At 43.6% G+C, this 282,172-nt stretch overlaps 20 protein-coding genes and 5 long non-coding RNA genes across 57 annotated transcripts in view; 16 read left to right on the top strand and 9 right to left on the bottom strand.

Moving 5' to 3' along the window:
* Positions 1-52, bottom strand: part of sptan1 (spectrin alpha, non-erythrocytic 1) — a 24,869-nt gene extending 24,817 nt beyond the window's left edge. For 3 of the 5 annotated variants that reach the window (XM_011604484.2, XM_011604483.2, XM_029837168.1), the window contains exon 1: positions 1-51. This exon is cut by the window's left edge and continues 91 nt beyond it. The gene's annotated coding sequence lies outside the window, so the exon portion shown is untranslated. The other 2 variants (XM_029837170.1, XM_029837169.1) reach the window with 1 other exon arrangement.
* A 1,507-nt stretch (positions 53-1,559) lies between these two features.
* scai (suppressor of cancer cell invasion) lies at positions 1,560-15,587 on the bottom strand. 2 transcript variants are annotated; one of them, XM_029837117.1, is made up of 17 exons: positions 15,258-15,587; positions 13,463-13,574; positions 12,390-12,485; positions 12,207-12,293; positions 11,987-12,085; positions 11,248-11,344; positions 10,353-10,451; positions 10,063-10,215; positions 8,603-8,704; positions 7,844-7,945; positions 7,542-7,620; positions 7,029-7,128; positions 6,832-6,913; positions 6,426-6,498; positions 4,671-4,844; positions 4,441-4,541; positions 1,560-3,948 (listed from the first exon to the last, which is right to left on the bottom strand). In XM_029837117.1, exons 2-17 carry the CDS (start codon positions 13,567-13,569, stop codon positions 3,802-3,804), a joined length of 1,698 nt encoding a protein of 565 aa, XP_029692977.1. In that variant the 5' UTR covers positions 13,570-13,574; positions 15,258-15,587; the 3' UTR covers positions 1,560-3,801. The 2 variants fall into 2 exon arrangements, with proteins under 2 accessions (XP_029692977.1, XP_029692978.1); XM_029837118.1 differs by having other exon boundaries at positions 13,463-13,589.
* Positions 4,810-10,290, top strand: LOC115250120 (uncharacterized). The gene is made up of 2 exons (XR_003888681.1): positions 4,810-5,088; positions 10,037-10,290. It is a non-coding gene; the product is annotated as an uncharacterized lncRNA (long non-coding RNA).
* LOC115250121 (uncharacterized) lies at positions 10,834-13,428 on the top strand. Its single transcript, XR_003888682.1, has 3 exons — positions 10,834-10,867; positions 10,943-11,089; positions 13,355-13,428. It is a non-coding gene; the product is annotated as an uncharacterized lncRNA (long non-coding RNA).
* Positions 15,588-15,799: 212 nt separating the features above from the next.
* ppp6c (protein phosphatase 6, catalytic subunit) lies at positions 15,800-19,877 on the bottom strand. The gene is made up of 7 exons (XM_003965114.3): positions 19,718-19,877; positions 19,047-19,142; positions 18,863-18,928; positions 17,480-17,621; positions 17,319-17,398; positions 16,393-16,602; positions 15,800-16,324 (listed from the first exon to the last, which is right to left on the bottom strand). The coding sequence occupies exons 1-7, from the start codon at positions 19,790-19,792 to the stop codon at positions 16,076-16,078; spliced, it is 918 nt and encodes a 305-aa protein (XP_003965163.1). The 5' UTR covers positions 19,793-19,877; the 3' UTR covers positions 15,800-16,075.
* Positions 19,878-20,163: 286 nt separating this feature from the next.
* psmb7 (proteasome 20S subunit beta 7) lies at positions 20,164-26,538 on the top strand. Its single transcript, XM_003965113.3, has 8 exons — positions 20,164-20,293; positions 20,989-21,082; positions 22,901-22,998; positions 23,200-23,340; positions 24,278-24,393; positions 25,899-25,957; positions 26,030-26,181; positions 26,349-26,538. The coding sequence occupies exons 1-8, from the start codon at positions 20,232-20,234 to the stop codon at positions 26,458-26,460; spliced, it is 834 nt and encodes a 277-aa protein (XP_003965162.1). The 5' UTR covers positions 20,164-20,231; the 3' UTR covers positions 26,461-26,538.
* Positions 26,539-27,211: 673 nt separating this feature from the next.
* LOC101078306 (phytanoyl-CoA dioxygenase domain-containing protein 1-like) lies at positions 27,212-39,146 on the top strand. 20 transcript variants are annotated; one of them, XR_003888665.1, is made up of 11 exons: positions 27,214-27,935; positions 30,354-30,454; positions 31,239-31,407; positions 32,322-33,152; positions 33,554-33,705; positions 33,864-33,939; positions 34,013-34,357; positions 34,473-34,494; positions 34,583-34,790; positions 34,978-35,045; positions 38,392-39,136. XR_003888665.1 is itself a non-coding variant. In XM_029837120.1 (5 exons), the coding sequence occupies exons 2-5, from the start codon at positions 31,387-31,389 to the stop codon at positions 34,051-34,053; spliced, it is 288 nt and encodes a 95-aa protein (XP_029692980.1). In that variant the 5' UTR covers positions 29,615-30,454; positions 31,239-31,386; the 3' UTR covers positions 34,054-34,070. The 20 variants fall into 20 exon arrangements, 1 of the variants encoding a protein (XP_029692980.1); XR_003888667.1 differs by having other exon boundaries at positions 27,214-27,453; XR_003888673.1 differs by lacking the exon at positions 27,214-27,935 and having other exon boundaries at positions 29,615-30,454; positions 32,322-32,529; positions 33,003-33,152; positions 38,392-39,134.
* A 10,348-nt stretch (positions 39,147-49,494) lies between these two features.
* On the top strand, positions 49,495-51,250 carry LOC115250228 (puff II/9-1 protein-like). Its single transcript, XM_029838027.1, has 3 exons — positions 49,495-49,639; positions 50,434-51,173; positions 51,217-51,250. The coding sequence occupies exons 1-3, from the start codon at positions 49,553-49,555 to the stop codon at positions 51,248-51,250; spliced, it is 861 nt and encodes a 286-aa protein (XP_029693887.1). The 5' UTR covers positions 49,495-49,552.
* Positions 51,251-52,965: 1,715 nt separating this feature from the next.
* On the top strand, positions 52,966-55,677 carry LOC115250119 (uncharacterized). Of its 2 annotated transcripts, none has more exons than XR_003888680.1 (3): positions 52,966-53,545; positions 55,256-55,377; positions 55,570-55,677. It is a non-coding gene; the product is annotated as an uncharacterized lncRNA (long non-coding RNA). The 2 variants fall into 2 exon arrangements; XR_003888679.1 differs by lacking the exon at positions 52,966-53,545 and adding an exon at positions 54,463-54,731.
* A 12,486-nt stretch (positions 55,678-68,163) lies between these two features.
* dennd1a (DENN/MADD domain containing 1A) lies at positions 68,164-92,941 on the top strand. 2 transcript variants are annotated; one of them, XM_029837521.1, is made up of 23 exons: positions 68,164-68,322; positions 72,009-72,073; positions 72,282-72,328; positions 72,846-72,895; positions 73,015-73,134; positions 73,669-73,738; positions 73,960-74,040; positions 74,499-74,552; positions 75,304-75,414; positions 75,539-75,639; positions 76,209-76,254; positions 76,331-76,432; positions 76,707-76,832; positions 76,913-77,014; positions 77,476-77,563; positions 78,034-78,074; positions 78,457-78,528; positions 80,673-80,729; positions 82,176-82,328; positions 83,860-83,924; positions 87,195-87,332; positions 88,112-88,358; positions 90,167-92,941. In XM_029837521.1, the coding sequence occupies exons 1-23, from the start codon at positions 68,306-68,308 to the stop codon at positions 91,142-91,144; spliced, it is 2,931 nt and encodes a 976-aa protein (XP_029693381.1). In that variant the 5' UTR covers positions 68,164-68,305; the 3' UTR covers positions 91,145-92,941. The 2 variants fall into 2 exon arrangements, with proteins under 2 accessions (XP_029693381.1, XP_011602781.2); XM_011604479.2 differs by lacking the exon at positions 87,195-87,332.
* A 133-nt stretch (positions 92,942-93,074) lies between these two features.
* Positions 93,075-113,619, bottom strand: crb2a (crumbs cell polarity complex component 2a). Its single transcript, XM_029837519.1, has 13 exons — positions 113,460-113,619; positions 108,712-109,404; positions 107,640-107,835; positions 107,304-107,443; positions 102,476-102,643; positions 102,294-102,407; positions 100,930-101,880; positions 96,952-97,523; positions 96,040-96,205; positions 94,997-95,867; positions 94,615-94,731; positions 94,084-94,210; positions 93,075-93,795 (listed from the first exon to the last, which is right to left on the bottom strand). Exons 1-13 carry the CDS (start codon positions 113,524-113,526, stop codon positions 93,574-93,576), a joined length of 4,404 nt encoding a protein of 1,467 aa, XP_029693379.1. The 5' UTR covers positions 113,527-113,619; the 3' UTR covers positions 93,075-93,573.
* A 1,022-nt stretch (positions 113,620-114,641) lies between these two features.
* On the top strand, positions 114,642-119,862 carry fbxw2 (F-box and WD repeat domain containing 2). 2 transcript variants are annotated; one of them, XM_011604477.2, is made up of 9 exons: positions 114,642-114,678; positions 115,011-115,132; positions 115,556-115,850; positions 116,430-116,652; positions 117,220-117,414; positions 117,490-117,623; positions 117,715-117,801; positions 117,890-118,059; positions 118,830-119,118. In XM_011604477.2, exons 3-9 carry the CDS (start codon positions 115,584-115,586, stop codon positions 119,116-119,118), a joined length of 1,365 nt encoding a protein of 454 aa, XP_011602779.1. In that variant the 5' UTR covers positions 114,642-114,678; positions 115,011-115,132; positions 115,556-115,583. The 2 variants fall into 2 exon arrangements, with proteins under 2 accessions (XP_011602779.1, XP_003965160.1); XM_003965111.3 differs by having other exon boundaries at positions 114,644-115,132; positions 118,830-119,862.
* Positions 119,863-120,538: 676 nt separating this feature from the next.
* On the bottom strand, positions 120,539-142,792 carry LOC101077848 (ras-specific guanine nucleotide-releasing factor RalGPS1). 4 transcript variants are annotated; one of them, XM_029837571.1, is made up of 20 exons: positions 142,503-142,792; positions 141,357-141,493; positions 141,160-141,259; positions 140,643-140,693; positions 140,187-140,270; positions 139,868-139,957; positions 139,692-139,784; positions 138,964-139,090; positions 136,066-136,203; positions 133,231-133,324; positions 131,140-131,207; positions 130,355-130,478; positions 126,236-126,387; positions 125,712-125,760; positions 125,462-125,542; positions 124,975-125,080; positions 122,995-123,087; positions 122,814-122,919; positions 122,649-122,740; positions 120,539-121,933 (listed from the first exon to the last, which is right to left on the bottom strand). In XM_029837571.1, exons 2-20 carry the CDS (start codon positions 141,398-141,400, stop codon positions 121,904-121,906), a joined length of 1,722 nt encoding a protein of 573 aa, XP_029693431.1. In that variant the 5' UTR covers positions 141,401-141,493; positions 142,503-142,792; the 3' UTR covers positions 120,539-121,903. The 4 variants fall into 4 exon arrangements, with proteins under 4 accessions (XP_029693431.1, XP_003965189.1, XP_029693432.1 ...); XM_003965140.3 differs by having other exon boundaries at positions 141,160-141,264; positions 142,503-142,791; XM_029837572.1 differs by lacking the exon at positions 142,503-142,792 and adding an exon at positions 141,624-142,295.
* A 1,438-nt stretch (positions 142,793-144,230) lies between these two features.
* On the top strand, positions 144,231-148,268 carry derl2 (derlin 2). The gene is made up of 7 exons (XM_003965110.3): positions 144,231-144,391; positions 144,776-144,841; positions 145,943-146,016; positions 146,129-146,222; positions 146,400-146,595; positions 146,685-146,775; positions 147,709-148,268. The coding sequence occupies exons 1-7, from the start codon at positions 144,299-144,301 to the stop codon at positions 147,812-147,814; spliced, it is 720 nt and encodes a 239-aa protein (XP_003965159.1). The 5' UTR covers positions 144,231-144,298; the 3' UTR covers positions 147,815-148,268.
* Positions 148,269-148,937: 669 nt separating this feature from the next.
* LOC101070741 (SWI/SNF-related matrix-associated actin-dependent regulator of chromatin subfamily B member 1-like) lies at positions 148,938-160,067 on the top strand. The gene is made up of 9 exons (XM_029837574.1): positions 148,938-149,074; positions 149,512-149,623; positions 152,304-152,412; positions 153,406-153,543; positions 156,013-156,140; positions 157,293-157,459; positions 157,572-157,762; positions 158,418-158,549; positions 158,816-160,067. Exons 1-9 carry the CDS (start codon positions 149,063-149,065, stop codon positions 158,853-158,855), a joined length of 1,029 nt encoding a protein of 342 aa, XP_029693434.1. The 5' UTR covers positions 148,938-149,062; the 3' UTR covers positions 158,856-160,067.
* A 2,956-nt stretch (positions 160,068-163,023) lies between these two features.
* c6.2 (complement component 6, duplicate 2) lies at positions 163,024-178,622 on the top strand. Of its 2 annotated transcripts, XM_029837276.1 has the most exons (21): positions 163,024-163,439; positions 163,580-163,752; positions 164,126-164,256; positions 164,998-165,136; positions 170,881-171,012; positions 171,081-171,237; positions 171,370-171,514; positions 171,610-171,751; positions 172,132-172,270; positions 173,430-173,636; positions 173,726-173,969; positions 174,260-174,382; positions 175,047-175,213; positions 175,294-175,519; positions 175,838-176,006; positions 176,084-176,195; positions 177,008-177,140; positions 177,233-177,427; positions 177,502-177,589; positions 177,710-177,954; positions 178,309-178,622. In XM_029837276.1, the coding sequence occupies exons 1-21, from the start codon at positions 163,311-163,313 to the stop codon at positions 178,488-178,490; spliced, it is 3,378 nt and encodes a 1,125-aa protein (XP_029693136.1). In that variant the 5' UTR covers positions 163,024-163,310; the 3' UTR covers positions 178,491-178,622. The 2 variants fall into 2 exon arrangements, with proteins under 2 accessions (XP_029693136.1, XP_011602776.2); XM_011604474.2 differs by lacking the exons at positions 163,024-163,439; positions 163,580-163,752; positions 164,126-164,256; positions 164,998-165,136 and adding an exon at positions 170,309-170,437 and having other exon boundaries at positions 170,849-171,012.
* Positions 178,623-179,571: 949 nt separating this feature from the next.
* Positions 179,572-189,663, bottom strand: c7b (complement component 7b). The gene is made up of 18 exons (XM_003965139.3): positions 189,432-189,663; positions 189,248-189,294; positions 189,034-189,109; positions 188,269-188,410; positions 188,019-188,163; positions 187,793-187,931; positions 185,771-185,899; positions 185,424-185,667; positions 185,188-185,301; positions 184,919-185,085; positions 183,194-183,422; positions 182,494-182,665; positions 181,509-181,596; positions 181,299-181,431; positions 180,978-181,169; positions 180,736-180,832; positions 180,467-180,648; positions 179,572-180,313 (listed from the first exon to the last, which is right to left on the bottom strand). The coding sequence occupies exons 1-18, from the start codon at positions 189,435-189,437 to the stop codon at positions 180,135-180,137; spliced, it is 2,481 nt and encodes an 826-aa protein (XP_003965188.2). The 5' UTR covers positions 189,438-189,663; the 3' UTR covers positions 179,572-180,134.
* Positions 189,664-192,031: 2,368 nt separating this feature from the next.
* Positions 192,032-193,930, bottom strand: LOC115250196 (uncharacterized). Its single transcript, XR_003888784.1, has 3 exons — positions 193,684-193,930; positions 192,417-192,614; positions 192,032-192,159 (listed from the first exon to the last, which is right to left on the bottom strand). It is a non-coding gene; the product is annotated as an uncharacterized lncRNA (long non-coding RNA).
* Positions 193,931-203,940: 10,010 nt separating this feature from the next.
* On the top strand, positions 203,941-210,079 carry ghrb (growth hormone receptor b). Its single transcript, NM_001280100.1, is given in 8 exon segments — positions 203,941-204,057; positions 207,355-207,469; positions 207,591-207,769; positions 207,910-208,088; positions 208,173-208,317; positions 208,439-208,529; positions 208,685-208,754; positions 209,270-210,079. Coding segments are annotated over 8 exon segments (1,695 nt in total). The 5' UTR covers positions 203,941-203,951.
* Positions 210,080-211,173: 1,094 nt separating this feature from the next.
* Positions 211,174-215,343, top strand: ccdc152 (coiled-coil domain containing 152). Of its 2 annotated transcripts, XM_029837576.1 has the most exons (8): positions 211,174-211,409; positions 211,576-211,681; positions 211,815-211,883; positions 211,962-212,021; positions 213,532-213,659; positions 213,927-213,971; positions 214,002-214,076; positions 214,829-215,343. In XM_029837576.1, exons 1-8 carry the CDS (start codon positions 211,347-211,349, stop codon positions 214,943-214,945), a joined length of 663 nt encoding a protein of 220 aa, XP_029693436.1. In that variant the 5' UTR covers positions 211,174-211,346; the 3' UTR covers positions 214,946-215,343. The 2 variants fall into 2 exon arrangements, with proteins under 2 accessions (XP_029693436.1, XP_011602775.2); XM_011604473.2 differs by having other exon boundaries at positions 213,927-214,076.
* Positions 215,344-215,487: 144 nt separating this feature from the next.
* nim1kb (NIM1 serine/threonine protein kinase) lies at positions 215,488-218,740 on the top strand. The gene is made up of 4 exons (XM_003965138.2): positions 215,488-216,030; positions 216,360-216,645; positions 216,915-217,183; positions 217,492-218,740. The coding sequence occupies exons 2-4, from the start codon at positions 216,372-216,374 to the stop codon at positions 218,245-218,247; spliced, it is 1,299 nt and encodes a 432-aa protein (XP_003965187.2). The 5' UTR covers positions 215,488-216,030; positions 216,360-216,371; the 3' UTR covers positions 218,248-218,740.
* Positions 218,741-219,517: 777 nt separating this feature from the next.
* On the bottom strand, positions 219,518-220,942 carry gadd45gb.1 (growth arrest and DNA-damage-inducible, gamma b, tandem duplicate 1). Its single transcript, XM_011604489.2, has 3 exons — positions 220,734-220,942; positions 220,438-220,645; positions 219,518-220,330 (listed from the first exon to the last, which is right to left on the bottom strand). The coding sequence occupies exons 1-3, from the start codon at positions 220,874-220,876 to the stop codon at positions 220,217-220,219; spliced, it is 465 nt and encodes a 154-aa protein (XP_011602791.1). The 5' UTR covers positions 220,877-220,942; the 3' UTR covers positions 219,518-220,216.
* Positions 220,943-224,417: 3,475 nt separating this feature from the next.
* Positions 224,418-225,900, top strand: LOC101076947 (growth arrest and DNA damage-inducible protein GADD45 gamma-like). Its single transcript, XM_003965136.2, has 3 exons — positions 224,418-224,556; positions 224,727-224,934; positions 225,042-225,900. Exons 1-3 carry the CDS (start codon positions 224,456-224,458, stop codon positions 225,153-225,155), a joined length of 423 nt encoding a protein of 140 aa, XP_003965185.1. The 5' UTR covers positions 224,418-224,455; the 3' UTR covers positions 225,156-225,900.
* A 6,073-nt stretch (positions 225,901-231,973) lies between these two features.
* On the top strand, positions 231,974-232,434 carry LOC115250217 (uncharacterized). Its single transcript, XR_003888811.1, has 2 exons — positions 231,974-232,204; positions 232,296-232,434. It is a non-coding gene; the product is annotated as an uncharacterized lncRNA (long non-coding RNA).
* Positions 232,435-234,114: 1,680 nt separating this feature from the next.
* On the bottom strand, positions 234,115-273,304 carry LOC101076719 (ephrin-A5b-like). The gene is made up of 5 exons (XM_011604472.2): positions 272,456-273,304; positions 237,882-238,174; positions 236,442-236,507; positions 236,238-236,318; positions 234,115-235,643 (listed from the first exon to the last, which is right to left on the bottom strand). Exons 1-5 carry the CDS (start codon positions 272,578-272,580, stop codon positions 235,528-235,530), a joined length of 681 nt encoding a protein of 226 aa, XP_011602774.1. The 5' UTR covers positions 272,581-273,304; the 3' UTR covers positions 234,115-235,527.
* Between the last annotated feature and the right edge of the window lie 8,868 nt (positions 273,305-282,172).

Genomic DNA, 282,172 nt, shown 5'->3' on the forward strand with positions numbered 1-282,172 from the left:
CTCCCTTTTAACCGAAGGTGACGTCATATTCTGCAGATATACGGAAAGACACGAGATGACCGGAAATACCCGAATGCTATCAGCGTTCTGTTGTGAAGACTCGGGAGTCCTCGGCAGCAGTCACGTGATCCCGCTGGACTCGTTGGGTTCTCATCTGCCAGGACCTTCTAGACAGGACAGTCGTTGTTATCATCTCATGGCCTCTGAATGATAAAGCTACCTTGTGACCACGTTATGATCGCATGCTCGTGATTAGACATATGGTAATGAATAACTACAGAACCACAGTAATTACAGGTCGTCAGTTGACACACAGTCCTAAATGTCTACGTAGCATGCCTTGATGGTTTAATACGAGCTATAAACCTAGAGATGTATTGTCAGAAGGTTGTCTGGATCAGATGGATTAGGAGGGGCCCTCAGATTTAGTCTTTTAGGTTTGATGAAACTACTTTATGTATTAGTTTAGGTTTTATTTGAATAGGCCAAATACTTTACATGTTGACTTTATTTCTGTCACCCTGCTGGGTAATGGCTGCCTCCCCTCCCTTCCCCTCCTCAGCCCTCTGATGAAGATGGACAAACACCAAGGAAACATTACAGGACATCCAATTTAATTTGTGAGTTCAGAATGTCCATCCATGTACGTGCAGGAAATGGACACTTATTGGACATTTCAGGCGCTAGGTCTCTTCCAGTAAATGTGGGGGACCGGTCTTCTGAACAAGACCTGTGGGTGGGTGGTGGGCTTCTCAGCACCGGAGATGCTTACATGACGGGGAGGGTCGATGCATAAGAATGGGACATCAATGACACCTAAAGGCTTGGAGGAAAAACTGCATTATAGGTGAATTACTGCTCCATCTGACCATCATCCAAGGTTAGAAGGTTGCCTACAAAGGCTCAGGAACTCAACGCTTTCATGAAAAAAGTGGGTTCTGTGAGGGAAGATAGAATATCAATCTTCAGATTAAATCTACAAACAAACATTATCTGTAGTGGTTCAAGATGATTTTGTGGAAGCTAATGAAAACCAGAGAATCTTGCTCAAGAGTGAACAGATGTGACTCTGCAGATGTTACTTTTATACATGCACATGCTGACCTAGCAGCTGCTAAGCTAACGGCACTGCTAAGGTTCACTCAGCTGGATTGGTCGTGTATGAATGTAGGTGTAAAGAAGACAAAATATAAAATGCTTCTTTCTAATCTTGATAATCTCTTTAAAGATGAAAGAGTTGACTTGGTCTTATGTATTTTGAAGAAACACCTATGAATTTCTGCACAGACTTAAAAAACTGTGTGCGTTCTACCTGATTAAACTGGCATCTGGTCCATACAGCTAAAAACTCTCCCTCTTCAAGTAAATAACACTTTAATGAGTCATTAATAATCTAAAGTCGTCATTAATAAACCGAGGTTCTGTTGAAAAGCTGCTTAAGATGATGTCAGTGTGTTCTTCTAAGCCTTTGAGGGAAGATGGCTGAAGTCAAAGGCTGCAGATGTGATCTGTTATTCATGTTGAACCTGTTTGTGGCAGAAAGGCAACAGAATTCAGAGTTGTGTTGATTCCTTTTAATCAAACCAGCCAGTCCGTTATTGATCCAGCGTCCGTCAGCCGGAAGGAAACGGCTGTCGAACCACTGCTGTCGGTCTGGACCGGAAGTGCTCAGTCTTTGGCACTTTATTTTGAAACATGCTTCAGACACAGAAACAGTTTTTAAACATGAAACGTGACACCGGGACACTGACTGAAAGGTACAAGAAACAAAGTCACACTGGCTCTAAAGGAATAGCCGGATATTTACAGTATAAAAATGTAAAAATGACCCTTTTTGTTTGCGTGAATAAACAGAATTGCTTCATTATCTTTGCAAACAGGTAATAACATGCTTATTGTTGGTCCAAGGACTGGCCTTTGTGCTTATGCTAAAAACTGATTGTGCTCCGATGGTTCTAGCAGTGCTCATGAGGTCACAGGCTCCTTCTAAAAAGCTCATTCTGGTGACTCCGTGGATCAGCCACAGTCAACTTCTTCTTCATCTCATTGTTGTCTTAACTCGTCGCTTTTGCTTCGTAAAAGTACCATTTTTTTGTTTGTTATTTACATGTTTACAGCTTGCTCAATTCTGCTTCTCCCAACACGACCTTGTTCATACCATAAAGTAATTACTGTTCAAATATATTAACACAAGCAAACAAACAAGTTCTATTATAAGACAACACACTTTAAAAGTCATCGAAAGCTTCAAAAGAAGAGACAATTGTAGAATGCATAATCACTTTTGCATCATGCTGCCTGTCAGTGGAAATGACTGACAAATTAGGCATAAAGTTAATATTTTTTCAGTGCTACCACACAATGAACTGGGTGTTGCAGTTTTTTTTTTTAAAAACCCATTACATAAAAACCACAGACACCAGAGTGACGGATCTCAACATAAATAGAACATTCTTTTTATGATCAGGAAAACGGTAAAGTGTTCATAGCTCAGACATAATTTTCAAATTCATTCTTATTTGGGCCATGAGAGGGCAGCATTCACCTCAGGAAAGTAGGCGGAATAAATAATAAACTATGATAAAACAGGTTTTTTTCCACACTTGTCAACATGCAAAACTCAACAAAGTTAAGACTTTTCTTCTGTAAAGCATCTTTCATCTTTACTCTGGTCACAAACGTCCATCTGACACATGGCCCCTATAAAAAGGTCACCGAGCAAAGCGCCGCAGCAGCAGAACAATCAGAATATTTAAATCAAGAACAATCTGCTCACAACGATGTTTCTGTTTATCAAGTGAAATTCCTACGATATCTTACTTCTCATTATCAGGTCACAAGAAATCCTAAAGACGACCAAAAGAGAAGAAGTCTTTTGAAGAGTTTGTTCCCGTAAAGAGAACCTTCCTTTCCAAGACTAAGGTAACAGCTATTACATTTGATATTGTCTGTGAGCAGCTAGCTGAGTCTGCCCAAGAGCCTCCTGCTACAGTCTGACCACATCCAGAGGAAATGGGTCCAATCTTCTGGAGGAACACATGAAGTCGTTATGAAGAAACATAATTTAACCCATTTAAAATGAATTAAAATGACATTTAAACAAGAAACACAATTGCTGCATTAGTCTTCCTTAAACATCTGTGTAGTTTCACAAGGTTTCCGTTTCAACTGACTTTGATTCCTCCATTAATGAAGGAGAACTCTCCCTCAGGTCCTTGTGTAAAACCACCTGCGGTGTCAACCAGCTGTTGTGTTCCGGTGCTAAATAGACATTTCCAGTTGGGCTTGATGGTTCTGCCGTCGTCATGGTTACAGAAGTGCTCAGTGAGGTGAACAAACATCTGTGTTTGCCCTGAACATGTCAGGTTAGTGCAGATGAGGATCAGGAGGTCTGGATACACTCGTACACGCTGTGTTTCAGGGTCACACACAGGCGCTGACATGATAAATGAGTCAAAGACAGAACAGCTGGTCAGTGAAGGCTTGTCCACCTGCAAACACTCATCCATATGAGGGATGACACTGTCACAACACCACCACAACAACAATAACATCAACAACAACAACAACAACAACGACAAGGGTCGCCTCCACCCCCACAGCTGGCCACCCTCTTTGTTAGAGCCGCAGTGTGAAATCAGTGAATTTAGTTGGTGTGGTCGACTTCTCTGGACCTTCAGAGTAGAAATGAGGAGCTGCTGCCACAGGGGACAGTTGGACATGGACGTGTTCATCGGGGAACTTCATTACCTGCTGTAAGAACTTTGGCAGTTAGGTCAATGTTTTTACACTGGACTCGTCTCAGTAGGTCTCCTGTGATTCCTCCCAGAACAGGTTCCGCACGTCCAGCATGGCTGCCAGCTCCAGCACATGCTTCTGAAGCAGGCCGCTCTCCACCGTGTCCTTTTTGGGAAGCTCGGGGTATGACTCCGGAAAGCTCTGGGACTCCTGCAAACACAAGCAGTGGTCAACCTGGTTCTAGCCAAGGGTTTCACCACGTTACAACAAATAGAGCCGAAGAATCATGCTGCGTGTTCCTGAGCAGGCCGGGTGAAGCTGTGTAGGGAAACGTCAAAGATCTCCAACATTTTCATTTGTGATGGACTTCTTTCAAAATGACATATCGGTCAGGCTGCTGTTTTGGTTTAGGACCCATTTGATTTCTGCTCTTTTCTGCTCAATCAGACCCAAGGTCCTGAGCAGTGGATCTTGTCCTCACAGCTGATGTGTCAGAAGCAGGACAAATGGACCAGAACCAAAGTGTGACAACTGAGTCAGAACATGTCCAATACTGCAGCTCTGATGGGTGTTCCCGGCCGGTAGGGAGAACCTAGTGGAGCAGCACAGGCTGGACGTGATGAAGGTGTGGGTTCCTGCTTCAGTGGAGGACAGCATGTGTGGACATAAACAATGTGTTGAAGACTGATAGTAGGACCTTACTCTGAAGAGTTTATGTAGCCTGAGGGCTGCTGAGCAGAAGACAAAGCGGATTAGCAGAAGCCGTAGGAACTCGTCACCAAAGAACTGTAGAAAGGCCTGATCTGTGGGGACAAGGACAGAGTGAAAAACAGACAGCTGTCCCCTGAGATCACAACACTGGAATCCTGAGAAGATCTCCCCTACACAGCAGGGACAAGAGCCCTCCCAGCCATTATGACAACGCTACATACCTATTGTTCGGGATCGCGTTATCATCTGGCCGATGTCACGATAGACTTTGCGCAGAAATTCCTGAGCCCTTTCCCACAATCCCGCACGCACACTGTTTAAGCCACACACGGAGGAGAAGGCCAGGAGAGGGCTGTAAAGGAACAGCGTGAAGAGGCTGCCACGCTGCGACTGGTCTGGTCAGCAAAGATAAGAAAAACGCCGCTTTACTCATCACAACCCACCACAAGTCACCCACATTCCTAAATGCCTCCTGAATGTCATCATCACTGACCGCTGGGTGTGATCTACAGGTGCTACATCAACTGGACCAGCACACAGGTGATCGAGCAGAAGGGAGTTTGTTACAAGATGGTCGGGGTCACACAGCTGAGAATGCTAACTGTTAATGACCTGCTCCTGGTGGCTACTGCCAGTGAGGTGAGTGATCATGTTTCCATGTTTGTCCATGAGTGCTCTTAATATGTTGTCATGTGACCTGAGGGTCAAAGCTTAAACGTAGTGAGCAAAGATGGGTGCATGTTGATTGCCAGCTGACAAAACCAGAAAAAACACGGCTTTAGATCCAGACCAACTCCAGGGCTTTAGAACCAGACTAGACCCAGGGCTTTAGAGCCAGACCAACTCCAGGGCTTTAGAACCAGACCAACTCCAGGGCTTTAGAACCAGACCAACTCCAGGGCTTTAGAACCAGACTAGACCCAGGGCTTTAGAGCCAGACTAGACCCAGGGCTTTAGAACCAGACTAGACCCAGGGCTTTAGAACCAGACCAACCCTAGGGCTTTAGAGCCAGACTAGACCCAGGGCTTTAGAGCCAGACTAGACCCAGGGCTTTAGAACCAGACTAGACCCAGGGCTTTAGAACCAGACCAACCCTAGGGCTTTAGAGCCAGACTAGACCCAGGGCTTTAGAACCAGACTAGACCCAGGGCTTTAGAACCAGACTAGACCCAGGGCTTTAGAACCAGACTAGACCCAGGGCTTTAGAGCCAGACTAGGCCCAGGGCTTTAGAACCAGACTAGACCCAGGGCTTTAGAACCAGACTAGACCCAGGGCTTTAGAACCAGACTAGACCCAGGGCTTTAGAGCCAGACTAGGCCCAGGGCTTTAGAACCAGACTAGACCCAGGGCTTTAGAGCCAGGGCTTTAGAGCCAGACCAGACTGAGGGCTTTAGAACCAGACCAACTGCAGGGCTTTAGAGCCAGACTAGACCCAGGGCTTTAGAACCAGACTAGCCCTAGGGCTTTAGAGCTAAACTAGCCCATGATCATGGATGATATCCTCCAAACTCAACTACAATCACAAAGACTTAGAGGGTTGAACCTGGAATCCATTAATGTCTTTTATAAACAATCTAAAAACCCTCCCTGATCACTCATGAATTAATGAGTACTAGATCCAGTCTCTGAGTCCTCCCTGGCTCTAGCTCCCCTTCTGCTCCTCCTTTACCCCTCTGTCCATCAGCCAGGGTCCCCAGCCCCAGGTTAAAGGCAGGTGTTTCTGCCACAGGTGCTTCTGTGTGGTCAGGCTCCGGGTGTCTGTAAAGTACCTACAGAAAGTCTTGAGTCTAACCGATGCTGTGTGAATAATAATTGAATTGAAAATTTCAGATGACTTTTCACATTAAACCTTCAGGTCTTTATTCTCTCATTTCAACCCTCTCTAGAAACAGGGACAAACCGGTAACTGTTAACATAAGACTTTACTGATAGAACAGTTACGCACAAGTGGAAACGGAAGTTCCTGACACTTACCTTGCACGCCCTTGGGATAAGTGGTGGGAGACAGCAGACACACAAGAGGTTGGCCGAAAAGATTGGTGAAATTCTGTCAGACAACAGAGTCACACAGATGTTGACAGTGAGAGCAGTGTTCAGCAGCCCCATAGAACATATCATCTAGTCTGTCACAATCCTGCATCACAGGCGCATCACAGGGGTATCACAGGCGTATGACACACAAGTGATACGTGTACACGTGTATATGTGCACACATCATGGGTTTTATCATGGTTTCATCAGTTTTTCTTCTAATCTGACACGCATCCATCACGTGGGAGAGTTGCAAGGGAACCTGATGATGATGTGTCATGATGAGCATATGGAAATAATCCACCGCCAAAGAGTTGGATTTATTCTCCAGTTCCTGATTACTTCATACCTTGTAGGCAGTGCTGTTTGAAGAATCCACAATGATGAAGAGTGGCTTCCGGGTGAAAGGGAACAAGTCACCAGGATGAAGGCTACAACACAGCAGACATGCATGTCAACAACTCTGCTCCATCAGGTTCCAGGTTGCAAAGATGGTTTTGGTGTGTAGATGTTCAAACATCTGAACCATCACCAGCTGAATCTCACCAGTGCATTTCCTTCTGGGCCTGATTCCTTTTCTGGACAGTCTCTCCATTCACCACATCTCGATTTGTATTTGTTAGAATTCCACCAAAATCATATGGTCCTGGGGAAATGCCCATCATTCAAGAGCTGCTTCAAAGTCCACTAAATGTATGAATGAAGAATGTGCACTGCATGTGCACTGCACCACCTCTCCTGTACTGGGAGGTTCAGCACGTGCACTGGTGTCGCGCTCTTATTAAACAGGACTCATGAATAATGTTTAAAGCAGTGATACTGAAAGCCAAGGTAGTTTTCTCTGTCAACTGGACTGGGTTTCTTCTCTTGAAGACGTTTCGCCTTCTATCCAGAAGGCTTCTTCAGTTCAGTTCAGTTCTTCAGAACTGAAGAAGCCTTCTGGATAGAAGGCGAAACGTCTTCAAGAGAAGAAACCCAGTCCAGTTGACAGAGAAAACTACCTTGGATACAATGACCTGGATGACTGAGAATTTACACAGAGATACTGAGAGCTTTTACCTTCATAATCAGAGTGTCCACAGGGGAAAACACCAGTGGCTGACAGGTAGACCAGCAGAACACTGTTCGCTGGTAATTCCTACAAATTTACAAGAAAAGAAGAAAATCATCTGGGAATAATGACCATTAACAGTTTGGAGCAGGTCTCCATACCATTAATAATCTATGTACCATTAATAACTCTCGTACTATTACTAACTGGTGTAATATTATCATTTCATATAATTCCAGGCAGGACAGGAGTGAGAGCATCTTGGGGCACAAGTGTGTGAAGGTGGTGTTCAATAGCTGCACAGACTGACCTTAAATGAAGCAGAAAGGAACGTGAAAAGCTGGCTGAAGGTTGGCTTGTACAGCAAATACTTGTGAGGGTTCTCTCTCTTGGCAGGTTTTTCACTGGATTCCTGCAAACAAAAGAGAATGTGGCCTATATATTGCAGTAAGGTAAAGTCTTTGAGAAGTATAAACAGGCAGGAGTAGATGAGTTCTGTTCAGTAGTTACCATGACAACACTAAATCTTGGATTTATCCTGGGGCAGCACCTTAAAGCTAAGTGTCTGTCAGTCTGTCAGAGCCTGGTCAGAACCTAGCAATCAGCCACAGCAGGAACTCCCCTCTAGCGTTGTGCGGATGGTTCCACACACGTTGTGCTGATTGCTACACTGGAGGGAAGGTTGGGTCTATCAGACCTGAGGGACCCTCCGTTCTGGACTAGGAACTCTGGAGCTCAGCCAGAGGGATCAGCAGGTTCTTGGTCAAGTCTCTTACTAAGACCTTTTTCCTCCTTTCTGCCCATGTTAGTTAGGTGACGCCTTGGAAGTCCAAAACTTTTTTCATTTGAGAAAGATTAAACTGAGAGTTCCTGGAGCCGGAAGAGTCTGGAAACCGAGGCTGATGCAGTCTTTCCTCTGATTTTTTCCTCCATTCTTTTATAAGAGTTTGGACTGAAGATTTTTTTTTTTTTTAATTTCAACGTAATGCAGTAACGATATACCATGTGACCACAACACAGGCACGACACATCGTTATTGGTCAGGTGAAATCCTCAACGGGACACTCACCAGTACTCCCTGTTTTGAGGTCTGTGTGGCCAAGTTTACAGGCTCTCTCTCCAAAGCTTGCAGCATGCGGAACATGTCGATCGTTAACTCGCTAAACTTTACCTAAAAAGAAGAATAACAGCGTCATGACTCACATATACACATGAGGACTCAACTGATGGCTCCTTTGTGATGAATTAAAAACCCACAGCAGTCACAGAAATAACGAAAGTAATAAATAAATCATAACTGGAAAGGAGCCAATCAAAATCAGACTTTTCTTTAGAATTGTGTTTCAAAACAATCGTTTAAAAAAGAAACTACTGAAAGAGGCCTTGACCTCTGACACACAACCTGTAACTGAGACCAAGCCTTTGACCAAGACACAGTTCCCTCCAGAAAACCTTGATAGTCATGAGATGTGTTTGTCTCTTTCACAGCTTCAATCATCAAAGCACCTCAGAACCTAAACAAGCCTCCTGCAGGCTCACAGCAGGACAGGCTTCTTGTCTTGGTTTGCTTGTTTTGGACTCTGGGAACATAGAGTACATCTGCTCTGCCAAAAAGCTCCAGTTTTGTCTCATCTGTCCTAAAGACATTCTCCCACAAGCTTTGGGATTCTCAATATGCATTCTGGCAAATTCCAATTGTCATCCCAAGGATGTCTCAATGGTGGCTCAAAGGATGGATGTGCGATCTGACACAGATGCACCCTAACCTTGGAGCTGACCACCTGTAATTTCTTTGGAAGTTGTTGTATTATTCATCTCTTCACTGGCTACAGTCCCGTGGACCTTAAACATGTCCAACTGTAGTTACAGAAACATTAAGGTGCTTGGAGATGTTTTTAGAGCCTCAACCTTTAACATTAGCTTTAACAGTCTGTGGTCAGCAGGGTAGCCCCCAACACCAGACAGCACCAGGAACTTCCTCTCACCCTGTAACCAGCCTGACTGGCTGCTTCCACGTCTGAAGACACCTGTGATGCTGATAGAGGACGCAACTTTAAAATGTCCTCAGGGTCAAATTACCTTCACTCTTTTCTGGGGGATCGATACTTGTGTCCAGGCCTCTTTCAGTAGTTTGTTTGATAAAGTAATTCAGTTGAACCCGAATTCAACCCATCCACCCACCCATCCATCTATCAATCCACCCACCCATCCATCTATCAATCCATTGTCTACCCATCCATCTATCAATCCACCCATCTACCCACCCATCCATCTATCAATCCACCCATCCACCTATCAATCCATTGTCCATCCATCCATCCATCCATCCATCCATCCATCCATCCATCCATCCAGATCTGCAGTCAGTTTTTCTTCAGTGTTTATGAGAACTGAATTCCAGTATCAATCCTGGTGTAAAGGCAGATTTTGGGTTGCTCATACCAACCCGTTGCTCCAGCTGAAACAGCCCATCTGACCCTGAGCCTTTAATCAAACTGTGCAGCAGGTAACTGGAGAGGAGAAGCTGACCTGGTTGTTGCAGTTGCCGATGATGAGGGAATCTGCGAGGACCAGCTGGCCCACCACCATGCCCTGCTCCAGCGGAGGGACGCTGCCCTCCTGCAGACGATTGCTGCTGATGACCACAACGTTGTTGTCGTTCAGAACCACTGCCGGATCAGCCTGGGAGATACACAACATCCACATCCACAGTGGCTTCAGCTTAAATTAAAAAACAGGCATGCCCTGCTTTCTTCACCTGTTCGTGTCTGACATGCAATTACTCCATGATGGAGACAAGACCTCTGCATGTGTCTGACCTCCACAAAAGATGCCACTTCCTGCAGAACCAGGTTCCATTCCAACTGGTCTTCTGTGTTGAACCGCTGTGTGTAATCTTCAATTTCCTCTGATAACTCCTACAGGTCATATATAAAATGTTAGCAAAGCTCAAGAGTAAATACAGTTTTTATGATATGCTAACAAATATAAAAGTTCTTCTTGAAGCAGGGAAAAGTCCTTGTGTTCAGTTGAGAGAATGCCCTCGTTTGTAGTGATGAATTCATAAGTCATGAGCTGGTATTAGTGGGTAAAATGAGGGTCCAGAGGGACTTTTACAGTTCCGATAATCAAAGATTCTTACAACCCTTTTGTTTTGCTTTCGGACAGATAGAGCTGGAGATTTTTAGTTCCTGTGTCTGCTAGTCTGGTACCCACCGGGGAATGGTCAGACAGTCCTTTGACAGGAAGTAAATGAGGAGGAACCTTCAGCATATTTACAGCGGATCCAAGCAGACATTGTTCAGCTCTATATGATGGACAGCAGTCTGTCCAGGTCAAACATGGATAGTGCCGCAAGACTAATGAAATCTGTGTTATGTAAAATAAGATATAAATATGCTTTTCTCAGGTGGTCAGAACCAGATCTCTCTTTCGGAAATGATCTCCATATTGGTGCAAACGGTGCTGCTCCAATCAATATTCTAGAGCCTGGATTTGAAATTGAAACTGTCCCAGAGTTCTGCTGGATTTAAAGGGACGGGAAAAGAGAACAGAGGTAGAAGAAGTTCTTCTCCTGTTTCTCTCTGTCCATCTCTGGGCAAGAATGCTTATGGACAGATGAAGATTTCTGTTCTGATGAAGGGCGATGAAATTGGCCTGGACAAATTCAAATAAAATGGTGGGGATCAATCAGCAGCTCAGCTGGTGTAATACCTTCACCAACACCTTAACCAGGTCCATCTTGTTGAGCAGTAAACACACGACTATGTAGCGAGCGTAATATCGCAGCTTCTTCACCACCAGTTCAGGCCTGTTCAAACACAAGAGGCAGCAGATATTTTGGGATGGATGAGTTTAAAATGACTCACAATGCACTTCAATGAACATCGATACTTGGGAACTTCTGGGGTTTGATTTTAGCATTTTATTTATGCAGCCACAAAGAACATCAGAAAGCATGAAAATACACTAAACGCTGCAGAGTGACCTGCTGCTCCCGTCTAACTGCTGTCCTTCATTCATATCAAACAGCCGTATCTGTGCACCCTCAGCCCACCTGTCTCTCTCTCTCTCTCTCTGTGGGACTCTGATCTTATGCCTTTGTTGTTCTTGTCAGGACCACGCTGATAGAGTCACATGTGTCCAGATGGTTATGACCCATTTCAAATTTCTAAATCAAAAGAGAGCTGTGTGTATGTACGTCTGCTGAGTCTGTGCAACGGTTCACACCTGTGAGATAGACCGGTGTGTTAGTCTGCTGTTGGTGGAAGGAGTGAGACAAACCTGTCTGTCTGTCTCTCTCTGTCTGATCTTGCCATGAGGAACAAGCAACAAACTAAGTCATGTTGGTTTGGAACAAAACCCCAAATTGTCAGTTTAAATGTTAAGTGTGTGAATGACAAAACCCCAACAGTGCCATCTCATAATCAGCCCCTGTAGAACAGGAAATTACCTGTTTTCCTTGTTGACCTGGAAGTAATAGGAGCGGTGGCGAATGGCTGAGTAGAAGGAAAAGGCCTCGTTCAAGTAACTGGTTTCTGAGGTACGAAGGCTGTTAAATCATCAGCATTAAAAGTGAGTGTTAGAATCAAACGAGGCTTCAACATGATGATGCAATGATGATGAGGATGAGGACGATGAGGATGACTCCAGGATAACACATGTTAACTCACTAGTAGTGGTAATAAAGTTGTCCAATTTTGGAGGCCACTTCCCCAATCTGCCACCGCTTCAGCCCGTATCGAGTGTCCAGGACCTGCCTGTCAGCAAGCAGGAGGTGCCAAGAGGAGGTGTTTGTATCCAGGCTGATGCTGTCCTTAGTTGCATTCTTGATGTTATTGTGATTCTGAACTGACCTGTGCTGCTGCTGGAACTTCCACAGTTTAGTGTAGACATCAAACGTCCGTCCAAAGTAGGACTGCCACTGCTTGTGTCCATACTGAGGCAGGTCTCTGCACCAACAACCCCCCAAACACAAGAAAAGGAAGAATCCACTTAGAAAAGCAAATGTGCTGATTTCCAAAACATTTGTGAGCCAAATTTCACTGGAAACATCACAAAAGCAACATACAAAGTGTAGAAACTTCAATCAAAATTTACGAGTCAACGCGGGTTGGTCTCACATGGATTCACGCCTTTAAAACAGCCATTTGGTGAAGTCCACGTTGTGAGGAGACATGGGATTTATGCGGCAAGAGGATGGGCTGAGTCCTGATTGATGCCGAGGAAAAAAGGAAATGAAAGCACGGACGAGACGCGCTGGGTCTGCCGAGCCGAGCCAATAAAAAGCAAAATTACAGGGTGCAACCAACCGCTTTTCAGTAGACCAGTTTGAAGGGGGCTTTAGTTGGTGGGAAGGGGGCTTTAGTTGGTGGGACGGGGGCTTTAGTTGGTGGGAAGGGGGCTTCACCAGAATGCCGACTGTGGTTCGGTTACCAAACACACTCAGACTTTGTTAAGTTGAGTGTCCGCACGGGTACCAGGCAGGACGTAAGCCCCCTCTTGGCTGGATATAGAACAGTTAGTCAGGAAAGAAACAGCTTTGAAAAGCCCAACTGATTCAACCTCTCACACTCGAACACTGGAGGCAGAATCACCTTTTTAGGAATCTGTGCACAGTCGCACACCAAAGACACTCCTGTCAAAGATGGTGGTGCCATCTTATTGAAAAAGAGGTGAAGCTCCTTGAACATGGATTTGTAGACTTTTTATGGCCATTTTGACTACTACAAGGCCCTTAGAGGCCCAAGCTAACAGGTTACTTATTGCTGATATGAGATTTGAATGCTTAATAACTTTTATTTTCTATGGTTTGTTGTAGTCAATCACTGGACACCTTGTCTGAACCATCACAGTCACACTCCAGGACACCTGCAGTAGAATAATGACTTTCAGGACTAAATGGTTCTGCTGAGACAGATGAACTGACCTCAGTCCGTTGAAGAGCTGCTTGGACTTGTCCAGAAGATAGCAGAAGTCTGTAACTGTCTTCCTCTCACCTAGTGGAATATCATCCTCAGTCTCTGCCCCAGTCATGACACCTGTGGAAACAGAGGCTGCAGAAGATCAGAATCGCACCCTCCCCCTCCTCTTCAGTCTTTCCCCTACAGCTGCACCTCACCATCCCACCAACACTTTTTTACACTTGCAGATGATACCACAGTGATGGAACTATTCACTGGAGCAACATGTCAGCAAAGGAAAAGAGCAGAAGCTGCTCCTGAAACGCCTGGACTCTTATCTCGTCACCTGCTCTCCAACACACAGCAGGCTGATGGCCTTCTCCCGGGTCCCCATGGAGACCACGCTGGTGTACTGCTTCACAGTGTGGAAACCAGCCACAGGAAGGCCCCACATCAAAAGAGCCCAGCAACAATCACTGACCGCCCTGCACCAGCTTCTGGTGTCTCTGGTAGAGAGCTCCTGTACCTCACCATGGAGATACAGAAGCATTCAAAACAGGACAGTCTTTTAAAAACTGCTTTACTAGGAGTTAGGATCCTGCCCCCACCGGTGCTGCTCCAGTTTCATATCAGCAGCAGACTGATGAGCAAAACTGCGCAGATTTCTACAACCCATGACCGTTTGCCCAGGTGACACACAGCAGAGGATTGTGGGTAATGAAGGACTTGTCTGAGAGTGAACCCTCAGTGGCAGATGTAGGCAAGACCGAGGTGAAGACCATGTCCAGATGTTCCCTCAGTGGTAACCAGGGTGTGGGGCTCCACGCCAGTGGTCCCCTACAGGGGGACTAACCCCCCTGAGCTCCTCCACAACATTCAGGGGGACATTGTGCAGCTCAGCAGCAATAATTATGTGTGTTTCAGCTGCAGCTAACACTATATTCTGTGTGTTTTCTGCGTCATAGCAACATCGGTAAATATGGTCGATCTGCTAAAGCAGCATTTCAGCCCGTGTTTTTAACCTGGAATCAGATTCTTAAACTCTCGTCAACAGACTGCAAATTATCACCTTTTATGCAACAGCGTAGCACATCTCCAATATGTGCACGTTGGATTGTACATGTTGGGATGTTCATTTAAATGGACCCATCTCTGCTTTCACTGAATCCCGTCCCTCCAATAACACCAGAAACTAAGGTTCTAGTTGTCACTCCTTTGTATCAAACATGCTGAAGAGTCCTAATTAAGAATGAACAGAAATAAGAAGCTAGAACGGTCCGTCACATAACCGGTTCTTCAGGATGAGCTGAGCTGTCCCAGATTTCCTTCTCTCAGTAGCTGCAGAATCGGGTCAAGGTGGAACAGGTTCTGCTCACAATGTCAAGCAAAAGCTGGGGCTTATGAGCAGAGTCAGCGTCCAGGGTCAGGCGCAGGTGTGGGATCCATGTTAGGAAGGTAGTGGTGGGTGTCGGAGCAGGAGAAGGAAGGAGCTTACTTTAACAATATTCTACTGATGGAACATTCCTCCTTATAGTGCTCCTTCTTCAGCTTGAGTCTGATCATATACAAAAGTACATTTTTGACAGGCATGTGTTGAGAGACAAACATTTCACGTTAATATGAATAACGTTGGTTTCTTACGAGGACTAGAACATCTGAAGGAAACAGTAATAGCAGAGACAACGAAGGGTCCAGAGAAGAGCAGCCCAGGAGCCGTTTGTGTGAGTGTGTGCACATGTGTGGCTGCTGTTGCTGATGCTGGTGGTGATGGTGGTGATGCTGCAGGAGAAGCAGAGCAGCCTCAGCCCGGCTCGGTCTTACCTGCTCAGCCGCTTCACAAAACCTTCACAAACAGCGAACCACGTTGATGCTTCACAAACCCCGTTAAAGCCCCCTCAGGCCGCCAGGTAAAACATGTCAGCGGCCGTAACGTGATGCTGTAACCGGTCGGATTCCCAGTGAGGGGACTGGCCTGAGAGATGAAGGCGACTTCACAGCAGGAGGACGAACACAGCCACTGGCTGCCTGCCGCTCGGCTATAAGCACCAGCTAACTACTTCCGGGTAAAAACTACCAAAGTAAAGTTCCAGTCCGCAACCAGCTTAATGGCTCTTTTTGTCGAATAACCAACTTCATTACGATCTTAAGGTAATTAGCTGTTTTATTACATTCTTATTTTTAAACTTCCACTTTAATAAAGCTTGCAGTCAAATAATAGCTTCCGGGTGCTGATGACGTCATCCGCGCGCAATTCACCTTTGTTTTCCAGCCTAATGAGAAAGGTACTGCTGCGTGAATAAACTATAAAAGGGCTTTTTGTCCAGCACAATAAATGTTTATTGACTCTAATAACAAGCAGAAACCACTCATCTAAAATGTTTTATTTTCTTCTTAAATGTTTGATTTGCTTCAGTGGCATATGTAAGACCATAATGAAACACATTGAACATTTTATTTAAAAAAAAAACCAAAAAAAAATTCAGTTCTTGCAGATATTTAGAACAAACTGAGTGAGGCGCAAAGAGATGGGGGGCTATGCAAGAAACTACAGCGATGTAAAGGTTTAACCTCCATCACTTTTAAAAAAATATTTTGCATATAAATACAGGTGAGAGTTGACAGAGCACTGGTACTTGTAGTTAGAGGAAGTAGGGGGTGGTTGTGCGGGGGGGTATGACGCGCTCCGAGTCTGGGACCGCACGGAACAACTTGGGCTCTCGCCTGTTGACATCCTTGAAGACCATGATGGAGGCGATGTTTCCACAGCGGTAGCAGTAGTTGGGTGCCGACCACACGGTCACCAGCTTCTCATCAAACATGAACTTGTAGCCTTCGTGAACCAGCTGGTGTGCACGACAGATGAGCTTGAGGTTGTTGATGTGGACAAACTTGAAATAAATACACAATGGTTACTTCTACACCACGGGCCTGCTTATTCAAAAACCATCAGACATACCTCGTTTGTAACTTTGGACCCGAAGAGCCAACCAGCACCACGTGGACTTATAGCCCAGGTATCCACATCCTCGGGATCTGACCACACCAGGTCACAGAACGCTCCCTTGTGTGGGATCTCCTGGTTGCGTTCGATAGTGCGGATCTGGTCCAAAGTCTTGATGTCAGGTGAGAGACCACCATGGACGCAAAGCACCTGTTCATCTATCAACTGGGATGAGAGGTGAAGGACAATCGAGATTAACATCTCTGGTTGTCTAAGTTCAGGATACATCATGAAGAATCCAACCGGAGACAGACGGATAAAGAACAGAGAACCTTTGACAGACATGGCCAATGCTAAGCTGGCAACAATTAGCCAGGGGCCACACATCAAGCACCCTATTGAAATAATTAAAGTCATGAAAAGATGTATTTGCCATTACTAATTGATACACTGCACATTTTTTTTAAAAAGTGACAGAGACAGATGAGATGGAGACAGATAAGAGGCACGGAGAGCACTACAGTTTGAGCTGACACCAGTTGTCCTTAAGGACTTTGTGAATAGTCTTTTATTAATGCCATGACCATATAATCCCCGTTCCCCTATGCCAACAGTGATCTGCTGTCTGTGAGAGGGAGGGGACACCACTAGCCAGGGCAGCAACCTACTCATCTATACATCTTCTCTTGTGAGATGATGACAGCTAAATGTGCTGTGTCTATAGCACTATCAACACATTTGTCCCATTCATTTTTGATGAACGACACGTCTGAGATGCAGAGCGTGAAAATCCATCGTCCCCTCGGCGATCAGAACCAGGGGGCTGGGATGCGGCTGGGCCGCAGGACGCATGACCCCGGGGGTTAGAAGGAAGCTGATCTGAGCTGATGTTTTGTGGGACAGGTGTAGAAAACAAGTCAACAGGAGATGAGTGAACTTACAGCAGCCACCGTCAACATGTCAAACACCTTTGTGCAATACCGCCAGGCGTTGGCATTTCCATATTTAGTCTGACACTCATCTGAAGGCAGACAGAAGGAAAACATTTATTAATTCTATGCCATACATTTGCATACATGACAAAGTGAAAAAAAGCACCTACCATAAAAGCCATAGACTTGCGTTATTTGTCTGCTTTCGTGGTTTCCACGTAGCAGTGTGATACGGTCGGGCCATTTTGCCTTTAGTGCTAGCAGGTGGGTGAAGGTCTCCAGGCTATAATAACCTCTGTCAACAAAGTCTCCCTGAGAAGAGACACCTCTGTCAGACACGTCATGATCCTCAGGTCCCTGCTAACTGAAGCCAACAGCTGACAGACACCATCCTCATGAGAATGATCTAAATATCAGTGCTTTTCTACGCTACACTGGAGCACAGGTCAGTCACATGAACACTCCACTACCCACTGAGGGTCTCATTCATAAAACACTAGTAAATTAGTAAAAAAAACTATTAAAAGCTAGCTAGCTTAGCTAGTAAAAAAACAATTTACCCATAAAGGCCGACTCCACTAAAAACATACTGTGGGTTCGGGAACGGGAACAGGTGAAACTGTAAGAAACTCAGATCTGATCTTAAACTTGTGAGTATCATGTTAATGTGAGCAGTTAATGTGGTCCCTGCATCCCCAGAACCATGCCCGAGGTCAAGCGAAAGTGGTTTGATATAAAAACAGAGGCCAAAAAAATGCATTTGTGCACACAGAAAAAATCTATCTGCCACAGGAGGAGGAGGCTCACTGTCCAAAATGTCCAATAGAGATGAGCATAGCAGGAATAATTGGGGAGAGCGCTTTGTCGGAGACAGAGACCCCAGATGGTGAGCTAATAAATGTTGTGGCACAATGGTCGACATTCTGAAGAATCACGCATACCATAGTGATCAATTTAGTCCAAGTCCAACAGTCAGTGATACAGATAACAGTCCACAGCAGGTTTGTGTGCAGAATTCCCAAACAACCACCTAATCTGGATCTTAAATCTATTACCAATTAAGTAAACTAAATGTCTTATCTTTCTAATGTTTTGTCATGTTTAGGATCTGCCTACAGTATATCACAGTTTTAAAGGCATCTGCTTATTATTTACATAACAGAGCGCAACATTGTAATTTACAATGGTGACAAGCATTATTTCTATGTGTTGGTTCATTTACACAGGTGCTACACACGGTCGAAAGCGTGTGGAGATTTGGTTAGTAGCTACGAACAGACCTGAGCTACTAAAATGTTGAGGAATGGCAGGTTCTTGTGAATTTACGTCTACAGACAGGTGACACACAAATTGGCTCAGCTCACGTTTCATGAATGAGAGCCCAAGACAATGACTGAAGACCTGATAAAGAATCTGGACAAACCCAAATATCCAATAGATGAAATAAACTTTAGTTTCAAGTCAACTGCAATGATTTTCAACAGTCTTAGAATGTGTTCAAATACACCCAAAAAGGGACAAAGTGGTCAAATAAGAAAAGTTCAAAGACTTACCATGAAGATGTAATTTGTGTCTGGAACTTGGCCTCCGGTTCTGAAGAGTTCACAAAGGTCGTAGAACTGGACAGGATGGTTAAAAACAACAGCACAGACACGTTTCTCACTGCGTCACTCAATTAAAACAACTATTTTCTTGTTTTAAAAAGACTCGGAGGTGAGACGGAGGACTGTGACCCACCTGACCGTGGATGTCTCCACAGACAGTCACTGGAGTCGACACTGGCTGAACGTTTGATTCTTCAAGCAGCAAGTCACAGACATAATCACATAGTCTCTGCACAGCCAGAGGAAGAGCAAGAAAAATGCAGTTGGAGCATGGTTGAAGGTTTGATGGGCCAGATGTGCAGCTCACATTCAACTACCATAGCTCAAAATGGGACTATAATCCTGTTTTAGAGAATAGTCATATCACAAAACACTGTCAAGTGGAAGCAACTGTTGCTCTTTAATGTATGCAAGCTGTCGCTACTTCAACCTTTTGAACAGCGGGAAAATAGAAAAAGCTTTGACATTACACGCAAGACAGGTATCGACGTAGATACAGGATAAAAAAGTATTTAACAGCAAAGTCCGATTTGTGTCGCTGCTTCCTCACAGGTCGGCCTCGTTAGCTTTTAGCCGCTAGCGCTCAGCCACGGCTGGATAAAGGCCCGTAATCAGCGTTTATGTGGACCATTTCTCCTCACCACCACTGCATTACGCACTTTACCCCAGCACTCGACTGACATCTTAATGCTAACTGGGACAGAAAAACAAGGCTAGTCAGGCTCGCTGGCCGACTCTTGCTCCACAATGATCCCAGTTCCTGCCGAGTGGAAACGGAGCTCAGCGATGACTCTTAAAACTCACCTTTAGGTCATTTTCTGGCAAATACTTGCAGTGCCTTGATATTTCTACGTATTTATCAAGGTCTAAAGGCGCCATTATCGATAAGCTAATGGGAAGCAGCTCAACAGCTAGACCGCTTCTTCCTCTACACTGTCCTCAATCACGTTCTCGGTGCCTTTCAAAATAAAACGCAGGGAGTTTTTTTTTTTTTTTGAAAGACACTATGCAATACAAGTTAAAGCGCAACGTTTAAAGATTAACAAAAAAAACATATAGGTATAAAGTGTATCTGGCCTCAAAGTGTGCTGTGTTTTATTGCAACGTGACGTTAAAAATGTTTAACTTCTATGTATTTTTCCAGAATGTATAAACAACAAAGACGAAATATCAGCTTCACGAGAAACCATAGATACATATCCGTGATATATATGTGGTGTATAAGTGGTGTAAATGTCGCGTATACAATGACTCAGCTCCTTTGCATCACTACTACCCATCCTTTACTTCCCGGAAGTAGCGAAGCTGATTCTCCAAGATGGCGGCGTTAGCAGTCAAGTGTGCTCCGGTCGGAGGTTTCAGTTTCCAAAACTGCCAAAGGTAAAAGCGTCTGTGCGCATGTGAAATGGGCCAATATATGGATAGCATAATGTGTATGTGTGTTTATATATTTCTCTACATATTTGATGTAAGTCCTTTTTTCCTGGCGATGCTAGCTGGAAGAGTTGCCCGGCACACAATGACTCAGATATTTACTAACGGTAACTCTGGCTAGCTTCTACTTTCACACAAAATGTGGCGGTTATCGCCGCTTTAAACACGTAAATAAAACAGTGAACATTTAGAACTTGTTCCTGTTTGGATGAGGAAGCCGGTACAGTATTTCTCATCGTTATCGTTAATTGTCGCCAGTCGTTCAATTTTAAAATCCATTATTTTCCACGACAAACTGGCATTAAAATTTAACTCTGCTCTTTGTATTTAACATACTACATTATTTTGTATAATTGTAGTATCTTCCACCACGTGCTATTAAATATATATATATATATACATAGTTATGTGATATTTAAAATAAATTGTGAGTATAAAATAAATATCAAGTAGTGTGAATTTAAGTCAAACTCAAAGACTGCCCATTCTCCAACATGAAGACGTTAGGGTAGAGGTCAGGGGTTAGAGGTCAGGGGTTAGTGTCAGAAGAAGCAGCTTTCAGTGACCCATCAGAATGATGACCATACAATGAATTCAGTTTATTCACACATCACATGAGACTTTGTTGTTATTATTTTCAGAAATGCAGTTTTAGAAGCTGAAGCTACCAAAGTAGGATACAGCTTTCCGTCGGCTCGAAAGACCGGAACCACCATCTGTGGACTTGTCTTTAAGGTGAGTGAGCACTAACAACAACAACAATAATAATAATAAAATAACAACCGTAATAATATGTGGACTTGTTTACAATGTTTCCATCAACCTTTTATACCTGGCATCAGATGTGCCAGTTCATAAAAACATATTTGTAAAAGTTCATGTCTGTTATTTCTTTTAAAATAAATTCTGTAGTGTAATTTTTTATTTTGCTAAATTTGCAGCAACTTGGATTGTTTGATGCTGAGTGTGCACGTACTTTAGTCCTTAGATTAACTGAAGGTAGATCCAGCAGATAAAATGTCCCAGAGAATTAAACTTATGGAAAAAATGGATGCAGTTCAGCGTAAGAGGCTGAGGGGAAGAACAGTAGAAGTCTGGCAGAGTTCTGGACATTACCGCTCCCCTAGTGGGTCCTAGCATTAAATATTGGCATGAAATCCCGATGTCAATGTGTAGTCTCTTGGTATTCTAGCGGTCTGTGGCTCGCATGGCACTAGTGTAGGAATGTTTTTAAGGCTACTTCACGGTCTTTTTGGACTTTAGGCTATGCCTTGTCTGGCCTTGCAGCACATATCACTCCGCCACATATAAGCCCCTAGCAGTCTTTGATTCTCTACTTTTTACAGCTTGACTACATCTGGGACAAAGGACATTTTCCGAGTTATCAAATACCGATCCCTTCTAGAAGAAAAGGGATCCAGATTTAATCAATTATACTTTATTATTTTACAGACGTACAATGCAACACAACATAATAATCCCATGTTGATAGGTCAGACATTGGTATCAGAGGGTAGCTGTGTTTTTGAGGCTTACTGTTCACGATGAAAAAGTCCAAAATGTCCATAAAATATCATCAAAACATTCCCAAAGTTGTGCTGTGCCGCTTCAATATGCAGTCTTTTCAATACTGTGAAAGGGTTGTCATGGCATCCTGTACTGAGTCAAATGAGCCTCTATGTGACCTGGGAAATTTGTGATTTGAAAGCTGCCCCGCTAAATTAGCCAATGATGCAGAGGGCAGCCTGTCAACAGGCTCCCAGTCACTGTATGTAGCGATGTGGCAAAGCTGTTGATCCATCATCTTCAAGGCATCAGATTTCAGGCAAGAATGGAGGTGGGACAGGACACCAAAACAGGTGATAAACAAGCTGGAGGGGGGTGGGATTATATATCTATGTCTCCATAAACACACACATACACTCACTCACTCACTCTCTCTCACACTCTCTCTCTAATGGTACAGGATGACACTGTTGCCTAATAATGACATTATAGACTCAGTTTATTTATGGTTTGTCAACCTTTGAGCCGTTGGGAAGAACACAAAGCTGATATCCCAGCTAGAATTGAAGACACACAGACACATTATCAACAAAACATGTTTTCAAAAAAGGTTTTTAGACCAATTCAGTGACATCAAATAATCTCTCAGCGCTCTAACAGTTTTCAGTGCTGAGCTAGTAAACGTTGCAAAAGGGACAAAATAGCAAAGTAAGAAAGAACAATGCTGTGGACAGTGTTGTCCAGTGTTTGTCTCGCGGTGTTGTGGGGCACTTAAATGTTGACGTTGTCAACATGACAAGAGTGGGAGGAAAAACACAGCCCCTCTCAGCAGGAGGTCAGCGCCACGACCGCTGTGAAAATATCCAGATACCGAGCAAAGGCTAGAAAATTGAGGCGCTAATTTTAGTGTGAAAGTAGTATCGGTGTGGTTTCCACCCATGACCATTACCTTGTGTGTTAGGTCTCTATGTGTTAAGGCCATGGGATGTGCTGCTTCATGGGTGAAAGCAGTGAAACAGCAGCTCTTTGTTCTGTTTCCTTGTGAAGGATGGCGTTATCCTTGGAGCTGATACCAGAGCCACTGAGGGAATGGTGGTGGCTGACAAGAACTGTTCCAAGATCCACTACATCTCCCCCAACATTTAGTGAGTAACAGCAACTCAGATACACACCATTTCCTGTCTTGCTTATTGTGCCCTGTCACTCCTCATCTGATGCACCAGGCTATTGTGTTGGTGAGCCCCCTGTAACGTGCACAATAGCAGCATTTCTCTGTACTAGGATACTATGTGTATGACAGAACTAGGAAATTGCAATAACGCACCCTGATTTGTTATCTTGTTCAGCTGCTGTGGAGCAGGAACAGCTGCAGACACAGAGATGACCACACAGCTCATCTCCTCCAACCTGGAGCTGCACTCCCTCTCAACAGGCAGAGCACCACGTGTGGCCACCGCCAACCGCATGCTGAAGCAGATGCTCTTCAGGTGTGATCTTCCCTTCTGATGTGTGGGAGGTGTGGGGCTACCCCCCCCCCCCCCCCCCGAATTGAACAGATGAAGGGGCAGGGGTGGAAAAGGACTGAGATCTCAGTCATTCGGTAGCGAACCTGCCCCCATGTCAGTGCAAAGAAACATCAGCACGGGTCACAGGAGGATTCCTGAATGCAGGGCTTAAATATTCCACTGTTCTGTCACATTTTGCTACTCCTGCTGTTACTGATTGGGCTCTTCGTTTCTGCTGCTTTGTCAGATTTCACAACCTCTCTTTAAACTTACTTTTGTCTACATCTATTTCAACTAATGTTATCCTATAAAAATAATCTTGTATGGGTTTCTTCTATGTTATCATATTTTATTTCGAGCATATTTTGGTTGTCCAACAGCATCCCATCAAATAGCGCTCCCATTACTCAATGCATTCATATTATGAATATACAGTATGAACTCAATATTTTCCTCACGGGCCTGTGAGATTAATGCCAGAGTTCTGTCAAATTCTGCTCCCTATCCACAACTGCTCTTCTCTAAGCTCATAACTTATATGGCTATACATTTTTGGGACGTGCATCTAAAACGCTTACTAAACAGTTGAGCGATTATATGTAGTTTAGGTTACATATTGGCTTTGCTCTTCGATATAAAGATCAGACAATTCGTTGTGTAAGCTAGATCTTTTTATTATTTTATTATCTTTTTATTGGGAAAGATGAAGACACAACAATCGCTAAACGTAGCGGGAGCAAAATGTCTTCTTTGTTTTGATCAGTAGTTCAGAGGGAGCACGTTTTGATGGTCCAATTCTATAAATGTATTGATCAATTGTTCATCAATTTTCCAATCTTTGTATTCAAGAGAGCAACGTTGGTGAGTGAACGTTCGTAGTTAAGCTGAAGTTTGAAGGTGTTCTTTTTGTGTTGCTAAGGTATCAGGGCTACATCGGTGCAGCGCTGGTCCTCGGTGGGATGGATTGCAATGGGCCTCACCTGTACAGTATCTACCCTCATGGCTCCACAGACAAGCTGCCCTACGTCACCATGGGTCAGTATCAGCGTTGGCATACACTCCAGGCTGCTGACACAGAAACAATAAAACACCTGCGCAGCAGCTGCAGAGAACAGAGAAGAGAACAGTGTGTTCCACGTTATATGGTAATCTAACCTGGGCTTTACAGCAACACCTCTTAGTGAACTGATATATGCTGAGAGGAAGGAGCAATATCTATTGATAGAACTACTTTATTTACTGTATACACTTGTATTCTGTTGACTGAGTATCAAAAATATTGTGAAGCCTTTATTGCCAATTCTTGGATTAACCCAGACTGACGCAGATGAAAAACTGACCTCTAAAATATGAAACGAAAGCCTAAAGAAAACAGACTCACAGAAAAACTCATTCTCGTGGTGAAAAGAGAGCTGGAGTCGAAAGGCAACCTTTGGTTATGAACTTTGGGTAGTGGCTGAAAGGACAGGATGGCCCACACAGTGGCTGAAATGAGTTTCCTCTGTAGGGTGGCTGGAAGCTCCCTTAGCTAGGGTGAGAAGCTCAGTCACCCAGGAGCTCAGGACAGGAGGTCTTGCAGGCATGTCCCACTGGGAGGAGGCTAGGGTCAGGAAAGACCCAGGACACTCTAGAACAGGGGTGCTCATTACGTCAATCGCCGCGTGACAATAAAAAATATCAGCCTATCTTTCATCCCATGTGTTGATTTATATACAGGGCAGCCAGTTAGATGACAACTGAATTTGACATTCAGGCGGTGACCAATCAAGCGCAAACAACGGCGCTAAGTGCAGCAGAACTTACGATGTCAGCCTATCATCAATCCCGTTACTTGATTAACATACAGGGCAACCAGTGAGAAGCGCTAAGCTAGTCAGCGAATTACCTCTGATTTTAAGCCATCGCTAAATGAATGAGGGAGCGGGACCAAGTAAGAAGACAAAAACATATCACTTTCATATGGAATGGGTGGTGGACTTTTTTTCACGATGTCATTTTCAAAGTGCATTGAAGATTATTAAGTACATTAAGACTATTAAGTCCAAATACCGTTCCACCATGACTGATGAACATTTGGAAGTGTGCTTGAGGCTGTCAGCAGCTACTGTCCCTATGCATCCCTGGCTGATTCAATTCAGTGCAAGTCATCAAAGTAAACTCAGGCAATTACAAAAAAAATGTTAATAGTTAATTATTATGCATGTTTTGCAATATTGGCTCATTCGGTTATGCAAGGTACATCAACATACATTGTACATACAAAGAATCCTCAATACATTTGTTTTGCATTTTTTGTGGTGGGTAGATCATTTTGACTTTTGTAAGTAGCTCGCGTGCTGAAAAAATGTGAGCACCCCTGGTCTAGAATGTCTCTGGGTTTGCTTGACACCTGAGGTTCTTCTCCAAAATCACAATTGCTGTAGCAAATAACCTCATTGGTCCTGTAGAGAAGAGCTTCCTACTGGAGGATAAAGCTGCCTTGGTGTTGTGCTCTTACTGAAGCCAGAGATGTCACCTCAAACATGTGTTTTTCCTGAAAGGCTCTGGATCTCTGGCTGCCATGGCTGTGTTTGAGGATCGCTACAGGCCTGACATGGAGGTCAGTAGATAATCCGGGACTGTCACCTTAAAGGTCAAGATCATGTTTGACTCTGATGTGCTGTCCTGACAGGAGGCTCAGGCCAAAGAACTGGTGCGAGATGCCATAGCTGCAGGCATCTTCAACGACCTCGGCTCTGGCAGCAACATCGATGTGTGTGTGATCACGAAGGGAAAGCTGGACTACATCCGCCCCCACGATGAGGCCAGCAAAAAGGGTGTGAGGTGAGGTGACGTGACCTCCCCTGACCCGTCTTGTCTGCTCACAATGCTTTCGACCCTTATCTGCTCCCATTGTCTCATGCTTGATCTTCACCAGTCTGCAACAGCTTTACTTCTTTCATGACTTGACTCGTGACTTGTCTCCATCTTTTCTTGTCCTCCTGATGTAGAGCCGGTGACTACAAGTACAAAAGAGGGACCACTGGAGTAATGACCAAGGTTGAGACCCCCATGTCCCTGGAGGTTGTAGAGGAAACCATCCAGACTATGGATACCTCCTAGAATAGGTGGACTGTTGCTTTCTTTATGTACCCATTGATGTTTTCTGAATTACAATAAACAACTTTCCAGATATGTTAATTACTGTAATTCTATTAAAAATGCAAAACACAAAAGTTTTTTAATCCAGACCTTAATTCAGATGACACCAGGCATGATTCTCCACTGAAGGTTTCTGGTCCTTTTTTGATGGGGGGGGGGTTTGTACAGAGACCTCCAGAGGTGAATATTATAGTTGCTATGTGGTTTATCCCCTAGTGAACGTCTCCAGCAGGTGATGGTTCACCTTTACCATCATTGTCTAGTTGGATCAGGTTATATATTGGAAATGTCATTTATCGGCTGCATGGACCTGTTGGAGTCAACGCCATGGCTGGAACTCAGGGGAAGCCTCAGCTGCACTGCTGAAGCTCAGCAGGTAAAAGACTCAGGTGGAACACATTTGGTGCTTTATCAAATAAGCAGACCACTGAGATGACACATTCTGGGAAACAGTTAAGAGACAAAACCAGTCTAACCAGAGCAGCTCCACACCGATCGGCCCTTGCAGCAAGTAAACTGAAGCTTCCGTCTCATTCCTCTGATGAAGAAGAAAACGGGAAGAAAACTGATCACTTTCTCCCTAACAGCCCTGGAATGTTTCCATCAAATACTTAAATCTTTACTCTGCTTTTATTGTAGTGAGTTTGTGGGGAGGGGGGTGACTGGGAGGATGGGTTGCTGTGGGTCTTGTTGGCAGTCAGAGAACTGGTTCAGGATAGCATGAGTTCCAGCCCAAATGATTTGCTGTTTAGTCACAAGGAGCAAGCTCCAATGGCCGTTTTGAAGGACAGTTGGGAAATACCAGAACCTTCCCAAATTTTCCTGGACTATGTCTGTTAGGAGCGGCAGACACTAACTGAACCCCAAAAAGCAGAGACACACACGACAGCCAAAGATGATCAACAAGAAGCTTTTCTAAGGGTTTAGTGGATAGCAATCTGCGGACAATCTAGGGTAGGTGGCACGAACAAGTATCTGGGAGGTTGATCTGTAGAACAAACAGATAAGGAGCACCAAGCTTGAAAAAAGGTAATCCAGAACATTTAGGAGCCAGGCTGTACCACAGAGGGTTGAACAATGAATCAGCAAAGATGGAAATGTGAACCACTTTTTTAAAGCAGGAGGCAGGTGCAAAAACTCAGGCATGGGAGGCTATGGAAGAAGACTTTCGGTCTGCTCCGAGAAGATTCTGGCAAACTGTCCGGCGCCTTAGGGGCGGCAGGCGGCAACTCGCCCACACCATTTTAGGTGTGCGTGGGGAGCTGTGCAGTGGACGGAAGATTTTGTCGCTGCTTTTTGCGGATTACGTAGTTCTTCTGGCGCCATCGAATAGGGACCTCCAACAAATGCTGGGACGGTTCACGACCGAGTGTGAAGCGGCAGGGATGCAGATCAGCACCTCCAAGTCAGAGTCCATGGTCCTCGCTCGGAAAAAGGTAGAGTGCCTTCTCCGGGTTGGGGAGGAGGTCCTGCCCCAGGTGGAGGAGTTCAAGTATCTCGGGATCTTGTTCTGGAGTGAGGGCAGGATGGAACGGGAGATCGACAGGCGGATCGAGCGGCGTCAGCAGTGATGCGGGCGCTTAACCGATCCATCGTGGTGAAGAAGGAGCTGAGCCGGAAGGCAAAGCTCTCGATTCACCGGTCGATCTACGTCCCAATCCTCACCTATGGCCATCAACGCTGGGCGATGACCGAAAGAACGAGATCGCGGATACAAGTGGCTGAAATGAGTTTCCTCCGCAGGGTGGCCGGGCTCAGCCTTAGAGATAGGGTGAGAAGTGTTGGGATTTCTGGTTTGTGTCTGTCTTTGGCCTGCAGGGTGTGGTGTTGGGCACAATTGGGTGCACCTGGCACTGAAGGCGGGCGCACCTGTAGGCAATTTACATCTTGCTGCCTATTTAAGCAGGTGGTGCCTGCCTGTCAGTGCCTGGGTGTCTGTTTGTCCAGTGTGGGTGTTTGTTCGGGTTCCTTGGTGTTGGTAGGGTGTCGGTTCATGGTGAAGCTGTTTGGTCGCTTCCCCTGTCGTATGTTGGTGCTCTGTGTTTTCCTGGGGGTCCGCTCCTGTCCCCGAGCTTCCGGTTTTTATGGAGGGCCATTCCTGGTCTCCTGGAGGACCGCCCATGCTCCCCTGGCAGCCTAGGAGGACTGCCTCTGCCTTCAGTGTCTCGGGGCACGTTCGTGTGGTGAGCGTGTCACACCAGACTCCCGAGTCCTCGCCGGTCCTGGAGGACTGCGGCGGGTTGAGGACTCACCGGTGTTCCTAGTTCCCCGCAGTCCAGGGGGACTACGTATGGTTGGGGACTCGCGATGGACCTGTGACGGGCGGACGCTGCCTCCCGATCCCCTGCGGTTCAGGAGGACTGTTTCCGTCGTTAATGTGTGCTCCCCTTCCCTGTAAATAAAGCCTTTGACCACTCCACCACTGTGTCCTGGCCTGCGTTTGGGTCCTCTACCACAATGTATCGTAACAAGAACCTCGGACATCCGGGAGGAGCTCGGAGTAGAACTGCTGCTTCGAGAGGAGTCAGTTGGGGTGGCTCGGGGCATCTGGCTAGGATGCCTTCCGGACGCCTCCCTTTAGAGGTGTTCCGGTCCAGGACTAGGAGGAGAGATTACATCTCTCGCCTGGCTTGGGAGCGGCTGGGGGTCCCCCAGACGAGCTGAGGGAAGTGGCCGCGGAGAGGGCTGTCTGGGCATCCCTCCTGAAGCTGCTGCCCCACCGACCCAGATCCAGATAAGCGGGAAATAACTAAACAAAATGAGGCAGGTGCAGATGATTGTCTGGTGATGCGAGTCAGGTGTGCAGGTTGATTAGCTGAACTGGAGAGCAGCCCCGCCCAACCTGAAACTAGACAGCCAAGGGAAAAACAGAAAAGTGGGGTGCACATACTACGGCAAACTCCTAACAATGTCAGTGGGTTCAGGCGTAGATTGGTTCTGGCAGTTATATGTGCAAAGTGGAAATTGGTAAAATCTCAGCGCAGATTAAGAATGCATTATGACTGGTGTGGAGAGCCTAAAAAGTCTCAGGTGGGTGACCAAGTTTTGATTTTATAACCCATAGAGACTTCTCCTTTTGAGGCAAAATATTCAGGTCCCTACACCTGAGTTTTAAAAGGTTATTGGCAGGTCCCTCAGTCTAAGAGAAATGTATGCATTTATTACACCCTCTGGTCTATATAAGTACACCATTATGCCATTTGGTCTGCGTAATGCACCTGCGACACTCCAGTGTCTCAAGTCATTGTTTGAAAAATTGGTCTGGGCAGGCTTGACAGTTAATTTTGCAAAATGCCAGTTTTCAAAGACTTTAGTCAACTACTTGGGTAAGATAGTCATTTGTGGCTGTGTGCGTATGTTGCAGGTAAGGTGGCTACTGTAGTAAAGTATCCCCTCTGTCCACCCAGAAAAAGCTTATGCAGTTTTTTGGGTTGGAGATAGTATCAAAGTTTTTGTCATTTTTTTATCTCTTGTAGAACCTCTGACGGGCCTTTTGAAAAATGGAGCACAATTTGTCCAAACTTCACAATTTGTCTGAGCTTCATGGATAAATATAGTTGAGTCTCATCAGCATAGCAATGAAATGATGTTTCCTAAGCATGTACAAGGTAAAAAGGATTGGTCCAAGTACAGAACCTGTTGGGTTCCAAGGTTGTGGGTCGTTTGTTGCTTGTTTTGTCCTGCAGGGAGCATGGAGGAGCCGATCATCATCCACAGCTGTTGTCACAATTCCTACTTTGACTGGGAAATGGGGTCATCCTAGGGTCTAGCTCTGCCTGTCATTGAGTCTGATTGAAGCAAGCCTCAGCTCCTCATTCAAATACCAGTACCATCCAATCTCTTGATCTGTATAGGGTTCCGCCAGAGTACGATGACTTCCAAGGGGTCTCCAAAAGCCACTTCAATTCCTCCTCACCATTGTATCAGCCCACCTTGAGGTCATCTGTATTCCCAGGTGTGTTGGATTGCAATACCTCACGTGTGCCACTGCCGATCCACGTGTTCTCTGAATGAAGACTTCAAGAAGAAAAATGCCAATTTCAAAATGTATTTTGCAAATAGAACCAATTCAAGATACAAATATTACAGAGCTCCGGGCCAGTTCATAACCCTACAATAACAGAGTCCATTGTCAGGGCATTACGTCTGACAACCTAACTATCCCTTGACCCAGTCTTTTATAGAAACACATATGTAAATTATTGATGCTAATCCAGTCCAATCCAGTCCCTCTGCATGGATGTCCTCGTCTTCTTCTTCCAGTCCTATTGGATGCTGGTAAAGTCCTTGTTCTCTGTTGTTTCCCAAATGGCCAGGTCAAAGTTCACCTTCTTCCCACAGATGAACTTATCAACACCACTATGCTGTCCTGTTTTACATGTCTGTTTAACACTTTCAGCCTGACTTGCTCCTGCGATTACAACTGTCTAAAAAACAATCATGTCAAAGAAGGGTCAACTGACTGCTTATCTTTATTACACTTGCTAATGATTCTACTATGCCTAACTTATAAATTAATTCTAACAGAAAACAAAAACATATGGTACAACACATGGTAAAAAGGCAAATACAATTTTCTTCAGAGGCTTGTAACTGTCCGAGAGACATGTTAATTGAAAAATTCAGTCAATGTTTATTTTACATTTTTAAAAGGGTCATAATTTCATTGAATGTCTCAATTCATCATTGTTGAAATGGCTTAAAAATATATTGTTCTTTATGTATGTTTCCTTTGATAGAGTCATAGGTCACGTGTTGGGTTCAGAGGTCGCACCCGTGGCATTTTGGGTGATGCAGTGCAGTAACAGAGAGCGCTAACATGGCTAAAGAGCGGAGCGCCAACAAAGTTTTAAAAAAGTATACACGGCCTTAAAATAATAATTCTGCATGATCCAAGAGGCGCACACGGTAACAATTGTTTTACATTTATTTGTTTTTGTATGTTTTTGTCTTGTGTGCCCTTGAATAGACAGTTTGGTATGTTTTTGTATGTTACTGTGCTAACTTGTCGGGACCTGTCGAAATGCTGGACATTTATTAACCCTCTAATTATGTTAAGGTCAATTTGACCCGTTTCAGATTTTGTGATGTCCGAAGTGCTGGCTATCCTTTTTTTTCTTCATGAAATTTATAATTTGTTAATAGGGGAGTGTGTAATGTAATGAGTACAATACACAAAGATGCATCTCTGAGCACTAGAGAAGACCAATAGCTACAAATGATCCTGGATTATAATGCCACTCAGGGAGGGGTGGATAATCTGGACAAAGTCAGAGCAACATACAGCTGCCAGCGCAAGACTGCCCATTGGCCTTTGTTGATTTTTTATTTTTTTTGCCACATTTTAGACGTGTCTACTTATAATGCCAATGTCCTGTGGACTGAAATCAACCAGCAATGGAATTCCAAAAAATTGTACAAAAAAACTTAAGCCCTGTGCTTTCTTTGAGTCAAGAATTTAGGAAGAAAAGAAGGGAGTAGAGGAGGATGAAGAGAGAATAAAAAGAGGATGAGTAGAAGGAAGAAGTGCATCATTTTGACCTGGGAGGATGACAGAAGGGTTTAGCTAAATAGTCCTTAAATATAGTTTTGAAATTAAAAATTATATTGATTATCAATTTTCCAGCTGTTTCTATAATCTAAAATAAAGTAGTTCTTAGTTTAACCTGTTTTCTTGGCTCTTGTGAAGCATTTACAAAGGAGAAGTCAAAATGACCCGTAACATCAATGTAATATTTTTCCGACATAATATGAGGGTTAAGAGACTTTCAAGAATAAGATATTTACTTTTTCAAATGCTGTTTATGTATTTTATTTTCTAGTGTTCACTGTGTCTGCGGAGGATGGAGAGTTGGCAGTCAAACCTTTAAAAAGACATCCGTATAATGCGTGGCCATTATTTCATTGGACCGGTGCCGCTACAAGACTGGAGGACTTGAAGTATCAAAGCACACAGCAGCAGAACAGGCTAAAGACGACTGTGGAAGAACAGCGCAAAGTCATCAGAACGCTAAAAGCGAGTTTGATCAGGTCCAATAGAGAGAGAAAGTTTAGAAAATCTCCCGATCCTGTTGGATTACCCCTACACAGATTTCTCAGAAAGACTTCTCGAATTGATGCAGCCGCAGCGATTATCGCCAGACCTGCGTCTGATCCGAGCAGTTTCTGTACGGGCGAATATGGAGGAATTCATGACAATAAAACCGCGACGTGCAAAAGGAAAACCAGACCATTGGATTCCATTTTATTTGCTTGTCTGTGGTTTTTGTTTTTTAATGGACTGTTGGACTAAAAAGCTATTGCTACAATTATTGTCTCAGGAATATATTTCTTTGGCTTTGCTTTGACGTTTCAAGAACCAATTTATGTCCAACTAATTGAATCTACAAGAATTTGGTTTTAATCAGCTCTTGAAATGCTGCACTTGTGGCTCATTGTGGCTTTATTCACTCTTTTTCATAAACATTAAAAAGCCAACATGAAGGTATTCTTTCTCTTGGTAGTACGTGGAGGACGCATATGTGGTTTTGGAAGGCCTGCTGACCTCCCAAGAGTTAAGGCAGAGGATGTCAGCCATCGTGGATGAGACAGACGTCCCTGAACACTGCCGCATCGCCTTCTCCACTGATCAGGAAGAGCAGGTTCACAAACAGGTAGCCCAACACTCCAGAAGATAACCGTTACAGCCACTCACTGACTCCGTTTCAACACTGAATATTTCTCTCGGATACTTTCCATGTTGCTTTTAAAGATGCAGGTAAAGATACAGCCTGTTGCTATTGAACGTCTCTGCTTCCCTCTGTTTAACTTGGCCTCCTGCTTTGATTTCAGGCTAATAGTAAACCCTTAGATCAACAGTCTAAGCGATGTTGTTCAGCAGCTTTCTTTACGTGTATGCATAATGTTGTGGAATTTAGCCGTTTTGAGAAGTAAACGATGAGTCTAAGTTACTGCGTAGAGATGGTTTATTCAGTCAGTCGGTCAGGATACATGCATGGAAGCATGCAGAGAGATCTCTGCATACCTATGCGTACACAGTTCTGATCTTATACAGCTGAAGGCCCGCCTCCAAGGCGCGGACACAGGGCGCCTGCACAGCATGTGCTCGCACCTATGTGGCTGGCGCCAGAAGTTGAATGGCTGAAGATATCCCCCCTCCCCAGTCGACGCAGGTCTTCTTTGAACACCAGGGCGCCTTTGTTTCCTGTAAGTGCATGAGGTGCCAGACAGGCTCATGTGCTCACCCAATCTCCACCACACCCTTCCTAATTTCCATTTATTTTCTTTTGCACTCAATTTCCATTACAATAATTTATTTATTTCCTTCTGAATCATGTGACTACAGCGAACCTTTTACCCTGCAGGGAAGTGCTGACTATTTTATCACCAGTGGCGATAAGATTCGGTTTCTCTTCGAAAAAGGAGTTTTTGATGACAAAGGTGAGTTCTGTTCAATGATCTGATGCCATTACCTGGTTCTGGAATTAAATCTATACGTGTTTATGTACTCCAGGGGTTAACCGTCCAACTCCAAGAAAACAAAGCATTTGCTGAAGAATACAGGCACATTATGAAAGAGATCGAAAGGAGACACCGTTTGAAAAACAACAAAAACATTAATCCGCAGATGTGTAAGCTCATTTGCCACAACACACGGTTCTGGTGGAAAAACTGGACCAGCCCTAAATCCTCAACACCCAAAAGGCTCACAGCAAGCAGCTTCAGACACAGTGCCAACAACTGTAGACCTACATCAGGAGGTTCGAGGAGGAGCTGCAGGCCTGCACGTCGGTCATAACGGAACCCAAAGAGCTCAAGCAGAAAGTCGCTACTCTTAAAAGTATTTACGTTGTGCAAAGTATGTACATTTTTAAGATAAAGTCCCCACGTTTGCCTCTAAAAGCACCTCACAATATCACAGCACAGGCAGTAGAATTCAACGTATAACTTTTCTTGTTCCTTTCTTCTTCCAGCAACCAGGGATTGGCGGCGAAGGTAAAAGAAACCTGCTTGTTTTGGAATACAGAAATTAAAATGTGATGTTCTGGCAGCAAACGTTCTTTCTATGGTTTGTGCACCTCAGTGACGCCACATCAAGATGCCTAAACATGGAGCCCCTGGGCAGTGTTATGGGGATGTGGATCGCCCTGGAGGACGCCACCGTTGACAACAGCTGCCTGTGGTTCATCCCGGGATCAGACAGGAGTGTACGCTCCTCGTGTTTTCGCAGCTTTGGCTTTACTGTGTCACCAAAAGTGCTTGAAGAAGCTTCAAAATGTTTTGTTGAAAATGTAAATTCTCTTTGATGAAAGCAAAAGACATAACACTAAACTTTTAGCCTGATGTTTAATGAAATTCTGATATAAAAAGCATATTAAACAGGTAGAATTAAATGCCAATATCAGAAATTGCCTATTGAAATGCTGATTTCCTGATCAATGCTAAAAAAAAAAATCTGTTTCTTTCTCATTTTTCCAGGCAGTATTTCCCGGCATATGGTGTGAAGCCCCCCTGGTACATTTCGAAACTTTGACAGACTTCATTGGGTGAGAACCTGAATATCGTGATGGACAATTTGTGGCTGCCCCAGTTAAAAAAAAGTATTGCGCTCAGCAGTTTTCTAAAGATAATCCAGTTTAAACCTTTGTGAACCATTTGGGGGGGGTCAGATTCAGTCACTTGCTCAAGGAGACTTCCACATTTATTAAGGGGCCTGGAATTGAATCAATGACCTTTGTGCCAATGAACCGATCGCTACAATTTGGAGTTTTGCATTTTCCAGCTCCTCTTGTCTTCTGGTGGACTGATTTTTCATGTGGTAGTCAGTTTCAAGAGCCACGAGCCTCTCCTTTAATTGTGCCACTTGACTATTGGCTTGACTACTCTTTTTATCCTGTTTTAATTTGGAGTTTTGCATTTTCCAGCTCCTTTTTTCTCTTCTGGTTGGCTGACTTTTCCATGTGGTAGTCAGTTTCAAGAGCCGCGAGCCTCTCCTTTAATTGTGCCACTTGAATACTGGTTTGACTACTCTTTTTATCCTGTTTTAATTTGGAGTTTTGCATTTTCCAGCTCCTCTTGTCTTCTGGTGGACTGACTTTTTCATGTGGTAGTTAGTTTCAAAAGCCGCAAGCCTCTTCTTTAATTGTGCCACTTGACTGTTGGTTTGACTACTCTTTTCATCCTCTGTTTTAATTTGGAGTTTTGAATTTTCCAGCTCCTCTATTGTCTTCTGGTGGGCTGACTTTTCCATGTGGTAGTCAGTTTCAAGAGCCACGAGCCTCTCCTTTAATTGTGCCACTTGACTATTGGTTTGACTACTCTTTTTATCCTGTTTTAATTTGGAGTTTTGCATTTTCCAGCTCCTTTTTTCTCTTCTGGTTGGCTGACTTTTCCATGTGGTAGTCAGTTTCAAGAGCCGCGAGCCTCTCCTTTAATTGTGCCACTTGAATACTGGTTTGACTACTCTTTTTATCCTGTTTTAATTTGGAGTTTTGCATTTTCCAGCTCCTCTTTTGTCTTCTGGTTGGCTGACTTTTCCACGTGGTAGTCAGTTTCAAGAGCCACGAGCCTCTCCTTTAATTGTGCTACTTGAATACTGGTTTGACTACTCTTTTTATCTTGTTTTTATTTGGAGTTTCGCATTTTCCAGCTCCTCTTTTGTCTTCTGGTTGGCTGACTTTTCCATGTGGTAGTCAGTTTCAAGAGCCACGAGCCTCTCCTTTAATTGTGCCACTTGACTGTTGGTTTGACTACTCTTTTTATCCTGTTTTTATTTGGAGTTTCGCATTTTCCAGCTCCTCTTTTGTCTTCTGGTTGGCTGACTTTTCCATGTGGTAGTCAGTTCCAAGAGCCGCTAGCCTCTCCTTTAATTGTGCCACTTGAGTTTTGGTTTGACTACTCTACAGAGAAAAGTTGTCTCAAGGACAGTTATAAGAGGTGAAAGGCTGCACACCAAGACACAAAAGAAAAAAAGTGCAATAAGCCAGTGCAAAAGAAGGTGCGCTCTTGGATTAATAAAATCATCCTACGGAAGCCGTCAGACACGCCTCACAATATCGAGGAGCCACCACCACTACTCTTTTTATCTTGTTTTTATTTGGAGTTTCGCATTTTCCAGCTCCTCTTTTGTCTTCTGGTTGGCTGACTTTTCCATGTGGTAGTCAGTTTCAAGAGCCACGAGCCTCTCCTTTAATTGTGCCACTTGACTGTTGGTTTGACTACTCTTTTTATCCTGTTTTTATTTGGAGTTTCGCATTTTCCAGCTCCTCTTTTGTCTTCTGGTTGGCTGACTTTTCCATGTGGTAGTCAGTTCCAAGAGCCGCTAGCCTCTCCTTTAATTGTGCCACTTGAGTTTTGGTTTGACTACTCTACAGAGAAAAGTTGTCTCAAGGACAGTTATAAGAGGTGAAAGGCTGCACACCAAGACACAAAAGAAAAAAAGTGCAATAAGCCAGTGCAAAAGAAGGTGCGCTCTTGGATTAATAAAATCATCCTACGGAAGCCGTCAGACACGCCTCACAATATCGAGGAGCCACCACATTTGTATCCGGATGACTGGCGGTTGCCAGGAATCCCCGATCTATGGTGGAAAAGGAAAGTAGGCTCAAAACATGATCAAAGTTCAGCACAAGAGCAGCCAAATTGATTTACAGTCAAGAGGATTGTTTGTTCCAGCCACTGCTTTTTTTTAAAAAAAAAACAACTGCTAAATGTTTGAATAAAACATTACAACATGTATACACCTGTCAAACGGTAACGCAGGTGTCCTAAGGTGTGCTCAGGGAGGACAGAAACCTCCCGTGGAGCAGAAGGGCAAAAGCTCGCTTGATCTTGATTTTCAGTACGAATACAGACCGTGAAAGCGACCAACTGCTTTTTAAAAAAAACAAAAAAAACAACAACTGCTAAATGTTTAAATAAAACATTACAACATGTATACATCTTCTAGAATATAAGAACCCAGCATTCAGAGCGCCAGACTGATGGCTGTAATAATGCACTGCTTCGTCCATGTAGCCCACTCACATTTGCTCCGTCAGGAGATCTCGTGTCCCCGTGGTGACCAGACTGAATGATCACCAGTAGTGGGCTGGTTCCAGACCAGTAGAATATCACACAAAACCCAACAACATAAACAAATTCTGTGGTAGACATAAGAGCTCTTCATATGAATGATGTTTCTGGGTGACTGTATGTTGGACGTGAACGTGGGGCAGATTTAATGACCTTGAGGCTTCTCCTAACAAGTTCAAATTCGTCCGTCCGTCAGTCAACCTTCATGTGGCTTCCTTTTTTATTATTGTTAATTTAATTGCAGAATTCGGATGATTAAAATTCAGCCTCTTTTTTACATGAATGTTTTAAAGTAGAATTAGATGGCGTTAAGCAGTCCAAAACGGCGTTTTAAAACTGGTGGTTCTGATTGCGAATCTGCGTGTGGGGGGAGGGGAGGAGCAGATCACAGCCAGTGCGTATGGGAGGGGCTGCGAGCAGACACTGTGCAGGCTCAACACAACATGGCGCTGCACAAAATGCACTTAATTACCTTGGTGGGGGGCAACCAGCCAGAGGGTGAAGCACACCCTCACAATTTCTGCGGAATTGTCTAGTGATAGTTTTTATTCTGTCAAGAGTTTCTCCTAGACGCTTTGCCATAGAGACACAGAAAATGCAAAACTCCAAATTAAAACAGAGGAGCACAAGTGGCACAATTAAAGGAGAGGCTCGTGGCTCTTGAAACTGACTAGCACATGGAAAAGTCAGCCCACCAGATGACAAAAGAACAACTGGTAAATGCAAAACTCCAAATAAAATGCACAATGACAAAAATGTTCCAATCACATTCAACTGAGAGAATCAAGGGAAACTTGTTCTGAATTTGTTCTTCAACAGATTTGATCAGGCACCCACCCCTCCCCCAGCCCAGTCTCCTCTGCTACAACCCCCGCCCCTGTCTATACCCCCAATCCACTGTTCCTCCTGTCCCCCCTCCCCCTCTCTCATGACCTTCAGCCCACACATGCCTGACAATTCACACTCTGGCCCATCTCCCCCACCAACACCACCCTGCTCCAGCCTATTCCTTACAACACACCAGGTGAGGAAGGCCCTGAAGAAGAAAAAGGCCATGAAAGCGGGTCCGGATGGCATCAGCCCCAGGCTCCTGAAGTCCTGCACAGACCAGCTGTGTGTGATTTTCAGTCAAGTGTCGTGAAAATGACTTCCACGTTGAAAAATCTGAACACTTCTAACAAGTTCAAGTTCATAGTATCTGTCTGACAACGTTCACGTGGCTTGCTTATTATTGTTAATGTAATTGCAGAATTCAGATGATTAAAATTCAGCCGTTTTTTTTACATGAATGTTTTAAAGAAGCCAAGGACAAACCCATGTACAAGAAATAAAGAACAAAGTTCTAGCGGTCACGACTTGCACATCAGTCGATTTCAGAGACTGCAAAACCCTACAATTAAAGGAGTCGTGTGGGCAGCAACGAGTCGGTCAGGCTTAACTTCATGATGAAAATAACCTCAACTCTGGCCGTATTTACAGATCATTACAATTTCTAAAATTGAAAATATTGAAAGGCCTCACACAGAGAGCTCAATCCTGATTGACATCTGCAGCAACAATATCATCCTACAGACTGAAAGTTGTGATTAAGTCCTGCAGGTGTCGACAGATTCAGCGCACAATAGTTTAAGTACTGAAGTTAACAGAGATTATTATCACGCTATTATGATAAAATAGTGTCCATTTATGAAAAATCAGAAAAAAGTACAAATACCCACATTGAGTTTCCTTCTTTCCAGTTTATGTTTATACTAATTCACGTTCTGACTGAACATTACCTTAAGCTGCTTTCCACCAGGTCATTAGCTATTCAATTATTAATTATTACATATATTGTTATGAGTGTTAAGCAACCATTTAAATATATAGGAGATTTTATCTGGGTTTATGGTGCTCAACCCACAAAAGCATTAATAAGCCAGAATCTGTTGAAATGAAGTGATTTGCATAATAACATAAACTATGCTTTTACATTTTTCTATCCTGCCACAAGCACAGCATTAATGCCAACTAGCCTAAAGTCACGTCCTCTAGGGATTGTTTAACGGTTTTGCTGTCAGTATTCAGTGAGTACGCGTGTCAAAAATCTGTCCCGGTAGAATGGACCATGACAATCAATCTGAAACTCAGAGCCAAGAAGCCTTTTCCCAGTAAATCACCCAGAGCGGTGAGGTAGGGGATGGAAAAGTTGTCTGGGTCCAGACCCCTTCGCCACAACCACAGCACCATCAGGCTGGCCACATAAAGCAAGATCAGCACCTGCAGAGAGCAGCTGTTGAATACAAGAGGGAAGCCAATACCTGTGTGTGTGTGTGTGTGTGTGTGTGTGTGTGTGTGTGTGTATGTGTGTGTGTGTAAACAGCTGAGGATGAAAACATGGTTTTTTGGTTTAGGTTAGGGTTGGGTGTTAGCGTGGCTGGTTAGGGTAAGGAACCTGGGTGATATAATATGTCTATTAAAGACAGAAACACAATAATGATTTGTGTGGTGTTTGTAACCTGGAGGAGAGCGGCGGACAGGTAGGAGATGATGAAGGTGGGGGTCATTGCAGTGCGACCTCCTTGCAGCAGGTGGACGATATAAAGGAAGAAGAGATGACCTGGGACCACAAGGATAACCAGGACTCTGGCTGACTTGGAGTTCACATCTGGAACAAAGAGGATACTTTAATATTCACGTCGACTTTGACCCTGGCAGATGGGTCCGTCTGAAACAGTTTGCATGTCACTTGAGACATTTTGATGAGACTAAAATAATTCCTAGTAATGACCGAAAGAACAGGATCACGGGTACAAGCAGCCGAAAGGAGCTTCCTCTGTAGGGTGGCTGGGCTCTCCCTTAGAGATAGGGTGAGAAGCTCTGCCATCCGGGAAGAGCTCGGAGTAGAGCCGCTTTTCTCCACGTTGAGAGGAGCCAGAAGAGGTTGCCATTTGATATTCCATCCAGTACTCTCCACATCTCCCTGGCAAATGGGCCAGATCGTTGGAAGGACCTCGGACCCTGGGTTAAGCTGTGTTGCCTCGCCACTGATTGGGAGGACATATCCGACCCATATGTCCAGTACTCTCCATCACGCCAAGTTCACTCTATGCCACAAGGTTCTCTTTGCAGGAATCCTGAACAAATCCGGGCACGAGTGAAAGCAGCACTGCCGTCTCCAGCGGACCAACAGCTCCATCAGTTACAACCCGGGGACTACGTGGTGATCAAGGACTTCCGGAGGACCAGGTGGAACCAGAAAAGGTGGCAAGCTCCATTCCAAGTCCTGCTGGTGACGAGAGAGCAACGTGGATCCACGAGTTCCACTGCAAGAAGCCACCGACGAAAGAACAAGATGAGCCTCCAAGGAAAGCCTTTGCATCCCAGGCGACGAACCGACCTGATCAGCGACTACCCAACTACACCAGGGATGGACTCCAAGCAGTGCATGAGCAGCTGCGTGCAACTTCCATGATGGCATTCTAGAATAGGTTGGTGTTGGATATGCTCCTCGCTGAAAGAGGAGGAGTGTGCTCAATGTTTGGAACTGAGTGCTGTACATTCATCCCCAACAACACCGCCCCCATGGGAAAGCTGACGCGGGCGGTGAATGAACTGAGAACTTTGAGCAACAAAATGAAAGAGCACTCAGGTGTTGACACCAGTATGTGGGATAAGTGGCTAAGTGTGTTTGGGAAATATCGGGCGCTCATAACGTCGGTACTAACATCATTAGCAGTGTTTGCAGCAATTCTTGTGTTGTGTGGGTGTTGCTGTATACCATGCATCAGGGCCCTCTTGGTAAAACTGATTAATAGAATGATGGGAGAAAGAGTGATGCATCTGACCTATGAAGCTTTAAGGAATAACAAAGAGGAAGCAGTTCCATCAGAGGGACCTGTCGTCACTACAAACAGCTGGTTCAACATTGACTCCAGCGAAGATTCATCCCAATCTGAACTGGAAGAGGGTTAAAGATGGACTAAGTTGATGTTAATGCTTTGGTTCTCACACTAATCCTTTAATGAAGGGACGTCTTAAACGGATGAAGGATGACGTTCCGGATAGTATAGTATATCAAGTATACCGGAAGTATATCAAGTATACTGTCCAAATCAAGTTGATCCAAGTAGGATCAAAAGGGGGGGAATTGTAATGGAAATTGAGTGCAAAGGAAAAGAAATGGAAATTAGGAAGGGTGTGGTGGAGATTGGGTGAGCACATGAGCCTGTCTGGCACCTCATGCACTTACAGGAAACAAAGGCGCCCTGGTGTTCAAAGAAGACCTGCGTCGAACGACTGGGGAGGGGGATATCTTCAGCCATTCAACTTCTGGCGCCAGCCACATAGGTGCGAGCACATGCTGTGCAGGCGCCCTGTGTCCGCGCCTTGGAGGCGGGCCTTCAGCTATATAAGATCAGAACTGTGTACGCATAGGTACGCAGAGATCTCTCTGCATGCTTCCATGCATGTATCCTGACCGACTGACTGAATAAACCATCTCCTACGCAGTAACTTAGACTCATCGTTTACTTCTCAAAACGGCTAAATTCCGCAACATTATGCATACACGTAAAGAAAGCGGCTTATTTCCTGAGCCTTGTTCACCAACTTTAGCAACACTTGCTTCATCTGCTGAAAGTGTTGCTTCGTGTTAGTTATAATCAGACGGCCCTGTCTGATATCATTTTCCGATAATCTCAAACATTCAAAACCCTTGTTTTTCTAAATGGCTTTTTTGTTTTTGTCCGCTCTATTCTGATTGATTTACTGACAAGGTAGATTTCTTGGAGGCCTGTGATTTTCTGCGCTCATGATGAACTTACGTGTACGTGAATTTAAAACCAGATAAGCACTAAAACCGTCAAACTATAAAATATAGTTTATACTAACTGTAGCTAAACAGACCTTAATTCCACTTGTTTTCTTCCAATATCTGTAAATGTATGGCAGACACTATTTTTTTAGGCTTCTTAAAAAAGGAAAGTAAATAAATGTTCTCAGATCGTTTCAATGAGTGGAAATAATGTCCTCAATGTGAGAACAGAAAAAAAGGGGATGTTTTCATGCTCAGTATTTTTGTAAAAATGCATTTAATTGAACTTATTAAACAGATGTTCAGATCCCATATTGTAAAGCAGCCCTTCCATATAACGGAGCCACACAAAGCGAGGTATCATTGTGAGTAATTAGCTTGTGGCTCCACCATTCACAGCTTTTACTTGATTGACTGGAGATCAGTCTCAGGTGGGTTTCGATCACCCGACGGGGGAGAGTCTGGAAGCCGCTCCGCCCAGCCTGAGAATAGACAGACAAGGGAAACAGACAAGCCACAGATGGCGAGGGGGAGAGAGAAAACACGTGGGACTCCTAACAAGGTGCTGCTGCATGCTCCTGAATGTGCCTTTCAGTTTCAGTTTCACCTAGAGGGAGCACAAAGGTCAAGTTGCCCGGGTAACTCTGAGCGTCGCATCTCACGGCCGACAACACCAAATTAGCATTTTGGAGCTGCACGACCATTTCTCTATGTTCATTCAGTTCTCTTTCCAACGCGTTGGACTTCTTCTCCTCCTTGCTCAGTAACTGAGTGTAGTGGCTCTCTTTCTTGTAAAAGGTGGAAAGAATCTCGGAGAATTTATGCTGCATTCGCCGCATGATTTTTGCATCATTCTGCCTTATTTGTGTCAAAGACTCCAGCTTTTTCTCCAGGAAGCTGATTTTAACTTCATATTCTTGTTCGGGCTTCTCGCTACAAAGCACTCCCTGACTGTCGTCAAGGTAACGACTTTTAAGATCGATGAATTTCTGCCTTAGCTCTTTGGATTTGGTTATTAGTGGGACGCATGATTGCAGATCCTCCTCAAATCTCCTGATGAAGATCTGTTGTTGCTGATATTGCATATTCATTTGCTTAAACTGCGTCTTGTAAGACTTGACGAGTATTTTGGAATTTTCCAGTTGTTCCTTCTGGAGTAAGTTTTGGGACTTGACCTTGTTCAGCTCGTTGATGTTCTGTTTGAGAATTTCCACCTCCTTGCAATGCTCCATTTTCATTTTTTTCATGAGTTTCTTGTCTTGATTGATACTATTTTGACTTTCTTCAACTTGATAACACAAACTTTTTGTCTCGTCCATCAAACTACTGATCTCCTCGTTTTGCTTTTTAATGATTTCCTCATTCTCCTCAACAGTAGCAGTCAAGGCCTCCAGCTGCTGCGAGCTCTTCGTCTCCAAGTCCCTCAGACTTGTTTGGAGAGCAGCGTTCTCTCCTTTCAGTTTCTCAACTTCCTCCCTCAAAGTGGCGCATTTTGCTTCATTAATCACGCTCATTGTAGAAAAGGAATTCTCCATGGCTTCAATCTCCAATCTGAGGTCCCGGATTTCTCGGTATAACCTCGCGTTCTCCACCCCCACGTCAGCAGCCTCACTCTCGTCCGAGCTCATCTCCACGAGGCTCGTCCCGTTTGACAGCACCGTCCTCATCTGCTGACAATACTGCTTGGCGGTACATCTAAGTTGTTGCCCTGTTTTGAGCATGTTATCACTCAAATCAGGAATGTTCGACTGAGAATGAAATTCAGCTTTGTTACATTCCTCTTCCTCTACATTCCACTTTGTTTTTCTTGACATTGTTTTGTAGAAATGTGCTACTAATACTTTAATACCAACTGTGGCAGCTGTCCACTTAAACACCTGACATTTTCCTTTACTTGACCATTAAATATGTCCTTATAAGGGCATCAAAGCTTATCAAAGCAATGAAAGCTCATAGTCAAATCATCAAAGCATGATAGGATTGTAGTTTGATAATGGGACAATAACGCTACATCCATTTCCCTGTGCATTTTACAATTTTACACACATTTTGTGCACCACTGTTAGTTGTTTGTACAGAACAAATGCAATCGCATTAAGTGTAAAAAAAACAAAAACCTTATGAATGCAAGGGAGCTTATAATAAAAACTATGAGAAAAAAAGACAACAGTTTTGAATTTTACTTGCAAGGAGAACAAAGAGATGTGCTCAGTTATAGATCTCCAACACGTCCTGAGACACAACTTCCGCCTTCCTTCTTTTATTGAGATTAAGAGGTCCCTAGTTACACAGAATTCAAATGTGTCTAAGGGAGGGGGAAACACAAGATAACAGGTCCCAAACAAAGCAACTCGGCCATACGTTTTTCCATGGGAGCGATAGCTGTGGTGATAAGGCGGTTAATAAGAGAATGCAAGCAGGGAATACAACAACATCCACACAAAGTAAGGATTGCAGCAAAAACAGCTACAGAAATCAGGATATATGTAACCAATGTCTTATACTTCCCAAACACATTCATCCATTCGTCCCACATCGCGGTATTTACTCCTGAGTACTCTTTCATTTTGCTATTCAGGGTGCGAAGGCCTTCTATGGCCAGTGTGAGACTCCCACCCGACGCAGTGTTGTTAGGAATGAAGGTGCAACATTGATCTCCGAACACAGCGCACACACCACTTTTCACAGCCAACAACATATCAACTGAGATCCTGTTCTGGAATGCCATAAGGGAAGTAGCCGACAGTTGGCTATGAACAGCCTCAAAACCGCTCTGAGTCCAATTTCCTAAACGTTGAACATTGTAATGGATGTAGTTGATTCTGTCTACGTTCCTATTTATTGTACACCACCAACAAATATAAGATTCAAAACCAGCAGCTACTTGATCCACTAATTTATACTCATCCGGAACACTGCTTGGGCACACCGATGGCATCAATATATGTAGGATCCCTTTCAGATTGCCATGCAAATCTTTTATTACAACACTGTTCAGGCATAAATCTATGTGTGTGAGTGACTAATTGATCAGCCGACGTAGGGAACACAGAAATTGGCATTAGAAGTGTTACCAAAGCACACAGCACTGTAGCTCTCCCAGGCAATGTATCAAACAGTCTCTCATCCCCACACCACCACCAGATGTCACTACAGGACACTACCTCAATCCTAAATCGGTTCAGTTTATTAACACTCATACAAACGTGTGAGGAAAGATTGCCAAGATTCTCACATCCCCCAGTAAAATTTACGCATGTAAAATTTCCAGGAGCCATTCTGTTAGAGAATATGGGTTTCTCCTTCTCAGTTTTAGTAAGAGGAAACACACTATCCCATTGCTGACACAAAGAATTAGGATTGGTTTTAGTCATTAACTCAAGTACACAGTCTGCAGATACTGGGCTTGGTACCACTCTAAGGATAGGTCTCGGGCCTAAACACACAACACAATCTTCTCTCATCACATTTGCTGCTTGTTCTGCCAACAGGAGCCAGTTGTTGATGTCTTTTGAAATTCCTGTATAAGCCAAAAACCAGTCATCCACATCTAGCTTGCTTGTGATTGCTTTAATGCCTCTTCCTTTGGCTACAGAGGAGAGTTTGGGCTCAGTCTTTCACTGCCATTTGTTAATTGCGGTGGCAGTTGACGTTGACGTTGAAGTGTCACAGGAAAGTCTACATCTGTCCCTCCAATCCACGCCCAAAATAACAAAACCCAACAGGTATTGCTTTTGCTTCTTCCGGGTGGATTAAGAGTATTGTTTCCGGTGAGATTAACTGTTATCACGAATTTACTGTCATCATAATCGACCTTAAGCAGTTTTCTCTGGTGTTGAGCTATGGGGCTAATCGTCCTTTTGGATCTGCAACTAGATTTGCCCACTTTCCTGCATGTGATGTGCTGCCTGTAGTTACATACCAAGGATAATCTTTCCATGACCTCATGCTCGCATTTGATGGCAGACACACCTGTGGTGCTATCGAAGGAACGCTGCTGCTGTCACATTGGTCCTTTAGGTTGTTATTTACACTTCACTTGTCATGACGTATTTTGGTAACATTCAATCTTAGACCTGGGGGTTTCCAGAGGTACCATACAAATAAAAACAAGCATATGAAGAAAATACACACTTCCCAACATTTAATTGCACTCTGTAGCCACTTGGAAGTCATTTGAACTTATTTGGTTTCAACTGAGTTGGAGACCTTGTATAACTATTATGTTTATCAGGAACACTATGATCACAATTAGCACTGAGGCTAGTATACTACAGCCTCAGCCAACCCTCTGTATTTTTCTGTATTATCTTTTGTTTATTCTACCCGCTGCTGCCCAGATGAAGTTTCTGAAATTGGTACACTGTTTATGGACAACAATAGATTATAACCTGTTGAAGTAGCCTCCCTAAGTGAGTCGGCGGCTCTGAAACCTTCACTGACTTTCGAGTCTACCCAGACTCTATGTATGTATCTAAGTCCACCCTATTATCAGACTTTGCATCACCTTCCCGGTCGGAGTTTTCAACAGAAATGACCTTCTTGCAATGAGTGAGGAGTACCCAGGTTGATCTTTCAGCTATTTTAGCAGCATGCTTTCCATGTTGCTTTTAAAGATGCAGGTAAAGATACAGCCTGTAGCTATTTAACTTCTCTGGTTCCCTCTGTTTAACTTGGCCTCCTGCTTGGATTTCAGGCTAATAGTAAACCCTTAGATCAACAGTCTGAGCGATGTTGTTCAGCAGCTTTCTTTACGTGTATTCATAATATTGCGGAATTTAGCCGTTTTGAGAAGTAAACGAGTCAAAGTTACTGCGTAGAGATGGTTTATTCAGTCAGTCGGTCAGGATACATGCATGGAAGCATGCAGAGAGATCTCTGCGTACCTATGCGTACACAGTTCTGATCTTATATAGCTGAAGGCCCGCCTCCAAGGCGCGGACACAGGGCGCCTGCACAGCATGTGCTCGCACCTATGTGGCTGGCGCCAGAAGTTGAATGGCTGAAGATATCCCCCTCCCCAGTCGTTCGACGCAGGTCTTCTTTGAACACCAGGGCGCCTTTGTTTCCTGTAAGTGCATGAGGTGCCAGACAGGCTCATGTGCTCACCCAATCTTCACCACACCCTTCCTAATTTCCATTTCTTTTCCTTTGCACTCAATTTCCATTACATTTCCCCCCTTTTGATCCTACTTGATCAACTTGATTTGGACAGTATACTTGATATACTTCAGAGGCACTCCTCCTTACATCCAGAACGTCATCCTTCATCCGTTTAAGACGTCCCTTCATTAAAGGATTAGTGTGAGAACCAAAGCATTAACATCAACTTAGTCCATCTTTAACCCTCTTCCAGTTCAGTTTGGGATGAATCTTCGCTGGAGTCAATGTTGAACCAGCTGTTTGTAGTGACAGGTCCCTCTGGTGGAACTGCTTCCTCTTCGTTATTCCTTAAAGCTTCATAGGTCAGATGCATCACTCTTTCTCCCATCATTCTATTAATCAGTTTTACCAAGAGGGCCCTGATGCATGGTATACAGCAACACCCACACAACTCAAGAATTGCTGCAAACACTGCTAATGATGTTAGTACTGACGTTATGAGCGCCCGATATTTCCCAAACACACTTAGCCACTTATCCCACATACTGTTGTCAACACCTGAGTGCTCTTTCATTTTGTTGCTCAAAGTTCTCAGTTCATTCACCGCCCGCGTCAGCTTTCCCATGGGGGCGGTGTTATTGGGGATGAATGTACAGCACTCAGTTCCAAACATTGAGCACACTCCTCCTCTTTCAGCGAGGAGCATATCCAATGCCAACCTATTCTAGAATGCCATCATGGAAGTTGCACGCAGCTGCTCATGCACTGCTTGGAGTCCATCCCTGGTGTAGTTGGCTAGTCGCTGATCAGGTCGGTTCGTCGCCTGGGATGCAAAGGCTTTCCTTGGAGGCTCATCTTGTTCTTTCGTCGGTGGCTTCTTGCAGTGGGACGCGTGGATCCACGTTGCTCTCTCGTCACCAGCAGGACTTGGAATGGAGCTTGCCACCTTTTCTGGTTCCACCTGGTCCTCCGGAAGTCCTTGATCACCACGTAGTCCCCTGGTTGTAACTGATGGAGCTGTTGGTCCGCTGGAGACGGCAGTGCTGCTTTCACTCGTGCCCGGATTTGTTCAGGATTCCTGCAAAGAGAACCTTGTGGCATAGAGTGAACTTGGCGTGATGGAGAGTACTGGACATATGGGTCGGATATGTCCTCCCAATCAGTGGCGAGGCGACACAGCTTAACCCAGGGTCCGAGGTCCTCCCAATGCGGAGGAGCAGCGGCTCTACTCCGAGCTCTTCCCGGATGGCAGAGCTTCTCACCCTATCTCTAAGGGAGAGCCCAGCCACCCTACGGAAGAAGCTCATTTCGGCCGCTTGTACCCGTGATCCTGTTCTTTCGGTCATTACTATGAATTATTTTAGTCTCATTAAAATTTCTCAAGTGACATGCAAACTGTTTCAGACAGACCCACCTGCCAGGGTCAAAGTCGACGTGAATATTAAAGTATCCTCTTTGTTCCAGATGTGAACTCCAAGTCAGCCAGAGTCCTGGTTATCCTTGTGGTCCCAGGTCATCTCTTCTTCCTTTATATCGTCCACCTGCTGCAAGGTCACACTGCAATGACCCCCACCTTCATCATCTCCTACCTGTCCGCTGCTCTCCTCCAGGTTACAAACACCACACAAATCATTATTGTGTTTCTGTCTTTAATAGACATATTATATCACACAGGTTCCTAACCTTAACCAACCACAATAACACCCAACCCTAACCTAAACCACAGAACCATATCTTCATCCATAGCTGTTTATAAGCACGCACACACAAACACACACGCAGACTTCCCTCTTGTATTCAACAGCTGCTCTCTGCAGGTGCTGAATTTGCTTTATGTGACCAGCCTGATGGTGCTGTGGTTGTGGCGAAGGGGCCTTGACCCAGACAACTCATCCATCCATCCATCCATTTGGTTTTAATCAGCTCTGGAAATGCTGCACTTGTGGCTCATTGTGGCTTTATTCACTCTTTTTTATAAACATTAAAAAGCCAACATGAAGGTATTCTTTCTCTTGGTAGTAGGTGGAAGACGCATAAGTGGTTTTGGAAGGCCTGCTGACCTCCCAAGAGTTAAGGCAGAGTATGTCAGCCATCGTGGATGAGACAGACGTCCCTGAACACTGCCGCATGGCCTTCTCCACCGATCAGGAAGAGCAGGTTCACAAACAGGTAGCCCAACACTCCAGAAGATAACCGTTACAGGCGCTCACTGACTCCATTTCAACACTGAATATTTCTCTTGCAACTTCATCCAAGAGAATTATTTTAAATTGAGGCCATCTTTTTTTCTCATACAGTTTTTATTATAAGCTCCCTTGCATTCATAAGGTTTTTTGTTTTTTTTACACTTAATGCGATTGCATTTGTTCTGTACAAACAACTAACAGTGGTGCACAAAATGTGTGTAGAATGTGTAAAAATGTGACATTTACAGGGAAATGGATGTAGCGTTATTGTCCCATTATCAAACTACAATCCTATCATGCTTTGATGATTTGACTATGAGCTTTCATTGCTTTGATGCCCTTATAAGGACATATGTAATGGTTAAATAAAGGAAAATATCAGGTGTTTAAGTGGACAGCTGCCACAGTTGGTATTAAAGTATTAGTAGCACATTTCTACAAAACAATGTCAATGCCCAGCTAGAGAAAGAAGAGGAATGTAACAAAGCTGAATTTCATTCTCAGTCGAACGTTCCTGATTTGAGTGATAAAATGCTCAAAACAGGGCAACAACTTAGATGTACCGCCAAGCAGAATTGTCAGCAGAAGAGGACGGTGCTGTCAAAAGTGACGAGCCTCGTGGAGATGAGCTCGGACGAGAGTGAGGCTGCTGACGTGGGGGTGGAGAACGCGAGGTTATACCGAGAAATCCGGGACCTCAGATTTGAGATTGAAGCCATGGAGAATTCCTTTTCTACAATGAGTGTGATTAATGAAGCAAAATGTGCCACTTTGCAGGAGGAAGTTGAAAAACTCAAAGGAGAGAATGCTGCTCTCCAAACAAGTCTGAGGGACTTGGAGACGAAGAGCTCGCAGCAACTGGAGGCCTTGACTGCTACTGTTGAGGAGAATGGGGAAATCATCAAAAAGCAAAACGAGGAGATCAGCAGTTTGATGGACGAGAGAGAAAGTTTGCGTTATCAAGTTGAAGAAAGTCAAAACAGTATCAATCAAGACAAGAAACTCATGAAAAAATTGAAAATGGAGCATTGCAAGCAGGTGGAAATTCTCAAACAGAACATCAACGAGCTGAACAAGGTCAAGTCCCAAAACTTACTCCAGAAGGAACAACTGGAAAATTCCAAAATACTCGTCAAGTCTTACAAGACGCAGTTTAAGCAAATGAATATGCAATATCAGCAACAACAGATCTTCATCAGGAGATTTGAGGAGGATCTGCAATCATGCGTCCCACTAATAACCAAATCCAAAGAGCTAAGGCAGAAATTCATCGATCTTAAAAGTCGTTACCTTGACGACGGTAAGGGAGTACTTTGTAGTGAGAAGCCCGAACAAGAATATGAAGTTAAAATCAGCTTCCTGGAGAAAAAGCTGGAGTCTTTGACACGAATAAGGCAGAATGATGCAAAAATCAGGCGGCAAATGCAGCATAAATTCTTCGAGATTCTTTCCACCTTTTACAAGAAAGAGAGCCACTACACTCAGTTACTGAGCGAGGAGGAGAAGAAGTCCAACGCGTTGGAAAGAGAACTGAATGAACATAGAGAAATGGTCGTGCAGCTCCAAAATGCTAATTTGGTGTTGTCGGCCGTGAGATGCGACGCTCAGTTACCCGGGCAACTTGACCTTTGTGCTCCCTCTAGGTGAAACTGAAACTGAAAGGCACATTCAGGAGCATGCAGCAGCAACTTGTTAGGAGTCCCAAGTGTTTTCCCTCTCCCCCTCCCCATCTGTGGCTTGTCTGTTTCCCTTGTCTGTCTATTCTCAGGCTGGGCGGAGCGGCTTCCAGACTCTCCCCCGTTGGACGATCGAAACACACCTGAAACTGATCTCCAGTCAATCAAGTAAAAGCTGCAAATGGTGGAGCCACAAGCTAATTACTCACAATGATACCTCGCTTTGTGTGGCTCCGTTATATGGAAGGGCTGCTTTACAATATGGGATCTGAACATCTGTTTAATAAGTTCAATTAAATGCATTTTTACAAAAATACTGAGCATGAAAACATCCCCTTTTTTTCTGTTCTCACATTGACCTCATTATTTCCACTCATTGAAATTATCTGAGATATTTTATTTACTTTCCTTTTTTTAAGAAGCCTAAAAAATAGTGTCTGCCTTACATTTAAAGATATTTGAATAAAACAAGTGGAATTAAGGTCTGTTTAGCCAGGAGATGAAATGAAAGCAATATTATTGTATTAACGTACATTGGCCAACACTGTCTGACTTTTATCTTTTGAGTGTTTGCTTTCATTCGCTTTGATCCTTTATTTGCAGGCATATACGTAAAACTATAACAGCAGGGCTTCAAACTACAGTTAATAATATATACAATGTTTTATAATTTGACGGTTTTAGTGTTTATCTGGTTTTAAATTCACGTACAAAGTTCAACATGAGTGCAGAAAATCACAGGCCTCCAAGTAATCTGCCTTGTCAGAAAATCAATCAGAATAGAGCGGACAAAAACAAAAAAGGCATGGAGAAAAATTAGGGTTTTGAATGTCTGAGATTATCGGAAAATGACATCAGACGGGCCTGTCTGATTATAAGTAGCGCGAAGCAACACTTTCAGCAGCTGAAGCAAGTGTTGGATAAGTTGGTGAACAAGGCTCAGGAAATAAGCCCATCCCAGGAAAAGCTAGAATGCCAGAGGAGCCTAGCGTTGGCCGTTGAAACGTTACAGCAAGAGAGAGATCAGCTGCAGTTTCTGCAGGGAGACTTGAAGAATACAGGAAAATTATGAAAGAGATCGAAAGGAGGCACAGTTTGAAAAAAAGCAAAAACATTAATCCGCAGATGCGCAAGCTCATTTGCCACAACACGGTTCTGATGGAAAAACTGGACCAGTCCAAAATCCTCACCGACACTGAAAAGGCTAACAGCAAGCAACTTCAGATGCAGTGCCAACAACTGCAGACCTACATCAGGAGGTTTGAGGAAGACCTGCAGGCCTGCACGTCAGTCATAACAGAACCCAAAGAGCTCAAGCAGAAAGTCGCTACTCTTAAAAGTATTTACCTTGACAACCGTAAGATAGATCCTAGTCTGGACAACTTGGAAACAGAATATCAATCTAAAATCGGAGCTCTGGAGAAAAAGATTGCGCGTTTAATGAGGATAAAGAAGAATGCCGAGAACATCAGGAAGCGAATGGAGCAGAAGCTCTGTGCTACTGTCTCCACTTTCATTAAGAGGGAAAAGGAGTAAATGAAGTTACTGCAGGTGGAGATTTATAAGAGCAAGCAGATGGAAAGAGCTGAAAAAAGCAAACCTGACAGTTGAAAATGCTCACATGACCACGCTGGAAAACTCAACCAGAAGTGCTTGTTCCTCCATCACCACTTAGGTAGACGAGGAGATGGTGCTGTTCAACAAGTGGGACTGTAAGCTATCAGAGCCCCCAGACCCAGGGGAAACTGATGAGGGGAACACAGAATCCTTAACATCACATCAAATGTGTGGGACATCGGCGTCTGAGAACTCCATCGAAGATTAGGCCTAAAAATTGGCTACTGAAGGAATCCTCTTTGTAGCGGCCGATACCTTCAGCCCTCCAGACAGATGCACTCCTCTATGATCCCTTCTGAACACTGAGGAAACTATGAAAGGACAGTCCATGGACACAGCCATCATTGTGAGGGTGACCCGGCGAGGTCCTCCCGCAGCAAAGCATCCCCACACCATGAATAAACTGTATAATTCCAATAATTCAGTTTTAGACATCTGTCCCAGGACATGAGGAAAGTTTACTGTGATAGTAAACACAACACACTTACCACATACAAAAAGGTTTTGTTTTTTGTATGAGTTGAAATTTTTCCCCCACCAATTAGCAACAAATCCACAGCAGGACCTTTCACACCACGGAGGGGCCCACCAAACCGGTATGTGTGCTTTAATTTGATAAATCAAGTGGCGGCTGGGTTTGAAAATTTTCCAATCATTGCAACGCTCTTCCCAATGACACCGGATAAATTATGTGCACCATAATGTTCAAAGATTAGCAAACCTGACCAGAGATGCGGTGGAAGGACTTGCTGAGCAATTGTCAGCAACCTCTATGGTAACAATGCAAAATAGAATGGCCTTAGATATGCTGCTGGCTGAGAAAGGGGGTGTGTGTTATATGTTTGGAGAAATGTGCTGCACCTTTATCCCCAATAATACGGCTCCGGACGGCTCTGTAACTAAAGCTCTAGAAGGACTGAGGTCCCTCTCTTGTGCATTGGCAGAGAACTCAGGTGTGGAGTATGGACTTGGCTCTTGGATGACTCAGATGTTTGGCAAATGGAAAGGGTTGATTTTTTCTATACTTCTTTAGCCGTTTTTACCGCTATTATTATTACGTGCGGCTGCTGTTCTATCCCATGTATCCGAGCTTTGTGTGTACGCTTTATTACTGTTGCTGTGGAAAAGGGATCTACCAATCCCAAGATGATAATGTCTCTCCTGACCTCTAAGAAAGGAGAAGAAGAGGACGGACAACGAGATGAATGGATGTGATCTCTACTTAGAGATCAACAGGGGGAATATCGCGAATTCCATTTTATGTATTGCTATTTTAATAAAAGTAGGGTAGTTTCGTAGGTAATGCAAGAAGGATTCAATGTGGCTATGTGTGAGCATTTTTTGTAAGAAGGACAAAAGCAGAATGTGTAATATCTGCTTAGGTTAGGCTAGTCACGCCTGGGCACCTCTGAGTATGCTGAGAACCGCTTCAAGGTAGTCAAAGAAGCCTTGGCACCCACATGGCCGTGAACATGTGTGATAGGGTACCGTGGTAAAAATGTGTAGTCAACACATGAGCAATGTGACTCAGCAAGCATAAACTCGCCCCCGCCTGTGTGAGAAAATGTAACTAATGCAGACTATGTAACTAAGATACGCTTCCTGCTATGTAACCTTGCCTGTATTGTAATAAAAGGAGACAATGCTGAGGTGGAGGGAGAGTCCCCGGGACAGCGCGAAGGCAGACATGTCTGTAACGGAGCGGGACTCCCCTTGACCAAGGTAGAAAAGGAACTTTGACGTCTGGTCTCAAGTTGTGGTGAACTTCGGTCGTGCGCCTGTGTGAGTACACTTCTGAGGATGATTTCGACGACAATTTGGTGACCCCGACGCGATATGCTCCAGAGGAGAGTAGGACAGGCGCGCACGTCTTGGGTCTGGATCGACCGGTCCTCGGCATCATTCTGAAAGGGCCCGATTAAAAGAGTACACTTCTGAGGATGATTTCGACGACACTACCGTGCGCCTTATAACACGGTGCACCCTATGTATGAAAACAGTTCTAAAATAGGCCGTTAATTGAAGGTACGCCCTATAATACGGTGCGCCTTATGGTCATGAAAATACGGTAGCTAAAGTGGTGGTTTAATGAAAGAAAAAAAGAGATAGATGTGGAAAATGTTATCTGAATGTCATGTCTGCATTGAGTATTTGTTATACATTCACCCAGAGTTCAGGTGAGCTGAAGAATTAGGAGAATTAGGAGTGAGAATTAGGGGTTTATTTTGTCCTCACTGCATAATCCTGCACAGAATTTTTTTTGTTCCGAACTAATGACATTCATTTGACGCTCACATTATTCTCAGGTGGGGTCATTCTGATCCATGGGGAAGTGGTGCATCGCAGTGCACAAAACACCTCACACGACTAGTGCCACGTCTACACCTTCCACATCATGTAGTCGCACTCGCTGGAGCCCCGACAACTGGTGAGACCCATTTGCAACGCTACCAATAAATATTAGTGTAAACACTTTTCCAACACTGAAAAACATCTAATGTGAGACTGGTTACAACAGTTTGGAGCTTTAATCTAAAGTCTTTTCAATCCAAAACCAGAAAGTTTGTTTCTCAGACAAAACATTTAGCCCAGCTCTTATTATCTCTTTGCACTTCCTTAGGCTGCAACCCACCGAAGAGCTCCCTTTTCCACTTCTCTACACCATATAAATGGTTCTTTTTTGTCAGTTGAAGAATACAGCGACCTTTTGTAAACTTTCAGGTTTATTTTCCCATTCATGTTTTTACAATTATACTGATAAAAATCATGTGAATAAACCATCTTTTACAAATACTGCCAGGCAGATGAGCAGTATATTTTGTCATTTACAGCACTACCATTGACAGAATTTGCTATAATTATAAAAATTGATTTGAGACAAGCAGAGCTGAACAGTGATATTTACTGATACTTGTAGCATATGTTAACATTCCCACCCCTTTCCTTAACTTTATCCAAGAGAATTATTTTAAATTGAGGCCATCTTTTTTTCTCATACAGTTTTTATTATAAGCTCCCTTGCATTCATAAGGTTTTTGTTTTTTTACACTTAATGCGATTGCATTTGTTCTGTACAAACAACTAACAGTGGTGCACAAAATGTGTGTAGAATGTGTAAAAATGTGACATTTACAGGGAAATGGATGTAGCGTTATTGTCCCATTATCAAACTACAATCCTGTCATGCTTTGATGATTTGACTATGAGCTTTCATTACTTTGATAAGCTTTGATGCCCTTATAAGGACATATTTAATGGTTAAATAAAGGAAAATATCAGGTGTTTAAGTGGACAGCTGCCACAGTTGGTATTAAAGTATTAGTAGCACATTTCTACAAAACAATGTCAAGAAAAACAAAGTCTTTCAAGAATTTGCTTTGTCCAAACATCAAGGCACAAATCGGAGAACCTGCGATAAAAAAAGTCCAGCTAGAGAAAGAAGAGGAATGTAACAAAGCTGAATTTCATTCTCAGTCGAACGTTCCTGATTTGAGTGATAAAATGCTCAAAACAGGGCAACAACTTAGATGTACCGCCAAGCAGAATTGTCAGCAGAAGAGGACGGTGCTGTCAAAAGTGACGAGCCTCGTGGAGATGAGCTCGGACAAGAGTGAGGCTGCTGACGTGGGGGTGGGGAATGCGAGGTTATACCAAGAAATCCGGGACCTCAGATTTGAGATTGAAGCCATGGAGAATTCCTTTTCTACAATGAGCATGATTAATGAAGCAAAATGCGCCACTTTGCAGGAGGAAGTTGAAAAACTCAAAGGAGAGAATGCTGCTCTCCAAACAAGTCTGAGGGACTTGGAGACGAAGAGCTCGCAGCAACTGGAGGCCTTGACTGCTACTGTTGAGGAGAATGGGGAAATCATCAAAAAGCAAAACGAGGAGATCAGCAGTTTGATGGACGAGAGAGAAAGTTTGCGTTATCAAGTTGAAGAAAGTCAAAACAGTATCAATCAAGACAAGAAACTCATGAAAAAATTGAAAATGGAGCATTGCAGGGAGGTGGAAATTCTCAAACAGAACATTAACGAGCTGAACAAGGTCAAGTCCCAAAACTTACTCCAGAAGGAACAACTGGAAAATTCCAAAATACTCGACAAGTCTTACGAGACGCAGTTTAAGCAAATGAATATGCAATATCAGCAACAACAGATCTTCATCAGGAGATTTGAGGAGGATCTGCAATCATGCGTCCCACTAATAACCAAATTCAAAGAGCTAAGGCAGAAATTCATTGACCTTAAAAGTCGTTACCTTGATAAGGGAGTACTTTGTAGCGAGAGGCCGGAACAAGAATATGAAGCTAAAATCAGCTTCCTGGAGAAAAAGCTGGAGTCTTTGACACGAACAAGGCAGAATGATGCAAAAATCAGGCGGCGAATGCAGCATAAATTGTCTGAAATTCTTTCCACATTTCACAAGAAAGAGAGCCACTACACTCTGCTACTGAGCAAGGAGGAGAAGAAGTCCAACGCATTGGAAAAAGAATTGAATGAACATAGAGAAATGGTCGTGCAGCTCCAAAATGCTAATTTGATGTTGTCGGCCGTGAGATGCGGCGCTCAGAGTGCCCCGGGCAACTTGACCTTCGCGCTCCCTCTAGGTGAAACTGAAACTGAAAGGCGCGTTCAGGAGCGTGCAGCAGCATCTTGTTAGGAGTCCCAAGTGTTTTCCCTCTCCCCCTCCCCATCTGTGGCTTGTCTGTTTCCCTTGTCTGTCTATTCTCAGGCTGGGCGGAGCGGCTTCCAGACTCTCCCCCGTCGGACGATCGAAACTCTTTGTGTGGCTCCGTTATATGGAAGGGCGGCTTTACAATATGGGATCCGAACATCTGTTTAATAAGCTCAATTAAATGCATTTTTACAAAAATACTGAGCATGAAAACATCCCCTTTTTTTCTGTTCTCACATTGACCTCATTATTTCCACTCATTGAAATTATCTGAGATATTTTATTTACTTTCCTTTTTTTTAAAAGCCTAAAAAATAGTGCCTGCCATATATTTAAAGATATTTGAATAAAACAAGTGGAATTAAGGTCTGTTTAGCTACAGTTAATATAAACTATATTTTATAGTTTGCCGGTTTTAGTGCTTATCTGGTTTTAAATTCACATACAAAGTTCAACATGAGTGCAGAAAATCACAGGCCTCCAAGTAATCTGCCTTGTCAGAAAATCAATCAGAGTAGAACGGACAAAAACAAAAAAGCCATGGAGAAAAATGAGGGTTTTGAATGTCTGAGATTATCGGAAAATGAAATCAGACGGGGCCGTCTGATTATAACTAACGAGAAGCAACACTTTCAGCAGCTAAAGCAAGTGTTGGATAAGTTGGTGAACAAGGCTCAGGAAGTAAGCCCATCCCAGGAAAAGCTAGAATGCCAGAGGAGCCTAGCGTTGGCCGTTGAAACGTTACAGCAAGAGAGAGATCAGCTGCAGTTTCAAGTCAAAGCTACGAATTGTGCTTTCGGGAAATAAGCATAGAAAAGGAAATGCAACTCAACTGTGCAAAATAACTTTGGGAGACTTGAAGAAGAGATGGAAAATTTGCAAGTGAAGCTGGAGGACTTAGAGCTCCAGCTCTGAAACAATGCCACAACACCGACACCAGGTGGGATCTCAGGCTCAGGTTCTCCCCAATAAATGTCCACCCACACCCCCTGTTCTAGAGAGGGTGTCGGACTCATCAGCATTTGTCCTGTCAAACCTCGGTGTGGAATTCCATTAGGAAATTGCACCACAAGACCTTTCTCTCTGCACAGAATAGCTGCTCCTGTCCTCAAAAAGAGATCTTGCCCCAACAGGTTGATAGGGCAATGTGGTGAAATCAAAAAAGGAGTGCAACACAGTCTGTCCGGCAAAACGAGTCACTAATGGCACAGAAAACGGCACTCTCTCCGGTCTCACTGAGAACCCCACAAGCTCAATGGTGTCGGATGAGATCAGCTCCAGTGAAAAAATCCCATGAGATAGTGGAATAGCGGGTTCCTGAGTCAACCAAGAAAGAATTTCCTCTTCCCTGCACTGTCATGTGGACGAGGGGATCTGCCAGTGCCTCATCCGCAGGGGCCCCTGGGCCCCATCACTGCAACTCATCGTAAGGCCAGTTTCCCATTGGGAATTGGCAATTCTCATTGCTTCCCAGCTCAGTGCCTGTATATTGCCGTTTACCCCGGTGGATGAGAGGGTAGCCTCCCTTCGCCTTCGGGTGGGGGGACGGATCCTGACTGTTGTTTGTGCCTATGACCCAAACAGCAGTTCAGCGTATCCACCCTTTTAGGAGTCCTTAGAGGGAGTGCTGGAGAGTAAGGATGGGCGATACCACACTTTTGGGATTCGATACCGATACTTTTTCTTGTATTTTCATCGATACAGATACCGTTAATTTCTTACTGGCAATCTTTGTCAGTCAAAATATTATTACATTTAAGACAAATCACAAGACAAATACAGTGTTACGATACATGGTGGTAGCGGACCTGAACGCAGGCCAGGACACAGTGGTGGGGAGGTCAAAGGCTTTATTTACAGGGAAGGGGAGCACACATTAACAGAAACAGTCCTCCTGGACCGCAGGGGGATCGGGAGGCAGCGTCCACCCGTCCCAGGTCCATCGGCGAGTCCCCAAACCAGACGCAGTCCCCCTGGACTGCCGGGAACTCGGAACACCGGTGAGTCCTCAACACGCTGCAGTCCTCCTGGACTGGTGAGGACTCGGGAGTCCGGCGCCACACGCTCGCATCACGAACGTGCCCCGAGACACTGGCGACAAAGCAGTCCTCCTGGACTGCCGGCAATTAGGAGGCAGCGTCTGCCCCTCCAAGGTCCATTGGCGAGTCACCAAACCAGACGCACTCCCCCTGGACTGCCGGGAACTCGGAACACTGGTTAGTCCTCAACACGCTGCAGTCCTCCAGGACCGGCGAGGACTCGGGAGTCCGGCGCAACACGCTCGCCTCATGAACGTGCCCCGAGACACTGAGGGCAGAGGCAGTCCTCCTAGACTGCAAGGGGAGCAGGAGCGGTCCTCCAGGAGAGACGGAACAGGAACAGGAGCGGCCCTCCAGGAAAACCGGGAGCACGGGAATAGGAGCGGCCCTCCAGAGGAACAGGAACCAACACCAAGGAATCCAAACAAGCGCCCACACTAGACCAACAAACACACTCCCTACACGAACAGACACCCCGGCACTGACAGGCAGGCACAACCTGCTTAAATAGGCAGCAAGATGTAAATTGCCTACAGGTGCGCCTGCCTGCAGTGCCAGCTGCACCCAATTGTGCTCAACACCACACCCTGCAGGCCAAAGACAGACACAAACCAGAAATCCCAACATACAGACCATTTATATACAATTTATTATGATTTTCTTAACCTTTAAACCTGCATAAGACAGTTGTTCCATGAGAAAATTAACTAGAACAATGTCTGACACCATCACACCGTTAGTGCACTTGAGGTATGTCATCACACTTTACTGAAGTCTCAGATTGCTGTTCAGAAAAAGTGTCATATTCTCATTTTCTGCTTTAAGACGATTACGTCTCTGGCTGATTATTTCCTCTGGCTCTGCCTTTTGCTGACTGTGTCGGCTCGGCGGGCTAAGTTGCACGTTGATGCTCATTCGCTATCTCCTGTCCTGTGTTGTGAAATATCACGGATTGCATTATTATGTTATTTCTATTATAATAAAAGTAGAAGAGAGTAGTTTCATAGGTAATAATAGAAGGATTAAAAGTGGGAAAGTGGAGTGTGGGAATGGGTTTGTGTGTGAGCATGTTTAGTAAGAAGGAAGACAAAACAAGAATGTGTAATATCTGCTTAGGTTAGGGTAGTCAGGCCTGGACGCCTCTGAGTATGCTGAGAACCACTCCAAGGTAGTCAAAGAAGCCTCGGCATCCACATGGCCTTGGACATGTGTGATATGGTACCGTGAAAAATGCGTAGTCAAAACATGAGCAATGTGACTCAGCATGAACTCGCCCCCGCCTGTGTGAGTATTGTAGCTGATGCAATCAATGTAACTAAGATATCCTGCTGTGTAACCACGCCTGTATTGCAATAAAAAGAGACAACGCTGGGTGAGAGTGAGAGTCCCCGGGTCAGCGTGGAAGAGTACGTGGCGGCTTCCCATTGCAAGGGTAAAAGGTACTTCGAAGTCTGGTCTCAACTTGTGGTGAACTTTGTTGGTGCACCTGCCGGAGTACACTTCTGAGGACTCGAGAAAGGACTCGACGAAACCTGGAGCAGTGTGATTGGGAAGAACGCCCCCCCGATCTGAACCCAAGTGTGGTTTTGTTATTGGACTTCTGTGTTTGTCTCAGATTGTCCATAACAAACACCTTGTTCAGGCATAAAGGCGTCCACATGTGCACTTGGCACCAGGACGCCTTAGGCCGCAGATCGATGATCGACTTTGTGGTCGTGTCATCAGATTTGCAGCTGTATTTTCTGGACACCCCGGTGAAGAGAGAGACAGAGCTGCCAACTGATCACCACCTGGTGGTGAGTTGGCTCCAATGGTGGGGAAAGATGCCAGACGGACCCGGCAGACCCAAACATATTGTGAGGGTCTGCTGGGAACGCCTGGCAGAGTCTACTGTCAGAAGGAGCTTCAACTCACACCTCCAGGAGAGCTTTGACCATGTCCCGGGAGAGGTGGGGGACATTGAGTCCGAGTGGACCATGTTCCGTGCCTCCATTGTTGAGGTGGCTGACAGGTGGCCGCAAGGTGGTTGGTGCCTGTCGTGGCGGCAATGCCCGAACCTGCTGGTGGACACCAGCGGTGAGGGATGCTGTCAGGCTGAAGAAGGAGTTGTATTGGGCCTTACTGGTCTGTGGGACTCCTGAGGCAGCAGATAGGTATCGGCAGGCCAAGCGGAGTGCAGCTACGGCGGTTCCGAGGCAAAGACCTGGGCATGGGAAGAGTTTGGTGAGGCCATGGGGAACGACTTCCGGACGGCTTCGAAAAGGTTCTGGACCACAATCCAGTGTCTGAGGAAGGGGAAGCAGTGCAGGGGGGAAGCTGTCAATACTGTGTATAGTGGCGACGGTGTGCTGCTGACCTCAACTCGGGATGTTGTGGATCGGTGGAAGGAATACTTCGAGGACCTCCTTATACCCACCAACACGCCTTCCAGTGAGGAAGTAGGGCCTGGGGACACGGGGACGGGCACTCGTATCTCCAGGGCTGAAGTTGCCGAGGTAGTCAAAAACTCCTCAGTGGCAAGTCCCCGGGGGTGGATGAGATCCGCCCGGAGTTCCTTAAGACTCTGGATGTTGTAGGGCTGTCGTGGTTGACTTGACTCTGCAACATCGCGTGGACATCGGGGGCGGTGCCGCTGGATTGGCAGACTGGGGTGGTAGTCCATTTTTAAGAAGGGGGACCGGAGGGTGTGTTCCAACTATGGGGGGATCACACTCCTCAGCCTCCCTGGTAAGGTGTATTCAGGGGTACTGGAGAGGAAGGTCCACCGGATAGTTGAACCTCGGATTCAGGAGGAGCAATGTGGTTTTCGTCCTGGCCGTGGAACGGTGGACCAGCTCTACACCCTCAGCAGGGTCTTCGAGGGTGCATGGGAGTTTGCCCAACCAGTCCACATGTGTTTTAAGGACTTGGAGAAGGCATTCGACCGTGTCCCTCGGGAGGTCCTGTGGGGGTCCTCCGAGAGTACGGGTGTCGGGACCCCTGATACGGGCCGTCCGCTTCCTGCACAATCACAGTTTGGTCCGCTTTGCTGGCAGTAAGTCAAACTCATTTCCGGTGAGGGTTGGTGTGCCCTTTGTCACCGATTCTGTTCATAACTTTTATGGACAGAATTTCTAGTTGCAGTCATGGTGTTGAGGGGGTCCGGTTTGGTGACCTCAGGATCGGGTCTCTGCTCTTTGCAGATGATGTGGTCCTGTTGGCGTCATCGGCCCGTGACCTCCAACGATCACTGGATTGGTTCGCCGCCGCGTGTGAAGCGGCGGCCCTGCACCGGTCTGTACTGGTCGATCTTCGTTCCTATCCTAAGATCACGGGTACAAGTGGCCCGAAATGAGGTAGCCCTGTAGGGTGGCTGGGCTCTACCTTAGAGATAGGGTGAGAAGCTCTGCCATCCGGGAGGAGCTCGGAGTAGAGTCGCTGCTCCTCCGCATTGAGAGGAGCCAGATAGGGTGGCTTGGGCATCTAGTTAGGATGCCCCCTGGACGCCTCCCTGGTAAGGTGTTCAGGGCGTGTCCCTCCGGTAGGAGGCCCCTGGGAAGACCCAGGACACGTTGGAGAGACTATGCCTCTTGACTGGTCTGGGAACGCCTGGAGATCCCCCCGGACGAGCTGGAAGAAGTAGCTGGGGAGAGGGAAGTCTGGGCCTCTCTGCTTAGGCTGCTGCCCCCGCGACCTGACCCCAGATAAGCGGTAGAGGATGGATGGATGGATGTGTTGATGTGATGAGAGAGATGTCTCTCCCAGACATCAGATGTGCTGCCTGGAAGGTCAGGATTTCCTTCCATGGCTACTTTCACTGATTGTGGAAGTCCCAAAATTATTGCCTGACAGAACAAAGTGGTGTGTAGATTATCTGGGATGGCACCCTGTGGCAAACATCCATTCCTCTTTACACCTCGTAAGGAACCCATGTGCCGACTCACTTTCCTCCTACTTAAATCTTAAGTTCTGCATTGCTCCTGGAAATACTGGAAATATCTGTCTCATAGCTTCACCAACCGTGGTTGTACAAGGCCCAAACCGTGCAGTGTTAGGTCTATATTTAATGCCTGCTGCTACTTCAACTTTATCCAAATTCCAGAGAGACACTTGTCTCCCTAAAATTCCTCAAAAGTCTCCCATCGCCAGCTGCATGCTCTGTGTTAAACTAAAAAGGCTAGACATCCACTAACTGTCTCCTTCTGTGGGTGTGGGCATCTTATCCACCAAACAATTAATGTCTGTAATAGCAAATGAAGTCTGTAATAGCAAATGCAGTCGGACTCTGCAGCTTGCCCGAAGGAGGTTTCGTGGTCCTGATGGTGAAGATCTCCTAAGTGCTTAGTTTGGTAGCCCCTTATATATGGTCAAGGAAACACATTCTTTTCTGATGACCTCATAACACAATATAGCAAACCAAATGGTATAGAGTCCCGTCTTTTACCCGAGAACCCAAGAGCCTGTGGACCCAATCAATCAATCAATCAATCTTTATTTATATAGCGTCTTATACAATCAAAATTGTTTCAAGGCGCTTTCCAGAATCCCAGGGCCTGACCCCAGACAAGCAACAGTGGCAAGGAAAAACTCCCCTTTAACAGGAAGAAACCTTGAGCAGGACCAGGCTCATGTAGGGGGACCCTCCTGCTGATGGCCGGCTGGGTAAAGAGAGAGGAGAAGGGGGAGGACAGGTAGAGGATAGGATAGGTAGGAGAGGAGAGGGGTAGAGGAGAGGAGAAGTAGAGTGGAGGGGAGGGGAGGTAGAGGAGAGGAGAAGGAGGAGGAGGGGAAAGAGGAGAGGAAAGAAGAGGAGAGGGAGAGGAAAAGGAGAAGGAGGGGGAGAGGAGAGGAGAGGAGAGGGAGAGGCAGAGGGAGAGGGAGAGGAGAGGCACAGAGCACAGAAACACACACAAAAAATATGATGCACAATCACTTCAGCGGGGCCGGAGGTCATTATGCAGCTCCGAGGGCGGCGATACCTGTAAATAAATAGAGGGGGGGGGAGAAGCAGAAAAACTACACAAGAATCAGCATAACTAGTCTGCTTGATGAGGAGAGGAAAGGAGAGGAAAGGAGAGGAAACCATGACCCAGTGGAGTGACAGAGGCCTGTCAGGTGATCATGTTTCCGGACCCCGGCAGCCTTGGCCTATAACAGCATAACTAAGATGTGACCTAACGATTAGACGACCCCTAGGTATGATAATTTGTCTGTCTATGATAGAAACTGGAACTACTGAATTAGTAACAATAAGCTTTTTCAAAGAGGAAGGTTTTGAGTCTGATCTTAAAAGTAGCGATGGAGTCAGCCTCCCGTACCTGGACAGGGAGATGGTTCCATAGCAGGGGGGCCTGGTAGCTAAATGCTCGGCCCCCCATTCTACTCCTGGAAACTCTGGGAACCACAAGTAGACCAGCATTCTGAGAGCGGAGCGGTCTATTGGGCTGGTAAGGTATCACTAGCTCCTCCAGGTAGGATGGAGCTAGGCCTCTGAGGACCTTGTAGGTCAAAAGAAGGGTTTTAAAAATTATTCTAAATTTAACGGGCAGCCAATGAAGCGACGCCAGTACAGGAGTAATGTGATCTCTTTTGTCAATACCTGTCAGAACTCTGGCTGCAGCATTTTGGATCAACTGGAGGCTTCTTAAAGAGTTGTTTGGACACCCTGATAATAAGGAGTTACAGTAGTCCAGCCTGGAAGTAACAAATGCATGTACTAACTTTTCAGCATCATGCCGCGTCAGCAGTTTCCTGATCTTTGTGATGTTCCTCAAGTGAAAAAAGGCACTTCTAGAGACTAATTTAATGTGTGAGTTGAAGGAGAGATTTTGATCAAAAGTTACTCCTAGATTCCTCACAGAGAGACTAGATGTTAATGAGATACCATCTAGAGTGATCATGTGATCTAATCTATCCCTGAGAGGTTCAGGACCAAACACCATGACCTCAGTTTTTCCTGGGTTAAGGAGGAGGAAATTTGAAGACATCCAGGACTTTATGTCTTTAAGACAGGTCTGGAGCTTCACTAACTTCTCTGTCTCCTTGGGTTTCATGGATAAATAGAGCTGAGTGTCATCAGCATAACAATGAAAATTTATCCCATGCTGCCGAATAATGTTCCCTAAGGGAAGCATGTACAATGTGAAGAGGATTGGTCCGAGTACAGAACCTTGAGGAACTCCATGGCTAACCCTACTATATGAGGAGGGAACACGATGGACATGGGCAAACTGGTATCTATCAGATAAGTATGATCTAAACCAGTCTAGTGCTGTCCCTTTAATCCCAATCACATGTTCCAGTCTCTGTAACAGGATGCTGTGATCAACTGTATCGAAAGCAGCACTGAGGTCCAGCAGAACCAGCATAGAGACCAGTCCATGATCGGAAGCTATGAGAAGATCATTAGTGACTTTAAGAAGTGCTGTTTCTGTGCTGTGGTGAGCTCTAAAGCCTGACTGAAACATCTCAAACAGGCTGTTCCTCTGCAGGTGCTCCAGTAACTGAGTCACCACCACCTTCTCTAGAACTTTAGAGATAAAAGGAAGGTTGGATATTGGCCTATAATTTGCTAAGACATCGGGATCCAGTGATGTTTTTTTAAGCAACGGCTTAATCACTGCCACCTTGTAGGACCGGGGTACGTAACCTGACACTAAAGAACCATTGATCTGGTCCAGGATAGAACTGCTTATCAATGGTAAAACATCCTTCAACAGGTGTGTTGGGATGGGATCTAAAAGACACGTGGTGGTCTTGGATTTCTGAATTAGCGATGACGCCTCAGAAAAATATATAGGGCTGAAGGAGCTTAAGGGCTCGTTGGAGACCCTGTATGTTCCCACAGTCGGCACATCTGGTGATGGTCCAGTTGTTGGGATGGCCTGGTTAGCTTTCTCTCTGATAGCTAGAACTTTATCAGTGAAGAAGCTCATGAAGTCTTCACCACTAAGGGAAGAAGGGATACGTGGATCTAAAACACTGTGACTCTTGGTTAATTTGGCCACAGTGCTGAAAAGAAACCTGGGGTTGGGGACCCTTGGACTCCTTCACGGCAATTCCCCATTGGGGAAAAACAAGACATTCAATCACGAGCACAGAAAAACACAGGTGACAGGACACATATGGAACATATTTGAGATGGTGCCAAAGTGTCTGAAAAACGAGTTAAGATCTTACAGAGGTAAAAGCCTGCTGAGAATCGATACACAGGGTTCAGATACTACAGAGGCACCTCAGAGACCGGAGGTGGTGCTGTGGCAACTTAAGTTCTAATCGACTAACTTTTGGTTTTGACCCACCACTAGGTTCTGATCTGGGAGATCTTTGCTTTTTACTTTTGCTTTTTACCTCTTCTGAATGATTTGGCTGCTGCTATCCTGTTTGATTTCTTACTTTAATAAACACTGGGCGATTTTGAGGAAAAGAACAATCTTCTGGTACTATGTTGCATCTTTTGGACACAAACACGCAGACAGGTACCTTCTAAGAGGTACCTGAGGAAAAGAAAGAAGAAAAGCACCCCACATCCCTTACACCCCCCCATGGCGAGGCTCTGGAGGGGAGGCTGCAAAAATCCTGTCTTCAGAACGCTCGAGTTGCCACTGGCAAAGACAAAACTATCTGGCGCTGGTGAGCCAGTGTTGGCTGCTCTAAAAGGCTGCCAATGAGCCTGATCAGCCACTGATGTGAAAGTTGCCAGCAAGAACCAGAAAATGGAATTAATGTATGGGAAAATGTCATGAGGAAGCTGAAACATTTATTTAAGGAGATAACTTGGACAGATAAGAGTTAAATGAACATACAGGTTGATGATTTGAATTGATTCAGTGTCTCCTGGAGTTGTTTTAGTTTTCTGTTTTGTTGTTTTTGCTGTCATTGTTCAGTTTCATTTTGTTATTTTTTCTTTTCTTGACTTATGATTAACTGGATTTGAATAATTTGATAAAAATAATTAAAACAGGGCAGAAATCAGATCAAAGTTCATACTCCTCATTCAAACATGAATCCTTTTATGGAAAGCAGAAATCTTGCACTTTTGCTTTGTTACATGGCTGTTTTTGTGGTTTTGTCAATTTAACATGTTCTAAAATGAAGAAATAAAATCAATGATTAAAATATGTCATCAAATACTTCTAGATCCACCACATAGTACCTTTTTTAAGCTCACCTTTTTTGAGTTATGACATCAACGACTTTTTTTTTTTCTTAAATCAAATTACAATATCGCGATTTGTTTATACTGACAATATAAATTGTTTGGTAGGTTATGTGGCCGGAGCCCAAATCAGTGTGAAATACTGGTCCGGAATGTCATTTTTCTAACCTTTTTCTGTGTGTTTTATGATTGTGATATTCACCAGTAGAGGCTCAGTTGTCAGTTTAAGGTTATTGTACAAATTTACTGTCTCGTCACGAGAGCCTGTCGTGGGCATCGTGAAGCCTTCTGGGCTCTGCTGTCTTTAGAAGGCGTCCGGCCCGTCGCTACACCAGCGTGGTCCTGGTAGAGTAATACAAGTCCCAGAGTTCCGTGCGACAGGGAACGTGATCTTCGCGTGTTGACGGACCATGGCGCCGTTCTGTGGATGACAACAACTTAACATCCGAGCGACACTTCCGTCTGAGAGCGTTTCAGCTGTGATCTTCCCCCGAGCAGCCAGGATGGGCTCCCGAATCAAGTAAGAGTCCACCTGTGTTGCTGACGCTGCTGTGTTCCGTGTGTCATGCTGAGGAAGCGCATCACCATCGCAGGCCCTGAACTTGTTGCTACGCAGGCTAAAACCGCTAGATTATAGTGAGAAACATCATGGTCTGATTTCATGCTCCTGTCGCCTCAACCTAAAGCTGCTGCAGCTAGCTGTGGCCTTTACATTTGCTTTACACTCTGATATCTTATGGGGAGCTAAGGAAAATTGAAGACAAATGAAATGTTCCTGACAGCCTGTGATACAGGACATACTGTAGTTTGCAGCTGGGTTTGCATCTATGGCCAGGATAGTGAGCAGGAGAGAACATGACTTGATGCCACTCAGTACTGGATAAATAGCGTTTGATCAGCGTCATTACTGACTTTTGCAGGCGACCTGTCAGGGCTCCAGACCCCAGAGACAGCATGAGGGCCCTCACTGGATCGCTGTGCTATTTACTTCAGGGAACCTAAACACACTTTAGCTGCCTGCCTTTTTGTATAACTTCCAAGTGACAGTTCCTGTTTCAGACTATCTTCCAAGTTATATTTGAATGATTACAAGTCTCTATTCATTGCATTCTTGAAGAGACCTCAGTTGTGTTATTACATGTCTTTCGTGCTCTAAAATGCTTCATGCCAGGTGCTGTTACTGATGCTTTCTACAGTAGAATTAATGGTAACAGTAGCTTGAAGAATCAACAATTGTTCCCCAGATATTGTTTTGCCATTTTGGTCATTCCACACAAGACACAAGATTTTCCCATTAACATGGTTACATGTTAACAGTCACTCAGGGATGGTCTTACTCAAGGTACCTTGATAGTGCTCTGAAAATGTCCAGGCACCTCTCCTGCTACCGGCCCATTACGCCCTGTCACACTGGTGGTACAAGCATGATGGTGACCATACGGTTGTCTGGAGGAGCTTTAAACAGCAATAAAAGGACAGAAAGAGTAGTTTTTGTTCCACAGACTGATTTACGGTTGTTCTACATAAGTGTTAAATCTGCCGGGGAAAGAAATCACTCGTAACTTCTTCAGAAAACCATGCCGAGGAAGTCTGGAATTCAATACAACTACGACGACTAAAATGTTTCGTTTCAAGTCCAGCTTCCTCCTTTTTTTATGGTCTACTGCCACTCCCAGTTTCTCACACTGGTCACTTGCATTCAACAAAGCTTTGTAAGATTTAGTCAAGTTGGACGGTGGACGCTCCACTGGGTTTTGTAAGGATATCCACACCCCAGGAGCAGGAATTACATCTAAGATTTTTGAAAGAACCCCTGAATTGTGGATGGCTTGTATTTTATCCGTCTCATTTAGTTTCTGCACTGACATACTTATTTGCTAGTGACAATGTAGCTAGCTAATTATTCAGGTTTCCAAAAACATTATTGTTTTTCACATAGTGACAGGGGGAGAACATAAATGCCAGAGAGATGTAAGAATAACACATCTAAACTAATGATATGTTTGTGTTTTAAAAAAAAACAAAAACCCCACAAACAAACCAAAATAGACACGTCTGATTGTTTAAAATCTGTTTTTTGTCTTTGTAGTGTTTTTTTTTTGGCTGTGTCAATGTGTGATGGACAATATACTGCACATGTTACAGAAAAGTATTTAAATTATATTAAAGTTATTTTATTACAATAAGTTGTTTGGATTTGTCATGGACTCTTATGGACTTATATCTGGCTGTTTACTAGACATTCAAGACTTTAACCTTTAACCTCAGCTCAGTCAGTTTGGTGACAAAATTTGTCAAACATTGGCAACAAAGTTTAATACTTATTTGGATACACAGTAAGCAATGTTTGTTTACAGTAAATAAACAAATCAACATTTAAATAGACATACTGCTCCTTCACGTGAAAACATCTTGTGTTATTGAACCTCACTAATAGGTGGTTGGCCCCGAAAATAATTTAGGGTCTAGTTCGTTTTACATGCAGATATATGTCAGGGATGTCCCTGATCTGATCACATGATTTTAAAATAGATCAGAATGGGTGGAAAAGATCCAGATGTCTGATGTATCAAATATGTTGCTTTGTGTCATCCAAACGTCGGTATTGTAAATGTAGTCTAATTTGCGGAAAGGTGGGATTGGGTGCATAGAAATACACCGTTGAAGAGTCCTACTCATGTCATTAAGGCTCAGTGGGGCATACTTAATGTCAACGGGGAGGCAACAATGAATCTGGTAGTGGATATTTGTTTGAGTGTGTATCGTTCAGGCAACCGGAGTGGCGGTGAGCTGAGCTATGAGCTGATGGCTGGTAGGCTAGGAAAGCACATATTAAGAGCTGGGAAGAGCCAATCAATTTTATTTACTAAGGAAATATTTTATATCTGCATATAATATTTTATACCTGCAGACATGCAGGTGTCTGCAAGCTTATCATTTCAATACATGTGATTAGTACAACAATCACTAAAACCACCACATCTATTGAAGTAAGAAATTTAACTAATCCAGCTCCCCAGATCCCTAGAAAAATCACCAAAGTTAAATGAGTTTCATGAATGTGGCAAAGTTCTTTAATTCCCTGGGCTGTATCGTGAACCATAGACATTATATTGGATTTAGCATTAGAAATAGAGGAACAGCACTCCTATTACCTTACAAGTCACCCCCCGGGCTGCAAGGAGATCTAAGGCCATATGTTTCTCTAATGTTACAGTCTTTACCGCCTGCAGTTCGTTATTTATAGCCAGCATAGCATGAATTGAAGCATTAAGATGTTTCTCCAGGACCTTAAAAAGGGCTGTTATCTCGGTATGGGACACATAGACACCATAAGATGGAATCATCACACCAGCTTTTCATTGAAACTGAGAGGTTTCCCTCTTTAGTCTTCTTTGGGGCCCATACAGCCATGCTAACTCTGCTGCCTGTGCTTCTCTTATCAAAATATTAACAAAGCAAATGATAATTGATTAGCAGTTACATATGGATACATTTTTCTGGTCCTCTCTCTTCCTGTCACCATCTATAATACCCACTGGAAATCTAAAATGCTGCCATATATAAGACACACCCGTGGCAGAGGCATCTTTGACGTTATTTTTCCCTTCAGACGTTGTGGAGAACCTGTTCTGTTTTTTGGTTTTCCCCATGGTACGATACAACTCAGACCCTGGATGATACATCTGTCCATGTTCGATACCGAGGGGGTCTCCTCCCACCCCAGCTTCATTGGGCAAGACACACCTGCAGAGGATTCTTAGTATGAATAGTAATCTGTAACAAAGAAATGGTACCATTTGAGATACCAACATGTCTGTGTTGGTATCTCAGACATGTATCTCAAATGTAGACTTTTCTAGAAGTGTCATGAAAGAGTTGTTATCAACTACCGGTACAATCCGATTTATATTGATACAGGAGCAGTGTGTAGAATCACTGCCAGCAGTGTAAAACTTCTGAATCTGTAGAGAGGGCTCATTGCCAGGTTTAGCTGCCTCTGGAGTCTGTTTTTGTCACCTTTAAATTCTTCTTACTGTATGACCTTATATTTTAATCCAGCTACCATATGTACATGTACATTTACCATATGTGACTCACTGAGTGTCTGTAATTTTCTGAATGGAGACTGTGATGACGTTGATGGTGCACAGAAGAGGAAGAGGAAACTGGGACAGTTGACCAATGCTTCCATGTGTCTTTCAGGGAGTGCCCACAGTCTACATTTGAGGTGTATATGGAGGTAGCCCATCTAGGCCCACACAATCCTGGTAAGTGTCAGGAGGTCTTGACTGCAGCATTGTCAAGTTGTCAATTAATGATGTCGGGATTTAGGGAGCATAACATTCTCAGTCTTGGCCTATAATCCACCACACATTTCTGTAATACTACATATTTTAATTGTTAAATACTTGAAAACACACAAACATTATTCAGCGTTGTTGAGGTATTAGTGCTAACGCCGCATGTCTTTTTTAGCAGGGCCACAGGTGCGGCGACAGTTTCCTGAAGACTACACAGACCAGGTTTGTGTGAGGATGAGGACTGACTCTTGTTAAAGCATTTCACAGGAAACTTAACAAAGTTCCTTCTCAAATTAGACCACTAAAAATGTAGCACATCAAAAAAAAACCCCAAAAAGAGTAAATATAGATGGACAATTGATTCAGGTCAGCATTTAAAAAAAAAAAGCTGTAATCTCAAACATCGAACATACAAAATGACCCATTATGATGCAACACGTCCAAATATTTCAGAGCAGAAGGACCGCTGTAGGTCCAACTCTCAGTATGACTTTGTCATCTCACACGACTTGGCTTCATTCTTATGGCATATTATTGGGACACTGATACACCTCCATATAATAGCAACAACGGCATCAGTGGCAGCAACAACAGCAGAAACAACAGCAGCAGGAGCAACAACAGAAACAAGAGCAGCAGCAAAAACAGCAGAAACAGAAACAACAGCGGTAGAAACAAAAGTAGCAGCAACAACAGATAGTTGTAAATTCCTCTAACTTTGATCATCTTTGTCCTACAGGAAACTCTTCTGACTGTACCCAGGTTCTGTTTCCCATTCAGCATTGACAGGTCTGTCTGCCTGTCTGCCTGTCTGCCTGTCTGTCTGTCTGCCTGCCGGCCTGCCTGCCTGCCGGCCTGCCTGCCCGCCTGCCTGTCACTGTCTTTCTCACCCACCTGTGTTTTTCCAGTCTAGCAGTACAGCAGGTGGGACAGAATTTCACCTTTGTGCTGACCGACATTGAGAGCAAACAGAGGTTTGGGTTCTGTCGCCTCTCCTCGGCTGCCCGCACCTGTTACTGCTTTCTCAGGTGAGACCAACTGTCCATCACATGGTTGGGGGAGACAGAGGGGGGATCCTTTAGTCTCCTCATATGGGGGAGGTTACAGGGTTAAGCAGCAGACATAATATAGCCAGTTGTTCACATGATTCTCCAAAGAAAAGTAGTCAAGTATGTAAAAAGAGATTTTAAAAAATGGAATAGGCTAGGGGGAATAGACTGGGAGGAATAGACTGGGCGGAATAGACTGGGCGGAATAGACTGGGAGGAATTGACTTGGGTGGAAATGAATACAGGATTTAAAAAATATCTGAACTAAAAAGTGTCTACACAGTTTGAAGAATAGATAAATTGAATGTTTTTTTAAATTGAGTCTGTATGATTGTCTCTTGTCTCTGCTGGGAGAATCTAATGGAGCCGACAGGCCTCCAGATTTTAATTACCAAAGAAGAATTAAATGGAGCGTCCATATATCAAAGCAACTGAGACCTTGGTGGTGGTAGCTCTGGTCTTTGTGCTGCGTCGTGGGGGCTGCTAACCAAACACTCTTATGCTGTCTTGCAGCTACCTGCCGTGGTTTGAGGTGTTTTACAAGCTGCTTAATATCATGGCCGACTATACCATCAGAGGACAGGTGAGTCCTGGACAGCATGGACAGCACACTCATGTCCCTCTGAGGGTGGTGAGCCTGGTGGTACTGTTAAAGGGACATTAAAGTTCCTTTTCAGCCTGTGTAGATTTGTTTGTGACTTCAGCCTGAGGTAAACGCTAATGCTAAAAAGACCCTGACTGTAATTCAGAATGTGACAAGGACTGTGTTTGTGAAATGGGCCTGTGCTCTTCTGCCTGCCGCAGACCAGACAGTGGCAAGAACTCCTGCTGTCATTACATACACTTCCTGTCCCCGAGCCCGGAGTCCCTGTGCACCTCGGAGTGGTGAGTCTTTTACGTCAGATTTGGCTAATTCACAAAGAAACTGCAACCCACACAAAAGTCATGTCCTGAAGGTCACTTAAGGTGGAGGTGATAGCACACACTGTGTGTAAGGCTCTCTGGTGGGCCATCATGTTAGTGCTGATAGGAAATCCAGAGGATCTCCACCTGCGGCTGGATGAGTGGTTGGATGGTTCTCCGAGGCATAACTGTTCTGTTGTTTATGAGTCAACATATTTCACTGTCACATTTAATTAACAATTAAAAGAGGAGTTGTATAAAATGGCATGTGCACTGAGCTCTGTAGAGCTGTTGCCATTAATCAGTTGGGATGAGCTGCAGAGATTCTCACAACATGAACACAATATTTTCTCTTTCCTACTGAAGTTTCAGTGAAGGCCATTTGTCACTCCTGTTCTGAGTCCTTTCCCAGTTAAACCTCCACCTTTTTTTACCTTCAGCATTACTTCTTTACCGCGCCAGACTTGCTGGAATTGCCAAGTATCCCTGAAAATGTAAGTATCATTTATTCTCTTGCATCAAAGCTTAAATGCTCTCCAAGACATCATTGGCTGTTTGTCTGATTCGTTAGTAAATGTTGGCTGTGGCTTCCTGTTAGTATGTTAAAATATGTTCTTCTCCAATGAGTTGGGCCGCTTACAGAAGCTCTATGCATGAACACCAGTGGCAGGCTGGAGGTTCTTTAGCTGCTGCTTGTCAGGGTCAGGCTCTGGTTTTATGTGAAGCTCCCACAGATGATCTTGTCTGACTGATCGATTGATACAGATGATACAATGATTTTAATATCTAACATCCATTTCATAAGCTTATTAAGGACATTGCAGAATACCAGTAGCAACTTTTTGGTCATACCAATAACAGGTGTGAGGACAGTCAATAGAGCTGATCCTAATTACACCTAAACATGTCAGGCTGGTGTTTTGGTTGTTTGATTCCAAATCTGTCTGGAGTGTCAAGGCCACCCCCCACCCCCCTTTAATGCTGCTTCTGGGCACTGTGGAATGCCTCCAGGTCCCGGATGACATGAATCTGATCGTCAGGGTGTATCATTCAGGAACCAAAGAATAGATCTGAGGTCACATCCTGCATTGTTTATCGCTGTATTATTCAATCATTTCATTTGGGAAAGTGTGGTTCAGTCTGATCCCTTTGAGCAGTATTGGGTAATTTTTCACAGTCATGCTTCATTCAGATATTTGAGTACTCTCACAATAACCTTTTCCCTCTCGTGCTTCAACCTTGCAGAGGAATTTAACAGAGTACTTTGTGGCTGTAGATGTCAATAACATGCTGCACCTGTATGCCAGTATGCTATATGAGCGTCGGATCCTCATCTGCTGCAGTAAACTCAGCACTGTAAGTACACTCACCATCACGCTCTATTGTTTCATTGAATGTTGGTGAACACAAATACAATCCTAAATTTAAACAAAATTTTTCTGTCTTTATTTATAATAATGTATATGCACACTCTCTGCAGCTCACAGCTTGTGTCCATGGAGCTGCAGCCTTGCTTTGTCCCATGTTCTGGCAGCATGTATACATTCCTGTCCTGCCTCAGCATCTCTTAGATTACTGCTGGTGAGTATTTCTTCCACTTTATCCCAACCTGCTATGCTATTTATCTATATGAAAGCAGGTGCAGCTGCAGGAGGGGGACTGGGACTGCTCTGGTGCTGCCCCAAACATGGACAGATGCTGAGGGTTGTCTGAAGACTAGTAACTGGGCTGAAGGAGGGGAGGGGGAGAGAGAGGGAGAGGCTGAAGAATGGATGTGGTGGGAGAAGAAAGGAAGCTGGTGTGAAGACAGGATGGGACAGTGGGAGAGACTTCGAATGTCCTCCATGCTGCCAGTTTTAGTGCTAAAGTTGATCTTATTTCCTTCAGAATAATTTAATTTACGTTAAATTGCTCACGGATGCTGTATTGATTCGCAGTGTTGTGCAGCAGAACGCTGATGGTCTGGACTTTGAGGGCCACTAGAGTTATCCTGTCTATTTTTGTGTCCCCGCTTTAAAACTTGAATCTACCGTAATAAGAGGAAAAGAAAACTTTGTAACTGATGATGTTGTAGCAAGAATGTACAGCTGATCCAGGGAGGGTGTTGTGATGGAGAAATGTCAAAATGACGTTCCAAACCTTTCTTCCAGTGCTCCCATGCCATATCTGATCGGAGTTCATTCCAGTCTGATGGAGGTATGAGGGGTGATTAGTTCAAACTTGACTGTGAAGCTCACAAATGGGTAACATTTGCTGCCTTTCTTGATTGTAGAAAGTTCAAAGGTTATCTTTGGACGATGTGGTGGTCCTAAATGTGGACACAAACACCCTGGAAACCCCCTACAATGACCTCCAAAGTCTGCCCAGTGACGTGGTGAGTAATAGTTTATTAATATTACTGTCCACTTATGTTATTTTTCATTATTACTGAACACAACCGTAATACCTCCAGAGCTCTTTGAAACTTAATTTGCTGAAAATTGTTTTTTTTAAATAAAAAAGGCACCACAATGAAGTGTATTTATCTGCAGATATTACAGACAAATAGTAGAGAGTGATTAAATAAAGCTCAACCTTTGGATGAATATCAGTGCTTGTTGATGCTTGTAGCTGTTGTCAGCTGTGACCTGTCAGCAACTGTCCTGCAGCTTATATCCTTGAAAAGTCGTCTAAAGAAGGTGTCAACGACCCCAGGAGACGGGGTCGCTCGAGCCTTTCTGAAGAGTCAGGCGGCTCTGTTCGGCAGCTACAGAAATGCGCTGCAGATTGCAGCGGTCAGTATGTTCTACATCTGCGTATGATGGCAAACATTAGCTTACAACCACAGCTGAGAACGCGTGTGTGTGATCTGCAGGGAGAGCCTATAACATTTAATGAGGACATCTTTGTGAACCATCGCTCCAGTTCCATGAAACTGTTCCTCCATAACGCCATCCAGCTGCAGCTCTTCAAACAGGTTTACTCTCACACGCGCACACACACAAACACACACACACACACGCACACACACAGGGATGCCACAACATGTGTCCCAAAAAGGTCAGTGATGAGTTGAGGGTGATGGGGCCACCTCTTTCTTTCCAGTAAATGAGCTGCAGCCCTGCTGCTGTGGGGCTCTCACACATCCTCACTAATCAATGTCTTTTCTAACCACCTTATTTAGTTTTTGACCAGCAGTCTTGTTGCCATCTTGATATCCTGCTGGAGTGGTTTTTGTTCTTTACAGACAAAGAAAACTAGCAACAGAGCAAAAACATCAACTGATCTGACCAAATTAGTGACCAAACAGTAGCTTCCTGTCTCTCCCTTCTCTTTAAACAACAGCTGTTATATGTTGTCAGTGTCACCGGTCCCTGTTCACTTCTGTCCTGTTGTGGCTCCTGGACTCGTCCATTTGATTACTGTCTGTGTCTTCAGTTTATCGATGGCCGCTTAAAGCTGCTGAACTCAGGAGAAGGCTTCAATGATGCGTTTGAGGAGGAGATCAACATGAGTGAGTATGCAGGTCAGTGTTGCCTTTCATTTCCTATCTGTGAATTGGATTTGCCTTGGATAACGAGCAGAGTATAAATCGAAGGCCCTTATTGTTAAGTGAAGCATTTAAAGATCAAATCTGGTCTTCTTCTTGATGTCCAATGTCTCCACAACGTCCAAAAAAACAAATCTGTGGACACTACATGTACTTGAAGCTGATCTTGAACTTTTGCAGGTTGAAGATAGAAACCTCTAATTTCTCAATATATATTAATATATTGTATTCAAATTATATTTTTAAATCACTATTCAAAAATATAATTTGAATACAATATATTAATATAATTAGAGGCTTAAATTGCTGTCCTGAAACTAAAATGATCTATCACACATCACGCCGTCTACGAGTGATCAGAAGGAGTGCAGATACAAGAGGAGAGGGAGCATGTCTCAGTGGCCTACAGTGTTTTGAGCAGTACTTTCCCTATTCTACCCCCACAGGCAGCGACAAAACCTACCACCAGTGGCTGTTCACCATGAAGGTAAGTTCTCTTCAACTTGATTGAATTATGCTGTCTTATTTCATTACTTTGTTTCCTCTGGGCAGGACAACCAGATACCACCATGACGTTATTGTGTTCTTACCATACACGTGGAAATATTATTATGGTCCAGATAATCAGTGTGATTGAGAGTTTACACAGCACGGTCTCACCACTAGCAGCACAGTTACAGAACAGAATCATTGTAATTACAGGGAAGAAGCTTTGTTAATTAGTTGTGTACATTTTCTTCAGCTGTGACGTATTTCAATAGAAGCTACAGTTGTTTTTCTTTCATTTGTTAAAGAAAGCCCCTGTTTGTTTTAAGTATTGAAGGTGGTGATTGCAGGTGCAGCTAATTTGTGTGTGAACGTTCTGACAGAAAGGTGGTGGTGCCATCTTCAACACTGTAAAGACCAAGGCCAACCCAGCCATGAAGACTGTGTACAAGTTTGTAAGCAACTTTATGCTTTTTGTTAGCTTTATTTGCCATTTAGAAGCTGAAACCAGAGGTTTATACTACACTACTCTGATTTAATCAGAGTCAACCACAATTTCTCTTTAGGTCTGCAAGGTTGACAAAAATAATTTCTATTTGTTGATGCCAGAATATTTTTTTTATGTTCTTCAAAGTCAGAGGTTACATAAACTCAGGTGCCTTTGAGGAGGCCAGATGTTGATGTCAGGGTGTTGGAAGCTTTTAAAGGTGAACTGAGGTACATTAAGTGTATTTTAAGGCACAACTCAAACTCACTCCTCCCCTGCGTGACACTAAAGGGAAATCAAAATAAATCAACCATGATCGTATATCTGCCAATATTGACCTACTGCAGTTACCTTCTGGTGGAGGGAAAGATTTCTAGTGCATGCACTTGTGGGCCAGCGGTTCACCTGAAGGCAGTATCCTGACACAGTGGTGGAGAGCGTGTGAAGGGGCTTGGGGTGGAACAGTTATTTTGCTGGCCTGGTTGTTGATCCTGGAAAGGTTGGTTTTGTTTTCTGCTGAGAAACTTGTGCCAGGATTAAATATTAATGTGAGTATGGATTCAATGATGGACCTGTAAACCAGTGTTAAAATATGGTTGCTGACATTGAGCTTCCTCAGCAGGTGGAGCCGCTGTTTAGACATGCCTGAAGGACAAGCACCACCTCTGTCCCCAGATATTTAAAGGCCTCGAATTACTCAAGCAGCTGACGCTGGACACTGAGGGGCTGGAACAGGGCTGTTGGGGTTTTTCCTCTGGCCCCACAGTACAGCTCCTTAGTTTTGAGATATTAGGGGCAGAAAGTTTCCCTTTAATGGATGAACGGGGCTGTTGACCATCTTCTGGTAGAGAAACAGCATGTATGTCTGTGGGATGGGCCACCAGCGTTGCTGTCTGCATACTTCAGGGGGGCTCATGTACAAAGATATCAGTATAAATGTCAATGTCAGTATAAACGCCCCCCCCCCCCCCCTTGGCCAGCAGACAAACCAGCCATGAGTCCCAAAGACAAGAAGTGGAACTTTGCTGATTGATTTTTTTTTTTAATGACTGAACCTCAAAGAAGTTGAGGCACAATAAATATTCTGTTTGGCACATTGCCCCCCCTCTGGTGGTCATGATAAACAGAAGAGGAGTTGAGAGTTTGACCCCCTCCCACCAACATGGTTTGAGTCCCTTAAACACAGAGACTGTTGGGGGGCTCCTTATGGCCTCTTTAGTGTAGCAGCAAGACAACAAGTCACCAACTTTAGCCAGTAACCAGTAATGATGGTGAATCCAGGCTCATATTGGGGGCACACATGCTCAACACCTGTCAGGGGGATTCGTTTTAGGACAGGTCAATAGATCAGTGATCAAGAAGCCCCCCGTCCTGCCCCTGAGCAGCCTGTTGCCCACAATGTGGGTCAGAATGAGTGAATCCTGGGTTGATCCAGGCCACCTCCCAACTATATTGGTTAGTTGTGTTGGTGGATCACAGCTGATGTGAACATGTGAAAATGTTCCATCCATCTGACTCCGTATCGATGGCTTGGCCAGCTCTAGCTGAAATGAGCTCGTGTCTGGGAAGCCCAGTGTGCTCAGCACCTGTACGGGCAACGGTAGGACCTGGCTCCTGGCCGTGGCCCCAGCTCCACAGTATCATGTGCAGGACAGTCCTTGGGCCCCCAAAGCAGCTGGTGAGCCAGTGCTGCTCTTTCTCTGCTCACTGCTCCATTAGGAACATCTCCTAATAGCACCAGTCCAAAGATGACTTGGATTGTTTGGAAAGCCATGAAATACCTGAATGAAAGTGCCATGAGACTCAGGCCAGAGAAGGATGCACTGTTTGATTGGAAGAGAGCTAATGACTGCACCCAATGAGAGCAAAACGAGAACTAAAGACTGAATAGTTGCTGAGTGAAACCACAGTGGCTTGGACCAAGGAGGAGGTTTCTCCAAAGAAACTCAGTGAGAAACTCAGTCTTTGACTTTAACAAGGGAAGGAAAACTGGATGAGAGACAATATCTCATTTTTCTGGCATTAAACAAATAGAAATAATTTTTGGTGAGGGGGAAAGTGTCTTCCACAGTGAGTGTAAACCTGTGGTTCACCTGTATGTTTGTGTTATAGGCCAAAGACCATGCAAAGATGCGCATCAGAGAAGTCAAAAGCCGACTTAAGCAAAAGGTATGTAGCTGTATGCATCTGAAAATCTGTTTTCTGTCTTTTTTGTAAATGACTAACATGCTGATGTATGAATGTGAATGTGTGGATGATTATAAACGGCTGCATGCTGAACTTTTATTTGCTGGGACATTTCTTCAGATATGTTATCTTACATTCTTTTTTTCTCTTGTTTTTTTGGTGCTGACTCTATTGAAATGGCAATTCTTCCAAATGGCTACATTTAAGTGTGAACACTTAACATTGAATTGAGAACTCTAGTAGGATTTGGACATTCACAAGTATGGAGTTAAATTCATGTCAAGGGTGGTTTCATGTTAGGTGGGCAGATGGAGGGAGTACTTCAATGTGGGCCAACTATTAAAATGCAGTGAAAAAAAATCAAGGCTTAGTTCTCTTTGAGTTGCCACCTGACTGAGACTGAGCACCTGAAGGATCCTAGGCGCTATGTTGTCTGGGTCTTGATGCTCTTGGTAGGGTCTCCCAAGGCAAACAGTTCTTAGGTGACAGGTCAGATTGAGTGTGGTTCCAAAGCCCCAAAAAAAGGTTGCCTGGACTGACGTCACAGATTCCTCCATCCTGGACCCAGGCTTGGGGTTAGGGCTCACAGCTGAGCGCCTAGTGACCGCATCTTTGCCCATGGGACCCAGCCGGGCACAGCCCAAACAGGCGACACGGGCCAACCTTCCACTAGGTTCAGCCTGTAGGAGGCTTCAGAAGGGCCTGGTGCCATGTGATTTAGGTGGGGGCCCTGATGACCCATTCCTCTGGTAGTGATTCTGTCCATGAGGACATAAATGGCCTCAATTGGCTGGGGGGAAGAGCCTGACCGAGTGCAGGAGTTGGACCGGTACGGCCTAGAGGTATTCTGACTCACCGTTCTGCAGTATAGGCTCTTGAATCCTTGACAGGGTTTGGACCGTCCTCTGCTCTGGAGTTTCCTACAGTTAGAGGCAGCAAGCTTGCTTATAGCCTCCATTGTCAATGCCGCAGTTTGGAGCTGTGGAGGCAAGGTCTCTGGTGCGAGTTGTGGTGGAAAAATAAGGGGGAAATGTCCTGGAAGTAGTTTGTGTTCCGAGTTTGCCATCTGCCATAAAATGTTAAGTTTCTTTTATTGCATACAAATCTGTCTGTTCTGTGTTTGGCGTCTACCAAAAAACAGGAAAAGAGAACAAAAATTAGTTAGTGCCTACGCAGAAGCAATAGGGTTCAGATCAGCTTTTGGGTTTAGGTGGGACAGGGACAGGTGAGGGGGACATATCCAGTAGTAGATGGCTGAACGAAAACATTTTGTTCTCTGCCAGAGAAAAGCAGTTACTTTTTTCTACCTTGGTTTATAAACAGGGACTAAAATTAATCATTTTTATTTGGAAAATATATTTTTGTAATTTTCAAAATCAGTTTAATTTTGGATATATGTTCATCTCTGCCTATGTTCCTTCTCGGTAGGAGCCAGAAGAAAATGGCTACTCCACAGGAGGGTCAGCTGTTATCCATAATGATGGCCGAGCCAGCTTGGACTCTTCCACCAGTGAAGAGAGGGCAGAGGGGTCTCTGCAGAGCCTGGACAACCACAGACCAGTCACAGTGCACTTTGGACAGGTTGGCAGATGCGTCCAGTGGACGGGGGGGGTGCCAATCAGAATGCTCCCATTAATAATTCCATCGGATGCTGTGTTAAATATTTAATTTAGTGTTCAAAGGGTTAATTGGTTCAAACATGGTGCCTCAAAAGGTTTAATGCACATGCACACATTAACATAGCCTCACCGGCCGCTGTGTCAGGTCCACCTGTTCAACTGTTACCACAGGTATCTAATCGGCTGATCAGATGGCCACAGCTCAATGTATTCAGGCTTGTAGATGTGGTCAAAACAACCTGCTGAAGGTCAAACCTGCATCAAAAGGGAGAAAGGGGGATTAAAGTCACTTTGAAGGTGGCTGGTTGTTGGTACCAGACGGGCTGGTCTGAGCATTTCAGAACCTGCTGATCTAATGGGATTTTAACCCACAACCATCTCCAGGGATTACAGTGAATGGTCCAAAATGAGAAGATATCAGTGAGCAGCAGTTGTGTGGTTGAAGATGCCTTGTTGATGTGAGAGGCGACTGGTTCAGTTGCTAGAAAGTGCAACAGTAACTCAAGTCACCACTGGTTCCAACCAAGGAATGAAGAGCACCCAACAGGTGGGTCCTTGAAGAAGATGGGCAACAGCAACAGGACACCACAAGCCCCCCCCCCACTTCACACAGACTTTCAGGCTACACTTCACACAGACTTTCCAAAACTGGACAATAGAAGATCAGAACACTCCCAGTGTGGTAAGTCGGGATTTCAGCTACAACATTCAGATGGTCGGTTCAGGCTGCTGCTGGTGGTGTAATGCTATGTGTAATGGGATTCTTGGCACTCTTTGGGCCCCTCAGTACCAGCTGAGCATGGTTTAAATGGTGCAGCCTCCCTGAGTGTTGCTGCCCACCATGTCCTCTAGGACCACAGTGGACCATCTTCTGATGGCTACTTCCAGCAGGATGATGCACCCTGTCACACAGCTCAGATCATCTTTAACTGGATTCTGGACCAGGACAACATCTGACTGTCCTCCACAGTCAGCTGACTAGCCCACAGTTACCGGATTTCAGTCCAACAGATCACCGTTGGGATGTGGTGGAGAACGGGAGATTCTGCTCATAAATGTGCAGCAGCTGTGTGATGCTCTCATGTCAATATGGAGCAGAAGCTTTGAGGAATGCTTCCAACACCTGGTTGAAGGGAGAACACCAAGATTTAAGGCAGTTCTGAATGGAAAAGGGGCTCCGACCTTTGACTAGCATGGTGGACCTGATAGTTCCTGCTGAGTATATGTACATACAACATTTTCAGGCCTAAAGTGAAAACAGATTTTTCAGATTTATTAAAGCTGAAAAAAATCAAAACTTAAAATAGCTGACTGACCTGAGTTTTCAGACCCTTTACCCTCAGCTGTCTGTACCTGAAAATGATTTTAGGGTGTGATATTAACTGACCTATACTTTTACATCATGCAATTGTTTGAGTGTACATATTGGTCTTTATTCCCTTTCTTCTTTCATCTTCTTCCTTTATAGTTAATATTTTCTCTCTTCTGTCCAGGCACGGCCACCGTTAGTGTTGAGGAGACCGGGCAGCAATTTGACTTTAGAAAGCAGCATTGACCAGTAAGCCAGCCTCCTCTGCACACAATATGAATGTATACACACACACACACACCCAAACACTGGCCACTCATCAGGGGTAGAGTTTAACCTTTTCTTACTTTATCAAGCAACTACACTGAGTGATTTAAAAAAAAAAAAAAAATTAACGACAAACCTTCTTCTATGGCACAATGGTGACCATGTTTATGATGTGTGAGCCATTTAGCACAAAGGAAATGCTTTTAAAGACTTCAAAGGGCACCTAAACTGTCCTATATTCATTATTTAGGATCAGTTGCATTCAAGGCCGTAGTTCATTGACCCAATGAGCCAAGATATTAAAAAAATATTAAAATTTGATTGTCAAACTGTAATATATTATTGTGATAGCTTTCCTGTTTAGTCCAACATGTTAAAAGGTTGGTAGCATTAACCCACAGTCCAGTTTGTCAGTCCTCATTTTGTTATGCAGCCTCATGCTGAAATTAAATTGAAAACAACATTAAACAACGTAGTCTCTCATCCGTTTATATGTAAGACGTAAGCGCAGGTTTGGGCGACCTGCAGCCCCTCTGATGGCGCCAGCAGGGCAGTTGCCGGGTCTATACCATTGATGTTTCGCCCCATTACTCCTGGAACTTCTCAGGGCGGTGAAACAACGGTAGGGGTGTCTCCCTTCCCCCGGTTTCATAAGTAGCCCGAATTGAGGAAGCTTACCTTGTACACAAGTCTTCCACAAGCCTGTCCACCTAATGGTCCTTTCGTCCACTGCGGCCCAGGTTGGCCAACTTCCTTGCTGCTGGCTGAGCACTCAGATCTTATGCTACTCGTCCTCCGTCCTGCAACATCCAAGTCTTTCCACTTCTTATGGTGTGGCTTTCAACCAAAGCTTGGTACCTTTCACTTGTGTCCTGGGAAGACTGGGGCCCTGGTGTTTTACTGTTGGATCATTTATGCCTCAGTGCTGGCATAGGTCTCACCTTCCCCCGTCTGTAGCCCAGGTTGCTCAACGCCCAGGGCAGCAGAAGTCTATCACCTATGTTGGGAAAGCTCCAAAGTAGGCCCAGCCAGGATCTGTCCTCAGTGCTGTGGATGTTTTGATCTTGCATATCAGGCGCTAAGAGAGGGGGAATTGATAGCAACAGATCTTGACATTGCTTGAAAGATGACTTTTGTAGATCCTCTCAAGACTGGGGAGCACAACTAAAGTGTGCCCACAGTGTACCTGCGACATGTAAAACCAACTGTTTAAGCAATGCTAACATTAGTATAGTTTATGTTTCTGACAAGCAGCAACTAGCCAACTCATTGGCTGTGTTCAAGAAACAACAATGTAAATTTCTAAATATACTTGTTTGTTAAAAGTGAGCTCACTGTGAATAGAATAAGCAGCATAGAAGGCTAAAATTCACAAATCTGTATCTAGTTTCCAACAACTGTGGCAGAGCCAAGGCGGCTCTCCCTCCCATTGCTGGTCAGTGCCATAAATGGCATCCATTTGATTAAACTGCTTCTAGTCCTTTCTTTCAAAAAATTTGAGTCATTTCTGTTCATCCCACTCTGTTCCTTGATGGTGCGGTAATCATCTTTAGTTTTTTCCTCAAGCTTCTCTCGTCTGCCACACAGCAGACCTCTCGGATAGGGGTTGAACCAGGGTATCGCCTTGCTTGTAGCCTTTATTTTTTATTTTGTAAAATTAAGAAATACACACCATTGGCATTTTAAAGTTGGTGTGTTTGTGTGTTGTGAAACGCATTGCTCTCCTGACTTGTCAGTGATGTGAATCCCCTGGCCGAGCAGAGCATAAATAGACCTTCATTAGTATTAACACAGTAGCAGCCGCTAGCATGCTGGGACCTCTGGTCAAGTAGATACTATTTTACCTGGGACACCTAGTGGAAAAGCCTACAAACCTCCACAAACCACATTAACTCACGTTGACTAGGTACTGGAGAAAAGCATCATAGGAGATAGCTGGTCATTGATCTCATCATCACTGAGGAGATAACCCTTCCCTAGAGCAGTTCCTCAGAATTGTTTGGTTTTATGGGAATCTTTTTTTCTTCTGACTGTCATCAGGTTCCACAAGAGCTTCAACGCCATTGGGCAGATCTTATATCCCCTATAGGTCAAACCATCCAGACCTGGTGCTGAGGCAGATCTTGTCTTGTCCACCTTGTCTTCTTGTCATGGTCCTCCCTGAGCTTCTTCATCTCTGGATCTGCTCAGCCCACTACAAGTTTGCAAGCCTGACTGCATGTTGGCTTCTTCATTACACTTGATCCGTGTTTTCCCCTGGAAAAGGTGTTCTTCCTCCTGGCTACCTGCTCGACCAGGCTCTGTTTCCTGCTTTTCCCACATGGTGACGCATTGTATGGTTGCATCTGGATGGTTCCTCTGTCTTCCCTCGTTTACTCAGGATTTGTTTCTCATTAGTAATTGCATTAGTAATTCCATTTGACACCATCTTGTCCGTACTGTTTGGTCTATTGTCCACCTTGCCTCTTGGGGAACCAGGTGTCAGTCCGCCACATTGCAGATGGCCTGTAGAGTGGGTAACTAGCCCAGCCGCATCCCAGCTCTCTCCTGCCGTCAGCCAGCCTTGACTGCCCTCTAGTCTTTCCTTGATGGCAGCGTCCTCGGCACAGTAGTCAGAATTACACTACAAAATTAGACATTTTTTCATAGCAAAAGAAAACCTTTTTAACAATAGTAGTTGTTAGCTGGGAGCAGCCTTGGCCACACTCAGCAATCGGAGTGACCTTTTTTCCAGACTGTCCAGTTTGTTTAAACTCTGGACCAGTCCTTCAGCTATTCCTGTCTCTGGGCTCTGGAGGAGGTTCTTCTGAGCACAGGGCTTCGTCTTTTCTCTGATATCAGGAGCTGTGAGGTCTCTTCTAGTCAGCTGAATTGACCACAGATGGCCTCTGATCAGGGTGGAGAAACATTTCAGTGGTGATTCTGAAGACTACTAGATCCAAAGAGTCTGATGGTCTGAAATTGTACACCATTTCAATATTTCATTTTTTCTTTTGTTATGAAGCTTCAAAAATTCCAGAAATCTGTTCTTCTTCTGACATTTCACAATATCCAGATTAGTATCAGGCTGCAGAACAAAATCTGAAAACCTTTCTGACTGCACTGTTCATGTAGTGCTCTGCATGCTGCATGTAATGTATGTTTGTGTGACAGGTTTCTAAAGCTGGCTGAACCTGTCCAGACTAATAAGCTGTGTTGAATGATTTCCTCTCCCTGCTAATAACTGACCTGTTTGTCTTGTCTTCACTGTAGCTCTATACGTCCTACACGTCACTACACAATCTTTCTTTCCGAGGATTCTTCTGGAGATGAACTACAGTCTGATGATGACTCTGTCACTGGCTTCACTGACCACTCTTTCTTCTCAGCCTCTTTTGATTGGTCACCTCTGTACGCATCTCTTTCATTAGTTATGTGTAAAAAATATCTGGTATTTTGATATTTTTTTTTATATTATAACCACCTCTGATTTCTAGTTTTGCACTTTTATAATTATTTTTAAACTAAACATATTCTTAATTCGTATCTTGCAAGTTTCTTCATTTGTCCATACCTGAATTATTAAACAATATGTTCCTATAAGATGATTCAACAACTGACTTTTGACCATCTGGGGTTTATCCTCCTCCTACTCCTCCTATGATGGTCACCTGCTCTTTGACTACTAGGACATGCTCCCACCACAGATACAGATATTGGATGGATGGATGAAAAGATGGACGGATGATGGATGGATTTGACGATGGAGGGATGGACGGACGAATGGATGGAAGGATGGATGGATGGATGGAGGGACAGATTCTACATTGGTCAAAGAGCAGTTGTGGTCACAGTTGTAGTGAAAGATGAAAGTAGAGAAACTGTGATTGGATCTATCCAGTTGATTTAAAATGTGAGCATATTCAACTAATGCTAATGTTCTCCGATCAGCTTTTCCTCTGCCTCAAACAGTTCAAAAGCACAAGAGAGTCTTTACTTCATTGGTAACTGATCAGTACATGATCTAGGACTTACTTCATGCCTGGTTCATACCTGCCAGATGCTGACTGAAGTATTTCACACCAGTGTAGTGTAGTGATGAAAGATTAGCAGGAGTGTGGTGACAGCTTGGATACAGGATTTTGACTGTTGATTACAACAACCTGAATCCTATTAAACTGTCCCCACAGACCGCAGCCATACCATTCCCTGAAAGAGGTTGACCTGTTGCATGGAGACGAGCCTGCGTTTGGGGTAGAAATTCACACTGCTCCTCCCAGCCCAGTCAGTGAAAGGTTCTCCAATGTCACCCTCCTGGGTGGTATTTTCAGCTGCCAGGATGAGCCTGACAATCAACCGCTGACCTTGACTAAAAGCCTTGAAGACCTGAGGACCCCCAAAGACTCAGAGGAGCCTCAAGTGAAGCTCATCTGCCAGGTGAGAGGTGTAAATATTGTTTTCCAGTAGTTGAGTAAAGGTTGTCACACACTCTGCAAGAACAGAAGGTTTTCTTCTTATTAGATTGCATTTGGGGCACACTTTATAAGCAAGTGCACGAGGAAAGTGGTAGTGTTGGATAGTGCTGGTTATAATCATGTAGAGGTAACTTTTAGTTATTCTACCGTCAGAGCTGCAATCTTTGGAAGGAGCACAGCTAATGCAGCCTGCACATTATGATTACAGTAAAATTAACAGGATCTTACTGGTACGCATGACCTCTGACAGCTGTGTCTGTCTCAGTAGTCATGGCAACAGAGCTTCCACATAAACACCATCCACTGTGCTCCAGTCTAGCCTCCCAGTTTGTCATCAGGAGGATCCTGTAAGACCCTGCACTGTCATCCTCACTTTGGTTGTGCTCCAACTAAACAGGCTTGAAAGCCATGGTCATATATGTGCACGCTAGTATTGGTGCTTTGAAGCTGTAGCTCATTCAGATGAATGATTGTATTTGGAGCAGTGTTGATTCAACCACACCTGCACAATCAAAGTAGAAATGAGGAAGGAGCCAGACTTGAAATACTCTTAAATCCTTTTATGATAAACTGGTGGTGAAGCGGCACAGTCATGGTGAAGTAGCAGGGAAAGGCAGGGAAGAGGCGTTATTATTATTATTATTATTATTATTATTATTATCAGTATCATTATTATTATTATTATTAATATTAATATTATTATGATTATTATTGTTGTTGTTGTTGTTAAAGCTAATAATAAGCATTATATGAACATTGAAGGTCACCTCACAAGAATAATGAACACAGTGAAACCCCAAACCAATAACGAGATATATTCAAAACACAAAACAGAGCAGTTGTGAAGGAGGTAATAGATAAAGTCAAGTCCTGTGGGTGGGCAGTGTTTTTATGACCTAGTCTATTTAAATGAGCTGGGAGCCCTAGGGTATGGAGGAGAGCCAGGGTATGAAGGAGAAAGAGGGTATGGAGGAGAGCCAGGGTATGAAGGAGAGCTAGGGTATGAGCTGGGAGCCAGGGTATGAAGGAGAAAAGAGGATATGGAGGAGAGCCAGGGTATGAAGGAGAGCAAGGGTATGAGCTGGATGCCAGGGTATGAAGGAGAGCCAGGGTATACAGGAGAGCCAGGGTATAAGCTGGGAGCTGTGGTATGAATGAGAGCATGCTTGTAGTGGGAGAGCAGTTCATCAGGAGAGGAGCAGTAGTTGATGAGAGAGGGTGTTGGAATCCCAGTGTGGTGAGGTGAACCTACTAATATTAAATATATTGTAAGTGTAAGATTGATATGAAATAAAATGAGCATTTGGTCAGAGATGAGAAGGTCCTCTGCAGAAACCTCATCAGAAAATTACCTTTTGTGTTGGTGGGAAAACAAAGAAAGTGCTGCAATCCAAAGCTGTTGGAACATGACACCAATTCTCTTGTAAGGAAACGATTGCTGTCGTCATCGTGCATGTTGGTTCACATACCTCTGTGGTCAGCTTCCCTTGAAGAAGGTGATGCGTCCTATTCCTGTAACCTCAAGAGAAGCATTAGGAGATGCCTACACACCTCAGTGTTGCCCGTCGAAGCTTTTGTTGGTGTAATTCTAAAAGTTACATGATGACAGAAGGCTGCCCCTCTCCCAAGAGAACAGTTCCCAAGAGCAGAGGTTGTAGCTATGGAAATTCAAGATTCAAGAGTACTTTATTGATCCCTTTAGGGGGTGTCCACCAGGGAAATTAGCAATGAAATGATTCAATCAAGAATAAATGATTCTTCTCTTTGCAGCAGATGGATCTGAGCATCAGTGAACATTCTCAAACACTTCCTGGACTCAAGCTTCCCAGCCAGTACAACAGACTGTGGGGTTCAGGGCAGGAACGTGACAAAGCTCCACTTGTAGATCTACCTGTGCTGACAGAAAAGCCATGTCCAAGCCCTGAAAGCTCCAGAGCTGTCTCTGATCCATTGGATCCCACCACCCAGGGAAACATCACCATTCCACGGCCCCATGGGAGAAAGACACCGGAGCTGGGGAGTATCATTGCACTTCCTGTTTCTCAGGCCCACTCGAAACCATCAGGATCCGCTGGAGGATCAACGTCAGGGGGACAAGAGTTCCGGCAAGCCCTGAGCAAACGTACAGATGAAGACCGAGTCAAGTCGGACACGTCCTGTGATGACGGGCTAGACGTGATCAGCCTTCTAGACCCTCTCAACAGCTCAACTCACAGTAGTTCCACTTCAGTGAGTGATGGACCACATCTAGATTTGTTGTCATCTACCCACAAACCCACACCACCATGTGGGCCCTCCCCACAGGGTTTACCCCCTTTTTCACTGCAACCACAAATCATGTTAAACCCTTTTGCTCACGGCTCCTCCAAATTGTATTTCTTGCCATCTCCAAGTGCAAATCCCTTCAGTGGAGGTGTTGGGCCTCGCCAGGGTCCTTACTTACACACCCAACTTCATCCTCCGTCCTTCTCAGTTCTGCCAGGTCTCTACAAACAGCATCCAGCCAGCATTTCAGCTCTGCCCCACAGCGGACAGGTCCAAGCCGCCAGCAGCCTGTCTCCCTCCCCCCACAGCAGTCACTCTCTATCCAGCCTGGCAGAGCCCAGGTCTCTGCACCCAAAGCCAGTCTGTGCTGAAGACAATCAGTCCAATCAGGATCCATTTGGGGATCTGCTAACATTGGGCCAGTCAGCTAATACCCCAAAAAAGGTGGTGAACCTCCAGAGAAGGTGGGAAACCTTTGATTAATCCCTGTCATTCCCCAAATAAACAGAAAGACTCTTCCCACTAAAGTCTCATAAATCTGAGTCTCACACACACATGCAAACACTCACACATTCACATTAACACATGCAAACACACACATTCACATTAACACATGCAAACATTCACACATGCAAACCCTCACACCCACTTCTGGATATATCAAGTTCTGGGAGACACTAAATGGGGTAAAAACATCAGCATTGCCTGTTTATTAAATGGTTCTAGATGTATTTTACCTGTTTATGGAGAAAATCAAATGTGAATTATTTTTCAATCGTTTCCATCAGAACTTTTGGACAAGCGTCCTTCAGGAAATTCCTCATGTTTTTATTCAATTCAATTCATCTTTATTTATATCTATTACATACAAGACTGTCTGCAGAGTCGGACTCTAGAGCCAAATAAGCAACTGTGGCAGGAAGAACTGCCTTTAACAGGGAGAAACCCCGAGCAGGAGCAGCTTGCCCTATGGGGAGCCTGCTCTGATGGACTGAGGGGTAAAGGAGGAGAGAGCAGGAGGGAGGACGGAAGGAGCCCACGTGGTGTTGGTTGACACACAGAATGATGATTCAACGCAGATGAACGGATGAATTTTACTTTACTGCTCGCTTGTTGGAACTAAACATGAATGTATGACTGTTCTGTGTTGCTGTATCAGTATTTGGACAACAGCCACCTGTATTATGGTAGTTGCTGTGTTTGCCTTTTGCTCACTTTCAGAGTTGTCTTGCTTGTGAGCAGAACAGTCCTGAAACTATAGATACACAATATTTATCCAATAAGTCCAATAAATGATGAGACATTGAGACTATCCTCTTCATTTTTATTTATTATTGCTAATGAAAATAAGTGGGAGAAGCTTTCATCTCTTCAACAAGCCTGCACCTTCCACTGCTGTAGGGGGCGTAAGAACCAAAGAGGAAGCGTCCATGACTACATCATGGCCCTCAAAAAGCCCCCCCCCATATTCAGCCATTCTTTGGGGGGTACTGGAGGTTCTAGAAAAAGGTTCAGGATTGCTCAGTAGGAGCAGCTGGACAGTGTTTGGGGAGCAGCCTGATCCACTCTGAAGTGTGACTGCGTGCGCAGCGAGCAGGCGAGGAGCTGATGTCTGTGTTAGCGATGGAGGGCAACAGCCGCAGCGCTGCGGCACCGCTCTCCAACCCTAAACCATCGCTCAAAAACAACACTTTTCACGAGGAGCACCAGGCCTCCGCTAGTGCTGCCGACACTGATCTGAGCTTTGCTGTATGGCTCTTCACACTTGTGTCATCCTGTTCTGGTTCATGGTTTCTCTGGTACGTGGGAGGAGGGGGCCTGGAGGCAGGATGTGGAGCAAGGCTGACCTGCTCCGTCTTAATGATGTATTGAATTATGGATCCAGCTGCCTGTTACCTGTTTTAAATGAAATAAGTCATTCAAAAATGGTCCTGATTCCCTCTCAGACGACATGTGTTCTTCAGTAGTAATTGTATGTTTATTCATGCTTCTGTAACGGTGGGCAGCTACGCAGTAATGAGCCGGGCATCATTGCTAGCCAGGCCGCCGTGTCCACACCGACACTTTCATCCTTTCATTAATGTTCCTCCAGCAAGAGTCACCACTGTCACAACTGCACACATGCCTCAAATGTGTTAGTTCTTTACTCTTTCAAATGACTTTTAGGATTGGAGTCAAATGTCCAGTCTTCTGTATAACTAAATGCATCGTTAATGAAGGTATAACACTGTAAAAAAGTTTTTTAATAAATCGCGTCTGCAGTGATTCACCTGTTTAAAATAGTCTGTTCCTTCTCAACATTCGGACCAATATTCAGATAATGTACGTAGCTAAAGAGAATTATTCTCATCAATCTACACCCAAAACAGAAGTTGGTTTGCTTGTTCCTCTGACATCATTGGCTGTTGGACCACCTACAGACAGACGGGAGTCCTCACACATCACATCTACTCAGCTGAGGTGACCAATGAAGAGAGGTCAAAGGTTGGAAGGTCTAAATATTTGTGGCAATAAAACACTTTGCTTTTACTTCAATTTAAAAAATAAAAACTTCATTTTGGGATACTGAGACTGAGGAGACCTTAACTGATCTTGTTATTATTGAGGCACACTGGACTGTCTGAAGGTAGGATCTGCCTGAGGTGTTCAGCAGGAGCCACAAGTCTGCCCAGATTGTGATTTACACAGGGAAAATGTGTGAAGGTTCTACATGTGAGAAAATGCGGACAGAGAAGAGAAGATCTGATCCTCCGAGTCATCAGACACTCAGTAGGAATCTGAGGAACATCTCCTGACACAGCTACAGGAGAGCTAGCTCAGATCAGGTGACAGACCAACACAGAAGGTTCATGTCAGCCTCTTTTATTCTCCACGGACTTCAAAATCCTGTGCATGTGTCCTCCATCCTCTACTCAGATGAGTCTTTCTTCTGGGGGGACTTTGAGCATGCTGTCCATCTCCAGCCGAGCTCCAGCCAGCTCCTGAGCACTGGGACTGTAGGCCCCCTCAGACTGACGCTTCTTCCTCGCTGTCAGTACCATAAAAGTCAGGCAGATGGCCATAACCAGAGCGCAGAGCAGTAGGAGCGGGACGACCACCATCAGCCAGGAGACCCCCTGCCTGCGTCCCTGTTTCTGCACACACACACACACACACACACACACACACATACTCAATCAGGTGCTGACATCAGGACATATCAACTGCTGGTCCTCATTCAGGATACAATTGTGGTATGTGTGTGTGTGTGTGTGTGTGTGTGTGTGTTGTATGTGCTTTGCCTGATCTTGTCTGTCGGTCTGCCTGCCTGCCTGTCTGTCGGTCTGCCTGCCTGCCTGCCTGCCTGCCTGCCTGTCTGTCTGTCTGTCTGTCTGCAGCGTATCAGCAGTGTTGATGCGATGTCATGGTGGTCGTGAGCATACGTTGACGTCGCAGGTGGAGCCGGTGTAGTCGGGGGGGCATTCACACACAAACATGTTGAATCGATCCAGACACGAGCCTCCATTGTGACAGGGGTTGGACTGGCACTCGTTCACCTCCGTTTCACACCTGTTGAACACACTCAGACGTCAGTGTTTTCTACAGTGGAGCGACGCTGACACATCTGATGATCATCTAGCATAAACTGGACCTCAACAACACTTTCAGTTAAAAGAGTTTTAGGCGGTGTCAAATGAACGGAACATTCCTTCGTGCCAACCCTGTTTACCAATAACTTGTGGATTTGATAGCAGTCTGCAGCTGCAACCGTTATCAGACATCTCAGGATGACTCTGTCAATGCTGCTGACTGAAGTGAAACTTCTGGGTGACGCATTTACATTCATCTACAGGTGGAAGATGAGCTAGAACAGGACGAGTCTGGGAACCATATGAGGTTACCGACTGTTACCATAAGAGCAGCTCAACCCATTGACTGACTGACTGGCTGACTGATTGTACACCCCATCTCACCGGCTGCCTGTAAATCCTGGCACGCAGGTACAGTTGGCTCCCCACAGACCGTCGGCACACACGCCCTCATTTGCACACTGCACGTCTCGTCCACACTGCTCCGGAGGGTAGACCCACCTGGAGACACAGGTATTAAAGAGATTACGGAGGAATGAAGCATTATATGGAGTTTTATGGATTGTGGAGTACCACTGTGTATTTTGGGTACTAGCGTGATCCTTAGTCTGGGTGGTGAAGTGCTTGAGAGGTCTGAACATGAAGTTGAACCATTTGGATCTTTTCAGGTTCAGCTTTCTTTTTTTATCAGGGTTAATCAAAATTAGCTCTAGAACCAAAATGGCTGCAGGGCTGCATGATGTCTTTGTTTCCAATGACTACTCACTGGCACAGAGGACCCCTGTAGTTCTCAGGACATAGGCAGATGTATGCGTTGGGTCCATCCTCACAGGTTCCTCCGTGTTCACATGCATGATTTTCACAATCATCAATGTCCTCAGTGCAGAGAGGACCAGTGAATCCAGGCTGGCAAAGGCACTCAAACCCAGCCAGGAAGTCCCTGCAGCTTCCATGAACACATGGCTGAGAGGCACAGTCATCCACATCCGTCTCACAATGGCCCCCCTCCCAGCCCAGCTCACAGATGCAGCTGAACCTATTAAACTGATCTTCACACACTCCTCCATTTAGACATGGGTCAGGGTCACACACAGGGGCTCCGGAGCAGCCCAAGCGAACATCTGCTGCTCCATCTAAATGAAAGTGAGAATGCTGAGGAGCTCCGGGGTCTTTGCTATATGGAAGGTAGATGCCTCCGATCCTCAGTGCCCCCAGGCAGCCGGTGAAGCTCTCTGCCACAGTCACCATGGCCGACTTCTCTTTGAGGAAATGGACAGCTCCTGTGTGCTGCGGCGCACTGTTAGCATCTGTGATTCCGTCCACAGTGATGAGCCAGGGGGAGGAGCTCCGCTCCCTCTCACTCATGGAGATGTTAACACGGTGCCATTTGCCGTCAGACACACCTCGATGTCCTGTAAAGGTCACTGTCTCAACGCTATTCCCAGACCGGATCTCCACATGGACTGACATATCCAACAGGCCCATCAGGAGCAGGTGAGAGCCCCAGAAGGCCCTCAGGATCACGGCGTTCTCAGAACGGGTTCGCAGCTCCACATATATGTCGGTGACAGGATGAGTAACAGAGCCTCCGGAGCTGTAGAGCAGAGGGTCGTTCTCAAAGGTGGCATTGTTCAGGCCTGCAGAAGACAGGAGAGAGTCCTAACACCAACAGTACCTCAGCTCTGGCTTCCTCAAATATGATGTTCTCTCATTTCAGAGAGCTATAAATAGAACGGGCTTCAGACAGTGACTCAGCGTTCCTGGCTCTGGGTAATTTACACAGAGAATGAGAATCTTTGCTGTTCTTACATTCATAGCCATCAGGAAGATCCACACATCGGCCTCCGTTCACACAGGGGTCGCTGACGCACCACACACGGGTTTCACACGTCTTTCCTGTGAATTCTTCTGGACAGGAACAGGTGAAATCGTTGAATGTGACAGAACATTCTCCTCCATTCAGGCAAGGTTCCATCTGCAGATCAAACATCAAACACCAGCATGTCAGACCTCTGCACACCATAAAAAGGCCGGTCTGGCTGGTTTGACATTTCAAAACATCAGTCTGTTGGTGACCACGGCAACTCCGCTGTTGCTGCTCCAAGCACATGGATCAGCACAGAAGCACCAGGAGACGTAAAGACCAGGACCCGTTTTAATGAGTCTTGAGACTAAAGTCACTCTTAGTGACTTTATGGTAAGAAAGATCTTAGAATCCCTCCAAACTTGAGGTTTTTTTGTAGAATTTTCCATTTTCAGACAACAGTCATTCACAAAGCCCTTAAGATCCTCCTAAAGGTGGAAACTGTTGAAACAGAAGATGGTGGAAGGACAGAGAGGAAGGAGAAATGTTCTCCATGTGTTGCAGAAGGTATTCAAAAAAACTGGTCTGACGGTACAGGATCAGTTCTTTTGTCTCCCTTCTTTGTTGCTACAAGGAGCAGTAGAACTTCAGCTCAGTGGAGCAGCACCTCTGCTCTTCTGTCCACCTCTGAGTCTGCATCCACCAGTAACACCACATAGAGTAACTGGAGAAATGACCAGCATGACCAGTAAACACAACCAGAAACAGATCCATACCATAATCACATGACTGAAGAACCTTCAGACATTTGAAGCTGTCTAACAATTCATCATTTAGCTGTTTCATCACCGTGAAGTTCTTTATTATTTTGTTGCAGAGCATCGTCATCCAGTGAAAACGAACAGGACCTTTCTTACCTTGCATGTATCGTCACTGATGCAGCCCACTCTTATCAACGCTGTATCACTGGCTAAATTCAGTTCCTCTTCTCCTGAAATGTCCCAGGCTTCCATGTCCAGGTGCACTGAGTTTAAACGGAAGTCCTGCAGGCAGCCTTTGTAATGGCCTCCCCACATATCAGAGTCCAGGTTTCCTGGAAGTCCTCCTATGAATGCCTGATCTCCATTGTTAACAGACACCTCAGGGATACGTCCTATTCTGTAGCGAAGGCCTGCATGCTCAAAGATGACCTGGTTCTTCTGGACTTCAATTCGCAAAAGCTTCTGCTCACCAGTGGTCACAAATACTGGGGCTGAGAGTGAGGCACCATTAGGCAGAGAGCTGACAAAGATCCTCCCCATTCCTAGGTACACTGAGAAGTAGACCTGTCCCTCTCTGTCCGTGGGCCGCCTGAGCTGAAACAACAGTCCATCCAGCTTTAGAGATCTTAGGAAGAAGGACACATTAAAGCTGCTCCCAAAGGTCTTCTTAACCTCAAACAAACTGAAACTGAGTGTGTCTTCATGGCTGAAAGTCCATGAAGGGAACTCTGTAGGGAGAGGGGACATGTTTGCATTAGTCATTTGACAGTAGTCTTTTCTTTCTATCTATCTATCTATCTATCTATCTATCTATCTATCTATCTATCTATCTATCTATCTATCTATCTATCTATCTATCTATCTATCTATCTATCTATCTATCTATCTATCCATCCATCCATCCATCCATCCATCCATCCATCCATCCATCATCCATCCATCCATCCATCCATCCATCCATCCATCCATCCATCCATCCATCCATCCATCCATCCATCCATCCATCCAATCAACGAAGAAGTGTGTAAGCGTGAACTCAGCAAGAACTTCATGATGAGGAAACTCAGCTAAATGATGAATTGTTAGACAGCTTCAAATGTTTGAAGGATCCTCAGTCACATGCTTATGATATGGATCTGTTTCTGGTTGTGTTTACTGGTCATGCTGGTCATCTTACCAGTTACATTGTTCATTACAATGTGACTTTTAGTCTGTGTTTTGTGGCAGGGCAGGTTCTCAGGCCCTCCAGGATCTTGCTATTGTTTAACCTCATTGCCTGTTTCAGCTGTTGCTGTCCATCTGACTATGTGGGCAACTACTGCTGCCTGATGCTACAGCCGTATGGTTCAGGGTCACACTCATCCCTGTCCTTGATCTTGTCACAGGCTGAACCTGAACCCAGATGCAACACGTAGACCACAGAGAAGAACTTTGCCAGCGATTGAATTGTATTAATAGTCTCTGTTTATCAAAGAATATAATGTCAAAAAACTCCAGGAAATAATCCCACAGGTCGACAATCCTCAGATAAGAACTCGTTCGAGAACGAGAAGAACTCAGGCTAACGGAAAAGGACAGGGGGCAGCAAAGACTTGGTCAGACAGAAGAATGAGCAGTTTACCAGTACAGGAGATGTGGCTTGGGCATCTAGTTAGGATGCCCCCTGGACGCCTCCCTGGTGAGGTGTTCAGGGCATGTCCCTCCGGTAGGAGACCCCCGGGAAGACCCAGGACACGTTGGAGAGACTATGTCTCTCGACTGGCCTGGGAACGCCTGGGGATCCCTCCGGATGAGCTGGAAGAGGTAGCTGGGGAGAGGGAAGTCTGGGCTTCTCTTCTTAGGCTGCAGTGTGTTTTAAAAGTTGATTGAGTACAACGGGTTTTTGTTATTTAGTTTGTTTAGTAAGGTCTCTTTTTGGGAACTGTCTCTTGCCCAGTGGATGTCTTTCTCTCAATCTGTGCCCTTTAGATTCACAAATTCCTGCGGTTAAATTCCACAGGTGTTGTTGTAGCACCCTCATGCCCAAATGCCTCGGAGTGCCATTCAGCCTTTAGTACTGGGAATTTGTGAGACAGACCTACTCTCAGAGTTAAAAATAAATCTTGCAAATGCACAGGGACACATATACACTGATGCAACTTTGAGTCGCTGGGTGTTTCAACATCAGACACCCTAGATGAGGCAACCTGACTACCACTGATCTGTGTCCGAGCAGAATCTGCACTCTTGATCCATAGCGACCCTGTGGCTTTCTCTAGGGCTTCAGTTGCAGACATGGTCTTCCTCTTTACCTCCACAGTGAAGACCAGCACCATGAATCTAAATCCTAGGCAGCCCATTTTCAGTAGCACATTTTGCAGCTTTTCCTCCTGCTCTTGTCCACCAGCTCCTGATACTTGTCATGGATCATCTCATTGCCCTCATCCATGAGCTCTTTCCAGGACACTGTGAGCTCCAGAAAGATCAACTGCTTGGTGGAATCTGACGCGATGATCATATCTTCTCAGAGCCATTTGGATATTATCCTGGTTGGGAACTTCAGCTGTTTGCCAAGAACCACTTCCATTTGCCAGTCAGTGGTGGAGGTGAGGCCAACCATCAAGGGCTTTTCTGGTTTTGTGGATGGACTCAGAATCTTTGAGGCTGCAGTCAAAGTAATTTATGACTCATGAGATGGCTGCTCCAGACAGTGAAATGCAGAACTTGTCCAATATTTTTCCCCTCTTGAACCCTAAAGACCTTGATTCTACTAGCTTAAAAGTTTATCCTGGCTCAGGTGACCATCCGGTCGTCCATAAAAGATCTTAATTTGAATAAGACTACAACAATTATCAAAGCCAAGAGTCACTCCTACTCTCCATATACTTAAGACCTCCTATGGTGCCTATGTGGTTAGGAGTTGCCAGTAGAGGGTGGCAATGAGGCAAGAGAGCAGAAATTTCTCTTATGCTTTTTGACTGAAAGTTGTACCATTTCTTCCCGCAGTCAGCTGGTGAGAGGCAGCAGAAGGCTTGAGAAGTATTTTGTTGATTTGCGAGATCTTACAGTAGACTTTCTTCTATTTCTGTACTTGGTGAGATATATCTAAGACACAGGATTCCCTTCAGTGATTGGTCATTTCTGTGTACTTGGAAGTGACATCATCTAAAATTCAATTTATGGTCCTGGTACTGTCGTAATTCAGTTCTGAGACTGACACCAAATGAATATCTCATGATTGAAAAAGAATTGGTGGGGATCAGAGCCAGGGTTTTTTAAAGCCAGACCTCAGTGGATCTCGGTGGTACAGGCTTCATTTTTAAGACTGGAAGACTACGTCCATCTTTTATATACGGTCGATGGCTGTCATTTAAGATTCAGTTCAGAATCCCAAGAGCTCTTACTGATGTCATTCTATGAAAAGTCTTAGAAATTGATCTGAGAACTGTGACTCAAATCAAGCTGCTTTTACCAGAATACCATTGTAGTTGACAGCTGAGTCATCACTAACACCACATAGAGTAACTGTTGAAATGACCAGTAAACACAACCAGAAACAGATCCATACCATAATCACGTGACTGAGGAACCTTCAAACATTTGAAGCTGCCTAACAATTCATCATTTAGCTGAGTTTCATCACCATGAAGTTCTTCCTGGGTTCAAAGCTACACATTTCTTCCTTAAATTTCTAAAGTTCTATGATGGCCTATTTCACTGTCCACTCATCTCCAGGAGCAGGTTTGTTTTTGGAACAACCAGCACAGCTTTCAGGAGCTCTGGTCACCTAGCAACAGGGCCAACCTCACCTCCTCACTAAGATTAACGGTTCTGTCTCCTCCTGGCTCACAGTTGCTTTCAGAAACCTCCTGATCACTCTTAAGATAGATTACCAGTCGTCATGTGCACTAACTTTCTAAACCTTTCTGAAAGTTCAGGTGCATTGTTAAGTGCCGATTGATCAGAAAATATTTGAATCTTTTTGATTTCAGCACAAGTGTGAAGAATCTGAATGTGTGATTCTTTACTATTCACATCATGATTCATATTATTATTTTTAAGTGCTAATTTAATCCAACATCGACTAGTCCAACTCTTGTATGTTGGGTTTTATTTTCTCTTTCTTAAATCTTGTATTCTGGTAAATATACTTACCGTGGGAACAGTTCTTGCCATAGAAGGGTCGGAAACAGTCACACTGGTAGCTGCTCCACAGGTCTACACAGTGTCCATGTCCATAGCAGGGGTCTGCCCCACACCAGTCAACCTTACTGCATCCCAGTTCAGGTCTTTGGTCCTCTGGAAGTGTTTGAGGCAGGAAAGGCTTTGAATCAACCATCACGTCTTCCATACATCCAATAAAGCCTGTGCCACTCAAAGAGTGCATTAAAAGTTCTGTTGGTGCTCCACCTATATAAACCTGAGAGAACGACTCAGAAGGATGGAAAGGTCCATCAACACCAACATCAGTGACTTTGCACCCATCTCTATCACAGCCAGAACCTTTCAGGACCAGAACCAGAGCATCTTCATCTAAAAAGACATGAACGCCTCGCCAATCTCCATCACTGACCAACCCAGTAAACCTTACATTCATTTCAGACTCCTCAGAGAAGGCTTTTGCTTGAAGACCACCATTCACAATCTCCAGGAGGAGATGGCTGTCTGCATCTCCTCTGAAGAACACAAGCATGTTGGGAATAGTTGTTCGAAATTGCAGCTGTACTCCAAATCCAGGGTGAACATGGTGCTCAAGCTCCCCGTGGTCACTTTCTGCTGGAACAGCATGTAGAAGCATGAATCCAGGAGTTGAGAAGGAGAATGTTGTTCTGGTGGAGCAGTGGTCGTCATAAAAACCATGAGGACACAAGCATGTGTGACCATGTTGTCCTTCCTCCAGCCAGGGCTGGCAAAAGGCTCCATTCATGCATTGATGGTCCACACAGCCATAGAGCTTGACGTGGCAGTGAAGTCCTCCCCAGGGCACCTGTCCTGCTTCTGCCTCAGGACAGTGGCAGCTGTAGGATGCTCTTCCGTCCTCACACCAGCCTCCATTTTCACATGGCTGACTCTCACACTCGTCAATGTTCTCTTCACACAGCTCACCTGTAGGAACGAAAATCTTCCGATAAGTTCTTGGTTTAACTTTTATACTTTCAAGTTTCACATTTCAAAGTGTTACTCTGCTCAGTCTGGCAGCCAAAAGCTCAGATGATTTTGGTGTTGAATCTAAGCTGTTTGTGCTCCTGAAGGCACATCCTGGTTTTCATTTCTACTCACCAGCTCAGCTGGAGGTCTTCCATTAATACTACCAATCTCACGCCCTCAACCAACATGCAGTGAACTGAATCTATCAAATGATATTTAATTCTTCATTGGTGAAGAACAATGAGCAGAACTGTATGAAATTTAGAGAGGTAGGAGATGCTCCCAAACACAAAGAAAGTGATCCCAGAAAACCATAAAAGACACAAGCACATATTTCCTTATTTGCAGCACACAATAAATGAAAAACTCCCCTTGAAATCCTGCTGAGCACAGACAAGTGTAGGCGTTGATCTGATCCTCACAGGTGGCTCCGTTCTGACAGGGTTCAGACTCACACTCGTCGATGTTGACGGAGCAATTTTCTCCTGCAAAATAAAGGCAAAAATATCAGGCTGGAGACTTTGAGTGGCTGTGTTTGTTGCCGTTCACTGACCTGCAAACCCTGGATGACAGTGGCAGATGTATCCAGCTAAATCTGCAAAGGTCAACTCCCAGTCAGACTCCCAGTAAGATGGATCGGACCTCTCAAAACACTCTCCATTCTCACAAGGCTCTTCAGTGCACTCGTTGATATCAGTCTCACAGTTTGCTCCTTCATAGCCTGGAGAAATAAGCAGCAAATGATATTTCAGCCCTCTCGATTGTTCCTGGCATAGAAATGTACTTAACAGAGATTGACAGATTGACAACAATCTGACATAAAGTCATTTTTGCTATTCAAAATGAGATCAACTGAACCACTGTTGGATCGCAATACTCTCACGCGTGTCACTGCAGATCCGCGTGTTCTCTGAATGAAGACTTCAAGAAGAAAATGCCAATTTCAAAATGTATTTAGCAAATAGAATCAATTCAAGATACAAATACTACAGAGCTCTGGGCCAGTTCAAAACCCTACAACATCAAAGTCAATTGTCAGGGCATGAAGTCTGACAACCTAACTATCCCTTGGCCCAGTCTTTCATAGAAACACATATGCAAATTATTGATGCTAATCCAGTCCAATCCAGTCCTGCTGCTTGGATGACATCGTCTTCTTCTTCCAGTTCCATTGGTTGCAGACATAATTCTTGTTCTCTGTTGTTTCCCAGATAGCCATGTCAAAGTTCACAGTCTTCTTGCAGACGAACTTATCAACACCAGTAAACTATGCTGTCATGTTTTACGATGGGTGTTTAAAACTCCCCGTCTGACTGTCTCTCCTGATTACAATTATCTAAACAACAGTAATGTCAAGAGTCAACTGACTGTTTATTGTTTTTACTCTTGCTAAAGATTATACTATGGTATCCCTAACTTCTAAACTAACTGTAACAGAAACATATAGAAAATAGCAAACACAATTCTCTTCACCACCTGGCCAAACACCTCCACAGTTGACAGGGGAGCAACAATGGATGATGTACAAGAGAGAGAAAGAGGAAGGGTGAGAATGAGGAGAAGAAGAGTGAAAGGAAGGGCTAGAGATGGTAGAGGAGTTCATGGCCAAAAGAGACAACTTTCAAATGAAATCAGAGCAACCTTATTTGTTGATGTCATCCACCACAGGCTGATGGTGCCAGAGTCTGGACAGATGCTGAAGTCCAGTTTTACTGTCACCTCAATAATCCAGATATTTAGACTGCAGAACTGAAGGTATGGAACAAGGCCTGTTTTGTTGTTTGTTTTGCTAACAGAAGCCAAATGTTGACCGGTACATAGGAAGCTGACATTGTCTTTTGGAAAATAATGAGTTTAATCAGTTTACCAGAGATTCAAAGTGGCATCATCCAGAACAACATCATATTCATAATCTCCAGTCAATGACAGAGCCTCCGAACCACCTTTGCTTTAAAACCTCCGCTGAGAAACCGACTCTGGTAATTGGCTACTCTGTTTTGCGCTACGTGAAGCCTACTCCGACCATAGTTAGGTGCATTCCGGGGGCTAGAGCAGGAGACATAGAAGCCAATCTAAAGCTGCTGGCGAGAAGTAAATGTAAATTCATTAAAGTTATTAGTTATTAAAGATGGTCTGATTAAGAGAGACAGTCTCCATCCCACCTGGGATGGTGCCTCTCTCATTTTGAGGAATTTGGCCTCTTATTCTGTCGTACTGAGACCTGGCTTCAGGAAGAGGAGTATGTTAGCTTAAACAAATCTACTCCTCCTACCCATCTTAATTATCATATTCCTCGTGTTACTGGTCGAGGAGGGGAAGTGGCAGCAATCTATCACTCCAAGTTATTACTTAATCCTAGACCCACAGCTCCAGTTCAAATGAAAGCCTGACTCTTGGCATCACCCATCTGAACACTCTAGAATCTGGTATCTCATTAACATCTAGTGTCTCTGTGAGGAATCTTGGAGTAACATTTGATCAAAATCTGTCCTTCAACTCACATATTAAAATAATCTCTAGAAGTGTCTTTTTTCACCTGAGTTCTCTTCATTGGCTGCCCATTAAATTTAGAATAATTTTAAAATTATTCTTCTGACCTACAAGGTCCTCAGAGGCCTAGCTCCATCCTACCTGGAGGAGCTAGTGACACCTTATTATCCCAAAAGACCGCGCCGCTCTCAGAATGCTGGTTTACTTGTGGTCCCCAGAGTCTCTAGAGGTGGAATGGGGGTCTGAGCATTTAGCTACCAGGCCCCCCTGCTATGGAACCAGCTCCCTGTCCAGGTACGGGAGGCTGACTCCATCTCTACTTTTAAAATTAGACTTTAAAGTCTTTGATCTTAAGTTGTCATTGTTGTCTTTGATCTTAAGTTTGCATTTTAGTCTTTGATCTCCTTTATGTCATTGATGTCAAAGTTGTTCTTTCATGTCAGATCACTGAAGAGATCAAATGAGAAATCAGAACTGGGAGATCAAACACAGGCAGCTCTACCTCTTTCAGCACACCCCTGAGGAACTTCTGTCTATGCTCAACACTCTTGTACCACACTGGTGACCAGCAGACGCATCAATGGCACAGAGAGGAACCCAGCAGCTGAAGGCAGAGCTAGAACCGCTGGAATCATCAGTGGAAACCTGGAGGGAAGAGGTCCAGCAGCTCAGAGAAGCCCTGGCCGAGAAGGAGGAGCACCTCAGTAGGGCTGTGAGGAGGAGACAGAGGAGAACTGTGGCCCATGTGGAGACCCTGACCCTGCTGAACAGCACACAAGCTGCTCTGAAGGAGAGCAAACTCAAATGTGCTTCTCTGGAGGAAACCCTCCACAGTCAGCAGCAGGGGAAAGAGGAGAGGAAGGTCTGAATCACAAGCTTCTTGTGATTGAGGAGGAATTTGAGAGGAAGCTGGAGGAAGAGAAGCAAAGGTTTAATAAAGAGAAAGAGGCCATGAGGCAGCAGCTCTTTCTAAAAGAAGAAAAGTTCAAGAAACTGCTTGATGAAGAGCAGATCTTGGAAAAAGAAGAATCAATGAAGCAACAGCTGTTGGCGAAAGAAGAGAACTTTAACAAGATGCTGGCTGATGTTTGTCAGCGATGGGAGAGCACAGCTCAGAAATGGGCACAGAAGAAGGAAGAGCTTAAGCACAAGTTCCAGGAGGGCCAAAGTTTGAGGCAACATGAGGAGGAGAAGAACAAAGAGGAGCTCCAGAGGCTCTCTGAAGCAATCCTCCAACTTGAGGTGAGATGCTTTCACCTTTGTTCCTCTTCCAGAAGATTCCAGATGATGTTCAGTGAAATCTAAAACACAATCTCTCTTTTCTGCAGCTTCAAGTATCAAAGAGGCAGAAGAACAAAAGCTTCTGGATATGGAAGTTCTGGAAAAAGATGAAGCAAACAACAATTCCAGAGCTCCCAAAGCCCTCCTTATCCTCCTCCTCTACATCCGGTCTTCATCAGTTTTATTTTACAGTATAATCATTGTTTATATTGGATATATGATGTAGAAACAATAAAACTCAATGTAAACCACCAGATTGTAGACGTTGTTAATGACAGCTTTAGAAATGGCTTCATTTCATTGCTTGAGTCAGTTGGTTTCCTTCAACAGATAAACCAACCAACTCATAGCTTCAACCACACCCTAGATCTAGTTCTGACTTATGGTGTTGAGGTAGAACATGCGTCAGTGTTCCCTCAGAACCCAGTCCTGTCAGACCATTCTTTGATCACTTTTACATTTATGATTAAGGATTCTTCTATGTTCGCAGCACAGTCTCACTATAGCAGATGTCTTTCAGATAATGCTGTCGCTAAGTTTAAGGAAGTGATCCCTGTGCTAATCCCAGGACCACCGTGTGTTTCTCCAGGGATAAATCATTATAATCTTAGCCTTGCTGAGGTTGACTCTATTGCTGAAGGTGCAGCAACCTCACTGAGAATCACGCTTGATTCTGTTGCCCCCCTGAAAAGGAAAATAGTGAACCAGAGGAGGTGTGACCCCTGGTATAATTCACACATTAGGACCCTCAAGCAGAAAGGGCAAAGACTCGAAAGGAAGTGGTATTCTTGTAAAATAGTTAGCTATCATGTAGCCTGGAAAGACTGTCTGGCAGTCCACAAAAAGGCCCTCCCTCAGGCTAGAACAGCTTGTTTTTCTTCTTTAATTAAAGAAAACCAGAATAACCCCAGAATCATTTTGAGCACTGTGGCCAAATTAACCAAGAATCAGTGTCTTAGATCCACGTATCCCTTCTTCCCTTAGTGGTGAAGACTTCATGAGCTTCTTCACTGATAAGGTTCTAGCTATCAGAGGAAAAGCTAACCAGGCCATCCCAACAACTGGACCATCACCAGATGTGCTGACTGTGGGAACATACAGGGTCTCCAACGAGCCCTCAAACTCCTTCACCCCTATGTATTTTTCTTAGGCGTCTTCGCTAATTCAGAAATCCAAGTTCACCACGTGTCTTTTAGATCCCATCCCAACACACCTGTTGAAGGATGTTTTACCATTGATAGGCAGTTCTATCCTGGACCAGATCAGTGGTTCTTTAGTGACAGGTTATGTACCCTGGTCCTACAAGGTGGCAGTGATTAAGCCGTTGCTTAAAAAACCATCACTGGATCCTGATGTCTTAGCAAATTATAGACTGATATCCAACCTTCCTTTGGTTTCTAAAATTCTTCTAAAATTCCTCTCCTCTCCTCTCCTCTCCTCTCCTCTCCTCTCCTCTCCTCTCCTCTCCTCTCCTCTCCTCTCCTCTCCTCTCCTCTCCTCTCTCCTCTCCTTTACTCTGATGCTGATTGATGTTGTCCATTGTAAAAAAGTACAATGACTTTCCTACAGAATCTCTTGAATCTATAGGTATGTTAGCAGAAAGGTCTCACCTGGCCAGCACAGACAGATGTATCCATTCACCTGATCTATACATCGACCACCATGCTGACAGGGGTTAGAGTCACATTCAGGGATGTCAATATCACAGAGGTCCCCCTCAAATCCTGTTTGACTGCAGTCACAGTTGTAGCTGTAGGACACAAGTTTGAACAGTCAGCAGAGACACATGAGGATTTCTCTCAGGAGATCATTTCTGCTGAGAAGAAGAAAAAATAGCAGAAAAAAATCAACACTGACTCTTTTAATTACTGCAGAACTGTAGCTATAGATGCTGAGCTAGCCTTTTAGATCTTTGATTGTCAAGGTGCTGAGTAAAGTGAACTGACCTGTTGACCATGTCATGGCAAACTGCTCCATTTTGACAGGGTTCACTAGCACACTCATCAACATCTAGGGAACAGGTTGGGCCATCAAAGCCAGGCACACACTCACAGGCATAAATGCCAACTAAGTCATGGCAGGTGGCTCCATTCCAGCAAGGATTTGACTCACACTCGTTTATTTCTATTTCACAGTTGACTCCTGTAAAAGAAAAGGAAAGAAAAGACTGACATTAGTGCTGCTGACTTCATCTTTGACACCTTTGACAAATTAAAAATAAATTCAGAAAAGCAGAATTTAAATAAACAAAAATCAAGTAAACTAGCAATGCTATTTCCTGTGTAGTTTTTCTGCTCCCCCCTTCTGTATCCATTTACAGGTATCGCCGCCTTCAGAGCTGTATACTGACCTCCGACCCCGCTGACCCACTCAACCAGCAGCTTATTCAATTCAATTTAATTCTATATAATGTATTTTGTATGTATTTATATGCTCTATGCCTCTCCTCCTCCCCTTCCCTCCACCTCTCCTCTCCTCTCCTCTCCTCTCCTCTCCTCTCCTCTCCTCTCCTCTCCTCTCCTCTCCTCTCCTCTCCTACCTATTCTATCCTCTACCTGTCCTCCCCCTTCTCCTCTCTCTCTACCCAGCCCCCATCAGCAGGAGGGTCCCCCTACATGAGCCTGGTCCTGATCAAGGTTTCTTCCTGTTAAAGGGGAGTTTTTCCTTGCCACTGTTGCTTGTCTGGGGTTAGGCCCTGGGATTCTGGAAAACGCCTTAATACAATTCTGCTTGTAAAAGATATAAATAAAGATTGATTGATTGATTGATTGATTGATTGATTGATCAAATATAAGTCATCAAAAATTCCACTCCTGACACCTGAGAACTTACTGGGCACCTGCAACACCCAGTTGGTTGGGAACAAACACAGTAATGAGAGGAGCAAAAGAGGAAAGGGTGACTGATGCAGGGAGCGGAGAGCATTTGTCAATGTGGATGCTTTACGATACCAACCAAAAAGAGACTGAAGCTTGTGCTTTGCTAACATTCACACAGTCATACAGGGTTTGTGTTTACCTGCAAAGCCCATCAGGCACTCGCACTCGTAGTGGTCCTTCTCATTGATGCAGGTGGCGTTGTTCTCACAGGGTCGTGATGCACATTCATTTATGTCAAGTTCACAGTTATATCCCTGAAAGCCAGGGACACAAAAGCAGTGAAACTCTGCCACTCCGTTTGTACAAATGGCTCCGTTCTGGCACGGATCTGACAAACACTCATTTATGTCTTCCTCACAGGTCTCCCCCTCAAACCCGGGGGCACAGTCACATTCAAAGCCTTCAGGCTGCAACACACACGTGCCGTTGTTCATGCAAGGACCATCGATGCAATCAGTCACATGAGCCCTGCAGTCCCTCCCCCCAAACCCTTCAGGACACCTGCAGAAGTATCCATTCAGTTGGTCCACACACAGAGAGTGGGGATAGGAGCATGGACTGCTGTGACACTCATCAATCTCCTCCGTGCAGTTATCACCACTTAGTCCGTCTGTACAGATGCACTGGTACTCAGTGCTACCTGGGGTGCTGGTGCAGTTTTCACATGGAGCAAAGAAGCAGGCATCATAAAGTTCATCACAGTTTTTGCCCATGTAGCGGACCCCTCCTGTGGGACAGATGCAGGCGTAGTCATCCACAGTGTCCACACAGGAAGCTCCGTTCTGACAGGGTCCAGACAGACACTTCTCTGACGTAGCGGTGCACAGGATCCCTGAAAATCAAAGCAATCGTGAAGGTCATGAAAGATTCCAGCTGTTTAACCAGAGGTCATCCTGTCTTTTATTATTATGTATTATTGTGAGAGAAGAATGAATGAAAAAAGTTGATGAGAGCAAATGCCAAACTGTGACAAAAGGAAGGCACCTTTTGGGTATAGATTCTATAGAATCTTTTCATTTTAGTCTCATATAATACTATCTCTCTGAACAGTCATGTCATTTCTGGGTTTCTGATAAAAACTATTGAGGAAATGCTGCTTGTTAAAAAATGGTGCCACCACAAACACCTTGAAGTGAATTAATAAGCAATCGTTAGTATCGTTACATCATGAGGCTTTCCTCCCCAGAGCCATACAACACTTCCGAGGATCCAATCACTCCTTTAACTCTGCACAGAGTTGCTGTATTGCACCAATTTCCCAGTTTGCATGTTCATTGTTCCAGAAACTTTTTCTATTTTTGTATTTATTGTGGATCGAGTATATAGTGTATACTTTCCCCATTCTATAATGACAAGATGGTCTGACACGTTCCTTCCCCCTAGCTGGAACAAACAACCTGCCTGCCTGCCTGCTTGTCTGCCTGCTTGTCTGCCTGCCTGCGGTATCATTCACCACAGTTAAAGGGTTTGGGTGTGTGATGCTTGTGAGACTTTGATGTGAACAAGGATAACCCAACTTTGCTCGCAGCAGAAGGTTGTTGTCATCCGGAATTATGGATAAATGAGTTTGAACAGTCGGTGTCGAGTGTGACAGAGTCGATTGGCATCAGTGTTAGTGGTTCTAGCTGGCTGTTGAAGGTTTGAGATTAGGCTCAAATCTTTTTAAAGTAAGAGAGATGAGGACAAACATGGTAGTCTTAAGGTTGAATAGAGCCAGACACTTCAGGTGAACTCAGTACCCTTGAAACGAATGTCAGCTTCAATGATCAGTCAAACACATAATGCAGCAAATAGATTTGAGAAAACATCACAAGACTGAGTTTATCAGTGCATGTCCTTAGGTTTAATTTCATTCACTATGGTCCTACAAAGAAAGGTATGGTAATGTTGTAAACGACATTGAATCTTTTCCAAACTAAGAGTGAAATTAGGAGAGCTGATCAAGGTGTATCTTATATTGCTTGGATGTATAATTTTATCATTTGTTCTCACTCTCACTTTATTTCAATAATCATTTGCTTCTCCTTGAAAGCTCCTCATCCCCACACCTCTGCTTTTATTCCGACTCTATTTCAGCCGAGCAGGGTTGATGGCGTCTGTAGTCTTTCCCTGTAATCTTGGGCCGATCTGCTCACTCCTTTAATCTTCTGCACAGATTCACACTTTAATCTCCATCACATGTTCACGTTGTCACCTTTCCTTCTAATGTGATCTACATTACAACACCTGCATTACAAACACTTTGAATCAGAATTCTGATAAATCGGCAGCACCTCATGAAAACCCTCATGTCTTTACAAAACATGCTGTTCTGGTCATGCATGGCACACCAGTTTTTACTGAATATCATGAACACAGTTTCATTCGGGACTTTTCTTTCATTGCACTTTGAATTAATGGCTAAACAAGCTACTGCTGCCATCATCTCCGTCCCTAGAAATCCACAGTGACATGTCTTCTTCTCTTGTGTATCAGAGGAGCAGCTGTAGTGGTGGTCCCGGGATTCAGGTATCATCAGGGAACATTAGACCGAGGACCTCATAACACTTCCTGTTTGATCAGGGATGACATCAGCTTTTAGATGGCATCGTCCTGAGGTACTTCTAGAGATGTGGGCATTATGCTAATAGATGCTGGACGAGGGCCATCTGCATCATGAAGGGCATATTCACCAGCTCCAGTCAGGTACGTGGATGCAGAGCCTCTGGAGCTTGACCACGTTCTTTATAAGGGGTGTGTCAACCCAGAGCTCGTCATGCTTGGGCTGCCTTCAGAATCCACCACAGAACCAGCACTTTGAACAGCCTCTGACTGCCACTAACCTAGGCCTAGCACACCACTTTTTAAATTTGATGGCCGGCTCACACACAAGTATGATGACACAAAAATCCAACTCGTGCTTGCAAAAAAGATCCCAGACAAACGGTAAACACAGCAGATGGTTCTTCTTCAAGAAATAACCTGAGGAAAAAAGAAGATGGCTGCAAAGATGAAAATTTGTTTGGGTGAAGTAACATATATGCCCGGATAAAGGCCATGATACGGCCACAAGCAGCTCCAGTACCTCGAATGCTGCTCAAATACAGCAGAAATGCTCTGTAGCAACCTCCGCATACTGAATAGACCAGTACCACTACAGATTGTATAACATCTGTGCTGATTTTTAACAGAAACAACTTGAAATCCCCAAACACACTTGTCTAGTTGCTCTAAATCCACTATTTCAGAAAGGTTCTGCTTTCTATTGTTTTTTCCCCCTTTGGGTCTGTTAGAGAACGATAGTTGTTCTGTTTTGGTAATGTTGTTATTTTGCACTAAAAATACAGTATAAAATATTGAATGATTTTTTGTCATGTCTGTTAATATTACTGAAAAAGTCAAGTGATTAGAAAACAAAAGGAAGTTGACCCTGCTGGGAGAGGTGAGGAGGCTTGGCCCAGGCCAGTCCTGCGAACCAGGTGTCTCTTATTGAGTTGGAAACCCTAGTTGGGGCTCATGCTCTGGGTTTGTATAAAGCACCTGGAGGCAGTTCTGACTCACAAGTCTTCAGTGTTCGCACATTAGCTGGACCTTCCTTGTCTGAATGAGCATCCAGTGTGTGGGGTGCTTCCCTCCTAAAATTCCCTGTGGACTTTCCTGAGCCTGGATTATCTTATGGACTTTCTTGCACTCTCTTGGGCTTCTCTCTGGCCATCTGCCTGATGGTTTTAGACTTGTCAGTGCTGTCAGATGTCAGCCTTAGGGCTTTGGACAAGATTCTGCCCCAGGACCCCAGCTTATGGACATCTCATGTGCTTAGAGGACACGTTCTTAGGCCCATCGGATTGTCAGATTGTGGTGTTTGCTCAATTTTTCAGATGTGATTCCTTATGTTTATTTGTTGTTCTGTCCAGTGTGTACTTTTTTACCTTTAATTTGATTTCCCCTTTATTTATAATGCTACATCTATTAAGCCCAATTCTTATTTGCAATAATGAATAATGTGAAAGCTGGGAATGGAACTGGCTATGCCACCTTGCCCTTATCTATCAAACAGGGGTCTGCCTTTGGGCCTAATCTGTGTTTCCAGAGTGGCTCAGTAGGCTGGTTTAATCCCAGAACTTTTCTGTCCACATACTGAAGTGTCTTTAAGCAAGATTCAAACCATACTGAGTGGATGGAGACCTAAAATATGAAGTGTTTTGAGAGACTGGATTACAAGACTAAATTTCCTTTAATTGACTAAACACAATGAGATTCTATGACCTCTAAAGCAAGTCTATCTTCATTTAGAAAACACAATCTAAACATTGTGAAATGAGGTGACCTCTTTCGGCACCTTCATTCATGCACAAATAATATGAATGGGCTCTCGACTGACCCCCCCCCTTGCTTGAATATGCATGACTGAGAAGCACATATATGGCTGAACGAGGCAAACAAAACCATCTCCTAAACTGGCAGTGACCAACCCCAAATCAGCTTTACGTTGTCAGCAGGTGGAGCAAGAGCTCTCAGAGTTCTGTGCAGCCTCTAGTGTGAGGAAAAGCCTGCACTTCTGCTGTGATTCCACTCACTGAATATAGAAGGATTTGGAGTGTGCCGGGTTAACAGGCCTAAACCTGCCAGTCTTGAGAGCTGTGCTGATATTCTTCAGCCTAACTATCTCATGAATAACAGTTTAGAGTAGTATGTTGTATGATTTTGGTAGATGAGGAAAATAAGATATTTCGGCAATTTTTATCTATGTTCTTTCTTTGTAAAGTGTAGCTGTAGAAAAAAAGAAATATTAAGACATCCAGGCAGGCAAATGTAATGAAACTTTTACAGCCTTTTTACTGATTTTCCCTGCATCCAACCACATGAACACTTTACTCTCTAATGCAACACAAGTAAAGGAATTCTTACCCCATTTGAACATCATCATGGTCAGCAACAGAGTCTTTAGATTCAGGGTAATTTCTGGCATCTCCATTGTCTTGGTGCTTGATCCTCACCCAGGTCTGAACTCTGGCTGGAAAGTTTTGTTTTTATCCTGTATACAGAGGCTGGTGGACTACATGCTGCCCATGCATGGCTTCTGCTGAAGGCTCCACTGGATTCAGCCAGCCCCCCTTCACAGTGTAATCATCCATGAGAGCAAAGAGAGGGCAGGAAAACATGAGCTGGATTAAAACTTGCTCCTGTTGAATCTATTACTGGAATCTATTACTCTATTACGGAAGAATCGGCAACTCCCACACAAAATCACAACCAACATTCAATCCACACATGATTTAAACCAATTAAATTGGATTTTTCATGGCTGTGCATAACGATGATAGATAACTCATTTCATTAGTTTCTGACAGGATAACAGGATTTGTTTAGCTATTCTGGCTTTTATTCAACTACCCTAAGAGCACTTAAGTGAATTCTTTAAAGAACTAGAGGCCTCTGTGGAGATCCTGGTGTGAGCCTCTGTGCTTCCCCGTGGAGGTCTTTAAATCCAGGCCAGGTTTTGTTAACTGATGTCTTCAGCCACTTTTATTGGCTCGCTTGTAATGAGCTTAGTCAGACAGTCATCTGCTAGCCTGCTATGCACTTGTTGTGTCCCCATCAACTCCAATCCCACAGTGCTACTCCTCTGTGTGTGTGTGTGTGTGTGTGTGGGGGGGGGGGGGGGGTATGCGCGTGCATGCTTGTGTTAACTGGAATGTCACACAAATACAGTTACAACAGCTTGGCTATTGTGTATTAACTGACACATATCTGAGTTATCATGTTATCATGTGATACTACGCCCGTTAAACACCTGATGAAGATCGAACCTGTACGTTTTGGCTTTGATCTCGGCAATGGCCTTTGATCTTTGTAACTCAGGGAACTTTTTTCTGACATTCTTGCAGTCACAATGCTTTTTGGAATAATGATTACGTCTTTACAAAACTTGGTAAGTTGACATTTGTATTTAAACAGGTGGTTGCAAGATAAATACATATTTTAATCGTTTACTGTATTCATATTTATTCAGAAAAATAAGAAGGTCCTGAGCGGAAAGAGAATACCGGAAAAGGCGGGACTTCGCGGTCCTATTGTCTGTGACACCGGAAGTGATTCTATTTCGTGTATAGCTTTGGTCTTGCAGGTAAATAAACCGAATACAATTCTCACCTTGTTTGCTTGTAAAACTCTAAGGACATTACATACATTCCGTTTGATGTTTGGAGGTCTTTACTGCGTAATATTAACACAAATAGAGTGTACGCAGACCTTTTAGACAAAATTCAGGGTTTCGGTTTTACCAGCAGCGTTGCCATTATCCTGTGATTTGATGCAGTTTGAGCATGGAAGCCACCTATCTAGGACTCTAGAACTTCCTGCTCGGGAAATATATACTGGAACTAGATTGGGAGCATTATAAAATCCTCACTTAATGGAATCTTATATTCCTAATATCGGTTTATCATGTTATTTTAGATACGAACCTCGGTTACGTGGATAAACGCTGCAACTTGAATGTTGACAGTTTAGCTTGACAGCTAACGTTGCTATGTGAAGCCCTGAAAGTGTCGATAAGGAAAACCCTGCAACTCAAGCTGGTAATTATTTCATCTTTATTTTTGATTTATTTGTTTATATTCTTGTTGCAATCTGATACGTCGGCATCGTCGTATGATATTGTTGGTGTGTGTAAACATGTTGACTAAATTTAGCTTAAACACAGGAGTAGCTAATGTGTGAGGTGTGGACGATTAGTTAAAATGTTGGAATTTCTTCTACAAATGTGCTTTTTAGTAATTTAATAAGGTAAGCACAAACAGGAATTGGTCACCTCACAAGCTATTGTAATGCATTATTTGATAAGTCGTCCTGTAGCTTAACCTGTTTCTTTTTCAAATGATTGAACTTCAAAAGGTTTAAATGCAAACTGTAAGTTAGCTTTCCTCCTAATAATGTCGACTCAGTGAGTCCTGGTAATGCTAACCAATGCTAACGTGGCTTGTATGAAAACATTGCTGAAGGTGTTGCAGGTGTTGCTCTCATGTGCCCATGGAGAAGGCGGCTTTTGAGGGGTGGCTGGAGTCGGTCTCCACCACTTTCCTTTCTTTGAACGACCAGCAGCGTAACCAGTCACTGGACCACCTCATTTCCTTAAGTGGTGCTGAACAACTCCGTCATCTGTCTAATGGACTGGAAACACTGCTCAAGCGTGACTTCCTGCGCCTCCTTCCCCTTGAGCTGGCCTTCTACCTGATGCGTTGGCTGGATCCTGAGACCCTACTCACCTGCTGCTTGGTCTGCAAACAGTGGAATAAGGTAAAATAGGCCCTGATGTCTTCTAATGTCTGAGGGAATGTCATAGACAGACATGTAAAAGGTGCCTGTAGAGGAGGAGAGACGGCTCAGAGTCATGAACACCGTGAGGCAGCAGCACAGCGTCCACACCCGATGGTGACGTTGGTACTTCATTTGCCAAAGATCTTCTTGTGCTTGTTTTTGAAGGCTAATTAAAACTACACATAATTCTAATAAGAAAGAAGATTATAGTACATTAAAGACTATAATCATCAGTATACTATCATTTGTTTATTGATGTATGTATGTATGTATATATACATATTTATATATAGTCCTGAAACTAACATCAATTTGTAAAATGTGTATAACTACACTATACACTAATTCAAATATGGGATATGGAATTGTAATAGAATAAGGTGGTGCATGAGCAGAGGGGTTAATACTGTGAAATCTTAATTAAAACAGGTGCAAAACAAATATCACATATCTACTGTAGAATCTGCCCTCATGATCTTAGTCTGGACATCAAAAGGAGACAAACTAATGGGATATATTGCACATTTTCACCGAGCGACTTTATTTTCCACCTTACAGGTGATAAGCTCTTGCACGGAGGTGTGGCAGGGGGTGTGTCGGAAGCTGGGATGGAGGATCGACGAGTCCATTCAGGACGCGTCACACTGGAAAGGAGTTTACCTGAAGGCTAAACTCCGAATGATGCAGCTGAAAGATGAGGAGGCTTTCGAGACCTCGTCTCTAATTGGCCACAGTGCCAGAGTCTACGCCCTCTACTACAAGGACGGCCTTCTGTGCACAGGTACAGCCGCACTGCTCACGTTTCCACTGCTTGGGTTGGACTGCTTGAGTTGTTGTCACAGTCAGGCTCCTCCATTATGTCCAGGTGCTAATGAAAATAAGGCATCTGATCCATCTCCATCGTTCACACGCATACAGGAAACCCTACAGTGGTTCATTATGAGGGGAGAAAGACCTCAGCGACATTAAGTTTGTATGACTTTTGAATTCAGCCAAAACGAGCAACACAGTATTACAAAGTAGTGTTGGCATGTGTGGAGCACCATCCCAGACATCACAGATGAGGCTGACTGGGTTCACAGGCTGGAGCGCTGCTGTGCTGCACCATGACAGCACCCTGATGATTGGAGGGAATGCTTCACCTGTGCTCTTCATTGGCCCAGTCAGCTTCAGAAATAGAAGTGTCTGGAACACATTCTTCCACTTTCATGTTTTGCAGATATTCTGTGTATTAAGTGACAATTCTGTGAAACGAATGAGGTGAAATCCATGAGAGCACCGAGGGGGTTCTGATCTTCTGCCACAGTTCCGGGCTGGCCGCGGTTAAACCTGTCCTCCTGCTGTTTAGGTTCTGATGACCTCTCTGTCAAACTGTGGGACGTGCGTACAGGACAGTGCATTTATGGCATCCAGACACACACGTGTGCCACTGTGAAGTTCGATGAACAGAAGCTGGTGACCGGGTCCTTTGACAACACCATAGCATGCTGGGAGTGGAGCACAGGAGCCAAGATCCAGCACTTCCGGAGCCACACAGGAGCAGGTGGGCTGAATTGCTGCTTCTGGACCACCTGAATAGACTGCAAATGACTTAAAATGTGAACATGTGTGTGTCCAGTGTTCAGTGTGGACTACAACGATGAGCTGGACCTGCTGGTCAGCGGCTCTGCAGACTTCACTGTGAAGGTGTGGGCTTTGTCTGCTGGTGCGTGTCTGAACACGCTGACTGGACACACAGAGTGGGTCACCAAGGTGAGAGCTTTGGACTTAGTCAAAGCAGTTTCTGATGCCTTCTGTATTTATTCAGCAAATGTTTAATGTGATGATGATCATCTTCCTCAAGGTGATACTACAGAAAAGTGAAGTGGAGTCTGTGGTGCACAGTCCTGGGGATTACATCCTCCTGAGTGCTGATAAGTATGAGATTAAGGTAGGAGTTGTCAGTGTTGCTGACCCGTGTGAGCTCCTCCCGCTCAACGGTGCAGAAGATGAAGCAAACGCTGTTCTGTCCTCTGCAGGTCTGGCCTTTAGGCAGGGAGATTAACTGCAAGTGTTTGAAGACGCTGTCGGTGTCTGAGGACCGCAGCATCAGCCTTCAGCCCCGCCTGCAGTTTGATGGACGCTACATTGTGTGCAGCTCTGACCTGGGTGTTTATCAGTGGGACTTTGCTAGTTTTGAGATCGTCAGGCAAGTGTTGACGCTTGTGTGTGTGTGTGTGTGTGTGTGTGTGTGTGTGTGTGTGTGTGTGTGTGTGTGTGTGTGTGTGTGTGTGTGTGTGTGACCCATGCCGAGGTGCTGCTGATGCTTGCCAACGCTCATGTTGGTCTTCTGGCCTTGAACGTTCCTCTGGACTCGGCTGCCACCTGCTGGCCTTGAGGCCCAAGTCCTCCTCCTCTGACGACCCCACAGACCAGTTTAGCACGGTTCTGCAGCAGTGATGTCATTGCAGCTCTGGCTGCTGCCCTCACCATATAGTTTGTGCTCCTTTTGGACCAGTTTAGGAGAGATTGATGAAAATGAAAGTCTAAATTGTGACATCTGTTTTGGACAGCAGAGAGTGAAGGAGATGCATGACTTGACCTTTATTATGTGAAGGAAACACTTCTGCCAGTGTTGATGGTCATGACTTAACACACAGCCACGCAAATCTGAGATCATTTAGTCTGTGATGGTGCTGAGAAAAATACTCTCATGTTAAATAATGATGAATAAAAAAAATCATGTTTGCATTTGCACAAGACAAGACCTTTGTAATTGCTTATTGAGATAAACAGAATCAAGGGTTAACTGAGCTAAATTGAACCTTTATTTAATTAGCTGTAGGAGCTGCATGAAGTATTTACATTCAGTATAAATGTGAGAGAGACAAGTTTTATTTTCTGTGATTTTGGATCAGATTTGAGGAGACGGCGGATGCAGGACGCGCTGCCACCTAAAGGCTGTGTTTGTGTTTGCAGGGTGATTAAAACGCGGGAGCCGGCCAACCTGTCCCTGCTGCGCTTTGGGGAGGTGTTCGCACTCTTCTTTGATAACCACTTCCTTTATGTGATGGACCTGAGGACAGAGGACATATGGGGCCGCTGGCCACTACCACCTTACAGGAAGTCCAAACGAGGATCCAGCTTCTTGGCCGGCGTCACCTCCTGGCTAAACGGACTGGACGGGCACAATGACTCTGGGCTAGTATTTGCTACCAGCATGCCCGACCATAGCATTCATTTAGTACTGTGGAAAGAAAATGGATGAGCGGCTGGTGGCAGACACGGACTATGTGAATAACCATCGATCCTGCATGGACCACGCTTTGATTTTATCTGTTGCAGCATATCCAAATGTTCATGGTGGCTGGTATTTCCCATTCTGACCAGAAGTGTAAAGCTTTTATCAGACAGAGGCTGAGACAACACCGATGGCATCAAAGATTCCAAAAATAAAAAGCCCGATTATCTGTCAGCATGACTGCTCAGTGATTGGCTGTCGTACTGTCACATCCTGGTCCCGAGCATCTCCTTCCAGCCTCACAATGCAGCTGTTGGTCTGGCAGGATGACATCTGGGCTGCTGCAGGACTCCAACACCAGGCTGCTCCCCGCCGTTCATGAGCCAAAACGGGAGGTCGCAGCAGCAGCTCCATTCCCAGCATTCCCAGCAGTAGGCGAAGAATAAATCTAATGTTGAAGGAGGAGCAGCTTTATCCACATCAGACCTGTGACCAGGTTAAGAATCCCGGTGCCTTCATCTGTACTTTAAATGTAAACAGGTGACTCGACTGGCTGATGACGGCGTTTCAGTCCTGCTGGGTGTCTGGACAGGCCTGACAGATGGGGGGGGGGGGGGCAGTGGACAGTTGAGTGAGTGGATGGATGAAGCTGCTGAGCAGCTCTGAATTCTAACTCAACTGTACCAGAATATTAAACGGATAATTGTAGACAGGAATGTAAAAAGAATTGTTGTTTTTCAACTGTAATTAAAACACCACCAACACTGTTAACATCTGGACATTTTCTTGACGTTCCATCGCTCCAACTTTGGAGGCCTCAGTGCTGCTCCTGACACAGGTGACCATCACTGATGTCTGTTCTTGTCCTGCTAGACTAAAACTAGACAAACGACCCTGCTGACGACACTCGGGTGACCACCCAAATCATTAGCATGCTAATGGTCCACTAGGGCCATATCTTTTGGCTCTGCCATCAGCGAGTTTAGAACTGAAGAAGCCTTCTGGAGAGAAGGCAAAACATCTTCAAGAAAATCCCCTAACAAGTCCAGTCAAAGCAGAGATCGTACTTGGATAACTAGGACCTGGATGATTGAGAATCTATGCAGACATCTGGGAAAAGAACCAACTACTGGTTGACAGATCAGTCACTCTCATACCTGGATTCTGGAGTTCTTGGAGCTGTACAAACCAACAGGACTCAGAACCTTCTCACTAAACTCCACGGGGGCAGAAGACCAACCTGGAGGCCAATTTCAGGCCTAATGCAGTCAAAAGAGGTGTTTACCAAGGTGATGCGCTGTCCCCACATTTAAAAAAAATATTTTCTGTTATTAAATGTTGGGATGAGGCAGAAAGTGTCGGTGTATGATTCCTGAGATCAGAATCTTCAGTCATGTAATCTGTGGGTTGTTGGTTTGACTGTTAGAAAATAAAGGCTACACTGTCAAACTGAGAACATCTGCAGTTTAATGGTTTTCCTGTCAGCACAGCCGATGCAAAGATCCCAACTTTACATTCTTATTGTGGGAAACCTCCCCCCCGGTTTATTCAGGTGAAGGAATCTTGTCCTGTTCTTGGAGATTTTACTCAGGTTTCATGGGTGAGTATCTGCTGTGAGAGGAGGGAAAGTGCTCTTCATCTTCACTGCCGTCAAAAACAGTAACACTAATATTCACTTTGCAAGCACAAAATGAATGTTTTTAATGACATTTAATCAAGCCTTGAGAGTACAAGGTACTTATGAACACATGACACAACAGAGTAAACAGAAAACACAGTCAACGTCTTTGGGTTGTGTAGATATTAATACTTCTCATAATTTAAGATTTTATAGTTTTTATAATTGCTGCAACAGCACAAAGTATCAAAGCAGCCAAGCAGACACATGCTGAGATTTCAGTATTCACATGATGGATGGATGGATGGATGGATGGATGGATGGATGGTAATGAAGCAGCAGTTACATCTCTGATCACTGACATTTATGTTTCATACTGATTCTGTACAAGTTCTTCCTGAAATATTTTACTTCACTTGTGCTGCACAAACTTCTGACTGACTTCTTGTTCTGGCTGAACTAGGCTGGTCTGAGCCAGTTAGTCACCGTGGTAACCGTAGTGTGGGTCCATCCAGTCCAGTAATCCCAGTAATAAAGTCAAAGCTCGCCGCCCAGATTCTCCTTCAGATGATGTAGATGAGGGAACGTTCATGATGAAATTTACAGTATAGTCACTAATTCCCATAATGCCGTGCGGCTCTCCCCTGGCTGAACTGGCCCTGCATGTGTGGGCAACCCTCCAAAAAGGAAGGTGGATCCTCCAGCCGTGGTTGAACGTGTGTGTTTGAGTCCATTTACCATCCAGGAAGTAACACTGTGGAAAAGTTAACTGGCTTCATGGAAAAGGTGAAGAGCGAAGCCATTTCAGGCCTTTTCCACCTCACGGCCACCACAAACGCTGCGGTACTGGTGAGGGCCATCATGCAACAGGAGCACCTACAACAGTGTTAATCTTGGATGAGTCTAAACTCGACTGTTCAGGCTGCGTTTGAAAATCGGGGACTTAGATCCAAACTGTCACATCAGCTATGACCTGAGGACTCTCCTCAGGCTCACAATGTTCAGAAAACTAGGACTGATGCTGATGTTCCTATGGCGAAGGCTGCAGAGAGAACAACTGCAGCAGGACCCAACGTGGGTCAAAACACGGGTGAAGCAGGGACACAGCCAGAACCACCAGAAGCTTTAGCTGATATATTCCACTGGGTCTGGCAGGTGGACGATACCTTCCAAGCACTGGAACTCCTGGGTCACTCATTCAAAGGTCATGAGGTTCAGTGGTATCTGTCAGGAGAAGAGATTCACAGTCAGTGCTGAGGTAGCTGGAAACATCTGCCGCGCTCTTCAGGCTGCGCTCACTGTTACACAAACACATGAAGAAGAACATCCTGACATTCCCCGGGCTGACGCAGCATCACTGGAGGAATGAAAGACTCTATTATCCACATTAAAGTAGCTGCAGAAGAAAAAAGATGGCTTAAGTCCTGTCACGAAGGGTGCTTGTTAAAAAAACGACTATCTAAATATTTTGACTTTAAGGTGATTTCCTTTGCCGTGTGTGATAGCATTCAATAATACTTCAGCTAGTCTGGTCATATTTGACTTTGAATAGAGTCCCGAAGGTCAAACCATATTGGATCAAACTATTCCTGTGAATGTAGCATTGTTATTGTTACATTTAAATGAGTTCAATTCATTTCATCACAATTTCTCCAAGTCTCTTATGGTCCACAGAATCTCTAGGAGCTTTACAGAAATCCAGGGCCTGAGCCCCAACATGCTATGGTGGCAGGAAACCCCCCAACACGTGGCGACAAACACAACACCATAGACTGCAGGTGAAAACTGGCTCACTTTCACCTTAATTTTATTTATTTTGGTTTTAAAAATGCAAAAATCATGAACAAGTGCCGATGCTGTGTTTAATGGGAGCATTCGGAGCCATTAGAACCCATGAAGGAGCCATCAGAAGCACCAAGAGTGAAGGGCGTGCACGTACCTTTGGTCTGCTGCCTCTACAAGCCTCTTCCAGCTTTTTGTGCCAAATGATGGCTGAAAACCTGGATCCTGTCTGGAACTTGTAAACATCACCTGCAAAAGCAAAAATGTCAGTGTGAACTCAAAGGCAAACAAAGGCAAAGAAGACAAAGACAGTAAGAAAGACCTTTGTCAGGGTTACTGAGCTGGAAAACGTTCAGCCTGGATGGATCATCTGGAAGTAGCACCATCCAGCCAGTGACACACACCTTCTTACAGGGACTGGACTTGTACTGCAGAGAGGTTGGAGGACATTTGAGCTCATAACATCCACAGCTGAGCTGCAGTTGAGCTGATGTTTAACTTACGTGCTTCCTCTCCGAGGCCCTAAGTGCTTTCGCTCCATAGAACGTCAGTGTTGACCCAGAAAGACTGATCCAAAATCTAGTCCAAGAGGACAACTGAAGGACAGCAGATCAAATGGAGCAGGTGTAAATATTCCAGTCAAGTCAAATGTGATTTCATCTTGAGGAGCAGCTCTTCCCATCTTGTGGAAGTGTTTTTTATCAAAACAAAGACAGCTCTTCATCTTTAGGCAGATGACACAGATGTGATTTATTTGAAGGACCCTTAGTCAGCCCCTAATGTCTCAAATACACAGAAACGGAAAACAAAACTCTAAGACAGAGCTTCAAAACGTTTAGCAGCTACAGCAGCAGCTACAGCAGCAGCTACAGCAGCAGCAGAGCAGCAGCTACAGCAGCAGCTACAGCAGCAGCAGAGCAGCAGCTACAGCAGCAGCAGAGCAGCAGCAGCTACAGCAGCAGCAGAGCAGCAGCAGCAGCTACAGCAGCAGCAGAGCAGCAGCTACAGCAGCAGCATCAGCTACCCCAGCAGCAGCTACAGCAGCATCAGCTACCCCAGCAGCAGCTACAGCAGCAGCAGAGCAGCAGCAGCAGCTACAGCAGCAGCAGAGCAGCAGCAGCAGCTACAGCAGCAGCAGCTACAGCAGCAGCTACAGCAGCAGCAGCTACAGCAGCAGCTACAGCAGCAGCAGAGCAGCAGCAGCTACAGCAGCAGCAGAGCAGCAGCAGCTACAGCAGCAGCAGAGCAGCAGCAGCAGCTACAGCAGCAGCAGAGCAGCAGCAGCAGCTACAGCAGCAGCAGAGCAGCAGCAGCAGCTACAGCAGCAGCAGAGCAGCAGCAGCAGCTACAGCAGCATCAGCTACCCCAGCAGCAGCTACAGCAGCATCAGCTACCCCAGCAGCAGCAGAGCAGCAGCTACAGCAGCAGCAGAGCAGTAGCAGCAGCTACAGCAGCAGCAGCTACAGCAGCAGGAGCAGCTACAACAGCAGCAGCAGCTACAGCAGCAGCAGAGCAGCAGCTACAACAGCAGCAGCAGCTACAGCAGCAGCTACAGCAGCAGCAGAGCAGCAGCTACAGCAGCAGCTACAGCAGCAGCAGAGCAGCAGCTACAGCAGCAGCAGAGCAGCAGCTACAGCAGCAGCTACAGCAGCAGCAGAGCAGCAGCTACAGCAGCAGCAGAGCAGCAGCTACAGCAGCAGCTACAGCAGCAGCTACAGCAGCAGCAGAGCAGCAGTCCACTAAACACTTGGCACCTCGCTGTTATTGTTTTTTTTAATCTGCACTGATGCGTCCCTACATGTGCTTCCTTTGTAGTTTGATTGCCACAACCCTAACCCCAATCCCCCTAACCTCAATTCCCCTAACCATAACCCTAACCCACCTTAACCTACGCAGGCTTCCTCTGTAGTTTTATTTATATATCAGGGTCACAACCCCAACCTTACCCTAACCCTAACCCACCTAACCCTTACCCTAATGCTAACCTAACCATAACTCAACGAACCCGAGCCCTACCCTAACCCGAACCCACCTGATCCTAACCCACCTAACCCTAATGAACCTAACCCCTCACCATAACCCTAACCTAACCCTAACCCTAACCTTAACCTAACTCTAACCCCTAACCCTAACTCACACAGTTGTTGGTTCCACAGCCTAAAGTCAACCAGGCCAAAGGCCTTTAGGAGAAAAAGATCCTTCCTGTTGGAATTATTTAAATAAAGGAAGCACAAGCAGAAGATATCCTGGTGAAACATGAGAAGAAAGTAAAGCTGCTGCGACAGCACACTGGGACTCTAAAGTCTGGCTTAAGTGTGAGGTTCTGGAAGCTCCAATATGAAGGTGGACCTTCACCTTATCATTGAAAGTTGAAGGAAAGATCACACCAAGACTGCCTGCACATCTAACTCCAAATGAAGAGATCTAAAAGGTCATGAGATGAGTTGTACAGCACAACAGTGAGGCTGAAACCAGTCAATCACCCTGGGCTTTCGTCCCTCTTTCAGCAACGTTTTCCGTCGCAGTGGACCTTCTATGGTGGCACCATTGGATTCATCACGCCCACACTGTGGACTGGCAGCAGCGGAGCTGTTTCATGGTGGAGAAGCAGAAGCAGAAAAAGGGATTGAACAGAATGTAAAGCTCCACTAGAACGTTAGTATTAAGAGTCCACGTGAGCTGCCAGGGTTCCACAGACCTGCTCACTCAACCCGGTTAGTTAGGTCACTTACTCAATAGGTTAGAACTATCTGAAGACCTGAGCATGAGGACACCACTGAAAGCACAAGATGGCAGTAGGTATGTTGTCTCCCTGGTCAGCTGACAGCTAGGAAACTGAGCTGTGAGACAGCTGGGAGATTGAGCTAGGAGACTGCCCTGGTTATATCTCCAGAAAGAGAAAAACACTATGGGGGCAGCCACACACTCATAGCCACACATGCAGCAGCTGTTTAGCACACTGAAGAGTACCTGTAAGCATAGGCGTGGTTCCTTGGCGAGTTGGGATGGGGGACCCTCCAGTTGGGGCCCAGTGTTGCATACATGCGTCCCCTGTGTTGCAGAGGACATACAGTCAGCAGGAGTGAAGGATTGTTTTGGGTTGTTTCGACCAACACTACAAGCCTAAATGATTTCTGGCCACAGCCAGCCAGCCAGCCAGCCAGCCAGCCAGCCAGCCAGACAGACAGATAGACAGACAGACAATAAAACAAGCTTGTACCTCTCCATTACAGGCGATAGTTCCTCACCAAAAGAACTTTCACTGCTGCCTGGTGGGTTAGAAAGAAAAGGAGTGCTGGAGAGACAATATGTTGGGGTCTAAACATGGAAGATTCTTTTGCATTTATTCTGTATAATGATTCTGAAAAGCAGCAGGATCGAGCAGCAGAACAGGAATGTATCCGTTATCAACACAATGATAGCTAATGTCTCAGCTTTAGCTGTAGCTGCATCCAGCGGTGACTAAAAGCATGTGACTGATTATACATCAGTAAACAGTATGTCTCTTTCTAATTCAATTATATTTTCCCACATTTTACATTATACATTTTCTATCCAGGATTTTTGTTTTTAATAAACTTGTGTTTAGGAAAAATATTCTGTGGTGTTTTTTTCCCAAAAGCAGTGCAGATGGAAGATGGTAGATGATGTCTGAGCCATCAGGAGGACTTTTGTCTTCCCTTTTGCCTCATCTGTGTAAGCAGTCTTTGTCCTGACCATGAATGCACCATAAGGTATACATACCCAAAGACAGGCCATTAGATGCAAATGTAGTGTGGGGATCATGTCTGACTGGGCTCTGAGACTCTAGGAAGCTGTCATCCAGCAGGTGGCGTGGTTTTTCGATAGGAAAGGTGGCACTTCTGCTCGCTGCCATGCCGTACTGAAACATCATGCTGTGGACAGAAAGTAGTCATAAGCTCACCTTCAGGGACAAGTAATTTCACTGTTGGATAGGGTGAAACCATCTCCAGTGCATATGGCTGCACTCCCAGATGGGACGAGCTAGCATGAGGCAGGCACCCATTTTAGTGCAGTACTGTCACCCTTTCACATTAGACATGATGGGTCAGGACTTCCTGGGTCTGTAGGAGGTCCAACAGCCGAAGCTGTCAGAGGAACAACCAAACCAGGAGCTGAGAAGATGGAGGCACAGAGCTGGAGAAGATTACAAGAACATTTCTGCTGCTCTGAAGTTCCCCAGAGCTCAGTGGCCTCCATCACTCTGAACTGGGAGACGTTTGGACCCCCAAGGACTCTTCTCAGAGCTGGCAGTCTAACAAAACTGAGCAATGAGGGGAAAAGGTTTCCCCTCATTGCTCAGTTTTGAACCCCCAAGGTCACGCAAAGATCCTGTTTGCTTCCTGCAGATAAAAGATCCACCATCAGTGTGGCACTCTCCTCGCTAACAGACACAGCTGGAGTTAAGAAGATAAAGGACCATAGGACCATGGGAAAGAATAGATCAGACTCCACCAGCCAAACTGTGTCACTACTGACTTCAAGACTCTCTCCAGATTAATGCAACACAAATAAGAGGAATAGCATAACCTAAAATAGCAGGAAGGTGACAAGATGCACATAAATCAGAAATTTATACATCCCACATGTCAGTAGAGGTCAACTTTGTGTGAGGAGCGAATATTAATGTTGCACCTAGTGAAATTAATGCAGATGGATGGAAACATTAATATTTATTTTGCAATTTATTGTGATGAGAGCATGAGGGAATAAACTGTGCCCAAATCTGCTGGTCCTTTTTCTGGGGGACCTGTAGCACCCATCAGGCACCAATAGGTCAAACAGATGCTGACCTGGGTGGCATGCGTCCTTCATGATGTTCTAGGTTGGACTGCGGTAGCAAGAGCTAGCAATGTCCTTCAGGCTGGGCAGACAGCCCCCTCTGCAGTGGAGTACCACAATGAGATGCAGAACCATGGGATGCTCTCCTCGATGCTTCCACGATGGCCCAGTAGAAAAGCCACCAGCAATTTCTCCAGCAGGTCACTTTTTCTAAGTACTCTCAGGAAGTGGAGTTGCTGCTGGGTCTTCTTCCCAACCGGCCTGGTATTAGAGGATTGTGATGTGGATCTCCAGGAACCCAAATGATAGGAACCCTCTTCTACTTCCCTGTCCTTCCTAAAGTCCTTTAAGCTGTTTTTGTGGGTTTCAGGGGAAGGCTTGTTGATGAACGCTGACCTTATCCCTGTGTCTTGTCCTAAGCTCAGCCTGATCAGCCATGAATCAGCTGGTGCTACTAATTCCTACAGGTCTTCCAACTTTTCTTGACCCTTATGAGCATCAGGTGAACAGTATTGTACTGCAGAAAATAGTGTGTTAGTGTTAGTAGTGTTAAAAATGTAAATCTTTCTCAGCAGGTGTCAGTGAGTACAGTTTACTTCACCATCAAAAGGAGAAACTGGGGGAAACGCTGGCAGGAAGCAGTCTCGCCATCCCAAAGCCACAACTGAATCAGAGGACAAGTTTCTCAGAGTGAAGAGATCTAAAAGGTCATGAGACACATCAGCTTGTGTGATGGACGGCTCACGGGACAACAGCTTCAAGCACAGCTTAATAGTGGTGAGCAAGTCTCAGTTTCAACTGTGAAGAGAAGACTTGGAGCTGCAGGTTGGACAGATGTCAGACTAAGACAAAGAGGCGCTCCTAGGCCACGAGCACCCCCACTGGACTACTGAAGACTGGAAGAAGGTATTATGGACTGATGAATCAAAATTTCAAATCTTCGGTTTATCCTGCAGCATCTTTGTACGCAGTCCAGTAGGCGAGAGGATGGTGTGATGGGCTGGGGCTGTTTTGCTGGATCAGGGTCGGTGACTTGTACAGAGTGGACGGCACCCTGAACCAAAATGGCGACCACAGCATTCTGCAGCGCCATGCAATACCCACTGGTATGTTGGTCAGAGGTTCATCCTACAGCAAGACAATGACCCAAAACACAAATCCAAGCTATGCCAAAACTACGTCAGGAAAAAAGATGGTCAGCTTGAAAACACGGGGTGGCCAGCAGAGCGTCCAGACTCAGACCCCATCGAGCTGGCTTGGGATGAACTGGACAGAAGTGTGAAAGCCATGTGCCACACATTTATGGGAACTTCTGCAACAGACTTGGGAAGAACTTTGGTTGTAAAAAGAAAGACACAAGTGTGTTCAGCTGATCTGCCAAAGGTGGATACTTTGATGAGTACAAAGTTTGGAACAAATTCTGGTCTATAAATTGATCCCATCATTTCTTTTTCAACTCACATTGTTTACTTGTTCTATGCTTTCATTTGAGAGTGCAATGACACAATAAACTGAATGATTTTTAGTAAAAAAACGGAAAAATTGTGGTGTGCTACAACTTTTGAGCAGTAGTGTATTTTGGGTGTTAGATTTGCCCCAGTTCCAGTAATACAGGCAGGCATGAGCTGCTCCTGAATGGGCAGCACAGAAAGGCCAAATGACTCAAATGAAAAGTATTTATAATGAAGTAAATTATAAAGTCGAACTTTCCGGTCAAACGAGATTACCTTTATTTTAGCGAAAGTGGAGATGGTGCATATTGCATCGTAATTTAACGCTATTAAAAATAAGCTTATCTTGAAATATAAAGAGAATGGTTTGAAAATATTCTGGTAAAACAACAATTAAGGACAGGTTACATTGCAGATACAGAGAATTGAAAGAACTGCAGTTGCACAGATCATGTATTCTGCACAACAATACGTACAAGGATTTGGAAGAGGTTTAATTTAAGTAAATCTATTGACCCTGAAACACTGAAATATTCTGGTACTACAATGAGCAAACACTGCTAATTTTAGTTTCAACAGCCTGCAAAAGAAGACACAATTGATACAGTTGATCACAGCATCCTGTTACAGAGACTGGAACATGTGATTGGCATTAAAGGGACAGCACTAGACTGGTTTAGATGATATTTATCTGATAGATACCAGTTTGCCCATGTCCATGGCGTTCCCTCTTCATACAGTAGGGTTAGCCATGGAGTTCCTCAAGGTTCTGTACTTGGACCAATCCTTTTCACCTTGTACATGCTTCCCTTAGGGAACATTATTCGGCAGCATGGGATAAATGTTCATTGCTATGCTGATGACACTCAGCTTTATTTATCCATGAAACCAGAGGAGACAGAGAAGTTAGTGAAGCTCCAGACCTGTCTTAAAGACATAAAGTCCTGGATGTCTTCAAATTTCCTCCTCCTTAACTCAGGAAAAACTGAAGTCATGGTGTTTGGTCCTGAACCTCTCCTGATCCCATGATCACTAGAGATCTCATCTCATCTCATCTCATCTCATCTCATCTCATCTCATCTCATCTCATCTCATCTCATCTCATCTCATCTCATCTCATCTCATCTCATCTCCTCTCATCTCATCTCATCTCCTCTCCCTCTGTATCCATCTACAGGTATCACCAACTTCATAGCTATCCAGAGATAATTTTGATTGTAATAGATGCTGATACAGACAGACAGACAGACAGACAGACAGACAGACAGACAGACAGACAGATGTAATGAATAACTGAATAACTGATTTGTTTTGATGCGTGGTGTTTTTTATGGTTTTGAAGATGATCCGATTTCGACCGAAACAAAAGAACAGATAAGATCACAGATAAAAGGTACATAAAATTAGTTAGTTAAAAATTCAGTTACAAACTGAATATTGGACTATTGATTAATATTTTTGGTAGTAAAATTTCTTGGAATTCCTGACCTTTGGCGAAAGAATTAGCTTAGTTTATACTACATTTTGCTGCAACTGTATGGATTCATCCATTTCCATGTCATCATATAAATCAGAATTTCCCTCATGGAAAAGCAGCTGTTACACTCACTTGTTTCCTACACTGTGACTCTTCCTGTGATGTGAAAGGGGTAGAGATGGGATTCGAGCTCCAATGGAGGCATCGGGACATGTAGGGCGTCGACAACTCAGCGTGGCAGGAACCTGCGACACACCTGAAATGATGACAAAAGATAACAGCTTCAGCTTCAAATCAAATGTATAGATACCACATACAACACAGTCAATGGCTAGAACTGATGGACAAAACAGAACCAGAACCAGAACTAGGTTTGAATTTAGGCTGATGACTTAAGGTCTGCATACGCCAAAGCTATAGCCTACACCGCCCAGTTGGCAGGGTGCTGCTTTATGACCCACTGTCTCTTTTCGGTGTTCAGCTCAGGAGACGTAGAGCTGCTTGCTGCCCACTGAAAGAAGCAAACACTGCAAGCTCAATCAGGCAACAAGAACCACCACCTTAAGTACAAAGACTGGGGCTGGACTTCAGAACCATCCATGTATTCCGTGGAACTAAGTGAGTGCATACAGGGCTCACAGACAGTGCAGTTTAAGCAAGTGAAGCTCCAGCATGAGATAAGCTCTCAGCTGAGAACAATTTTTGAACCGAGGGGGTGTTATATGCACACACTATTTATAGCACATAGGATGAATGGCACTGTCACTGGCTGACCAAGGCTGGAGGATTGAGATAAATTCTTGTGTCAGGGTTGCAGGAAGCTTAATCCCTTAGCGAGACGTGTGAATATTATGTAGAAGAACGACAAAGTGTCGAGTCACATACTGATGAACTTTTAAATGTAGCTTTGTGTTTACCTGCCAGGTCTTTCTTATAAGAGGCAAAACGAGGTGAGCCATCGCCAGGTTCAATCTTCAGGGACAAACTGAAACACAGGATGCTTCTATCAGACAAAACATTTGGCAAGAGGCAAAATCAGTTCTGCAATTTCAAAGAAAACAGGTTCTTTAAATTTGTTAAATGTTTTATTGCCCTAAAGTTCCAGTTGCGTGATATGTCCGTCCATCTATCCATCCATCCATCCATCCTCTACCACTTATCCGGGGTTGGGTCGCGGGGTAGCAGCCTAAAAAGAGAAGCCCAGACTTCCCTCTCCTCAGCTACTTCTTCCAGCTCATCCGGAGGGATCCCCAGGCGTTCCCAGGCCAGTCGAGAGACATAGTTTCTCCAACGTGTCCTGGGTCTTCCTGGGGGTCTCCTACCGGAGGGACATGCCCTAAACACCTCACCCGGGAGGAGTCCACGGGGCATCCTAACTAGATGCCCAAACCACCTCATCTGTCTCCTCTCAACGCGGAGGAGCAGCGGCTCTACTCCGAGCTCCTCCCGGATGGCAGAGCTTCTCACCCTATCTCCGCATTACTGCGGACACCGCACCGATTCGCCTGTCGATCTCCTGCTCCATTCTTCCCTCACTCGTGAACAAGACCCCGAGGTATTTGAACTCCTCCACTTGGGACAGGATCTCCTCCTTGACCCGGAGAAGGCAATCCACCTTTTCCCAGTTGAGAACCATGGCCTCAAATTTGGTGGCGCTGATTTTCATCCCAGCCACTTCACATGTGGCGGCGAACCAATCCAGTGATAGTTGGAGGTCACGGGCCGATGACACCAACAGGACCACATCATCTGCAAAAAGCAGAGACCCGATCCTGAGGTCACCAAACCGGACCCCCTCAACACCATGACTGCACCTAGAAATTCTGTCCATAAAAATTATGAACAGAATCGGTGGAGACCAACTCTCACCGGAAACGAGTTCGACTTACTGCTAGCAATGCAGACCAAACTCTGACACCGATCGTACAGGGAGTGGGCCCGTCACCCCATACTCTCGGAGGACCCCCCGAGGGACACGGTCGAATGCCTTCTCCAAGTCCACAAAACACTGGTTGGGCAAACTCCCATGCACCCTCGAAGACCCTGCTGAGGGTGTAGAGCTAGTCCACTGTTCCACGCCCGGGACGAAAACCACATTGTTCCTCCGAGGTTCGACTATCCGGCAGACCCTCCTCTCCAGTACCCCTGAATACACTTTACCAGGGAGGCTGAGGAGTGTGATCCCCCTATAGTTGGAACTCCCCCTTCTTAAAAAGAGGGACTACCAACCAGGTCTGCCAATCCAGCGGCACTGCCCCCGATGTCCACGCAATGTTGCAGAGTCGAGTCAACCACGACAGCCCTACAACATCCAGAGCCTTAAGGAACTCTGGGCGGATCTCATCCACCCCCGGGGCCTTGCCACCGAGGAGTTTTTTGACTACCTCGGCAACTTCAGCCCCGGAGATATGAGAGCCTATCCCCAGGTCCCCAGGCCCTACTTCCTCACTGGAAGGCGTGTTGGTGGGATTGAGGAGGTCCTCGAAATGTATTCCTTCCACCGATCCACAACATCTCGAGTTGAGGTCAGCAGCACACCATCACCACTATACACAGCGTTGACAGTGCACTGCTTCCTCAGTGCTTCCCTTCCTCAGACGCCTGATGGTGGTCCAGAATCTTTTCGAGGCCATCCGAAAGTCGTTCTCCATGGCCTCACCGAACTCTTCCCATGCCCGGGTCTTTGCCTCGGCAACAGCCGTAGCTGCACTCAGCTTGGCCTGCCGGTACCTATCTGCTGCCTCAGGAGTCCCACAGGCCAGTAAGGCCCGATACGACTCCTTCTTCAGCTTGACGGCATCCCTCACCGCTGGTGTCCACCAGCGGGTTCGTGCATTGCCGCCACGACAGGCAACAACCATCTTGCGGCCACAGCACCGGTCAGCCGCCTCAACAATGGAGGCACGGAACATGGTCCACTGGGACTCAATGTCCCCCCGCCTCCCACCTTCTGTTTTGTCCCAACCAAGTGCCAAGTCGCACACACAAATCACTGAAATGAAACTTACTTAAAGTTGTCATCCTCAACAAACTTCTGTAGCTCTTCTATGTAGTGAACTGACAACAGATACTTCTGGACATGTGGCAGGGTCACCAAGTGATCTACAAAAGATCAAAAGAGCATAAAATTATCAAAATTAAATATACAGTATAATCAGATGCATAAAAAATCTATAAAAAATAGGAGTGGTCTTCGTGAGGAACCCACAGACTTCTATTTGTCTGGCCTTTCAAGACCAATTAAATGTGCCAATTAGGATCTAGTTCTATACTGAATACCAGATCCACACTCTTAGGGGGAGGAGGGGGTTGTGTAATGCTTATTAGTTTAATTTTTCTGCAAATGAAAATTGGAATACCCAGTTCAATGTCCAAATATTTGCTTCTGCTTCATCCTGTAAAGAGTCTTAAACAATGGAATAATTATCAGGAAAAAAACCAGAACTGATCTTCCCGGTAAAGAAATCCAGTGAGGACAGGTGTGTTTTCAGCAGAGACATATCATCAGTCAGTGTAGCAACCTATCTGAAGAGGGGGGGGGGCAGGTCTTCCAAGAGTCGGTATCCCACTTCAGAAAAAGCTCAGTCCACTCTGATCTTAAAGCTGGTCTTGGGTTTTAATAAAGAGCAGTCTGACCATCTGACCTTAGTACAGTAATCCAGCCTAGTGGTGACCAATGCATGGGTTATTGTCTCAAAATATCTTCTTTTTACTCTTGGCATGATTTTGGCAAGCTGCCACATGCAAAAAATGCTCCATTTTATGATGATCCGATGTGATAAAGTTCTGGATCCATTGTAAAGCTTAGGTTCTTTACTGTTGGCTTGATATATTGTTGTGGGGACCCAGGTCTCTATGTGGGGTCTTAATGGGAGTTACCAAAAATGTTACTTCTGTCTTATAATCATCCTCCCATTTAGTGGTTACCATCTGGTTGCACATTCCGGGTTAAGATTTTTGTAGGGATGAACCCACATCTTTATGCACACCCGGCTGGGCGGATGTAAACAACACAGAGAAACAAATCAAATCATTCTTTATTTATCAGTGTCAGTTACAATCCAAATTCTCTAGGTACAGAATCCCAGGGCCTGACCCCCAACAAGCAACAATGGCAAGGAAAAACCCCCCTTTAACAGGAAGAAACCTTGAGCAGGACCAGGCTCATGTAAGGGAACCCTCCTGCCGATGGCCGGCTGACACGATACAAATTCGAGGTAAACATCTTTGAGGCTGTAGGAGAATAAAATCCCAGTTGATTTGAAAATTAAAAAAAGACATGCTGGGGCGAAGGAGGACTTCTGGTCACCCCAGACATCGCCATGACTTCAAACATGCATTCATTCCGTTGGATAAATCAGGTTGGCTTAACAGCTTTTAGATCTTAACGCATCAGTACTCTCGATAATGACGTTGTTACAGTAACACATTTTGTGTGTTAATAATCTGGATGCTAATGTTGGGACGAAACGTAAAAGCCTAATTAGGCGATGAGGCACACGATTTTTGCACCGACTATCAGTGAATAGCCCTGGCCGTATTATTATTGAATGAATGAACAGATCTACGCATGACTATCGACTCATATTTATCTGAAGTTAACTTTGTTTATACAGCTTCTTCCATGGAATGTAACACAGAATGCTGCACATGTAAAAGGCTAAAAGATCGGCCACGGGTGGAGGGCTCCCATATGGAAAATACTGGAGTTACAAGGCAAAACCCAGGCAGGATGAAATTGAAACTCAAAGAAAAAAAAGTTGATAAGACAGATAGATAGATGCAACGGCTAAAAATTAAACAATCCATAAAATTAAATCAATAAATATATTTAAAGGGTAGTAGCTCAGTCCGATTGTAGTGGTAGCTCAGCATGTTGGGAACTGGGCTGAAAAGAAGGTTCTCGGTTCTCAAAACAAAAGGAGTTCTGGTAGTAGGGAGAGGTGCCAGAAACACCTTCAGGTACCCTTGAGCAAGGTACCAAACCCACCAATGCTCACATAGGTAGGGCCCGGTGATGAACTCAAGGCTCATCCAGGGAGAGACCTGCCTTCACCCATATGATAAAGTGGTTAAGAAGACATTCAACGGGCACAACATAGTTTCCTTACTTGATTCATCAGCAGTCCTGAGACTCTCCTCAGACATACTGTAGACTGTAGTAATGAAAGCATGGCTCGCGGTGGGTTTTAGGTCTTACATTTGGAATGACAAGAAGTCGTGAGCTGGAGCACCTCAGAGTGAGTGAGGGTTGGATTGTAAAACACCTCAGATAAATAAAAACTAATTAAATAACCTGATCTGGTCCCCATCCACACATGTGGCCGAATTTGAAGTAGTTGTAGATTTCAAATGTTGTTTTTGGGAAGACCAGAAAGCAGAGTGTAGCAGTAATCTACGTATGTGTCAGCACCTCCAAGTTTGACTGAGAGAGAAATGGCGGACTCTGGCTATGTTTCTAAGGTGATAGAAACTGATATTTGATATGCAAAGTAAACATCAAGACACCAGGATTCTTAATATTTTGTGATGGTTTAAAATCTTGTGGTTTTGGCTTTAGGACCAAAAATTAAAACTTCTGTTTTGTCCCAGCTGATTGCATAAAATTGTCTTGCATCCATATTTTAATGTCTAAAAAAACAGTTAAGAAAATCATACATATAATATTTTTTATACATTATCTCTATAATGCTGTACTGTACTGTAATTTTACCCCAAATAAAAATATTAGATTAAAAATAAGTAAATATCTTTTTGCATAGAGGCAGGCAGTGACATCAAATACCACTGAAGAAGAAAATACCTCACACTTGAAAAGTGCTGATGCCTTTGTGGTTTCTTACCATAATTGCACGACATCTGCTGGTCAGACATAACTCTGAGAAGATTGTTCATCTGATTGGTGCGCTGCTCTGTCTCCATGATGCTTTCTGACGAAGGGTAGGCGGAGTCAATGTAGATCATGTCTAGCAAGTATATACCTGAGGAGATACGTCGATGCGCCAAGTCAGTGGAGATCAGCTCAAGACAAGACTGATGACACCTTTAGTTTCAACAGGGCTGACCGAACACATGATTTTCATCAATAATATTTAAGAAACCCCTTTATGCTCACAGATCAACAGCCCTAAAAAACCTGAAATGTTAATCCCTTATGGTTATTTTAGTGCATATATCAAGTTAGTAATGAAGTTTTAAAATCTGAAAGTTTTAAAAGGTTAAAAATGATTTGACAAACAAGGTCGGCTCTGCAGTTGCCAGACAAGAGAAACATTCTAGAGCTGAGCCCTTGTAGGTGACGAGCCATCGTGATCTACAGCTCTGGCGGCTTATTACTCCATACAGCTGAGGAATAGAAGCAAAACAGATGCACTTTCATACAAACTGCTCTATTGGACATTTACTCTTTTCTTTAGTTACTAAGCAGCATCTATAGATTTTATTTGTGTTTCATTTTCTCTTTGTTCACATTTTTATTGATGACCAGTCAGTTATTCTGAGTATTATTCAGTATTTCAGTACTATCAGCTGATTATTCAGTATTTCAAATATAGGAAACCTTTGTATGTTTGGGAGCAAGCTGTCGGTGATACTGGGTGGGGGGCTGACAGTCATGTCCTCATGTCTCATTCTTATGTCAGGGTTCCCTGACATAAGAATGAGAAGAAGGCTGGGAAAAACCAGATGATTCCACACAAACTTGTGACTGTGTGCCTCTGGATCTGGCCCATTCCTCACCTCATGCCTAACACCCCCAGTCCATGCACCCCCACCCACCTCACCCACACCTAACCCCTAATATCCATCTAGTAAGTATAAACTGCATGTTCAGCAGCTCCCAAAGTTGAATCATTTAGCAATGGCGGATATTGTTGTGGGGGTTCGTGTGAAAACTAGTGATCGTGAGATTACATTAAACCGTGTAGGAGAAATGATGACTTAAAAATAAGAGTTTTTTTGCAGTTTTCAATGATTTTCTCCAATTAATTTAATATTGGGGCTAAAGGGAGTGAACAACCACTTGTTGGAATAGCAGCTCGTTTTATGGAGCACTAATTAGGTTCCAGCACCGAGCATCAACCTCAACCTGTTGCTTTTGAAATGTTTACTATCACGTTTATTACCATAACAGTAATAAGCGAGAAGTGATTAGGATTGGTTTCTTTTATCATTTATTTGGCTCTGCCAACACAAACAGTCCCACAACTGGTCGAGAGACAGGTTGTTGCCAATCAGTTAAGTATCGACTATTGGAGCATCTGTACAGAGGAATGATGCGTCTGTAAAAAGTCCCCGTCCTCTTGCCCTCTATATCAGGAATCATAGAATGTCTCTTGTCCAATCACATTACTTGGTCTGAACTAACTGTTGTATAATTCTTATTTTTCCCTAAGTAATGCTAGAAAACTCATGAAAGTTTGCAAAGGTTCCAAAGATCCAGCAATGGGCCTGCAGAAATGGCTCCCCTGTTCCACCTTGGAACAGGTTCTTGGAGAAGCCCCCAGGTATAGCTTCAAATATACACAAAAAAAATGGTAGGCTCATGTAACATACCAAGACTTATAAAAAGTCTCTTGGAGCCATGTTCTAAGTCGAACAAGAAGTCCTTCATTTAGACTTGAAAATGCCACTTTGACCTGAGTTTTGTCATTTCTTCTCCTAGAGCTTTTATCGGATTGTCTTCATATTTCAACAATACAATCTGGAGACATGGGCAATGTTAATTTGCGAAAATTTCTACTATTGAAAGAATGACCATGGTGAAGAGGGAAATTCTTTCAAAGATCAAAGCCAAGGTACTTTGCTGAAGAGGTGCATCTTCCAAAAGGTCCAAGGGGCTATTTTATGTTAAACGAAAGACCTTTCATCATAAAGTGACCTTCTCTGTTATGTAAAGTGACCAGAATATCCTCCCAAACATCCGTACATTTTGAGGTTCCTTTGCAAAGATCAAAGACATGGTTCTGAGAGAGATGACGATTGATTGGGAAGTTTTCCTGTTTTCATCCTTACACTGCTCTAGGCCCTCCTATACACACCAATGTTAAATGACAGTTTGCACTTCTAGATAGGATAGTGAGATTTGACATGATTGATACAAACCCCTTTGGCTACATTTTAATTAAATTAAACTTCGCCCATATGCAGCTGGCCTAGGCTCCAGCACCCCATGAACCCAAAGGGCGAAAGTGGTCAAGAAAGAAAATAAAAGAGTGTGTGAGCTGGCTGTAACTGTAACCTTTGTGACCTCTGTGTTGCAGCAGTACACAGAATTAGTCAAAAAATAAGGATGAGCCTGATTTTATTCGCACTCTAGAGCAAGTTCTCTGGAAACACTGCCTCCTGACTCAGTCTACCACAGCACCTTCATCACAAATTTACACATCTCTCTAAGCTGGTGTCTTGGCCTTCTTTAGGCCTGAGGAGAAACCAACAAAAGCTCTACTGAGCAGGCTTCCTTCATATCCATGTTCTCCTCCGACTCCCACTGTTCGATCCCACTGGAACAGTTCCCACTGTTCCACTAGCTGGCGTCGTCACTGAACTTGGTGAATCAGCGTTTTCGTACAGTATTTTGCTCCTTCATCGTGTTATGAAATACCTTCAGAACACCCTACAGCTCTGATCTTATCTCTCTCTTTGGGACTCACAACTATTTAAAACTTTAAACAGGAGGTACCGCTGCTTTTTTATTTGATATTTTGTATGTTTTAAGGTCCCTATTACAGATGGACACTTACCAAGGTAAGGAATACAGGGCTCCATCTTCAAGGAGCGCATGTATTCTCTCATGCGAGTGTAGTTCTCTTCCTTAGACGTCAGATAGTTCAGCTTCTCAAATGTGGCTTTGTCCTTCCGACTGATCAACTACAGAACCAGAGAAAATGTTTACACACACAGTGGATACTGTTGGAACTCCCTTATTACCACCAAACCATCTATTTTCCTGGAAGTCTGAATATTATACACAAAGTGAAAACTAACTTTTGAGTAGATCCTGTTTTATTTCACATTTACAGTAAATCACACTTGTATATTCCATATAGACCTGATTCTAAATTAATAATGTGAATTTAGTTGGAGGAACACTGGACCGGATGATGAAATTAAATAATAAAAATGTAAAGAATAAAAGAGGACGTATGGATTTAATCATACATGTCTATTGCTGCGACAAAGCTCAAAATTCTAAAAGACAAAAGCATCAATGTAGAACTCAGCAGAAGAGAATAAGTACATAAGAGGATTTGATGAGGCGGGTTCAGCCAAAGGGGTCTGCAGAATATTCTGAGGTCAGGGAATTGACCACTGGCCTCTGGAGAAAAAACATCTCATCATTTCTTCATTATGATGTGATATGATGGGAATGTCTGAATGCGTTGATTTAATAGTTTACAGTGAAGACAGGAAACTGAGTTCACCATTTGGCTGATGTTTCACGTGAAAGGATGCGGAGCTCAAGACTTACCGACCACGTTTTGCTGAGTCTGAAGATGGGAGCGCTCTGCAGAGCAGACACCACGGACACCAGAGAGTGGAGGTTGTTCAGTTCCAACAGTTTCTGCACACAAATAAGCAATTACTCTTTTACTACTGTTACATCAGCGGCTATACACTAGATTTGTTTTTATTAAGGGATCTTACCTTTGCGATTTTTACAAAATGGCTCAGTATTTCTGCACGAATTTTCAGCTTCTGGGCAGTTAAAATTTCTCGCACCAGCCAAAAGCTCACCTGCAACTCAACATTTAGAAGACACTTAACAAGGTCCCTCTTTATTATGCAGCCCAAAAACTTTATTTATTATTATAAGTGTCCCAAAAATGATGAGATAAGCATAGAGCACTAATGATACACTAACTGATACTGAGGTTTCAGAGGAGCTCCTTGTTTAATGATATCTGTCCAGACAGACAGCCATAGCCTCATTCAGCAGAGGCGACAGAAGTAGAGAGGAACGTACCTGGTTGAATCTGCAGGTGAATGCCACCACATTGGGAGCTAAACTGTGCTTTTCTTTCCTGTTCCATCCACAGCTGGCCAGTTCCTGGCATTCAGGGAAGGACGAACCATTACCAACAGGTCTACAAACCTAACCCTCACAGCATGTCATGTTATTGAGTTGTTCTAGCTCCCAGATATATGTTGGCAGTATTTTTGGACAGCCCTTTCCCATTATCCTGACTTTCTATCTAAGCCATGTGCGTTTGGACAAAACCAACTGCCAGCGTTTATACTGAGGGAGACAATACTTATTAAAACCTTTTGAGATTGTGGAGGTGCCTTGTTTTAGGTTAAATCATAAGGCTCTACAAGGACCTGCTCAGATTAAACTGCATGGAGAACCTTCTTTAGTGACTAAAACATTAATTTAAAAGGAAATTTTGCTCAGGTGTGGGACCCATGTCCACTCACTTACCTCTGGCTGTATGGCTTTGAAGACAGGGGCGTCCATCAGTGTGATTTGGCTCTAAAGTACAAGGAAATTAAAAATGAAATGAATGTTGCTTCATTTGCCTAAAAGAGGCGCTCTTGCATCAAATGTAGCATCCAGTGTACAAGCATTGCAGTGGAACATGTCTTCAGTTGGAAGCACAGGAAATGTTTAAATGGCTTCTGTGATCGAACGATGGTTAATAGGACGTTACTCAATAACAGAAGCTTCTGAATGCAACTTTTCCACTATTACTAAACATGTATGAAAACATTTTTAGGGAAGTTTTTCCCTAATATGTGTAACAAACCAGAGGAAAAAACAAACAAACAAATAAAAATATGATATGTATATAAACATACACAAACCTTAACTCAATTATTCCCAAAATAAACAGTTATTCCCACATCATACCTAACTGCTGGCTAATGTTGATAGCTCAGTGAGCCAACGTCCTTTATTGGTTCAGATATGGACCTGAAATCCTCATGGAAATACTCACGGCAAACTCTTCAGGCGTCACCCTCAGCACGTCAAAGACAACCGCGTCGTAGCTCTTGGCGTACTCGTCACAAGGGGCATCCAGAGAATCGCAGCTGCTGCTGACCTTAGACAGACACACAAACACACACACACATACACACAAACGCTCTCAACACAACTTAGGTATTTACTAACAGTAAATTGGCATGTTCTTACCTCTGAAGTGAATGAATTGATGCTGGTTCCATCTGAGAGTCCATTCTTGTGATACATGCTCTCAGAGGGCCGGCTGCTCTGTGCAGATCAGGGCAGCTGAAGCCTTCAGCTGGGACACACACATCTTCCACCCATTCCTGAAGAAACAGGAAGAATGAACTTCATTATTTACATGTGATTCTTATATTTATTATTTTAAAACACCTTCATATCACTGGAGAAACATATACTATCTGTGAGTGACTGAGATGGATAAAATCACTGTACATTGTTTTATGTGCATGTGGTCTTCACAGCCAGGCAACTTCAGGATAAGTGCAGGGTGCAATACCAGAACCCGCTTTTGGTCTTTGTCAACCTTTCCAAACCCTTGGCACTGTGCAAGGAGACCAGCTGTGGGATATCCTCCTTGGGTTTGGATGCCCAAACAAGTTGTGAACATCCTCCAACAATTCTGTGATTGATAGGGTGACCATAATGGGTGAAGAGTCGTCCTCCTTCCCTTTTTGCACAGGGGTTGGACAGGGTGTATATTTGCACATGTGATCTTGAACATCTTTGTCATATGTGTCACCCATCTTCTCCATTAGTATGCAAATTATTGAGCTCTTGTGGCTCACGCTACAGAAGACCTCCAGCCTTCCTTAATGCTGCAGTTAAGGCATCCAGTAGGTTGGGACTAAACCTCAAAACTGCCAAAACAGAGGTTGTGTGGCTGTGGAGCACCAGCACCCTTCCCACGCCACTTATTTTAACTGTTGCCAACCAACATCTGTCTGTCATACCATCAGTCAAATACCTAGGAAAGACAATGTGAAGACAACAGCATTGAAAACATAGAGCAAAACAGAATTCAGCAAGCATCCGCGGTATTTGGGATACTCAGTCTCCGGGATTTCTCACACTGATGGTAGCACACCTCACACTGAGATCCTCAAGAGAACAAGAATACTGACATGTTCTGAAGATGCCCAAAAATCAACCACCTGACCATGGTCAATGCTCTGATGGAGGGCAAAGGAAATTATAATATATATATATATATATATATATATATATATATATATATATATATATATATATATATATATATATATATATATATATATACACACACACACACATTGCTGAATGGGCTGTTGTTACCTTCAGTTTGGCACAGCAACATTCCTCTGTTGCTGTTAACGGTGGATCAATGAATATGAAAATGTCTAAATCACTGATCTCAAATCAGCACGGAACGTCCGGACGTGGGCGTTTGTCAAACAATGGCTGTCTTTGGCCAGCAGAGTCCAGGAGGGAAGTCCTCCCTACAGTCCAACGTGAAGGCTGCTACATTAGAATCGTCCGGTAAACGTGAGCAGAAGTATCGCAAACATGGCAGTGACGTTAAACACCAGCGGTCAGGAGAAGGAAACAAATTAATAAATATCAGAAGCAGGAAGTGACAGATAGTTGCGCTCATCTTGACAGGCAGTTGTAAGGACTAATCATTTGCCTACTTTCCGTTAAAGATCCCGCCCCTAATAAAAACTGTCCAATAGGTGCCTCTGAAATGGCGACTTTAATTCGCAGGTGCATGCTTTAAGCCCATACGGTGCAAAGCTTAAGAACAAACGATATGTTCCTGACAATTTAATTCTAGTTCGGACACCATTTCTCTATGGCCTTATCACAAACATATATGGAAAATTGCTTCTTTTTTTTTTAGTGCGGGGAGAAGGATTTCCCACAAGGCTCTGTTGAATGCCTTTTTGGAGTTAGAGATTAAACAACACTACACGAACCTCTATTAGCCTATTCTGGCCATAGATATCTGCATTCCTCCTCCCCTTGTGTATAAAAAGCTAAATCCCTATTTTCTGCAGCCGTTCATAATTTACTCATTATTGTCTGAGATGTTTGTCCATTAGCTGTTTTTTTTTTCAACCATCAAGTTTCGTTTTTTCATTTCAATCGTCTGAGATTGTGACGTGTCTTTTAACAAGTTCTGAGCTGCTATGAGAGCACACTGCATCACCAAACTGTCTGCAGCAGAAACCAAAGAACTTGATGTTAAACATGTTCTGGCTCTTTGAATTTGAGCTTCTTTAGTTTGTGAGATGCAAGTTCAGAGCTAAATATAGGCGCGAATGAGGGGGTACAAAAGGACACACACACCCAACAAGGGTCATTTTCAGGACTGCTGGGGAAAATGTGAACTGAGGTATTCAGACCTGGGTGGATTTGGAATGCCGAGAGGCAATGTATGAGCCACTTTTCCAGTATCAACACTACCACATGGATACCAGTCTACAACACATTTTAAAGATAAACTGAAACAAATGTCAAAGGCTTCGATATTTGCACATTGTACCCCACTTATTAAAAAAAACAACACCAGATCATCTTTCAATCTATCCTCACAATAGCTAATCAGTGTTTAAAGTACATGGGGACAAAATACTATCCTTGGAATCCTTCATTTTTAACCATACTACAGAATAGTGGTCTGGCTCTTTTAGTTTCTTCCTACCCACAAAGGTAGAAATTAAAGAGATGCCGTTGTGTGCTAAATAATCTCTTAAACGTCATGCATTGTTTTCGACGTGTGTGCGCGCGCGCGAGATCCGAGTTCATAGCTCGATGATGTTCGAAAAACGGTGGAGTTATTGGAAGTTGAGGAAAGTCATTACTCGATTATGAAAGTGAAACACATTATTTTACAATAAATCAAACTAAACAGCAGGGACAGCACGTCCACTAAAACCTGAGCATAACACGATTAATGCTAGGAATTTAGCGTTTTTCTACTATTGGGCCGCTCTGCATGCCGGTCCTGTAGGTGGCGGAAGAGCAAGTTGTTTGCGAAGAAAACGAATAAAGACGAAGAAGAAAGACAGCGACGAAGTCAGTGATGACGTACCGGAATCAGAAAATACCGGAAGCTGTCTGTGTCCAAAATGGCGTACCAAACGCTTCAACAAGAATATTTACAGATACCTGTCGTTACCAGGGCTTACACCACCGCCTGTGTCCTCACAACGGCTGCAGTGGTAAGAAAAATACCGGCTGTAGTTGGTGTTGCTGATGCTTGTCTTGCTGTTGTCGTAGCAGTTTTCCTGATGCATTAACGCGCTATATCCGGCTCTAGCACAGTTTAGGGGTACGTGTCTCAGCCTGCTTATTGAGGTTATTCTTGTGCTGTTTATCAAAGTGACCGGACCCGCTTTAAAATGCCTCTGTCATTGTCATTGGCAACTTCTGCTCGTGCAATTGTTGTGTTCATAAAATGTTAGTTTCTATTTTCATTTTACAAGTGTTCTAATCTTATCTCAGCCAAGCAGAGATGCTTCACCTTTTACTAAAATGGATAAAAGAATAAAGTTTTAATACGTTTGTATCTCTAACACTTAGTTTCATCTTGTGTCTTTTGATAGCAATTAGAAATCATCACACCTTTTCAACTATATTTTAATCCAGATCTAATCCTAAGAAACTACCAGGTGAGTAATCTGTTATTTCTGTATTTGTACAGTGGTTTGGAAAGTTGTACTTTTGTGAGATTGTAGCCTTACACTACAATAAATGAGTGAGAGTGTCATGAATTCAACACAGTCCCCCAGAGTGATCCAGTTAAAATGGCACTTTTTATCCCCTTATCCTGTTTTCCAGCCCAGGTACAGGTAACTCACTGTACGTCACCAGTAAAGCTCAGATTGGTGCACTGGCCTTTTTCAACTTCCTCCCTCACCTCCAGACCTTTTTACCCATATTGTTCTATTTGTTCCACTTTACTGGAGACAGTTGTTTTTAACCACATGCTTGGCAGGTATTGTCACCTGTTGGAGCATAGCCAGACACAGGTGAGTCTTTCCAAATCAAGTCAATGAGTTTCCCACAGGTGTAATCCAGTTAACCCTTAAAATCATCTCAAAGACAATTGGGAGGGGTGTCAAAGCAAAGATGCTGAATACTTGAGTTACTTCAAATTTACATTTGCCCTTTTGAATTAATTAGAAATCTAAATTCTGGTGGTGGTAGCTTAGCCTGTTGGGAACTGGGCTGAGGAGCGGAAGGTTCTCAGTTCCAGCCCCAGAGCAGACCAAATGAGACGGTGTTCTGGTAATAGGGGAAGGTGCCGGAACCCCTTCAGAGCATTGCCCAGGTACCCTTGAGCAAGGTACTGAACCCACAAATGCTCACCTGCAATGAACTGGAGGCTCTTCCAGACAGGGGGATGAGCCCCCTCCCTGTGACCCTGACAGGGATAAAGTGGTTAAGAAGATGAGATTAATGAAATATTTTTATTATTTCAACCAAAAGAAAGAGCTGAAGACTTTCCAAATGCACCTTAGAACTCCTGGGGGCTTTTTGAAAACATGTATCCTAAAGAAATAGTCATTTTTCATGCAGTTGAGAACTGAAGTTTGGATTTTTGGGGGTGAGACTGCTTCGGATTTGTTGTTTTTGATGACATGTGAGGACGTGTTAAATGCTACACCTCCACCACCCACTATTGAACTGATGGTCATTGCACCAGGAGCTGGAGTCCTTCTGATGTGTGCATATTAAAATACAGGTCATTTCTTCGTTCTCTCTTGCAGGTATGGCGACTAATAACAAACTTCCTCTTTTTTGGTCCAGTTGGGTTCAATTTCCTGTTCAACATGATTTTCCTGTATCCTTGTCAGGTCTGAGTGAAAGGGTGGATAGAGGGATGAAATGGATCTTTGCTGTAATGATTTTGGATGCAACGTTTGTGTGTTGGTTTCCTCATCTTGGACCTTCAGGTACAGATACTGCCGGATGCTGGAGGAGGGTTCGTTCCGAGGACGAACAGCTGACTTTGTCTTCATGTTTCTTTTTGGGGGATTTCTGATGACTGTATCCTTCAAATCAATGGTTCCGATGGTAGAAAAGTTATATTCATCACCACTTTTAAATGTCTTATTATGCTTTGCTGCCATAAAATCTTACACAGAAAGGCCCCAGTGTGTGAGTTATCCCTCTTTCCAGTTGCACTACCAGTTTATATTTGTCCTGTTCTTAATGAGACTTCAGATATTTGGGATTTTTGTCAGCCTTGTGTTCTTGGGTCAAGCCTTCACAATCATGCTGGTGTATGTTTGGAGCAGGAGAAACCCCAATGTTCGGATGAATTTCTTCGGTCTGCTGAATTTCCAGGCCCCCTTCCTTCCCTGGGTGCTTATGGGCTTTTCCCTCCTTCTGGGCAACTCCATCATTGTGGATCTTTTGGGTACCAACCTATTGCTGCCTTTGTTTAATGCTTCAGTTCTCTGCATATGCTGACATGACTGTAACATTCTATTTTAAATTTTACTCCAGGAATCGTTGTTGGCCACGTATACTTCTTTCTAGAGGACGTGTTTCCCAATCAGCCAGGTGGAGGAAGGTGGTTAAAGACCCCATCTATTATGTAAGACGCATTTACTGCTTTTAACACCGCAGCAGATGAGCAGAGAAAATAAATTCAACCCAGCTTCAAGCACAGCTTCAGCTGGGTTTCAGCTGTGAGGAGAAGGCTGAGTTGCTTAAAGCTCAGAATGAGAACTAGGCTGAAGGATGGATGGTGTAATGACCTGATGACACAGCTGACAATGATAATGATGCTGATGGTTCCTCAACATCAACTGTCAGATGTGGAGCTGAGGCAGAGCTCTCGGGGGCCCAGGCTGGGCTGAAGGTCCAGCTTCCAACCAGACAGTAACTCAGTTAAGACAACAGGAGTGTGTGAGGGAAGTCTAAAGGGCTTGGAGTGGACCAGCCACTGTCCTGACCTGGCAATGTCTGTCCACCAACTGTCTCCATCCAATCTGATGGGCTGCAGAGGACCTGCAGAGAAGAAGGTCCAAAGCTGTAGTAGCGTAGCCCAGAAGGCTGGAGGCTGTGACTGCTGCTGAGAGCACTGACGGGCTTGAGCACTGACGGGCTTCAGCCCGGGGCCACAGCACTGGTGGGCCTCAGTCCCGGGCTACTTTTCACTTTTAGTCTGGTTTAATAAGTTAACTGGTGAGACCATTAGCATGTAGCCATGTAGCATAAATCAGGAATGTGTGAAAGCTTTCTTCTTTTGCCCTGCAGCTGTTTCTGCAGCTCGTCCTCCCCTGTGGGACAAAGCATTTGGAGTCTGTCCATAATCTTGAACTTGCCATACTGACAGTGGAGGAAAGTTCTCATATGTGATACTTGTGAAATGTTTCCTAGCTTGTTACCTACAAGGCTGTTAAATTGACAGGGTTAATGATCCTTATGGTGGGGACCAGCGCAGACATTCCCCTGTGAAATGATCCATTAGTGTTTGCTATTTGAGTGATGTCTCTGAGACGCCTTCATTGGTTGTCCCCCACAGAAAGATGCTGTTTGAGACTCCAGAGGAAGATGCCAACTACAACCCACTGCCAGAGGAGAGGCCCGGAGGCTTTCCCTGGGGGGAAGGCCAGCGCCTGGGGGGTTAAAGGTGTCCCAGGTCACATGCAGGGAGCACTAGAGGAAAAAGAAGTGGTCAAGACGGACATGTCTGGTTGGTTCTGGCTGATTTGGGCCAGACGGATGGATGTAAGCGCTTTGGATGGACTGTCAGTGGTTTTTGTGTCAGGGCTAAAATACTCATCAGAAGCAAATCCTGGGGCCGCTTTTTCTCCAAGACTCGACGACAGAACAGAACTTTCCAGATGGATTAAGTCATCAGTTGTCCTACTTGGGTCATTGTTGTGTTCTTCTCAAAAAAAAAAAAAAAAATACCAAAAAGAGGGGCAAAATGTGATAACAGCAAATGATTATTTAAAAACCACAAAATAAATGTTTTTTTGCTTGGGGGTACTTTGAAAACCATGTTTTTCTTTGTTTTCATGGCTGTTTCTTCTTTTAAAGTTGCTGTAAATAAACAGGTGTGTTTTTACTGTACATCTAACATCGAGTGAGCTTTGGGAGACTTGTGAACTTCTACCCTCTTTTTGATTTTTGAATGTGAAAAATGCTGTAAGAAATGGTAAACTCGGTGGGTTGACTCTTATGATGAGGTTGTTCCGAGAGTCGCACTACTGCTGTGAAGAACTTGAGAAGGTCAAACAGTCCTGAAGAGAAATGAGACATTTTGCAGACAACTGGACTCTGCAGTGATTTCTTGTCTTCCACCAGAAGGGGTCGGGAAAGACCCGATCGTGCTTCATAGGAACCTCCGATCAAACCCAAAGCTTAAAGCTAGCCTTTGGCTCACTCGCTTATTTGGTCCTCCAGTTTGAACCAGCCTAATAAACCCGGTTTGTTGTGGTATTCCCGGTTTCCCAACTTGAGCTGACTTCCTTCCAGGCGACCAGGAGCCCGAAGCAGCTCTGAGCCCCGAGCAGCTGCATCAGGATGCAGTTGGCCCTGAGTAAAACCTTCGGCCAGAAACCAGTCAAGTTCCAGCTGGAAGAAGATGGAGACTTCTACATGGTCGGCTCGGAGGTTTGTCCACTTCTCTTCACCGACTCTCCCCGCTGATGCCCCCCAAGGAGCCTGACTTGTCCGGCCTTTAGCTAGGCGATGCTAGCCCGTTAGCGAGCCGAGATCGGTCCATAAACAAAGAAAGTGGCGTTCGAATCTTTTCTCGGGAAGCGGTGCGCCTACAGAACCGGTTTGAATCAGCTAATTCTATCCTCCGGAACCGGACTGAGCTGCGTGGATAACTGAGGAGTTCCTCCAAACGGATCCAGACATGAAATATGCTGGAGCCGGTAATCTGCCTCAGTAACCAGGCAAACAAACCAAAAATTTTCCTCGGTGTTCTGCTGCTCCATGCCTGCACTCAAATGTGCAGTCTTTGCTTTAAATGCCTGTTTTTGTAAGCGCTTGTTGGGACATGAAGCGGCCTGAACCAGAACTAAGGAATTCTGGAGGAAAGCCTTCACCTGTGAAGGTTCCTGGACAACTAAGGTCCATTTCTGATAGGAAAACAACGATTCTGGATACATTTAATTGATTTTCTGAGATGGAGTAGGAAAAGAAGCGGTCTGGCCGTGTCAAAACTCACCTTCATACTGAAGACTGCACTTTCTTTTTATTCCTGCAATTTATTATTTTGCTCATTTTGGTTTGTAATTGTGCCTGGATAGATCTGGACTATCAGTGACATGTGCAAATGTTCAAAGATCTGCTGTGGTCTCACCTCCAGGTTGGGAACTACCTGCGTATGTTCAGAGGCTCTCTGTATAAAAGATATCCGTCTTTATGGAGGAGACTGGCGTCAGTGGAGGAGAGGAAGAAAATAGTAGCCTCATCACACGGTGAGTGCTGTCAGCCTGAAACAACCCCAAATCATCACATTCAATCAATCACATTCAATCAATCAGCCTTTCTGAGAGGAAGATGGATGGGTGGATGATTTCTTTATTGTCTTTGCACATGATATGATTACATTTTGTGGGAAGGATCCACCAAACACTGAATAAGATCAGTTTCCCAAAAAATAACTCATAGGTTTTGCTTGTAACTTTTTTGTAATTATAATTTTGAAGTATATTTTTCTACAGCAATATCAGGTACAACTGACTTGCCTGTATTAAGCAAAAATAAACATCGTATTCACTAAGATACTAAGTAAACTTTACTGGAATATATGAAGTTTAAACCTAAGATATATTTAAACAAATTATTCAGTGGACTTGTTTTCACCGACGGAAACATTGGTAACATCAAAATATGAACTAAATAAGTAAGAGTGGATTCATTTGTTCATGGTGTTGATCTCCACATCACCTGTATGGTTGTACATGAATTCCTTTATTACTGCCTCTGGGAGCCGAACCTAGAGTTGCAACCAGTGACGTAGAGGCACTAGACAAGCAGAGGACTTCAGCCCATAGACATAGAGGCACTAGACCAGCGGAGGACTTCAGCCCATAGACGTAGAGGCACTAGACCAGCGGAGGACTTCAGCCCATAGACATAGAGGCACTGGACCAGCGGAGGACTTCAGCCCATAGACGTAGAGGCACTAGACCAGCGGAGGACTTCAGCCCATAGACGTAGAGGCACTAGACCAGCGGAGGACTTCAGCCCATAGACATAGAGGCACTGGACCAGCGGAGGACTTCAGCCCATAGACGTAGAGGCACTAGACCAGCGGAGGACATCAGCCCATAGACGTAGAGGCATTAGACCAGCAGTGGAATTCAGCCCAAAGACATAGAGGCAATAGAACAGCGGAGGATTTTGGCCCATAGACATAGGGGAACTACATCTAGAAAGGACGTTTCCAATAGACCAACACTGTAAATGAGACGTCTCTTCAACTTGATCCAGGACACCTACAGCTCCAAACGTGGTCAATCGCTATTCTTTCTATTGCATATTTTTAAGTCAACATTTCAACGTAAAATTTGTCGGCACTCTGCACCAGTAAGAGCGCTGCGTGTTCAAGTGGTGTCTCAAGAGCAAGATGGTTTAAAGTGGAGGTGCGGAGGGATGGAAGCCAATGAAAGGGTCCCCCTACATGAGCCTGGTCCTGCTCAAGGTTTCTTCCTGTTAAAGGGGAGTTTTTCCTTGCCACTTTTGCTTGTTGGGGGTCAGGCCCTGGGATTCTGGAAAGCGCCTTGAAAGAATTCTGATTGTAACAGATGCTATATGAATAAAGATCGATCGATTGATTGAAATCATTTAACAATAATGATTAATTTAATATGTGGCACCCAGAAAAGTCTTTTATACACCAACATACTGTGATTTGGTGGGTTTGCATCATTCTCCCAGATTTTCCTCCTGATCGTGAAGACCACAGATATGATTGGAGACCTTTATTAATTTTCTTTATCAGAAATGTTATTTAAATGTATTTATTTTTATTCTTAATTACTTATATTTAGGTGTCCATTATGTGGGGAGTTTGTAATATGAGCTGCTTTCATGTCTTAATACAACAGGGTTTATATCAGCTGAAAAAGTTGATATAGTCTTTTTAATGAAAAACTGAACTTGTCCACTCTTCTTCAATATCTGTCATCCTCTTCCTGCCTACAAGTCTTAAACTGATAGAACCACCAGTTGCTTTTCTCTGCTACACTTTTTACTTTCTTGCTGATGAGGTTTCTCATTTGTACGGAGCGAAAACCAGTGTTTCTAGAAATCCGGCCTTCATTATTCTACACAGGGCTGTTATTTCTTTGATTTCCAGTCTTTAATCTCACAATGTGTATCACATACACACCACCTAAGATCTTTGCTGCCTTCTGTCCACCTAACAGAAGGATATATTAGATTAGAACGTAGAGGAGGTTCTCTTGGATCACTGAGTGCCACTCTCAGCAGGGGTTCATATGAATTTAAAAACTCACTTATTTAGCCCCCCACAAACACACGTAACGTTGCTCCTGTTTGTTTGTAGTCCTGATCCAGGTCAAATCTGGTTCCTCTGTCCTCATTTCCATGTTTCCTTGACACCAGAGTGTATTGTGCTCTTTTCACTCTGCTCGGTGGCTCAGTGGTGTCGGACTCCAGACCTCCAGACCGAACTCCAAATTCTGGTACAGCAAATATTCCACAAAAGGAAGATCGATGAGTCATATTCAGATCCCCATGTCTTCCCTAGCTGGGCCCCCCTTGGTCCATCATCTTAGTGTTCACCCCGATATGAAATGTTGCAGTTTCCTCATTACCTTGTTTTTGAGTTCCAAGATCTGTTATTCCACTTTTTCCACTCTCGTTTGTTTTATTTGTCTCTTCTCTAAATCTTTAAGTTGTGCAAAATGATCCGTCCTGAATTTCCTTCGTTCCTTTAGAATCAGATCCAGACTGGCTCTGCTAGCTTGTTAGAGTGTTGTTGGCTTCTGTGGCACTGCTATCAGGGACTAGCAGGTCATGTCCAGTTCCTTGTCTAACACACACTACACACACACACTACACAGACTTGAGACTGCTAATTAGAGTAACAATGTTTGTCCTGTTTGTTATCTTGCCGCTCGCCTGCAGCCACCAGCGTCACCCTGCTGAAAGCATCGGAATGTGAGGAGATCTTTGAGGGCAATGATGAAAAATACAAAGCGATTTCCATCAGCACAGAACCCCCAGCTTACCTCAGGTAATCCAAGGTTTCATTGTATCCAACATTCTAATTATTTCTCCTTTGGTTGATTGTTTTTCTCTGTCTTCCCGATTTAAGTGTGTGTGTTTACCAGCTGGTCTGCAGCAAATTGGTCACTGGTTTCCAGCGTAGTTCACAGCCATTAAACCTTAAAAATTTAAGGTGGCAGAAACTGCTTCACAAAACAAAGGAAGAAAGGGTGATGTGTACTTTTGCATTGGATTCCAAAAGGACACATTAAATAATTATCTGTTGGACCCCAATAAGACAAATACGATTCTGACCACTGACAAGTAAAGTGAATCCACCTGATGCCTCTGTCATCTACGGAGATGTTACTTTGACACGAAGCACCAAACTAGACACTTTTGCAGACCTGATTAATGCTGATGTGGACATGCAGAAGGTTAGTGATCAGTGATGGAGATGTTCTGACAGCTGCTGGAGTAGAAGATGTGACTGTTGTGGAGCAGGAAGGAGCAGAGTGTAGTCAGGTGAGACACCACTGAAGAGGATGAAGACTGGAAACAGTTGGTCCTGATGACACACCTGTGGAGGGACACAGGTGTCTTCAGGAGGCAGCTGAAGAGGTTCTGATGGAGTTGGTCAATAAGATCTGAAAGGACTCCTGAGGAGGGAGGGAAGACCTGCAGAGCTCTAGGAAAGAGTAGAAGAAGCGGAGGACAGATGGGCAGACTCGATATAAACTGAGGACAGACGATAACAGACTGGGGACAGAAGTGAACATTTGTGAGCAGCAGGATGGTTTCAAGATTACAGTTAAATGTTGTCAATGGAGACATACGGAGAAGGTCAGAGAGCTGCTGGGATTCTGTCCTGTAGGACAGTGGTGAGCTGTCCTGGAGGTGTGAGAGTGGAGGTTCAGGTGGAGGAAGGACCGCATCAGCTTGGATCTAGAGACGTGGAGGACTTAGAGTCCTGAGGTGTGACTTTTGAATTTATCACCACTATTTTATTTTTTCTTGAAAGAGAACAGAAAGCCAAGAGGAGCAGTCAATGGATCCCCACATTACCAAACAGTTCCCACCACTTAGATGCTGTGCCTTGTTCCACGACCATCAACCGCAACCGAATCGGCCGAGACAAGAAAAGGACTTTCCCATTGTGGTGAGACTCCTCTGTGCTGCTGTTACCCTCGAATCTATTACAGCGTGTTATTAACAATGGTCCATACCAGTGTTCCTGTGTGTGTGTGTGTGTGTGTGTGTGTGTGTGCGTGCGTGTGTGTGTGTGTGTGTGTGTGTGTGTGTGTGTGTAAAAAAAAAATTAGTGAAATGAAAAAAGATAAACAGACAGACAAAACCGACAGGAGTTTTGGGGCCGAACCAAATAGCAAAAGGAGCAATCTGTCTATTGAGATAACTCAACTTTAGAAACTTGTGTTCTGTCAACTGAGGATCCAGGAGGGAGGAAAATATTCTTAAGCACCGCCGACACATATCACACATATTCAAGATTAAAAATCAGTTGCCACATACACAGTCTTGTCAACTTTATCAGTTTGGGGCCAATAAACCACATTGAAATGAATGATGTGTTTATTTTGCTTTCTTTGTTTAAAGCAAAAACACATCTAATTTGTTTAAATGCATTTGTTTTTATTTACATCTTGGTGGTGTTTATGTTTTTGTGACAAGACAATAAAATTTTTTAAAGTTGAATCATCAGCTAACAAAATCGTCAGTAACTGACAATGGTCAGTAGCTAACAAATATCAGTAGCTAACAATTGTTAGTAGCTAACAAACGTTTGGTGCAGTTAAACGTCTTCGCAGTCAACAAGCCAGATAACAGAAATCATTGCAAATCATTGCAAACCATTTCAAAACGACGGCGACATCATTGATCCCATCTCTGAATTAAGACATTATGTTCGATCTTACCAATTACGTCAAATGCCAATTATTGGCTCATCTGATATCACCCACCAGACCAGTGGAAAGTCTAAAAGGGACTATCCTTCGAACCACCACCCTTGCAACTTTAATAAAACCCCCAATCTTCGGGCTGGAAAGGCCACATGTGTGTCAGCAGGCGCCACGATCGTGTGAACAGGTGGTAGTTTTGCTCTGGCACTTATTACCAGTACTAATGCTTGGAAATAAGGCTGAATCGGACCAGTACACACACTTGGTATCAGTACTCCCACATCCCAACATATTACAGTGGGACCTCTACTTACGAAACTAATGGGTTCCGGAAGGTGTTTAGTAACCTGAAAATTCCGTGAGTAGAGACGAGTTTTCCATGTAAATGCCCTAATCCATTCCAAGCCCCCAAAAATTCGGACATAATTTTTTTTATAAATCATAAAAATGCATCAAAACATGTAACAAATACATGTTACAAATAGATTACTGCACAACAAATGTAGGAATTCAGTGCAAGGCTTCTCCAGGAACAAAATTAACTTTATTACAGGCTAATCTTACATTAGCCGTCATTACTAGCAATGAACGTTAACACTTGTGGTAACACCACCATCTAATGGACAAACATTCAAACACCAACTGTAAATCCCGGTTATGGCCATATTCTTTGGCGAGATCAACCAAACGCATCCCTTTTTCATGCTTTTCTATTATTTCTTGCTTCGTTTGTATGGACAAAAAAAGCTCTCTTCTTCTTCTTTTTCACTTTGCTCCATCACTTTCCTGGGGTCCATAGCGAATAAAAGTTAAACGAAAACGACGCTGGGATACACACAAACCTGTACATATTGACGTCCCTCCTAGCCAATGGGATGACAGGAAGATGCTAGGCGATATCCAATGGCAGAGCAGCTACAAGCATGTTTACGTTCGCTAAACTCCGCGAGCTGCGAGTAGCAGCGGTAGCATATTTTTCATATCCTTACGTTTTCGTATCCTGAAATTTCTTTCGTAACAAGAGGAAATATTTTCCCGTTGAGACGTGTCGTAACCTGAAAATTCCGCATGTAGAGACATTTGTAAGTAGAGGTCCCACTGTATTAAGATCTGTATGGTCCACATGACATCTAAGTGTAATGACTCACAACTATGTAACAAAAGAATTCAGATCAAGGTGCTGGCAGTGTCTCCCGCTTTGACCACATGATGGTGGTCATGGAATCTACAAACCAACCAGTTTCCATGCTGAACCAGCTTTACTATCCAAAGGATGTTGCTGCGGGTTTGGGGGTTGTTGGGGCCCACATGTTCTTTGTCATGCTGGGAATTGCTCATGATAAGAACAGTGATATCCTGTGGGGGGTATTCTGCGACTACTGGATAGTCTTCATAGCCCCTTTCCAGTAAGAGCCTTCATTTCACTGGAGTCACCACCTAACTACGTGACCGTGAGCCACCCCAGAAGAGCAGAGGTGGAAGAATCAGTGGGATCTGTTGAATTATGAATTATGGGAAATGGAACTAGAGACTGACTTTTAAGAGACTGTTGCTCCAGCTATGGGATGCTGCAGCCAGCAGCTCCAGAATTGAGGTTCAGCCACAGTATAGCCACATTTATCAAAGTGCTTCATAGTTCAACCCATTTTTGTAATAAATGCTATTTACTCACAAATAACCTGCACTGATGATGGCCTTTGTTTGCATAGTTTTGATGATCACGACCCTGCAGTGATCCATGAGAATGCTGCACAGTTGGAGGCGCTAGTGCCCATTCGTCTAGACATGGAGATCGATGGCCAGAAACTGCGAGATACCTTCACCTGGAATATGAACGGTAAATATAAGATGACATCATCAACCGCAACACTAAAACACGTTGAGCCTCACAAAGTCTAACAGTTGTGAGGAGAAGCGGTATCGCTGAACTTGAGCCGATGAAGCGTGCGCTTCCACTGGCTGTGAATGTGCCGTGTCACGGCGCCGCCATCTGAAGCAATAATGCAGAGCTTCCGCATCCAGTGGGATTCCAGCATAAAGGTCATCAACATTAGGACTCCTCTGTATGGACAGGTCACCCTGGAAAAAGAGGTCTGGATTCCAATGTTGGTTTTTGATCTGGTTCAATAAAGGTTCATCGATAAGTAGAGATCCTCCAAACTCTTTAGCAGATCAACTATTCCACCTCTGCCATGGAAATGCTTCATGCTGTGGAGCGAGCTGCACCATGGGCCCAAGCCTAGTGTGGCCATAGTAGTGAGATGTGTAATAGACCTGTGTGGAGAGGTGGGCGGGGCCAATGTGTTTGATCTTCTTTATCTTTCCTCCTCCTCATCAAGCAGACTAGTTATGCCGATTCTTGTGTAGTTTTTCTGCTTCTCTCCCCCCCCCCCTTCTGTATTCATTTACATGACCTCCGGCCCCGCTGACCCGCTGTGCCCGTCCTCTCCTCTCCTCTCCTCTCCTCTCCTCTCCTCTCCTCTCTCTCTACCCAGCCCCCCCATCAGCAGGAGGGTCCCTCTACATGAGCCTGGTCCTGCTCAAGGTTTCTTCCTGTTAAAGGGGAGTTTTTCCTTGCCACTTTTGCTTGTTGGGGGTCAGGCCCTGGGATTCTGGAAAGCGCCTTGAAATAATTTTGATTGTAAAAGACGCTAAATAAAAAAAGATTGATTTGATTTGATCTGGGTTTTGTTGGAAGAGTGTGTGTAAATGCAGGACATGCATGAGCTGGTCTTCCAGTGCAGGTGAGACTAAACGCCTGGATCACTTGTGGAGGGATCACAGCTCATCTTCACAGCAGCAATCACTGACCTGCTAGATGCATTCTTGTCTTCTACAGTGAATTTGGAAAGAGGGCTAGTCAGCAGCAATTCTCTGAGGGACATGTTCTCAGAAGCTCTTGTCATGATCCACCTGTAAAGACAACAGGAAATGTTGGTTTACACTCACAACCTAAAGTGCTGTGTTTCCTGGAACTTCCCTTTCTCAGAGAAACTGATGACCCCGGAGATGTTTGCAGAGATTTTATGTGATGACCTGGACCTGAGTCCTCTGGCTTTTGTCCCCGCTATCGCCTCGGCTATTCGTCAACAGATTGAGTCGTATCCCATGGACACCATACTGGAAGAGCAGACGGACCAGAGGGTTATTATCAAGGTAGGAGCATCTCCACACCTCCATACTTGTTGCGAGATCACATTTCATTGTCTTGAATTTTGTTAATTAGATCGAAAACAAATACAAAAACAAGAACTGTCTTATTTCCTAGCTAAACATCCATGTGGGAAACATCTCGCTCATGGACCAGTTCGAATGGGACATGTCAGAGAGGGAGAATTCCCCAGAGTCATTTGCACTCAAGCTGTGTTCTGAGCTGGGTTTGGGGGGAGAATTTGTCACCACCATCGCCTACAGCATCCGGGGACAGCTCAGCTGGCACCAGAGGACCTATGCCTTCAGGTAAGGCTCTTGAAAGTCCACCTGTGAGCACATTTGATCAAAGCACAGGAGAGATTCTCTGTAGATGAGAAGATTAGATTGGAAGGAAGACCAGCGGTACACACAGAGTCTCACAGCTCTGGACACCACAGAGACAGTTCTCTCTGGCCGCGAAAGCGAATCTTCCCTCGGTTTCACTGTGCTGAAGACCTAATGCGCTGTTGATGTTCTTCATGCTGAACATCTGCGCACACATGTGCTGATGCCCAACAATCAGTGCAAGTTCTGCCTTCAAAGGTCCATCGGTCCCAGTTGCATCTCCTCAGGCGCTGCCTCTTCTTTCTGGGTCTTGTGACGTGTGACAGCAGCTGAAGCGACGTGTGTGAAATTCTACTGTGTGCATGGATGCAAAATAAAAGACATGACGTAAGATACGCAAGCAGGATATGATTGGTTAAGTTTTGGTCAGTGCTGTCCAACGTGCTTGGATCATCCAGCCTTGAGGGACGCTGGTAAGACCGTGGTGAGGGGGAATCCTGGATGCTGAGACGTGTAAACGTGCTGTCAGCTCATCCAGACACATCTGTTCACACCACAGATGTGACCTTAGCTAAACACTCAGGTGTGTGTTTCTGGCTGGCTGGACTCACCTCTGTCCACCTCTGTCTGTTTTCAGCGAGAACCCTCTGCCCACAGTCGAGATCGCCATTCGCAACACTGGAGATGCCGATCAATGGTGCCCCCTACTGGAGACCCTCACTGATGCTGAGATGGAGAAAAAGATTCGAGACCAAGATAGAAACACGAGGTGAGAATGATGCAGTGTTTCTGTTTTTTTTGCTTTCATTGAAAGAGCATATTTGTGGGGATAATTGTTAGTTTCACGTTTTTCTTTCTTTTTCAGCTATAATTTGTACCCTGTACTCCGTCTAACCAGCTTTTCTGTCATTTTAAAAACAGAAAATGTTAAAACCGTACAAATGTTGCCTATTTCAGAGGAGTGTTGTTGTAGACTCAGTGTGCTGACGGAACCTCCAAAGTAAAGCGTCTTCATGATGTGATCTTTTCTTCCAGACGTATGAGACGACTGGCCAACACGGCTCCATCCTGGTGACAGACGTGTCCCCGACAGACTGAGTTCACCCACCTCCAGGTATGGAGTGAAGAACATCTGGATGATAACCTCGTGTCCTGTGGTTCTAGCTGAGACTCCAAGCATCACATCACCATTCCTCTGCTTATGATCTGCTCAACCTGGCTGACATCATTCCACATACTTTTACTATCAAAGGTTGCTTTTCCATACCTGCTGTAGTATGAACCCAGTATAGATCCATCCACTCTGACTGGCCAGTCTGTTCCACTCTGACCAGTCTACTTTGCTGGGGAAGGGTGGAGCTGGGGTGAGGAAGCTTCTTCCACACGCAAACGTGAACACTCTATGCAACAGCATCCTACTTAAACATGAGCAATAGCTTGAGTTAGTTTTCTGGACCATCACCTTGAGGGATTCTGTAGCATTTTCAGGTGATCTTTCCTTTTTTTCTGGCCGTTTGCTGTGGGAAACATCTCAACTCCAATGAACCAGATGTTTATGTTACTTGTCCTAATTATGGCTATACCTGCTATTTATACCACGGGTTCTCAGAAAACATCACACTATGTACAATTTTCATTCATATTTTAGTACTTAACTGCTAAGATATATGTCAACTACACGTTTATGTCATTTCTTTTTTAATGAGTATAAATCAGCGCATGCTAATTCCTGCTGCTGGCATGTTTGAACTCAGTGGAAAGACCTAAAAATGGATGGGAGTGATTTCGTGTGATTTCTGTTTCTACGTCTACAACTCAACTGTTGTGCTGTAACCAGTTAGGTCTTGATGGAATAAAGCAAGATTATGTCACATCAAGAGCTGGAAAATGTTTTGTGGGCTGCTTGTACATTTCTTCAAACGACAGCAATAGAACAAGAGCACAGCTTTTCTAAAAGCATGACTTTATAGCCAAGAGCAAAAACAAAGTAAAAACTTCAACAATTCTGACACTTTCTAAAAACCATTTTAAATCCTGTAGTGTGCCACGTTGATTACAGCATGTCTAAGGGACGGATGTGTCCACTGCTTCTGGAGGTTTGCTCCATCCCCACGGACTGGAGCTTATCTACCGATGCCATTCAGTAATGGAAAAATAAGCTACCAAAGTCAATGAGGTCTGTGAACTAATGTATTTAAATTTGATTTTGAGGAATGTTTATTTATAACCTGTTGCTTCATCTTCTACAATCTTTTGTTAATGTGAATAAAGGAAGTGTAGAACTGTTGATGTGCATGTTTTGGATTCTAATTAAACTGATGCATGAAGTATTAATGATGGAACATTAAGGTTTTCTGCAGCCATGAAACCTGAAATGTAAATTTCCTTACATGAATCATTCTTTGGCGTAAAGATATTATAATATTTTAGTTCAATTCCAACACTTGTTACAGACGCAGGGAAACATTTGCTCTTTTGATATTTGTATCTACACAATAAGCACATGATGAATAAAATGCTATGGTTTTTAAAAAAAGGAGTGACTAATTATGGATGGTGTAACAAACACACACAAATATATACTGTACACATATATAATTCACACTGAATGGGCCAAAACAGTCCACTCTGGTGGAATAGCAGCATGTAGATGTGCAGCCTAGGGGGCAGGAGATCTTGGGTACACTTGGCTTGGCCTGCCAGAGCCGGCAGTCCTGGCAGCTAGGCTGGTGCCTCCGTATTGCCTCCTGGCCATGGAGGACCCAATACTGGTGTCTGATCTCAGCCAGCAACTGCTCCGGTCCAGGGTGGTGGAGCCTCTGGTCAAAATTCTGGATCAGCAGTATGGTGATCTGGTCAAGGATGTTGGGATGGGTTATCCTGCAGAGGATCTGTCTGGTTGTGATATTTCCATCATTGTTTAGAGTTTAAAATGGTACATTTCTTGTTGAAGTTTTCAGAGCTTGAGACAATGGAGTGATTTCAATGCTGGTGCTGCTGGCCTCCAGCGCTGCATTTGACATAGCTGATCCCAGATAGCATATAGATGTGGCTACTTTGGGCAACAATCTGGTGTTCTTGCCCAGACAAAACAGATGTGAACCTAAACTGGGCCTTGTATTAACTGCTACATTTAGCAAGAATATCACAAAAAGAATATATCCCATTTCTGGCAAATATGTGGCAGAGTAGACAATGGTCATTCTGGAAATGAACAAGACTGGTCCACAAAGGATTCGGCAAATGTGACCCACCTACAGTATGTTGAAACATATTTGGGCAAGTTATGGCTGAAATATGGCAAGTTAGCATGGACTATTCTGAATGTGAGCCTAAAGTGGACCACATATAGCATGGTTACAATGTGATGTGTCAAAACAGGATGAGTTGAGTAGATATTCCTCTTTTGGTCCCATGATTTGCAAATTGTCAACACTGGCAGGAACAACCTGCAATGTTGCTCCAGCCAGGATGTCCCATATCCATTGACTGAGGTAATGTGTGAGGAGCATGGTGAGGACAGCTGGGAAATCACTGGGAGCTCCCTGTCTGCTATGCAGGACATTGCCCCTCAGCGCTGTGTGTCCTGGGCCAGAAACAACATCAAGGATGCCTCATACCCCTAACATGGACTCTTTTAACTGCTGCCCTCTGATAAAGGCTATCTGGTGCAAAAACACCAAGTCCTGGAATAGTTTTTCCCTCAGGACTCTTAAATCTACAGTGAAAGAGATTAACCCTTAAAGATTGAAAGAAAATCTATATTTTTTGGCTCAGTGTGTTCTGATATCTGCACCAACCTTGAAATTAAGTTGAGGAGATCAACATAGAACAAAAGAAAAGGGTAAGGTGATAAAGATGGCTGGAGGCATGGCAGTAGTAAGAAATTGATACTAGACTACCTGATTAAGTAACTAAGTCAGGCACTAGTTCTTTTACATTTAGATTACAGTACAGTCGTCTGGTCCCATACAACACAAAGTAATTTAAGTAAACTCAAAGGATCTTAAAATAAAGCAGCTGCTATAGCTCTGAATTGTCCATATAGAATAAGTGGCACTGTCACAGTCTGCCACACTTGCTCTTTCCCAGCCCTTTAAGCCCCCGACCCACCGCTCACTCTTTGCCAGACTACTAATCTTGCCCGATTAATTCTTTTCTGAGGATTATGACCCTGGGGGATTATCTTCCGGAGTTTTTAACGCTGTATTCTTTGGTGATCTGAAAGTGTTTCTTAATAAAATAGAATCACAATCACTAAACGCTCCTCTGCTGTTTGTGTGCTGCACCTGGTTCCTGTTCGCACTCCTGACATGCACATCCATGAATACTGAACGTCTCTGGTTAAAGTAAGTTACATGACTCACCCGTGTACTTCATTAAAAATATTATTACAAATGCAATGCCACTAGTACTCCATGACAAATTAAAATTATTTTCTGATGAACATCAGTACTGAGCAGGCATCAGAGGGTAGATTTCAGCTGTACAGAATGGGGGCATGGAGTCTATTACCAAGGTTTCAATTTCAAATTGTCTTAGGATAACCTAAGGAGGAGAAGTTGTTTTCACAAAATGCTTTAAATATATTTATTTACATATGGGATCGCGTGAAGACAATTATGCGAGGTGCGTCTCATTAGTGAATTAACTTTTGATCCCAAAATGTAAGGAGAGTTCAGTTTTTCTCTCTCCATTTTTGTCTCTTTATTTATGTATTTGGCTTTAAAGAATACAGGTAGTGTATGAAAGCAGGATGGTTATGAACTGGTTTGGGGTCAAAATATTGTTTGAAACTGCCATATGAGGAAGAACACTAAACAACTGTATATTCCAGAATCTAACGTGGATCCAAATAAACCAACAATAGTCTTCAATGTCAAGAAAATGCCAAAATGTCATGTCATTTGTTCACATAGTGCTCTCAGGACACTGTTGCTTGTTGGGGGTCAGGCCCTGGGATTCTGTGAAGCGCCCAGAGACACTTTTCATTGTAACAGACTCTATAAAAATAAAGATTGATTGACAGTGCACAGGCACCTTAGTTAGTTCATGAGACTCGTTTATTCAAATCTCTCTGTATTACTGTATAGTTAATCCATCTGCTTATATGGCTGCGCCCCCTCCCCCAAGATAAAGAATTCTAGACACGCCCCTGGACGTGACATTGTGGAGGGGCCACATATTGTAGCCATAGATGTGTCTGGCTGTGTTTGATGCGGAGCATCTTTGGGGGGTTCTGTAAAGTCGTTCTGTATCCGGGGTTCGTCTGAATCCTCGCTCCGCCTTTGACCGTGTGTGTGTGTTGGATCTCTAGAGGGAAGGAAGACGGAGAAGCCTCCCTGTGCGCCTCCAGGAGGGGCTGAAGGTGACTCCTCTCCGCTGGGATGCAGACGGGGCTGCTGGTGCTCCGTCCGGCCCGCTGCACGGTTCTTCTTCACGGTTAGAACAGAACCGTCCTCAGACCCAGGGCTGCCCAGGAGAGGGTTTGTCTGTGTTGGCCCGGGCTCCGGTGCGGGCCTGTGTATGCATGTGTTCCGCACCGTATGGGCGGAAAAAGCGCCCAAGGTCCGTCGGAATCATCTTTCCGATCAAGGTGGCGCAGAGCGGGCCGGACCGCCGGGAGAGCACGGAGGGAGAGGTGGACGGTAGCCGAATGGTGAGTGTGGAAGGGGGATTCACTGATGGCAGAAACTGCGGTTTGCCCTGAAAGCTGTGTGTTTGCATCAGGTGTGTCACAGACAGACAGGCAGGCAGACAGACAGGCAGTAGGGACACCTCTGCTTCTCTCATTTGCAGACGGTCCAGGAATTTAACACCCTCGTCGCTCTGTACCGGGAGCAGGTCATCGCCGTCGGGGAAATGTCTGCTGACTGTCCGTCTCTGCGGGCTCAGATGCACCACACACGCACCAAAGGATGCTCCATGGCCCGGGCAGCCCACCAGGACCTGGCCGTCATCTCCGTTTCAGGGTAACAAGCTGCAGGAACCTTGAATGAATTAATGTCACAGGAATACTTTTCTACTTTTTTATGTCTTATTCTTGGACGGACGTAGATTCCTCCTATATCCAGCTGCTTGAGTCTTGGAGGTTATCCTAAGACAATATGAAGCGCTGTGTCGAAAGAGGGGAAAAAAACCAAGAAAAGGCTTTTCACAGTAGTTTGTTCAGTCCAGGCTGAAATATAAGAAGAAAACTCTGGGTAATGTCATTATTGGTGATGATCAGCGCCTTTGGTTTCTCCTTAATTTGTTTCTCAAGTAAACCTTTGAGAAAATCTGTTGTCTGAAAACACGCGGTGACATTTTTCCTTTTCTTTCTCCATCTTGTCTTCATGAATGAAGGCCGGAGGATGGAGAGATCCATCCAGAGATCTGTCGCCTCTTCATCCAGCTACAGTGCTGCCTGGAGATGTTCATCACAGAGATGCTAAAGTCCATGTGTCTCCTGGGGGTTCTGCAGCTTCACAAAAAAAGTACCCATCTTTCAAATAAATTCCTGCTTCCTTTGCACTTTATCTTAATTCCAAAGCTGATATAAGAGTAAGAAGGTCCGAGCTTGAGGCTTTTCTGTGTGTGGAGCCGATGGGTAGATGATGTTTATGATACATTTAATTATGCTCCAAAATTGGACTGAATGATTTTTAGAACGTGATCTTCTAGTCACGCAGTACAGCAGTGAATCATCAGAGGGCGCTATAGAGCCGTAGGTGTGGAGTGTTCTTTCTTTTCAAAACGGCCATTTAAAATGTGAAACTTTATTACTTTTAGAGTTTTAAGAGCCTCTAGTTTATCTAGCTAAGCATACCTTTGTTCCATATCCACTCTGTAGGGAACTGGTTTCAGCACATTATTTAATGCACCATTTCCTACTATTTAGCTGAAAGTCAGCTTTAAGACACTCACACAAACTAGCGACAGCATTAAAAAGCTTCTCACATGGAGCAGCAAAGGATGATGGGATATATGGTTAGGACGTATTGGATGAATCACAAGACATTATAGGATATATTGATGGCAATAAATAGGGTACAGTGATCCTCACCCCGCCCACTGGGCAGCCTCCACTTGGTGTCCTCACTAGTTAGTGCACAAGTTAGAGAGTAGCTGATGTCATTGAAAGGTCAGGCTGGTGACGGCAGCTAAATTTATTAAAAGACTATTAACAGTGCAAAGAATCGTTGCTTATTTGCTGCTGTTCCTCTTTGAATGCCAAGGGATGGATTCAGAGCCGAAGGTGGATTTTAGGATGGATGAAAGTTCAGACGTCCCGATCCTGGAAGAGCAGTCCTCCTCCCCCATTGAATTCCTACATGAGCAGTGGCTGGTGGGAATGGACATTGAAAATATAGATAGGTAGGCTGACTGAGAAACGGACATTTTCTTCTCAAATGTATCAACTCATTTATTTAACAGTCTTTCTGGGTTTTTTTCACAGTGATGTGAGAGAAATGCGAAATCTGCTGAGCAAACTTCGGGACACCATGCCATTGCCACTGAAAAACCAAGGTGCAGTAATCTTGCAGTAATCTTTCACCGATGAACATGTCATGTCAGCACTGAGGAAAAATACCCTCCACCCCCCCCAACACTCCCGTTGCCACAGCAGCACATATGGCAGTCAAGCTGAGCTGGAAAAGACTTTGGAAAAAAGTTGATTATGATCATTATTTAATGTGTATTTGTTTTCACTGAGACCACTGAAAACCAAAGTGATTGTTAGAATCTCTAAAAAGTGTTGGACTGACAAAATGGCTGCAGTTTCAAAGAAGAGACTAGAGCGCCCCCTGCTGGTAGACTGGAACTACCAGCTCCCCCTAAGTTGAGCTGAGGTTTGTGTCACCGACACTAAACGCTTCATAGGAAATGATACAACTGTTTTATATATATATATATAATCTATATATTATAAACAACTGAACTTTCAATAGAAGTTGATCTTCACTGGAACGAAGGCTGTTTTCAATAAAACAAGAGAAACCTTTCATTTGGCCAGTTCAGCCTTGTTCCATGTCCCTATCAGGGCCTGATTCATAATATTGAGACGGCTTTACGGCACACCTCCCTCGGGCCCCGTGTGGCTGACCGATCTATGTCGCCTCTGCACGTTGAGCAGAGATGCAGCCCTGAAGAATCTCAAGGTGCTGCCACCACCTTGAGCACACCAAAGAGTGCACCTGTTCATAGACGGATGGCGTTTATTTATGGCAAAGCCACGTGTTACGTGCAAATGTTTACAAGTGTAGATGTGGGACGCCTCTGCTCGCACTCTCATCTCAGGCTAGTGTCATAGTTCATCTTGTGTCTCTTTTGGAGATATTTCAGATTCTGATGAATCTCCTCAGAACATTTTGCATGTTCTAGTGGCTCTGCTGCTCAGGAGAGCCTACAAAGTGTCTGAGCTGCTGTCTGGGTCCTTCTTGAGTTGTTGTTTGACGCTGTGCGCTCCTTTCTCTGCTTCCCCATTTTGACTGGGCATAAGGGGGCTTGAAATCCCATTCACACAAAATCAAATCACAAAAAATCCTTTTCCTCAGCACCGTTCTGAAAGCCCTTGCCACAGTAGCAGGGTCCACTGTCACCGTACAGAACCTGAGGAGTTCCATGTCTGGAATCATATGGCAGCACATCTCATGGATAGTTTGATAATCGATTACTGCAGGTATTTTTTCCCACTTTGATGAAACAGATCAGTCCCAGCTTTTCTTTTGGAAAGACTTCCTGGCTGTTTGACCTGGATTACTGAAAACATTCATTGAAAAGCTTGTAGCAAGTCTTGGCTGGCTTTGTGAATGAAAAAAACACCAAAAACTGTGTCAAACATGTCCTCATCCTCACCTTTTGCCATACAAAAGTGCTGGTGCAGCGCTAGCTTCCGTGTGTCCAGCTTACTACCCAGCCCAAGAACATGACATGCTGTCTAAAGTGCACCGTTTACAGTCAACCTTCCCGAACCATCAGAGCATCAGGCGGCTCCGCGCTTTTAACATAAGAGAAAACTTTGGGTTGGCAATCTCAGGGTTTAGTGTGTCTACCAAAAAGGGTTACCTGTTCTCTTCCTCCACGCTATTGTCTTTCAAAGATAAATGAGATAAGCTCACGTTCACATGGACTCTGCTAACGAGAGGCTCCTGAGGGCTCGAGGTTAATAAAACAGGAAGTTGAAGTATAACCACGGAATTAAAACGGTGAAAATGTTGGTGGCGTTTTGGGTAGACGTCTTTTATTATATGCTTCTCTATGTGATGCCTGCTAACAGAGTGTTTGATGGTTGCAGATGACAGCAGCTTGTTGAATCTGACTCCGCATCCGCTGGTCAGGCAGAGGAAGAGACGCTTCCCGGGGCTCTGCTGCGTGGTGTCTGGCTGAGCCTCTCGACGCTCCGTCTTCTCTCATCTGCTCTATAGCCAATCAAATATGAGCGCATCCTCGTTTATTTGCTTTTCCATTTGATCACTCTATTTTCTGGCTCTCAGGATTGTCTGAATCGTTTAGTTCGAGAATTTTATTGATTTTATTCGATCCCATTTGTCCTCTCCATCCCGTATTTTTTTCCTGCCTGTATGTCATTTCTGTTTTTTGTCTTAGGCTTTAAAGGAATTTGGATTTATTTTTCACTGGCACCACTGATATATTGAACCATCAGGCATTGTGCCTATAGAGGAAAGAGGGAAAGCAGATGGTAAATACATGTATCTGTCTTTCATTCACTAATACCTTCAGGTTCTCTTTGCAATATTATTGACTTGTCTGTTGCTTTTGACCTCTAGTTTTTGTCTCCTGATTCTTTTGTAAATGTATGTAAAAAGAAATAGAATCAAAATGTACATATGCTGGAGATGCACTGGCACTTCCATTTTTCACCTGCCTCCCTGTCCTGCTGTTTGGTTTAGTCTTTTCAAAGACTGCAGCTAATTGTTAGCATCACACACCACCTGTGCTCCTTCTTTGCTGTGTGCTGAATCTGAGCTTTAATTTGAATACATGTGGGGGAAAATGAAGACAGTTGTGAACAAGACTGCAGTTTTTAATACCCTGATCAAAATCATGTCGAGTCGGAGGCCTTTGGAATGTTGTCCTACCGTCAGGCTGCCAAGAGCTCATTGTTGTCTTCATCCCTGAGAAGGTTAAGGCAGAGCTTTGACTATCTCACTTCTGGAAATAACTCCATTTCTATGGTTTTGGGAATTCTAATATTGTCACCATAGTAAATATAATTCATTTAGATCTGTGTGTCATTGATGTGATACTCTGTCCTCCAGGAGAAGAATCGAAGAATTGTCGCATCGTCCGCTTTAGTCGTATTCTTCAAGGACTCTTGTAGATTTATTGAGCTCATTGATGAATTTTCTTTTTTACAAATTTTGGATTTTATATTAATATCGCTTCTGCTGGTAGCAAATATAATTCCACCAAACACAGAGACAAACTTCTGATCCCTTATCCATTTCATGTGTCTTGAAAACACATCATTAGATGCTGTTGACCATAGCAGGTCTCGTCAGACAACTGGTAAAATGAGTTTTGGTGGGGATGAGTTTTGATGCGCTGTAAATAAAGTTACTCTGAATAAACTCTTAAATGATGATGATGATGCTTCTTTTTTTATTGAAATGGCCAAAGAAACGCCCAGCAAGGTTCATTGTGGACCTATCTCTGGGTCCAGGAGGTGGGGTAAGAGCCTCAGCGTGGAGGCCTAACCGCTTCTCTCCCCAGCCAATTCCACCAGTCAATCAGGGGATCTCAAAGCATTCCCAGGCCATTGGAAAACTCCATCTCTCCAGCTTTTCCCAGATCTGCTGCAGGGTAACACCTCCCCAGGGAGTCATTGGGGAGGTATCCTGACCAGATGGCCAAACCACCTCAACTGGCTACTCTGGACATGGAGGAGTAGCAGCTCTACCTTGAGCTCCTCTCTGGTTCCTCCCACTGAACCTGAGCCCAGCCACCCTAAAAAAAGACACGCAGGTTGTAGGATGATGTTTTTCTTCACAGCCACAAGAGTTGAATTGGGTTCAAAAGGCACATCCCTAATGCTAAAAAGAATATTGTGGATAGATGTTCTTTGCTGGTAAATGCTAATCGTTAAAATAGCATTAGCATCAGTAAGTCTCGCACATCCTGATTTTTTTCAAACAAACTCTTTTTTCAACTTCCCATCATCTCAGTGTCTCTCATGTCTTGTGTTTGGAGAAAATCACTCATCTGTCAACAGTTTACTATAAAACATTATGTGAACACCTCAAAATTTATAATGGTGCCTTCAAAAAACGCTCGAACTTTAAAAGCTAATCAATGACCATAAAACTAACCCCAAAATCCTCTTCTGTACCCTTGACCAATTCACGAGCACTAACTTAAATAGACCCTCCAAGATACCGAGCAGTGCCCTTTGCGAGGACTTTGCAGATGACTTCAGGAGTAAAATAAACGCCCATCAGATCAAGTTTGTTAACTTGACAAATTTGAAATGTTGACACACCTGGAACCTAGGAAACAGTGAAAAGGGTTCTTCTGGTTGATGCAAGCCCACGCTTCTAAGATCCGATTCTCACAACCGTTAAAATGTTTTTATCAATGCTTTGAGAACAGCTGTTATAAATGGCGCATTGCTTCATAAACCACTGGTGATGAAGCCCCTTCTGAAGAAGAACAAACTGGACTCCAGTAATTTTACTAATCACTGGTCTGGATAGAGTGAGCAGATGGTGGATTACCATGTTTAGGTATAATTCTGAAACTTGATTTTAATCAAGTAAATGAGGCATCATATTTGTAAACAACTACACTCCTACAGAGGCATCAGTCAGGTTCCAGGACTTGTTGTTTTTACCCCCTGTGAGACATTTTGTGCTACTGAATGTATAAAAAGTGTCACGCAAAGATTGACTGAGTAGAGTTTCAATAGGAAGTAAATACCGTACATAAAGTATTTTTATTGTCAAGTATAATTGGGTCCTTTTGGTGCTGTTCTCTAATAAACTGTTGCATTTGAGAATTTGATATAATAAAACTCTCATTATCAGCTAAGCGATGAGACAAATATAGACGGTGAGAGTCTCATGCAGTTCTGTCGTTCCCATTGTTGTGTCAGCATGTGCATCATGTGTACAATTTATATTCTAAATTATGAATAGACTTAAGAGGAAAAATATTCTAATAGCTATAAAGCACAGAGGTTTTCAGAGGATGTCTTTTTTGTCTTTCTCTCTCACGGCTTTTGCTTATTTTTGGCTCCAGATTCATTTTTATATTCACTCATTAGTGTCTGCTCTGGAGTTCCTAGTTGCCAGAGAAAGACTTGTTTTCTCCTTTCTCTTTTTTAAAAACCCAAACATCTGGTTTATGTCTCTGCAGCGGGAAATTCCAGTGCACTTATCTGCCGGGAACATTATGTTGCTAAGCTTTACAAAAATAAAATCAAGAAGAAGAAGTTTAATGTCCGAGATGTTTGTGAACTCCTATTGAGCAATGTGGTGTAACACACACACACACACACACACACACACACACGCACACACACACACACACACACACATCTTGATTAGCCAGGAGGGGCTGGCTGGAGGGTTTAAATGCTGCTGGACACTCTGATGCTGCCAGGCTCTATTATTCAGCCCCAGAAGTTCAGACTGAAGAAGAACAAACCTTCATTTGGTGAGTCAGATCTTTCTTTACAAAACACACCAGAAAAACCGCACGGTACTGCTGACCAGCAGTACCAGTCAGGTTGTGCATCCTTTCCTCTTTTGTTTTCTGTGGCAGTCACATATTTAAGGGGCAATAAAAAAAAAACGGATTTAAATACAAAAGATTAAAAATCCTAAAAATATGAAATCATACAAAGAAAACGCAAAAGATGAAACCGTTTAACTCAAGAACAGGAGATAATATTTCAGAGGTTATCTCCCATTCTGCCATTTTAAGGCTTAAAGTAGATCTACGCAACGCAGATGTTTTATGGCGAGACAACCTTTTGCCAAGCGTAGGAGCAGTCACCTTCTGTTCATACAGAAGATGCAACACTGTAGGAAAGATTACCACCACTGCTCTGCACTCTTGATCCAGCTTCAGGCACCTTCCCTCATGGCTCCTTGCAGCCAACTGGTGGTGCTGCTGCAGCTCCTGGGCTGGACGTCAGTAGGTTTGGCTTGTTTCTGTGAGCGCTATTCATGGGGATCCTGGTCTGCCTGCTCCAGAACCTGCAACCACGGTGTCCAGTACCGTCAGAGGTAAGACAGCAGAGATCATAGCCACAGGTCCTGGAGGAAAAAGTGATTTTGTTTTGATTGTTTGACAGAAACTTTCGGTATGATGATTATTATTGGAGGAGCAGTTGCTCCCAGCTGTGTCAGAAGCAGGACAGTAGAGCCTGCAATGAGCATAGCTGTCCCATCAACTGCCTCTTGACGGATTTCAGCCCATGGTCTGACTGCTCCCCCTGTGCTAAAAAACAGGCAAGAATGTCTACAGATGTTTGAAGTCACAAATCCACCTTTCATACCTTGTTTGCATCTTGCTCCATATACCCTGTAAATGCTTGGCTTAAAATGTGTTTTTAATGGAGTGATCTGGATCTGCTGCCACAGTTTCGGACCCGGGCGGTCCTGACGCCATCCCAGTTCGGTGGCTCTGCCTGCAGTGTGGAGTTGGCTGAGGAGAGACCCTGCTACCCTTCCACTGAGTGCAAGTTAGCACCCATCGACTGCAGGGACAACTTTAAGTGTGACAATGGTCAGCAGTTTGGGTGTGGCTATGATTATCCAAGATAAGACTCACCCTTTGTCGTTCTCTGATCTTCATTCACAATCAGCATTCTTTCCCTGCAGGACGCTGCATCAACCAGACACTGACATGTAACAAACAGAATGACTGTGGAGATAACTCCGATGAGAGAGACTGCCTTGACTTCAAAACTGTGTGTCCTGCTGAGAAGAGAGTAGCTCCAGGAGCAGACTTGGTGGGAAATGGGTAGGCTTAAAGATTAAAGGGTCACAGTGGAGTTATAAGAAAAGGGTTAGAGGTGTTAGCTCTTGTTAATACCATTCTTTAATCTGAGTTTTTGAATCTATCTATCTATCTATCTATCTATCTATCTATCTATCTATCTATCTGTCTATCTGTCTATCTGTCTGTCTGTCTGTCTGTCTGTCTGTCTGTCTGTCTGTCTGTCTGTCTGTCTGTGTCTGTCTGTCTGTCTGTCTGTCTGTCTGTCTGTCAGTCAAAAAATCAATGTATCAGTTTAACATTACTGTGTGTGTGTCTGTGTGTGTGTGTGCGTGTGTGTGTGTGTGTGTGTGTGTGTATTGCCGAGTCCAACAGCCTATTAAAACTGCTGATTTCTGTCCAAGGTTCGATGCTATGGCAGAGGAGCCGCGAGGAGCCGTATTGGACAACATGTTTATGGGAGCAGTGTGCAACATTAAGAGGCCTCAGTCTACAACCCTCTACCACCGAATCCCTCATAATTTTGCCAACTTTGATATTAAGGTTTTTCTCGTTTGAAACAACTTGTATTGTTCAATTAAGCTGGACTTGTCTTACATATGTGGAATTGAGTCTGAAAAGTCCAGTAATCAACAGCTATTTTATAGACTACAGAAGATAAACTCAAAGCCTTAAAAGCCTTATTCAGGATAGCTCCTAATTCATAGATGTTGCATGCCAGTTTGAGAAGATGGCAGCTTGTCTACTTGTTACCATATTATTACTGTAGGGTGCAACTGTCAGGATCATTATGAAAGATTGGAGGTCACGTTTTTACCTTCCCTGGCAGGATCTGAACCTGAAGTTGTGCGCATTCTCTTCAAAGGGTCAAAAGTTTGCATATCTTTTACATCCAACTGTTTACTGCCCCCTACAGCATCATGCAGCCTGATGACTTGCAGTCTTTTGCCATAGTTGCCATTGAGGCCCTTTATTTTCTCAGCTGGTAAGGCTGCTCTTCTGGGATGGGCTTCAGCCGGGTGGTCTTTGTGTGTCTTATATGACCTGAACACATCAGACATCCCCTAGGTGGCTCAATGCTTGTTCAGGCTTCCATTGAGGTCACATTGTTGGATGCATGAACGTATGATAACCAGGCTGTTTTGCTGAACAGGTGCGCTTCCAGGAGCCTGAGCTCACATGAAGTTGCTTGTGGGTCTTCCTCTGCACCCTGAACACTTTCCCTGGCCCCCATGGCTGAAATCTTTACTGATCTAACGGACCATGGATTAACAGTTTGAACAACACTGACAGGCTTTTTCATGTCTGGATAACATTTTATATCCTTTCCTGATTTATAATTTCCAGTTGCCATTTATCCCAGGTCCCCGGACAGCTCTTTTGCTTTCTCTTTGTCTCCATATGCAGAAAATCTGTTCAGAGATAAGGAACTCACTAACTAGTTATAAAGAGACGGTAGTTACACACAAACAGTTCTCAACCTGAGCACCATCTCTATGTGATCTAAAGATATCCCTATGATCCACCAGATTTTCAAAAAATGGTCACAATTTCAAATTCTGCCAGGGTATGAAAACTTATGACCCTAACCCTAAAAAATGGTTGACTGATTACGTTTGTGTTTACTCTTCAAATGATTTTTTTTTAAAAAGCACCGCCTGTTAAAGGAGTTCCTCATTCACACATTGTTTTTTCTGTCAAGGTTGGAGTGGTGGAGGACTTCAGCACTGAGCCTCAGCCACTCCACACTCAGTCCATTAATCTCAAGAAGTCCATTTCATCAGAGAGGGGCCAAGGATCTCAAAGCAGCCTTTTGTTGCCATTCATTTTCCTGCCTATATTTTTCAACAAAGAGAGATCTATGAGTAAGACCACTACCAAGTTGGCTTTAGATGCTTCAAAGAAAATAGTGAGTGACACATGCACACACACGTGTTACTGAGCCAAAACATGGTTGTTCTGGTTTTAACATCCTTTATGTGGTTTTCCCTTCTGCAGGATTCCAAGTTTTTGCGGGTGCACCAAGTTCTGCCAGTGTCCACATTTAAGATGATGGACTCTGAGAACCTTGTCCTTTCACAACCCTTTCTCCAGTTTCTTCATGCTCTCCCTCTGGAGTACAACTATGCCCTTTACAGGGAAATCTTTCAACGCTTTGGGACACACTACTACCACTCAGGGGTCCTGGGAGGCCGTTATGACTTGCTGTACCAGTACAGTCGAGAGGAGCTCAAAAGCTCAGGTGCAAAATGAACCATGACAATTAAAATAATTGTTGACTTGAAAATAGAGATACAGACAGTAAATTTGAAAATTTGTCTCCTCAGGAAGTTTGATATCCAAAAAACATGTTGGGGTTAGAGGAAATTAGTCACGGGCACATCCAGTGAAAAAAATATAGCGGCTTCTTCTTTAAACGTAGAAGAAGTGAATTCAATGGGTCTTTGATACATGGGTAGCATTTTATTAGCTCGGAGGCATGATTTTTTGGTTTGTTTGTTTGGCCTTACATGGCTCTGCTCTCTCTAACAGGCACAACGGAAGAACACATTAGAGGCTGTTTGGCTCAAGAGACCACCTGGACCATTATTCTCTACAGTCAACACAGCAGTGTCCGTCGATGCTCTGATGATCGGATGACTGAGAAGTATCAAGGTAACATCAGTTACAACAGTTTTTTCCTTTTATGATAGTCCAACCTTATATTAGGCCTGGTTCACACTGTGGTCTCAAATTGGATTTTGGTCCTAACTGAATCTGGTTTCATGTAGCGTCAACAGCACAAATTCCATTTTTCCAAGAAGGAATCAAACCACTCCTGGAGGTGGTTTCAAATCAGATTCAAATCCAATTCAACACATGTGACTTCAGTGTCAACGTGTCCGTCTGCCTGTGGCATCAGCGTTTGGCCTGTTGCATGACTGCAGGGCGACAAACAATGACTGTCATCAAGACAGAGATGTTAATAACACGACGTTCAGCAAGAAGCGCATCCATCTTGTAGCACGCAGCATCATGAGCAACAAGGAGAATGTTGCACCGTGGAGGAAGACAAAGTTCAGCCATGTCTCGAAACCGCGAGTAGAAACTTGAAAGCGAGTTGTTGCATGTCCATTGCATCACTGCACATGCTTCTGTGTTGTCTATGTTGATATAGCATGTCAACACCAACCTTGTTACCATGACAACCAATGCCATCAGGCTCTGGAGTGCCGACACAGCATAGTCTGAGCTGAATACTTGCAAATGGCAGAGTGGACACATGGGCTTCAAGATCCAATTTGAGCAATCAGATTTGCCGACACTTCTTTTTCTCCAGGTTCGTACATACAGGCAGCAGAAAAGTCGTACTCTATGGTGAGAGGAGGTCGAACCAGAGAGGCAGCCGCTCTGGCTTGGGAGAGACAAGGCTCAACTCCGAACCAAGTGTCCTTCAAGAACTGGGCCAAGTCTGTTCTGGACAACCCTGCTGTGGTGGAGAGCACGGTAAAATCAAGTACCAGTGCAAATAACTTCAGTCAATCAAAAAATTAAGGTCTGTGTTTTTTTCTGTATGTCTTTTACAGGTGAACCCGATCATAGATCTGGTGAGGGGTATTCCATGTGCCGTCACAAAGAGGCGCCACTTGAGGAAGGCCCTGTTGCAGTACTTGGATGAGTTTGATTCTTGCAAGTGTGCCCCCTGTCCCAACAATGCCAGACCGGTTCTGGCTGGCACAGAGTGCAAGTGTGTCTGTGAGGTTGGCACATTTGGACTGCACTGTGAGAAACGTGCTCCTGATTACACTTCAGGTACTGTGAGACCATTATTAGTTGTGAAAAATCTATGACAATTTTTATTTTGTGAAAGAGAAAAAGTTAGATAACATGAGCGTGTCGGTCATTCAGGAGTGAGATTTCCAGTTTTGGACATTCTTGTTGTGCGTCTCTGTGAGGTTATGAAATAATGCACTATTTTCACTCATTTCAGACAATTATACACTCTGCATATTTGACCAATACTTTTTGACAAAAATCTAAACTATGTTTGATGTTAACACATTATTTTTACTGTTCTGGTTAACTCTTGATAAGCATTAATCACCAGTGCTCTTGTCACTATATAAACAGAGCGTGTGGATGGTTACTGGAGCTGCTGGGGGCCATGGAGTAGCTGTGGATCTACAATGAGGAGACACCGAACTCGGCGGTGTGATAATCCTGCCCCCCTCAGAGGTGGTCAGCCCTGCAGCGGTCATAGCAGAGAGGAGGATCCGTGTCATGTCTCCATTTTCCAAAAGTAAATATAAAACATTTCAAATAAACAGTTGTTTTTTATTTGCATGCAACTTTAAAACTTTTGGGTTTTGTGTGCAGACAGCAGACCTGTGACAATGATGATGACTTTACTGTTGGTTGGAAAGATGAGCTCCCTCCTGGTGTTCAAGGCTGTTTGAGGCCAAAGAGCCCCCCCTACAGCTTCCTCAGGGTAACAAATTTAGTCTGTTAGTGAGTTCAGAATAGGCCCCCACATTACCATGTCTGAGCAGCTAATTTAAATCAAATCAAAATCAATCAATCAATCAATCTTTTTTTATATAGCGTCTTTTACAATCAAAATTGTTTCAAGGCGCTTTCCAGAATCCCAGGGCCTGACCCCAGAGAAGCAACAGTGTTTATGATAATAACTGGAACTACAGAATTAGTAACAATAAGCTTTTTCAAAGAGGTAGGTATTAAGTCTGATCTTAAAAGTAGCGATGGAGTCAGCCTCCCGTACCTGGACAGGGAGCTGGTTCCATAGCAGGGGGGCCTGGTAGCTAAATGCTTGGCCCCCCATTCTAACCCTAGAGACTCTGGGAACCACTAGCAGACCAGCGTTCTGAGAGCGGAGTGGTCTATTGGGCTGGTAAGGTATCACTAGCTCCTCCAGGTAGGATGGAGCTAGGCCTCTGAGGACCTTGTAGGTCAAAAGAAGGATTTTAAAAATTATTCTAAATTTAACGGGCAGCCAATGAAGCGATGCCATTACAGGAGTTATGTGATCTCTTTTGTTAAATTTACATTAATATAATGTACCTAATATTTTGCTTTCAGCTTAGTTAGGAAGGAACTGGCAGAATTAGATTTTTAATCCAATGACAGTAAAGCTTTTGGAACACATCAGGGGAGCAACACTAATCACACAACCTTTTTGAGTGAAAGTATTAAGAATTTAGTAACTGTGATTGAACGTGAGCAGCACTGTGAGCAGGTGGGTATTTGACCCCAACACCTACAGTATATCTTCACTTGTTACAGAAAGCAAAGCAGTATTATCTCTTCGGTGAGGATGAGGAGTTCCAGTGCTACACTGGTTTTGACTTGGAGGGCTTCCAGTTCATAAACTGCCTGCCTGATGGGACATGGAGTCAGCCACAAGGAAAATGCCTCAGTGAGTGTGTTCAGTGACACAGGCTGAGATCAGTATCACTCTAACCTGCTTGTATAATCTGGTTCTTGAAATCTGCCCTTGGGAATCTTTAGGGAAAGTGTGCCTTCCTCCCGCGGTTCCTGATGACATGATTCTGTACCCCAACAAAGACGAATACAGAGTGGGAGATCTCGTGGGTTTGAACTGTAAACAGCAGGGCCTGTTTCCTCAGCCTCACAGCTCCTTCACTTGTGGCAACAGTCTCACCTGGGAACCTCCATTACCCCCTGACCTGCGCTGCACCGATGGTACAGTTGATGGTACAGCACTGTTATTTGATGAAAACATCAGTGAGACTGCAAACGTCTCTCTTCTGTCATAGAGGAGCCGTTTGTTCCTGATGGTCAGTGTCGTCCTGGACAGACGCTACAGGGATCCCAGTGTGTCTGTATGGCACGAGACAGCTGTCTGTGAGCTACTGATCCTCTATTCTAGATTATCCTGTGCATTTCTGTTTTTAGGTGTTCTGCTTTGTGTGTATAAGAGAACTTGGTGTGCAGTGATAATGACATGAGCGGATGTGTGAATAGTTCCCAGCCAGAGGCCCTCTGCATCCTGAACACAGATGTTGGTGTGGCTGTGTCAGTGTCCCTCTGCACCTTCCACGTCGGGCGCTGCCATGGTGATCCGCTCTTTTTCATCAGCGAGGGGGTGTGTGATCCAGCCGTATCTGGCAAACTGGAGTGGATCAAATTCAGAGCTCAAATGTCCTCAAAGAGCCCTGTTCGGCAAATGTGTGGTCTGGACACCTGCTACCAGTGGGAAACCTGCGTCGGTGAGGAAACTCTCTTGGTTCTATAGAACCTCGAAATTATTTTTGATATCAGTGTAACCGGTTCTTCAAAAACTGACCGGCATAAAAGGTCATATCTCTAACTTACTAAAAAAAAATCTGAGTAATTGTAAAATATTTGGTGCTCGTCCACCCACGGGGGATGGAACACTTCATTGGTAAAGACCAAATCTTGATCTCCTTCAGGTCAATCTTCTTGTCAGAGAAGGTTGATAAGACTGTGTGGATGTGGTTAGTTTAGGTTCACACTCCACATTGCTGCTTTTGTTTACATCATTTCCATTAGATTTTTCCATATTTTAACATTATTATGTCAAACTTTTTCTTTCTTTTCAGCATCTAAGAAGTGTGAGTGCAAATCTGCAAGGAACTGTGAGCGTGATGAGCAGCAAATGTTCTGTATTAAGCTCACCAGGTCTCCGAGGGCTCGAAGCATGGACCTTTGCTCCATGGCTGCACTCAAGTGTGCAAACTATGATTTTGAGATTCTCAGCGAAGGTGTCTGTGAGTCCAGATGATCATTTTTATATCTACAACTGCTTTTAATGAAACAGGTTTAAAAGTGCCCTCATGTATTGATACTCTTCAGCCAAATGGTGATGGATAAAAAGGTCTTTTCATGGACTAATAAATAAAAATGATCTCAAGTATCCTGCTTTTTTCTTTTTAAAAAAATGTTGTTTTATTTCTGTCAGTTTCTGTAAGATTCTATATCCCAAAAAGGCATATTGCTGAAGTCTTGGCTTATTTTGCCTATCTTTCTGACATTTATAGATTTCATATAGTGGAGCTTTTTTTTTTAACTACTCCAGTTCCAGCTTTACTGGTGGAAATAGGAAAGTTGTCGATGAACATATGGACAGTTAGGCTTGGTCTTAAGTAATTCAAACTAAAGGGCAAGATCAACACTGGGAACCTGGAGGGAGGACAAGAAAGATCAACATTAGTTTTGGGACCAGGCTAAAAGATAATGCATGGAAAAATAGGCATTTTGGAGAAGAGAGTGTGTCCCAGTCTGCTGGGCAGCTGCTCTGCCACAGCTTTGTCCTGAGCCTGAAATTGATTTGAGTTTTTTATTAGTACAAAGAAGAAAAAGGATGAACACATTATCAATAACATTCAATGGAGGTCATATTTACAGATATACACAGTTGGATCAAAAGAACCAGAGGAGGACGTGAATTGGTATAGTAATAGTAATAGTAATAGTGCTGGGATTGTAACAGGTGCGCCAAGGAGGCACACCTCATTAAACAGTCTCTGTCCATCAAAGACCAGTGCCCAGGAAATAAGGCCACAGGTTGATAATCCTCAGATAAGAACTCGTTGCAGGACGAAAAGAACTCAGGCTAATGGGAACAGACAGGAAGCAGCAAAGACTTGGTCAGACAGAAGAATGAGCAGTTTACCAGGACAGGAGCAGGACAGGCTGGTCGCCAACAGGCAGGATCCAACCCAGGAAAACCATCTGAAGAATAATGCTCAGGCATGAGCCCACAGACAACCTGGCAAAGAGTGAGAGCCAGGTAGGGGCTGAAGCTAAGATCCAAACAGGTGGGCCAGATTGAGCTGATTTGAAAGGAGCAGACTGTGACACTATTTGAGTGGTTTTAATAATAGTTTATTTAACCTGGTTAACGTATCAGTCCACAGTCTTGGTGATCATCCTGTCTGAAGAACATCAGGCTAGCTGCCAGTGATTAAATGTTATCTTAACTTCTGCTTCTCACGCTCAGATGCTGATTTTCTGGAGTTTAGTCTTGCATACTCGCCCTGAACAAGATCAGTGATCCATTATATCAAGTGCAGCTTTGCGTCATTCTGAGAAGATCTGGATTCAGTTTTACAATGCCAAACAACAATGTTGCTTGTTAGATATCCTCAACTGGTCCAACATTAGCCTCCCATCCATACTCATATCTACTGGTCTTCAGGGTGATTATCAGTGTTGTAAACTGTGTTTCACCAGGATTGAGCAACTTTTTGACTTGCAACACTTGCATCATTAGTCTGGACTGTCACTACTTAGAGACTCCACTGAAAATAACCCCCAAAGGACAGAGAAAAGAAAACAAGCCTGGCTTCATTATGGATTTTCCATTACGGACACAGAGAAAACACATTTTTCTTTAATTAGCACGGGAGAGTTGTTTGTTGCATCTTTATTGTGGACAAGCCTCAATGCTGATCACATTGACCTGCTCTCCAGCACACCGTCTGGCACCAAACTCACACTGGCTCATTGTGCTCTCAACTCCATCAACTCCAGAGCTGACACACAGGGGGGCAGAATCTGTGGGGCACTCAGACGTATTCTGACACACACATTTTCCTGTTGATTCTACAGAAAGGAATAAATCACAAGAAAACAAATGTTACATGAATAAAGGTCCAGGATGTAGGATTCATTTGTCCAGCATGCAGATTAGAACAAGCGTAAATCCCATTTCATTTTATTCATTTAATAAGAGAAAACATCATTCAAAAGACTCACCTTGACAGACTGTCCCAGGCTTGCAGTCCCCGCACGAAACTGATGCCTCAGCTGGCCACTTACAGTCATCGTGACTGGCCACGGTTATACTCCGGCCCATACACTGCAGAGCTCCAACCTGACAAAGTTCCAGTACGCGTGCCTGGCTGGATCCCACTTTGATGCACAACTGCACAGATGCCCTGTGCAAGTAAAGGAGTTTATCAAAATCTAAAGTATGGTGACCAAACCTTGATGTAATTGTGAAAACATGGAGCTGTTTCACTTACGGACACTGAAATGGCATCAAACACACACACTGCTTCTTTCCTTCAGTCTCCCATAACTTACACTTCAGGATGGAGGGAGGAGCAGAAGCTGTTGGCTCTGAGATAATAGAAAGATCCATACATATGAATTTCTCTCTGTCTCAAAAAAGACATCACATGTTGATTACCACAACAACAGAACAACATCCCGTTGACTGGAAAGATCTGTGATCGTTTGACTTTGGGAATAAACTGAACTGCACCTGCTTTACATTGAGCCCCGGCTGGAGATGGAGACCACTGCAGACTGGGATTGCACATGACCTCAGACACCTCCCCCTCCGGCTGTGAGCCTCCAGGGCAGGACAGGGACAGACTCTCCCCTATCTGATATGCAGCTTTGGTGGGCACAGCAATAACATCACTATTGAGTGTAGGAAAGTCACATGTAGAACCTGAAACAAAAAGTTTGATCAGCAATGCAAACGCTTTGCAAACCTCATTTGTGTTCATGAGTTAAATGTACTACAAGAAGTCAATCCTTAAACCGGTAACCTAAAACCTTAAAATTCAGAGAGACATACTTTTACAAGCTATTGTTCCTCTCCTCCATGTTTTGCTTTCAGTGCATTCAGCCACAGCATCTCCACTAAGATGATATCCATCTATACAGGAGTACTCCACTGTGTTTCCAACCAGGTAATAATCTCTGGAATCCTATCAGAAGCACATTTAAAATCATCACACCCAAAGGAGAAATGAAAACCAAACCAGCATCTCTCAGGACGACTCACGTGAACAAAGCCGTTCCTCAGGTTTGGTGGCTCTCCACACATCTTTGGTGGAGTCACTGAGAGATGGAAGCACTGAGGCTCCATCATTCTGCACAGACAGAAAAGCGTCATTTCTCCTAAAATGTGATCCGATCCTCATGTGCCTATTCTGATCTTTCTTTTTTTTATTGAACACACTCACTTAACATTCTAAATAGCTGCTCATGTTCCAGGAGCAACTACACAACTGTTGTTGGATGGAAATCTGGGCTCTGACTTGTCCCTCTCAAAAGATTTATTTTTTAGGGTCATTGTCTTCTACAGATATTCAGCTGAGAAGAATTTTTGCTTTACTTGGGAATTCTTTCTCCCGTCAGTGATTGTGAGCTGACCAGGCCCTGTTGCAACAAAGCAGGTACAAATGGTGATTTTCCTTACTGTATGCTTAGGGTGATGTCATGATGATATACAGTGACATTTTATAATGTGCAGCTAAATATTCTTTCCAACTGTAAAACTTCAGATGTGCAACAAGGTTCTTTTAGGCAGCAGGGACATCCTTCACTGTGTCCAGTAAAGATTTGGATGTATCGCTCCAGATCCACTCAGATTTTCATTCAAATTGACCTCATCGATGAGTCTCTGTTGTGATTTTAGTCTTTTAGCTCAGTGTGTCTCCATTTGTGGACCATTTGCCTCAATGTAAAAGGTTGAAAGTCTATAAAATAGCTGTGTAGAGGTTTTAGCTTATAGAACTTTGAACTTTGTTGTCTTTGCATAATAATTACTATAGATACCTATATTTATGTAGATGTGGATGAAGATCAGATCATGTTTTTATGACAAACTATTGCAGAAAATCATGAAATTTCAAATGTTTCACTTACCTCCTAATTTGTGACAAAATTCCAAAGATGTACATTTAGCAAAATGATCCAATTACATTTTATTTAATTCAATTGACAATAAGCAGACGTTAAAAGGAAAGCAGTGCGCATGTCCTTACTTTAAGTGCTGCAACTCTGCATCCTCACACTGCTTATGTTCCACCTGTGGCCCCACACAGTTGGCCCCGCCTCTGCTGGGAGTGGGATTGTTGCAGTTTCGGGTCCTAGTTCTTCGACCCCCAGTGCAGGAACCCCAGGAGGACCAACAACTCCAGCCTCCATGGGTAACACCTGAGAGAGGAATGTTTATTACATGATGAATATAATCACACTCCCACATAGAGAATGTTTCAATATTTTTAGGCCATGTTCACGTGACAACGTTGTCCCTGAAAGCAAAATGTTTGGGATAACGACTGAAAACGTGATGGTGACCATGCCATTCTAGTAGTTTAGTAGTGAAACAGCACTGGTCAGAGCGTTGATGCAGCAAATTCAACATTGGTTTGAGAAGTGATAAATTACTATATATACAACAGCTATGTTGAGGTTGTTGTTCCTAGGTGTTGTGTCTACAGACCCCTAGCTGTGTTGCTTAACTATATATGTATTTTGTATTACTAAATTTTATATTTGATTGTTTTTGTAACTTCAGGAAGTTTTTTATGATGTGTATGAAGCTGACATGGCCCACATTTTCATTTTCAATGTAAATTGTATCAACTATAATACCACAATGCTACAGTACGTTGTGATTGAAACTTTACCAAATTGACAGTAATTCCACTAGTAAGTAGCTTATTCTGAGACTTTGTTTACCTGGTTCTTCTCCAACTACAGATCCTATTTGGCAAGCTTGTCCTGACGTCCCTAATCGACAGACACAATGACACTCTGAGCCGATCAGCAGTGGCTGACCATTGTTGAGGCAGGGCCGGCAGTGGCAGGGATGTTCTGTTGACAGGTACTCCTCCATAGCTCTCTTGAGGTTGAACTTCTTCAGGCCTGCACACTCCACCTCCTTTACCAGCTCATAGAGAGGACGTACCTGAAGAAGCAGATTTACACTGTAATATTATAGAAGCTTGACGACCAGTTTCTTTTAGACCTGACTTTTCCAACATTCATCGTTTACACACAGTCACAGCGCTGTGCCACTAGCGTTACAGAAGACCTCAAAACACTGACTCAATTTTCATTGAGATTGCCTTCCAGATAGAAACTTAGTGGTAGTTGAAACTGTGTTATAACATCACTCTTACCCTGCCTTCACTTCTGACACCATGTAGTATTGATGAGGTGTGATGACAGACTTCTTTTATATGTAATTTTTTTAATTGTTTGTCTTTTACATACAATCACAGTGCCCTGTAGCAAATCCACAGTTACTACTACATCCTACACCTACGACTGCCTCCAAGGCTCACAAGCCCAACACATTACAAACAGGTGGACGAGTAGCGTGTCAGGCCCTGGGTTTCTGTACAGTGCCAAGAGACAATTTTGATTGTAGCTCAGGGCTTGAAAGAGTCAAGGGAAGAGCCACCAGACAGGGGACATTCCCTAATACCTGGACAGTGGGTGATGGTCAATAAACCGTAAAAAGTGGAGCTTAGAGCCTAAATAGGAAGGATCATTCCAAGTGTTGTTGGTCGCTCAGAATGCAAGGGATACTAAGATGGATCCATACAAGCCACTGTAATCTAGCCAAGCTGCCGGACAACGTATAGAATGATAAAATGAAATTATTTGAGACTCAGCTAGAAATAAACAATTTTTTGCGAACCTAAGTGTAATTCCGCTTTTTCTTTCTGTGTTACAAACACAGACACAAGCCGACCCCAGGGTGTGAGGTGTTACCAACAATGCATCAGGCAAGCAATGGCTGAGAACCATCAGAGCTAAAGCGATTTTGCTTTGCTCGAATGTTGTTTTGCAAGGTTTTGTATATAACTTTCTTGTAAATATCCCCAGTTACTTATTTACAGGACTGTTTGGACCATTTTTAGTTGTTTATTATTAAACAAATCAACCATCGAGTCCTTGTCAGTTTCACAAATACGGACTATTTGACCTCTAATTTGATTTGACTCATGATTTATTTATTTATCCTTCTGAGTATCTAGCATTGTTAAGGCTATCATTATTTAATGTGTTAAGCCACCATTACCTTATTTAAACTTAGCTAGCTAGCTGCCTCTGGGCTTGAACAAACAAAAGGTCTTCACATGCAACGGCATTTAAAAAATGATGATATGGCGTGACGTACATGTCCCTTTATGCCAACTAAAGAGTTCATTGTCAGCAACTTTTGTGGAATGCTACAGGCAGTGATTGGTTCACAAACTACACAATATAGACTTCAACCTGCCTTCTGTGTGTTTTCGTGTGTGTGTGTGTGTGTGTGTGTGTGTGTGTGTGTGTGTGTGTGAGAGAGACGTTCTGGAGTGCAGATCTTTTTCTTGAGCTGCAACTACTGATTCCAATGCCCCATGATGGTTAACAGCATACAGAGTGGATGCTAAATAAATATGATTTTCATACCTTATGATCTATAATTTGCGGGAAGTCTTTGACAGATGAGGCCCAGTCATCATATTTCTTGCCATTTTCTTCTGGTTTCTCCAAATCCAGATCAGACAAATATTGTTTTAAACCCGGATTTCCTCCTAAAATGTCCACTTTGATAGGCATTTTTTGATTTTTGTATCCTGTTGACCAAAGACATTTAGGTTCCATAAGTCTGTGCCTGCATATGTTAACATAATTTAGTCTGATTGACTCAGGCAACATGTACCTCTGCTTTTACTCACCATGACTTGATGACACAGCGCTGGTAAGTTTTTCACAAACGGTTTTGACCTTCCTTCTGAAAAAACGCCGCTTCACCTTACGCCAACACCTCTCATACTCAGTGTTTGTTGTACCTTTATACACACAATTCAGCAGATTTTCTATTAAAATGCTTCTTATTCACTCAGCCTTCAAATACATTCAATTAATTTTTTTTGGGTTTTCATAATAGACAAGTTTCTAGAAATGTTGTTACTTGTTGATGAGAGTGCATCTTGGGTCAGCTCCAGCAAGGCTTGATATTGCCCCCCCAGTGAGCCCTCAGAGAAATAGTGTGTCCCATAGATCTCGAACAGCTTGCGGTAAGCAGAGTAGTCATATGTGATTGGGAGGGAGGACAAGGCCTTCCAGAAGTCTTCTGAAAGAGTGAGATGCTCCGGGGCCGAGTTTTGGAATTGGGCGAGTTCCACTTTATTCTTCAAGATAATCAATCTGTAAGCCTGAATCAGACACATGTCTAGATGTCAACTGGCTGACAAAAACTAACAGATGATGGAGATTAAAGGGCTGCGAAAGTAGGAATAAATGGATGCGTGTCATCACCTTACTCTCAGTGACCTCTTTGGTGAACTTGCGGCGATCATATTTCCACAAGGCGCTGCTCTGGATGTGCTGCATGTAGGACCAGGAGCTCTCAAATGATTCATCACTTTCCTCATTGTTTACTGTAACCTGCAGCACAAAAGAGGGCGATGGGTGGTTGGTTAAGAGCAAAGATTACCAAAGTGCTCTGACTCTACAGGGACATACATTAGGATTATATTTGTAGACTTCAACACCACCGTTTAAGACCATTACTGTTCCCACCTCCACCTGTCAGTGGGTTTCTGACTACATGTCTGACAGGTAATTATGACCCCAATTTAAAACTTAAATGTTTCTCATTCATCAAATGGTCTAACTGGGGGTTATAATTGGGGCTAAATTCAAAACCAGAGGAAGAAATTCTTTGCAAAGGTTTGGACTGAAGTAAGACTAAATGTTGACAATTTATACTATATACCGTACATTCAATAACAGTCAAATCAGGAATGGTCAATTTGACCCTAGATGACAAATGTGTAAGCCAATCAGGAAAGACCAGATGATGGGATGGAAAGACTGCTGACAGGAGAGAATAGATTGAAAATGCTGCAGCCAGAGTTCTGACAGGTATTGACAAAAGAGATCACATAACTCCTGTACTGGGGTCTCTTTATTGGCTGCCCATTAAATCTAGAATAGCATTTAAAATTCCTCTTCTGTGCTACCAGGTCCTCAGAGGCCTAGCTCCATCCTACCTGGAGGAGCTAGTGACACCTTATCATCCCTATGGACAGCTCCGCTCTCAAAATGCTGGTCTACTTATGGTCTCCAGAGTCTCTAACAGTAGAATGGGGGGAATTTAGCTACCAGGCCCCCCTGCTGTGAAACCAACCTTACCTCCCATAGCTACAAAGGTAGGTCCTTCCCTGAATAAGTCGCCAGTGCATTGCAGGGCCCTATATGGGCATTTGTGGGTTCGATGCCTTGCTCAAGGGTACCTCGGCAGTGCTCTGAATGTTTTCTGGCACCTTCCATATTTTGCCTGCCCCAGGCAAAATGCTGGTGTCATGCACAAGTCATGACTCAACAGAAGGTGTAGATCAGGAAGGCCGGTCCACCCAATCTCTCCCCTCCAGGTACCACTCTCATTGCCCACATGGGCATTGAAGTTCCCCAGTAGAACAATGGGGTCCCCAGTCGGGGCACTATCAACTACCGCTCCCAGGAATTCCAAAATGGTCAGGTACACTATATTACTGTTTTGTCTGTGGCGACAAACAGCAACACACCTGTTTCAGAACCCATGCTGTGTGTGGAGGGGAGCCCAACTAACTCTAGCTGGTACCTCTCAACCTCTTGCACAAGTTCAGGCTTCTTCCCCACAGCAAGATGACATTCCATGTCCCTATAGCAAGATTTTTTATCTGAAGATTGGGACTCCGGCCCCGACTGCTACCCAAACCATTGCACCATCCCCTAAAGAATCTTCCTGTCGGTGGTGAGCCCACTAGAAGGTGGATCCACTTCGACATTTCAGGTTAAGTCTAGCCACCAGGCCCTCACCTGCGAGCCCCAACCCCAGGCCTGGCTCCTGAGTGTGGCCCTAGTAACACCAATCCGGGTAACATAATGTCCTTGTTTTGGTTTTTTTTGCCATCATAATGGTTAAATGACCCATATTTAATCTGATTGTTCACCTAGGAACATTTTGTCACAGGAGACTGTACCAGGGGCATAATGGCCCTTACAACTTAGGTCCAGGATCATTCGGGCACACTAACCATGACAGTGAGGTTTATTAATATTTCTGTAAATTTGTGTAGATATTATATGTGGTTTCAGGTATCCTGGTTTAGGTAAAGTGGGTGATGTTAAATAAGAGTCAAATTCTATTTATATTATCCAATGGGGCCAATAAAGATGATTGTGACGCTGAAGAATATCTAAATATATTTTAAGTAAGCAGATATTTGTATATACCGTGATATATGATTGGCATTGTCATCTGTGACCATGACCACGATCACATATTTCTTTTACCTCAAAGTTGTACCTGAGGATGTTCTGTGGCAGCCTGTACAGGATTTTGTGGTCACCACTGAACACCTTCCTGCACTGTCCTCCAAAGCTCATCGTGTTTATCACACCTGCTCTCAGGTTGCCTGTCAATATATCATACCTACAAGGATTTTACACCAAATTAATGTGACACAAATAGGAGGCATTTATAAGTTGATATAAATCTTATCTTATTGCTGATGCTCACCCTTTTCCTATCAAGTCGGAGTTGGGGGGTGTTTTATCAAGGTCACATGAGTGCTGGTTGCCATCTAGGTTGCAGCTTCTCTCATCCAGACCGTCCTCACAGTCCTGGTCTCCATTACAGACTAGAGACCGGCTGATACACTTACCTGCATGTGTCCAGAAAACATATTGGTTATTTGAAAACACGCAGAATGTGTTAGTGTCACAACTGAGGCCAAGCTATATAATTTTAAATTGAAGTTGCAACACACCAGAAGTGCATCGGAACCTGTTTCCACAGCCCGCCTTTAGAGGGCAGCCTTTCGTTTGGATACACGACTGTGTTTGTATGGCTCCTCCTGAACATGGTACACCTCCGAACTGAGCAAACACCTCAAAGTGACGAGTTCGAACCTGAAGAGAGGCAAAGTGTGATGGAGATGCGATGCTATATTCTCCATAACTCCCACCATAACCTTACTATAACTGCAGTAATCTCAACCTAAATATAACTGCTTCTGCCTCTACTAAAAATACTTCTGCTACTACTACTACTGCTACTCCTACCCCTACAACAACTACTACTACTACTACTACTAGTACTACTACTACTGCTGCTACTAATACTGCTGCTGCTTTTCACCCATTTAAAAAGAATCAAATATCTAAATTAAACCATGTGTTCACAGAATTACCAGTTAAAGATACTCTATATCATCATGATAAGAACTTCATGGAATCTCTATGGAAACAACACATGACCACTGAGATACTGTCTTCTGTTAACACATGAGGCATCTATTGCAGCCAGTTACTAGAGGAACAATGTCTATCCAGCAAGTAGCACAGTAAGTCAGGCCACTGGAACCTGGCTGTGTCTTAAATAGTGTCACAAATTATAAAGACAACTGTAGTCTGGAGTTGAGAGTTTGTTTCACACTGCATGTCTATGGTTCCAGGGTTATTTTTGTGCCTACACTAGTGGCACATTTTTGTGCCTACACTAGTGGCACAAAAATAACTTACTTCATTAATACCTTTGTACTGGAGCAGCCGTCACACACAGACCAGTCTCCATACTGTCCCCATCTGCAGCTCACCGGTTGCACACAACTACAAGGAATAAACACAGGTTTGAGAATTAACTAAATCACCTGCCTTTAAATGGATTAAAAGCACTGGTATACTTGTTTTTGAATAAAATTGTGTGGCCCAAACCTCCTTCCTTCTGTAACTAAGGTGTGCACCTACCAGACAGGAGTCACAAATGTGATCAACACTGCTAAATTCAACTGCAGCTGTTTTAAAGTAGAAAAACAGGAAACTCCTCAAATCATGAGAATATGATGGACTGGATTTATAAATACATCAACATATTCATCAAAATTATTATAACAAAATTACATATTGTGAAAGAAAATCTCAACAGTCGTACCTTCATGATGCTTTCTGAGAGTTGTCTCTGAGCTCAAAATCTCTGTCAGTTAATATGTTAGGATGAGATTACTTAACTAAAAAGAAATCAGGAATTTCCACAGTGAAGCAACTCTCAGTCTAAACAATCTTGCAGCCATAGACTGAGTTCAACTCTAGTGACTTTGTTCTGATCTTTAACAACTGGAAATTTCCACTAAACCGAAGAAGAGTTTTGTTTGCTCTGAATCAGTTTCCCCCCTGTGGGCCAGATGTTGGGTTGCAACAGGATTAGTTACACCACAGTTTTGATCTGGCACCACAACCTGCAACATTTGAGCAAAGGTCAGAAGCTGAAGTATGTCGACACTGGTGCTTTGTAAACATTACAATCAAGTAAAAATGTCCTCACAACGAGGTAAAGACAAAGTTTGGAATAAAGAATCCGTATACCTTATAAAAATGCTGAGCAGCACACTGATGTGACCCCACAAAGTAAAATGCTGCTTGAAGATATTCATATTTTGTAATAATGATAAAAAATATCATCATCATCATCATTATTGTCTTTTGTTAATATTTGATAGGTTCTTAGTTTGATATGTCAGCTCCTGCTCCAAGAGGTCAGTAGTTTGATCACTGATGATGTCATGAACACATTTTCTTGCGTAGTCCTTTTTCTTCTCTCTCCCTCCTCCTCCCTCTTTCTATATACATATAAAGATATCGCTGACTTCATAGCTGTGCACTGACCTGCTGATCTTATACTGTTAACTTGTAATTAATGTATTTCCCTGATTTATGTCTATTCTTAATCCATCTAGCCTCCCTTTTCTTCACCCTCTCTGCCCAGCTGGCCATTAGTAGTTGCAGTATGATTCTGGTGCTGCTCAAGTTTTCTTCCTGCTAAAGGGGAGTTTTTTCCCTCTGTAGCTTGTTGTGGGACAGGCCCTGGGATTCTGTAAAGTGCCTACAATTTTTATTGGAACAAATGCTATATAAATAATGATAACTTAATTGAAGTGAATTAAATTGAATTAAAAACACAACAATGTTAGCCCTTGTTCCACGCATAAGCGTCTATGAGTGCCAGTAGCTAGTTTTTAAGATAAACATACTACTAGGCTTTTCATGATCAAGATATATGGGGTGATGGTCAATTTAATTCAATTAATATATATACTTATTTATCTAGCTAGGTGCCTTACAAAAACGGGTATCAGTCAATCACCATTATCTTATTAAAATAAATACCAAATCACAAATAGAAGAAAATAACAGCACAATTAAATGTGGACTATTAAATAGTAGATCTCTTTTGTGTAAATCCCTGTTAGTGCACGACCTGATAGCGGATCATCACATTGATTTATTCTGTCTAACTGAAACCTGGCTTCAGGAGGAGGAGTATGTTAGCTTAAATTAATCTACTCCTCCTACCCATCTTAATTATCATATTCCTTGTGTTAATGGTCGAGGAGGGGGAGTGGTGCAATCAATCACTCCAAGTTATTAAATAATCCTAGACCAAAACATGGTTCCAGTTCATTTGAAGCCTGTTTCTTGGCATCACCAATCTGAACCGGAGGACAGAAAAGCCACTTTTGTTTGTAGTTGTATCTCAGCCCCCTGCTGGGCCACATTCAGAGTTCCTGTATGAGTTCTAGCTATCAGAGAAAAAGCTAACCAGGCCATCCCAACAACTGGACAATCACCAAATGTGCTGACTGTGGGAACATACAGGGTCTCCAACGAGCCCTTAAACTCCTTCACCCCAATATATTTTTGTGAGGCTTCTTGGCTAATTCCACCACGTGTCTTTTAGATCCCATCCCTCCTGTACTGGTGTCTTTTCATGAAATCTAGAATGATTTTTAAAATTCTTCTTCTGACCTATAAGGTACTCAGAGGCCTAGCTCCATCCTACCTGGCAGCCACTGCCATGACCACACAAAGGAGGAGGAGCTATTGAAACCTTACCAGCCCAATAGACCGCTCTGCTCTCAGAATGCTGGTCTGCTTGTGGTCCCCAGAGTCTCTAGGGGTAGAATAGGGGGCCGAGCATTTAGGTACCAGGCCCCCCTGCTATGGAACCAGCTCCCTGTCCAGGTACGGGAGGCTGATTCCATCTCTACTTTTAAGATTAGGTTTAAAACCTTCCTCTTTGAAAAAGCTTATTGTCACTAATTCTGTAGTTGCAGTTACTATCATAGACAGTCAAATTATCATACTTAGGGGGTCGTGTAATCATTAGGTCACATCTTAGTTATGCTGCTATAGGCCGAGGCTGCCAGGGTCCAGAAACATGATCACCTGACAGGCCTCTGTCACCCATTCATGACTTCCAAGGTTTCTTCCTGTTAAAGGGGAGTTTTTTCTGCCCTGGCCCTGTGAAGCGCCTAGAGATCATTTCAATTGTAACAGATGCTATATAAATATAGATTGATTGATTGATTTATACATTAGAGGTTGGAGGTCAAACACAAGTGAATCTAAAAGGAAACTGCCACACATTAAGCCATAAAGTTCAAGTACAGCCCTGTTGGGCCAGGCTTTGCTAAAGCTCAGTCTTCTGCATCTGTAGAGAAGGTCAAGAAGCCATGAATCTTATCCCATCCCCTTCATCATTTATTTCTTAAATTTAAATGCTCAGTTGGAGAAACATTTTTGCTCAAGTCTTCAAGACGTTTAATTAGGACACCTTTACAGGTGGAGTTCTATTGGTCAGCTGAACGGCACTAATCTGGAAACTGCAAAAATACAAAGACAAATTTGAAGGTGGTTAAAAACAAGTCTTACCACAGAGGGAACAGTGGAGAAACAGGAAAACACAGGCAGGAAAAAAAATAACATAATAAACTGTGTAGTATGTTAAGTGTATTTTGATGTTTGCACGACTTCACCATGCATACGTTTCAATAATAACAAGGGAAAAACAAGGGGGATAAGTGTTAAAAAATTCAACTGAAAGATACTTTATTTCTGCAAACTACATTTTAGAAAATACCTGAAACTCTCACACATCTCCAGATCTCAAGGATAATAAACGGCTGATCACAATTAGCAGCATATCGATTGGTCACCAAAAAGGACTTGATTGATTCCTGTGTGAGTCCTGCTGCACCACCCACTACCGCCAGGTGGCAGTGTTTCAGCTGTGCCGCTGCTCAACGCACAATCCGAGGCGTCCGTCGTGAACCTGGAGCTGAGACAAGAAGTTCGTGCACTGTCAGTTTGAAGAGAGCACGTTGAGCCGCATTTTGCAATAACGGTGCATTTTGTAATAAACGTCCAAAATGGAATAACTCGATCTTCCCATCCATTACCTTACTTAAGAGTTCAGACAAGGTTTCAGGGGGGGAAGGGGGGTTAAAATTGGGTTTAGGTTAGAAATGTGAAGATGTGTGTATATGTGTAACGCAAATATCGCCATCTTTGTGAAATGATTAAAAATGTAAAATTTGCAGCCTGAGCCTCACTGAGGGGATCCAAGGTGAACATCCTTCTTTCTTTATCTAAAACCTCATTCAGCACTCCATCTTCCGAAGGATGCGTCTAATCGGGGTAAAATGGCCACATGGTCTATTCAAACAGATTTTCAAATAAAGCCAATTTACCAGTGAGAGCCGTGTTGAGTCGCATTTTGTAATAACGGTGCATTTTGTAGTAAACATCCAAAATGTAATAACTTTTTCATTTCATTTTGTAATAAACAGCCGCATTTTGTAATAAACTGCCCCAACGCATTTTGTAATAAATTTTGCCGCATTATGTAATAAGTTATTACATTTTGAGAAGATTATTACGAAATGCACTTGCAACTTTTTTAATCTCTAGAAAATGTAATAACATGGTGCATTATGTAATAATACCTATTATTGTTGTTTGTTAAACAATGAATTCATACAAGAGTGACTTTTGTTGTTTTTTATGCAATTTCCCTTAGCGCTATGTAGCCCAATAAATCTATGTATGACAGAATACTCCAAATATAACTTTAGTTGCCTATTTGAAGTGTTGGAATTATATAGGCCAATAACCAAATTCAAAGCTCTACATGGTCTGTCACTCAGCCAGTGAGGATGGGCAGACACTACTGTGTGGCGGCAAGCCAGTCATGCTACAGTCTAATGTTGATTGTGTTGTTAAAAAGGGTCTAGATGATACTAAGTGTTCTGGAGCAAGAAAGTTGAGCAAACGACTGAAAATGCATCATAGTGGCATAAGTGAAAGAAAGGTGCAGGAAATCTTGAACAAAACTGAGTGGTACCAACTTCAAAATGCAAAGTTTCTGAATAAGCCCCCTTTGATGACCATTCAAGCCAAAGAAGTGCAAGATCGACACGAAATTGACCTATTGGACATTGGAAAAATGAAAATTAGTTATGGTCAAGCTTTTACCGTTACATTCTCACAGTGATGGATGTGTTCAGTTGTTACATGTGGCTGAAACCATTGAAAAGAAAAAGTAGTCTTGAAATTGCCAAACACCTTACCAAGATTTATCGTGAACATGGACCACCCAAAGTGTTACAACATGACAAAGGGACTGCGTTTAAAGGGGCGGTGAAAATTCTAATGACATCTCTGCCAATGAAAATAATTGAAAGTTCAGCATATCATCCACAAAGCCAAGGAAAGGTTGAGAGGACACACAGGTGGCTAAGAAAGAAGATCATATATGATCTGGTGAAATGTCAAGGGAACGGAGTTAACTGGGTCAAGCACCTACCTGTATATTCAAGAGTGCTAAATGAGGAACCAGTGTAGCAACGTTTTATATCACAGTCACGCTGGCCGAGAGGTGTGAAGCACTTTTACGAAGCCGGAGACAAATTTACATTTTAGACCTAGACCAGACACTGGTTCACGACCAACACTTCCTCCTGGACCAGACACTGGTTCACTACCAACACTTCCTCCTGGACAAATTTACATTTTAGAAAACGCTTTTCTAAACAAATATTTTTACAAACAAACATTTTTGCAAATGCCGAGACAAAATTCCAAGTGACGGAACACTTTTACAAGCAGCCGGAACACTTTTCCAAGTAACTTTTTCAACTGGAAAGAGAATGTATCAACTGTCGAATAGAACTGGAAGTGATAAAAATGTTCATTGTGACATTGTGAGGTCAAAGTAGATAAAAGGCTTTAATTCAAAGCCATTGAGCTTTGATCCTAAATTGCTTGAAACAAAAATTGAAGCAAAAACAGATATTAACCATTATAGGTTAAGCTGAAAAACCACCATTACCCGAAGACAACTCATTTCTCTCCAGTTGCATAGATTTTTTGATTCAGAATCAGATCTGCCGCCTCATTCTTCAATCCCTCAACCGAGCATCACCCTCTAAGATAGATAAGGTGCGTACTGACGTGCACACTCGTTAAAGCTAGAAAGGTAAGTGATTGGGAGTTGATGATTGGATCAAGTTGAGCTCTGCTGGCAACTATCTCAAATTCTAAGTTAGGCTAGTTTAATGCAAGTCACAATGAAGCGGGTGGGGGGTGGGGGCGAGGCTTGTGTTCCTTGTGCCGGCCCCTCTGAAACTGTAGCCTAACTCGGCCTTGCTCGCGCCCTAATGATTGGCAGGGGCGTGAGCCCCTCACCTGTGCTATTCTTGGCTGGGGAGGGGGCGAGGCGGAACTTTCCTCTTTCTCCATGAGGCTGGAGCAGCGAACGGATCTGTCAATAACTTTGTTTAAGTTTGTGTGGTCATGGCAGTGGCTTTTTTTTGTTTCCGATTCAGGCTTCAGAAGATGGGGTGCTGCTTTAGTGGGGAGAGTACTACTGACGAGTGTAGTGAAAGCATCAGTCTGCCAGACTCCCCGTCCTACGGTGGACGGAGCAAGGCGACGGTGGAGCTCAAGCAGTCTACCGCCGCAGTAACCCAGCATGCAAGCTTGGATGAAGAGGTTACAGGAGACAGCAGTAAGAAAGAGACTGAGGTTTTTGGGAATCCTGATATAGTCTCTAATCTTAATACGGTGAAGACGCACGAGAAGAAGCCGGACCAACACACAATTATGGACACCGAGCCCAGCGTGACACGTGGTGTCAGGCCAAGCCTTGAATCGCATCCCTGTGTGGCACTGCCAAGACTGAGCACAGGCGAGAACAACACTCCAGATGGGTCAAAGCTGTCCAAGCCGGTCCAGTCAACTCTCGTTGGGCCACCGTCCGTTGCCGTCATGGTGAATGAGGCGTCAGGTGACCAGAAGAGGCCGACGGTAGATCCAAAATCGCAATGTGACGATAAGGACGACGGGGAGGTACGTGTTGAAATACCAACACTTCCTCCTGGACCAGACACTGGTTCGCTACCAACACCTCCTCCTGGACCAGTAACTGGTTCACTACCAACACCTCCTCCTGAACCAGACACTGGTTTACTACCAGCACTTCTTTCTGGACCAGACACTGGTTCACTACCAACACCTCCTCCTGAACCAGACACTGGTTTACTACCAGCACTTCCTTCTGGACCAGACACTGGTTCACTAACAACACCTCCTTCTGAACCAGACACTGGTTCACTACTAACACTTCCTCCTGGACCAGACACTGGTTCACTACCAACACCTCCTCCTGAACCAGACACTGGTTCACTACCAACACTTCCTCCTGGACCAGACACTGGTTCGCTACCAACACCTCCTCCTGGACCAGTAACTGGTTCACTACCAACACCTCCTCCTGAACCAGACACTGGTTCGCTACCAACACCTCCTCCTGGACCAGACACTGGTTCACTACCAACACCTCCTCCTGAACCAGACACTGGTTTACTACCAGCACTTCTTTCTGGACCAGACACTGGTTCACTACCAGCACTTCCTTCTGGACCAGACACTGGTTCACTACCAACACCTCCTTCTGAACCAGACACTGGTTCACTACCAACACCTCCTCCTGAACCAGACACTGGTTCACTACCAACACCTCCTTCTGAACCAGACACTGGTTCACTACCAACACCTTCTCCTGAACCAGACACTGGTTCACTACCAACACTTCCTCCTGGACCAGACACTGGTTCACTACCAACACCTTCTCCTGAACCAGACACTGGTTCGCTACCAACACCTCCTCCTGGACCAGACACTGGTTCACTACCAACACCTCCTCCTGAACCAGACACTGGTTTACTACCAGCACTTCTTTCTGGACCAGACACTGGTTCACTACCAGCACTTCCTTCTGGACCAGACACTGGTTCACTACCAACACCTCCTTCTGAACCAGACACTGGTTCACTACCAACACCTCCTCCTGAACCAGACACTGGTTCACTACCAACACCTCCTTCTGAACCAGACACTGGTTCACTACCAACACCTTCTCCTGAACCAGACACTGGTTCACTACCAACACTTCCTCCTGGACCAGACACTGGTTCACTACCAACACCTTCTCCTGAACCAGACACTGGTTCACTACCAAACATAGGTTTACCAGATACTGATGTCAGGACCTCGTCTCAAAATGTCAAAAATCTTATAAAATTGTACGGTCAAGAACATCGCCCTGGATCCACCAAGTCTGACTGGCAGGACAATGCAGCTCTCAAACTCCCGTGGCTTCCAGATAATTTACGTGTATGTAAAATCCTGAATTTACAGAAAAACCCTATTTCGGCTCAAGACACACCTGAAGACCTTCCTCCTGGACCAGACACTGGTTCACCGGATACTGATGTCAGGACCTCGTCTCAAAATGTCAAAAATCTTATAAAATTGTACGATCAAGAACATCGCCCTGGATCCACCCAGTCTGACTGGCAGGACAATGCAGCTCTCAAACGCCCAGGGCTTCCAGATAAGTTATGTGTATGTAAAATCCCGAATTTACAGAAAAACCTTATTTCGGCTCAAGACACACCTGAAGACCTTCCTCCTGGACCAGACACTGGTTTACCGGATACTGATGTCAGGACCTCGTCTCAAAATGTCAAAAATCTTATAAAATTGTATGGTCAAGAACATCGCCCTGGATCCACCTAGTCTGACTGGCAGGACAATGCAGCTCTCAAATGCCAAAACCTCATTTCGGCTCAAGACGCACCTGATCACCTCGGTACCTTGAGAACTGGCCGTCAGCATGGTGGCACTCGATCTTCCCAACCATTACCTTACTTAAGAGTTCAGACATGGTTTCAGGGGGGGAAGGGGGGTTAAAATTGGGTTTAGGTTAGAAATGTGAAGATGTGTATATATGTGTAACACAAATATCGCCATCTTTGTGAAATGATTAAAAATGTAAAATTTGCAGCCTGAGCCTCTCTGAGGGGATCGAAGGTGAACATCCTTCTTTCTTTAACTAAAACCTCATTCAGCACTCCATCTTCCGAAGGATGCGCCTAATAGGGGTAAAATGGCAACATGGTCTATTCAAACAGATTTTCAAATAAAGCCAATTTACCAGTGAGAGGAGTGTTGAGTTGCATTTTGTAATAACGGTGCATTTTGTAATAAACATCCAAAATGTAATAACTTTTTCATTTCATTTTGTAATAAACTCTCCCAACGCATTTTGTAATAAATTTTGCCGCATTATGAAATAAGTTATTACATTTTGAGAAGATTATTACAAAATGCACTTGCACTTGCAAACATATATTGTCACAACAATCCAGTGCTAGTACTTGGTCATGTGGCAGAGGGGCATGGAGAAGCCTGCCTCACCAGATGAGTCTGACCTACCTATCCAGCCTGATGAGCCTTAGGACCCTGTTCTGACTACACCCCCTGTTCAGCCTGTCCTACCAACTGAAATGTTTCAGTCTATTATCAAAATGACCCTTGAGGATGACATGTCAATGTTTGGGACGTTTAACAGAGTGTCTCAACATTTTAAAGACATTGCAGATCGATTCCATCCATCAATCTATCTAAGGGAAACATTAAGCCGAAGCCTTGGGTTTGGCGTCGTTGGAAAGCACACAATTAGTGTACAAAGGTTGTACAAAGCAGCAGGGCGCTTTAGTGGTGTGGCATTAAAACTCAAGAAGCTGTTTGGGAAACATTCCAAGTGGTTTATGGCTAGGCTGGTAATTAGACATATTAGACATGGACAATTTGAAATTACGGATATATTTTGGAAATAGAAATTTTGTTGTTTGTATAGCCTTTTGAGGCAATTTCATATTTGTTTAAAATTAATCTTAATGGAGACATTTGCTGGTCACAGCAGCTCTCTAAACAAGCAAAAGACACTTACATTGTTTAAGTTAGAACTTACAGTATATTCATTGGTTCATTATTATTTTAAATTGGCCGCAAGCCTGCATGTGTTGGTTGTATTTATTGTTGTTGAAAGGTTCTATAAATGCATAAATAAAGCTGTTCTTTACCTATTCATCAGCGTTTCTATTTTGTATGTGCATATGTTAATGTTTACGAATGGATTAAATTTTGATACCCAGAGTTTTGTTCTGTATTACAAGAAGCATAATAAGGTTTGTCGGATGTTTAAAACTATTCTTGATGTGGTTTTGGTATCCAATAAAAAAAAAAAAAAAATCAGGAATTTACAGAATATCCATCCATCCATCCATTCTCTACCGCTTATCCGGGTCGGGTCGCGGGGGCAGCAGCCTAAGGAGAGAAGCCCAGACTTCCCTCTCCCCAGCTACCTCCTCCAGCTCATCCGGAGGGATCCCCAGGCGTTCCCAGGCCAGCCGAGAGACATAGTCTCTCCAACGTGTCCTGGGTCTCCCCGGGGGTCTCCTACCGGAGGGACATGCCCTGAACACCTCACCAGGGAGGCGTCCAGGGGGCATCCTGACTAGATGCCCAAGCCACCCCATCTGGCTCCTCTCAACGCGGAGGAGCAGCGACTCTACTCCGAGCTCCTCCCGGATGGCAGAGCTTCTCACCCTATCTCTAAGGGAGAGCCCAGCCACCCTACGGAGGAAGCTCATTTCAGCCGCTTGTACCCGTGATCTTGTTCTTTCGGTCATTACCCAAAGCTCATGACCATAGGTGAGGGTAGGAACGAAGATCGACCGGTAAATCGAGAGCTTCGCCTTTCGGCTCAGCTCTCTCTTCACCACAACGGACCGGTGCAGAGTCCGCATTACTGTGGACGCCGCACCGATCCGCCTGTCGATCTCCCGCTCCATTCTTCCCTCACTCGTGAACAAGACCCCGAGGTACTTAAACTCCTCCACTTGGGGCAGGATCTCCTCCTTTACCCGGAGAAGGCACTCCACCTTTTTCCGGTCGAGAACCATGGCCTCGGATTTGGAGGTGCTGATTCTCATCCCAGCCGCTTCACATGCGGCGGCGAACCGATCCAGTGATAGTTGGAGGTCACGGGCCGATGAAGCCAACAGGACCACATCATCCGCAAAAAGCAGAGACGCGATCCTGAGGTCACCAAACCGGATCCCCTCAACACCATGACTGCACCTAGAAATTCTGTCCATAAAAATTATGAACAGAATCGGTGACAAAGGGCAGCCCTGGCGGAGGCCAACCCTCACCGGAAACGAGTTCGACTTACTGCCAGCAATTCGGACCAAACTCTGGCACCGATCGTACAGGGAGCGGACAGCCCGTATCAGCGGGCCCGACACCCCATACTCTCGGAGGACCCCCCACAGGACCCCCCGAGGGACAAGGTCGAATGCCTTCTCCAAGTCCACAAAACACATGTGGACTGGTTGGGCAAACTCCCATGCACCCTCGAAGACCCTGCGGAGGGTGTAGAGCTGGTCCACTGTTCCACGCCCAGGACGAAAACCACATTGCTCCTCCTGAATCCGAGGTTCGACTATCCGGCGGACCCTCCTCTCCAGTACCCCTGAATAGACCTTACCAGGGAGGCTGAGGAGTGTGATCCCCCTATAGTTGGAACACACCCTCCGGTCCCCCTTCTTAAAAAGAGGGACTACCACCCCGGTCTGCCAATCCAGCGGCACTGCCCCCGATGTCCACGCGATGTTGCAGAGTCGAGTCAACCACGACAGCCCTACAACATCCAGAGCCTTAAGGGACTCTGGGCGGATCTCATCCACCCCCGGGGCCTTGCCACCGAGGAGTTTTTTAACTACCTCGGCAACTTTAGCCCCGGAGATACGAGAGCCCATCTCCAGGTCCCCAGGCCCTACTTCCTCACTGGAAGGCGTGTTGGTGGGATTGAGGAGGTCCTCGAAGTATTCCTTCCACCGATCCACAACATCCCGAGTTGAGGTCAGCAGCACACCATCACCACTATACACAGCGTTGACAGTGCACTGCTTCCCCCTCCTCAGACGCCGGATGGTGGTCCAGAACCTTTTCGAGGCCGTCCGAAAGTCGTTCTCCATGGCCTCACCGAACTCTTCCCATGCCCGAGTCTTTGCCTCGGCAACCGCCGTAGCTGCACTCCGCTTGGCACGCCGGTACCCATCTGCTGCCTCAGGAGTCCCACAGGCCAGTAAGGCCCGATACGACTCCTTCTTCAGCTTGATGGCATCCCTCACCGCTGGTGTCCACCAGCGGGTTCGGGCATTGCCGCCACGACAGGCACCAACCACCTTGCGGCCACAGCACCGGTCAGCTGCCTCAACAATGGAGGCACGGAACACGGTCCACTCGGACTCAATGTCCCCCGCCTCCCCCGGGACATGGTCAAAGCTCTCCCGGAGGCGTGAGTTGAAGCTCCTTCTGACAGGGGACTCTGCCAGGCGTTCCCAGCAGACCCTCACAACACGTTTGGGCCTGCCAGGTCTGTCCGGCATCCTTCCCCACCATCGGAGCCAACTCACCACCAGGTGGTGATCAGTTGACAGCTCCGCCCCTCTCTTCACCCGAGTGTCCAGAACATGCGGCCGCAAATCCGATGACACAACCACAAAGTCGATCATCGATCTGCGGCCTAAGGCGTCCTGGTGCCAAGTGCACATGTGGACGCCTTTATGTCTGAACAAGGTGTTCGTTATGGACAATCTGAGACGAGCACAGAAGTCCAATAACAAAACACCACTCGGGTTCAGATCAGGGGGGCCGTTCTTCCCAATCACACCTCTCCAGGTCACACTGTCATTGCCAACGTGAGCATTGAAGTCACCCAGGAGGACGAGGGAGCCCCCAGAAGGGGCACTCTCCAGCACTCCCTCTAAGGACTCCAAAAAGGGTGGATACGCTGAACTGCTGTTTGGACCATAGGCACAAACAACAGTCAGGATCCGTCCCCCCACCCGAAGGCGAAGGGAGGCTACCCTCTCATCCACCGGGGTAAACTCCAATACACAGGCACTGAGCTGGGGAGCAACCAGAATTGCCACCCCTGCTCGTCGCCTCTCACCATCGGCAACTCCAGAGTGGTAGAGAGTCCAACCCCTCTCAAGAAGACTGGTTCCAGAGCCCTTGCCGTGCGTCGAGGTGAGGCCAACTATATCTAGTCGGAACTTCTCAACCTCGCGCACCAACTCAGGCTCCTTTCCCACCAGAGAGGTGACATTCCATGTCCCTAGAGCCAGTTTGTGCAGCCGGGAATCAGACCGCCAAGGTCCCTGCCTCCGGCTGCTACCCAAAACACAATGCACCCGACCCCCTTGGCCCCTCCTGCAGGTGGTGAGCCCACGGGAAGGGGGTCCCATGTTGCCTCTTCGGGCTGTGCCCGGCCGGACTCCATGGGCAGAGGTCCGGCCACCAGGCGCTCGCCAACGTGCCCCACCCCCAGGCCTGGCTCCAGGAGGGGGCCCCGGTGACCCGCATCCGGGCAAGGGAAACTTGGCACCAAAGTTGTTCAGCATCATTAGGGGGTCCTGGGCTACGCTTTGTCTGGTCCCTCACCTAGGACCTGTTTGCCATGGGTGGCCCTACCAGGGGCATATAGCCCCAGACAACGGAGCTCCTAGGATCATTGGGACACACAGGGAGGGGGGTCTGAATATTACAGAATATTCTCTGTTAATGCAACCTTTGAATAGTGTACTGATAGTAATTGCTAAGTACTGCTAGGCTAGGCTAATAAGTGAAAAATACTTTAAAGTAAAATAAAATACGATTAACAAACAAATAAAAGAAGATTTGGAATTGTTATTACGTAATGCACCATGTTATTACATTTTCTAGAGAATAAAAAAGTTGCAAGTACATTTTGTAATAATCTTCTCAAAATGTAATAACTTATTACATAATGCGGCAAAATTTATTAGAAAATGCATTGGGGCCGTTTATTACAAAATGCGGCTTTATTACAAAATGAAATGAAAAAGTTATTACATTTTGGACGTTTATTACAAAATGCACCGTTTTTACAAAATGCGGCTCAACAGGGCAGCAGAGCCGGACGGGCCCCGGAGCCGACAGCTGTCCCCTCGGCGCAGCGGTGAGTCCGGCTGTGTTCCTGACAGCATGGTGGCACCTCTAACACACCATCTCACACTTCCATGCATGTTCACGTGTCTAACCAGCAGAGCACCTTCCCACATCGCTGCAGCAGAAACAACATGGAACTAAACAGATTCCAAATGATCTCAATGGCTCTGAAGCCTGGCAGGATTTTACTGAAGCCGCGTAGAGAGGCTGTGAGGCAAGGTTATCTAGCGTCAAGCGATATTATATCCTGACGGAATATTACTTTTTTTCATTTCAAATCGTTTTGTCGCACGTTCTGTGCAGAACTCTGCGTGTATGTGCGTGTGTGTAATGCGCCAGAAGGGTTGCGCTCCTGCTTGCGCAGTTACCTGGGTTCCTCTCACCTTTCCGCAGCTCCCGGATTCCTTGTGGTATTCATTTCTCCTCACTAATAGTTTCACAGTGATCCACTATCATATTGGAACCCCTGAAAATCATCAAAGCATCAACTCCCACTGGAGCAGAGCTGAACAATCTACAGTACAGGCTAACTCAGAGACGTGAACCATAAAAAAAGTTTGCCCACAGTATCACTGTAAATTTCACATCCATTCACTCATGTTGACATGTTTTCAGAGTGAACTCAAAGCGAAGTCCAAAACTTCCACAACCGTATGAGAACTAGAATAGATTTATTTGTATTTATTTACCTATTTGGTGTGTCCCCTGACCTGTAACCATAAAGAAATGACGAGCTGATTTTTGTCGCTACAACCTGAAGGTTTAATCTTGGTCTTGGATGTCAAGTTTCCAGAATGGCACCTAAAATATGTCACATGTAAAATTAGTATTGTGTATGAGGCACTAACATGGCTCTGAAACAAGATTTGTCCAATCTTTTCTCAGTTCCTGCTCGTCTTCTGTGACATTTTCAACTCTGGTTAAATATGAAAAAAGTTAATTGATTAGTCCTGATTTAGATCTCTATACAGCATCCATATATTGGGGGCAATGTCAGTGATTCAAACAAACACACACAGTTTTATTTCTCCTGGAAGGGCAAACTCTCATTGCCCTGAAGTTTGTCACAAATAAAATTAAGAACATGTTTGGAAACGAGCGGCAGGTTTATGTGAAATCTGTAGTGTACTGTGGACTCTCTCATCAAGGCTTTCTCTGCCTGCCCATTTGGGAGGGGGGCTGGGTCTAGATCTTTCCTGCTATAGCTGGGTGGGCTAACATTTGCCTTATGTGTCCTCAGATCAACAGTATGGCGGCGGCGGCGGCAGCTCTTCTCCTGTTTTCCTGCCTTCACGCAGTCCCACCAGCAGTGCTGGGATCAGCCTTGCATAGAGGTATAATATTCACATCTGCTCCATATATTTATTTCTAGTTATCACATAAGCAGATTACAATTTTGATGCGTTTGCTCTTGAGGGATGTTGCAATCTGGGGTTTTTGCTTTTAAAAATACCAGTTGGACGTTCGAGCGGTGTCATGTTCCACGTGTCTAAGTACACAGCTTCCGTGCTCGTTTTGGAATTGAAAAGAATGCAAAATGTGTTGCACCACAGCAGAGGAACCTTTCCTTAGGAGTTCTGCAGCAGAGTTCTGCAAAGTGTTCAGAGTTTTCAGAGGCTGAAACCGTGGCGATGGGAAGCTGCGTATCTGCATGTTTGTTAGGTTTGTGTATTTAAACCCCCAAAACACAAGCTTGGGTCCTCGCTTACACAAGACCCTTTCCTGGGGGAAGGAATGTGTGGATTATTTTCCTGCTGCAGCTTGCTCTTGTGTCAGATGGAATATGAGGAGCTTCTTCCTGAGAGACTGATCGAACATTGAGCTCTAACCACCTCCTTCTAAATATTTTTCATCTGCTCTCTGACAGGACAGCTTTCACAACAATGACATCCCTTCCCCTCTTTACATGAGCATGAATGACTTCAAATCAGTTTAAATAACCACAGGGAAAGAAAGTATTTCCTACAAAGGCGCTGCTGTCAAATTTCCTGGAAAAAATGTCTGAAAAAGTTGCTGTTCCATCTTTTGAGTAAGAGCCGGGAGGACAAATGTCATTTGGCCTTAGCTTAATTCCATAAAAGAAATAGGAAATGCCTGTTTCGGCACACTCAGTTACTAATATTGGATTCTGGCATAAATCAACAGCTCTGGAGTGTAATCTCTCCAGAGTGTAATCTGTAACTTAACTGTAGAAATGATACAATCAAGAGCGTCTAGTTCTTACATTATTGCCAGCAATTCGGCCCAATTATCTCCAGCTTTGTGCCTGTGTCCTGATTCAAGACATTGCTTTTTAATAAGATTAATAAGTTTCTTATCTCTTTTAGAGCACTATGACCTTTAACAATGCATGAAAATTTGTACAATGAAAAGTCTGCACATGTGACACTTGACTAAATAACAGGAAAGTCTGCACATTGTGCCTGTGATCTTATTTTAAAATAAAGAAAACAGAACGTCATCAAGAGTTAGCTTAACAAAAATATGTCCCCCACTTCCAGGGGGCTGCACTTTCAGATAACAGGCCAGATAATTTATCCCTATGAGGATAAATAAAGTAAAAGAAAAAACAAGATAAATGCAATGTTTGGCCTAATGATTGGATGCTAAAAAGGAATGTGGTAGCTGCTGTTTCCTCCTCTCTTTGAAAGGCTAACAGGAAAACACAGACTGAGCAAGGATGGTAAAGACTTGTGATACCAGCTCGGAATAATAAATAAAAGTTTAACTTTAATGTGCGGATGTGCGATTTTACTGATGAGTAAAAGTAATAAGAGCATGTGTAACTGGGTGTTTCATGTGGAAAACTGCAGCTTGGCTGAGAACTGCTCATGTTTGCGTAAGCCTGACGTGAAGTCTGCTGCAGCATTGTTGAGCAAACACAGCAGGAACCAGGTTTGGTGAGCACCAACCTGAAGTGCTGGAAGGCCAACCGCGCACTAATGTACACAATGTGCTTTTGTTTGAGAGCAGGTTGCTTTTGGGAACTCAAAATGTTGTTTTCTCATACAATATCTTTGAAAAAAGTCTTACATTTCCTATAACAGTAAAGCACTCATGCAAACTTTCTGTCAATAGCTTTTAATATGAAGCACTTGCATGAATAATATCAAGCCTAAAAGTGCATTTAGGTCTACACCCACCGTTCACCAGATACGTAGGACCCTTCATAGCACTTCAATATGTTGAAGAAGTAAAACATTTATGATTCAGCTTTTGATCCTAGCTGGTTAGAGAAAAGGACAAAATATCGGATGTTTTAGGATTTTAGCATACTAAACCTGAAAGAGATGAGACAACAGATGTGTTCTTTAGCAGAACCCCCCCCCCCCCACACACACGTACACACGTTTAGTGAGTCATAAATGCTCTGCATAGCTGAGTGTCAAATTGATTTTTCTCGTAATCCTTAGACAAGCACAGTTCCAGGGAGGAGCAGGGGTCGGTGGTAAACAGGTTATTTTTAAGCCTTTCCCTTTAGTGCCCTAAGCAGTATTGACCATGTGTGCTGTAGTCAGCTGCAGCATTGATCACTCCTGCTAATGGAATAGGCAGTGTTTAGGCAGGCCAATGACCCCGTTAAAGGGACAGTTCACCACTATTAAACAAACAAATATGTCTACGAACAGGCGCAAGGCACAACAGCTGCTTTAGCGTTTCGGGTAGTTAGATATCAAAACTCTTGAGTTTAAAAAAAAACACTGACTGTATTTGAAACATGAATAATGTAAAGCCGGGAAAAACAAAATAAACATTCATTTCAAATATTTCAAGGACACAAGGGCACAACCCCAGAATGCAGGCAGGAGACAAAATCCAGAAGTGAAACCATTTATTTAGCCTATTAGGGGCTCATCAACGGGGGAGACATGGAGAACTCGGAAGGAGAGAAGAAACAGGTTAGAAAAAGTAAAGGCACAAGTTAGTTTTACAAGAACAGCGACACTACAGCCAGTCAACACTCAGTTACCAATGGCAACAACCAAACGGTCTGACCCTAACCTGCACGTGTAGGCTGCTTAAGTAGACCCCAATCACGCTGATTAGCCACAGGTGTGGAAGCGGCCCGCACGAGCCAGGAAACGGTCAACCACGCCCCCTAGGGAAAACACAGAGAAACAACAAGGGAAGCAGCAAATAGGATCGTGACAGGTTATCTCAACAAATATTTTCAAATAAAGTCTAAATATCCTCATGTTTCAAAATATTGACTGTCATGTAGCCTGGATTTGTATTTGATATGTAATTTCTTCGTTGATATACTAAAGGTTTCATTACACAGTAATCCCATTATGTTTTATTGATATAACTCATGGTTAATTTTCCTTTTGAAAGATGATTTTCTTGGCAGGGACACACATGCACTTAATCTGCTTTTTTGTGCATATGGGAATGCAGAGTAAGTAAGGGGCTTATTTCACAGCAGGCCCTGATCCCAAACCTCTCCAGTTGCAGTCTTCACATGAAGAACAATGAAACTCATGTCTAGGAAAAGCAGACCTTCTCTTTGTGGCTCCAATCGGTGCTTAGTTCACAACAGCTCAGAAACATCAAGAAGAAAATGACAAACAAATATTCTAAAATGGAAGAAACATGAAATATTTCTTCTTCTTCTGTCTGTCTCTGGACAGGTCCGTCTCCACACATCACCAGTTGTGTCTCTGCCAACATGGAGACTTTCCACTGCCGATGGAATGTCAGTTCTTTGCAGAGTGGAGACCTTCGCTTATTCTACATCAACAAAAAGTAAAGGAGGGAAGGGTACAGTGTTTAAGTTGAGTTTAGATTCTGCTTATTATGTAATGATAGGCTTAATAAAGTGTGTATGGTACATGCAGTTCTAATCCAAACCTGAAAATGTCTTCAGACACCCCCAAACCCCTCCAAATGAGTGGCGTGAGTGTCCTCACTACAGCGCCCAGAGTCCAAATGAGTGCTTCTTTGATGAAAATCACACCACCGTCTGGACATTTTACACCATCCAGCTCCGCTCCGGAGATCAGTCCATCATCTACGATGAAAACATCATTGATGTTGCTGACATTGGTGAGTTTTCTTTAGTCTGAGACAAAAACAAAGGAATTGTGCGTAGAGGATGTTTGGAGTCTCCCATCAACATGTTGCACGATGTGTCTTGCATCATTTCAGGAAAGAGAATTTCTCTCATGTGACTGTGTTTACTGCAGTACAACCAGACCCTCCGCAGGAGCTGACCTGGACATTGCTCAACCAGAGTGTGACAAGCACTTATTCTGACATCATGCTGAGCTGGAAGCCTCCAGAGTCAGCTGATGTGGAGATGGGATGGTTAAGGCTACTGTATGAGGTCCAGTATCGGAACATGGACATTGAGCAGTGGCAGGTGGTGGGTAACTCTGGGTAACTGACAAAAAAAACCTGAAAAAGTTGTTTCTATAGGAGCACTACAGCACTATTCTTTTCACCACAGACTGACCTTGTGAAAAGCACCTCTCGTACTCTCTATGGATTGAAATCAAACGTGGATTATGAAGTCCGAGTCCGCTGCAAAACTCTCGGTGGTAAAGCCTTTGGGGAATTTAGTGATTCTGTGTTTGTCCACATCCCGTCCAAAGGTGAAGGCTCATTGCTCTCTTGAATCTGTGGCTTTATAACCTGTTTGTCAGCCTCGTACACCTGAAGTGACTTTAAGGACCGTGTGATGGATGGTGTTAGCATATGCATCTCTCTTCACAGTGTCACATTTTCCAGCCTTGGCCTTGCTAATATTTGGAGCTTTGTGTGTTGTGGCCATCCTGATGCTGGTGGCCATTTTACAGCAGGAAAAGTATGTATTTTTAATTAATCCTCTGTGTGTTTTAAATAAAACCCACAACAAAAAAACTTAAATGCAGTTAATAACATAGAGACATGTACATCTACTTTTATTGCTAATACTCAGTTGTGGTCTGTAAATGGTTATGCTTTTTAATCATCTTCTAGGTTGATGGTTCTTCTTTTGCCACCTGTTCCTGGGCCGAGGATAAGAGGGGTCGACTCAAAATTGCTCAAGGTACCAATGTCTCATGGCAGAGATACTCAAACGAAAAACACCTTGTGAAGCTAGGAGATAAAGTAGAGGGAAAAACATGAGGAGAGGACAGCTAAGTAGGGTGAAGGAGGGAAGAAGGGAGAGAGGAGATGAGCTGGGAGGATAGGACAGGCACAGAGAAGGAGAGAGAAGGAACCTATATCTGTATATGAAGTGAATCTTCAGAGAAGATTGTTCATCTAGTAATACAGGACAACACATGCAGCCACTAAAGAGTTAAAGAATAAAGTCTGTGTATCGTACTGAAGTCCATGGCCTGTACAGATATGTTTTGGAACTATCTGGGCAGATCCTGTAAAGAGGCCAACATTCCAGAGCAACATTCCAAGCAGCTCTGCTGGAAAGAATAAGGTTTTCCCTCAAACATCAGTCAAATCAAATCAAAGCAAAAAAACTACACAAGAAAATGTGATAATGACATCATCATATATGATAGATTTTATCTTTGGAGTTGACCCACAGTTTCTGTCTCACAGAAAGGAAAGCTACGGGAGCTGACATCCATCCTTGGCAGTCCACTTGACCTGAGGTCAGAGTTGTACAACAATGATCCCTGGGTGGAATTCATTGATCTGGACATTGAGGAAACCACCAGTAGATTGAAAGATCTGGACCCCGACTGCCTCATGCAACCCTCACTCTTGTCCGATTGCACACCACCCATTTTTAGCTTCAGAGATGATGACTCAGGTCGAGCTAGCTGCTGTGACCCTGATCTTTCCAGTGAACCAGAGGCCTCAACTGTCCATCCAGCAATTCTAAATCAAGTCATCAATCAAACATTTTGCTCGACAGGATGTGCGGGCTCAGGTTTGCTGAATCAGACCCCTAATGTGAGCGAGACTGAAACCTTGGACAGAGAGGCACTGTATACCCAAGTGAGTGAAGTGAGGTCAACTGGCAAGGTGCTACTATCTCCCGAGTTGGAGAAAATCAGCAGCAGCAAAGGGATGCCATTAGAGAACGAGGGTAAGGACCTCCACATCTTAGTGGTGAATGCGCATCATGGCAGTAATATGGCAGGAAATGTAAGTCAAACATTTCCCAGACCAGACACGAGTGAACTTTTTGACAGTTCTCATGCATCCACCTCACATTCCCATGAATCAGATGCCACCTCCAACCGCCCCGCTCCTGCCTACACTGTGGTAGATGGTGTAAGTGGGCAGAACAGCCTCTTGCTGGCAACAAACTCCACATCTGGCCTACAGCTAATAATCCCAAAGAGCGTGCCAACCTCTACTGGATACTTAACTCCTGATCTTTTGGGAAGCATCACCCCATAGATCACCATGGAACTGTTCAAGATTTGATGTTTAATCAAAGTAGCCACTTAAAATAGGTAAAGACAAGATCTCGCACAAATTAGCTTCAGATCTGCGGTTGTACCACTGTCAATGAGACAGTCATACTGGGAAATTATAAAAAGAAATAAGGGCAACCACCTGTGAGTTTTGTAGGTAGTGGTTAGAATTAACATGTAATTGTGATCATTGGTTGACATGAACTCAGAGCGGGGGAGCCCAAACAATCCTCCTCTCAAACCCTTTCAGGGGTTCTACCAGGAGGATACCAGCATGTTTCAGAGCCAGCAGATGTGATCTCCTTCCTGTTGGACAAAGCCAGAACAGGAGAGCCAACACCTTGGCTAATCAATGGTGACCTCTGCTGGGATGGAAAAGAATGGAGTCACTGCCTTTCACATGCCTGTTAGTTCTTTGTGCTCTAAACTCAAGTGCTCTAATTCTCCATAAAGCTGCTGAGTGCAGCTTTAAATTCTGCCGCCTTTTTCCTTGCTTTATGCGTACATCTCACTGATTCTCTGGACTGGATGGAAGTAGTGTACCAAGCATAAATCTGCTATTTGTAAAATATGTCAGATGCTTTTATATTTAAGGCTTTTTTTCTTTATTCAGTGATGTCTCAAGGGGAGTAGCAGAAAACAACATTGCATCATCCTTGCTGTGAAAATAATGGATTAAAAAAAAAACTTCAGGGTTTACACTCATCTTTATTGTTACAAATCACATACATCAATTGCTCTTATCTGTCCATCCATATTTAAGTTGATAAACATGAATACGTAGTCTAAGTGAAAGTTCTAAGAATAATGGAGGATTTACAGTCTTTCACATTTTGTTTTTGTTACTAAAAGTGTATAAATGTACTGACATTTGGAGTACGTGTGACTACCAGTGTTTGATTTGTACACATGCTGAAATTGAACTGTTCAAAAGTTCGATTGTCGAATAAATAACTTTAGAACTGCTCCCGTAATTGTTTGTTTCGGGTTTGTTTGCAATTTTTTTTGTGCTGAACTTGGCTGCAGGACAGGACCAACGTCCTGCTTTAGCCATGCGTCCATCAGCAGGACGGAGGCGAGCCATGGCGGGCTCAGCCTGATTGTACCGGACGCTGTATAAATAAAGTTGGATTGAATCGTTTGGTGTTTGGTCTCGCGAGGCTGTTCGTTGCAGCTTCGTAAATTTCGTGACCTCTTAAATTAAATTAAATCTTAATTTGAAATCATATTAAGATTTCAACACTAACAAAATGGCGAATTCTAACTGCCTTAATCTGGACGTGCTCATGGAAAAGTTTATTCACCTTGAACAGGTAGCACGCTAGCTAGCATACTGTCGTCACTTATTTGAAATATACGTGTGTTTTACTACTAGACAGCGTTTTAGTATTAAAACTATTTTTCTGCCACATAAGAGGCTTGAGTATTGCACATTTTAAAAAAACAACATCTGGACTATTTCTAATATTCACGAAACAGAAAATGACAGAGGTAACTACTAAAAACAGCATGTTGGAGGCCAGATTGGAGGATGAAGACAAACTACTTAAATTTTATATGAACAAGGAGAAAAGTCTGGTTGATGGTAAGTTTTATCATGAACTAAAGAGATTTTTAATGTAGCCTGAACGATAAGTAGCCCGGTGCAGCCATCTGTAAATATTCCAAATCTGTAAATGCCATATTTGAATAATAACACGTACATATCCATATTGCAGAGAGAGACGGTCTTCTAATAAGTCTGAACAGATTGCAACAGTGTCTGCAGGAGCAGAGTCACCTGAGAGGTAACAATAATGTTCTTTTTTACCAGGATGAAAATAAATCATTACATTTAAAAAATGATGGATCTGAAACTGTTCTAGTGGAAAACAACAGACTGAAGACAGACTTGGCCGACCTGGAACAGCAGAATAAAAAAAGAGGTAAGAAAAGAGATGATTAGGTGAAACTAAAAGAACTGCACAATTTTGTTTAATTGGAAGTTTCCGTGTCCGTCACTGACAACCACAACTCATATACTCAAGGAACTGTTTCAAACCTGAATACAAACATTCACGTTTTAATATTAAGATGGCGTCATCTTTTACTTCAACTGAAGAACATTTGCATTCAGTCATGAACAGAGTAAGACAAAATTGCATGAAGAGAAAGAGGCATCCTAAGTGAAGACCAAGCAGCCAAAGAGAATGTAAGCAGGCTGTGGTTAAATGGGAGAAAATGAATGATTGAAGCTTTGACAAAGTAAATAATGATTGACTAGAGGATGGATCAGAGCTGCACTTTGTAAACCTTTGATGATGCAGTTAAATAAATGTGTCCCTAGCAGTGCTTCCTGTACCAGTACTGCTGTATGTAAATGAGCAGGGGAAGTCATCACATCAAGTCACTGCATCTGGGAGGAGTTTGGGCTTCATAAGCAAAGAAGTGAACAAGTAAACAGTACAGAGACGGTGCACATGTGACTGTGATGGCACATATCAAATTTATGAAAGTGTAGCTGGTTTAATCTAAAGTAAACCTATGTAACTGACCAAAGGGGCTGGTTAGCCACCGGTGTTATGAGCAGGATGGCCAGGCTGAGACTCAGCGCCTGTGTAGCGAACTGGGGATGGAACTCAGCTTTTGGTGAATGTAGCTGATTTCATGACAGTCTAGGGTTAGGAGTCACATCCCTGTTTTCATCCCTGAAGGAGCAATGTTCATACCAAGTGCGTGTCATGTTTTCTGACAGTACTACAGTTTGTCCACAAAGGGGCGCTGGGAATGTAGTTTTGAGATGTTGGAGCAGAAGATGAAAGCCCAGCGATTACTAGTTGATTGGTTTTTATGAGCCAGTGGAGAAAGGAAATAAAAATGGCCATTGGCCTTACAGCAGTTCTTTCTTTCATCATTTATAGTATATTTGCAGAAGGGATCATTTAATGAGATTTTTAATGCTCTACAAAAGCGTCTCAGACATGTTGTCCATCAAACATGAATGGAACAAATATGTTGATAGTCCTATAGATACAGCATGTTTAGATTTACAGCTGAGCTTCTACACAGCAGTTCTACTCCCAAAGACACAGGACATGTGGCCCAGCTTGGTCCTGCTCAAGGTTTCTTCCTGTTAAAGGGGAGTTTTTCCTTGCCACTGTTGCTTGTTGGGGGTCAGGCCCTGGGATTCTGTAAAGCGCCTAGACCTGCTGGTAAATGTCCACAGTACAAAAAGGGGCCTGAGCAGCCCTGCCAGTAACAGGCTGCTCCCCTCAGGTGTGTGAAGGTGCTGTGCTTCTGTAGCTTCTTCCTTCTGTTGTTAGCCTCTGGCACTGCTAGCAGCAGCCACAGCCTCAGTGGTTCACATACAGAGGCCCCTCCACTTGTTGATGCAATAGACTCCCCGTTATTCATTGAAATGATCAACTCAAACATGTGACGGATGACTGCTGACAGAGGAGTCTAAAGATGCTGAAGTAAAGAAGCTGCTGGAGTTGAAGGATCTGGACCTGGAGGAGATGAAGACCAGGCTGAAGAACCAGGAGAAAGAGAGACAGAGTGAGCTCCTTCGTCTTCAGATGGAGGTCAGTGAACAACTCCACAGGGTTTCCAGCAGCGTCTTTAGTGCAGACACAAAAGCTAACATGAATGAAGCTAAATAACCTGCATCAGAATGAGATGAGGTTCGGACACGTGTTCGTCTTTTATTGCAGCTGCACAAACTACAGTTTTGTTTTTAGTATTACAGCCTACTTACTTAATAAATGACAGTTTTCGGTTGAAATTTCAGAATCATAAAAAGTGCTCTCTGCTGAGGGTTATTGTTCTCTGATGAGTTTTTGTGTTTGCAGTTTGGTGCGAAGTTAGCCCGAGTTCAGAGTTCAGCTCAGTGGAGCCAGCAGCAGCAGCAGCAGCCACAGCTGCCACAGCAGCAGCTACCGCAGCAGTGGCAGCACAGCCCCAACGGCCCGGGCCTCCTCCCACACACTTTTTTCAAGAGGGTGAGCTATCAGCTTGCTCACCTCAGACAGAATGTTGAACTAATCTGGCTGTTTAAGCTCTGAAAGCTTAGAGTAGAACATGTTTTCCCATCAGACTGAAGCTGAAGGCCTCCTTCTCTGAGCATCCCAGCAGAATTCTGTTGAGACTGAAACACACACTGGCATTCTTTGGTCTCGCTTTGCCTCATACAGCCGCCTATTCTTTCAGTTCTCACCTCACTTTTCAACAACTTGATGCTAAAGTGTAATTATTGTGTGAATTTGAATTTTTAAATGTGTTTGAAGATTGAACACTTAGGACAGCATTTTCCTTTATGCCTGCCAGAACCCTTTTGATGGCAGGTGAAGCACAGGGTGGGGTTAAGGTTAGAGACTTCATCATGCTCTGGGGTTCATGCCCTCTAGAACATGATCTAAACCCAGCACTAATGACAGCTGATATCAGGGCTGAAGAAGGATATGTTAAATATACAGTCATGCTCAACATATGTGCATCAGAACTATTTCATTTTTCCAATGATATACCTATTACAAACATCTAGATGCTAAACAGATGTTATTAAAGTAAAGATGATTGATTGATTTATTGATTGGATACGATGTGATTAAAGGATATCATGATAATATGAGTGTAATGTTGCGGTTCCTCAGTCTGGTGTCATTACAGTACGTTTGTTCCAAGAAATGCTCTTGTATATCTTCTTCACACTCCATGAACTAATCCTGTTTCTTGGCTGAACTCTGTTTTCCAGAAGCTGCACTTTCTCCAGGAGGAGAAAAACAGAGAGATTGTTGCTCTGCGTCAGAGAATCAAGGAGCTGGAAGAAAATCAACACAGTTGTCGGTGTCTGAAGAGGAGGAAAATGTAGATGCATCACACTCTCCACGGTTGCTTAGGGTGCACACAGTTGTGACATCCCAGAGAGTGGTGATTGTTTTCTAATGTGTTGGTTGGGTTCACTGCAGGAGCAGATTGGCCCTGACAGCTCTGTGGAATGGGTGCTCATTTACATGTGCAAGTGTTGTGGCTGCAGCACGGTCCTTTCACAGGGTTTAATCCAATAGGACGGCTGAATGACACCAAGTGCTCTGCACTAGAGTTCATTCAAATAAAAAGCAAATGACTCTGGGTTGTTTCTCTTAAGAATCCATGACATCAGTCTCAGTGACTCCAGAGTTTCAAAAGATGCAGCTTTGCCTGGAGCTTTCTATTTTGCTGACTGGAGGAGACAATAAACTTTGGACAGGAATGTCATTTGGAGCCAAATGTGGTGTGATCTGAGCTTTTCATGTCCTCGTGTCTGTCAGCTGTGGCCAGTTGCTGACTCTTGTCCCTCTGCCTGCTCGTCACAGGGACAAACCACCTGAATGAGGCAAAGCACCAGGTGACCTTCTGCACTGTAATCTCTTTACCTGCGCTCATCAATTAGCAGAGAGCTAATCCCTGATGGAACATTGGTTAATACTCTTGCGTAACATTTCATCTTCCCCGAAGCCAGGAGCTCAACAGTGCTTTGACAGTTCAACTGCAGAACCTGCATCTCGGAGCATCTCAAGATCTCATCAATTATCAGTCATCACAACACGTTTGCCTACAGTGACGTTAGCATTCTGACATCAGTGGCACAGACCTAAATACAAACGAGATCAGATATCATGAATCCACTTTAATCCTGAATGAGACGGGATCAGATGGGGCTGGAAAGATGAGCTGTGAGGGGGCGTGGCCAGTACAACCTGTATTGTGTCCATAGCCCATGACTTGAGCACATGTCTGCCCCCCCACCTGTCCTACTTGGAGGAGTTGTGTGCTCTCCGAATTAGTCGTATACGTCAGCATGTGAGGAAAAGCACATCTTTAGTGGCTCAGCAAGTCCAGTGGGACCTGGCTGAGCTGTTGGCTGCATCAGACTGCTCAGCTGTTTTGGATGCACAGTAGCATTTTGGAGATTTGGTAAGAATGTTTTCTCTATAGTACCATCTACTGCTGTCTTAGCAAGCTGTGTCAATGCTAATTCAGAAGTGTGGCTGGTCTTAATTTAATATTTATGCCTTGATGTTTAAATAGCAGAAGGTTAGTAGGTAAAGACCATATTCAGTGTCACTTATAGGTGAGATTAAGATGCAAGTTTGTCGCCAAGCAGCGTTAAATGTAGCATCCTGGTATGATTAATGCTGAAGCAAAAGAACTAATAATCATATCTTTTAGTTGATATGCTAAGGGTGCATTTTGGAGTGAACTGAGGGGAGAAAGGTCTTGAAGGTTTTTGATCTTAATTTCAGCCTGTTGCAGCAATGCCTGGAAGCCACTACCAGGTGACCACCCCCAGGCTCCATCACAGTGTCTACAGCCTGACAGACAGCTCTGACATCGGTCCAGATGATGAGGACCTGGACGCACGGCCAAGCCTCACCCCACTGGAGAGGCTCAGCGGTGACATGTGCAAGAACAAGAACACCATCAAAGATCTGATGATTGGCCGCAGGGTGGGCTTCTACAAGGTCCGTGGGGAAATTGGCTGTGGCACCTTCTCAAGGGTTAAGCTGGCTTTCCACGCATTGACTAAGGGTAGGTACGCATGCTAGTACCATAAGAGATTGTGACTTTTATTGAATTTGAGCTGTCCGACGACACCAGCAAGATCACCTTTGCCCAGATTTGGCCCACTTTCAGGAGGAAATGAGGCTGTCTGTATTAAGTCATGCAGCCAGTTTGCCAGAGTACAGCCACACTTTTCAATAGAATATCATCAATCATGAAAAATGATGCCTTCAAGTGCCACAGTCTGTGCCACACTGTGGAGCGGTGCCATATCTTTTCATGCTTTCTGCTCACAGACAAAGTGGCCATGAAGATCCTGGATAAGACCAGGATGGACACTCAGGTGCAGCGACTGCTTTCCAGGGAGATCAGCAGCATGGAGGTCCTCCGAAATCCCAACGTGCTCCATCTGTATGAGGTGGTGGAGACACCCAGCCGTCTCCATCTGGTGCTGGAATATGCGGGTGGAGGAGACCTCCACAACAAGATCTGCAATGAAGGAAAGCTGTCCGACGACACCAGCAAGATCACCTTTGCCCAAATTCTCTCTGCTATCAAATACATGGTTAGTTTTACCGTCAGGCTTCTGAAGCAAGTCACATCGATCGTTTGTTACACTTCAGGATAACATTTTAAGATATTTTCATAATTGATCAGCATGATAGAAATTATTTGTTAAAAGTTCATCAGCTTATCCTCAGGCAAACTGTGGTTTCTGAAGCTCTTTGCTATGATACACCTCGATCAGTCATAGTGTTAGTGATTAGGTTTAGAGCATTCCTCGGTTTGTTATTCAGACGCTGAGATTATTCTAAAATAGATTTAGTAAGAATGGGAATCTGATGATAGAGCCTGTCTTATTTCACTGCGCAGCACAACGCCAATGTCATACATCGAGACCTGAAGGCAGAGAACGTTCTGTTCACCAGCAGTGGCTGCGTGAAGGTGGCAGACTTTGGATTCAGCACGCGGATTTCCAACCATAATGATTTCCTCGATACCTTCTGTGGCTCCCCGCCTTACGCTGCCCCAGAACTCTTCAGGGATGAGTGCTACCTCGGCCCCCCCGTGGATGTGTGGGCCATGGGAGTCTTGCTTTTCTTCATGGTGACGGGTTCTATGCCGTTCCGTGCCGATACCATGGGCAAACTGCGGCGCAGCATTATCAGTGGAGCCTACTCCATCCCTCCCTGGGTACCTGGGCCCTGCCAGAGGCTCATCAAGGGCATTTTAAAGCCAGAACCTTCTGAGCGCCATGTCATCGACCAGATGCTGGGATGCGACTGGCTCTTGCCTGTGGAGTTTCCTTGGTCTTTGGTGCCGAGCGAACCGGCAGGTCCTCTGCACAGCCTGATAGAATCCGACTGGGGGGAGCTGGAGGAAGAGGCAGAGGTCAGAAACCAGATGGAGGAACTGGGATTTACTGCAGAGCACCTCCAAAACAACCAGCTGAAAGACTGCCGCAACCCTGTCACTGGGGTTTACCGAATCCTGCTGCACCAAGCCCAGAAGAGGAGGGGCTGTGACAGTCTGCCCGTTGTCCGAGGAATGGTCAGGGACCCCAAGCGGGAGGGACTCAGGGCCTACAGAGGCCTCAGACACACCTCTAAGCTGTGTGTGCTTTCTTAACAGACTTATCACACTTCTCCACAGGTTCCATGCAGACTCCTTTTATACTTATGGGTTCTTCTTTTCTGTTCTTTACAGTTTAGATTTGACAGCCTTTCTCCTCATTTCCAGGTTTTTGTTACATTTATTTCGCTTCAGTCCATCAATGCAAAACATGTGAAAGTGCCTGGTGAATTCTAATAGTGAACATTCTGAAAACACTATTTGAAACTCGCTGTTCTCTCAAGCGAGTCAAGATGATATAATGTGCCTGAACTAATGTGATGCTACTTTATAAATACGCTGTAGTTACTCCTGATTTTGGTGCTGTCGTTGAAGCATCACAAAGTCATGAACAAGTGTAGTTAAGGGTGGGGCACACCAGCCGCAGCAGCTCAGTCCATCGGCCCGTTTCTTCTGCAACGCCAGTGTAACAGTAATAAAATCCTCCTTTATTACTCTCTGAAATGTGACTTCTAACTACAAATGATATTAAAGTTACTTTTTGTGTGAAGTTGGACGAGTGAAGTGATCAGAAACCAGGACTTATTGTCCTGGTGCGATGCCAGTGTTGCATCATGCTGTACTGGACATGAGGTTTGATACTGAGAAGAGAAGAGATTTTATTTTTAAAAGATGCTTCATGCCAAGACTGCATTAAGCAGTGAATGCATCGAGGAGCTGGAGAGGTCCATTTGGACGTGTAAAGCCGCTCTGGCTCTCTGGTTCTTGTGAAACTAAAAGTGCTGGAGGGGGAGAAGCGAATGCGTCTTTGTTGCGTGACGGAGCAGGTGGCTGATCTGGCGTCTTTGTGGCCTGTTGGCCAAAGTTTCACTGAATGCGAACGAGGACATAAAAGTCCAGCTGGCAGGACACCAGATGATATTCAGGAGCTCTACAAACCGGCCAGACCCAAACAGACTGGCCCCCTTTGCCCCCACTTTCCACGGCTCCTCCCTCCCTTGCCAGTGGCGACCCCCTCCCGCAGAAGGCGGCAGATGGCGCGGCGTGGCTGCAGAGACATCTGCGGGATCGGACAATAGGAGCTCTGTCCGGCCAACTGGAGCCGAGCTATTGTGCGCCGCTCCATACAAATGCAGATGAGGAGGGACGAGAGACGTTTGTGTTTGAACCCACTGCAGGGACATTAGCCAGCAGATGACAGCTTTTATCCCCTCCCACTCAAATCTTCTGGGTTTTGGGGGGGTTCTTACTTTCCCCTGCACGTCTCTCCCTTTGACCCTGAACCACCAAAACAATATGCAAAAATCTAGAAAAGTGAAACCACAAATACACAAGAATGTCTTTTATTAGGCTTTTACAGTGATACAACTGATGTTTCTGCTTTTTTATAATTAGGTCCTACTTTTTTTTTCATCAACACAAGCAAATCTAACATATTTGAACATATTTTAGCTTAATTTTCTCACTTCTAAAGTATAACCTTTAGAGCCTTTTGTCAGGTTGTAGAGATATTTAGTCATAATTAAATTTCTAAAGTGAAACCTTTAGAGAATTAAGACAATTCTGGAAAGTGGGAAACATTTCCGCTGACTGCAACTCGGTTGTCATGTTGCTCAGCAAAGAGGGCAATCGTTCAAAAGTCCCTTTTTCAGAAGGCCTCTTTCTCAGCACCGCTTCTTCTCCTGCTGCGCGTGCTTCAGGGGGCGACATTTGCTCTGTGGAACCACAGGACGCACAATTCGCTTCTCCTCCCTCTCCAAACCTCATCCGCACAAAGAATGAGGGTCGATGCGTCGCTCTTGTGGCATACCTGACCTCATTCACATAAAGAATGGGAGTCATCTTGGCATGGACGGGACAAGATGCGAGCGTTCACGGCGCCGGGTCCACCTCGGACCTGCGCCGTGCTGCCTGGACGGGAATCCTCCTCAGGAGCGTCCAGGGATGAGCAGAAACACACTCATCCTGTTCATCAGGATGAGGAAGCTTGACAGCATCTGATCACTCAGACGAGCCCAGGCCCAGATCAACGTGCGGGGAGGTTGATCTCAGGGAGCCAGTCGTTCAGACGGCGGCTCTCCTCGCAGAACAGATGCAGCTTCTCCAGAGACGGGTCCTCCCAGGAGCCCTCGGCTGGACTCTGTTGAGACAGAAGGAGAGAGGAGACGTCAGTTGAGCTGAACACTTCAAAAGCGTCGCGTCGTCTGCTGGAATCACTTCTATTGAGCTCATCTGACACCTACGCACCGTGATGAGGACGCAGTGAGCATCTTCCAGTTGATCTGCTTTGTTGCCGACAATCTCAGCCAGACGCTGCATGTCGCTCACTCGGACGATGCTGATGTCGTTGTCAAAGCAGAAGGACTGAATGAGGGTGAAGTGGATCTGCAGAGCGATGTCGCATTCGAACTCCTCATCCATGGCCAGGACGCAGAAGGACACGCTGTCAGGATCCCTGTGGAGACAAAGAGTGGTACTGGTGAGGTGCCGTCCTGCTGACCACCTCTGCGGACAGATGTTCCACATCAGAGCGTCATACTTACACATTCATGACTTTAGCGCATTCGTACACACCGACGGTGACAGAGTGGTTTTCTATAGCCGACACCAGCACCTCCTCCAGGGCTTTGCCGGTGCATTGGACTCGTTCCACTGCTTCCTGGATCAGAACTTCTTCAAAAGTCATGGTGAAGATGTTGTTATTCCGCAGAGGAGTCAAAAAGCCGACTGGGAGTAAATCCGACAGGAGCAGAGTGCCGTCCTGCCTGCAGCGTCCCTCTTTTATACTCTGCGGCTCGTGCGGCGCGCTGAAAGGGCCGCGATCTGATTGGCTGACGCTGTATTGGTATGATAATACTATTGTGTTGCTCCGACCCGTGGCAGATTGATGGGGGTCAGGGAGCAGGACCCCCCCCCCCCTCCACACAGCAGATTTGGACTGAAACTAAAAATAGCTTCATTAAAATAAATTTGGGGTTCCCCGGCGCATTCTAAAGAACAGACAGAAAATCAGCATTTTGACATTTATGCATGAAAACGTCTCACATTAGAGACGAAGGTTCAAACTTTCCCCGTTTAAAACCCCCGGAAAGCAAATATTGGAGTCGTGGTCCAAGGCCCGCCCCCTAACCCCAACTTTCTCAAATGTCTTTCTTTAAATGAAATGTCCTTTACTTCTGCTGACCTAATTTCAGCAGGACCATCCCCCAAGCAGAGAAAGCGGCAGGTGGATGATGCCATCTGCGAATAAAGGCTGGCCCTAAAACGGGCCTATTGTTCACCCAGAAGCACCCCCCCACACACACACACACACCACCCCCGTATCGCAGACACCCATGCAAATGCAAATAACCTGCGCGTGCCAGAACGCTGTGCATTACTGGCTCCTGCGGCCCACGTGGCCATCAGCTGTCCAAAACTGGGGCAGTCGGGGCCAAAGTTTAGAACAAAATTCTCTTGTGTTCGGTGTTCCGTCCACAAGTCCACATGCATCCACGTTTAATTTCCGATCTATTTGCAAGATTGTACCTTTGCGAATCGGTTTGTTGAGCTCAGTGAAGTGACGTCATCCGTGCTTTTGAATAAACCTGCAGCTCTGTATGCAGTTTACAATCTTTTGCACACCCATCCTTCATTATGGCCTAGTCCATCGACAGGACACTTGGTTCTGCTGTATTAGCATAAACAAACTCTTGCACCAGGTCAGAGAATGAGATGTAGTGGAAGGGGGTTAGGGCGAGAGGGTTAGAGGAACACACACAGGTTGGCGGTGATTGATGCTGCGCTATTGTGGTCCAGAAGGCGAAGCAGCAGATGGAGAACTGTGGCAATGAGCCCCGCCCGCCGCCCCAAACCCGGATCAACCCCGACCCCGGGGCGCGACGTTCCATTGTCCACAAGTCTTCACATTCACCAGTCGCTTGTCTGAGTTTTGATTACATTTGAAAGTCAAAGAGAGACCCTCGGAGCCGAACTTCTAAAATCAAACTGCTGTGCGCAAATGTATCGGCGCAGATAAATCCAGGTGGCGGTTTGAGCTGTAAACAGCAGCAGTGAAGGCGGAACCGGTGTTTGGTGTAACAACAGAACTATCTGCGCACCGCATCACTTTCTGTCCCCAAACCCAACTGGAATCTGCGTTTGATCCGCCTGGCCGGGGCTCAGACACGCGGCTCCAGGAAGGGCCCGCTTGTCCCCACGGGGCAGGCGCGTGCAGATCGATAAGCTCTATTGTGCTGACGCACATCTGCCAGACGGCAGCGCGCGACAGGTGTTGCGGGTCACAGCCCTTTCTCGGGTCCCCGCAGCTCTTTGGAAGCTGCGAGATAAGACCATATTTACGGCAATTGTTTAGCTGTTTAGTCCAAACTTTATTTTGGGATAGCGTCGCAAAAATGTGTTAAAGCTCGACTTTAACTCATAGGAGGGAATAAAATAAAGTCCATTCGTGGTAATTTTTTTTTTAAAGAATCCTCTTTACAACTGAATAAAAAGTCATTACGCACAGCAGGTGGTGCCTGACTTCCTTTGTCACTACCTCCCCCTCCCGGGGGACAGATGGTGTCTCCCCGTTGCCATGACGACCGTAGAGACACAGAGATAAAGCATGCCGGCATTTGCTGATGCCACGCGCCGGCTTTATGCTTGTAAAACAACGGCGCGTGCCAGTGAATGAATGATAATGCATGGCGAATATACGTCTCTGTGGGCATACAAGCGAGGCATATGTAAATTTGTGTTATTGTAAATTAACTCCACATACAGTGTTAGTTGCTGATGTTCCGTGAGCCACCGGTTTGTTCGCAATTTTTCATATCTCTAGACTGCAGTTGTGTTTAACTTGTTTGCCAAACTATTATAGTTTACAGATATTGTAGAACAAAAGAATCAACCATATGATATAAGATTAAGATATAAGAAGTCTGAAATAGAAGCACCCATCCATTTCACATCTTCGATTCCTTTAGAATGGCAGCTCAAGTAGGCTACTTCACTCTTGCAAATCCAAACTGAAAGGAACACGAGAAAGGCAAGAATCTTAGTGCAATCATTGACTGCATCGAGTGTTTAATGGAAGTCATTCAAAAAGCATACGGGTCAGATGGCGGTATCGAGTAAGATGGCAGCCTTGCACAAAGTCAGACATTTTAATAAATGCTGTGGTGGTTAACTTAGTTAGCCTCCCGTCAGAGGCCACAGTTTGGTCCTTTCTGTGCGGAGTTTGCACATTCTCACCGCAGTGCAAAAATATTTAGTTTAGTTTTTAGGATGTGTGTGTGTGTGTGTGTGTGTGTGTGTGTGTGTGTGTGTGTGTGTGTGTGTGTGTGTGTGTGTGTGTGTGCTCTGTGGGGGATAGGTCACCAGTCCAACTTGTATTCCTGCCTCTCACTGCTGGGACAGACTCCAGCAACCCCCTGATGAGATATAGAATGAATTTTACAATTTTTGAAAAACATAAATCTCATTAAAGTTTTTTTTTAAGCAAATATTCATACAGTAAAAATTTTGGATTCTTAAATTGTTTTGTTCACAGATCAATGGGTCATTAAATATACTGTGTATGCCATGTGACTTCACCATCATTAAAAGCCACATTAGAAATTGGAACCTTGGTGCATTGATGAAGCATTTTAATCAAACTGATCCAGGTCAATCAATCAATCTTTATTTATATAGCGTCTGTTACAATCAAAATTGTTTCCAGGCACTTTCCAGAATCCCAGGGCCTGACCCCCAACAAGCAACAGTGGCAGGAAAAACTCCCCTTTAACAGGAAGAAACCTTGAGCAGGACCGGGCTCATGTAGGGGGACCCTCCTGCTGAGGGTCGGCTGGGATGGCAGGTGTGATTGAATAGGTTCCACCAGTCGAGCTTTCAGAAAGACTCTTGATTTCATACGGAGATCAGTTAAGTGGTGGTGGCTGTGGTCACCTGTCAACAGCAACTGTCTGGGAAGAGCATCAGGGGCTGCAGCCACGCTGGCGTATGTGTGTGCATGATTGCCTGCCCTTCTTGTGGTGTCAGGACTCCTGGAATTTAAAAAAGTGTAATGGCCAAAGACTATATAGAGGATCCCTTTAAAACCCACCCCCGACTTTCTGAGACTTCTTTAGGCACGTGTCTCTTTGGTTAGGGTGGGGGCTGTAGCTCTGTTGTATCCATTGTTTGCTGAAGAGCCAATCAAACTGTGCCAGTTCTGCCGTATATATTCCTGGAGCCACCACGCACATTTGTGCCTGAACCTTCTGAGCAGAGCAGATAAGTCATGAAGCCTCCAGGTCAATGTCTACAGGAAGCTTTGCTCTGTGCTCAGAGCGAAACTCGGCTCACTGCTGGCGTCTATGAGAGCGCCAAACATATGACTGAGTAAGTCACCCAGACAAGATCAGCGTTTACCTTTCTGCAATTCCAACAGTCAGGGCAGATGAGCAGCATCCAAGTTGACTCCACAGTGATGTCTCTGATGTGGAACATCTGTCGGCACAGAGGTGGTCAGCAGGACGGCACCTCACCAGTACCACTCTTTGTCTCCACAGGGATCCTGACAGCGTGTCCTTCTGCGTCCTGGCCATGGATGAGGAGTTCGAATGCGACATCGCTCTGCAGATCCACTTCACCCTCATTCAGTCCTTCTGCTTTGACAACGACATCAGCATCGTCCGAGTGAGCGACATGCAGCGTCTGGCTGAGATTGTCGGCAACAAAGCAGATCAACTGGAAGATGCTCACTGCGTCCTCATCACGGTGCGTAGGTGTCAGATGAGCTCAATAGAAGTGATTCCAGCAGACGACGCGACGCTTTTGAAGTGTTCAGCTCAACTGACGTCTCCTCTCTCCTTCTGTCTCAACAGAGTCCAGCCGAGGGCTCCTGGGAGGACCCGTCTCTGGAGAAGCTGCATCTGTTCTGCGAGGAGAGCCGCCGTCTGAACGACTGGCTCCCTGAGATCAACCTCCCCGCACGTTGATCTGGGCCTGGGCTCGTCTGAGTGATCAGATGCTGTCAAGCTTCCTCATCCTGATGAACAGGATGAGTGTGTTTCTGCTCATCCCTGGACGCTCCTGAGGAGGATTCCCGTCCAGGCAGCACGGCACAGGTCCGAGGTGGACCCGGCGCCGTGAACGCTCGCATCTTGTCCCGTCCATGCCAAGATGACTCCCATTCTTTATGTGAATGAGGTCAGGTATGCCACAAGAGCGACGCATCGACCCTCATTCTTTGTGCGGATGAGGTTTGGAGAGGGAGGAGAAGCGAATTGTGCGTCCTGTGGTTCCACAGAGCAAATGTCGCCCCCTGAAGCACGCGCAGCAGGAGAAGAAGCGGTGCTGAGAAAGAGGCCTTCTGAAAAAGGGACTTTTGAACGATTGCCCTCTTTGCTGAGCAACATGACAACCGAGTTGCAGTCAGCGGAAATGTTTCCCACTTTCCAGAATTGTCTTAATTCTCTAAAGGTTTCACTTTAGAAATTTAACTATGACTAAATATCTCGTGACATAACGTGACAAAAGGCTCTAAAGGTTATACTTTGGAAATATAAAGTTCTACAGTTCAACTTATTTGGTCAAAAAGTTTGAATTTTTAAGCAAAAAAAACAACATGAGAATGAATTCTGGAATGACAATATGACAACACATTTAAACTATATCTTTATTTTGATGAATCTGATCTGATTTGTTAGATAATGAGATTAATTAAAAGCTTTGAACACGGTGTCTCCTGTTGCTTGTTGATGTTCTGATTCAATCTTCAATACTTGTTCTCCAGCATAAACAAAGCTGTCAATCATTCACTGCTCTTGAACCCGAACCACCGGCACTGCAGCACCTGCTGTGATTCTCAGCTTCATCATCTGTCCGTCCATCCGTCCGTCCGTCTGTTGCTAATAGAAGAGAAGGTGTTTTGAGGGGAACAACTGGGAACAGCCCCAGATTTCAGCTATTACTGCAGCTCAAAATGCAATATTCCCTTCGTTATGAACAGATTCTCCCCTTTCTCAGGCTGGATCGCTTGGATCCATTTTCTTTAACATTTCTGATGGGTACTTTAGCATAGAGTGGCCACAGCGGACAATAATCAGGCCCAGGATGAACTCTCGAACACTGAATGTTGTTTTTCTGGGAACAAACTCTTCAGATGCTGCTAGGCTGAGTAAACACTCCATCATTGACTCAGTTGTTGGTCAAACTTAAATAACACAGTAAATGCATTTGCTGTCCTGACCTACATGGTGACAGTGTGAAACTGCCAATATCAGAAATGTGTTATAGTTAATTTATTACTACAAGTTTCCAAGGATTGGCCCTGATCCATGGCTGGGCCCTCAGTATGGACCCGGCCCCTCTTGGACCTGGGCCAGGGAAGTACCTCCCTCCCAGAGCCCCATTTGTTGCCCTGTGACTGTTTTAGTGATCTGTTGATGATGAGACTGAAACATTTTTAGAGGTAAAATAGACAACTGTTTTTACTGATAAACCAAAGCATTTATTACAGTTTCTAAAGTAAATATTTACAAAAACTTGAACATCGAAATGAATTCTTTGCATATTATTCATAAAAAAATATGTGTAATGGGAAAAGCACTTTAGAGAGGATCAGAGGACACACACACACACACACACACACACACACACACCTACACACATACACACACACACACACACACACACACACACACACAGATAAAATAGCAAAAAAGAATGAGATAGGTGAATAGAGCAGGGCCAGCTGAAATGTAATCACCCCTTTAAATCTCCATGACAACCTACAAGCACTCTTTCCATCTGCTGTCCGATTGACAATGACAAGGCAAAAGAGAGGAGGAGGAGGCACCAGCCTCCTGTCATTCATCTATTCAGGCACAAATCACTGAAACACTCTCAGAATAACTCCATCCACATCCGCACACTTGCCCTCATTTTCTCTCTACTTGTTTTGGAGGTTTTTCCACTAAAGGGTACCAGATCTAAGTAGGTACTTTGGGGCCAGGATTCCAAGCATGGCGATACCATGCTGTTACTGACAGTCTGCTAATGCTCTGCTTCAGAAAACTCAAACTGGCCGTTTTTAAAACCATGCAACAGCAACGGTATGTATTCCTTTACTTCATGAAAGAAATAATAACAGCTACAAGTAAGGAGATACCCTGGTCCAACAATGATACAGATAGTGCGGAGCTGTGTGACTGAGCGGACCCAGGCGGAGCTACACGGGGAGACCTGAAAGGAGGTTTAGCAGGAACTCTCTGAGCTGAGGGTTTTCATGATACGCATTCAGTTGGCAGTGGGCTGACTTTGGATGATCAAGATAGTCTGGGAGTCTCATAAATATTGATGAGAAGCTGCCATTTGATTGGCTGTTCAAGGTGCTATGTGATTGGCTGGAGCAGTTGCTCCGTCTTAGCAAGTTTCTAGATGTATGGATGATCATCCTGTTCTGTACATCAGTTAGTTATTCATCAAAACTAATCAGACACATCAATGTGCTCCTAGCACCACAACACATGTATTCTAACAATTTACTTTATAATTACTAGCTACGATTGTTGTAGTAGTTAAATATAAACACTAAAATTTAGAGCAATTTTAAAGAGTACATCATAGTCAATAGTGACACACAGTGGACTAGCTAGTGATTCCAGGGATTCTCCCTTAAAAAGGCCGTTGTGGGTCACCCTGGTATCACAGCTTGTGTCTCACCCAGCACCCAGCTGATGTCCTGCAGCCAACAGCTGTGCACTGCAGCACCTTGACTGCAGGTGTCCATCTGGTCTTTGATACTGGCCTGTCTTGAGTGTTGGGTTCTTACTAAAAGTGGCCAGACCTGAGTGCAGCAGGTAGAGATGAAAGTTTTAATGGGTGCTTTAAAACTGGGGCTGACCTGTCAGCTTTTCGTTAGAGCAGGCAAAAACCTGCATCCGCTCCTCCTCCAGTCCAAATATCCCCTGAGATAGCAAAAAGGATGTGTATTTGCCTGAGGAGGGTGCAGCTAGCTTCATTTTATTATTAAAACAGCCTCTTCCACGCTAACAATAATTCAAATTTTTTTGTCTACTATTTCCCTTTGAACTCTGGTACCCTGAACAACCTCACCTGCCCCCGTCTTAGTGCTGCTGCTGCCACATGCTGCTTCTCAAGTGTCCATTTAACCTCCTCCTCCTTTTCAAGCTCTTTTCACTGTGCTGCAGGCTGCAGCAGATGGTGTTGACACACACACCGGGCTGCAGGCTGAGTGTGTGTTTTTACCTTATTTGTGTTTTGGCTGTCAGGGCAGCCTTCACTTACATCCATATATCCTCAAATTCCATATGTTCACGAGGACTGAATGTGTTTAAATAAATTAATCACTTCAAATTGCCAAGTTTTATGGGTTGCACAGTTCTTTGTTTTGGGAATTTCCACAAAAAAACAAAACAAAACATACAAACCCAAAGTTAAACATGCTTGTTTCCACGTAAATAAGCAAAGACATCCAAAAACCATCTTGCATCCTTGGGACCTCTCTTATTTTGTTTTAGAAGTTGTCAAAACATTAAGCTTAAAGTCTGCTAGCCTGCTGTCTGATGGCTATGCTAATAAGCTTCACTTCATACACACAACTGTCTGAAGGACCCTTGAGTAGCCAACTGAATTGAGAAGTAGCCTAGTGTTTTGTCAACAGCTCTGTGTGTTTGTACGTGTGTGTGTTTGTGTGGGCAGCACACATGCATGTGTGTTGGACGGAGGAGATGTGCTACGATAAATCCGATCCTAAATATGATAAATAAATGTTGTAAGTAGACTTTAAAGAAGACGGCAGTATGTTTACTTTTGCATGAGGGCGGGGATGCAAAATGAGAAAACCCCAACAAAGTAGAAGCAGAGGAGGTGGTGTCTATACTGTAGTTGTGCTTGTAGCACTAAGCGTAGACCCTCACCAACACACAACAGAAACAAAAGCCACAGCCAACACTTGAACACCCTCATCAAAGGGCACAAAGAGCTGAAAAAACTGGGTGGGTTCTGCACAAAGGTGCTACGAGACCCTGACCCTCTCTCCTCTTTTGTGCAGAAGAATGGTGTGTTCCTGGAGCAGCTGCGCCTGAGCTGCATGGGACATTTGAGCCCAGGCCCTTTCATCAGAAAGAAAGATCAGAACTCTCCTGCAGGCGGTCGGAGTCGGGGCAGGGTTTGTATAACAGACCACAGGCACACTTTGCCTGATCAACGTGGAGCTGACTCCTCATTCATGCAGTGGCAGGGGTGAGTGGTGATGGTGGGCTTTTAGAGGGGGAGGAGGAAGCCTTTAAAGATGACAGGAGTCACATCAGTCACAGTACAACAGAGTCCCCGAGGTGAACCATATGGACCTAAACATCATCTGTTCACCAGCAACCTAAGGAAAAGCAGCCTTAGCCACTCTCAACCACACGGACAGACAGACAGACAGACAGACAGACAGACAGACAGACAGACAGACAGACAGACAGACAGACAGACAGACAGACAGACAGACAGACAGAAAGACAGAAAGACAGAAAGACAGATAGAAATTAGACATTCATGTCACATAAATGTTTATGTTACTGCTGGAGCCTGTCTTGTTTGTCTCTAGTCTAAGAGATCCTGGATATGGTCCATAGATGGCCATGTCTCCATATAAGGACATCTGAAGACGCCCCTGGGCCCCTGGCTTTATTTCTATACAGTGTATATATGACTGATGTTAATGTTGATGTTCTCTGTACATGTGGCATCTACTGCACATCTATCCATCCCAGGGAGACGGGCCCTCATCTGTGGATCTCCTTCAGGTTTCTTCCTTCCCTGAATGGGTTACGACTGGTCCCAAAATACTAAGCGGGACCGGAGAATGCAGACGGGAGGATGTTTGTGTTGAAAAGTTAATTCACAATATTTACACGAATAAAGGAAGGTGATAGTGCAGCTCAACGGTGCGGTGGTGAGCGGTGTGCAAGGAATCCAAAAGGTGTGGAGCTCTTTGGTGAGAGAGAGGTGGTGACCTCAGAAAGGATGACAAAAATACAGGAGTCAGTCATAAGGAAAAGAACAAATTCACAGAGCCCGGAACACTCCAGTTACCACTTGGTGAGCCCGTGTCAGCCTGATCAGCAGTACGTGTGGAGGATGTCAGTGGGACCCAGAAGAAAGCTCCACCGCGCCCTCTAGCGGAAGACAAAGGGGACAGCACCCAAACACACCGTCCAAAACCAGGAACATAGCAAAAAGAGTTGTAAGTTTTTCCTGACCTTGTTAGAGGGTCGAAGTGTAGAGGATGTCACAACTGTGCAGCTTGTTAAGCCCTCTGAGGCAACAATGCTTATACGTTATTTACTTTGTATTACCTATGGTTCTATTAAAACACCTGCACACAGGAAGTGCCCCCTATTTTGAAGCCAAAAAACCTCGGTTAAACTCTCACATCATACAAGGTCTATCTGCCAACACTGATAGACAGGCCAATTGCAATGTTTGGATATTGTGATTAAGTGATATATCGTGATGTCTTAATTGTATAGTGAGTGTTTGAATTTGTGTCTTGTATTGCGTTGTGTGGGTATTGTGTGCTCTGTTTGGCAGTTTGTTGTGATTATGTCGTTTCTTGTATTCTATCAATCAATTTTTATTTATATAGCGTCTTTTACAATCAACATTTTTTTCGAGGCACTTTACAGAATCTCAGGGCCTGACCCCCAACAAGCAACAGTGGCAAGGAAAAACTCCCCTTTAACAGGAAGAAACCTTGAGAAGGACCAAGCTCATATAGGGGGACCCTCCTGCTGATGGGGGGCTGGGTAGAGAGAGAGGAGAAAGGGGAGGACAGGTAGAGGAGAGAATAGGTAGAACATTATCTAACCTGTAGAGGTCTGTGCATCCTTCCAGGGATATGCCTCCCCAGACCACCACTGACCCTCTACCAAACCGGTCATGCTGAATGATGTTGAGGGCAGCATAACGTTCTCCATGGCATCTCCAGACCGTTTCACGTTTGTTGTGTGTGCTCAGGTTGAACCTGCTCTCAGCGGTGAAGAGCACAGGGCGCCAGTGGCGTAGTTGCCAATTCTGGTGGTCTATGGCAAATGCTAATCCCTCAGGCCACTCTCATGGAGCCTGTTTCTAATTGTTTGGTCAGAAACATTCACACCAGTGGCCTGCTGGAGGTCATTTTGTAGGGCTCTGGCAGTGCTCATCCGGTTCCTCCTTGCACAAAGGAGCAGATACCGATCCTGCTGAGGGTTTAAGGAGTGTCCAGCTCTCCTGGAGTAACTACCTGTCTCCTGGAATCTCCTCCATGCTCTTGAGACTGTGCTGGGAGACACAGCAAACTTTCTTGCTACAGCAAGTATCGATGTGCCATCCTGGAGGAGTTGGGCTACTTGTGCAACCTCTGTGGTGTCCAGGTACCACATCATGCTATCAACACAGATGTTGATCCAAGCCAAATGAATAACTACAGCAGTAGAAAGTCAGTCAGTAAAAAATCAACCAAAAGAGATGAGGAGGGGAAAAAAGTATCAGTAGGCTCAACCTGGAAAGCCATTCCTGTTTTGGGGGCCGTCTCATTGTTGCCCCTCTGATGCTCCTGTTGTTGATTTCATTAACAACAAAGCAGCATAAACTGATTAACAACCCCCTCTGCTACTTAACTGACCATATCAATATCCCAGAAGTTTGACTGATAGGTTGCTATACTCTGATTAAAAAGTGTTCCTCTAATTCTTTTGAGCAGTATATGTTACAGATGGATGTGTGGATTAAATGCCTTAGAATATAAAGTGCAGAAACTATTTAAGAAAAAAAACTAGAAAAATGCTAATGATAAATTAAGCAATATAAAGAAGTAGAAGTTAAACTACTGGTAATATGCATAAATTGTTGGGGTCCAGGGTTCGGGGTCGCTCGTTGCCTGTTTTCTCCAGCAGGGGGCGTGGAGGAGCCGATGATTGTCCACAGTTGGCGCTGCAGGCGGACGCACCTGCCCAGAATTTCCATCAGCCTTCCCTTTTTCGTCGTCCTTATGGTAAACCTGACTCTTGCTGCAGTGTTTTTTAACGCAACGATTGCTAACTTTGCTTCTCGTTCGGTCTCCACGCCGACCTGCGGACGTAAAGAGCTCGCTGGACCTGTCTCCTGCATTGGCTCCGCGCTGAAGCTCCCGGTGCACCCCGGAGGACTGGACGAGAGATTCACCTGCGGTCCAGGAGGACCTTTCCGAGTTATTCTTTAATAAAGACTCTTATTTGGACTTAATCCCCACTGCGTTTGCCTGCTTTCGGGTCCTGGAAAAATAATCCTAACATAAACAAGTACAAACAGTAACTATATAGGTTACTAAGCTAGTGTGCTATAGTGTAAATTAATGTAATGTAGTGTGGTGCAAAAGTCTTTTGATCTTAGGTGAAGTGTGTGTGAAGTGTTGTGTGTCAGCTGGAGTTCAGCTCAGCTAATGATATTTAATCGAATGGTGTTTGATTTTTCTACAAAAGAACTGCTGACACTTCTGCCACGACAGTCAACTATGAGGGGTGTTGATATCTACAATGCCGTAAAAAACTTCTTCACGGAGGAAAAAGGTCCCACTACAGAAGTTAGTAACAACAGATATGGCCCCAGCCATGACAGGCCGGCATACAGGCTTCATTGCACAATGCAGAAATGATCCAGACTTCCCAAAATTTCAATACCACTGCATCATTCATCAGCAGGCGATATGTGTGAAAGTGACCAGCTTGATCATGTGATGACTCCTGTTGTAAAGATCATAAACAGGATCCACACAGAAATCCGATGGCTCAGTAGGGGACTATTCTGCAGCCTTTTTTGTCACTTCTAGGTGAAATCAAAGAGTTCATGCAGTCAAAGAGGGAAGATGCATCGCTGCTTGAGGACACAGGGTGGATACTTGTGGACAAGGAAAAGTACAGTTGTGTATCCACAGCAGCAATGAAAATTGCCTGCTTTTTTTTGGTTCAACCTGTCTCTGTGAATCAGCCTTTTATCAAGAACAAACACAGAACCCGGCTGACTGATTTACAAGACTCACTAAGAATTGCAGTGTCAAATAATCCACCAGATTATAATACACTGGGGAGCAGACAAAGTCCAGAGACAAATGTTAAATGTTCATTCATGAAATGTTTAAGGAACTGAATAACTGTTAGATGGTTGGAAGAGATCTTTTGCACTACAAATACAGCAGATGTCCCTCCTGACTTAAACGTGGATAAATGAATCATGTTTACACATTTTTTTTTATCATTTCTATTGTTTGAATCATCGATTATAATTGTGTAAAATAATTACTATTGATATGTGAGCAATCAGTTCCCATAGTAATAACTACTGCTATTTTTATTATCATTACTATTACGATAGTGGTCTGTGGTTTTGTTATATAGGTTTATAAGTTTGTAGCCCTTCGTACTCCTGAGTACCCATGAAATAGCCCTCAGCTTCAAAAAGGTTGGCGCCCTGCTCTAAATGTTTGGAGGCTTGTGAGAGAGAGGACGAATGACTATGATGTCAATTAAAAAATAACAGTAGTTACCAAGCTTACGGACATGAATCCTTATGTGTTTATATGTGTAACAGAAGAGAAGATGATATAGTGTGTTTCAACCTGAGTGAAATGAATGTTTGAATTTATAAAATATCACCAGAAAAGTGTTTTTACTTTGATAAGGAAAAATGAACAGAAATCTGTCATCTGACTGATTCTTGTCTGTAAACCAGCGAGCGGCTTTTGCTGGCTGCTCTAATATTCATAAACTCAACCCTCTTTAACGTCATCATGCTGGGAAAAAGTGAAACTCAACTTAGATGATGACTTCTGATGTCTTCCATCTTTTTTGCCAATGTTCTGTTTGTCTGAGACAAAGTAACTTTACAAACTTTAGCAGAAATGTAAAGATTACAGATCATTCCCGTGCATGGATATTCCCAAGTGTTGGGGCTTTATTTTGGAAGAGGACAAACCAGTCTTTGTGTGCTAATAACAAAAGAAAATCCTGTGTTGGGGTCTTTGTTCAGACCTCTCCCAGCATTCCTGATTACACACTCTCACTCTGGTTTCTCCATCTATTCTGGGCTTTATTTGTAATTTCTTATTCTAATCAGAATATGGATGCATTTATTGTACAGTCAAAGCAAGTGAATCACGCCCACACATCTAATTTGCCCCCCCACACACTACCACCTTTCAAGGAACACAATAAACATATCACTGAAAACATATGTCGCCACAGAATATTCTTTAAAGCTCAGGTTAATCATGGACACACTGTATCCCTGAACTTTGTAGAAAGTGTGTATCTACAGTGTGTATCTACAGACTTCACAGAGTTGCATTATGACGGTGACTTACAAAAGCAATAATGTACCATTAAAACAATTTTTCATTTTTCACATTGTTCATGACAGACCAGAAACAATTATTGTAGGATTTGTAGACTTCCTTCTGCCTTCTTTTTCTTTCTTTTTTTAAGAAATAGTTTAAAAAGAACACCATCAGCAATCGAGCCATATGGTGTTTTTGTATGATTGTATAAAACAGTGTGTGTTGTGTTCTCAACTAGTGTTTTTATTGCCTTTCTAATATACTTGCAGACTAAACCAGAACAGAGAAAAACACGCACAAACATCACAATAAATAGGAAAATACATTTTGCCAGGCAAAATACCACATCAACGTCTTCAGTCTATTCAGTGACTGTCGTGTGAGCCCTTGCTGACTGCTACACTTGACTGAAGCGATTTTTAAAAACAAAACCATGAATTGCTCTTTAGATTGAACCTACTATATACAGCCTGAGATGATGCGTTATACTGGTCTTTAAACCTGAGAGGAAGGAAGTCCCTAAAGCATTTAAGCTAGCTCACTTTCATTATTAGCCCATGGTTAGTGTGTTCCTCTCCACTACCTAAAAACGCTCACTTCATTTTCTAATAAAATTCTATTGTGTTTCATTATGTTTTTCTTAACTTTACAGACACACAAACATACACACACACATACACAAATACTTCAATTTGTAAATGTAAATGCTGTGCTGTTTTGCTACTGAGGCTATAAAAGTGAAAAGATGTTAAAAGCATGTTCATATTTCTGTCCTTAACAAAAAAAGTATTTATTACACTGGAAAAAAGCTTCTTTAACCTTGCCATCAGCATCCATTAGAAACTCAAGAACAGTTGACAGGTTCCCAAAGCAGGAAGGGCTTCAGCCTGAAGTTCTTTCCTCTTTAAAGAGAAATTATCAGTGTCGTCATTATAAAAAGTGCTCCCTGCGGGGAGGGTTCGCCTATTTAGGGCAGTTCAGTCCGGCAAGATTCTTCCAACTTGGTGCTATACAGATAAGACAGCAGCCAAGAGGGAGCTGAGCAGAAGGACTGAAGTGTGGTATCTACTGGCAGAGTTCACGTCCCTCCGAGCGGGTTCTGGTGACTCGTGACCAATGCCATCTGAAGCAAAAGAGACAAAACATTTTCATTTTGCAGTTTGTTCAGAAATCAGAAACAGTGTGCATAATAACTTAAAATGGAAATATCACACGCACTTCCAGATTAAAAATATGTTAGATTTAAACTGGCCTGACACAAATTCTGTGAACAGAACAACGCACGAGGCATTATTGAATGTAAAGGTCAGAATGCAGTCCTGTTAATTTAACTGTTGTCTCACCTCACAGTAACATATGTAACTCTCCATGTGACTATTTCAGGGAGAGCTAGCATCAGTCTAATCCTATGCTATTAAAATACAAAAAACACTGGATTAAGGGTGCAAATTTATGTTTGAGTCAGTGCAGAAATCCTATTGTGCTGCTGTGTTGGACATTGAATTAGGGCAGCATTGTTAAGGAATAATGGATACTAAGCAGCATGCAAATAAAATGATAAACCAAATGCTCTAAATTTATACACAAAAGCAGCACAATTACATCCAGGTAGGTAGCTTCAACAACTAAATTAGCCTCAATAAAGGTTGCCCCCCCCCCCCACACACACACACACACACACGCCCAAACACACGAACACACACAAACACACACTCACCTCTGGGTTCTAAGGAGTTGTGGCTATTGTCCTCAAACTCCACTGCTTCCTGTGTGCTACCAGAGTGTTTTATACAGTTGTCTTGAAAAAACAGAGATGACAATGTGTTAAAAAAGATAATTGGACACCGCTTATCCTCGGTCTGATCACAACTGGGGGCCTGAAAGAATTGAAAAATGTGCAGAAACACAACAACCGACTCACTTTGGGGCCTGACAAATACTTTCAGTCGAAGGCAGCTTCGTCTTCCCTTGCGGTCAGTGATCGAGGCTGTCGAGATAAACCACAGTATAACACATGTTGAAACATGTTTGTCCATTTGAAATTATGGTTGCTGATTTGATGATCGATGCTCTTGCCCGTGGTGCAAAGCCGTCACTTTACTCATTAATGGGATTGTGCTGAATGAACACTATTTGGAAATGTAAATATGACAACTCGACCCAGGTCAACATTGAACAACCAGATTCCCTGACAAAAGAAAGTGACAAAAGAAGTACAACTTCATTGTAAATACAGCCACTCATGGCCAACAAGTTTAATTCCTCTTCCATTTGGAAGACATTGGTCCTATGTGTAGCGTTGATATTCTTACTCCATATTTTATGGTGTGGGACCACTTAGTATCGCTGTCACAAGTCTGTCGTATTGTGAAGAAAATAAGACAAATAAGTCATGAATAAATCATTGTGGAGTTTAGTGATGATTGAGACAGACCTTTTGGCTTTGCTTTGGGTTGGTTTTCTTTTAGTTAGGAAAGGCCAAGAGGAAATGGTTGGTAATGATTGGATGTAGACCAACATATGAGGGAGAGCCAGACTCAACTGTCTCCCATGTAAATTGGATTTCTACCCCTGATGATCCTGATGGGCCAGACTCATCTCATTTTACTGAGGATTTATTAGAAAAACACCCTCACAGCACAGACCTCTCTCCTTCTAGGACAAACAGCCAAACTGATCCCTGTCCTCCCCCTTCTCCTCTCTCTACCCAGCCCCCATCAGCAGGAGGGTCCCCCTACATGAGCCTGGACCTGCTCAAGGTTTCTTCCTGTTAAAGGGGAGTTTTTCCTGCCACTGTTGCTTGTCTGGGGTTAGGCCCTGGGATTCTGGATTGATTAATGGTGTAAAAAATAAGCCTGAAGAATAAATGCTGGAATTTATCAAGTGGTCATATATTTCTAGTTAGTACAGTACTCTAATTTTCTTTTAGCCCCCATCACAATTCACCGTTTAGTTCAGAGCTCTTATTGTGACGGTCCTGGAGATGTGCTGCTCCTTTGTTTTTAAATCACATGCTCGGCCTCTCAAAAGGGGAAAAAAGTGTTTTTAATGAAGAAGAATCTGATGATTAAATCGAGGCAGCAGAGGAAAATGCCATGAAGCTGCTCTGCCTTCTGCTCTGCGCCACTTTGTGTTCACCCACGAGACAATCCTCATTACTGAGGTTCCACCTCCACCAATGCCAGTTGTTGCTCATACTTTGGCTTAAACATCAGCCATGCATGAAACAAGAGGAATTTCAGTCCTCCGTTTTGCTGATTTCTTGGCAGTTTTAATGAAAACGATATATAACGTGATGCTGTGCTCTGAAATTGCTGTAAAAGCAAATATGGCACAAAGCAAACATCTGTATGATACTCACAGATATAATAGTATTCTCTGCCAGGACGAAACTCAAAGCCCAGGGAAAAGGGGGTGAAGAGCTGGAACTTCTCTGAGAACTTGAGTGGCCCATTCGGCGACAGAGGCCTGTTGCACTCCCAGCGTTTGAAGCCTTTGGCAGTGTGGTCACATGAGCTGTAGCCATCATAGTTGACCATGTAGAGAATGTAGCGTTCCGCCCGCTCGTCTGGGACTGCACCGGTGTAGTGAGGACAGTAAACATCAAGGTAGTCGTTGATGCAGACGTCAATATGGTAATCGCCCCGGTAAAAGCTGGAAAGGAAATCCAATATGCGAATAAATTACAATGAACACATACAATATACTGACATGAGGTCACATTTTAAATTTGTTTGGAACTTCGGAATATATAATGAGATTGGAAAGTATTTTGCCAAGGTATTGACATTATTGTGGAGGTTATAAGATATAGAAAGAATAGCATCATACGTTTGGAAAAGAAGACCATGGCCTAGAGGACAGCCTAGGACATACCGGTTTAATTGATAGGACGTCATTCTGTTATTTCTCCCCTCTTCAGTGTGTTCCCCATGAATCCCTCCCACACCACAGCCTGGCATATACCTCTCACAACATATGCTATAGCCTGCGCTAAGCCATATGTTAAGGTTTGTGCACAGCAGTAATGACTAATGCTGGTGTTGAAATTAAAGTTCTCAGGCATTACATGGCTAATCCCTTTGCTAGCAGGGTAATTTAACAGTTATAAGAGAATCCCTATGTAGAATTGAGATTTCATCAGTTCGACATGACGGCTTGATAGAGGAGACATATAGACTCACTAAAAGACAATGGCTCGTCTCATAGTGTCTCTGTCTTTGGACCACCAGGCTTGACTGCGCACAGATGACACATCACACCTATTTTGTGCCTGCCAAGCGAACAGGTGTATCAGACAACTGATCAGCAGTCAGGTGAGATGAAGTAGAAAGGTGTCCGCAGCTGCTGCTGGTGGCTGACACACATCGATTTGGGAGACATGAGCTAGCACTGGGGGAGGATCACGTGTTTGTTACACAGACTATAAATCTATAGCAATACCAGTGACGGTACAACTAGCTTCAAAGCGTGTGGGGGGGATTATCATGAAGCCGCACCCCTCTCAGCATCAGTTATTAAACAGCATATATACTTATATTAATATATATATAAAATCCTTTTGGATGAGAGGTGAAGCATCATCAAAAATCCAAATAGATGTTTTGTCGACCCATTTTAATATGGAGAGTTGAGTTCTAGGACGTCTGAGATCATGGTGTAGTTTGTCATTTTAGCTACTAGGGGGAGCTATGCACTTAAAATAAAGGGTGGCGACCCATAAAACATGTGATCAGCTGGTGTCTGTTGGTCCCATTGGCCTCAGGGTTGATCACCTCCCTCCAACTTTAAAATGAATGGCTCTCCCCCACCTTTGGGATGTTAAATCATTGTTATTTACATGCTTAATTGCTTAATTACACGTCTGTCTGTCTGTCAGTCTGTCTGCCTGCCTGCCTGCCTGTCTGTCTGTCTGTCTGCCTGCCTGCCTGCCTCTCTGTCTACTTGTGTGGTGAAAATGAAAAATAATACAACTTGACATATTAAAGGTTGTCACCCACGAACACTCAATAGGTCAATCAAGACTCTGAACAGAATGACACCATGTGATATTAGTGTTAAAAGGAAGAAATTCAAACCACTACTCCCTGACAACAGCACTACAGCGCTAAATATCCAATCAATAAGGTCGCGGTGCTCTAAGTCGACCTCAGCAGCATTATACATTTTCAAATTCTGAGCTGTCCATCCCCTTACATGGAATATTAGAAAGGACTGTTGTGGAGTCAGTGTAAAACATCATGGGTTGACGCAGTGCCAAACATGGTTGCTCCGGTTCCCATGACACTATTTCCCAACGACACAATGTCCTGTGCTCAGATTTGGCACTTTCTCTGTACGTGTTGCATTCATACCTTCAGGCTCATACACACTAAACTCTGACACATAAATAAACATATTTCTGTTGTACCACCACCAATGACACATAGCTGCAGGAGGGCTCTGTGCAGATCCCTGGAAAATAACCCCACTTAGCATCTGTCCCTTCGGCCTAAAAAAGCTAAGTTAGGGTCATGTTTATTTACAATCATATAAGAACAGCCAGGTGGTGCTTTAGTTCTAAAACTTTAGAAATATCCACTCCTTCAATCTCCAGCCTGACAACCTTGAATCCTAAAAATCAGCCAAATCCAAGCAGTACCTAGAACTCCTCAAATGAAAATAATTGATGTCCCCAGCACAGCGGAAGGGTATCTGCTTAAGGGACCTATTCCCTCAATTTCAAATATATTTCAAGGAAGGACGGTTGTGATTTGGTTAGAAACCTTTCCTCGCAGTAAGGTTCCGGTCCAGAGGCTTTTCTGTGCAGTTTGCATGTTCTCTCCATGTCTAGGTGGTACTCTGGCTTCCCACAATCCAAAGACATGTGTTTCTGTTACAGGCCAATTGGCTTTTCTAAATTTGCCATATGACTGGTTGGCTGTCTTTATATGTTGACCCTGATGGCGACTTGTCCATGGATTCCCCACCGCTCGAGGGCAGTTGGAACAAGCTCCAACACTGTCCTGCAAAAGACCTCCAGGAAGAGGTGGTAGACTCTGGAGTTGTGGTTCTGTACAGTTGTTCAGCTACACATACCAAAATGTGGCCTTTATGGAAAAGTCATTAGAATAAAACCTCTCCTGTGTTCTCACCACAAGTTTTAGCATCAGAAGTTTCCAAAAGAAAGTAGACACTCCAAATACATTTTGGAAAGTGCTATGAATTGGTGAGATCAAAATAGAACTGTCTGTAATGAGCAAAAATCTGAAACGTTTATGTTGGCAAAACAGATGCAGGCCTGGAGCAATAGTGAGGTGCAGAGTGGCCCAACCTTAAATCTTATTTTCTCACACCCCAGATCCTCATTTGGCAGGGACCAGACTCAGACCTCTGACCTCCCCTTCTCAGAGGTGCTCTGACCCCCTGTGCTGCCCTATCACTTTACTGCACCCCAGGGAAATGTGGCCTTGCCCACTAAGAACCCAACATACTCTAAACCCACTAACAGAAGGTTGGGGGATGGACCAGTGGTGCGAAGTGGAACTAACAACGTCTGGACTCAATCATCGCCCATGCCAAGCATACATAGCTCTCCCCGACTACCACTGGACAGATGCTCACATACTCACCACTTATCCAACAGTCTAAGAGTCCTGGAATTTTATATAAAAGTCAATAACAGCAGTGGCTTTCAACCCATTATAATCTCTTTATGCAAATACTGACAATTAGGGAGAAAAAGAAAAATCTCCACATATCAATCAAATTTCCCGTTGTTGCCTCTCCAGGCAGTGATGGATACTGCAATAATAATCACGGTTATCATTTGTCTAAATTAACAATGTTATTTATGAACTGCTTAAAAAAGTCATGGCAATACGACTAAGAGTTAACAGGACAATCTGGTAGTTTAGTCATTCTACTTAAATGTCAACTGAGGCCTTTAAACCAAAGTACCAAAATAATTGATTCAACACTCCTACCAATTTTAGACTATTCTAATATCACAACATTAATAACAGTGATATAGTGCCAAAATTGATACAAGGCTATAAGAGACTACATACTGAAACCTACTTAGGAAGCACAGTTCTGTCTTCTTAACATCCCACAGCAGGCCAAGGAAAAACAACACATGTAACATCATGTTAGGACTAAACATAGAACCTCTCTGAGTGCCCTGCATGCCAGTGCCAAGTCATACCACCTGGCCCACTCAATCTGCTCCCACTCAGCCCCATAACACACCTCCCCTCTTTCCCTTGACACAGAGTGTCACAGTCTTGTCATTCGGCTTATGAACCCAAGATCTAAGATCTGCAAATGCACCAAGCTTGAATTCACGCATGCCACCTTTAGAAGTGTAGGACTCCCTTTCACTCAACCTTACTTAAGGGGGCTGTATTTCATATTCACACCCGTCGAGGTATCCTAGTGTTAGCACAGGTGGAGGCAGCAAGATGCAATGCAGAGCGCACTGTCAGTGTAGTGATGGCCCATATTTTGGGACCTCCAGTGAACAGATCTCAATGCATATAAAAGGGTTCCCCACTGTTACAAAGCATAAACAGACCTAACAGGTGTTTAGAAATATGAAGTGTGTGTGTGTGTGTGTGTGTGTTCATATGCAGGACTAGCATACAAACAAACCCACTACAAGAGGAGTTGTTCTATGTTTTTAAAATAATTGTTTTTAACAAAGTGATCTACTCATTACCTAAAGTGACACTAAAAAGCTTATGGAATACCCTCCCAGAACGATCGAGGGCTCCACAGATGGCTGATAGCTTTTAAAAGGTTTTAAAACCTGCATTTATAAAAAAAAAAAAAACATTTTACTTTTCTGAAAGTTACTGAACTCCACTCTAGTCAGGTTTTCTCTGTGGCCTAGTCACAGTAATGTGTATTAGCCATTATTCTGGATTTAAAATGTTTTGAAGACAGCAAGAAAGAGATTCCAGAGATCCATCCCACAGTACTGCACTGGGGTGGAGGCTCCATCTATCTATACATGGAGCTCATATGAGCTGGGCGCTGCCTGCCCGCCTGCATATGTCTTGTGCAATGTAAATGAAAAAGGCAAAACTATACATATTATATGTTGTCTAACCTTAACCCAAACATGAAAACTCTCTCTAATTTTAGTGTTAAAAAGGAAGGAATCCAATCATCTACTCAACTATCCATTCATTAAGCATCAACACTACGCAAGATGACCACGGCACAGCATTATACATTTTTACAAGTTGAGCAGAGCTGGACCTGCCATCTTAATCCTTCCTCCTTTCCTTTCCACCTGTTCTTTTTCCACTTGAGCTAAGGGTGCCTATCGTAACCCTCTAACTCTAATCACTTTAATACAGCATCTAAGCCACTGCCTCACTTGTCCCTCTTTCTGTCTTACCCCTGGTATGTGAGTTCCATCATCACTTTGTGGAAAAGAGCATCATTTTAATGTGTTTCATCATTTCCTTCCATTACCATTAGAAATGCTGTAAAAAGATACGACCACTTATACGAGACATCGTCAAACAACGGACTGTGGGCAGATGGTTGGACTGTAGCTCTTGTCCAAACATCAGCAAACTCTGTCATCACTTTCTACAGCTTCACGTGCTTTGGTGCTTAATGTTCATCCAGCCTGCCTTCATTCCGGAGAATGAAGGTGGATGGACCGTTCAACTATCAAAACAACCACAAGTTTAAGCTCTGCAGCAATATCCATCCATCCATCCATCCATCCATCCATCCATCCATCCATCCATCCATCCATCCATCCATCCATCCATCCATCCATCCATCCATCCATCCATCCATCCATCCATCCATCCATCCATCCATCCATCCATCCATCCATCCATCCATCCATCCATCCATCCATCCATCCATCCATCCATCCATCCATCCATCCATCCATCCATCCATCCATCCATCCATGTAGATAGAGAGTGAGTGAGAGATTGATTGAAAACGTGGAGAGCAATTCTGCTGATTTGTTAACCTTCAAAACTACCAACTGAAAGTATATTGAGCCAGTGATGTCTATGTGTCTATGTGAAATATATGTTTGTGGACTAAGCCAAAGTTTAAAATCACTACATCATCATCATTTACCAGTAACCACAGTAATCAGTAATGTATACATTTACAAATATCTTTTTGTTTGATAATGTCACATGATTCAGTTGCTCAGTTTTCTGTTAAGAGATTAAGAGAGAGTTTAAGATGTTAAGAGAGGTTTTCATTGTCACTAAAGGTTTTACTTCTGCAATACTAGTCATATACTAACTTGCCCCAGAAACTTCAGGACAATCTACCTTTAAACTCATAAACACTGTCTTTAATTGGCTATTGACTAAGAGAGCCTTTAGAGAATTAGCTGAGTAATTAAGGAAAAGGAAACAGACTGTATCAGCTTATTCTTGCACAAAGTGCCACAAATGAGTATCCATCAATTCCACATCAATGCTGATTTATAAAGTTATTCACATCATTAGGCACATTTGACCAGGCACATTATCACAGTATCACATCATTGAGGCTGAGATTAGGCCTTGGTTTAATGCCTAAAGGTCACAGAGAGCACCTTCCCTGTGTCATTAGGCGTTCACTGAGCATAACCCATGGAGTGACCCTACTCCTCTAGATGGGTGGCTAATCCACCTCAACAAAGCCTCTCTGACAGCTGGAGCACCATCAGTCAGGTAAAGCAAACCACTTCATCCTGATCCACACAGGTGGTTTTCTTGGCTCCTTTATATGTTTGTTTAGGTGTGTGTTTATGTGCAGAGGTGTGGTAGGTCACAGGAAACCTATGTGATAAACAGTATCCCAGAGTAACTTTTATGGGGGTAGGGGGCTTTAAGTGCATGTCATGTCAGGACATGTTAAGATTCATACAACATGAGATTGTGTGATGGTGAAAACAAGGTCGCAGCCACGCTTGGCCAGCAGACTGATTAGGTTGCCATTTTTTGACTGAAATCTCCATAATCCTATAGATCATTAAGCTGAGGTCAGAAGTAATGAAAAAACGCATTTAAATTCATTTATCTGGAATGAAATTTCATTTGGAAATAAAGCAGGATATCTTATTTTCTTAATGAGCAGATGAAACCTGCCATTTTATTTATGTTATTTATAATTGGTCTTCATGCAACCACTGAGTATGGACCTTGATAAGAAACTGGGACGGGTTTTTGAGCACCGATCCAGAAAAGCTGTCCTATGGTACACTGTACTGTATACATTGCATTCACTAAACCTGGGTTTGTTCATTCATTTGGCACCAAATGAGCAACTGTGGTAAACTCGATCTGTATTCTTAGTTGTGAAACTGCAACATATCATCTCTTGATGTTAGGGTTAGGGTTAGGATCTTTTAATAAAAAAATAAGAATAAAGAGTAGAAATAAGTAATATGTATTTATTTATCTAATAACATTTATTTATTGCCTTTCTGAACAAGTACAGGAGGAACACATGGACATGCGCAACATTTTTGGTGGAAGTGTGCCTCTATATACATTTCTGCCTGCTTCCTGACTCCTATTTCTCCACACTTGTCATTAGACAGGAGGACCATGGCAAGTGGTGTGTGTCCCAGCCAGACTGAAGAGGCTCTTGCAGGCCTGTTAGCATGTGGAGGGTGTCAGGTGACAAGAATCAGAGCTGTAGGCACAGATAGTTGCTGATGGCTGCAACAATCTGAAGATTCACCTGAATAAATACCATCACCAAGACGAGAACCAGACTAAACACACAGCCAGGGTTTGTGCCCAATGTCTGTTTGAAATAGGAACACTCTAATTAGTGTTCAGAAGTTTTAGTTCTTTAAATTTACAGAGCTTATAAATGGACTCCAGCTCAAGCACAGGTATAGGCAGGGTTTAGATGGCCAGCATATAAGTCAAGTTTTCAGTCAAGCGTGATCAGATATTTTTAGTCCACTAGAACAGAGAATGAAGATCAATGACTTTACAGAGTCAGGGTGGGAACAACTAAGTGTTGGCTGGGATGTTTTTGGTAATGAGCAAACAATTCACACTACTGATTACTGAATATTTATATGTGGACGTTTATGTGTCAAATCAAATCAAAACATGTAAAGTAAAACCATAGATGATATCAACAACCTAAACTAACATACCTCATAGCTGCTAACGATCTCTGATAATCTCTGAAATGCTGGTTTATTCCCTGAAGGTCTTCTCATTATTGCGTCATTTTTTATTTATTACTTCAAAACATAATTTTCCCATTTAGATTCACCTTTTGTCTTCCTGGATGATCTGATACCAGGGAAGAGATCTTATACAGATATACACACACCCCTTAAAGGTGCACTACGCAGTCATGCATGACATCACTTCTGTTGATGTTTAAAGTAAATAGAAAACAAAAGAGAGCAGTTTGGAATCTCACCCCATGATTCCATATCTGTCATTAAAGCCTTGCTCACACTACACGACTTTCTGAGTCTTTGGGTCGCTGATTTGTTCACAATGTCACTTTCTGCCATGTGACTGGTTTTTGATAATATTTCACTTAAAACTATGCATTTTAATGATATTTGTGGCTATTCCCATATGTGAGAAAAGATCAACATGACAGTTGTTTGCTTGGGTAAAAACTGACAATAATAATGAAAATGAAAATAAAGAAATTCATATAGATTCAGTTATTTGCTAAAAGGCTGATACTGTATTTTCTAAAATCCATCTCCTCTTTAAAAAATGAACATAAAATTCTCTTAAGATTGACTGCCTGAAAATTCAAACAAAATGTGAAACTTGACAAATTAGCATTTTGCAGGCTCAGCAGGTAGACTGAACCATTTTATGTGAATAGAGAGGACGAGATGTTGAGAAATGTTTCTAAAACAAATATAATTAGTGTTACCACCAATTCATTGTAAATAAAATATATGCCTGATTGCACATTTGTTACTGAGTTCATATTATTTTGTCAGTATTATAATTGACAGGGGCCTCTCTGGGTCGATAAGTGACACAGAAAATGTGTGAATGCAAAGGGCATGCGGGCTTTTTTTCACTGTAAACACAGCAGAAAAGAGCCTGAAGCAAAGCTCTGTGTCTGCTCTTATTGGCTGGACCTTGTTTTATGTCATTGCAACCCGACTCCATTAAGGACGCTAGATATCCAGTTTTCCGGTCTTGGAGGTGTTTAATGACCTAGTTGACGGTCAGTGTACAATTGCCTCACCCAAAATTGGGGGAGGGAGCAACAACCATTCAACAACCTTACGACTGGTCTAAAACTGTGGGAACGGGGTTTGATGAGCACTGAAACCAAGGGTGGATCTGTGCTACACTAATGTTGCTAAGATGGCTGAGCTAACTCCAACTGTTCAGCGGGTAGATTTATATTTTTATCTGCATGTGCACGAACCTCTCCCCCTCCCCAACCATCCGTCGGTGATTAGCTGGAACATGGTTTGTTATCTTGTTACATCCTGTTCCTCTAGTGGTTTTTTAATGTTTACGACCCCGTGTTTTCTCCAAAGACGAGGCTTTTTTGCGGTGTATTCAGGGGACAGGCATTCAAGGCGAGATGCCAACAATTTCTGAAAAAAATGAAATTTTGCTGAAACCATGCAAGTAGCACCTTTAGGTCAGTAACACTGCAGTGAAGTTCTGAGATGCACTGTGTACGTAAAAAAGCATATATACGTCTTCTTTTAACATGATGAGTCAGCATGTACATCAGCGAATATTTGAGACAACTCTCCACTTGGCAAGGCACTCCCAGGACTTGCCAGCTCTACCGCCCTGCTATGACTGAAGCGCCCCCGCCACACCATAAATGGATGAGAGCACAGGGATGGCCCTGCAGTCAGTGGCACAGCTCCGACTAATGACATGCCACAGATTCTGTGCCAGTGATGGATGAGATGCACGTTTGTGGCAGCAGTAAGTGGAGGGTGTTGACAGCGAATGCCGCACAATAGCATGATATTACAGTCAATGAGATTTTAAATGGGCCCAAGTGGATTTCTGACAGATGGTCACAGTCTATGGAAAGGGTTTTTATTTTGGTTATACACTTAATACTTCAACCCATGCAACAAGTAGACTTTTTAAGTACTTGACCATGACTAGATGCACACACAGCAAGATATGCGAGACATCAGGAAACCGGCTTTCTGGAGCAGATACTGTCCAAAGCATGCAGATGTATCAAAATGTGTGTATGTAAACCACAAAACTCTTTGAGCATGTGGATATTACTGTCACATACCTAATACACAGAGGCAAGTCATTCAGTAAGACATTATTAGCTATAGTCACTACAGCAACCAAACCAGGTTTGCACCCAACAACAGAAAACACACATAATGTTACAGCTCAGATTCTGGAGATGAAAATACCCTAGAGACATCCTCAAGAGACCGAAGATGAGGTGTCTTGGAAAGCTCCAAGTGGAAACAACTCTGACTTGAAGAGTCAGTTGAGGCCAAACAAGGAATCAGAACTTTCCTTTGCTTGAGCCGTGCCGCTATTCTCCATTGCAGATTTTAAGTGCACATGCACACAAGTTATTAAATTCGGAAGGACATGGTAGGACCAACCCCACAAACACCTGGGAACCCCGGGACCAGGATATAGTTGATGTAGTGCTGTAGGCTTTTTAGATTGCTTCAAAAAGAGACATACCATAATGTGTTCATTCCAAACACAGAGACCCTTTCAGAGCTGAAAGGTTGCAAAATAACAACAAAAGAATTTGTGCTACTTGACAAACAAATCCTGCGTACCCCATCTTTAATCTAGGCAGTGTTATTTGTTGTACTGAAAACACATGACTAATTCATATATGGATGTTATATATGCTATTACCGTATTTTCACGACCATAAGGCGCAACTGTATTAAAAGGCACAGTCTCAGTTATGGGTGCTATTTCTGTATTTAAAACATACATAAGGCGCACCGTATTATTAGGCGCATGCTGAAAAATACAGTAAAAAATGACAACGGAAGTAAAACAGTGAGTTTCTTTAAGTTGTTTAAGTAGTAGAAGTGGTGTACTGGGTGACTGGCACGCCACTGTTGACATTAATCCATCTGGGCTGAGAAGGGATCCTAAAATTCCTCAGATAAAATGGCAGTTAGTGAACCAGGACAAAGGGGAAAAACTGAAGCAGCAGGTCGATGAATGTTGTCAGTCATCCAGGTTGAAGAGCTTAAGTTCTTGAACGGAAGAAGATTCTTGGATAAAAGGTGAAACATCTTCAAAAAAACTGAAGGAAGTCCAGGTGAACTTTCCTAAGACAGAATTGTGAAGCAGCAGCTGTTGCACACTGATTAAACCCAGGACTGAAGCACTGAGAAGCGTGTCTTTGTCCTCATGTGTACCGACAGAAACTATTTATTTCTCATCCGTTACCCTGATTTGAACCTGACAACTTTGCGAGAGCTGCAGAGAACCAGCGACAGGGTGATGGATGAGAAGATGAACGGGGGAAAATAAAAAAGGGAGAACATATTCATTCTCCACAGTTTCTATTTGACCATCCCACTCATACTGACCCGCTCGAACAGAAATTTGATGAGTGCCGAGTGAATCTCATGGAGTGGATTATATGTCAAAAGATGATCTACTCTCTGAGGGGACAAAATATGGACTGCAGTTTAAAAGGCCTTAATCTGTGACCCAAACTTTCTGTATTCTTTGATCTGAAATCACCGAGCACATGATTGACCCCCTGGAAAAAAAAATGAAAATAACATTCACATTAGACACTGATCCACTATTATGACAGCAAAAATACACAACATTTTATCCACTTACACAAAAGCCGCAGAAATCTCAGTCTTCAAGCTACAGATAAAAGTCTTTTGGCAAAAAGGAGTCCTCCAAAGTCTGTTTACTCTGTTTACACACACACACACACACACACACACACACACAAACACACACACTGTGGTGCAACTGCAAATGAAGCAGCTGTTGTGGAAAGCCGAACATTCCTCTAATAATTTACAGAAGGTACTACAGAGAGACTAATGAGGAGAAAAGTGTGTGTGGTCCTTCATAGCTCCACTGGAAGAGCATGGTGCCACCTTTGGTGAGATTACAGACAAAGGCTAAATACCTCAAGTGAACAAAAAAGAAGACAAGAGACCATGCTGCTTGTAAATGAAACTTTTCTATTTTCTTATCCCATTTTGTGTGGATGTAGTATTTTCATCCCTTTTAAATCCCGTCGCTAAACTCACATCAGTGAATCCTGACACACATTGTCACATTATCTGCTGCTGGATATCTACTGATTAAATAAATGCTGTACACACAAGGGAATATATTGAAGCAATAAATTCATACTGTCAGCTATTGAGCTGGGAATCTTTACAAATGTTCCAATTTAAAATATTTATATGACACCTAAAAGCATGACAATGCTTTCTGACTCTTCTCAAATGTGTTTTTCTGTGGAAGTTATGACTGTTGTAAAACAAATAAAACATCATAGAACTTGAGGGCTTTTGTGTAGTGCGTCACTTTTATTTGTTTCATTTAGGAAGAAAAGGCATCCAGATGACTTATTAAAAAATTAATCCTCCCTTCTCATCCTCTCTCTCACATTATCCCAATCAACAGGTGAATTTACTAACTTTCTTCTCCCAAAACACCTTCCAGACCACACCCCCATGACAGGTGATAGCCACACCACACCCACCTTGCAAAAGCAACATATTTACAATTGTGGCGTATGGCTCCAACACATGGCAATCAAACTTTAGGTGTATGGAAAGAAATGGGTCCCGGGACACATAAAAGCTGTGTAGAGGTTGTTAGCTCTTCTAATGGTGTTGCAGTGCACCTTTAGCCAGCATAGCTTTGAGGGTTGCTGTCAGGGTCATTGGCAGGGTCGTTCACCTAGGAAACTAGTTCAACAAGTAACTAGGTGAAAGACTCTCAGGTGACCACCTAGATAATTATGACGCTAATGGTCCACAAGGGCTATATTTTCAAGCTCTGCCCTGAGCGAGTTTAGAAATGAAGAAGCCTTCTGGAGAGAAGGCAAAACATCTTCAAGAAAACCTTAATAAGTCCAGATCAGCCGTCTAGATGGTCACCACACACTGGCAGAAGTCCTACTGGTTCAAAGTGTGCCACTGATGGCTATAGTGAATTGTTTTTATATATTGTTTCATATTTGATTTGGGCACAAGTTTCTTTGTTTGTATTGATAATCTTGAAAAGGGAAGTGAAAGGAGGCATCCACCATTTTAAGACCACTCCCCTTTACATCACTTCCTGCTGAGAAATCAAGGCACACACTGAGAAAAACCTTCTGTGTTATGTGCAATGGTGATAGAATTTTTTTTCTGTGTGTGCGTGTGTACCATGTGTGAACCGGCAAACCTATCGGTAATTGGATATACAAAATCAATCGGGTTCTTCAGTTTGAAAATTTTCTTCTCTTAAAACTTTCTGTAATCACTAGCAGATAATAATCATGTCGTTCATTAATTTCTCAATGTATAAAATTGCAAAAGTGCCTCTGAAAAGCCTGTTTTGGCTGGTGGTACTTGTTTGTTTCTTCAGTGTTAAAACATGTTTGCAAATGAGCTCCTTTAATAAATACTATAATTTAACACGGCTATTGTCATGTCATTATTTAAAGCTACATTATTAGCCTAAACCAATTAAAAATAAAATCTCCTTCAAATTATAAAGGGAAAAAGTTTGGGTAATCCTCCAGTGAAAAATCAATACAAAACTCTACAGTATTTGTGAGAATATGCAAATGTAATACATCACTGTAAGATTTTTTGTGGTAATCAAAAAGAAGCAATCAGACTTCACCTGAACTACCTCTCTCTACCGACTGGATGAAAACATGGTTTTCACAGCAAGTATCAAGTATCAATGATTGAAAAAATAATGAATAAAATGTTTTTTCCCCTCAATTTTGCTATTACAACTAAAAATAGCATAAAAATAAAATTGTACCAAACATATTTGAAATAAAATATATTATTAATATTATTGTTGTTTACATCACCCGATTTTTTAGCAAGCTGTTCCTTGGACTGATAAGAAAAGAAACATTACAGTTAAAGTTTAAAAAGTAAACACCCAAGCTTAATGTGAAACCCTTTGCTATTGCTTGGAGCACGAGGTGTATCAGCTCCTGAATCTGGAGCCATTTGGCCTCGCTACTGTAAATCAAGAGGCCATCTCTGATGCTGAGTGTGCAAGTACGATGAAAATGAGACCACAACCCAGACAGACTGATGCATGACTCTGATAACATTCTTATATAGGATACACACAAATATCCCTGTGTTCTGCTCTGCATTCCCAATAAGCTCACAATGGAAACCCGCAATCAGTCAAACAAGGGAAGATCACAGGACCATTGCCATAGTTGTGCATACACTAATTAGACACACTTGCAGGGTCACAAAAGTTTTTTTTTTTTTTTGTAGCCTCAGTGCACACACTGACAGGCATTAGGTGGGATCTCTGCCATGTTTGCTATGACATTTACTTTGATCTGGGGTGAGACGCTTTCTTCTCTCGCCAGTAAAATAAAGGAAGGCTTTTGAAAGAGTGGCAGCATTTTTTTGGAGTGTTTGACAGTCACAGTGTGACAGGAGGATGCTGCATTTTGTTTCAGATCAGCATGAACAGGCATTTTGTTTGCAGAATGACACTTAAACAATGGCCGCTTGATGGGTGCGAACATTGTGGGCGTGATCATTTGAGCAACGTCTGATCCTTTTGTGAATGACGGCTACAGAGCAGCATGTTTAGAACCAGTGAACTCCGGTGACAAAAACCACAATGTAACATATGGAGTGAAGCCTTTACCATTCTTTCAAACTTAAATCCACACAGTGTTTGCTGTTATTCTGTCTGAATTCTGCCAAATTTAATTACTGGTGTATTCTCCATCTAAGAAACTGTAATCTTACCCAAGACTTATCTAATTCTCAACTACAAGGAAGCTAAATATTGAGTGAGGGAAAACCTTATGAAAATTTGGAAATATTTGGTTTGCAATATCCAAAAAATACATAGCTAAACCGACAACGCCTAACAGAGGCCACATTCACATTTTTATTTGCAACTTAGAAGAAGCCTGATTGGACTAAAAAAGGCAACTAAATGTATCAGTTTTTAACACTCATAATGATTTTATTATCTTACATTTTTAGTGTTTGGTATGCCTCATTAAGAATATAATTGCATTTTTAGTTGGAGAATCCATATGTATGATCATAATCATATCTGGTCTCACCATTGAGAGTATGTCTATGAAACAGCTGATGAACAACTGATGATGTGCTAGCCAATTATAAAAATAAATACCTCTAGACACAGCTGCAAAGATTTTATTATTTCAGACATGTGATCATGGCCCTTTAACCTGAACGACTGTACTTGTTTCACATCTATATTAAATCTAAGTTGTAAAGTGTCAGTGGAAGTATATGTAGACACCAGGCCATTGTAGAGCAGACTTTAGTACGACAGTCTAGACTACCCAAATGTGGACGCCAGGTCCGAGGAGGATACATATTCTAAAATAAATACTGTAAATAAATAAATAAATAAAATTTTCTAACCATCTGTACTGTCTGGCAAGAACTACTTTTTCTGATTGATCAGCTATGGTTAAAGCGATTCATGTGTTTGGCCTGACATATTTCTGTTATAATGTCATAAAGAGAAATACCAGCCTGATTTCAACTTCTGAAACGATAAGCTGCAGTCAAGTGTAGGAGGTAAGGAGAAACAGATCATTATAGCAGGTTTTGATTGTTCTAAAATACTGAGTTTTGTTGAGGTGCCAAACACTCGAGCGAATGTTGCAGTTTAATCTAAGGCAATGCGAACCACGACAGAGGGTAACCAGATGTGGATTAACATTTGGACACAGGAAAGAGAGGCTCCGAAGAAAAGTTGCTTGAGTTTTGTGGGTTATTGCACACCAGCACAGCACCTTTAGTTGTAGACAATCCCATCAATGTCACAAAGGTTACGCTCCCTCAAGGTAACCCATTGGGATCGCTTTAGATCCCAGACGGTATTTTTCTCTCCCTCTGTTTTTGGTATTATTTTGGTGTCAGAAAAATTTCCTTGGTGTACAGATGACAGCTTTTATGTAAAGGTTTTTGTGATGGTCTCCCCATTTTAACTTCATGCAAAAAGGCTACAAAGGCGAGTACACAATGTCTTTTTGTCTTTTGTAGCGAGCATGCAAAAAGCACATGTTTTTTAGTGCTGCATCAGCCCAAAATGTAATCATGCTTCATAATGTAATGTTTTGCCAATAATAACTAATAATGATAAAGTAAAATAACAAGCCATTAATACAATAAAATATTTAGTTATATTATTGGCAGGGTATTACCTTATTGGGTGTAATTAAATTATTGTTTGCTAAAATAACCATGTCTACAGTTCTCTTTTAGACTGACAGTAATGACAATCAATGGGGATGAGTTCTTTACAACACGACACACCTTTATCTTCTCCCTTTTTATGTTAACTGAGTCATTTAATGGCATGTAAATGTGATTTACCAGCAAAACGACATACTTGTTGTGACTGCAAAAAGAACAGGACTTTAGCAATCTGAAGGAACAGTGAGGTTTCACAACCAAGAAACGGATGAATTCAGAAAGTCGTACAAATCTTTTTAGCAAAAAACTTTTTAGCGACAAACAATACACACACACAAAGGTAGAATAGTTAAAACAGCTGAGATTGTTTGATAGATATTTGGGCACAAGTTGGCCACCGGAAACAATCATGATCTAATAGAGTCCAGCTCACTACACTGTATTTTTTTATTGACAACAGAAAAGAAGCAATAAACCTGACATGTGCCTCCACCAACTAACAAGTAGGTTTCATAAAATAACACAATCATATGTGTGGATCCAAGCTTTGACACTGATCACACTGATGGGGAGTAAGGTGAAATGAGTTGTTAGCAGGACAATAGTGGATAGCTGTGTAAACAGCATCATGTAATAGGAAACACAAGCCACATTCAGGTCTAAAGTCTGGATCTAATTCTGAATATTCAACAGTATTGGGGCAAGTGAAATGTATAATAATCCAAGAATTGCTGTATCTAGTCCTAATAATGAGCGCAAAAAAGACAGGCCATTTTATGATAGCAATATATTGGTACTGTGATTTCATTATCAAGCAGAAGGTCCATATAATACCCATGTTGACTTACTGCAATTTGGGTGTGAACAATGGATGGGAGATGGAGCTAAGCATTGAAAGAAAGTGAGAAGCTGCGTACCACCAGCCATCCCAGTGCCAATGTGCAGTTTGAAAAGAAAATGTGGGAATAACTGTGGGCTAAGAGCAGGACATTGGTGAGGAGAATAACTGATTCTGAAGAAGAGAGGATTGTCTGCTGTGAGGATCACCTGCTGACACCTGCTGTGAAGCTGTAGAGGTGAGAGGTGAGCAAATAGCTGATACTGTGATGAGAAGAGCTGGAGATGGCAAGTTGGTAGTGGTGAGGTTGTAGAGAGGGGAATTTCCTAAACCTGTATCTCTCCTGTGGTATTAACACTAATCTGAATCAGAGTTTCTCAAACAGTTAAGCAGCCATCCTTTTATTTTGGGACAAAACTGTGATCGATTTAATATATACATAACATGCACTTGAGTGTGTTTAGTATGATGTTGGCCCATCCTTCACCCTATTAAAAACTTCGACTCTTATGAAAAGGCCCTGCGCAGGGTTTTGCGGTGTTTCTGAATCATCCCCGAAGCATTCTATCAGGTTTAGATCAGGATGCTGTGCAGGCCAATCAAGTTCTTCCACACAGCTCTGTTGTCCATGTCTTTATGGACCTTGGTTTGTGCACTGGTGCACAGTTAAGCTAGAACAGAAAGAGGCCATCTCCAAACTGTTCCCACAAAGTTGGGAGCATGAAATTGTCTAAATTGCCTTGGTATGCTGAAGCATTTAGAGTTCCTTTCAGTGGAACTAGAGGGCTGAGTCCAACTCCTGACAAACAACCCCACAGGATAACCCCCACCACCAAACTTTGCTCTTGGCACAATGCAGTTAGGCAAGTACTCTTCTTCTGGCAAACACCAGAACCAGACTTGTCCATCAGCCTGCCAGACAGAGAAGCATAATTTGTCACTCCATGGTAGTGTTGCGAGATTTACCCACTGCATCCAAGGTTTTACATCACACTCGGTGATTTAAAGCTTGGATGTAGCTGTTTGGCCATGGAAACCGATTTCACAAAGCTCTCTGTATATTGTTCTTGAGTAAATCAGAAGGCCATGTGAAGTTTTCAAGTCTGTAGCTATTGACACTGTAGAAGACCTCTCTGCACTATGCTCCTCAGCATCTACCCACACTGCTCTGTGATCTTACATGGCTTTCCGCTGCAGGCTGAGTTGCTGTGGTTCCCAAGCACATCCACTTTGTTATAATACCACTAACAGTTTACTGTGCGATATTTAGTTGCAAATAAATTGTATGACTGAACCTGCACAGGTGGCATCCTATCAGGGTACCAAGCTGGACTTTGCTGAAGCCCCGAGAGCATGGCTAGATGCTTGATTTTAAAGACCTGTGGCCATGGGAGGGATCGGAAGATGTGAAATCAATTACACACACACACACACATACACACACATACACAGGCAGACCAAGGTGTCAGTGCCAGTTAGAGGACTTTGGCTGGACACAACTCAGGAACAAATTGGACAAACCCTGTCTTCCCTCATTAAGTGATTTAAGATCCCATGTTCTCACACCTGCTTTCATCACCATCCAAAATGAGCATGCCTGGGAAAAAAAAAAAAATCAAGACTGCCAGGACCTTCTGACATGAATAGGTTGAAAGGGGCACGAAAGCCAAGTTTATGGCAGGGAACCAGAGTCCAAAGTTGAGCTACGCTAGACAAGCCTATTATCCTCCATGCAGATGAGATGTGGGGATGGTGGCCCCAACGTTGAATAAATGTTGTACAATTAAGGTTTAGGCCCCAGATGGGAAAAGCAGAGCCACTTAATCCATCACCAGTCTTTCCACTAGTGAAGTACCAAATTTTAATGGTAAAGTGAAGGTTCGATTTAGCAGAAATGTGGCACTTTCCTGTAGCTAACTAACATGCAGCATTATCTAATGGTGTCTAATTGTGCTCCGCACCAGAAGAAAGAAATGATAAATTTTGATAATTTTTCAGCAGGTACGGTCCACATTTACACATGGTTGTTTTCACTCTGGTCCAAACACTGCAATACCACAAAGTGTCATTTCCATAAAAAGCGACAAAGGAGTTTTGTACTTTGATTTTAACTGACCCCTGACAGATAAAAGATAAAGATAAACAAAGGAAACAACAAGCTCATGTCAGTGTTTCACTTGTTGCACTGGTCACTTTCTTATACCGTATTTTCACGACTATAAGGTGCACCTAAAACACTAAGATTTTCTCAAAAATCGACAGTGCGCCTTATAATATGGTGCGCCATGTGTGTGGACTGAGTTCCAAAATCTGCTGTGTGCCTTTGGTGGGTGCACTACGGTAAACGCTCCGCCCATCGATTAGCGGCACACCTACGCGTAAGGATCCCCTAAAATGGCACCGGTCAAGCAACACGCGTATGAGGCTTACTTTAAACTGCAGGCCACCAAATATGCGGCTGAAAATGGCAATCGAGCAGCTGCAAGACATTTTAACGTAAATGAGTCCATGGTCAGAAAGTGGAGAAAACAAGAAAGTGAACTGCGCCAAGTGAGGAAGACGAAGCTGAGTTTCCGCGGGAACAAAGCAAGGTGGCCCGAGCTGGAAGACCGAGTGGAACAGTTGGTTGTGGAACAGTGAACAACTGGAAGGGCCGTCTCTACTGTCACCATTCGACAAAAGGCCAAAGCGATTGCTGAAGAAATGGACATTGAGCACTTCCAAGGAGGCCCGTCTTGGTGTTTTCACTTTATGAGGAGGCGGCATCTCTCCATACGGAGAGAGGACAACTGTTGCGCAGCGGCTGCCCGTGGATTACCAGGAGAGGGCGGCCATCTTTCGCACCGACTGCCGCGACAAGATAACCGTGCCCAGCCACATCTATAAGGCAGCGGCGGACAAGTTATGCCACCATATGCGGGTGGATTGTAGATGCATGGGCTATGATACCGTCTTCATGTATTGGAAGAGCTTTCACAAAAGCCGGCATCAACGCTGAAGCGGAACTGGTCGGTGAGTCTGATTCAGATGATGAAGAAGAGGAATTCGGGATGTTGGACATTGAAATAGCGCAGCAGTTCAGATACAAAAGATGAAAACTTTGATGGTTTTGTGGCGGAAGAATGAATATTTTGTTCAATAAATGTGTCAAAACGCACTGTTTTTCTTCCGTTGTCCTTTTTTACTGTATGTTTCAGCATGCGCCTAATAATACGGTGCGCCTTATGTATGTTTGTATGTACAGATATAGCACAGTGCACCTTATTGTCGTGAAAATACGGTATATCAATTCCATAAATAACTGTACAGTAAATATATTTTAAAAATAAATGGCATCTGTGTTGGTTATGTTCACATAATGAGAATAAAGTCTTCTAATGCCAATATTGATCCTAAACAAAAATGTGGAGATGCCATATCTACATAGTAGCCCAATTCTGCCAGAGGCAAAGATTAATCACCGTGAACTGTAATATCTCCATCAGAAGCATGTCTGAGCCTTTTGACCTCAGACATGTTGCATTCGCCAGGCAGTTGGTGCAGACACTTCCAAACAGCACAGCGACTGACCAGCTGAAAAGATGTCTCGGCATGGCCTGTTGTGTTCTCACTGACCCACCCACACCGAACTAGAACCAAAACTTTAATTGGATCGACCTAAATCCAATCTGTGTGTAAACACCCTCAAGAAAGAGCTGTTGAAGTGGGATGGAAGATCCATCCATTCATAAAAGGCGTGTCGTAAAGACTACAGCAGACTACCATATATCACATAGTTACCAGGATTCCTTTTGAAAGATCAGTTCTTGTCTGTAGTCTGGGCACAATTTGTCAGTGAGTGCTCCAAAAAGGATGCTGCTCATTCAAAAAAGGTGTATTTCAGTAAAGCAGTAAACTAATACTACATTACACTGGATACATCAATAAATTTAAAATTAACAGTTGAATTGTTCTTTATATAAATCAATTAAGCTGTCTTTGCATAATCATGCAATGAATAACATGTCGAACGATTCCGAAGGGCAATTTTGCTTATTTCCCCACACATACCACACAGCTTCAATTAACAGCTCAATGGCAGCAGGCTCTGTGGGTGAAAGGGAAAAGCTGAGTATGATCCACAGCAAAAGAAAACACGTCTGCGGCTTCAGTGTTTACAGAGGTGTGCAATCGAATGCCACTCAACCCTCTGAGGGATGTGACAGGTACACATCTGAGGTGATATGAACTATAATTCAGACAGCACAGCTCTTTGGTAACATGAAAGAAATCTTTATTACACCATGCCCCTAAAAACTGGAGAGCAGTTATAGTCAATGAAGGACAGAAATACAGAAAGTACAGGATGTTAGAGGAGGGGAAATCATACCCTTTAAGCAGCCAAGGTTCAATTAGCAAGGACGGCCGTGTGGGATCGAAACATTTGTTTACAAAGCTTATTTTTTTCTCAGGGAATCCTGCTTGGGTTCCACGGCAGCAACAAAACAGGGTGGGTGTGGCGACACTTCACAAACCTCAGGGTCTTTTATCGTTACACTGCACGACCATGAGGTCAGAGGAAGGCTCTTTCTTATAAGGCACAAAGGAGTGATTTTTCACTCTCTCCGTGAGAACAGTGCCACATAATGAACTCTTGGGCCTCTGGTATCTCATTCGGTTTCACACACGTCAACTCCATTCTGGAGATGAATGAAAATGGCAGCAAGAGAAACATTTGTGGGGAGGGAACTGTTGTGTTCACGTAATGCCTGGTGATTCCAATGCATTATGATACCAAAGATATCCACAATTGGTAGGAAATTGTTTCTTTGAAACAGGCATTAAATTTGGACAATTACAGTTAATATAAGTGCGACAAGACAAAAATAAATATGATTTGATATGCCCAGTTGACACTACATGATTTCGGCCCAGTCACCGACCGGTTTTTGCTCTCCTCCCCGTGTTTGGGGCGAGGCAGTTGTCCACTCGGCGACAACTGGGTCAGTAACTGTGAAAACCTTATAGACGGCAGTCAGGCTTCGACATTCTGAGTTGCCAATTCAAACTGAATACCTAGAATGCTAAAGATCCAGCGGGTCGCAATGTAAAAAGAGCTAAAGCCTCAGGGGCTGTTATTTAGCGCTGCTGTCATAGGTCCTCCGTCGAGTACAGTGTGTGCCATGAACATGTGTCCTAACGTGTTGCCAGATTCTGATTTGTTCTGTCATTTTTGTAACTTATTATAAAAAAAACACACACACGAGGTTGCTGCAAAATGCAAGTGACCCAGCAGCACCTTTTTTATTACTATATTGTATCCCATAAACAACATGGAGCACTCTCCTTTCTGCTCTGTATCTTTGTTTGCAATTAAAACATTTTGAATGAAATTTTTGATACAAAACATTGTTGAGAGTCAAGGAGTGTGAACACGCCTGTCGCTGACCAGTCACATACTGTGAACACCCTTAAGACCTTAAGACTTCCCACTAGACCGATGACTCAAGGCATGTATTTACTAGACATTATTTGTTAAGGGCAAGTAAAAAAAAATCTAAAATAATTGCATGACAAATTAATAATTAAAAAAAAAGACAAAGTAGAGAACAGTTAACACTACTGCAGATCACAGGAAAAAGCAGAGAAATTACGTGCTGTAAAATAGACATTTACATGAAGCTGTGATGCACAATTATGTTGGTTCTTATTTTATAAAAAATTATATTTGCACCAAATTATTTATTCTTCCCATGTTGTTGTAGAAACTGCAGAAATGTTTGATTGGAGGTCTTAAAGCACTAAGTAAGCAGGGGTGTGCCTCCTGGTGTACCGGTAATAATAATTTTAACCTTATCTTACACTTTTGCAAATTGCAAATTGTTCTGAACAAATCATAAAGTTTGTTTATTTTTCCAATTTCTGAGCTTACGGACAGATAAGGCAACTTATATAAATATAAACAATTTTCTACATTGCACAATTGACCAGTGGGGCTGACAATTATGATGATCCAGAAGCTGTAGGACAAATAAGGTAGATAACAAATTTAAGAGCAGCAACCCCGTGAATCACATAGCAAACAGAAACATACGACACTCCGGGCATGTGTTGTTCTCCCTGAAATCTGCAGCCTCATTTTCTGCAGCAAGATTAACCATGGCTCTTTACACACAAAGCACGCACACCCCAAATGACATTACAAAAATGTCCTATAGCAGCGAAATCAAACTTAAACAATTTTCTCAAAGGAAGATTGAAAATCAGGTGACAGCAGGAGAGGCTTTCCACTAATATTCAAGTACAGGTGCTCACTGTTGTATTGGATGTTACACACGTAGGAAATAACGGCAGAGAGGCTGTAAAGAATGTAGTTTTTTTCAGCTGGAGATGTGTTCAAGTCCGAGTAGATTTAATTGCCATTGGCAGCGGCGGAGCGTGAGGTGGAAAACTGGGTGGAAAACATCTGGATGCAGTGGTTAGCCCCTCAGGGAGACCACAATGTACAGACGGTGTAGGATAAATTGATTTGAAGCTCTATTTATGCGCATTTTGTTGTGACAATTAATTTAAAAGACCATTGAGGGAATGAAAATAGAAATTTAACAACTGCTATCAGAAATAAAAAGACGAGCTTTTTGACAAAAAAGATTAACATTTTTCTTTTCATTGCCTAAACAAATCCAACTGATACATTCAAGCAACTATTTATAATCAGATGGTAGTTGACAGTGCTCTATTTATTTTATTGTGTTTTAAAAATTGAAGTCCTTTAATTTTGAAATTAAAATATGAATATAGATATAAATATGAATGAATAAAATAATATGCAGATCTTTCAGCTCTCTGATAAACATGAAAATTGGTTCTACTGTAGCACATTTAGGCATAAATGTTTCTGGGCTTTTAAGAGCCAGCAAAATTGTTCAAATACCTAATGGTAAATAACAGTTCTATGACAATTTTTATCAATAGCAGAACAAATTTCTATCCCTAAAACCTCAGTAATGTTCTGCGTTTTACATATTCTATATTTGTTTCAACATGCAGTTTTTAAATGAAATTATATATTCTCCATTTGTTAGTCGGTGTCACAGGTGTTGTGAGGGCTCACCTAGGACTAGATCATTTACAGATCATTTTCGACATTATTAAAAAAAAAACAAATATATGTCTGAAATAATAGCAGTATTATTATATTTAATGGAATATGTAAGCAGCATCTTTCAGCAGCACATATTCAACATATACTGCATTACAAGCTTTGCTCCCTTCAGGCAAGATGAATTCTGGGTTATTTTTGCCATGGTGTATCTGGCACAGTTTTGGTGATGCATGCTCAACAGGCCAATGAACGCACAGCTGCTCCGCTGCTCATTGGCTGCTGTAGACTATGGATAAGCCCTGATTGGTGACTGTCTAAGATGGCTCACCAATGATCAAGAGGCACTTTTAAATTCCTTGATTAAAAAACATCATAACAGTTTCAAGATTCTTAACACAAACTTTTTCCAGTTAATCTTTACTTTGACAGGACTGACTGAATTGGCAGGACTTTCCTGGGATCGAAAAAAAATCAAGAAATGTAAAACAATGGTTCTGCACCATAGCACCACATCTCCCAGTTCACTGTGGGGTTGCTGGGCAAACTTTAGAATGGGCCTGCCTCCTGCGTGCGTACAGGAGTGGCTAGGTGAGTGGTTAAAGCGTGTGATGACGTGATGGCTGATGTGTTTCTCTAACCCTCCTGTGTATCGCGTGACGAGACCTCACCCCATTACTTCTGGAAAGACCATGTGATGACCCAGAGGTACAGTCACAGGACACAATCCTCACTCTCTTCTACTTCAATTTATCTCAACCTCAAACCTATAATCACAAAGGTTTCAATTCTTAAAGCTAGGGAACGTGACAGAAGTGGAACACAGCATCAATGGCGCGGAGGTTTATCAATGCTATTTCAGTCTGACAAATTTGTTTTTCGTTTGGAAAAAACCCCCCAGAAATTTTCCCTTTTTTCTAATGTAAAACAAAAAAATTTAATTGTAAAATCAAAAACAAATCGAACAAAAATTACATTTGAGAATATATAAGATTAAATGTATGTAATGCAAAGTATAACAACTGGGAAAAAAGCAACACATATTTTAAAATGAAAATGTATCTATTCTAAAATAATATATTTGACATAATTATATATATATAATAAATATATTTTTATAATTTGGAGTATATATTCTCATAAAGATATCTGGAAATGATTTTTAATTGATTTGCTTTTAAATATGTTCCCTATATTCTAGAGAATGATAATCTGATTAGATTGAGTGGAAAGATGAGACTGGTTAAGTAGTGAGTATAGTAGTGATAATTTACGTTTTTTGAAAATTTCAAATTTAAGAAAAATACTGATTGACTTCAGACATATCTGAATATTCCAGGAAATAATAATGAAATTGAACTTTTGGCTTTTACCGTTAAAGCTAAAGCACAAACACCTCTGATGAACACAGAAACAGCCCACATATTCAGCATAGAAAATAAAACTTTTCCATAAGTGTGCAATCACTATTCACAGCATGAATTAAAAGCCTCTCAGCATCGTTCTCTCTTGAACTATTCGTATGAAACTGATTACTTGTAAATACCTCATTGAAACCTGTATCACACTATTTTGTACTTTCTGAAATATGAACCATTCCTTACTCCCTTACATTGCTCAATTTGTTTTCAGTGATTGAGCATGTTCTATACATCTGGCTGTTCTATATGGTAAAGATGGTAAGCTGATAGTGGTGGTGTCTCTACTGGTTGTAATTTATTCCTTCAGAGTTAATCAGTCTCTGTAAAGTGGGATGGGACCGGTTTTCTGCAATCTCTCCCCTTTTGTTTAACAGACAATGCGGGTTTGTCAGGTCATTTGCTTTCTTTTGTAGAGCCTTGTCAATGTGTGATATCCACCCTGTCGCTACCAATACTGCAATGTTAATGTCAGAGACAAAGGGTACTTCTGACCTCCAGAAATACCTTGTACTTATTGCCAAAGTTCTCGCATCGAGTCCCTGGAAAATTACCCTAATGGCATAAAGGAAAGAGTAAAGAAACTCAACCAAAGGGGTTCTCATCTGATTCATGAGAAGATGTTCTGTAGTACCGTAGTACTATGCTTGAGTGGAGACACCTGATTGGCTGTGGCAAAGGGCCTGACATATTCTCTGACGACTCAGCACTGGGACCTATTACGCCCGATGCCCTCCCCTCATCCCCTGCAATGTTTGCAGTGGCACGCACGCGATCCCTTGCTCCGCTTGGCTGCACCCTCTCATTGAATTACTTCTGCTATTCTAACTCCTGCATCAATTATGCACTAGAATAACTCAGAGCCCTGATGGAGCCAAGACATAAAAAGGGATCATGGGCGCAGGCGCGCACAGCTTCTGGTTGGCTTGCTCCCACCACACCGCTGCCACAACCTGTGATATGAGCAGAAACAGCACAGCGCCACAGCTTTAAGCTACATCAATGTGTTAGTAGGTCAATGGTGTTAAATTTTAATATGGGATGGCCTAATCTTGTTTTTATGTCTCATCAGGTGATATTTGCATCACTTTGTTCACAAAGTACAAGTAAAGCAGGTAGCATGGTCACACTGAGCGTAGTTCAAATCAAATTCTTTCCTTTCTTTTAAATACAAGGATAGGATGTGGTAGATCTTCACTTTGTGGCCGTAAAACTTCTGTTGAAGTAAAAAACAGCACAGCAGTGGTCTGATTAATCTGAGATGAGCTGATGAAACACGTCATTATCTGAGAAGATTCAAATGACTGCATATAATGACTGGATGTAAAATCAAGGAGACCTTAAAATGAAGCGCCAACATTTCCTGAAACTAATAGAAATGTTGCTGCATCATTTATTGACATCATGCATTTGCTTTCAAAATTAAGGATAAACGGGATCAACAATAGTCCCAGTAAATACACAAAATCCTTAGTAATAACTGCAATACCAGTCACCAATACTCAAGGCAAACAAACACAAAAAAAACAACAAGTTATGTTATGGTAATGATCTTCACCATAAGATGATGGTCGTCGCCTCACATCCCGTTTAGAAAAACATAGTGTGCCGCCCACACAAACATGGCTGCTCCGTCACGAAACAGTCGCCAGTTTGAGAATGCAAACTCTGCAAAATGAAGGTAGCAAGAGACAGTATGAAGAGTAGTTGGTTCTAGGCTTCGCCTGGATTTTTTTCAGGTATGTGGGATAGGCGGATTTTTGGCATTTTATGGAATTTGTATGATCGACCGTAATTAATACGAACAATGACGTCAACTATTTACAGATGCTCCCGTTGAATAGATTATAATATAAACATGCTTTATCTGTCATTTACTCAGAGAAAGTTTCACTGCACAGATATATTTGTTTGCTAGTGATGATGTTGCTCACTAATGATGTGTCACACAAACGCCACAAATATTTACCCCCGACCCCCCCCCCACATTTATACACACACACACACACATACACAAACATTAAATGTATTCTCCAGAATAAAAAAGTTAAAATATTATAAATGATACACACACGCATATATAAAATTTTAACCTGATTTATTGAGGAGAATAAATTTAATGATTTTATAGAGGTGTCGCGTTCCAGTAACATCATCTTGATATTTGTATCTTTTCCTCATCAAATCAAAATGGAGTCAACCTTGGAAAATGGCTGACGCCGAACTATGCACCGCCACACACCACAGAGTAAAGGCGAAAAGGAGGCGAAGTCTACCACGTCTGGAGAAAGCACTCGAAGACCCTGCAGCTCAGGTTGAGCAACGAGAAATATAAAAAAACAACTGATTTCACAACCATTCATTAGCAAAACAACATAGAATGATGAGACACAATGAATGTGTCACAGTGGTCCTAACCAGGATTTCCCTTGGTTGTCAAGGTTGGTCCAGTCTCCATTGTGAGATCACAAATGCTGTTTTTATTATTGTATCGGCCATAAGGCGCACCATATTAAAAGGCTCAGTCTCAGTTACGGGTGCTATTTCTGTATTTAACATACACAAGGTGCACCGGATTATAGTGCGTGGGCATGGTAAAACATACTGGTACGCTAGCTTAAAACATGCATGCTAGCGTGTATTTAGCAATGGACTCACGTACATCATCTTCCGTATCCGAAATGAATGAAATTAATCCGAAATGGCTTTTGTAAAAGCCGAAAAGCATTTACATATTTTGGAACTTGGTGCACAAATAAGGCACACCGCATTATAAGGCTCCCCACCCCAAGACTTTTAAGTGCACCTTATGATACGGTATTGATCACATACCGGCAAATAACATCTTTCCTCTGAATCCTTCTTGAAATAAAATAAGTATTAAATTATCTATTGCGGTCCTAGCTGCATGCTGCCAAAGCATCACCACAAAAACCATCGTGCCCAAATGATTACATGAGAAATCTGACCCGGACAAATGAAAGTAATCATACAGCAGTGCAATAAGCCAACAACAGACATATTTTTTTCATCATCACAAATGTTTGTGGCTACACAGACTTTCCCAAGACATTCATTACCCTGAGTGGCAAACTTTAACGGGAAAAGTAATTCACATATTATTAGTTTATTATTATTTATTAATTTATTTATTATTATTAACATTATAAGTCAGCAGCTGTTTTGAATGGGGACAAGCAGCGACACAAACCTGCTGTTTCATGCTCACCTTACTTTGTAAGCCATACTGACCAACATAAAGTTCCAGAAAGATTAATTTGTTGGTTTTGCCGCCACTGTCAAAGTGTTCTCTTCTGCATTTCTTCAAATGTAGGTTTTTGGACAATTTACAACTCAGGTGGGATTGTATAGGATTTTGCTCTTAAGGGTCATGCCAATTTGGGCACCTACTTTCTTACAAACCAATAGAGGCCTGTCCTGGAAGACAATACCATGTCATAAAAGAAACACAAACAAAAGACACAACGAACAAATCACAACAGCAGACAGCCAGCTTGAAGTCTCACTGGCTGCAACATCACTGTAACCCAAAAAAGTGAGATTTGAATCAACCCATCCTTTATGATTACTCTACTCTGAAGAACAAGGTACATAATCACCACTGCCAGCCAATGGACATGTATTCAAGGATGTTTACCAATCATGAGTGTTTTATTTGTGTGTTTGTTTTTTTATGAAACTGAATATCCAGTCAAATGACCAGGCTGTAACTGAAAATAATTGTAGAAAATGCTGAAGGAGAGATCATTTGTAAAATTTGACCAGTATATTTGTTTAATAGAAAGGAAACTGGCAGACTGAAGATTTTCTAATATGTACAGTAAGAATATTTAATCATATGAAACCGTGAAGAACAGTATCCCTAGCAACAGAGCTTTCTCTGCTTATTTTCACTGTTTTTCTAGGTTGTGTTTAAACATTATGTCTTGACAGCCGTTGAGACCTCAGTTTTTATTATTTCTCAGTGCTGATGGGAAGGACTGAACGGCATCCACCTTGCTGCCTTTGATGCTGCTGATGCTAACCCTAACCCTGACAGCAGCACCCTTGGCCAGGCTGTCAGCTTAGTGGTTCTTTAGGACCTCTTTGGAAGCAATTTTTATAAGCTTTACTGCAGTCATTAGGAGCTAAGGCTGATTAATGTGAATGGTCAGACAGGGCCTGGCTTTCTAAAGGAAGAACAGAGAGGGGTGAAGGGTCCCACAGGAAGTGTTTTGTGTCTCCACACAAAGGGGGGCTGACCTTTTAAGCTCTTTAGAGCTTTTTTGCTAATACCCTCACCGGTGCCTACAAAGACACAGGGGATACCATTTCACCACTCACATTTTAACAGCACATACACACAAAGTATTGACAAGATTAAAACAGCAAGTGAAGCTCTGTGCAGTGGAGCAAGACTGAGATTAGGCCTGAGAGTCTCTTGCTAATCCATTGACTGTTGCACATATCAAATGCAGAATCCCAAACAGATTAAGTTTGTTTACGTTCAGGCAAATATAAAGATTCCTGCATTAGTTAAAAAAACATAAAATACAGGTGGACGCCATGGCTCAAATAAATTCAGCCCAGAGAAGTCCAAAGGTAGTCAGACTAACACCCACAGATAACTGGGTTGTAAGTTGATTGGTTGAGCTGGCCTAAGTGATCCGCACTACATTTTGTTTATGCTGGAATCCCGCCAACCTAGCAAACCTAACAAACCAAAGCAAAGTATTTGTGGAATGACCACCATGATGCTTGATTCACGGACTAATTTACTGGCGTGTAAACCTGTCCTTCGCTACTCTTGACTTCGCTGTGGCTGCGACCTCACTGGCTAACTTCTTTATGTATTGTTGTGGTGTGACTTCAAGGAATCTGTTCAACATTGTGCTGGAAGGCAAATAAAAGGCTATTTACAAGTGTAAATTGATTTAGTAAACCCACTTATTGTCACACTTATTGTCATAAGTTGTGAAGTTCAGAAAAAAAGTTTGGTCCAAGTGCAAGGGATCATGATATTTCTAGGACCACATTAGCTTTGTGACTTCGGCTGATTTGAACATAAAGGTGGCTAAATAAAAAGAACACATATACAATAAAAACTCAAATTAGTTTGCATACCTTGACAGAAGAGAATTAATCTTTATAGAATCTGAAAATACACTTAGATATCCTTTAATTCTGTTTTTACACTCGTTAGAAATTAATTCTTGAAAATAACGCATTAAAGAAAAACAGCTGGGCCACCTCGAGAGAAACTTTGCGTAAGTCAGTAAAAACATCTGTGTTTATTAATAAACTCTTGTCCCTGGCTGCTGTCAATCACGCTCTTGTAGCCCAGGGGTTTTCTATTATTATTCGCAGTGGGAAGGGTGGAGAAAAAGCTGTCTGCAGGCAGAGTCAGTAAACACAAAGAATGATCATTGTCTCCACAGGACGACTGGTCCCCCACCCTCCTTATAGGAATCATAAAACTCAACGCTTAATTGGCCCGAAAGTTCAGACTGATTATGTTGATCCAAGTGATCCCTGAACATTGAGCAGTAGGAAATTGGCTCGATATGAAAAATAAATAGGTGAGATCATGTATCAGTGATGTTACGCTCTTGCATCTCATGTACTGCCAGCATGAAGAGGAGGCACACTGTAATAAAATAGCATACATACAATCTTTAAAACCCAGAACCGCCCCTACCATCACCTTCTTTATTTGGGTCTCTTCCGCTAGTATTTTTTTTTTTTAAGTTTAAGATAATTACAAATTAAAGATCATTACAGCAGAAAGAAATAATGTTTTGCACCCGCGAAACTGCCACACTTATTGCAATGTCATGACACGGTGTTCAGTATATTGTTGGAAATAAATAAACAGCTTTTTATTTGTATTCCAGCACAATGTTGAACAGATTCCACAATGGTGCCATACTTTTCAAATAGTCATTTTCACAGTTACTGAAAAGGGGAGGTAACTTGTGACATACTGTATGGTATGATTGTTTAGGGGGAGCAATACTTATTTTATAAAAATACTTATTTAAAAAATCAAAAAACTGACAATATGGAATAACTACGTTTATCATTATGGTTGAGAATAATTTGTTGTGGGAAAATAGACCGGAAAATGCAAAAAATCAGGGATAAAATGATTGATGAATTTCTTGTTGGTCTCTGCTTCTGTAGATGGCTACAGTCCCGAGACCTGATCGATATTTGGATATGGTTGGTGTTTTTGTCTAATTTTAATCTGAGCAGAACCAAACTGCAGGGAGCTGAGAGTGAAAGGCAAGAGTAAACGCTGGGAAGAATGCAAACAGGGCAACGCACAAAGCCAGTGGGAAACCGTCACCGCATTAACCCACCACTGAGTGAAATTTGGAGTATTGTTTCTTTCAGTAGAGATTATGGGGAGAATTTAACAAGGAAAGCAAATAGCAGACGTCATTCTGAAACATATGCAGAACTGTCGAGTCGATGAGATTGCTCCTGTTTCTGAGGTCCTGCCCCCCCCCCATATACAATTAAACCGAGAGAAAAGGAGCATTTGAATGAGCAGAATAGCTATTGATATGTGAGTAACCATATTTTTATGCAATATGAAAATAGGTCACTGAAAAGAAGCTTTGACTGTCTTTAAAGAACTATGTTGAATTTATTGGGGAACACTTCAAATAGGAATTATCAAGGCTTAAAACAAAAAGCCCCAGGGGTAACAGCTGTTCCCAGCTGTCAGGTCATTAGGCCCCGCTCAACGAGCTTTATCAATGATGAGGTGTATCACTTTCCATGATGTTGTAGTCATAAACAGCAACTTGGCCCTAATTCTCCATTAATCCCATCTATCAGCAACAAACATCTTGGGTCACAACACTGACCCATACCAATCTGGAAGGGTTTTAATCAATCATCTAACTAGCTGTTGGGCAGGGAACTGGCCAATAATCTCTTGACAGAGCAGCAGTAAAATTCCCCCTGATCCACGTTATTTCCTCATCGGTTTCCAACGCAGAAGGCAAAGCTGACGAGGAACATCTGTTGCTTATTTTTCTTATGTGAGCTTTTTTCTACTGCAGATTTTAATTTCCAGTTATACAATTTCTTTGTATTTGCTAGAAATGTTTCATTCTGTAGCCAATTTATAATTTTATTTAATGTAATAATAACACTTGTAGTAGTAGTTTTTGTGTTTTTAATCTGTGACCGCTTACTTCAACTTTATGGTTTTGTTAATATATATTTCAGGTTTGAAGTTTCTTTCATAATAATTCTTGCCTGTGGAAAACCCCCCACACATCTGATGTTAGTTACAAGCTAGTTCCACTACACCATCGAACCACAAAATACATCTAAATTATTCTTTTAAACATTAGCAACATTTTGTCAACTTAATTATTCCTGTCTATATGGAGGACACTGTGAAGAGCAGTAGATGTTGTTTTTTGCGATAATAAATTGTAATGATCCTCACTTTTAACCCGTCCACAGCTCGGGTAGGAAAGCCACGTTAAAGCTGCAACCTCCTATAAAACCTGGACAATAAACATTAGCAGACAAACAACAAAAAATGTGTGGCTGAAACAAGAGGAAAATCTGGAAAAAAAACCATATTTACCCCCCCCCCCTCCAAAAAATCACTCCCTATTTCAATTCTTAAGCTCCTGTAAAGGAATTCCTGAATGTCTGAGTATGCTGCTGTTGCTGCTGCTTTTATACTGACTATGGTTTCGTTAGGCAGCAGGGATGTGGGTCCATAATTTTCTATTTATAGTGGCTTGATTAAGTCGCTCACTGTAAATTGGTCAAAATCCTCTGCTAAATAAGCGTTAATGTAAATATTTGGTACCGAGGGCCAGCCCTATCCTGTGGCTAACTATACCATTATATGGTGGTGTCAGGTTTAGATTAAAGAGGAGAAAAGGAGACACCCGTTTAGAGTTAGCTGTTTATTTTGCTGCTGGGGTCATCGCTAGGCTCATGAAGCTGGTGGTAATGCCGTAGTTTTGACCCGGAATATGGTCCCCTGTATGCTCCCTAACCCACAACTTGTCTGGTGTTGGCAGTGTGTGACCTCAACATGTTTAGATCTTTCGAGAACTGAGCACCATGCTGTGTCTTGGCCAGCAACTGAAAGATCCTTGTGTACCCCCTCATTGTCTACTGCTGCAGGGACAAGGAGGGGCAAGAGGGGTGGTGAGAGGTGAGGAGGGAAAACTTGTGGGGCCATAGCAACCAAGACACCAGAACCATAGAGCTAGGATGTTTTTGAAGGCCAACAGCAAAAAGAATACACCCTAAGCCTGTGAGTGGGACGGGAAAGAGTTATAATGCGATATCTGTAAGAGCAGCAGGAAGACTGCTCCAAAGGGTTTCTGTTCATTTGTCCCACAAAAAATACTCATAAACCAAATTACATAGTATATGACAAAAAACCCCGATTTTATCATTATAGTCATTCTATGAATTAAATGATGGTATGCTTGTCCCTTTATCAAAATCTGCCTTTATCTGTGTGTGAAAATATATGAACTCATTACCAGTATCATTAAAGATCCGTTTCAATCTTATGACTTTAATATCTAAACTTCTGGATAATAGTTCTGCGCAGACTTCGATATCAAAAACATGGAAGGTACCTATAGTTTATTCCTACAATTTTTTTATTTTATTTTTTTTTTACAAAACTCACACTATCAGTATGAGATGCGACACTGATTAGACCCAGAAAATCACTCTGTATATTAAAAAAAAACCCAACTGTAATCGATTAAAGCTTGAGCAGTGTGTCAGTTTAGTAGCACAAGCTGAATTCTTTTCCCATTCTTTTCCCTGTTTATTTCATTCTTTGACCGAAACCTGGAGCCATCACCGATCAACACTGATGCGTAATAAAGCGCGTAATGGTGCGTAATAGTGCAGTCCTTATGTGAGGGATGAAAATGGCTTGTTGTTGCCTCTTAAATGTGATTTATGGTTCAGAAAGATATTTCATATAGAGCATATTATTAAACTACAATCATCGCAACAACAATCAATGAGAACTGAGCCTTGAATGATCGCCACAAGAGTATTATTAGGCGACTTAATTGAACTAATACAACCAAACTACTTATGTTTAAAAACGCAGTTTCCAAACCTTAGTACAGGCTGGAATTTTTGTTTAGTTGTTTCTTTTACTGAATGCATCCAGAGTAAATGGGCAATTAGCAGTCATCTTACAGTAGGAGTTACCTACCGGGGGTTGGTCCGATTCCAGTGTACAGCGTAGCGGTCTGACACGATCTTGGAAGCCGCTTCTTGACCGTAAACACACATCCCAATGACAAAGATGAGGAAGAGGATCGTTTCCACCTGCGACATCTCAGCAGGCAAAGGAAAACGATGATAGTTTGTTCTCTCTTGTGGGTTTAAAGTGCGTGGAATGGTTGTGACGAGACGGAATGTCAATCCCGCGTAATTACGAAAAACAAATGCCACATAAATACAGCTCACTCCGCTGTTTCTTAGGGGAGAAAAGCTGGCGAGTTGCCTTAAAAATACGCAGGTCCTGCCCCAGTCAATGTGAAGGAAACTCGCATCTTTAATTAATAGTAGAGACAAACATCCAACGAGGATCTGCCACAGAAATCAATAATCTCCGTAATCACAGCTCCGCATAGCGCTGCCAACTCTCCCCAACTTGCACCGAAATCTCCAAAAGCGGCGTTGCTTCGCGAAAAAAGAGGGGCGAAAAAGCTCACAAAGTCAGTCATTAAATGTTCCACAAGGAGAACAAATCGCAGTCCCGTTTGGCTCCAGCAGTGCGATGGACGCTCGCCCCAACTCAACTCCTCTTGCTCGCTCACTCGTCAAAGGAAGCCAGGAACGTGGGGTCGGAGCGTACGTCCCAGGTCCCGATCCACTCGCAGCTGTCCCACCGAACAGACACCAACACCCGCAGTAAATCAGACCCGGTCACCCTCCCTGCACCGAGCACCGGACTCGCCAAACAAGAAGCACTTAAGCGCAGTATGCTGGAGGTATCACACAGGTTTGTAGTGTCTCCGGATCCCGCGGCCATGCACTCAGGGACTAACCCTCCTCCCCGAAACCCTCCAGTACCCCCTTTCTCTCCCCCTTCCCCTCTCTCTCTCTCGCACGCTGCAAAAAAAATGGTCGCCTTGAGTTCCCCATTGAGCTACACTCATTCTCTCACTCAAAGTGTAACTCTCTGACATGGAACCACAAAAGCAGCTTTAAATCGCCGCATGTTCGATCAGGAATACACATGAAATATGATGAAATATGATTTAAAGCGTAATAATTTCAACAAAACTCTATTTATGCCAAAGGAACCACTACTGAGGGTTTCTTAATGAATCAGCATCTGGCTTCATATTTGTTTTTGGTCTGCCTCTAAAACATCTCTCTCCCCCCAAAAATATGACCCATCAGGTTAGTGTCCATCGGTTTATGTGGCATGTTGAGAACATTTTGATATGATACATTTTCTTACAGTGTAGTACATACAGTTGTATAATCAAAAGAAATCAACATTTGACAGCCTCAGTTTGGAGAATGTCCACGAACCAATGATTGCAGATAAAGACAGACCATAATCTGGTAATTTGGGGTACTGCTCTGAGCCACTTGCTAACGGGAGGATCGTAAACTGCATGCAGACAATGAGAGGTCACCTTTTAAACCATGGTTTCTGTTTTCTGATTTATTCCAACCAAACTGCTGCATTTGGCCATGGTCAGGGTTTTCTCCCCTGTGGACCATCGATCCTTTCAGCACCCTTATGGAGGCACCGTAATGGAGGTTTCCAATTATGTTTACTGTATAATACAAGGCAATATATATGTACTTTAAAGATAAATCAAATGATTCTGTAACACAGTGGCAGAGAGGCTGTCTTGCACAGAAATAGTTTTGGTACATTTTTTTAAACATCCAATCCAACCTAGCTTCATTGATAAAGCTCTTTTAAAATGGCTTTGGCCAACAAAGTGCTGTGCAGTTTCATCACTGCTCGTAAACAATAAAACATGATGCAGAGCATTCAAAATAGCTTAAAATGGCCACTAAATAGGCTTTCAAGACTGGCTGTGCATGGACTACTGCTGTATTGCCATTCTCCCTACTTTGGCCAAATACTCAACTCAGAATCTCTAAGAGGAAGCTAACATTTCTCATTTGGAGGTTGGAACCATGCCACAGCAGGTTCACACAGCACCAATACTGACTATGGTTTCATTAACCAGCATGGATGTGGGCCCATAAATTTATATTGAATGCTGTAGGGTTTGGCTGGGGACCCTGAGACTCAGCAGAAGTGCCAAGGTGGTTTAATATAAATGTATTAAATCTGACAAATGGATCTTGCAGTAAAGCCTGATTTGAAAATTAAAATCCAAGCTAGACGATGGAGATATTTTCCATAGTATTATTAACCAGGAGATGCTAGTTCAGCCATATTGTGTGACTCAAGAATGCTTGCACGCAAACCTGCAAGCCGCTGTATGTGTGTGTGGGTGTGTGTGTGGGTGTGTGTGTGTGCCTGCATGTGTCACCCACCTCACGCAGAATAATCCTTGAGCCTTAATCACCTCATCTTCCCTACGAAAGTGCCTGTCCTACTTCATTTATGCCTGATATTCGTCTGTGTTCTCCAAGACAATAGAGTCGTTATAAATTAGGGTCAGTGGGGCTGCCAGCACAACACATGGTGGTGCATCTTAATGTTTCTCATGGCCCAAATAGAACAATACTGTAGTTTAGAGTTTGAATATTGCATTATTTCACTGTGAGCGCAGAGCTACAAAATAATTTTCAATTTATTTTCCTTCCAAATTAAAACTATGTGTTTAGGTTGTAACACACATCACTACTAACAGTAGGGCCAGCTGGGCATTTGTGCTTTTTTCCACCCTCTTTTATACGTCTTATACTCACATACACACACGCACACACTTAAACACTGGAATTTTCTACAATTTTCTAAAACAATTACTTATTAAAACTGTGCTTGTTCCGTGGGTGGACTGTGAAGACAATGGCAAGTATACATAACAACAATTTATTTCTGTATTTGCCTATTATACTATATATGATAGCACTAAATACTTTGTTTTATTAATTCTGGGGAGAATATTGGTAATTTTTCTTATGTAAACACACAATTACTATGTATATTTATGCATTTTAGTGATGCTGGGGTATTTCACATGATAGAAATGTTTTTTTATATGTATTGGAAACTTACATCACAGGTACCTGGTTGAAACTACAGGAGATAAAAAGAACTCCAGTTAAGCTCTCAAAAGGTTTTCACAGCAATGTTAACCTACTATTTTTTCTTGACCAGCTCATTACTTTCACCTCTTTTTTTCTTTCTGTCATCTGCTGCTTGTGATGCAATGAGGTGTTTTATTCATCTGCCTTTTGTTAGCGCCACTTATTACAAAACTTTGGGGTAAACTTTACAAGTGGCTTCACATATAGTTCAGCAACAGGATATCACGGTTGCAGTTGAAGACAAATCCCCTCCGGTAAAACAGTGTGGTGAAAAAGAGAGAAGGGATGTTTCTATGTGGGAGGTCTGAGTTATTTCTGTCGAATCTGCATTTATTGGTACGTATTTATCTGTACATATGACCTTTGCAAACACAAATACATAAACTCACACTTGTACCCAACACCCTAATAAAGAGCACACACAGACTTTCTATCTTTTTGTGGACTAAAACCACTCTACATCAATGTTTTTATCAATGTGTTACCTGCATCTATGTAGATAAGTAATGTCTGTGTCTGAGTCTGCCCCACTGAAAGCCTTTCTGACTGAGGGCAGCTGACATTGGAATGTCAGCTATGTTGTTGGTCATGGGGCTTATTTGTCTATACCAGGGCACACAAAAGCAAGTAGTAATAGAGTTTTAGGGGTAAGTAGTTTTTGTAGGTTATAGCATTCGATCATGTGTGATAGCCTCTGATGTTTTTTTTTTTTCTATTTTCTGTTCAGTTCAAATTCTCAGGGCAGTAATACCAAAGCAGGGAAGCCCGAGCCATCATCTCCCATCTACCTCCTCTATCTCTTTCTGATGATGACCTAGGTATTCCATGGCTGGGAAACATATCAACACAACACATCCTGCCTGTCCTCCCTTCTAGCTGGACAAGCCCACAAAACCTCCCCGGGAAGGTGTTTGATAGGAATCCGGAACCATCTCACTTGGGTCCTCTTGCCTGAGTCTGAATTCCATATTAAGCCCAGCCATTATTCAAAGGCTGCTTGTGCCTGTTATCTCACCACCTGATCTTATACTCCTTCAGTTACTGCACACAGGCCATAACCCCAGGTAAGGGAATCAACACAATTTGGGGAAAGTTAAGTTTGAATTAATGACTCAGCTGTTTACCATTATTTTTTCTCCTATTTCATTTTTTTTGTTGATGTCATTCTGTTTTGTACTGATCTGTAAGTTTTTGCATTTATGATAATATTCAGCTTGCTATAATTCATAGTTTGCTTTATAAGATGTCTATGAAATGGGTGGATGATATGAGATCAGTGAGTTGTGTAGCATACATGTTAAGTTATGTTTCAAGTCATTTCTGATGTTTTTTTGTTTAAAACAACATGGCGAAAAACCTAACAAAGTGCTCAGGCAGAATCATTCGATCAACTCAAGTGTTTTTTTTCACTCCTCTGCAAACCAAACCATGGTTGTTGTGTTACTGAGTCTCTTTGGTGTGTCCCATGTCAGTTGCCTGTATACATTAAGTATACAGTATAGAGTCTGTGTGAATCTAGATAAAGTCTATACAAAGGATATGTTCAGAGGATGTAAAGTGCTTTTTGTGAAATATGTGAATGTGGAGACTTGTAATCTATCAGTGTCTCAGTCACAGAATCTGTGTATCTTTTTGTTTATTAGACTTGAAACCAGATTATATCTGAGCAACTGACACCAACACATGGTTGACTGTCCTAAACACTAAATGAGAGGATGTTATTTCAGTCAAATCAAAACATCCCTGGGAGAGTCACAAACTGTGGAAGGTTCTATGCCTGTCTGTTTACTCATTGGTTCAGTCATCTCGCTCAATTCTGAAGATGTTGAGAAGTTTCCATGTATTGTAGCCTAGTAATTGCACAGTTTAGCTCAAACTCAGGAAGACTTTCAGGACAATAGTAATAAAAAACAGGTTAGTTATACACTGAGCAATTGTACATTTTAATTTTTTTAAATAAGCTAACCTGCATTTGTTGATTAGCTTTTCATTTTATTAATTTCAAGATAAGATAAACACTTAAATAACTGAAAATAAAACCTACTATGAATACAGTAAAGTGAAGGGGACTGAGTTATGGTGGGAGGGGAGAACATATTATCTGTGTTTCTGAAATATCTGATCTACTCTGGGAAGATCTCTGTGGAGGGCAATGAGATACTTTACAGTAAAGCTATTGGCCTTTCATACACATCCAGAAATTAAACAAGTCATAACCTCAAACCCATCACAGTAACAGTTTATGCAACATCTATGCAAACAATAGAAAAACACCCTCAACACACACATAACCTTGTAAGGTCGTCAGTGTTGGTGTAGATGGTTGATATTTTTTAATAAAATACAGTACTTGCACATTATACAGTATTGTGTTTAATTTTCTTGCAAGAACATGTTGAAAAAGGAATGAAGCAAACAATTCCATTGCCAGCATGTGCTTTACTGTTCCACAAGAGGAACAATGATTACATTTTAATATGACAGTGAATTTTCCAAAAATGACCAAAACATGATTATAATTATTTGAAGAAGCAACTGATTAAATAGTTGTAGTGACAATAGTTTCTGATGTGTTGTTTTTTCTGCCATACGTCATTTTACAGTGCATCAACAGTTTGTTTAATAAAGAATATTATTTAGATAGGGAGGGCATAGTGTAACTGGTAATCCCAATCCCATAGCACCCTAAATTCCACAATGTGATGGTCAATATTGGAGTGATATAAGGCCACAAAGCAACATCTTAACCCAGCCTCACTTTCGTGACCATCCCCTGTTAATTGCTGCCTGCAGACCCTAGAATTCCACTGGACATCTGACAAGTGACTGGACTGACAAGATGATTTGCACAGAAAGTCCCTGTTTGGTAAAAACACTTCTAGGATGATACAAACATTTGCCGAATGCAAATTCAAAAGCTGGAACTGTCATATGTCACTGATTTGCTCTGTTGCATCTTTAAGAGTCATCAGGTGAACCAAGACATCTTCTCCATGAGGTGAACTCACACCTGGAAAACACAAGTGAAAGAATTCAGTGAAAGAATTCACCATCATACAGGATTTGGCAGCCTAAATACTTCATATGATGACAGTTTTCTCAAGTCTAGGAAGTGACATCAAACATATTATTTGACCCAAAAGTCTTATTTTGAAATGTGTGCCTGAGGTTCCATTGTTTTGTGTGTGTGTGTGTGTGTGTGTGTGTGTGTGTGTGTGTGTGTGTGTGTGTGTTTGGAAGGGGGGGGGGGGGGGGTCATCTGGGATCATACAAGAGCCAGCCTGTCCAATTCCAATTTTGGGTCACTGTGGCTTAGTAGTTTGGGACTTAGCTTTGGAACCAAGTGTGGAGAGGTGCCAGTTCACCTTCTGGTTACTGCGAAGGTGCCCTTGGGTAAGGCATCAATTCTACTCCCTGCACTGTACAAATGCTGTTTCTTGCCTGTGCTGTGTGTTTGCAAGTATGGGTTAAATCTGTATGTCTGTCTGTATACTGTGGCAAAAAAAGGCTTTCATCCTTTTCTTCACAACTACCAGGTGACTCTCACCTTGCTACAGTGAGAGCCGGGATTTGAACCAGCAACCTTCTCATTGGGTTGAAATTAACCAAAAGCTATCTTTCAGTGATTCTAATAAAATATTATTTAAAAAAGAAAAAGAAAAAGCTCCACTGGAGACAGGTTCCACAGACTATGGGAGTCTGTAGAAGTCTCACCCTACCAAGTTTTTCAGCGTGTTTATATATCTACGAAAAGACACATGTCATCATGTGATGTCACATTATATCATACAGTATATATTCAGGTTTTTTATTTTAAAAACTATACATTTTCTAAGCAGTTATACACATATCCTCTCGTGTGGACTACATGCAAAAAAGCACTAAACATAAATGGTATCAACTATATTCATTTCTATAATTCTACCTCCTCCCAGGATCTATAATCCTACCTCCTCCCAAGATCTGTTCTAGTTTGCCTCCAGACTCTGGAGGCACCCCCGCCAGGGATGTGTACTCTGCTCGCTGCTCTTTGCTATGCAGACCCAGGACTATGCACCAACCTCTAGCTACATCCTCCAGCTCCAGCTACATCACTGGAGACAACACCAACAACCGTGGGGCATCACAGATAATGAGACCAAATACAAGAAGGACGTGACTGTCCTACTGAGCCAGTGGTGTCAAAACCTCTTTCTCATTATGGGGAAAACAGCAGAGATTGCAGTTGACTTTAGGTGAGGACACCCACAGCACCAGCTACTGACCACTGACGGTGTCAATGTAGAGAGGGTATGCAGCATGAAGTTCTTGGGATTGCACATCCCTGAGGACCTCTTTTAAACCACTAACACCACAGCAAGAAGAACCAAGAAGGTCCACTTTTATTCCCCATCCTGTGTTCCTTCAACCAGTGAACCATTGAGAGTATCCTCACCAACTGCATCACTGTTTAGCTTGGAAACTGCACTACCTCCTGCAGAAAGCATTGTGCAGGGAAAGTAGCCAGCAAGGTAGTCGGTAGCCTCTTTTATTGACATCTATCATACCAACCTCACCTGTATAACCATCAGCATGACTGATGAGTGCTCCCACACATTAGCCCTTTCCACACCAGCCCTTCAGTCCACTGCCCTCAGGGAATAGGTTCTAAAGTCTCTGGGCCCGCTCCACCAGACTGGTGAACACCTTCATCCACAAAGGATGCTGAACGCTGTTCACTACGTGCCCCCCCACCCCCGCAAATGGACTGTAACACACACCCCTTCGCATGAACCCTGACATGGACTGACACACAAACCTCTTACAAGAGTTGTAGAATGGACTGTCACACACTCACACACAAATACCCCACACAAGAACCTTACCCAAATTGTATTACATATCGCTCTAATGTTAGAATTACCCCCGATCCCAGATGTTGCATTGTCTACGATACATCCCGTTGCTCCCCTTTTTTGTCTTCCTTACTTTATGTTCCCCTCTTAGAAGCAAGAAACACCATTTCTATTCTCTGAATGTAATGCATAATGGGGAGCTGACAAAGAAATATCCTTGAATAAATGTATTTGTATGCGTTAAGATATAATTAACAAAACTGCACGTTTGACCAAAGTATTTTTTAGGCTTGAATAGGAAAACAGACAATGCTCACTACTGAGGAGCTTATAACTGTTGGAACCTGGACCTGTGGGTGAGCAATGGAGGCTCAGCAGGCATAAACTAGTTGACCACAAGGCTTCCTTTGTCATGAAGACAAAGGAAAGCACCGGAACTCAAAATGTCCCACAAGCCATCAGGTGTGAAAAGCTGATCCAACTGTCTGACTGTGGCCCAAAGCTCTGAGATCATCAGATCATGTGTTGCATTCCATTTATCTTGGAAGTCAGACCTGGGAATGACCTCACAGCCAACCTTTCATGGTTCAGTTCTCACAATTCTTTTGCTTGCCTTGTCCCAATATAAACAATTTCAGGACAAACATACAGTCCTGCAACGTTCAATCACAGTGACTGAAGAGGAACCACAAAACACAGAAAGTAGCCTAGTTTTTTCTCTCGGCGTAATTATTTATTTACAAAAAGTATCGAAAGGCGAGTGCTCTGTTTACTACCCACGGGGCCATCTTTGAAAGTCAACTCGGGGTAGTAAGCAATATGTGACTTTCTGAGTAGGAAATCTGACATCGGGGGCATTCCAGCTGAAACTTCGAAATTGGAACTTGGAAATTCTGACTTCCAAGTACAAATGGAATGCAGCATGACCCAATTTACCTCCACTCTCTTTAACACTCCCAAGGAGCTGTGGAGCTGCAGCTGTCTCAGGCAGCCTGCTAACAAAAGCAGCTACGCTACCCTTCCTCAGCGACATGAGAGCCTATAGAGGAATGACAAAGATACTACAAGACAAGTTCAATTAGCCATTAGACAGAAGGTTTGCAGGTTAATCTTCTCAGGAACTGGAGCAACTGCTAACAAGCCACTTGAAAGGAATGACTGTCTTCCTCCAGTGTTAGCCACTAGGACTGCACAGTAAAGACAAGACTGCTTCCAAATGGAATTGAAACTTTTCCAATTTTGGCTTTACCTTCAGGATCAACAGCTGAATGAGCAACATGCAGGCATTATCATCTCTCCCTTCAGGACTGGTAACACTAGGCCCAGTTGCCTAGTCTAGCTAAGCTAAACAAGGAACATTAATATGTATTTGGGTTGTAGTGAGTTGTGGTCAGATTGTATGTTTACCTTTATTCTTGTTAATAAATGTCTTCTATTCCTTCATCAAAACTTGTGTTTGGTGACTAATTGAACTTATTTTACATATCTCAGTAATGCCTCTACAGGCTCACGCATCACTGTTGTGGGGCAGTGTAGCTGCTTTATTTGCAGGTTGTCTGAGTTAGCTGTAGCCTGCAGGTCCACATTTGGAAGTCCTTGGGAGTGGTGGAGAAGGTAAGAGAGGTAAGGGCTAAAAAAGCTGAGCAGAGCCTTTATAAGACCTCATGACCTCAGAATCACATGCCAAAATCAGCCAGTGGCAAATGTGGGATCAGGTTTTCACACACAAAAATATTAATCTCTTTTATATCAAACCATTCAGCTGTTTGGGTCAAATAAAAACAATATTAGCTGTAAATCCTCATGAGGATGTCTTAAAGTGATAAACCAGATGCAAC

This window comes from Takifugu rubripes, chromosome 6, assembly GCF_901000725.2.
Source record: "Takifugu rubripes chromosome 6, fTakRub1.2, whole genome shotgun sequence".
NCBI classification, from domain to species: domain Eukaryota; kingdom Metazoa; phylum Chordata; class Actinopteri; order Tetraodontiformes; family Tetraodontidae; genus Takifugu; species Takifugu rubripes.

Bases quoted from the DNA above. Each gene is read 5' to 3' on its own strand.
- scai (XM_029837117.1), bottom strand. From the start codon at position 13,569: ATGACTGGGGCAGAGACTGAGGATGATATTCCACTAGGTGAGAGGAAG. The intron at 12,486-13,462 runs GTCAGTTCATCT...TTGTTGGTGCAG, and splicing joins CAGCTCTTCAACGGACTGAG to AGACCTGCCTCAGTATGGAC. The intron at 7,946-8,602 runs GTGAGTGTCCCG...TTTTGTTTGCAG, and splicing joins CCTCAAAACAGGGAGTACTG to GAATCCAGTGAAAAACCTGC.
- ppp6c (XM_003965114.3), bottom strand. From the start codon at position 19,792: ATGGCGCCTTTAGACCTTGATAAATACGTAGAAATATCAAGGCACTGC. The intron at 18,929-19,046 runs GTGGGTCACAGT...CATCCTGTCCAG, and splicing joins GTGGAGACATCCACGGTCAG to TTCTACGACCTTTGTGAACT. The intron at 16,603-17,318 runs GTAAGTTCACTC...CTCTCATCCCAG, and splicing joins ACATGTTGACGGTGGCTGCT to TTGATAGATGAACAGGTGCT.
- psmb7 (XM_003965113.3), top strand. From the start codon at position 20,232: ATGGCGGCGTTAGCAGTCAAGTGTGCTCCGGTCGGAGGTTTCAGTTTC. The intron at 21,083-22,900 runs GTGAGTGAGCAC...TTCCTTGTGAAG, and splicing joins TCTGTGGACTTGTCTTTAAG to GATGGCGTTATCCTTGGAGC. The intron at 22,999-23,199 runs GTGAGTAACAGC...TATCTTGTTCAG, and splicing joins TACATCTCCCCCAACATTTA to CTGCTGTGGAGCAGGAACAG.
- LOC101078306 (XM_029837120.1), top strand. From the start codon at position 31,387: ATGATCCAAGAGGCGCACACG. The intron at 31,408-33,002 runs GTAACAATTGTT...TTCTCTTGGTAG, and splicing joins TGATCCAAGAGGCGCACACG to TACGTGGAGGACGCATATGT. The intron at 33,153-33,863 runs GTAGCCCAACAC...TTTACCCTGCAG, and splicing joins AAGAGCAGGTTCACAAACAG to GGAAGTGCTGACTATTTTAT.
- LOC115250228 (XM_029838027.1), top strand. From the start codon at position 49,553: ATGTCAGCCATCGTGGATGAGACAGACGTCCCTGAACACTGCCGCATG. The intron at 49,640-50,433 runs GTAGCCCAACAC...GCCACTTTGCAG, and splicing joins AAGAGCAGGTTCACAAACAG to GAGGAAGTTGAAAAACTCAA. The intron at 51,174-51,216 runs GTTGGAAAGAGA...ATGGTCGTGCAG, and splicing joins GAGGAGAAGAAGTCCAACGC to CTCCAAAATGCTAATTTGGT.
- dennd1a (XM_029837521.1), top strand. The intron at 82,329-83,859 runs GTTGGCAGATGC...TCTTCTGTCCAG, and splicing joins TCACAGTGCACTTTGGACAG to GCACGGCCACCGTTAGTGTT. The intron at 88,359-90,166 runs GTGAGAGGTGTA...TTCTCTTTGCAG, and splicing joins AAGTGAAGCTCATCTGCCAG to CAGATGGATCTGAGCATCAG.
- crb2a (XM_029837519.1), bottom strand. From the start codon at position 113,526: ATGGAGATGCCAGAAATTACCCTGAATCTAAAGACTCTGTTGCTGACC. The intron at 107,444-107,639 runs GTCAGTTCACTT...TGTGTCCTACAG, and splicing joins TGCCATGACATGGTCAACAG to CTACAACTGTGACTGCAGTC. The intron at 101,881-102,293 runs GGGAGTTTTTCA...TCGTTCCTACAG, and splicing joins GTGCTCAGCAGGATTTCAAG to GTGAGCTGTGTGAAGAGAAC.
- fbxw2 (XM_011604477.2), top strand. From the start codon at position 115,584: ATGGAGAAGGCGGCTTTTGAGGGGTGGCTGGAGTCGGTCTCCACCACT. The intron at 115,851-116,429 runs GTAAAATAGGCC...TCCACCTTACAG, and splicing joins TCTGCAAACAGTGGAATAAG to GTGATAAGCTCTTGCACGGA. The intron at 117,415-117,489 runs GTGGGCTGAATT...GTGTGTGTCCAG, and splicing joins CCGGAGCCACACAGGAGCAG to TGTTCAGTGTGGACTACAAC.
- LOC101077848 (XM_003965140.3), bottom strand. From the start codon at position 141,413: ATGTATCACAAGAATGGACTCTCAGATGGAACCAGCATCAATTCATTC. The intron at 125,081-125,461 runs GTACTCTTCAGT...ACCATGAAACAG, and splicing joins AACCACGCCTATGCTTACAG to CTCCGCTGCTGCCAGTCCAC. The intron at 123,088-124,974 runs GTGATTGACTGG...GCTGTCCTTCAG, and splicing joins AAGAGGGACGAAAGCCCAGG to TTGTCCTCTTGGACTAGATT.
- derl2 (XM_003965110.3), top strand. From the start codon at position 144,299: ATGGCGTACCAAACGCTTCAACAAGAATATTTACAGATACCTGTCGTT. The intron at 146,017-146,128 runs GTATCCTTGTCA...TTGGACCTTCAG, and splicing joins CTGTTCAACATGATTTTCCT to GTACAGATACTGCCGGATGC. The intron at 146,223-146,399 runs GTATCCTTCAAA...ATGAGACTTCAG, and splicing joins TTGGGGGATTTCTGATGACT to ATATTTGGGATTTTTGTCAG.
- LOC101070741 (XM_029837574.1), top strand. The intron at 149,624-152,303 runs GTGAGTGCTGTC...GCTCGCCTGCAG, and splicing joins AATAGTAGCCTCATCACACG to CCACCAGCGTCACCCTGCTG. The intron at 152,413-153,405 runs GTAATCCAAGGT...TTTTCTTGAAAG, and splicing joins GAACCCCCAGCTTACCTCAG to AGAACAGAAAGCCAAGAGGA.
- c6.2 (XM_029837276.1), top strand. From the start codon at position 163,311: ATGTGTTCCGCACCGTATGGGCGGAAAAAGCGCCCAAGGTCCGTCGGA. The intron at 163,440-163,579 runs GTGAGTGTGGAA...TCTCATTTGCAG, and splicing joins AGGTGGACGGTAGCCGAATG to ACGGTCCAGGAATTTAACAC. The intron at 176,007-176,083 runs GTAAATATAAAA...TTTTGTGTGCAG, and splicing joins CATGTCTCCATTTTCCAAAA to ACAGCAGACCTGTGACAATG.
- c7b (XM_003965139.3), bottom strand. The intron at 181,597-182,493 runs GTAAGGACATGC...CTGTCTGTGCAG, and splicing joins GCAGAGTTGCAGCACTTAAA to AATGATGGAGCCTCAGTGCT. The intron at 180,314-180,466 runs GTGAGTCTTTTG...TCCTTTCTGTAG, and splicing joins GCCTGGGACAGTCTGTCAAG to AATCAACAGGAAAATGTGTG.
- ccdc152 (XM_011604473.2), top strand. From the start codon at position 211,347: ATGGCGAATTCTAACTGCCTTAATCTGGACGTGCTCATGGAAAAGTTT. The intron at 211,682-211,814 runs GTAAGTTTTATC...TCCATATTGCAG, and splicing joins GGAGAAAAGTCTGGTTGATG to AGAGAGACGGTCTTCTAATA. The intron at 214,077-214,828 runs GTGAGCTATCAG...TCTGTTTTCCAG, and splicing joins CACACACTTTTTTCAAGAGG to AAGCTGCACTTTCTCCAGGA.
- nim1kb (XM_003965138.2), top strand. From the start codon at position 216,372: ATGCCTGGAAGCCACTACCAGGTGACCACCCCCAGGCTCCATCACAGT. The intron at 216,646-216,914 runs GTAGGTACGCAT...TTCTGCTCACAG, and splicing joins TTTCCACGCATTGACTAAGG to ACAAAGTGGCCATGAAGATC. The intron at 217,184-217,491 runs GTTAGTTTTACC...TTCACTGCGCAG, and splicing joins TCTCTGCTATCAAATACATG to CACAACGCCAATGTCATACA.
- gadd45gb.1 (XM_011604489.2), bottom strand. From the start codon at position 220,876: ATGACTTTTGAAGAAGTTCTGATCCAGGAAGCAGTGGAACGAGTCCAA. The intron at 220,646-220,733 runs GTAAGTATGACG...TTGTCTCCACAG, and splicing joins TGCGCTAAAGTCATGAATGT to GGATCCTGACAGCGTGTCCT. The intron at 220,331-220,437 runs GTGCGTAGGTGT...CTGTCTCAACAG, and splicing joins CTCACTGCGTCCTCATCACG to AGTCCAGCCGAGGGCTCCTG.
- LOC101076947 (XM_003965136.2), top strand. From the start codon at position 224,456: ATGAAGCCTCCAGGTCAATGTCTACAGGAAGCTTTGCTCTGTGCTCAG. The intron at 224,557-224,726 runs GTAAGTCACCCA...TTGTCTCCACAG, and splicing joins AGCGCCAAACATATGACTGA to GGATCCTGACAGCGTGTCCT. The intron at 224,935-225,041 runs GTGCGTAGGTGT...CTGTCTCAACAG, and splicing joins CTCACTGCGTCCTCATCACG to AGTCCAGCCGAGGGCTCCTG.
- LOC101076719 (XM_011604472.2), bottom strand. From the start codon at position 272,580: ATGTCGCAGGTGGAAACGATCCTCTTCCTCATCTTTGTCATTGGGATG. The intron at 236,319-236,441 runs GTGAGTCGGTTG...TGTTTTTTCAAG, and splicing joins AGTATTTGTCAGGCCCCAAA to ACAACTGTATAAAACACTCT. The intron at 235,644-236,237 runs GTGAGTGTGTGT...CTTTTGCTTCAG, and splicing joins CAACTCCTTAGAACCCAGAG to ATGGCATTGGTCACGAGTCA.